General features: G+C 42.3%; 15 protein-coding genes, 1 long non-coding RNA gene and 1 pseudogene across 38 annotated transcripts in view; 8 read left to right on the top strand and 9 right to left on the bottom strand.

The window, feature by feature from the left end:
- Positions 1 to 32,876: 32,876 nt before the first annotated feature.
- LOC129190291 (serine protease 23) lies at positions 32,877 to 38,917 on the bottom strand. 2 transcript variants are annotated; one of them, XM_054792869.1, is made up of 2 exons: positions 38,479 to 38,917; positions 32,877 to 34,366 (listed from the first exon to the last, which is right to left on the bottom strand). In XM_054792869.1, exon 2 carries the CDS (start codon positions 34,356 to 34,358, stop codon positions 33,291 to 33,293), a length of 1,068 nt encoding a protein of 355 aa, XP_054648844.1. In that variant the 5' UTR covers positions 34,359 to 34,366; positions 38,479 to 38,917; the 3' UTR covers positions 32,877 to 33,290. The 2 variants fall into 2 exon arrangements, with proteins under 2 accessions (XP_054648844.1, XP_054648843.1); XM_054792868.1 differs by having other exon boundaries at positions 32,879 to 34,366; positions 38,490 to 38,912.
- Positions 38,918 to 45,217: 6,300 nt separating this feature from the next.
- On the bottom strand, positions 45,218 to 63,692 carry LOC129190293 (uncharacterized). The gene is made up of 4 exons (XR_008572976.1): positions 63,670 to 63,692; positions 47,838 to 47,952; positions 46,731 to 46,780; positions 45,218 to 45,769 (listed from the first exon to the last, which is right to left on the bottom strand). It is a non-coding gene; the product is annotated as an uncharacterized LOC129190293 (long non-coding RNA).
- Positions 63,693 to 75,593: 11,901 nt separating this feature from the next.
- On the bottom strand, positions 75,594 to 84,223 carry ubl3b (ubiquitin-like 3b). Its single transcript, XM_054792934.1, has 6 exons — positions 84,078 to 84,223; positions 83,455 to 83,566; positions 78,585 to 78,693; positions 78,380 to 78,466; positions 77,052 to 77,129; positions 75,594 to 75,749 (listed from the first exon to the last, which is right to left on the bottom strand). Exons 2-6 carry the CDS (start codon positions 83,479 to 83,481, stop codon positions 75,697 to 75,699), a joined length of 354 nt encoding a protein of 117 aa, XP_054648909.1. The 5' UTR covers positions 83,482 to 83,566; positions 84,078 to 84,223; the 3' UTR covers positions 75,594 to 75,696.
- Positions 84,224 to 87,103: 2,880 nt separating this feature from the next.
- On the top strand, positions 87,104 to 94,482 carry foxo4 (forkhead box O4). The gene is made up of 3 exons (XM_054792883.1): positions 87,104 to 88,815; positions 90,490 to 91,950; positions 92,560 to 94,482. Exons 1-2 carry the CDS (start codon positions 88,375 to 88,377, stop codon positions 91,936 to 91,938), a joined length of 1,890 nt encoding a protein of 629 aa, XP_054648858.1. The 5' UTR covers positions 87,104 to 88,374; the 3' UTR covers positions 91,939 to 91,950; positions 92,560 to 94,482.
- A 4,209-nt stretch (positions 94,483 to 98,691) lies between these two features.
- On the top strand, positions 98,692 to 102,167 carry LOC129190090 (high-affinity choline transporter 1-like; annotated as a pseudogene).
- A 142-nt stretch (positions 102,168 to 102,309) lies between these two features.
- On the top strand, positions 102,310 to 106,253 carry ttc9c (tetratricopeptide repeat domain 9C). 3 transcript variants are annotated; one of them, XM_054792724.1, is made up of 4 exons: positions 102,310 to 102,499; positions 103,114 to 103,428; positions 103,545 to 103,727; positions 104,164 to 106,253. In XM_054792724.1, exons 2-4 carry the CDS (start codon positions 103,116 to 103,118, stop codon positions 104,343 to 104,345), a joined length of 678 nt encoding a protein of 225 aa, XP_054648699.1. In that variant the 5' UTR covers positions 102,310 to 102,499; positions 103,114 to 103,115; the 3' UTR covers positions 104,346 to 106,253. The 3 variants fall into 3 exon arrangements, with proteins under 3 accessions (XP_054648699.1, XP_054648698.1, XP_054648697.1); XM_054792723.1 differs by having other exon boundaries at positions 102,311 to 102,499; positions 103,100 to 103,428; XM_054792722.1 differs by having other exon boundaries at positions 102,314 to 102,499; positions 103,095 to 103,428.
- Positions 104,482 to 114,684, bottom strand: si:ch211-168f7.5 (uncharacterized). Its single transcript, XM_054792721.1, has 4 exons — positions 114,119 to 114,684; positions 108,461 to 108,674; positions 107,845 to 108,057; positions 104,482 to 107,771 (listed from the first exon to the last, which is right to left on the bottom strand). Exons 1-4 carry the CDS (start codon positions 114,413 to 114,415, stop codon positions 105,346 to 105,348), a joined length of 3,150 nt encoding a protein of 1,049 aa, XP_054648696.1. The 5' UTR covers positions 114,416 to 114,684; the 3' UTR covers positions 104,482 to 105,345.
- Positions 114,685 to 116,859: 2,175 nt separating this feature from the next.
- On the top strand, positions 116,860 to 118,370 carry map1lc3cl (microtubule-associated protein 1 light chain 3 gamma, like). The gene is made up of 4 exons (XM_054792228.1): positions 116,860 to 117,570; positions 117,631 to 117,686; positions 117,758 to 117,864; positions 117,931 to 118,370. Exons 1-4 carry the CDS (start codon positions 117,513 to 117,515, stop codon positions 118,103 to 118,105), a joined length of 396 nt encoding a protein of 131 aa, XP_054648203.1. The 5' UTR covers positions 116,860 to 117,512; the 3' UTR covers positions 118,106 to 118,370.
- A 2,126-nt stretch (positions 118,371 to 120,496) lies between these two features.
- ehd1a (EH-domain containing 1a) lies at positions 120,497 to 139,424 on the bottom strand. Of its 2 annotated transcripts, XM_054791882.1 has the most exons (7): positions 139,287 to 139,424; positions 138,597 to 139,205; positions 130,914 to 131,011; positions 124,071 to 124,312; positions 122,401 to 122,571; positions 121,517 to 121,681; positions 120,497 to 121,421 (listed from the first exon to the last, which is right to left on the bottom strand). In XM_054791882.1, the coding sequence occupies exons 2-7, from the start codon at positions 138,983 to 138,985 to the stop codon at positions 120,888 to 120,890; spliced, it is 1,599 nt and encodes a 532-aa protein (XP_054647857.1). In that variant the 5' UTR covers positions 138,986 to 139,205; positions 139,287 to 139,424; the 3' UTR covers positions 120,497 to 120,887. The 2 variants fall into 2 exon arrangements, with proteins under 2 accessions (XP_054647857.1, XP_054647856.1); XM_054791881.1 differs by having other exon boundaries at positions 138,597 to 139,346.
- On the top strand, positions 138,895 to 150,221 carry ubxn1 (UBX domain protein 1). Of its 3 annotated transcripts, none has more exons than XM_054791883.1 (10): positions 138,895 to 139,077; positions 145,993 to 146,057; positions 146,165 to 146,218; positions 148,495 to 148,622; positions 148,710 to 148,797; positions 148,888 to 149,079; positions 149,150 to 149,201; positions 149,268 to 149,381; positions 149,459 to 149,642; positions 149,731 to 150,221. In XM_054791883.1, the coding sequence occupies exons 1-10, from the start codon at positions 138,991 to 138,993 to the stop codon at positions 149,769 to 149,771; spliced, it is 1,005 nt and encodes a 334-aa protein (XP_054647858.1). In that variant the 5' UTR covers positions 138,895 to 138,990; the 3' UTR covers positions 149,772 to 150,221. The 3 variants fall into 3 exon arrangements, with proteins under 3 accessions (XP_054647858.1, XP_054647860.1, XP_054647859.1); XM_054791885.1 differs by lacking the exon at positions 138,895 to 139,077 and adding an exon at positions 145,480 to 145,512; XM_054791884.1 differs by lacking the exon at positions 138,895 to 139,077 and adding an exon at positions 145,521 to 145,786.
- si:ch211-114c17.1 (pre-mRNA-processing factor 39) lies at positions 148,363 to 162,486 on the bottom strand. 6 transcript variants are annotated; one of them, XM_054791880.1, is made up of 17 exons: positions 161,380 to 162,486; positions 161,242 to 161,307; positions 160,239 to 160,480; positions 160,012 to 160,137; positions 159,802 to 159,920; positions 157,427 to 157,594; positions 156,488 to 156,668; positions 156,307 to 156,411; positions 156,078 to 156,192; positions 155,430 to 155,593; positions 154,699 to 154,825; positions 154,339 to 154,610; positions 153,457 to 153,641; positions 153,303 to 153,377; positions 151,427 to 151,598; positions 149,260 to 151,355; positions 148,363 to 148,742 (listed from the first exon to the last, which is right to left on the bottom strand). In XM_054791880.1, exons 2-16 carry the CDS (start codon positions 161,261 to 161,263, stop codon positions 151,284 to 151,286), a joined length of 2,145 nt encoding a protein of 714 aa, XP_054647855.1. In that variant the 5' UTR covers positions 161,264 to 161,307; positions 161,380 to 162,486; the 3' UTR covers positions 148,363 to 148,742; positions 149,260 to 151,283. The 6 variants fall into 6 exon arrangements, with proteins under 6 accessions (XP_054647855.1, XP_054647851.1, XP_054647854.1 ...); XM_054791876.1 differs by lacking the exon at positions 161,242 to 161,307 and having other exon boundaries at positions 149,260 to 151,036; positions 151,101 to 151,355; positions 161,830 to 162,486; XM_054791879.1 differs by having other exon boundaries at positions 161,242 to 162,486.
- A 481-nt stretch (positions 162,487 to 162,967) lies between these two features.
- ganabb (glucosidase II alpha subunit b) lies at positions 162,968 to 182,963 on the bottom strand. Of its 8 annotated transcripts, XM_054792457.1 has the most exons (27): positions 182,806 to 182,830; positions 180,781 to 180,882; positions 180,587 to 180,660; positions 180,339 to 180,505; positions 179,404 to 179,512; positions 177,350 to 177,477; positions 177,027 to 177,206; positions 176,817 to 176,882; positions 175,773 to 175,821; positions 175,600 to 175,675; positions 175,252 to 175,348; positions 174,088 to 174,268; positions 173,813 to 173,966; positions 173,383 to 173,618; positions 170,772 to 170,898; positions 170,556 to 170,635; positions 170,326 to 170,466; positions 170,157 to 170,253; positions 169,969 to 170,070; positions 167,326 to 167,569; positions 166,979 to 167,043; positions 165,594 to 165,670; positions 165,444 to 165,518; positions 165,247 to 165,360; positions 165,061 to 165,170; positions 163,784 to 163,884; positions 162,968 to 163,732 (listed from the first exon to the last, which is right to left on the bottom strand). In XM_054792457.1, exons 4-27 carry the CDS (start codon positions 180,374 to 180,376, stop codon positions 163,608 to 163,610), a joined length of 2,772 nt encoding a protein of 923 aa, XP_054648432.1. In that variant the 5' UTR covers positions 180,377 to 180,505; positions 180,587 to 180,660; positions 180,781 to 180,882; positions 182,806 to 182,830; the 3' UTR covers positions 162,968 to 163,607. The 8 variants fall into 8 exon arrangements, with proteins under 8 accessions (XP_054648432.1, XP_054648431.1, XP_054648428.1 ...); XM_054792456.1 differs by having other exon boundaries at positions 180,587 to 180,882; positions 182,806 to 182,861; XM_054792453.1 differs by having other exon boundaries at positions 180,339 to 180,660.
- Positions 182,964 to 183,810: 847 nt separating this feature from the next.
- Positions 183,811 to 192,594, bottom strand: ints5 (integrator complex subunit 5). Its single transcript, XM_054792003.1, has 4 exons — positions 192,190 to 192,594; positions 189,928 to 190,180; positions 186,609 to 188,579; positions 183,811 to 185,028 (listed from the first exon to the last, which is right to left on the bottom strand). The coding sequence occupies exons 1-4, from the start codon at positions 192,282 to 192,284 to the stop codon at positions 184,321 to 184,323; spliced, it is 3,027 nt and encodes a 1,008-aa protein (XP_054647978.1). The 5' UTR covers positions 192,285 to 192,594; the 3' UTR covers positions 183,811 to 184,320.
- Positions 192,595 to 192,980: 386 nt separating this feature from the next.
- scyl1 (SCY1-like, kinase-like 1) lies at positions 192,981 to 221,615 on the bottom strand. 4 transcript variants are annotated; one of them, XM_054791067.1, is made up of 19 exons: positions 214,932 to 221,615; positions 214,265 to 214,405; positions 212,920 to 213,027; positions 212,619 to 212,845; positions 209,469 to 209,559; positions 209,166 to 209,321; positions 208,815 to 208,973; positions 207,643 to 207,750; positions 207,415 to 207,528; positions 207,163 to 207,318; positions 206,209 to 206,397; positions 206,052 to 206,127; positions 204,435 to 204,617; positions 204,154 to 204,299; positions 203,411 to 203,482; positions 203,031 to 203,321; positions 201,079 to 201,157; positions 200,811 to 200,963; positions 192,981 to 198,311 (listed from the first exon to the last, which is right to left on the bottom strand). In XM_054791067.1, exons 1-18 carry the CDS (start codon positions 215,037 to 215,039, stop codon positions 200,836 to 200,838), a joined length of 2,532 nt encoding a protein of 843 aa, XP_054647042.1. In that variant the 5' UTR covers positions 215,040 to 221,615; the 3' UTR covers positions 192,981 to 198,311; positions 200,811 to 200,835. The 4 variants fall into 4 exon arrangements, with proteins under 4 accessions (XP_054647042.1, XP_054647044.1, XP_054647041.1 ...); XM_054791069.1 differs by lacking the exon at positions 192,981 to 198,311 and having other exon boundaries at positions 199,620 to 200,963; positions 206,221 to 206,397; XM_054791066.1 differs by lacking the exon at positions 192,981 to 198,311 and having other exon boundaries at positions 199,621 to 200,963.
- Positions 193,361 to 197,435, top strand: LOC129189444 (phospholipase A and acyltransferase 3-like). Its single transcript, XM_054791070.1, has 5 exons — positions 193,361 to 193,470; positions 194,465 to 194,486; positions 194,602 to 194,710; positions 196,146 to 196,414; positions 196,481 to 197,435. Exons 2-5 carry the CDS (start codon positions 194,475 to 194,477, stop codon positions 196,592 to 196,594), a joined length of 504 nt encoding a protein of 167 aa, XP_054647045.1. The 5' UTR covers positions 193,361 to 193,470; positions 194,465 to 194,474; the 3' UTR covers positions 196,595 to 197,435.
- Positions 221,616 to 234,936: 13,321 nt separating the features above from the next.
- On the top strand, positions 234,937 to 248,447 carry si:ch211-276i12.4 (uncharacterized). Its single transcript, XM_054791065.1, has 7 exons — positions 234,937 to 236,103; positions 236,200 to 237,766; positions 238,266 to 238,294; positions 240,004 to 240,132; positions 242,011 to 242,077; positions 242,205 to 242,312; positions 246,706 to 248,447. The coding sequence occupies exons 1-7, from the start codon at positions 236,009 to 236,011 to the stop codon at positions 247,300 to 247,302; spliced, it is 2,592 nt and encodes an 863-aa protein (XP_054647040.1). The 5' UTR covers positions 234,937 to 236,008; the 3' UTR covers positions 247,303 to 248,447.
- Positions 248,448 to 250,850: 2,403 nt separating this feature from the next.
- The window catches only part of rom1b (retinal outer segment membrane protein 1b), an 8,752-nt gene continuing 8,441 nt past the window's right edge, over positions 250,851 to 251,161 (top strand). For both annotated transcript variants that reach the window (XM_054792909.1, XM_054792908.1), the window contains exon 1: positions 250,851 to 251,161. This exon is cut by the window's right edge. The gene's annotated coding sequence lies outside the window, so the exon portion shown is untranslated.

Here is a 251,161-nt window from a genome sequence, read left to right as displayed (position 1 = left end):
TTTTCTAAAGTATATAGTAATTCATAAATCACTGGTCGAATGCAGCCTATTAATCCAAAAACATGCATATTTAAGCCAATTTGACGTATTTTTGGCCTAAACATTTTCTCGCACAAAGATGGCTTAAGGCCATCAGGCTTCTCAACGAAGCACTCACACACGTCGCACGCAACACACGCACACACTCATAGCACTTTATTTATTTATTTATTTATTTGTATTATTTATCTGTATTAATGTCTCTTCTGTTGTTGTTGCTTAATTTATTGGTATTTATGTTTCTTATGTTCTTATTCTTTCTTGTGTTTTCTTTCTTTTCTTGGGAGAATGAACAGAATAAGAATTTCATTGCATAGTAGAACCACCAGTTTTACTGTGCACATGACAATAAAACTCTTGAATCTTGAATCTTGAAAATGAAGTAAAATACAAATATGAGGCATTCAAAGACACTGTTATGATATGTAGTGTTCTATACTGGCCACTAGGTGTCAGTGATGTTGCATTAATAACAGCCACCATGGGAAGTACCATACACAACAGGTACTCTCCTGACACTCACATGCGAGTGTACATCATGTCTTATTTAAGTCTTTTTTTCTATTATTATAGCTATTGTATTGGTAAAGGGGACTATCGGGGTGTTATTGCGTGCCTAGAGGGCTCTAGTGATGTTAAAAAGCATATTTAGAAGGTGGTAAACTGATTTTCTATACCATAACTGCAAAAATATTCCATTTTTAAATAAGGAATCTTACTTTGCGTAAATTGACTGATCACAGTCGGGTCTGGAAGCATTTAACCGCCATAAAGGAGGGATTACCGTACTGCAGTGTTTGTCTTATTTTGTACAGTGTTTGTGGCATCGCAGTAAAAGACAAATCATGCATTCATTCATGATACTAGCTGCTGCGTATATCGATATTGGTTGATATCGGTACCTGAAATGAAGTGCTGGACAATATGGGTATATTGGATATCGGTAAGGAAGCCAATATCGAGCATCTCAAGTTATAAGCTATTCAATAAATGGTCTGTGGTAATGTTTTACTGCAGCAGATGGTCCTGAGAAACTTTGAATTGGGTTTGTATGAAAATGTTCCTAAAAATACCACAATTTGAAGCTTCTGGTATGATAATTTCCCATCTGGCAACCCTGTTCCTTTACAGTCCATGATGGAGACAAACAATAAGAGGGACTGTGTTGTTGCGCAGATGTTTATTTCAGCGCTTTGCCGCCGACCCCAAGCGAACCGTTGTATAATGTGTTTGTGTCTTCCCGCCGCAATCACCGCATGCCTTTGTGTGTATTTCTACACAGAAATGATTTGCAAAGAGTCCGAGCGAGGCCTGCAGACATTGAGGGGAGGCGCCGGCGCAGATAACAACCGGAAAGCAGCAGCGGTCAGCTTTGATTGTCACCACCAACCCTGCCCGAATACCTCCAGCTCCTCTGTATCCTTTTTGTCATCTTCTCTCTTGTTATCTGCTCGCCTCCTCCCTAAGGTTTCTCTTTGCTCTGCTCCACGCTATGTAATTGCCGTATTTGTCTTCAATTTTTTCCGCCTGCCCATCTTGCGGCTTTCGCTCGATGCTGTGCCGGAATTACGGCAGCTGAGAGCGTCGCCGTGTGATGCAGCAAAACATACAGCTATTATTTTCCTCCTTGCAACGCAGGGAGTTCCAAACTGTGGTGTGTGACATGAAATGAGCAATGGTGCTCTGCTGTAAGAATCCAACTTAAATTTCTTCATTTGTGCTGTTAGATATTATTATGATTAGGAGTGCTCCGATCGATCTGCCACCATTCGGTATCGTCCGATTTCCGTGAAAAAGCACGGTATCGGCATATTCAGATACTAGCTTTTTAACACTGATCACCTTTGGCAATCAGCTCCGCCCCCTGCAGCAGCCAGCCTATAGCGACCGTCTCCCGCCCACTTTCCCTTCACAAAGCCAAAACAAGCATGTCTGCCGTGTGGGACTTCCTGTCGTTGTGAGAGTGACATAAGTTTTGCACCCTGCAAAACAGGGTTGGGTGGCGGATAATTAGCCAAAACGCGAGACACACGCCCGTGTGTGTGGCAGTCGCAGGTCTAAGGCAGATAGCCCGAAAAGTGGTTGGATTTGTCAGACTGAACGGCCGGCCATCGTCGGTGCTGGTGAAGACCGGGTTTGCCGACTGCCTGGGGTCCTGCTAGAACGTCATCAAGCTGCTCTCCAAAGTCTCCTTAAAGAAGGTGCCTGATCTTCTAAGTTTCACCAGTGATTTTGAAAAAGTAAGTCAAATATATTTTTGTCCTGAACGCGGAACGCTGGACCAGCTTTACACCCTTGCAAGGGTACTGGAGGGTACGTGGGAGTTTGCCCAACCGGTCTACATGTGCTTTGTGGACTTGGAAAAGGCATTCGACCGTGTCCCTCGCGGTGTCCTGTGGGGGGTGTTCCGGGAGTACGGGATTGGTGGCGAGCTACTACGTGCCATTCGGTCCTTGTACAACCGGAGCAGGAGCCTGGTTCGCTGTACAAGGTGGCTGTACTCCCCACATGGACAGGAGCCAGCTGAGGTGGCTCGGGCATCTAGTCCAGAGCCAGGAGAAGAACCCGGGGCAGACCTGGGGCACGCTGGAGGATTATGTCTCACAGCTGGCCTGTTTTTTCTTGAAATATATGTAACTTGTTAGCATATCTACAAGTGCTGCTTTACAAAATATCAAATTGGACAAGTTGTATCCTTTCATTTTTCCACTATGTGGCCCTCGCAAGTAAAAGTTTGGGCACCTCTGCTCTAATTGCTTCTCTTTTATCCCTTTTCCACTCTAGCGAACTTTGGTGTTGCTGCTGGATTAAGTTCGAGGCCGGGTGGGACTGCGTTGCCTGCGAAGTGACACCGACACCAGCTTCATTTTCCATTGTCCTGGGGAGCCGTGTCATTACGTCACAGGGGTTACGCCTCCGATCGGGAAGTGTTTTCAAGTGTTGACCATTTTGATCAAAACACACAACTCACTACAGTCCTTGACACAGCACATTATATACAGATAAAAATATAAATATAAAAAGGTGGAAACATTTACAAATTAAGGTGCAAACTGCTAAACATTTTAACATAAAGATGGCACATTGCAGGCTTGGGGTTTGCTCTTCTGACGTTACTTGGTTGTGTTGAAGAGTCAGAAGAGCAAGCTGTACGTAAAAATGTATCAGTGTCCTAAATATGATAATTTTGTGTAAGTAATCAGCTGTCCGGAAGTCCTCGGGAGCATTTGGGAGTGTGACCAATCACAGTGGCGTGGACTAAGCGGGAGGCATTCCTGGAGGAGGACCGGGGGTGAAGTAAATTACACAGACCGTTTGGGCAGGAAGAGTTGCAGATTCTGGAATATCTAGAAAGCTTTCTGTGTGGGTTATCGTGTGTAGCTGCTCTGGAGTCCAGAACTCAATACAAAGGCCCGGAAATTTGTACAATAGGTCCCCTTTAAGGTGTTTCTATTTGTGTTCAAGGCCATCAGTGGTCTTGCTCCATCCTACCTATCCAACCTGCTGACTGTTTACCAGCCAGTCAGGGCACTGCACTCCTCCGAGCAGGTAACTCTAGTGGTCCCCAGGTGCAGATATAAGAAATGGGGAGATCGTTCATTTGTTGTGTCTGCTCCCAGGCTCTGGAACTCTCTTCCACCTGGTGTACGCTAACTATCAGTTTTTAAATCACAGCTAAAGGCACACCTATTCAAACTGGCTTTTGACACATAGTTGTGTTTTAGAATGATGTCGCCTGCGCTGTTGTGTGTACGTATCTTATATCTGTTCTTATGACTGTGTGATTTGTTGCATTGTGTAAAGCGCTTTGTAAACTGTTTGGCTGTTGGTAAGGTGCTATACAAATAAATATTGATTGAATGATTGATCGTGTACTTTCATTCTGGGCTTCACCGCTGTATCCAAATATATTGCTCTTTTTTTTTTTTTTTAATACAGTTTCAAAACCTTTGAAATTGTGTGATCACTGACTAATTCTCCAAAAGCGGCTCAGTCCAAAGAACCAGGAAGAAAGACTAAAAGGGACGAAATAGCCATTGCAGCGCTTTGATGTTTTAACACCAAGCAAAACCAACTCCGGTGAACCCTGAACTGCACCTTGAAAGCCACCTCATTTCCTTACAATACACGAGGTCGTTACAGTAAAGTTAAAATGAGGTTAATGTTCTGTTTGTTTGTACTGCACCTCTCAAAGCACAGCTGTTGATTTTTGTCTTAAATTATGTAGCCATTAAAGGTTCACATCTGGTTCCTCAAAGTTTGTTAGTAGAATTGTTCTAAATCATGACGGGAAGTTTAATGTGGGCCGCACAGCTAATGAGCCTCCTCGGAGACCAAAGAGAGTTGGCCGTTTGAACATTGCACACTGCTTGCTCAACTAAACACGCACGCAAGTCATCAAATGCTGTCCATAAAAAATGCACCTGAAAGTGCATCCTGAGGCCCATTGCTGTGCCATTCATCCATGACCGTCACCTGATGTTGCAGCATAATCATGCACAGCCCCGTGCGGCAAGGATCTGTACACAATTCCTGGAAGCTGGAAACATCCCAGTTCCTGCACGACCACTCAAAACAAAAATATTTTCGCACTTTTATTCTGAAAGGGATTTTTTTATGCAGCGGGGTGTTGTCTATTAGCACTAAGTTGTGCTTTTTGAACGCTGCTGTCACAGAAGACCAACAACATTTGTTAGTTGTCAACTCCCATTAAGATGTTGAATGTGGCAGTCCTGTCTCATGTTGAGCCTTAGGAAGTGTTTGCCTGTATTTGCTTATATATACGTGCTTATATATACAGTAGTGTGATTTCTTTTTTTTTTGCATGTTTGTCACACCTAAATATTTCAGATCATCAAACAAATGTAAATATTAGTCAATGACAACACAACGGAACATAAAATGCACTTTTTATTATTAAGGGAGAAAAAAAATCCAAACCTACATATTCCTGTGAGAAAAAGTGATTGCCCCCCCTGTTGCCCACCCCAAGAAAGAAAGTAATTGAGGTTTATCAGTGTGGAAAAGGTTATAAAGCCATTTCTAAAGCTTTGAGACTCCAGCAAACCACCGTGAGAGTCATTATCCACAAATGGCAAAAACATGGACCAGTGGTGAACCTTCCCAGGAGGGGCCAACCAACCAAAATGACCCCAAGAGTGCAGCGACGACTCATCCAAGAGGTCAGAAAAAGACCCCACCACAACATCCAAAGAACTGCAGGCCTCACTTGCCTCAGTTAAGGTCAGTGTTCATGACTCCACCATAAGAAAGACACTGGGCAAAAACGGCCTGCATGGCAGAGTTCCAAGACCAAAACCACTGCTGAACAAAAACAACATTAAGGCTCGTCTCAATTTTGCCAGAAAACATCTTGATGATCCCCAAGTCCTTTGGGAAAATAGTCTGTGGTCTGACGAGACAAAAGTTGAACTTTTTGGAAGAAAAAGAACATCACACCAACAGTAAAATACGGTGGTGGTAGTGTGATGCTTCAGGACCTGAAAGACTTGCTGTGATAAATGGAACCATGAATTCCGCTGTCTACCAAAAAAATCCTGAAGGAGAGTATTCGACCATCTGTTGGTGACTTCACGCTGAAACCAACTTGGGTTCTGCAGCAGGACAATGATCCAAAACACACCAGCAAGGTCTGTTTCGGATCATTACGTTTACGTTTGGGCAATAGCTTTTTCACACAGGACCATGTAGCTTTGGGGTTTTTTTCTCCCTGAATCATAAAGAGTTTCATTTAAAAAGTGCATTTTGTGTTCTGTTTTGTTGTCATTGACTAATATTGACATTTGTTTGATGATATGAAACACTGTATCAGCTGTTGAAGTGGAATGTGCATCTTAGTTATGTATTTGTCATATTTGGAGGTGTTCAAAATATCCATGTAAAATTACCAATGCTAATTGCGATATTCCCTCTCCGTGTCTTTGACAGAGCAGGGGCCAAAGAACGGGGCCAAAAAGCTCCGTGTGCCGTTTTCCAGGCCAAGCATGTTACCAATAAAAACACAACCTGGCGTGAGAATGTGCACACTTTTGGAAGACACGGCAAAAAGGCGACGTGGTGAAGTGAAATCATGTATCCATCATTGCATGAAGACTTCACGCCATTATTGACTTAAAATATGTGTGGAAAGTGTTGTCATTTGACATGACACTGATGGTTTATGATTTTTTCATAAACCATAACCATTATGCACGAGTGTATTGTATCTCGACTAAAAGCTAAATAAAAAACACAAGGCAGCGCTTGAAGACTTCATCATTTTATTTTATAATCATATAATATTGTGTTCCATTAATAGTAATTATTACAAACAATTAAGTAATTCTAGGGTGTAAGTTTACAAGACACACAGCTAAATATGCCCTCCGGTTCTCGCTTTTCTTTAGACAGTTTATCAAAAACTAAGACAGTTTTTCTTTGCATATGTCAAGTATGTCATCAATAGCAACATTTATTTACCATGCACGGCCTCTATTTGTGTGGTGTCAGGGCAGTGTGCGTAAATTTACTCTTTCCTTTTCCACAAACGATGGGATTTTCTTTTGCTGTGCTTTGAAACAACACACATTAGTTCCTCATCAAATAATGATAATATACCTAATATTTGGATGCTGTTAATGTCATCATGAAGTTAAATATTTTTCAACTGTCCATCTGGAATTACAGCAATTAATTTTCAACACAACGTCATCCCCGTTTTGACTCATTGCGGCCACCTTTAAATTAAACACATTTTGCGAAACTTACATTCATCTAAAATATCAATTAGGAAAAATGTCGAAACACGCTCAGTAAAAGTGGAAATGTGTAACTTGACTTTGGACCACTGTTTTTTCTTTTAGCTTTGCCCCGTTTGGCCCTGCTCCGTCATTCACACAGATGACAGCGGATGTGCTGTCACGCTATCTTTATTTTGTTACGCCACTGCTATGTCTTCCAAATATGATATTTTTTCCAGTGTTTCCACCTCCATTTCCGTGAAAGCCTGCTTCGTCACCCTCGTCGTCTTCCCACCTGCCGTGAGTCCAATGCAATCAAGGCTCTTTAAATATGGACGCCACATTCATGAGTTACTTTGCATTGACCTTCTATTGCCAGGCCAGCTGTGAGACACACTGTAATTCCTCCAGCGTGTCCTAGGTCTGCCCCGGAACCTTCTCCTGACACGCCCGGAGCACCTCACCAGGGAGGCGTCTGGGAGGCATCCGGACGAGATGCCCGAGCCACCTCAACTGGCTCCTCTTGATGTGAAGCGGCTCTACTCTGAGCCCCATCCAGGTGACCCAGCTCCTCACCCTATCTCTTAGGGTGAGTCCAGCCACCCTACGGAGGAAACTCATTTCAGACACTTGTATCCACGATCTTGTTCTTTCAGTCACGACCCAAAGCTCTTGACCATAGGTGAGGGTGGGAACACAGATCGACCGGTAAATTGAGAGCTTTGCCTTCCGGCTCAGCTCACTCTTCACCACGACGGTGACTGATGAGTACTACTACTAAACAACACTTAATCCTCCTGATTTTTTACCATGACACAAATATTTTCACATAATTAGTTAACCAGCGAAGTAAAGGCATCAGAGTTTGACATACACCAGAGCGCCACCCATGACGTGAGTGGTGGTCGTCTTCACAAACACCATCTGTGCCTCGTAGGTGGCAGGAATTCAAGCGTTTATAATTTCGTCTCGGGTAGACGGTGATTGGGACGTCTGATGACTCAGATTTACATCGAGAGCTTCAGCGAGACGCAGCGTGAGGTCGCGCTCACAAGGCCGACTTCATTCGCTCGGTCCACGTTTATCGCTCCTCCTCTCCATGTGACTCTTCAACACTCAAGACATCTTCATGCCAGAAAACCTCAATTTGCTCAGATTTGATCAAATTTTGATTTTCTAAGGGAATAATATACAGTGGAACCTTGGTTAGCATCATTAATCTGTTCCAGAAGGTCCGACTCTAACCACAATCTAGTCTGACCAAATCTGTTTTTCCCATAAGAAATAATGTAAATTCAATGAATCCATTCCAGAAAGCCAAAAATGTTAACACAAAACACAGCGAACTTCATAGAACTTTCTGGTTCTGTTCTTCCTCTCAGAGGCTCCACTGTATCTCAGACCTTCCCTCGAGGAGCCCATCTGTGAGGTGGCAAAGGTCCGCGGAGCGGCGTGGTCCGCTCAGCGCTTGTCAGAGTGACAGAGTGGAGACTTGAGAGTTCCCTGTTGTGTGGAGCAGTGATGAACAACCTGAAGAATGACTTGTCAAGGATCAGTAGAGCAGGATTTGGATTCCTCTAAGGGGGGTCAAAGTGTGCATTTAGGACACAGCAGATGCTCTTGTGGTGTTTTGTGCTTCGACTGAATAACTTCCTACCTGAAATAAGCAGAACCCTTAAATGCCGACAACTAAATACCAGATTTTTTGGACGATAAGTCACTGCGGCGTATAAGTCACATGTAGCATACACAACAACAGGCTGAATAAGTGTCCGGTATGAACACAATGGAATGGAACATACCTGGGAGGCTCAAGAGGCTAAACATAAGCTACCAGTAACCAAATTCACCAAGCTCCCGATCTTGGGCAGGGGACACAGGCTCAGGCTTCATCCCCCTGCAGGTGGCCGTCGAGTGTTGAAAGGTGATTCAAAGGTACACTCCTGATGATGCGTCCCAAAATTTGTGTCCCAAAAGTTCCCATGCCACTGTCAACATCACATCATGTGATTACCATCTATTGGCACAAAGGACAGCCTCCATCAAGACCTGCGTATTTACGTTATGTTAGTAGAATGAGGTCATAGTATTATGCAACCAAGGTCATAATTGCGAGAAGAAAATTTACTTGATGAAAGCAGAAATACGAACAAACAACTGTCATTTTCCAAGATTACAGTAAAAATATTAAGAGAAAAACAGTTGTACTGTAAAAAGAAAAGGTGCAATTTTACGAGAAAAAACTCGTAATATTATGAGAAAAAATATTGTAAATTTTAGTAGCATAGAGTTGAAATATTAAAGAAAACAAATGCTTTTGAAGCTGTAATATTATGGGACACGGTCGAATGGCTTTTCCAAGTCCACAGCACATGTAGACCGGTGGGCAAGCTCCCACGTACCCTCCAGTAGAGCTGGTCCAGTGTTCCGCGACCAGGAAGAAAACCACATTGCACCTCCTGTAGCCGAGGTTCCACTAATGGTTGTACCCTCTCTCTCTCTCTCCAGCACCCCGGAATAACTTCTAATCATGAGCTTTTTTTAATACGCTTTACTTACGTCACAACCTGAGAAGCAGTTTTTTGAAATTGCAATTGGAAATTTGGATTTTCTTAGAAATGACGTTGAATGCTGAGAGTCCATGTCACCAAGGCCAAGTCAAGGCCACAGTAGTGCTGCCATTAAGTCCAATATAAACGAGCAAAAAAAATAGCACGAAAAAATAGAACAGAAGCAGCTGCTTAGCCGCAATGCAAAAGAAAGACTTTGGACGATAACGGGGACGTAAGCTGTCATGGGAAAGAGTCGCTACACAAGCACGCCACGTATGCGTAGCTCCTCCCTAAGAGCATCAGCAGGCAACAATACGCAACATTTTGACCTTGTCGGCCGGGGGTGAATGAATGGCAAAGCGAGCAGAGACTATAGCACAAGTGCAGCACATCAATCCAATGTATGACACAACACAGAACATATAGCAGCGCTGAATGGAAGCAGCCTGAGGCTTCAAATAAAGAGCAACGCAAGGTCGGGTCACAGCAATGATTGATGCTATTCTTGTCATTACACAACACGCTCAAGCAGTCAAAGCTGCTACACACAAAACAACACACCCACATGTGCACTTGATTGTCATGGAAGCTGGAATTATCACCACTGAAAGAAGCCAGCAAACAACCTCTAACATCTCTCATAAATAGTCACGTAATAACTGGTCACGTAATAAGCAGTCACAGCTAGCCTCCTGCTGCCATCGGGTCGGAGGTACAGGACAGCCAAGACTCGCACGAGTAGACTGAGGGACAGCTTCTTTCCTCAGGCCACTGCTGTTCTTATCAGTCGGACAAACGGAACTGCGTGTTTGCTTTTAAAAACATGCTGCTGCCTTCAAACGTCATGCTGCTCCTTTCCTGAACTTTAGCATTTATAATACATGCACATATAATATACGCACGGTGGCCGAGTGGTTAGCATGTTGGCCTGGGACCTGGGATCGAATCTCCGTTGGTACTCCGGTTTCCTCCCACGGTCCAATAACGTCATGTTAGGTTAACTGGCATCTCTATTCTATCTTCACCTACCATAGGTATGAATGTGAGAGTCTATTGGCCAGTCCAGTCCAGTGAACTTCCCGCCTACCTAATTCTGTAGCTAGCGCAAACACTGTTGACGAAGATGGCGAGAAGAAAGAAAGACTGGACTTTTCAGCACGAATGGACAGCGGAATTTGCCTTCGTGGAGAGAGCAGTTTTGGCGGTGTGTCTAATATGCAGTGATAAAATTTCATTGATGAAACGTGCACTTCAACATTTGCATCTACCAGTCAATATCCCAGAGGAAGGCATGCCAAGAGTTACTCCAAAGTGCAAGCTAGCCAGCAGCAACTCCATGCATGGAGCCAACAAGCTGACTGGTCGTCGGCCAGCTTTGCTGGTTGTTTAGCAGTACTGAGGAAAGGAAAACCATTGGCAGGTGGCGAATTTACCAAAACATTCACACTTGATGTGGCGAATGAAATCCCGACTCCTGCTGTATATGGTAAGTATTTATACGCGTTTATGCACATCCAATGGTACCTCGCCTTCCGTACGCCCCGGTTGTCATGGAATTCGGTTTTCAATGAAAATTGGAAAAAATGTCTTATTTATCATATGGCAAAACGTTACACCTAATAAACTAGCCAGTGTGTATCCATTCATCCATCCATTTTCTTCCGCTTATGGGTACAGGTCTCTCTATACTTCCCAGTCTCCGGCCACCTCTCCCAGTTCCACAGAGAGGACCCCAAGGGGTTCCCAGGCCAGATGTGAGACATGATCCCTCCAGCGTGTCCTAGGTCTGCCCCGGGGCCTCGGTTGCCGGAACACCTCACCAGGGAGGCGTCCAGGAGGCATCCGAACTAGATGCCAGAGCCAGCAACTGGAGCCAACTGGCTCCTCCCAATGTGAAGGAGCAGTAGCTCTACTCGAAGCTCCTCCCGGATAGCCGAGCTCCTCACTCCTCTGTGAATCACCACTTTATCGTGGTGGAGGAGTTGTGGAGTGCCCGAGTGATCCTAGGACCTATGTTGTCCGGGGATGTATGCCCCCGGTAGGGTCTCCTAAGGCAAACAGATCCGAGCTGATTGGGTCAGACAAAGGGTGATTCAGAAGACCCTATGAGAAGCGACAAAAGGAGAGACCGCACCTTGCCTGGACGTGGGACACCCGGACCTCACCCTGAAGAAGCCACACAGGATCCCTCCGTATCCCCACCACCTAAGCAGGGTGACCTCTGGGTGACCCTGGCAACCTGGTCTCCAGCAGCCAAATCTGGTTATTCGGACATGGAATGTTCATTTGTATCATTCCATGAAATCTAGTGGAGCCAAATCAAGAATCCCACGCACTGGTGAGTCAGTCCTGTGGTGTTGACATGCTGCGTGTGTCCAACTGTGTTGGTAGCGTGTCCTTAAAGCTAATTTGAACTGTTTTTGTACAGTTTCGACGGACCCTTTGGAACGGATTAAAAACAAAAACCAAGGTACCACTGTACTTTGATTTTGAGGCTTCTGTTTTCGTTTTATATTTGATACTCTTTATTTGCATCGCTGTTGGAGATGGTGGGACACCTGGATCATATGCAGTCGTGTTTGGTTCAATTTTAAATCTAATCCAAAAGGAAGTACAATAAATGGTTGACACTAGAAAAGCTTAGTACATACGTTACTTTAAGATTACATGAAACAATTGTCATCTTATTAGCAATTAGCATTAATTAGCATCTACTGAATGATGTTTTTGTATTATTTTTCCAAACGTTAGCGAGGGAGGCCCACAAAGGAAGAGGATGGCGCTCTTTCATCCCGGTGTTCCACCGCACCACGATATCGCATGTGATATTTTCCTTCTCTCTTTTCAGCAACATAACAAAAATAAAAGGAGGCAGTGTTCCGCGTGGGAGCAAAGTCGGGCTTTTGGATCACTCATTAAAACGAGCCAAATGACTTGGAGATAATAGTGGGTTCTTTGGGGCGTGCGGCTTCGCCGTGGGGAGACGTCAGACATGCTGAGAGGCCAGTTTGCTTCCACGGCGTCGCTGAAGGTTCTATTTATTTGATGAATGAGCCTCCTTTGCTGCGTTAAAAGACAAGCCAAGAGACACAGGGGGCGCTTTAATCAGCACTCCCTGCTTTGACATTTAACACAAAGTCACTCACTGGTCACGCACACACACGCACACACGCACACACACGCACACACACACACACACACACGTGCGAACCGGTGGTAAACTAAACTGTATAAACTTTGTAGACTATTAAATGTGATGGTACATTCAATATCATGTAAACATGGTGCATTCGAGGTACATTAAATACAATGTAAAAGTGACACATTAGCAGTATGCTATGTAAATATAGTACATTAGAGATGATGCAAATATGGTACATTAGAGGTATACTGTGTAAATACAGTACATTAGAGGTACTCTATATAGATACGGTACATTGCAGGACATTTCTGATTCTGATTCAGATTTTCTGCCAGGCGGCGTGGCCATCAGTAACCTCGCATGAGGATGTCACAGGTGCACCATGGCTGACATTTAAAAAGAAGCTTTTTCTTCAGTCCTCACTCACCACCATGAAATGTTGTGTACGTGCGCACTAATACACACATGCTTTATCACCAAAGCTGCATTCACACTGCAGGTCTTCAGGCCAGATCCCCTTTGGTGCCTATATCTAGTTTATTGAAGTCTATATCTGTGTAGGCTACTTTCAAGTGCTCATATGTGATAAACTGTGTTAACACCTGAAACACACACACACACACACACACACACACACACCCCAACGCACCAGGTCAAAGTCAGGCATGATTACATTTTTAAGTCTATTTGTCTCTTTTTCCTATCTTCTAATTGCCAATTTACCACCGAGTGCAAAAATAAGGTCAGATCTTATCACAACTCAAATAAACAAGTTGATAAACACTAAATACTAATAAGTATTGAGCCACCAGGGAGCCAATTTCACACTGCAGGCTAATCAAAGCTAACATTAAGTATGTTTATTTTCTTTTTTTCCCCCACTCATGCAAACTGCAATTATAAGAATGCATGTGAGGAACAATGAAATGTTTCCTCTACAAGAAAACACAGCATTAAAAAAGAAACAGAGGGGAAACATCTTCACAGCAACCTCAATAAGAGGCCCCTCTTCCAATGTTTACAATTTCAAACGTGGATCCGCACCTTGGACCACATCTGTGCAAGTACAAAGACGTCATTGGTGCATATTATTGACAGAAGCTGTGATTAATACTACAGTGGATGTGGAAACCAAACACGCTCAAAGGACATCAAATGAAAACACCATATTTGGTAAAAACCTGTCAATTACTCACCAAATTGCACCTCAGCCGGGGATTGCATCCCATGACGTGTATTGTTAGCTTCCTCGTGCTAACTGCTGTTCTCTCTTTAGAAAAGGGAAAGGGAAAGTGTGCTCATGTTTCACATAAGGGTTGTGGATGATGGGCAAAATTCCCCCACAAAAAGTGCAATTTCCCTTGAAGAACCAAACGTGCTTTCACTTCAGGGCCCACGGCAGAAAAATGTTGCTGAGTAGTTGCGAAGATGGCAAAACTGGAGCCGGTACTACCGATACAGATACCGATACCAGTGCTTTTCCCTGAACATTTTTAAACCATTGAATGAGTTATGGCTTTAATTTCTATGTGCACGCTGGTATTGATCCGATACTGAGTCTACTCTTGGTATCAATATTTGGATTGATCCAAATATTGATATTTGAGTATAAAAGTTGACTCACAGTTGTGCGTAAAGTTGGTGTTCTTATGTTAGTAATAAATGCTAACATGATAAAGATGTGTACCGTCACGCCTGCCGTGTCCTGCCAATGAAGAGGACTTTAGTGAGGATCTTCAGACTGCGTGGACATAAAGATATGAAGTCAAATCTCATGCGAGCGAGTGCATAATGACAAGCAGCTTCAGAGAGCGAAGTGATTAGAAAACAAGGCTCTTCATTCCCTCCTCCAGGTCTGCATCTTCCATAGCCCATATGGTAATGAAGCCGCTCATTAATCACCAGCATGACAGCAGCCATGTTGGCGTCTGTGATGACAGCAATCAGGCCAAGAGCAGACGTTGACGGAATCAGCACCCAAAATTTCTCCCAAAAAAGTCAGTGATTTGCTCCCGTTAGCCAATCAGTGCATTTGTTTGCTTTAAGCACCCAAAGTTGCTAACAAGCTCATGCTGGGTGATGGAAATGATTATTTTTCATCAACTCATCTTCTGAAAACTATAACGGGGAGGCAACAGATTGCATCTCGCCATATTACCAGGAAGACTAATGAACCGGAAACCAGCACAAGCCCCAGCTGGACTAAATAGAACCCCAATTACAGACCCACGACGGCTACCATCCCCAGCTTCCTCTAAGCAGAGTAAAGGTAGTGCATACAGTCCAAATAGGAAGCAGATGTAACAAAATAAAAGCAGGAAAAAAATGCCAGAACCCAACCAAAAGTCCAAACTATCCAAAACTTTCCTTTTCTTAAACTTTTATTTCATGCTGAAATGGAAAATGTGCCCACTTCGGCTGCATTGACTTCTGCATAAGCATTTTCATTTCTTATATATCGCTAATGTTCGATAGCAAATGCTAACTGGACGTCATAATACATGAGCGCTACGTGGCTATTTTGACTGACATGTTAGTTACAGTTATTAGTACACAACTGGATTGATTTGTGAATTATATAAACCACTTTAATTACCTGGAAAAGTTGAACATTTGAAGGTGAAATATTAATCATTAGCATTCAATATAGTAAATATATATTTTCTATATTAAATAGCAGGAAGTAGATCTTTGGGACTTGGTCGTTTGAAAAGTGGGCTGACAAAGCGCGAGCCCCCCTGTTCTAGACTTGGGAATGGTTTAAATGGTGGAGAAACGTGCCAACGGTGGAAGTTTGAAAAATGGTCCATTCATTTTCAATGGGAAAAAAATCTTTCAAATACCTGAACAGCTGAATGATTTGATGTTTGAATCCGTTACAAAATGAAAGAGGAAGTCAGAGGACAAAAAAATGTTGGAATAAGAATATTAATAATAATAATAAATGGATGAAAAGTGGTGTAGAAGTGTAGAGGTGTGATTGGTCAAGCATTCACACCATAAATTCATGAACTATCCAAAGAATAGGTGGAAGACACATCGGGGGTGTAATCTGGCCAAGAGGGGTGTAGTCTGGCCTCTGCCACATTATACCCGGGTATATTTTGGTCGGGGGTTAATTTGGCCCGCTCCACCTGACCATTAAATGGTCCGACAACGACCAAAGGCCACACGTCCCGTCACGGCGTCCTCGCTTTTAATCGCGCCAAGTCTGGTACATTTGCAAAGGGCACACTTTGTGCCGACGGTGCTCTTTTTCAGAAGTTGAATCAAGGACTGCATGCCGCCCTCTGGCGCCACAGGAAGCGCCTGAACATCCAAACGGCTGCAGCTGTGCGAAGAAAGCCGAGAGGGACGCGAGCTGTGATCCGCACGTGGACGGGAGATGAAGGCTGGGCGTTTGTTTCATTTGTCCGACGTTGAGGTTTGAACCGTGAACGCGGAGGCCGAGCGTGATTACCGCTGCTTTCATCGCTGGAGCAGCTGCGCTGGTTTGTTCCTTTGTGCTGGGGGGGGGGGGCCCTTGTTCAAACCACACACACCTCGCATCCAGGTGTCTGACCATGTCGTGTCAAAGTCAAACCACATTTGGAGGTCAAACCGTCAAACCGCGTGTGTTGCATGTGTGTGTCACGTCCACGTGTGTCGCGTGTGTGTGTCACGTCCACATGTGTCGCGTGTGTCGCGTGTGTGTGTCACGTCCGCGTGTGTCGCGAGTGTGTGTCACGTCAGTGTGTTTTGGCTTTTTCTTGGGCTTTTTCTGATGCCTCCACAAAAGGGTACCAGTGATGGAAAAGTGCAATCATAACCATAGAACAGGAAATGGAACTTAACGTGATATAAAATAAAGTATCACCCTTCCTCTGCAACCAAACGACCTCTAATGCTGGGATTAATGTCGAGCTTTTCCCCACCAGCGGGCATGTTTCTGGGCTGCAGTGTGACGTCTGAACTTTCAATTCCAGTTGAAAAGGAGCGTCTGCATGGCTGCACCACCTTGCTGCGCCAGCTTTTTCCGCAGATGCAAGGTCGTGGATTCCTGTTTGGACACCCCTGGCTCAGGTTATCTTGCTTGCTTGCTCTGTAAATGAAGAAGACTTGTCACGTTTTTGTCCCCCTCATGCACGGTCCTCTGGGTCGGTCTAACATAAGCTGACAGCTGTTCTGGGACTCGGCCCGGCAACGCTGCCTCCTTGGTGGCGGCACAGTCCCTCCACCCTCTCAGGGCTGAGACGTCTCCGCTCGTAACATTGAGGCCTGATCTCACACATCACCGCAGGAAGGAGATGCACAAGCCAAGTGTGACCTTGCAAATAGCTTCCAGCAGGGACAGATCCACGCAGGCCAACACGTGTGTGTGTGTGTGTGTGTGTGTGTGTGTGTGTGTGTGTGTGTGTGTGAGCAATGAATTCAATCCTCGTGCTTGTGCTTGTGTCTGCGTTCTTATCTTGTGTGCATCCAAGCAGCATGATCCCGTCACATCACTGTCTCTTATTTTAGTTAGGATCGTCAGCCACAAGATGCTAGGTGAGGGATGCTGAAACACGTTCCTGTTGGGACGTTTATCAGGAAACTCCTGCGCACGCTACATCACTTGATCAGCGTCAAAGATAACCCAGGTTGTGTTTTCTGGGCAGGTGTTTTGCTACCTGACACCAACAATCACATGATTGCTGCTTTTTTTATTCCACCAGCATGAGGCTGAATCCCAGCCGAACACGCTGGTTCCCAAACTTTTCACGGTCCCGTATGTACCCCCTTCTGACATTTGACCTGAAGCCTTGCAGCACCGACGCCTGCACACTTGAACCAAAATAAGCGCCCAATAAAACATCTTACTTCATGTTTTTCATTCGTTATCATCAGGGCTGTCAAAGTTAGCGCGTTAATGGACGTTAAGCACTCAGTAAGGTCATCACGTCTTGTATGCATTCCCACATATGTCAGCATTTGGGGGCAAACGTGTGTGTATGTGCCGCGTGGGACAAACAAGGTGTGTCCGAGGGCCGTCGAACAAAGTGAGAAAAAACACCGCTGGCCTTAAACATGCAAAACCTGTGGGATTTCTAATTGCATTTTACGGTTAGAATAAAATAATGGCCCATATTTCCAAAATTGATATGCCTTTACATAAAATTGAATGTAGTTTGAGTTGTGAATCGAATCGTTTCCCACCAAGAGATTTACATCCCTACTTGTTACTTACTTGTTACTTGTTACAGATAAAAACTCTTCTCATCTGCAATTAAATGTGATTAATTATGAGTTAACAAAAATGTGATTAATCAGACAGCCCTAATTATTATATACATTTTTCTTGTATTTATTATGTTTGAATTATTTAGCAATTTAATTTCATCTTTAAAATTGATTTAATTCCAGTTATTCATTTTCTTAATTGAATTTTGTAAGAATTACTGTCCACAAACACGCCTATTTGTTCAAATAGCGCACACAGAACAATGACCTGTCTATCTCCTCTGTTTACATGGTGAGGCGTTCAAGTGCACTGCGTAACTCCGAATGTTACACTTCCAGACGCCAATGTAGTCACGCTGGTTTTCATTTTCATTCACGTATGGCAATTTGCGCATGAGAGGCAGAGTGTCGGTACACAAAAGTCCCGAGAGGCCGAGGGAACCCAAACGTAAGACAGATACCAAGTTGAAAGGGACGGGTGGGCTTGGTGACAACAAAGCAAGAACGTGACATCAAAGACAGCAAACGGGCGCCAGACGCAGATATTTTATATATATATATCCATCCATCCTCATTAGGGTCGCGGGGGCATGCTGGAGCCTATCCCAGCTGACTTCGGGTGACAGGCGGGGTACACCCTGGACTGGTGGCCAGCCAATCACAGGGCACATATAGACAAACAACCATTCACACTCACATTCATACCTATGTGCAATTTAGTCTAGAATATTTTTAAACTTAAAAATTTTAAAAATCCTCTGTCCACTTGTGTCGTTCGTAAACAACACGGCTCTTTGAAGTGAACAAGCCGTAAATAAGGTGGAGTCATGAACACTGACCTTAACTGAAGCAAGTGAGGCCTGCAGTTCTTCGGATGTTGTTGTGGGGTCTTTTGTGACCTCTCGGATGAGTCGGTGCTGCGCTCCTTGATTCATTTTGGTTGGCCGGCCCCTCCTAGAAAGATTCACCACTGTTCCAGGTTTTGGCCATTTGTGGTTTGGTTTGGTTTGGTTTGGTTTGGTTTAGTTTATTTGAACATGAAGGTTCCAATGGAATACATCTCATGAATCATCCTTTCACGCTTCCACATGTCCAAAAGGAGTAGGAAGAAGCAAAGCTTATTTAATCCTACCCCCCCATCTATTCTACATCTAGTACAGTACATGTTGTTCACTTCCTGCATTCCATGTCATGTTTTCTATGATAATCAGGATAATAATACATCATAAATAACGGTAAGAAGACAAAAAAATGTGTGTGTATATATATATATGTAAAATAAATATAAATTTTAAAAAACAAACAAAAAAAAAGGAACCTGACAGACCATCATTGTGATGTCTTGTATTTAGCAAACACCAGCTGCTTGTATTGTTTATGAATGTGCTCATCTCTGTACTTTGTTGGACTTCCTTACTCAATCCCTTCCATCGTTTCATTCCACACACGGAAATGCTGTGGCTTTTCAGCGTGGTTCTCGCATATAAATGTTTTAAGTTGAATTTTCCTCTAAGATCATATTTCTGCTCTCTGATAGACAAATACTGTATGAGGTTTTCGGGTAACAAGTTATTATGAACTTTATGCATTACTGTAGCAGTTTGAAAAAGTACTAAATCTTCAAATTTGTGAGAATGGCTCTCACTGTGGTTGGCTGGAGTCCCAAAGCTTTAGAAATGGCTTTATAACCTTTTCCACACTGACAGATCTCATTTTTAAGTTTTAATGGAGGGGGCAATCACTTTTTCACACAGGGCCATGTAGGTTTATATTTTTTCTCCCTTAATAATAAAAAGTTCCATTTAAAAAGTGCATTTTGTGTTGAGTTGTCATTGACTAATATTTCCATTTGTTTCATGATCTGAACATTTAAGTGAGACAAACTCCTGCTAACACTTGTTTTTATGTTTTTATTTGCGCTCAACCAAGCACCAGCGGGATAATTACTCCTCACCTCCCGTCTGATTAGCAACAAATAAAAACTCCCAGCGGAAAGAAACAATTTGCTCCTGGTGCCAATCGTGTGACGACGAGCGGGGATTTTTGTCCATCAAGGGGATGAAATTCCCATTCGAGGTCCTGTAATTGCGTCCTGGAGCTGATAAATCCCAGCATTTGCTGGCGTGGTCGTGCTTTTGCTCATCAGCGAAGAAGCAAAGCTTGCAAGATCAGTAACGACAATGTTTGGTCAAAACGTACCTTCAGGCAGCACACGCGGCTCGCACTGATCGTCCATACGCACATTTACAATACGGGGGGGCTCTAAACGTCTGGACACGTCTGCAAAAGTGCATCTGTCATACAATTATTAACAAATTATATCATGTTTAAAAATGGCCATTTAATAAATACAGTATGCAATATCAATAATAAAAAAGTATTTTATTCTTTTTATTTAATTTACTAAACCTATTATGTTTTATTATTTTTGTTTATATTTTTTATTCTTTCTTATTATTACATTTATTATGCATTCACTTATTTCTATAACTGAAAATGTAAAATATACAGAATGCAATATCAACAATAGAATAAAGTGAGTTTCTTTTTTAATGACATTTATTAAACATATATTTATTATTGACATGATTTCAACATATTTTTATCACGCTTTTTAAAAATAATGAAATAATTCCATTTATGATGTATTTATTCCTTTACATAAAGTATGTATGTAATATGTGAAAGATAAAGATGACAATTTTCCGTCTTTTGGGCGATTGTGACGTCCAGGTGCTTCTTCCTGAGTGCGAGCACACCTGCGCTGTACAGATGAATAATAGCAGGATGGGATGAAGAGTCATGGTCATCTTTGCGTTCGTTGTCTATTTTTTGCACGCTAAATGAGATGAATGACTTTTTTGACAACCTGACTCACATGTTTTGCTCACACGAGCCTCATCTGTATGCCGCACATCGCGCACAAAACACACAATCCTCTGCACAATCGAACCTCTGCACAATGATCATACATGCAGGGCAATAATGAACACAGTTTTAAATAACTACCCAGCAAAAATGAACATTATTGTCTTTGCAAAGATGTCAATTGTGATACTGGCTCTCATTGGATTTTGTACCTAATGATACAGTATGGCCAAAGATTAAAAACACATTCTAGAACAAGAAATGCTGACGCTCTCCAAACAATGAGTGACGACGGGTAAAAAGTGACGGCTGTAAGGATGGTTAATGCACCACAGCACATCATAGCAATCCGCATATCCCACGTAAATGCGCCTATGCTAATGTTATCATGTTAGCTATGTTAACAGCAATGCTAACATTAACATGCTAAACCTAGCATGATAGCACTAAGTGTCTGCCAATGTTAAAACTAATGAAAATGGCCAAAAATTCTACTATGCTAATGTTAGCATGCTAGCTATGCTTACATGCTAACGTTAACATGCTACCACTTGATAGCACCAAGTGTTTCTGTAAGTCTGTACTTATAAAAACGGCAAAAAAGGCTACTATGCTAACGCCTAGCATAATAGTCTAAAGTGTTTATATAAGTGTCTACTAATGAAAATGGCTAAAAATGCTACTACGCTAATGTTTGCATGCTAGCAATGCTAAAATGCTAACTGCTGGCATGCTAGCACGTAGCCTGATAGCATCCTAAACGATAAGCCTAAACGCATTCACACAATAAAATATATTAAAAACACTAAATTAAAAGTGATATACTAAGAGGTAAATAATTACATATATTATATTATTATGTGTACCCCGCCAGTCGCCCGAAGTCAGCTGGGATAGGCTCCAGCATGCCCCCGCGACACTCAAGAGGAGAAGCGGCATAGAAAATGGATGGATGGATGGATATTATTATGAATACAAAAAAAAGATAATGCATTCTTTTTATATTACAATTGCATAATTTTACAACTTCACTACAAATACATTATAAATATTAATAACAAAATATATTATTAAATATATATTTGTATTTATAAAATGTTTAATATAAATAAATAAAGTATATTAAAATTACTACATAGATTATTTAAAATAATTACAATTAAATAATTACAACAAATTAGAAATACAAATATATTATAAATAAAATATATCAAAATAATGAATTTAATTAAAAAGAAGATTTTATTTATATAAATAAACATTTCTTGAGTGATTTAAGGCCGCACACAGGAGATGTGGAAGATCTGGGTGTGCATCTCCGTTTGCATGTTCTCCGCGTGCGTGTGTGGCTTCTCTCGGGTTTTTTTGTCAATGTGTCCAAACTTGAGGGACACATTGTCCTTCCTGGCGTTTGTTCTTCATGCTTTCTGTGGCCTCCAGATAATGCAGTCAAAGGGATAACGAGCTGCCTTTCTCAGCAACCAAAACCTGGAACATTTTTTTGTCCGAACATGCAGCTGAAAAAGCCAAAATTGTGGCTCACCTTTTGTGAGGACAAAAAAAAAAAAACACAAAATTTGTGCTCACTTTGATGCTCATTGTTCAAGTTGAAGTGAGCGACGAGGCGCACGCGAGAGCAAATGCAGGCGGCGTCCCTGAAGAAGCGCTGGTTTGTCGGACGCTTCAACGCAGCTTGAACGCAACACGCCAACGAGGAAAAGGAAGACGCTTCCAAAAGCTCTTAGTGATTGTTGCTTTGGTGTCCGCTCCACTAAAGACTTTCTTCAGGCTTCTGATTGGCTCAAACTGCCGCACAGCGCGAACAGCACACCGAGCCAGCGTGAACACACTTAAGTGTGTGCACTTACTGTAAGTGCACACAGCAAAGTGCTGAGTGCCTGAGCTGATCATCTTGAAGGGATTATGATTTGATCTCACATTCATTTTCATTTTCTAAACCTCCAGCTAGCGTGATGATGATGATGATGATGATGATGATAATAACGATGATGAGGACACGTCCATCAACGTTAGGGGTTCATGAAATGAGAAGAAAATGTCTTGGACTCTGGAGGCCGGCTGGAGTGATGCCGTGAGCCTGACTTAGCGAATAATCTCATTTGGGAATCTGAGCACACTGCAGGCATCCTCGGTGAAAACCCACGTAAGCCGAGACGAGACGGGAAGATAATTGGGCTGATTCTTGGCGAGTCCCTGCTGATGAGGTGTCTCACTGCAGGCCGGACTCATAACGCCGAGCCATTTGTGAGGTCGGACTTTTTCGAGGAGGCATTTTTATTCGGGGTGTAACGGTTCACATGGATGTATTGAAGCGTTTCGGTTCTGCATGGTCCTTCCAGTCCACCGTTTCGGCTATATTTTATGCTATTTTCCTCATTAGATTACTAGGAGTGTTCTAAGCGTGTCACGCGGAACTATAGTTCTGTGGGCAAGTTTCCGCACGGACGCTTCTGAGTGTCGCACACCACTGACTGAGGGGGAGGAACGCTAGTAGCTCGCAGGCGTGACAAATGGCATCATGGCAAAGCCTGAGCTGGAAGACGCTCCCATCTCACTACTGTCTCCTGCTTGGGAGCACCTGTTAAAAGGTGGACCTGGACAAAGGCAAGTGGATAAATCCAAAGTCGTGTGTCGACATTGTTCCACGGACGTCGGGTATGCTGCAGGAAACACGTCCAACATGTTACCGCACTTAAAATCAATGTCACATCTACAAGGAAGAAAAGCAGCTGAGTGCAAACACCCTAAACTTCAGCATATAAACAACCTCTAGCAAGCAACTCTGACTGGGCCAAAGCAGTACCACATGGTATTGGAGGTTCTATAGCCACGACATTACGTCCAGATTCAGCTGCTGAGAGGGTGGTCTCACCATTTCCATGACTGTACATGATGAAAGTTCTGAAGCTCGCTACGAAATACCATCACGTCCTCACTTTAGCCAGAAAGTTAAAAGTGATGTCATCACGTGTGTCCGCTATTTCACTTAGGATGGCTGGACTTCACGTGCAATAGAGAGATATTTAACTGTAACCGTAACATTTTGCCACAATTGTTTAAATGTTTATTTATTTTATTATTATTTTTCTATTAAAAAAACCACAAATTTTAATTTATTTGAAATATCACCCAAATAGGTCGCTTTTATTTATTTAAAAAAAAAATTCTGTTTGCATTTTTTTTTTTTTAATAAAAGCATTTTAGGTCATTTTTTCTGCCTTTTTTGTACCGAAAATGATCCAAACTGAGCACTTCAAAAACTGAACCAAACCAAAATTACATTTTATTGTACAGTTACACCCTTAATTTTTGTGGAATCATAGAAAAAATGATTCGAGCACCCTTGTTTCTTCGGTTTGTTGATCCATTTTAATGCCCGGTACAAAGAAAGGCACATTTGTTTGGGCAAACATAATGACGATAACAAATGCAGCGCATAAGAGTTGAACTTACGAGCTGATATCCAGCAACTTCCATGCTTTTCTTCATAATAACCTAAATAGCTTAAGTTCTTACATGAACTGCTGTAGCACTTTACTGCCGAAAAATGTGAACGTATATTGTTTGGACGTTCTACGTTCCTCGTCACCGAACTCCGACCAGCGGGGGGGTGGTTAAGTCACCGCTGATGCACTACGCTGCTGATGGTGATGTCATACAACTTCATGTCAAAAATCCCAACTATCCCTTTAAGTGTTAGGAATGGAATATTTTCCCATTGAGTTCTCCATGGGAACTGCATCGCGCATGTGCTTACCCACAACCGAAAGATGACACGTTCACAAGACCTTTCACTTGGATTCATTGGCTTTCTCTCCCATTTTCCATCCTGTCATAAACGCTTGTGATGGAGAAGCCAATCAGGTCATCAGTCTGGATGGCGTTTACGGCAAAGACGTTGTCTTTTTAATTGCGTTGACCCACGCAGGCTGTGTAATGACTGCGTCGCGTTTCGCCGCGGCAGCAGCCACATTCCGGCGTCGGCGCCTGAACGAGCTGCAATTATCAAAGCGTGGCCGCGCATCACGCGCAGCCAGCTCTGCTCCACAAAAAGCAAAAAACGGGGTCAGGCGATGTTAGCGGAAAGAAGCGACGTCGCCATGTAAGACGGGCGGGATCATCGAGCGAGCACTTTGCGTGACGAGAAGACGTCACGATTAGATTTCACAACTGGAATGTTTCATCCCGTCGCACACACACGACCGTCGAATCCGCTGCTCAATACTCACCACTGATTGGCCAGTTTATTGATTGGGCCTGAGGAGACTTTCCATGTCGCTGGCATCGATCTGACATCATTTACACACATGGACGCACGGATTAGCCCACAAATACACAAATAAAACCTTGTGCGTGTCAAATACTCTCACTAATGAACGAGCTTGTACGTTTGTACAATCAAGGCATGATATGAACACATTATTAACACATACGCACACGCTTGCAGTCCTAACCTTTTCAAAAGGAGACGACTCCGGTACAGTTGCTATGGTAACTGCTACGTACTGTATCAACATACACATACATTCATGTCCTTTGGGATGGAAAGAATACACGGACTAAAGTGTTTGAGTGGAAGTAAGCCTGCCAAAAAAGATGCTTCAAAGGCGCGGTGGTGCTGGAACAGCAGCAGAGATTACCAAGCTGTGAAGGGGATTCTTTGGCTTGTTTTTTTGCATATAATCACGAAAATAGTCTCTGCCTATCTGCCATAAGAAATGCTTCTGAAGCAGCACAAGACTTTGACGCTCAGGCCTCGCTGTAACTCCTCAGCACACGTCAAAGGGATAACTGCTTTTTCTTTGGCTTTTTTTCGGAGGCTTTTCTGCACCACGCATTGTAAAGACCGACGACCGACCTCAACAAGTTCATTTGTTTTTTGGCAATTGGACATTTGGTGCATTTCCATGACTGTGTGTCCAAACCTGCAATAATAATAATAACAATAACAGCAAATTTGTTCATTTGGCTTATTTTATTACAACGTAATAAAAAACTGTCCACTATACCACATGCATGTTAAATTAATGAAACGTAAGAATAATAATATATTTTTTTATAATTTAATAACTAATCTGTCACCTTTACAACAATAGGCTAGGGAATTTATTTAATAGCTTAGTGTGTCTTGACCAGCATTGGATTCATTGTAGCGTGTTTCATTCATTAAATTGAATACTAATAATAATTAAAAAGTAAATAAATAAGTGGATCATTTACTTTTATATACTGTAATTTCATTATGAATAATTTGCCACCGATACCACAATATGCCAGGCAATTTATTGAACAGCTTAGCGTATTTTGTATTTTAGCATGATGAATGAACGAAATAATAATAATAATAATAAAATAAATAATTTGATTTTAATTTAATTGTAACTGATTTGTCACCGATACCCCAATATGCTAGGCAATTTATTTAACAGCTTAGCATATGTTGACCACATTGGACTGATTTTAAGCTTGTTAAATCAATTACATTTAATCATAATAAAATCATAAATCATTTAATAACAATGTTTTGATTCTCATGTGAATGAAATGTAATAATAATAATAATAATCATCATCATCATCATAATCAATGTGATACCGGTACTATGGAAAACATGGTGCATAGTGTCGGTGCCCAAGAAGCCCATCCCATACGGCCGCAGACTTCAGACCGGTTGTCCTGACCTAGAGAGGCTCGTGCTGGTTGAGCTGAGACCCCTGGTGGCTCCTTCCCAGGACCCTCTAGAGTTTGCATATCAACGTCCTGTGGATGTGGATGATGCGGTCATCTCCCTGCTGCATCGTGCTCACGCTCACCTGCATGGTGGGAAGGGCGCCGTGAGGATCGTGTTCCTTGATTTCTCCAATGCCTTTAACACCATCCAGCCCTTTCTGATGAGAGAGAAGCTGCTCAGGACGAGTGTCAGCTCATCCAAGATCTCCTGGATTACTGATTACTTGTCTGACAGGCCCCAGTTTGTGCGGCTGGGGAGCATCCCTGTCTGATACTGTGGTCAGTAGGGTAGGGGCACCACAGGGGACTGTCCCGTCTCCATTCCTGTTCACTCTGTACACCTCTGATTTCCAGTACAGCTCTGGGTCCTGCCACCTGCAGAAGTTCCCTGATGACTCCGCAGTGGTGGGTGCATCAAAAGATGGAGTACAGGACAGTGATCGCTGATTTTGTGGAGTGGTCCTAGGCAAACCACCTGCTCCTGAATGTGGGCGAGACCAAAGAGCTGGTGATTAACTTCAGGAGGAAGGTGACTCCAGTGGAGCCCATCACCATTGGACCACTACAAGTACTTGGGAGTCCACATGAATAGCAATGCTCTGCAAGACGGGCATGAGCAGACTCTACTTCCTGAAGCTTAGGTCCTTCAATGTGTGCAGCAAGCTGCTGGAGATCTTCTACCACTCTGTGGTTGCCAGTGCCCTGTACTTTGCTGTGGTTTGTTGGGGGAGCAGCACCAGCAAAAAGGACATAAACCGGATGGACAAACTGATCCGGAAAGCCGAACAAGCTATCGGCACCCAGTTGGATGAGTTTGTAACAGTGAAAGACAGGAGGACACTGGACAAACTGCTCTCCATCATGGACAAACCCCGCCCACCCACTTCATCGGACAATAGAGGGGCTGCGGAGCTCATTCTCCGACAGACTCCTCCAGTTCCGTTCCCACAGTAAACGCTACAGGACTTCATTCATTCCACACGCCATCCAGCTCCACAATACCTCACCTGTCTGTCTTAATCAATAATTTAATAATGAAATTTTTACTTTTTTTATTGCAATTCAATTATAAATAATTTGGATTGGACTGTTTTTAGTCATTTGAATGAATTCAAATGTGAAGAATACGCGGTTTACCCAGAAAGGAGGAACATTTGCTTCACTTTTCCTGGCGTCGGTTCACCCCCAGTGGCTGTGTGATTAAATTCATGCCCATCCAGACACAAGCTGGCGTCTGCACCCCCGAGGCCACCGATGCCTGCTGTGCAGCAGCGCGAAATGACCCAAACATGTTGTTGGGGTTCCTCCTCTCGTTTGCGCATCTGTGTAAGTGGCGTCAGATGGCCGGCCTCTGATGTGGAGCGGACCAATCCAGATGGTGGCGAGGCTCACTGACTTTGGACACGGCAACACGTCCTCCTGCTCGTGGGGGTGCACCGCAGAACAAAAAAAAATTAAAAATGCTGTTTGCTCATTAAAAGTGAAGCTCTTCATCTCTTTTTCAACACAAAAGCAACCCGGTTGAGCTTTGTAGAGGACTGGGCTACGATTGTTCTACACCCAAACGTTTGTCTTTTAGTGTTTTTGCATAAACACGCACACACGGGGACGTCGGATGAGTCGTCGCTAACCTTTTGGAAATCCCCTCACGGTTAAGCCAGGGCTTAAATCTTCAAATCTTCCTCGCAAAGCAATAAAATCATCATCAGGCTGCGTTGTTCCAGAAAGTGGTGAGCCACAAAATGCACTCACACTGACATTTATGGAGTGTCTCTGGCAAGGACGCAGGTAGAAAAATGTCTTAGGGGAGCTTTATGAAGTTTGTCCCACAGTAGGGAGCAATGTGGAAGTCCAAGGTTCTTCTTCTTCCACACAAGTTTGTGTTTTGTTGCACCACAATGTGGTGTGAACAAGTGTTGGCCCCCTTCCTGATTTCTTTTTTTGCATGTTTGTCACACTTGAATGTTTCAGATCATCAAACAAATGGAAATATTAGTCAATGACAACACAACTCAACACAAAATGCACTTTTTAAATGAAACTTTTTATTATTAAAAGGGAGGGAAAATGCAAAGCTGCATGGCCCTGTGTGAAGAAGTGATTGCGCTGTACCTTCATGTTTGGCGGAGCAGGCAAACACGACTCCTTGGGTGGTAACCCCCTGGATGTGGGATGTACCACACGCTTCCCGTCTTGGGCTCCTTGTCGGCTCTCTCTGCATCTCCGTCTCTGAAAACGCCTTCCGTGAAGCTTACATCATCTCCTTTGAATTTGGGATCTTTGTCTAAGGTAAGCTTCTTGTTGGGACGTGCTATAAATGGGGAGGGGCATTTCAAGATGGACACTTTCATTCTGATGGATCTTCCCGCTAAGCATTTCCAGGGACTGGATATCGTCTTGCGATATGTTTTTCTCCGTCGATCGTCTGCAGAGTCAAGCTGAAGTGCTTTGATTGTTGAGGCAGGTGGCAGCTCCTTCACCGCGGTGTGACGTCACACACCAGTTACAGTGCCTCCGTAGAAGTCACAGCCTGAGATCCACCCACGACAACGCTCCGGCCTAAGTCTGTTTGGACTCCCTATGGCTCTTTGTTGGCTCCTGACAGAACTCTTCTTGGGCAGTCAGTGGTATCCCATGAGGACAGCGGTGAGGTGTTCCCACTTGTTGGCTGTTTTGCTTGAAGTCTCTTGTATGGGCTGCAGGTAAGTCAATGAAGGTTTTGGAGGAGGAACCTCTCACTCTCAGACCTTTTGCCTTGTGACTCTTCACAACTGACTTTCTTGACAGCATTGTAGAAAGCTTCAGTCTAACTGGCTTTATTTCTACCTTTTTGCACAGTGCTTGGTCTACAAACGTGCGGTTATGAGTGCCCATTTAAGCACACACCAATGTTTCAGACTCTGGGGAATCCCAAACAGGGACTCGCTCTCGTCGCCGCCCCCATCCACACAGCAGGACAATGCAGAGGTATTGTCTTCCGCTGTTCTGACGTTGGGAGAGGCACTGTATATGTTGCCTTTGGGGTCTATTTTTTGTTACTTTCCATTGTTTTGCAGATGATCTGCCAATCTATCTGCCCTTGAGATCAGGTACAGACTCCTTTTCTGCTCTATTGAACCGTCTCATTGATATTAAGCAGCGGATGTATCTTAACCTCTTAAGAGCTTCATGAGAAAAAAGCAGAAATTCTCATGTTTGGCAGAGCAGAGGACACTGAGGAGGCTCCTTCCCATCATGAACAACCAGCATCATGCACGGCGTCACCTCCTGACAGAAGAGCAGTTTCACTGGCAGATTACTATCACTGCTCTGCTCCACTGAAAGACAGACAAGCGAGTGCTGTGGTTCAGTGTTGTTTTTTCCACCTGAGACAGTTAGCTAGCGTGAAACCTTATCTTCCCGTTGACGTCTTCGAGCATGTTGCTTATTTGTTAATTACTTGCCACTTGGACTGGTGTAATTCCTTGGATTGTGGTCTGGACCAGTCATCCATACGTGTTCTCCAGCTGGTTGAAAATGCAGCTGCCCGCCTGGTAACTGGCACCAAGAGACGGGAACACCTGTTACCTGTTCTGGTCTTGGCTTTTAAATGGCTGAATGGCCTGGCTCGCTCCAAGTTCTAATCTTAAATGTCGGGGCATTTTCTGTCGCAGGTCTGAGACTTAAGGACGGCCTGTCCATGAACATTAGATCTGCACGAACACTGGAGCATTTTATATCTTTACTGAAAGCTTACTTGAATGGACTGGCTTTGAACACAGGTTAACCCGGGAATTGTTTTCACTCTTTTCATTAGTCTCATTATTTTTGTGTTTTGTTTTACCGTATTTTTAATTGTATGTTTTATTATTTGGGATGTTTGTGTAGTTTGTGGGTTTTTTTCCGACTCAAGTCTTTCAATTTTGTCCATCCCGTCAGACAACGGAGTCTCTGCTTCAGAACTTTCCAGCTCGAGCGCGGCTTTTCCACTTCTCTTACAGCAATTTCAATCGCCTTTCACTTTCCTGTTCTTTAAACGCCTGCAGTTTGGCTGTCAAACGTTTCTCACGCATGGACTTTCTTGGTTCAATACATTTGGCTCCCTGCATGCGCCTTTCCTCGGTTTCTTCTGCTGTCATCGTGTCGTTTGTCTCCAACAGGGACACTTGCTGCCTAGCCCCCCGCCCCCGACACTTATACAATACTTGACATGTCACAGTTTAGTGAGAACACTTGTGAAGCAGAAATAACTAGCAGCGTAACCACAGGGTACTCAGTAAATCAGCGTATTCAGTAAACACTATTGAAATCTACTGTCAAACCACATAAACATACTTGCAAATATACCATAACACACAAATAATTACAGTTTGTATGTAACAAGAAATTAATACCTTACTTTTTTTTTGTTCTTTATTCATATTTATTTTAAACATTTATTTATTTAATTATTATTATTATTATTATTATTAATGTATATATATCCATCCATCTATCCATTTTCTATACCGCTTCATCCTCATTAGGGTCACGGGGGCATACTGGAGCCTATCCCAGCTGACTTCGGGCAACAAGCGGAGTATATATATATATATATAAATTTGTTGGGGTTTTTTTGGTCTTACCGTTATCTATTATGTATTATTCTGACTATCACAGAAAACATGACATGGAATGCAGGAAGTGAACAACATGTACTGTACTAGATGTGGAATAGATGGGGGGTAGGATTAAATAAGCTTTGCTTCTTCCTACTCCTTTTGGACATGTGGAACTGTGAAAAAATGATTCATGAGATGTATTCCATTGGAACCTTCATGTTCAAATAAACTAAACCAAACCGAACCAAACCAAACCAAACTTTTGACGGTATATGCAGTGTTTGTTCCTTCAAACCTCTGAAGAACGTTCCATCAATGATTGGGCTTTCGCTGTCTGGCCGAAGTACTTTGGTTCCCTCTGCTGGTGATGTCGCAAACTGCACTCCGAAGTCCCTTTGGATGACGCAGTTGCCCACACTCATACACCCACGATGGATCAGACCACGTTTTCACTGTAACGACCCTGCGGCCCGTCGCACAGATGTTGGGTTCAGACATCTGGGATGAATGACTGAGCTGAGCTGAGCTGAGCTGAGCTCAACCAACCCAAAACAGGAGCGTCGAGGCTTAATTGGTTGCACAATGCCCAAGCCAGGATGAGAAGCCACTGATTAATCAAGCCAGGTGAAACCAATCCTATCGATCACAGAGTCACCGATTCACCATTCCTTAAAGAGGCTCACAAGGAGGAAAAAGACCAAATAAAAACGACAGTCATAAAACAGAAAGCGTGGCAAATTATATTGCAGAGACGACCTGCAATACTTGTGTATGTGTGTAAATACTGCACGAATACACACTCACTGCTCCTTGAAAGCATCATAATTACAACCCAAATAGTTCGTTCATTGTGTTGTTTGTTTGGTGCTTGTTTTACAAATCAAGAACAGCGGCGGACGCTAATACCTATGAACTCTTCGCTTTATTAGCACATCACCATGACTCGCTAACATTGGAAAGACGCCGCTTCGAGTGGGTTTGTCCACTAGTTCGATACGTCAACGTAATTTCCGGCGCAGCATTGACACATCCAATATGGCGGCGACGTTGACGTATCGCAGTGATCGCAGCAGTGGACAAACCCTCGACGCGGCGTCGATCGAAGGTCTATGCTCAACTCTGCTGGTGGTGATCTTTTTATTGGTGATGGGACTTCCGGCTCACTAAATAGAGTCGGCACACAAGTGCCTCCTCAGATACTTTGTTTCCAATTCATGTATTAAAAATAATAAATAAGTTATGAGTATAATGAATTAGTACAATACATGTAATTAATTTATTTTAAAAAATGTCTATACACATTTAAATTAATTTGACTACATAAATTCCAAGAAATACATTTTAATTACATCAAATAAATTAATAATTAATTTAGTTTTAAACCTTGAAGTGTATTAAGGTGGCAGGGTGATTAACAACATAGCCAAGCTAATGTACAACAAAAAACAGAGGACAGAATAATATAAAATGTCAAAATAAACAACAAAAAAAGAAAAGTGAAATAATAAAACCATGAACATAAATGAGTTATTATTAAGAATTTCATCGTTTCGCCGTCGTTTCAAATTTCAGACAAACATGACCTCAAGTGACTAGTATCGAAGTATGGAAAACGTCGATATTTGGATTTGAGAAGTAAGAAGTAGCTGACTCCGATCGTTCACTCGAAAGAGTCGACTCTAATGAATGCTTTCGTTTTGTGACCAACACATCCCCAACATCCTCAGCAGAGTTGCGTTTTATTTCATGCTTAGAGGGCTCTACTACTGTTAAAAACCGTATTCGGAAAGTCATGAACAGGTTTTCTATGCTCGAACTACGAAAATATTCCATCTATTAACAAATATTATTATTATATAAACAAAGAACTGTAGTGACTTGTTTTGCTCGTTTTGTACACGCTAAAAAAGTAGCTCATTTTATTATATTAAATAAAATGTTGTAAAATACTTGACAAAAATATATGAAACTTATTATGTTTTTATATGAGTAATAATTTTAATAGAAAAACTATTTGGTGTTTACGAGGAGCGAATTGAACCGCAATGCACCTTATGGCCACACGAGGGCGCCAAAGCACCACTCTTCCACCCCAATGAAGACACCTGAGGCCAACGCTGTCATAGAGCTCTCTTTATTAAAATATATCAAGGCATTTTTCCAAAAATAAAATTAACATTCTTGTCTCTCGAGCTTACGCTGACGTGAGCATAACCTTTAAGTTTTATAGTTTAAAAAATAAAAGTTGATCCATACAGATATATTAGTAAAACATTCTGTGTAAAGTATGTCAGTAAACGGAAGATAGTGTAAAAATGTTACAAGATGTGGCGGCGCTGATGTCGTGGGCAGGTTTGTTAAACGGGTGCAGAGGCGACAAAAAATGTGAGCATTGTTTGGTTCTGATGGATTACGGTGTTCAGTCTTGGGAACAATCCAAACGGTTTCCGTGCACCCAGTAGCAGATCTGAGCAAACTTGAGAGGAGTGATGCGCACGGCTACGTTGTAATCCTTGTTCTCTCCGTCGATCTCCAGCCACTGATGACCTGAGAAGATCCCGATGACCTTCCTCTCCCAGCGCTCCAAGGAGTTGTCCCAAACCCGGCCGTACACCCCCGAGCCGCTAGCTCCGGGTCTGGCGTCACAGTGCTGGTAGATCAAGTCACTCGACTCCTCCTCCACCGGGCAAAATCTGTAGACCAGCTCCCCGGGTCGGTCGCTGTCAAACCCTGAGAAGTGGATGCGTCGGCCCGCCAGGTCGTTCAAGGAGGGCGCCACCGCCAGGCGCATGAAGGGTCGGCGGTGAGGCAAGCGTAGCTCCAGCAGGGCATAGTCAAAGTCCATGCTGACCTCCTGTGGGCCCTGGATCCAGCCCTTGGGCACACGTGTGCGCCTCACCCGCACCCAACGCACCAGAGGCTTCTGGGTGGACGACGGGGCGGCTCGGGTGCCGTTGACGGACGGCGGGATAAGGAAGCCCACCCTTAGCTTGCGCGCCCCCTTGACGTAATCCTTGCCGTCGTGCACGCAGTGGGCGGCAGTGAGGACGTGCCACCGTGACACCAGGACGCCGGTGCAGCCTGTGGAGATCCGCACGGCTGCAGAGAAAGGGTAATCCAAGAGGAAGTGGTCTCCTTGGATGCTGAAGCGGCCGTCGGCGCCGTAAATCTGACGCCTTACCCGCTTGCGTCTGGGCATCGCCCGGGCCTCGTCCTCGTCCTCGCCCCTCACATCCACAGTGGTGAGCGTACGTGAGCCGTCCCAATAGAGCGTCTCGAAGGCCAGCTCGTCCGCCGCCTCACGTCCTTTGCGGAAGCAGCTGGAGTCGCAGTGAGTGCTAAAGTCCAGCCGAGTGCGGGCACTGAAGCGGGAGCGTGCCAAAGGGGTCGGGCTGTGGGGGACCAGCGTGGGGACGCGGTGTGGAGGCTGCAGGGAGGACGAGAGGACGAAGGGCAGGAGGAGCAGGGGAGTCAGGAGGGAGCTCATCGTGCGGTCTGTCGAGACATAAAAAACACGCATCATCTTTACTGCACACTAGGTTCACTTCCAGCAAGCGTTTCTCAAGAGGCAATACCACGCAGCAGGGGTGTCCAAACGTGTTCCAGCAAGGGCCACATGGTGGAAAATAAAGGGATGCAACTTTATGTTCTACTGTATAGCTGATGTAATGTCAACTACTCCTGTGTGGGATCAATTAGGTTCTTATCTTAGCCCTCTGAGAAGCCCTCCCAAGTGTATTAGCGCGTGTGTGAATGTGTAAACGAGAGGCATTCACCTCTATTACTTTGTAGAAAGGCGTTTTATGAAGCACATTTCCTTGCGTTCACTTACAGCGCAGCTTTGCCACATCCAATATGGCGGCGACGTTGATGTGCGGCTCAGCGAAGCGGCGTCTACTCTTGTGTTTTTGACAGCAGAGCTTCCTGTTTCCCAGCGTGCTTTGCTGTACTGTTGTTGTGAATAGACGCTAACTTGCACGTTCAGGGCTCACATAGTTGTTGATTGTTGGTTGGTAGTGTCTTGTCTGTTGTTATCTACCTGTTACGTTGATGTGTGATGGTTTTTAAGCGCTTTCTTTTTTTGAAAAAACCACCGTGACTAAGACTAGCGTGTGGAATGTTTGGACTTTATTCTCGTAAAATTACAGCTACTTTTTTTCCATTTCTGCTTCGGTTTGTTTCCCCCAACTAGTTCACATTTTTTTCATGTCAATTTTTTTTCTACTAAAACCACACATTTCCTAATAATGTTACGTGTTTATTCTTGTAAAATTGCAACTTTTTTCTCTTGAATATACAACTTTTTTCACTTAATATTTTGACTTTATTCTCAGAAAATTACAGCTATTTTTTTAAATTTATTTTCCAAGTTTTTCCTCTTAATGTGTTAACTTTATTCTCGTAACATTACCACTTTTTCTGCAACCTGATTTTCCAAAAATGACAACTTTATTTGTTGCTTTGTCTGTTTTTCATAATATCACAACTACTTTAAAAAAACAACAACATATTTTTCTATTTTTTTTAATACTTTAACTCTATGCTACTAAGATGACGTTATTTTTCCCCATAATATTACCACTTTATTCTTGTAAAATTGCAACAGCTTTTTCTTGGTAAAATACAACTTTTTCCTTTTAATATTTTGACTTTATTCTCATAACATTATCACTTTTTCCGCAACCTGATTTTCCAAAAATTACAACTGCTGTGTTTGTTTTTCCTAATATTCCGACTTCAATGAAATAACATTTTTTCTCAAAAATTTCAATTCTATGCTACTAAAATTAATTTACATGATTATATCACATATTTATTCTGTAAAATTGCAACTTTTTTCTTATTAGAATAGGGCTTTTTTTTCTCTTAATATTTTGACTTTATTTTCGTAAAAAAAAATTCTTCCAGTTTTTAACAGTTCATTTTCCAACCATTTTAGCTTTCTTCTTGTAAAGTTTCTTTTGGTGATTATGATTTAATTGCCATAATATTTTGTCTTTATTCTTGTAACATTACAACTTTTTCCAAAACCAAATTTTCAAAAAATTCCAACTTCATTCCGTGTTTTTCATAAAATTATGACTTTTTAAAAAATAACAACTTTCTTGAATATTTCAACTTTATTCTGCTAAAATGACGTTATTTTTCCTCATAATGTTACGCCGTTATTCTCATCAAATTATGACTTTTTCTGATTAGGTTCTAACTTTTTTCTCTTAATATTTTGACTTTATTCTTGTAAAATGACTGCTGACATTTCCATTTTTGCAGTTTTCTTGATAAACTATATTTTTTGAATGTGCCGCGGGCCAATAAAAAACACAACCGCCAGCCACAATTGGCTCCCTGCGCCGCACTTTGGACACCCCTGCTATAGAAAGTAACTTAAGAGTAGTCAGCGTACAGCTTGTATCGACGTATCCACCCACAATGAGTCAACACAAAGCCATTATTGTCTAATAGCTGCCAACACAAGATACTTATCAAGCATGGTAGTGGTACGGGGGGCTGCGCACCGTGGCTTATGAAGTGGAACATGATCCCCCCCTCGCGTGGGAAACTGGGCACCACAGGAAAATAAATCAATACGAGCTTACTTTCCATCGTACGGATATAATAAACCAGTTTAGTAAGATATACTGTAGTTGGTAATGATGTACCTTTTCATACCCAACGTGACGAGAAAGACGAGGGTGTAGGTCAGCTCCTGAGAAAGCAGCTCAAGTGTTCACAATGAACCACTTGTTCCTGGACTTTCCAGCAGATTAGGAGAGAAAATAGGATTTCAAGTCTTAAGAGAGGCCGGAACGTGTCTGGTTTTTGGCCCAAGAGGACGCGTTCCGAAGAAAAGACAAAAGAAAGCCGTCGCTTTTCCTCGTCTCCATGACCAGCCATGTAAATAAGACGTTGGCTTTACAACACAGGTGTCAAACTCAAGGCCGGGGGGCAGGGGGGTCAGCTTCGGCCCGCAAAAGCCTGCAAATTTGCTGAATGTATTTGTTTTGTCGATTTTGACAGAACATTTTGTTTTCTCACGTTTTTGTTGTCGTTAGAAAATGAATGACATGCTTTACGCTACATTGACTTCCAGCAAGCCACGACACCACACAAAACGGGTGAAAAAGGATGGCACTTTGATATTTGGTAAATATGCTGAGACGTTTTCTATATTTCATCTCAGCTTTGTCACATGATGATGATCATGATTCTCGTGATGAGAAGCATAGTATTAACATCAACCTCACTCTTTTTTTTTCTATTTTCCAAATATTTCAACTTTTTTTTAAAATAATATTGGTACATTTTCTTCTCATAACATTAAGATGTTATTTCTGTAATATTTAGATTTTATTCTCATAACTTTTTTCCCAACCAACTTTATTTTGTTTAGTTTGATTCTCATAATATTACGACTTTAAAAAAGAACATATTCTTCTTTAATATTTCAACTCTATGCTGCTAAAATGACATTATTTTTCCACATAATATTACGGTTTTATTCTTGGAAAATTGCGACTTTTTTTCCTTGTTAAAATAAAACTTTATTCTCCTAAAATTACAGCTGTTTTTTCCATTTCTGTTGTTTTTTTTTTTAAATAAACCTTTCAACTATTTCAACTTTCTTCTTGTAAATGTCCTTTTCAAAATTATGATTTTATTCCCATCAGATTTTGTCTTTATTCTCGTAACATTATCACTTTTCCCGCAAGCTAATTTTCCAAAAATGACAACTTTATTTGTTTTTCGTAATAAAAAAGAACACATTTTTCTTTAATATTTTTACGCTATGCTGCTAAACATTATTTTTCCTCATAATATTACGACTTTCTTGGAAATTTAATTTTCCAAAAACGAAAACAAAATAGTACGATAAAACATGCAATCTTTCTTGAAAAATTTTGCCAATTTTGGTCAGAATTTTATTTGTATTTTTGTTTTTTTTTGCTGTCAAACCCCATTTAAAATGAATCCTAAAATCATTTCTGCTTGGCGCCTTGACTTCTGATTTCAATTGAAGTTTTTTGGTCGAAGAAATATTCTGAGGTGATGAAACATCTGCAGTGTTTCCTCTGAGGGTAACCGTAACTGCGATGTGGTCCACGTTGAAAACAGTAACCCAACATTATCGTTAAACGCTGATCAGACAGCAGCTCCCTGCTTCGGCGGACCGCCAGAGCAGATTAGACGGCCTGCAAGCCTGCGAGCTCGTGTTGCGTGAGCGCAGGTGTGTAAAAAGTGAAGTGGAACAGGTTGAGACATGGCTGCAAAAAAAAAGCTATAGGGTGTGGCCTTACACATACGCACGCACAAACACACACACCAGTGACTTGTTGAAATCGACACCCTTTGGAGGCTAAAGTGCAGCCAGCCACTTAAAAGGTCAGTGAACGCACCACAAGGTGAAGGTAACATGCTAACATGCGTGATCTCTGCTAAGAGCCACAAATCAATCCATCAGTGCAAACACGAGACTCCACAAAAGCTTCAAATTCCTGCTTTTCTTGGAAATAACGAGGGAAAAAAATCGTCCAACACAAGATTTGGTGTGTATTTTGTGGGTAAATCCAAACACATCTGTATTGTAGAGGACGATAACGAAGACGTACTGTGATATTACCTCCTTCTTGATCAAGCACTGCCGTCCGAGTTTACTGCATCCATGACTTCACGCACCAGGAGCAAATTCCCAGGTGTTCCTCTTACATCCCTGCATGGAAAAGGCGGCTCAGAAGGCGGTTAAGCTCCTCTCGGAGTAGAGTAGAATACAGTAGGGTAGAGTAGAATAAAGTAGAGTAGAGTCGACTGTGCCACAGAGACAGGACACTCAAACGCAGCGTGTGTGGAAAAAAAGACGCTCCCTCCGCAACATGAGGAGTCTCCGCTCATCAATGAGCGCCCCTCTGGAAGCAACCTGTCCCAGTCGCAGGCTCCCGGTGCCTGCCGGGTCCCAGCGCCCTCCGAGTTTTAGCCGTGGGTCTTTGTACTTTGAATTGAGAGAAGAAAAAAAAAATGTTTACAGATATTTTACAAATTAAGTAAAAGGAAAAAAATATATAACAAATACATTAATTAATTAAAAAGTTCAATATTTTCTCTGTGTAATTCAGAATTTATCTGAATAAAAATAAAAATAAAACACTGGTCCAATTTCCTTTTTTTACATTAAAAATTGAATTAATTTGATTTAAATATATAATTCAATGTATTTTTTAGACTGTTTTTATAGGACATTATACTTGGAAATTCACAATTTTAACCGCATTAAAAAAAAATAGATTTAACTATACAATATTATTACATTTTTTGTTGATTGGCTGGGACAAGTTACACGTTTCTACAATCGTCCCTCGTTTATCGCGGTTAATTGGTCCCAGAGACGACCATGATATAGGATAGGAATATTTTCGTAGTAGGAGCATAGAAAACCTGTTTATGACTTTCTAAATAAGTTTTTTTTTTTTTACATAATTAGAGCCCGGTAGACATGAAATAACACCCCTATAGTCACCTTCACACTCCTATTATTCATTGTTTACATCACATTGCACAACTCTGATGCTGCAGGGACTCGAGACGGCCGCTAGCTAGCGAGCTAACAAGCCTTGTATTAATTTTTTCTAAACTAAAGAAGCCAAAAGCTAACCACTTCCACACAGAATGGAAGGAGAACCTTTCTTCCACTCTATGATGTGGGACATGCCATGGCTGACTTCATGCAGTGTTAAGGTAATGTCATGTAAGCTAATGTCTCAATGTTTTGTGTCATTACTGCCGCCTAGTGACCACAATAGGACACACCACTTGTATTTACACGTTTGGACTAATAATAGAGCATAGCTTACCACCTAACAGCCATCATTTATTCGTTAATTAGTTTAGGAAAGGAGCATTTTTTAAATGAGCGGTTATCAGAGCTGTTTTTAATGTTATCGGATGTCATAATTCCCTCATATTGACCCAATACTTATCGTGCACCCCTAATAATAATAATCCAGTTATAGCTGTGTCTTTTAGGATTTGGAAAGCCACATTTGGAGCGATTAGTTTGGGGAGTTTGTACACAAACTGTACTGTACAGTAGCTGCCACAGGCGCTCTTCAAAAGCATATTTTAGAAGCTTCTTAGTGAAATCCAAGCTGGTGAAAACAGCAGAAAATAAAAATAACCAGCATGTTCAAGGCAGCAGACGGCATCTAGCTTTGGAATATCTGAGTTCCGTCACGTTAACAGGTCACAAAATGAAGTCCGTACATGATGTAGCGCATATGCTCTTTACAGAGAACAAAAACACACCAAGGTGTGCGCCAACTCTCTTTTTTTTAAGTATTTTTAGACGTTTCCGTGGTAGGTGACTTCTTTTTCCTGGCATCCCACCATGTTGGAGTTATCTCATCAGCGCCGAGAATCATGAACGACGGGGTCACGTTCTCGCCTTTTCTTCTGTCCTTGACCTCCAGCTATCTTCAGCCCCTCATGGGGGTTCTCTGGGAACCTGCGGCGCTTGAGGTGCTTGGAGTGCGGGTGGGGTTGGGCGTGCGAAACAAGAGCTCCCAGTCATGGAGACAGCGCTTTCAGGAATCTCCCAACAAGGACACAAGTCAGGCTGGGGGCACAGTGTGGACGTTGTTGTCTCAGGTTTCCCTCCTGCAACCCGCTCCTCATCCTCAGCTACAACCTGCACGCTCTTCAGTGTCTAAACTCACGTGTGCATGTCCAACCTGCTGGAGAATGATGACGCAGCTGCCTGGAATCCAAAACCCACAAGCGGAGTCCGTGCACACGTCTCTCCAGGCGCTAGTCCAGAGGTGCCCAAAGTGTGGCCGGGAGGCCATTCGCAGCCCACGGCTGTTTTTTAGTGGCCCACAGCACGTTCTAAAAAGGTAATTTAACAAGAAAACAAACCAAAAAAAGCATATTTTTTTAGTTTTCTAGTAAATAATAAATAAAAATATTTTAAAAAACACTTAAAAATCTGCAGCAATTTTACAAGAATAAAGTCAAAATATTAACAGAAAAAAGTTGTAATCTAACGAGAAAAAGTGATAAGTAATATCACGCAAAAAAATAACGTAGCATAAAGTTGGAATATTCACGAAAGATGTTATTTTTTAAAAGTCATAATATTATGAAAAACAATGAAAGAAGTTGTCATTTTTAGAAAATGAGGTTGAAGAAACTTTTCATTTAAAAAAAACAGCTGAAATGGAAAAGAAACAGCAGTCATTTTATGAGAATAAAGGCAAAATATTAAAAGAAAAAAGTTGTACTCTAATGAGAAAAATTTCCCAATTTTACAAGAATAAACACGCACTATAATGAGGAAAAATAATGTCATTTTACCATTTCTAAGATGTGATATTATGAAAAACTTTTTTTTTTTTAGAAAATTAGATTTTCAAAAAAGGTTATAGTGTTACGAGACTAAAGTTCAAATATTATGGCGATAAAGTCAGAATTCCGAGAAGAAAAGAAAGTTTAAATGGTTGAAAAATGTAAAAAAAAAAAAAACCCAGCAGGAATGAAAAAAACTACAGTAATTTCACAAGAATAAAGTCAAAATATTAAGACAAAAAGTAAATAACATCATTTTAGTAGCATCAAGTGGAAATGTTAAGGAAAGATGTTTTTTATATATTCGTAATATTATGAAAAACAAATCAACTCGTATGTTGGAGTGAAAATAGTGAAAAAAAGTGAAAATACAGTTATCTGACAGCAAAAAAGCCAGAACTTCAAGAGGAAACTTTACAAGAAGAAAGTTAAAAAAGTTGAAAAAAATGTAAAAGAAACAGCAGGAGAAACGAAAAAAGCAGCTGTCATTTTATGGGAATAAGAAACGAGGAGGAAGCAGTGCTTTTTAGAATAGAAAAGGAATATTCTGAGGAAAAATAATGTCATTTTCGTTGAAATATTACAGAAAAAACATATTAAAAAAATATTATGAGACACAAACAAAATAAAGTTGTAATGTTTTTTGTTTTTTTTTGGGGGGGGGGGGGGGGGGGGGGGGGGAGAGAGAGAATTAGATTGGGGCTAAAGTTATAATATTACAGGAATAAAGTCCAAATATTATGGGAGTAAAGTCCTAATATTACGAGAAGAAAATGTACAGAGTAAGAGTAAGATTACTTGACAAGAAACTTGAAATATTTAGCAAAAATGGGGGAAAAAAGAGCAAAAAGTGGCAAAGTTGCATCCTTTCATTTTTCCTCAATGTGGTCCTCGCTGGAAAATGTTAGGACACCCCCGCTGTAGTCCAACGCACAGCAGGAAATATGCCCATTTAGGCCGCAGCGTGCTGGAGCGAACACATGAAAGAACATTCCTGGACATGGACTGGACCCCGGAGACACTGCTGCCTCTGTTTGATGGCTGGGCGCCACCGCACACACGCACGCACACACGCACACACACACACACCGCAGACTGCATGTTACACTTACATTTATGTACTTACATAAATAAATGCTTTCATGTCAAATCAAGTAATGCCTGAAGTGGCACAAGTAACCAACTACAGGCAGAAAAACTAGCGGTGCGTGCTCGTAGGCAACCACCATGTACCCCACCGGGTGTCCTCCAGTTCTTTCAACCAAGCGATCTTGTTAGAATAAAAACAAATACATGTTTACATTAAAATACATTAAAAATGTCAGCATAATTAACGTACAACTTTTTTTTTTAACACGGGGCCAGAGGTGTGTCAGAGGCCGTATCATGTCCGAGAAGGAGGAGGCCGACCTTTCTCTCCAAAGTGAAGCTCACAAGTGACAGGCTCTGGAGACACCTATGACTGGTAGAACATTCAACAGTCACTTTTGCATAATGTACCACAAATCCACGGTAACTTCCTTGATGTTTTTCTAATTTCCTGCATCTGACTTAGAAATAGAAACAGATGAATCAACATCCTCGGCTTTGGTGTGTAAATTGAATTACAAAAATGCAAAGCAAATACATGGAGAAAATAGGAAAATTGTAAGTGAAAAACATAACTGTGTTTTCTTTGTTAATGATAATAAGTACATAAATAAAATGTGATGTAAATAAATAAATAATCGTGTTTACTTTTTTATTTTTATTTGTATTTTTTATTTATTTTGTAATTTTTTTATATTAAAATATACAAAAATAAATAAGATGCTAAATTTTAAAAATGAAATGAAAAACAGTGTAATTTTTTAATTTTTCCTAAAAATATATTTTTTAAATAAATAAAATGATAAATTACAAAAATGAAATGAAAAAATCATGTAATTTTTAATTTTTTTTTATTTGGATGTTTTATTTTATTTTTGTAATTTGTTTTATTTTTATTTTTAAAAATCTAAAATAAATAAATAATTTTAAAAATAAATAATAAACATACATTTTATAATTTGTTTTATTTCATGAAAAAATACAAATAAATAAAATAATAAATTACAAAAATGAAGTGAAAAAAGTTTTTTCATGTTTTTTATTTTATGTTATTTTTGTCATTTGTTTTATTTTTATTTTAAAAAATATATAAAATAAATAAATAAAATAAAATAAAGAAATAAATAAATCATACTGATTACAGTATGTGTTAAAAATTGTATTTTTATGTTATTTTTGTATTTTTTAATTTAAAAACATATGAAAATAAATAAATAAATAAATACAAAATTAAATAATTAATAAAAAATGACATGAAAAAGGTGTACCTTTTTTTTTGTATTTATTTTAGTAATTAGTTTTATTTTTATTAAAACAAAAAAAAGCATCAAAAATAAGAATAGAGTGTCTTCTTCGTAAAGGCAGACCTTTGGATACAGCTGTGGTTCAACTGTGTTCAACTGTGATGAAGTGTGGGGTGAGTGTTCCTTTAAATAGGACACATGTAGAGCTTGAAGGCAGACAGGTGACTTTGCCAGCGTGTGTCTGCAGCACAGCTAGCAGTAAGCAGACACCTGTTCTCCGGTTGTCCTCCTAAAGTAAAGCAAAGTAGGTTCATGGAACACGTCTTCAGTCATGCACCTTTTCTCCAAGCCTTGCTCACGCTTTCGCTCACACTTTCCACCGTGATTCATCTCACAAAGAAACACCGCTTTTTCACCTCACGAGAGCAACAGCTGTCAGCTGCATGAAGCATTAGTCTGTCGCAGCGTCAGCAAAGCAACGGTGGAAACTAAACGTCCTTTTCTGCAAGATGATGCCATGTTTCCTTCGTGGCGTCGTCTTACAACTTATTACCGGTAGCTGAGGGTGAGCTCGCTTGTCATGTTCACTTTGCTTGACAGGAACTCTGATGTGATGCATTTGCTCCGCTCGTACGGCCGGCTCGCTCAGGTGTGAACGGGATCATCCCAACTCTGTTGTGCACCAAACAAACAAGTCAACTCGGGTGTTTCGAATTGTTCTTGAACCGCATCTTAACCCGTGTATCTAAATCGTTTACCGCAAAGAGAACTACATCCCTACTCATTATAGATAAAAACATCTTTCTGTCTGCGATTAATGGTGATTAATTATGAGTTAACTACGGATAAAATCCTGATTAAATATTTTCATCAATTGACAGCCCTAGATCATACAGTATTTTTAATATTCTTTTTTTAAACATTATTATTTATTATAAGGAAAAATGTTTTTTAGTAGCATTGAGTTGGAATATTAAAAAAAAAAATTACAGTCATAATATTATGAGAAACAAACAAATCAAAATTAAGTAATTGTTGGAAAATTAGGTTGGATTTGGATTTGCCCAGAATTTTTCCTGCTGATAACAATTATGATAATAATACTTTTAATTGACACTGTATTATTATTTTTATTATATATATGTATATTTATTTATTTATTTATTTATTTATTTATTTATTTATTTATTTATTTATTTATTTTTATTTTTTAAATACAGCAAACATAAAACAAATTACAAAAATAAAATCCAATTACAAATTTACAATTTTTAAATTTCATCAAAAAATATTTTCTTTTCTATTTATTGCTTTATTTTTATATATTTGTAATATTTTTACATTAAAAAATACAAAAATAACTTTAAAAATACAAATAAATATTTGAAAACATCAATCAGCATTATTTAATTGTTTAATTACATTTTTTAAAATTCTGTTATTATGTATTTATTTCTTTATTTTCATATATTAACAAAAAACATGTCGTAAAAAATACAAATAAAAATTTTAAAGCATCAGTTAGCATTTTTTTGAATTTGTTTAATTTCATTTAAAAAATATTTTATTTTGAATTTATTTATTTATTTTTCATTTTATTTTTCATATTTAAAAAAAAATACAAAAATAACATAAAAATACAAATAAACATTTCAAAACATCAATCAGCATTATTTACTTTTTGTTTAATTTCATCTTTAAAAATTATTTTATTTTTTATTTATTTCTTTATTTTTATATATTTTTTAATTTTAAAAAATTACCAAAAATAACACAAAAAATACAAATAAAAATTTGAAAACATCAATCAGGATTATTTATTTATTTGTTTATTACTTATTTTTTAAATTTTCCTGCTGGGCAAAAAAAAAAAAAATCAAATTCCACAAATTTTTACTCCAATCCCACATCAAATTGACACGTCATGTTTTTATGTGTTGTTTTTGACGCTGGACACCAGAATAACATGGCCGTAACATGTCACATAAACATATCATTTTCATGTTTTTATTATTTTTGATGGAAAATGAGTACTCACGTTTGCCTCTCTCATTCCGCTTCGCCATGTTCGTCTTGCCGGCTTTCATGAAACCAAGGGACGCACGTGAAACGTCATTTCTTGATTGTGATTGGTTCATTAGGAGCCAATGATTAACCAGAAGTGCTGACATCATCCAAATCTAACGTTTTTGCTTATTCCGAGATGCAAATATGTCACGTCCATGTGCACGGCCTTTGGGTCAAGAAGGGAATAAAGTCAAACAAAGAAAATGTATGATTATTTATGAAGAAAGTTTAAAAATATTTGGAAAGTTAAAAGAAAAAACAACAGCAAAAATGGGAAAAAATGCCATAGGCTAATTCTGTCCAACTGGTGCACTTCGGTTTAAATAAAATATAATCAAATATAAATGCGACGCGGCCCAGTGATGAAATGACAGCAAAAAGCATGCAGAAATGACAAATATGGAAGAGAAAACGTGTCGGAAGTGCGATCTCTCCCTCTGTGTGGCAAGGATGCACTTTGAAGGTGAATTGTAGAAGCTTTTTGTGCAATCTGGGCTGGTAAATATAGCAGAATATAAAAATAACCTATGTATTCAAGCTGGCAGACAGCATTCCGGTTTGTAATACTAAAGCAAATACTACTGTGAACCGCAGCAAAGTACATTTTTGGAAGCGTGGAGGATGCAGAAGTGGTAGATTCCACAGGAGTGACTTGTGATAGCTGGTGCAAATCGCGCCGTGCCGTCAAAGCAAGTCAAAGCCTGTAAAGTGCACACTGGAAGTTTTATGCGGGCAAACATGCATGCGAGATGAGAGCTCTGCCATCACGGTGGGCTCGTGTCACACGCATTGCAAAGTGGGATTTATTAAGAGGATCACAGGCTCTTAATCTGATAATTGGCTTCACATTCAAACAAGACGTCTGAGCCTTAAAATAGAAGAGGAGAGCTTTCATAACAATCCCGTCGCTCCAGTGAACCCTGGGGCTGCACTCCCACCAGGCCAATTTGGCTTAGTGAAAGCGCTCTGATCCGCGCTGCGGTTCGGAAGAGGTGGACAACCACTGGTCACATGCACCCGAGCAACGTAGCCGAGTCAGAGAATGACTGTGATGTAATGCAATGTAACAATAAACACGTTTCACATTAGGAACAAAATGGGATGCTCTAAACTCAAACCCAACTTACCTGGGGTTGCGCTGGAGGTCGAGTCTGCGTGAGTCTGGGCCGCATCAACTCTTCCAACACAAAAAAAAGGGTTTCAGGTATTCCAAAAACCTGATCTGATCTTCTCAATCTTTATTAATAATGTTTCAGAACACGACCAGTTCTTCCCAACATGCTGCCTCCTCTTACACTTGCAGGTTCCCAGCATGCCTTGCGGCACTTGCTTTGTAAAAAGTCGCCAAAGTTACGTGTTTAGAGTTAACATAGTTGTTGTTGCACCGCCATTGTAGACAGTGTTCTGTTCAGTGACCCCTGCGCTGTTCATGTCACTGTGTGACAAGCACACTACGGCTAATGCTTGCCCAATTAAAAAGCCTCTTCCTTAAAGGAAAACTGAGCTATACTACTGTTTGTGGTTAGGAGAGACTCACGATGCACATTCATTCATTCATTTCATTCTCTATGCTGCTTGTCCTCACTAGAGGTGCAGGCTGGAGCCTGGTTGCCAGCCAATGGCAGGGCAAACAAGCATTGACACTAGCATTCATACCTATGGACAATTAACCTAACATGCATATTTTTTGGAATGTGGGAGGAAACTGGAGTACCCGGAGAAAACCCAAGCCGTTGGAGAACATGCAAAATCCACACAAAGATGCCAAACGGAGATTCGAACCCAGATCTTCCAGATCTCCTGACTGTGTGGCCTCATGTAAATCCAATGGAGAACATTTGGGGATGGATTTTCAAAAATGAGCATCAGTTCCAGACAGCGGATGCCCTCCGTGAAGCCATCTTCGCCACCTGGAGCAACATTCCCACCCGCCTCCTGGAAACACTGGCATCACGCACGCCCAAACCCATTTTACACCTCATTAACAAAAATGGCGCAGCTACTCATTACTCCCTCATTTTTTCTCCATTTTACTTCTATTTTAGTGGGGTTTATGTCTTTTTTTTTAGCTACGCTCTTAAACTTTTGACCAGCTGATGAACAGCCTATTTCACTTGAATGCTTGTTTGCAATAAATTGCTTACTCAAACATTTATTTGTCTACGTAGAACCTCCTTAAGATGCACCAGTGCAAAATGTACATTGGAGACATTTTGATCAGGAGTGTATCTCACTGACTGCAAGCGTCCGCCTGCTGCCTCCAGTCCCTGGTTCTCCTGCAGGGCCTTCTGGGTATTCCAGCCACAGCGTCTCCTCGGCATGATGTCATTCCAGTTTTGGCTGCACACTCTGGAAGAGGAAAAATGAAAGAAAAAAAAGAGTTGGCAAAAACAGACGAGAGGAATGCAAAGGGGCTGCATGCATTGAAAGCTATTAGGAGAGAAGTGGAGAGTGTGTCTCATCACATCGCCAACTAGTCTGGGCAGAGAGGAAGGATGGAAGGCGTCGGTGGAGGTTGGAAAGCTCCCAAAATATGTTCATGTTCAGAACATGTTCAGTCATAGCTCTAATAAAAATATCTCTGTGGAGAGATCGCTAAATACCATAGATGCTGGGATCGTTACTTACTGATCTAAACTGCAAAGATGATGGGCTGTTAATTGGAAGCAGGTGATCGTTGCAGAGAGGCTTTTCCCAAATGTAATTATTCATACTGTGTGTTAGGAATGGAATATTTTCCCTCTGCCTGGCACAAGACATGTTGTTGATAGTGTATGATAGTGATAGTAGTATGACAATGCAGGAAAATGTAACCATAGGGTCAGTTATGAGCAAGTATATTGCACAACACAGCAGCCATACAACCAATGTTGTAAGCAGCAAACTGCTCAGCCAGCGTCAACTTCATTGATGCATTCATTGGAAACCGCAGTACGTTAACATGCATGAGTTACACGCCAACATTAGAATGGAAGAGTACACTTTTTTGGGAAGTCTTGCTGGGTCAGTGAGGACTCATTCGCCCTCCTTGCTGTCATCACACATATTTGGATATGCTTAATGTGTCTATTTATTTGCTCAGCAAACTTCACATCCCAGCTGAAAAGTCATTTATTTCAACTAGGCACTTTCATTTATTTTGCTTGCTCTGGTTTATTTATACTCTCTTTGCCCCACACACTCGTTTGTCATTATTTTTCTTTTATTTTGTAACATTTTATGCACCGTACCGTGTACTAGTATGGTCACTTCTACTTCTGTATTTTTCTTTACATTGTTTTTCTTTTATTTTTTAACATTTTATGTGTACTAGAGCAGTGGTCCTCAACCTTTTTGGAGCCAAGGACTGGCTCTCGTTCCCACAAACCTCCGGCGGACCGCAGTGGGGGAAGGTCGTCGCACATTATAGCGATCAAATGCTATTTATTTATTATGTGGTGTGTAAAAAAAAAACAACACAAAATGAATACAGACCCAACATCCATCAGTACGAGCCTGGCGTTTATTATTCAGCGAGAAGATTATAACGTCGCTGTTTGATGTGTGTGATAACAGGCTAGCATGTGCTAGCATGAATTAACTTGAGGTTGTGGGCCGGACAAATATTCACATTAGCGCTCAATAAGGTCATCAAATCTTACCCATATGCATTCACACATAGCATCAGCATTTGGGAGCAAATATGAGGGAAAGAAAATGGGAAAAATGCAGTGTAGTAGTCTATCTGTGCAGCGTGGGAGAAAATTACATGGTGCGTTCAAGGAACGTCGGACAAAGTGGGACCAACAGCATAAACATGCAAAAACAGTGAGATTTTGAATAAAATAATGGTCCTTATTTCCAAAATTATAAAAGTGTTTTTTTATCTTTGCAACTGAAAGTTTCCTGCGGCCCGGTTCGGCCGGATGCTCACCTGTCAATCACAATCTAAAATGTAGAATTTAGTGTCAATACAGCAGATATGTCCAGGAATGTTGCACAAAACTACAAAAAAGACTAAAGCAAGCCCTGCGATGTTGGACTCTTGCTTTTTTGTTTTGTCAAAACCTCCATTTGTTTCCAGTGACTAATGACCTGCACCAAACTGCCCACTTTGATGCAAAGATCACAGAGTGAAGAAAGTTTTGGCTCCTTTGAAGCAATTCCAGAGATTATTTTCAACATTTGTTGCTGGGGGCTTTCAGATGTTGAAGAAAAAGTGTCTCCAGGAATGAAAAATGAGGTGAAGTCAAAGCAAGCGAGGGCAGCTGTGCGTAAAAAGGCAAACACGTGAAGCTATAAGTCGACGGTGGAGAGAAATGCAGAGCATGGGAGACTGGATCACACTTCCTGTTTCCATGGAGGAGACACAAAGCATCCACAACACAAATCTGCTGTGAAGGACTCGGCAAACACGCAAATATTTACAAGCTCCCAGCCAACACTCTTTTATGTCCACGGCTCCTCAGTCCGCCTACGGGACACACATCCTGACTTTCTGTCTGAAGACGGTGGACGGTTGGACACACTCAGGAAATTTTATAAGCAGAAATGATCTGTTTTCAAGGGTTAAGCTGCCACCAAACCTTTATTCATCGTGCAAGCCACTTTTTTAACATTCCGAACTGTCATACAAGTGTAAAAAAGTCACCCACTTAATGTGTTATGTACATTAAATCCACGACGAGCTAGTTCTCGCTGTTCAGTTCCATTCCCAGAAGTGACACCATCGGAGTACGATTACTCTGCGGTGTACGAAACAGAGGATGTTTACTGTGATTATAGCCAAGATTTGAGCCACGCATCTACAGCTTCCGAGGAGAAAAAAAGGGAGAAACATTTGGAGATGAAATAGAGAACTTGCAGAACATGGACTTAAGCCTTAAGACGTGCAGATGAAGATTGGTCGCCTTCAAGACACAGAATGGTCAGTGTAAATGACTCTGGAGTTGCTTATCCTTCAATTATTGTTTTAAACCGGCTTCTTAATGAACATAAAGGGGTTTTATAGCCTGATTTATGTTATATTTTGTCACTGCCGCAGCCCCCACCCCTCACCGTCAACTTATGGCCGTGAAAAGATGCTTATATAGCATGTATAATACTTTACAGCCTTGTCGCTATCATGGAACAGTGTTTAGAAGACATGATGTAAACAAGACATGACTTACGCTCTTCTGTGGCAACTCTGACGTCGTTCTTCTTGTCTTTTTTTCCTGTGTACCAGCAGAATAGCATCCTTTTTTACTCTAAATAGTATTTATACAGTACTGTCAAGCCAAATGCTTCTTCTAAAGGTGTTCATTCATAGCAGTCATCAGTGAAATGATAACTACAAAGAACAGAACTTGAGGTGGGCGTCCATCTGTCTCTGCACTTGCTTCGTCCATTTTTGTCTTAAAGCTTCCTCTTTTGGAAAAGAAAACAAACTATCACTCAGCTGCTGTGAACATCCAGCAGCAACACATCATATTGGCATGACTACTATCTTCATGAAAAATATACTGAACCAAGTCGACCATCTACCTCGAGAAGCATTTGTTTACTCTGCTGAAAAAAGCCAAATAAAAAGCAAAGAGTCTTGCTGTACTCTTTTACGGTGTGATGCAGTGTGTTGCAATTTGACACAAGTTTTGGTCAAATTCAAAGGCCTTAGATCAGCGGTGCGCAACGTGTGGTCGTTTGTGGCCTGCAGCTAAAAATACAATTTAACAAAAAAAATGAAAAAATGGGAAAATCGGCAGGAATTTTACAAGAGGTCAAAATATTAAGAGAAAAAAGTTGTAATCTGACGAGGAAAAAGTCATATTTCACATCAAGAATCACATCCTAATATGAATATTATGAGGATAAATAAGATCATTTGAGTAGCATAAAGTTGAAATATTAAAGAAAAAAATATGTTTCTTTTAAAAGTCATATTATAAAAAACTTTATTACTTTGTCAATACAGTTTTTAACATTATGTGAGCCCCGTAGACATGAAATAACACCCCTGTTGTCACATTTACCTTTATACCTCTATGAAGCTTTGTTTACATCACATTGCACAGGCTACAGGCTACACTAGCATGGCAAGCTAGCGAGCTAACTAATTAGCCTCCCTGATTTACTTATTCTAAACTTAAGAAAGTGTTTCAAACAAAGCGGGGAAGAAGGACAAAGAAGCCCAAAACTTACCACTTCCACACCGAATGAGAGGAGAACCATTTTTTTGTTTTGTTTTGTTTCGTTTTTACTCGATTTCAGCCGTGACATGTACGTCTCAACCACGGCATCTCCGTCTCGGCCGTGGCATGTGGGCTGGGCTCAGTGGTTGGTTCAGTGGCAGTTAAATGTTGCTTATTTCACTTTTTTATTCCATTATTTCCAGCTTTCCTTTAAAAAAAAATATGCTCATGGTCTACTGCCAACCACTACTTATTCTGTAGATGTCAACTAATAAGAAAACAAATGAATAAAAGTGACAAAATGTAAAGTTTATGTCATCAGAGTCTGTACTTGAGGCTTTTTGTTCCTCCGATTGGTCTAATTTTGTCTACCAAATCATTTTTATGACATAAGTTCATGTTTTTATTCACTAAACACTTGCTGCAAAACTGCTTCCTCGAGTTGAATGTCAGAAAAATGCATATCACCGTACATAATGTGTCTTTTTTGGAGCGTTAGCCAGTCTAGCGCTATCCTTGAGTCAATCATTGAGTTGGATGACTCCACGGTGTTCCCAAAAGAAAGGCGCCTCCATTCCTCGGCGCAAACACACACACACACGTACAGGTTGAGGGTGCACCTGAGACCTGCATGGAATGGGGTGGAGGTGGAATGTTCCGGAATGTTATCACTGGAGTTCTTTTTCTGCTTCCAGAACCCACCCACACGGACAACATGGTTGCCGGGCGACAGGGAAGTCTTGATAAGTGTGTGAGTGTTTTATGTGGTGTGTGCGTGTGTGTGTGTACAGCTGGCAGTGAGAATGTGAAGTGAAAGACTTGATGGAACATGATCAGGCTTTTATTTCCCGGCCTCGGGAACGCTTTGTGTTGCTGATGTCATACGGACAACAGAGGTCCTATCTCCAAACTCCTTAAGAAAACAGCCTGATTTAAAAAGCAGTGAGTCATCTTGCTGAGAAACTAATCTTCTACGTGATGTTGACTTTGAGGCGGCTTTATTTGGATGGTTCTCATGAATTCTGCCATTTTAGTTTGGGTTCATTAGTTGAATTTATGCACTATCTGGCCAGACAAGGAAGTGAGCTAAGACAGTAGGTGGGAGTTGTCTCCATTGAATAATTACTGCCGTTATTAGCTGTTAACAACTTCATGCATTTATAACCCCAACTGAAGAACTTGAAAATATATCTTGAGGACCGTTTACAAGGTCTCTGCTGTCGTCGATGGTTGCTGGGTCAAGCTCTTCCACACTAAACGCATCCAAGCGTGCCTTTACAGACCGCGCCTCGTGCCCTAGGGCACAGAAACGGGCCTTGCCAACAATGTTGGACGCATCCAATTGCCCAAATGTCCTTGTAAAATAAAAAGTGGGTTAAGTAATTCATTCGGAAGTATCTGGATACTTTCGTCCTTACCAGGATGACATTAGCACGTCATAGGGCTCATATGGTGCTCAGGGAGCAAACGACATCCTATTTATCTTTCTTTGTTTGCATGATGTGTACAGCCGCCCCTCGCTAGATCACGGTTCAAGCGCGATTTTTCCTAAATTCATAATTATCACAGCTTTGTAGTTGAACACGGCATATTAGTAGTCAAAAATATGCATTTTTAAGCAAATTGTAAGTATTCTTGGCCTAAATTAAGCATAACAAGCATAAAAAATGGCTAAATAAGCAAAAATAAAAATTGGCATCCCTCATTAATATATAATTGGTTCCAGTCCCGACTGATAAATGAATATAGGTCAAAAATTGACCACTTCCACACGGAATGGGAGGAGAACTTTTTTCACTCTATGAGGTGGGACATGCCATGGCTGACTTCATGCGGTGTTAAGGTAATGTCATGTAAGCTAATGTCTCAATGTGTCATTACTGCCACGTAGCGACCACAATTCTATATATCACTTGTATTTCCTGATAATCAAGCAAGTCTACCACCAAACAGCCATCATTTATTCATTCATTCATTTCTGAAAAATCGAGAGGGAGCAATAATCGAACCGCAATATTTGCGAGGTCCCTCGCTACATCGCGGTTCACACATCGCACCCTCATTCTAGAGTTGTTTTTCAAAAATTCATTAATTCATAAACGACCACTGTTTCGTGGTTGAATACGGCCAATTAGTAGTAAAAGAAAAAATGCATATTTAAGCAAATAGTATGTATTCTTGGTCTAAATTTCAAAAACATCTTCAAGCATTAAAATGAACAAAATACAAATATAAGGCATACAGAAGACATGATATGTAATATCTGCAGCTAAGGATGAACGGTTAAAGCAGTGGTTATCAATTTTGTTCTGTCAAGCCCCCTCAGGGGGACAGAAATGTTTTCACGCCCCCCACCCGGATCTGAAATACAATTAGCAAACCGTGACGAAGCAGTGTAATGTGACACACCTATTCCGCCTATAAAGCCTTCTGAAAAAAACTACATTTCCATCACGTGAGCTGCATATTAACCAAGCTACAGCGACATTGTTATTATTATTGTTATTAACACTGTTACACCCGAGTGTGACACCTCGCCACACCACACTGGCTAGCGACTAGCCGGCTAGCAACTAGCTTCACCACACACATGCTCACAATGCCTCAGGCCACCAACGAAAGGTAACGCTACGCACTGGGGCTGCCACCACTGCTGCTGTGTTTTTGTTTTTGACGCCAGGTGTGGCGTTCCTTTCTACGTTGCTATGTGAAACCAATGCATCCAGGAAGGAAGTTCCCAAAATAGTGTCAGTATTCCATGTTCTCATGAATGTACCTGGTACTACATGCTCACAGCATGGATAGAAAACCATAAAACCTTGTTGGAGCTTTTTGGAGGTGTTTTAATAGCGGCCTTTATAGGCTGAATAGGTGTGTCCCATTACGTGCATTAATTAGCCGCCTCTTTTTTTTACACCTTTAGAAAGCACAGAAAAGATGTGTGTTCATGCCTCACATAAGGATTGTAGATGATGGGTGAAATTCCCAAAAAAGTGTACTTTTCCTTTAACGTTCACATGAAATGTCCAAAAACGCCTGAAAAGGCTGTAATGTGCATGCCAGGCCACTGGTTGGTGATGTCTCTTTGGAAAGAAAGACTACAATACGCCAACGCCATGAAAATGTACAGCCACATTTTGTTTCAGATTTGAACAAAAGAGACAGAAAAAAAAAAGTAAAGACGAAAAAGTCTTCACTTAACTTTCACATAAAATGTCCAAAAATGACTAATTTTTATATTTAAAGAAAAAAACAGCCTGCAAGTCAGCTTTGACAAAGTATATTATTATTATTATTTTTAAAGTATATTATTAATAAGACATTTTTATCAATAAACTTTTTTGCTGTTTTTTTATTTATTTAATTTTTTACAAAACTTTCTCCTTGTACATTTTTTTCTGGTATTATATGACTTTATTGTCACAATATTCTCACTTTATTATCATAATATTGTAACTTTCTCCTCAACCTAATTTTCCAAAAATTGCAACTTTTATGTTTTGTTTGTTTCTCATATGACAACTTTTTTTTAATTATTTCAAATTTATGCTATTTTTTCCTCTTCATATTATGACTTTACTCTCTTAATATTTTGTATTTATTCTCGTAAAATTATTGGTCTTTTTTCCATTTTTTTAAATTTTCTTGTTTAATTGTATTTTTAGAACGTGCCGAGGGCCAATAAAAAAACAGCCACGGACCGTAAATGGCCCCCAGGCTGCACTTTGGACACCCCTGACATAAGACGAGTGTTTTCTAATGAATTGTGAAAGACTGTGTGATCTACAACGGATAAATTGGAATTAAAAACTTGGAATTAAAAATGAAAGGCAGTGAGAGAGTGTCATGTTTTTGTTGCCATGTGAAAAGATGAGTGTAACACAAAGCACGCTGTCCTTCAAGGCAGTGCTGTACAATGAAACTGTGCGTGTGTGTGTGTGTGTGTGCATATTCACACACATTGTTTGCGACACTGATGGCGTTCGTCATGTTTGCATGACGTTAGGTAAGAAGCAGCTGAGACAAACAAAAACTCTGCCCTCATATGAAAGCACTTTAGGTTATTTTCATTTCGTGCTCTCACAGAAATCATGTCTGTCTGGCTCTCTGAAACACGTTTTTCACCACCGTTTCAAGTTGTGCAAGTGAAAAAGGAGCTGAGCATGCTAATATGACAGCTGCATGGAAAAAAAGCATAAAAGAGGAGAACGTGGCTTCTCTCTCTCTCTACATTCCTTCCATCATCAGGAATTCACTGAGGTTTGGCTGCACATCTTTTTTTTTTTTTTAATATATCCAAGCCTTTCCCTTCTTCATGACCGCTTTGCACACATGCATCTGCCATCTACACCTCCACTGTCCCTTAGAAACACTGTGAAGTTCATTTCACCCAGTAGAACAACAAGAAGACAGCAGCTGAAGCTCAGCATCCTCCTCTTCCTCCTCCTGGACACTTCTAATTGGATTCCAACACTGTGCTTGCAGCCAGCATTTCATCCACACATGATTGCTCTCCATAAATTCAACAGCCGGGGAGAGGATGAGCTTGTGGTTTTTACTGCTATAAACAAAAAGATACGAGGACCATCATGACTGCTTAATTACAGATTTGAAAGTGAGCCAGGAAATTTAATCACCAGGGCAACACGAGCACCCACAGAAGGGGGCACGCACGACATCCAAAAGAGCCTCATGCAAAGCCATGCATAGTAGGAGATTAAGCCTATGTTTACTTTAAAATCATTTTTACGATGCATTTTCATTCTCGAAACAATCCACATTCACACAGACCTGCAGCAACGACTAAAAACACTGTAATATGCATGCCAGGCCACTAGTTGGCACTTGGGAAAGAAACATGTCATGAAAATGTAAGCCAAATTGAGTTTGAGGCAATTTTGTTTTAAATTTGAGGGGAAAAGAGAGAAAGATACACAAAAGGGTGCATTTAAAATGACAAAGAACATGGAAGTTGGCCAAAAATGACTAAAAACGTAATGTCATGCCAGGCCACTAGTTGGCAATGTCACCTTGTACAGAAAGACTACAATATTCCAATGTCATGAAAATGTACAGCCAAATTGACATTTATTTGTTTTAAATTTGAAAAAATTAAGGTGTGCCTAAAGCACTTAAAGGGTCCCTGACATGATTCACCAACTTTGCTTCAATGTGTTATACAGTAGACGCTCCTACAACGTAAATAACCCGTTCTGAGAACCTTTTATGTTATAGGGATTTTATGTTATACGAAGCGTAAAATACATGTAAATAGCCTAATCCGTTCCAAGATCTTCCCAAACTCACCCCTTGGCACTTCAAAATATTCAAAGTCCACCAAATATGGTGGGAAAATATAAGAAAACGTTATCATAAACATAGTACAGTAATATTTCAATATAAAATAGGTAATAAATAAGATTACTGTAAATGAATAAAACTGAAAAACAAAAACAATCCTACCGTTCACGAGATGTCTTGATCAGGAGCGCAAGTGGAGGCAGGAAGGAGGAGGACTAGCCTGAGTCGAAACACGACTCAAAGAGTCTAAGAGTCAGCTGGTCTCACAGACAAACGCACACGCACTACACGATAATGCTGTGTGCAAAATTTTAATTTGTAACTTAACTTAATTGTTTAAGTTGGTTTCAGGGGGACTACGAAGAGGAAGGGAGGTTGAAGGGAGAAGCCTGTCTCACACAAACTCACTATGTGCTGTATAAGTCAGCCAATGAGATGAGCGTAGGCGGTGCCCCGATAATCAGCCAATGAGATGAGAGCAGAGGCGGTGCCCCGATAATCTGCCAATGAGAGTGTGATGCGTCAGAAGGCGTCACCAAGTGTTAGTCTGAACTTGCACCAACTTGAGGCATTAATAAAGTTGATTGAAAAAAAAAAGACTTGCGCTGACTTGACGCTTTATGTTATATAGAATTTCTTCTGTAATACGAAGCAAAAACTTTACATAAATCATTTATGTTCAGTGGAATTTATGTAAAAGGAGGTTTATGTTATGCGAGGTACTACTGTATGTTCTCTATTGTTTGATTTCTGAAAGCGAATGGTAAATTCGCAAAAATGACATTTATAGTTGATGGTGCCAGCCACGATGAAGTAGCTAGCAGCTCAGCCTCATTTCTGGGAAATCCAAATGTTTCTTCATCCTCAAAAACTATTGACACATGGCACAAATCTTGGCTATAATCACTGTAAACATCCTCTGTCTCGTACGCTGCCATGTTAGTTTACTTGAGCGATAGTACTCTGATGGCATCGCTTCTGGAAATGAAGCTGAACAGCGAGAGCTAGCTCTTCATGGCTGGCTTCATCAGCTATAAATGTCGTTTTTGCTAATTAACTGTTGGTTTTCAAAAATCGGACAATGTAGAACATAATTCCAAACAATATATAACATATTTAAGCAAAGTTGATGAATCATGTCAGGGACCCTTTAAGGTACGCTTCCATTCATGCCTTGCTCACTGCCACTTCCATGTTACTCTATTATCAGTCATAGTAGCCATGCCATTGTTCACGGTCTTGAACGGCTTCTGGTTGCCCTGTTCTGATGGTGCAGCGTTTCTCCAAAAGAGAAACCTCCAGAGAAAGTTATGATATATGAGAGAAGAAGAGAGTGCACTGCAGCTGCGTGTCCTCACAGTAAACTATCTAGTCTATGTGCTGTAGGTCTACATTAGCTATGCTCTCACTGAGCCAAGACCTCCTCGATGGCAGGCATTTGCACTCAGATAAGGTCAACAGTAACAGGGCGCAATGCTGTGTTTTTACCACTAGGGGAGCTGTAAACATAGAAAAACAGTACGTGCCTAAAAACAGTAGTTTTGTGTACATTTCAAAAGACTGCAGTTTTTCCACACGTGAGAGACAAAAATGTGACAAATGTTGAATCAAGCTGATTATTTGCAACAAAGCAATTTTGGTCGTTTATTTTTACTGTCTCTCCCGCATGTAGTGTGGAACGCTGTGTGTGTGTGTGTGTGTGTGTGTGTGGGGGTGTGTGTGTGTGTGTGTGTGTGTTTGACAAAGACTTGGCAGCGTTGAAGGACTGTCAGCTTAAAGAGCGCTGCCTTCAACAACTCGCTGGCCTTTCTTCACCCACAACAAACACCACAAGGACACACCGAACCCAGGTTTGAACTGGAGCCACGCCGCCATTACTGGATGTCCTCTGGCATTAGGATCCGTTTGACGTCTCGCCAGCACACACACACACATACACACACACACACACACACACACACACAAACCCTCAAAGAATGTGTTCCTAGCAGACAGACATGCAGCAAACTGCCACAAAAGATCGTTCACAGCGGCTCACGTGCAGTTTTAGCCAGCTCACAAAGCCGTGTCGTCACGTCACATGTTCCTGTGCCCACTTGTATTACAAGGTAGAGTTCATATATAGAGTCATGAATATATCGGCCAATGCCACTGCTCTGTATTAAATACAGAACACACTGCTTGTCTTTCCATCTAAATTAGAGATGCACCATGTCTTTTTTTTTCAAACTGAACTTTTGTGACGCACACACACACAATATCAAACAATTTGAGGATGCCTGGTGGGATACATAGGGGTCGTCAGCAAACACAAAGATTTCTGAATAAATATAGCCGAGTTGCACAATATCTTTTTTTCAAAAAGATACCAATATCTTTCTGCTTCTCAAGACTGATATGATACCGTTACCCTTTTTTTTATCTACTTTTTAAAAATTTAGATTTAAGTGTAGTTTGTGCACACCTGGAGGGAAGAAAGGACTGGAACAAATTAGGATTTGTTCTAATGAAACATGATGACATTACTGCTACCACATCACTACCATCAGGAGAACCAGAGTATAGAGGGGGAGGAGCTGGCATAGCCCAACAAGGTGCACTGTATTCGGGCACACCCTGGTAGCATGGAGGTCTCTGGCAAACCTTTTGCACTGGCGTTTCGGGAGGCTGATTAGGTGTTTTGTGTGCTCTATGTTTTTTTCCCCCTCATTGCGGAGCATTTGGTACAACTAGCACGTGAAACGTCTTCACCTTAAGCTCAATGTTGGTTTAGAAGTGAGCTCAGGGGACCTTACCACAGGCAGGAGAAAAAAGGAGCGCTTGAGATGCCCACCAACACAGCGTGGGTAATTTCGCCTCATTTTTAATTTTGCGTTTTTATTTTATCGCTATGATGTAATATTGTATTGTATTGTATTGTATTGTATTGTATTGTATTGTATTTGTACTTTATTTATCCCACAGCGGGGAAATTCACTTGTTACAGCAGCAAACAAGATACGCAAGTAAAGAATACATAGTGACTACAACATGGTTCAGGTGGTGCAGGTGTTGTAGAGCCTGATAGCGGTCGGTATGAAGGACCTGCGGAACCTCTCCTTCTTACACCGTGGGTGTAACAGTCTGCTGCTGAAGGAGCTGATAAGGGAACCCACAGTGTCATGTAGCGGGTGAGAGGTGTTGTCCATGATGGATGTCAGCTTAGCCAACATCCTTCTCTCCCCCACTTCCTCCACGGAGTCCAGAGGACCGTCCAGGACAGAGCTCGCTCTCCTGATCAGCCTATTGATCCTGCTCCTGTCCCTGTCCGTGCTGCCCCCTCTCCAGCAGCCCACAGCGTAGAAGATGGCTGAGGCCACCACAGAGTCATAGAAGGTCCGTAAGAGAGTCCTGCACACACCAAAGGACCTCAGTCTCCTCAGCAGGTGGAGGCGACTCTGGCCCTTCTTGTAGAGGGCGTGGGTGTTGACGGACCAGTCCAGCTTGTTGTTAAGTGAATACCCAGGAATTTGTAGCCGTCTACCAACTCTATGTCCGCTCCCTGGATGTTCACCGGTGTGAAGTGAGATGTTTTCCTCTGGAAGTTAATGATCATCTCCTTTGTCTTGCTGGTGCACCCCTGGTCTAAATGATACCTGTGCCGCTACTGTATTTGAAAAGCAAAATATGGAAACAGGCAGTTGGAGTTGTGCCTTGACAAACAAGCAAACCCAAGAGAACTGACAGCTCGGCAACAATGGACTCCTCCTGACCTCTCTTGTTGCTGCTCTCAGTGGTGGAGCCACCGATGCGAGTCGAGACGAGCTGAGACTGAGGCCCACCAGCAGCGAAGCTGGAAATAAATGCTATGTTTCAGCAGCAGCTAGGTCTTACACTGCTTCTAGCGCACATTATTTCACAAAGAAGCAAAAGGAGGCCACGCCATCAACAAACATCAATACAGAGCAGCACGGTATCATGCACATCATGGCGAGGTGATCCACCTGTCTAGTTCACGTTGCAGTATTCATTCACAGATATCATGTTTACTTTAGTTGATGAAACTCAAGTGTACTTTACGTTCATCCTTATTCTTCTATACTTTACCAATCCTTGTCTTTTTTGACCAAAAGACAATTTTTTCTTCTTTGATTGTTTAAAGAGTTTTTAAAGAATTTTTTTTTTAAATTGCAGAATAGTAAAATAAAACGTGTATGTATGTATTTTTTATTCATATGCATTACCCTTTCTTTTCTTTTTAAGAGAATAACAGCGACTTTTCTTTGTTTGTTTAATAAGAAAACAATATACATTTTTAAATTATACAGAAAAAGATATCACGTAAAAGAAAATTATAGAAATGATTTCAAACATAGAAAATATTGAAACATTTTAATATGTTTTTTTTTCATTTACAAACAATTTATTTAACCGCATAATAAAATGACTTCTCTTTAATTTTAAAATGTGTTTTATATAAAAAATATATATATATATATATATATATATATATATATATATATATATATATATATATATATATATATATATATATATGCATATATATATATATATATATATATATATATATATATATATATATAAATAATTTTTTAAAATGCGCATGTAAAAGAAGATTATCAAAATTATTTAAAGCACATAGAAAATATTTGAAACATTTTAATATAATGCATGTTTTGTGTGCGTTTTCTTCCCTTTACAAATTTTGCACTTTTTTAAATCAACATTACAAAGTAAATTTTTTTGTTGCTTGCTTGATAAAAATCAATTTACATCTTTTTTTTAATTAAATCAACATGTAAAATTAAATTGGAGAAATTATTTGACGCGTATGAAGATATTTTAAACATTTTAATAATAATTTCAATAAGGCATTTTTACCATTTCTATGTATTTTATCTTCATGTGTTCATCTTTTTTCTTTTTTACTTGAACAAAAAAAAGCTTTTCAAAAGGTTTTGTTTCAATATAATGGAGTTTATTATATGTTATATGTATTTTCTCATCACTTTACAAAGGAAGTGTACATTTTATTTTCAACCAAACAATCATCTATACTTTAGTGGCGCACGATTCGATAGTTATCGGGCCGATATGAGGGAATTATGACGTCATACCGATAAATCCAATAACATTAAGAACAGCTCTGATAACCAGTAATTTAACTGACTCCAATGACCGACTCCAGTGACAATCATTTGTAACAAACATTCACTTAAGAGGAGTGCTAGCTGCAGCAAACATTTCAGGAAAATATCAGTTCCCAACTAAAAAAGGGAGAAGAACAGCTTTTTGTGAAAAGATACATTTCAAGCACAGCTTTCACTTTGACACAAATGTTTTGCTTCTGTGACAGCTCAAGTATCTAAACAACGAAGCAACAACATAAACAACACAAAAAAGGGTTGTTCTACATCAAAATAACAACTTACTTACAGATATAACACCGTGAATGATTTACAATTTTCACGCGTGCACACCTCCTTGCTGTCGAGCGCGTTAAAACAAAACATACAAAAGATCCATGCCAAGCTCTTATCAAATGCTCTTCTGCCACCTTGCGGCCTTTTTTAATGTCTTAAAACTGCATGAAAAACGTCCTCCTTTGTCGTGCACTAGCGTCATCACCCCTTTTTGCCTCTCACGCAAATCAACGTAAAAATAAGTCTTTGGGAGCGAGCGTTCGGGCTTCAAAAAAAGGTCTAAATACGTCAGTTTGGTATTGAATGAGTTAAGAACTGCAGGGTACAAAAAAGGCGAGAGACACATTTGTCCTTGCAGCCTTCACTGCTTTCTCCCACTCGTCTTTGTCAGGCTACACAAAGAGACTTTCTCCACCACCAATTCTTTATTCCTGAGCCAAGTGAAGCTTTTTTTTTTCTTTATTTCAGCCAACATTTACTGTAATCCTGGGAAACACGTCCAACAATGTCAGTCAAGTCAAGCAAGGCTGCGGCGGTCCATCATTTGATACCCTCTCATTGAATTGCACGGGGGTGTCACATACTAGAGAGAGTGGAGGCACGGGAAAGGGCGAGTGAAAGGTGTGAACGGCCTAAATAAGCACCTCAGTGGCCGCCTTTGAAGTTAAAAGACATGCAGCTTGTTGCCCTACGCGTGGGAGTGGAGGCCAGGTATCTTAATCCTCAGCACCCTCGGGATTCCCCGCCAAGGGATCCCATTAGCCGAGATAAAAGCTGTAACATATTCCGGAGAGGGTGGATACAAAACCCCGACCCCCACCCGACCTCCATCTGATCCCTCACTAACTGGAATTACAGCGCCGACTCCAACTGGCAGCGAAACGAGCGCTCGACTGTGAAGCGTTCGGACGTCTTAATGAACAACACGCAGCAACACGTGCAATCCAGGGCATTGAGCAAGCACACGCAGATGGAAGGAGGACGCCGTCCAACATGTCAGAGATGTTCGCGGTTTGGAACGACGCCCCTCTCAAGAATCTCGGGCTAGAGAAGAAGCCGCTCCTCAGACCGGGTCATCACGCGCTGTCACTGAGCAATAATCACACACAACGTGAACATTCAACCGCTACTTTTTCTCACTTCAGTCAAGAGCCGTCGGACCGTGAAAAGGCAGGAAACACCTGAATACTCACTCGTGGCTCGCAAGATGTAGACCTGCGGTCTCAGGAGGACTTCCTGGTCCAAGGAGCGTGACACAAGATAAAGGACTACCGTAATTTCCTGACTGTGGAGCGCATCGTATGTGCACAGTATTCCCTCATTTATCGAAGTTAATTGGTTCCAGACCCGTCCGCGATAAATGAATTTCCACCAAGTAGGATTCAATATTAACAAAAGGAATGTTTTTGTAGTTATGGCATCGAAAACATGTTTATGATCTTCTAAATACACTTTTTAACATTCCTGGAGACCTCAAGACATGAAATAACAGCCCTATAGTCACCGTTACATTTGAAGATATAATCAGAGACAATAAGACATGTTAGACAAAAATAAGAGAACGGACTCACACGTTAGCGGTTACTTGGTTTTTCTGGACAGCGGATTTCTCGAGGTGGCTATTGTCTCATCAATGGCGGCTTTAAATCTTATTCTCTACAATTTAACATGACATTTTTTATTTTATCCTATTTATTTTGACCTGGTCTATGTACAGTGTCCTTGGCTTCCTTTGAAGCGCTTTCAAATGAAAAGCATTATTCTAATTATTATTAAATTACTTTACACTCATTCATTCATTTGCAACATTCATTCATTTCGCTTGTCCTCAACAGGGCGAGAGGCCGGGTACACCCTGGACTGGTGGCCAGCCAATGGCAGGGCACGTACAGACAAACAACCATACACACTCACATTCATACCTATGGTATATTTTAGAGTCGCCAATGAACCTAACATGTGTGTTTCTGGAATGTGGGAGGAAGCTGCAGTACCTGGAGAAAACGAGAACATGCAAACTGTACACAGAGACCTCTAACATGCTAACCACTAGGCCACCGTGCGGCTTTACACTGGCATTGCCCAATATCGTAGACATAATAGGAGTAAATAAGCCACTTAAGACGTGAATAAAAACTCCTGCTCGTGTTTCCTGGGCGACCTTAGTGCCAGGAAGCCAGGAAGTGGCATCACAGGTTCCGAGTTGAGTTTTAGCTTTTCGTGGGTTGTGGCCCCAACAGTAGCCTGTGTTATTATGGTGACAATGGAAGCTTATATAAATGGACATGTTTAAATGGATGTTTCATAGAAAAAAACTCTTTGGGTGGGAAAATGTTTGCCCCCTTCCTAATTTCTTATTTTCTTTACATGTTTGTCACACTTAAATGTTTCAGATCATCAAACAAATTTAAATATCAGTCAGTGACAACACAACTGAACACAAAATGCACTTTTTAAATGAAACCTTTTATTATTAAGGGAGAAAAAAAATCCAAAGCTACATGCAACAACATCCAAAGAACTGCAGGCCTCACTTGCCTCAGTTAAGGTCAGTGTTCATGACTCCACCATAAGAAAGACACTGGGCAAAAACGGCCTGCATGGCAGAGTTCCAAGACCAAAATCACTGCTGAACAAAAACAACATTAAGGCTCATCTCAATTTTGCCAGAAAACATCTTGATGATCCCCAAGACCTTTGGGAAAATACTCTGTGGTCTGATGAGACAAAAGTTGAACTTTTTGGAAGGTGTGTGTCCCATTACATCTGGTTTAAAAGCAACTGTAAAATATGGTGGTGGTAGTGTGATGGTCTTCAGGATCTGGAAGACTTGCTGTGATAAATGGAAGCATGAATTCTGCTGAAGGAGAATGTCGGCCATCTGTTGGTGACCTCAAGCTGAAAGCAACTTGGGTTGTGCAGCAGGACAATGATCCAAAACACACCAGCAAGTCCACCTCTGGATGGATGAAGACTTTGGAGTGGTCTAGTCCAAGTCCTGACCTGAATCCTATTGAGATGCTGTGGCATGACCTTAAAAAGGCGCTTCATGCTGGAAAAGCCTCCAATGTGGCTGAATGACAACAATTCTGCAAAATTCCTCCCCAGCGCTGTAAGAGACTCATTGCAAGTTATCACAAACGCTTGATTGCAGTTGTTGCTGCTAAGGGGGCCCAACCAGTTATTAGGTTGAGGGGGCTTTTCCACACAGGGCCATGTAGCTTTGGATTTGTTTTCTGCCTTTGTTACCTTGAAGACAAAGTTGACATGGGGGCTGTTTTTACTTGAAATATATTGAACTGCTTAGCATATTTGGAGCAACGTTGAATTGGTTTTAGCGTGTTTAATAAACCAAAGGTTAAAAAGAACATCACAGCGGCCCCCGCATCCTTCATTTTTGTAAGTCTGGACACCCTTGGCTTACAGAGAACCCCAATAACAAGCACGTTGTGAGTCAAATACAAACTGAATGAATGGATAGCTCTCTGACAGCGCGCATTATCATCTTTAGTGCACGTGTACCTCGTGTTTTTCCAGTCAATGTTAATAAAAGAAGACGAGGAGAGTTGCCAAAGTATATATCATATTGTGTATCGTAACATTAACAACATAAGCACGCACTAACATAATAAACAATTCCAACCCCACATCATTAAGGGTACATAAACAAGCTCATTTTTTCTGGACTGCGTTTGTCACATTTTGGCCTGACTCGTGCCCGTAATGACTTTAGCATGTGTTCCCCAACGCTTTGTGTTTGTCAAACGAAGTCAAGTTAGAGGAAGCAGGTTTTGGGAGGGCACCATCCCAACTAAACAATAACCACTGAGCATCAAACCTGTGCTGGGTGTCTGGCTTGTGTGCAATGTCACCATTTCTGTTTTTACTCCACCGCGGCTGAGGGCAGAGTCACGGTGTGTTTGTTATCAGTCACTTCTTTATTAGCGGCCGCCTGACCTTTGAACTTTGCAGCTTTGGCTTTTTACCTCGCAAAGGTAGTTAGAATTTTACTGCGTGAGGAGCAGGAAGGTCATCTTGATTGGGATAAAATGGTTCATTCTTTGAACAACGGACCCTGTGTTACGCCACATGAGACTGCACATGACAGGATACTGCTGTAGAGAAGTCAGTGTGCAGCTTTTACAGCAGTACGGATTTAAAGGAAAAACGCACCTTTTTTGGAATCCTTATGTGAGACATGAACGCATGTGTTTTTCTCTTTTCAGTGCGTTCTGATGATGACTGCTAAAAGCAACACAGTGGCCGCCAATACAGCGAGGAAGGACAGCTGACAGAATAATGTAACGCACAAGTTAACACTGATTTATTATACTAACCATATCCTACTAGTCTTTTCATTTATCAACGCTCAACATTGCACAACTTTGACATTTTAACACTTCTCCATTTAAAAAAATAATAAATTGGAGCAACAACCTTTCTTTTTTTAATTTTTGAAATATGTCTTGTCGTATCTCGTTGTGACCACTAGATGGCAGTATTGGCATGTTTTGTGGCAACCTTTTTAATTCTATTTTACGCGTGTTTTCTTCCAGTTGAGTGCTTATTCCTCCAGCAAATATTGTAATATAAGAAGACTAACAGCTGAGTGCTCACGTTTACGTCTGCTAATGTTGGCCTGATTACCGTAAATCACGGTGCATAAACTGCACCCGTGTATTAACCGCACCCCCGTTTTCAGGCTCACGGCGGGAAAAAAAAAAAGTTCATAAATGCTTGCCAACTCTTTGATCTCAAATCAACATGCGTAAAGGTACTAAGCAATTTCAAAAAGAAGAAGAAAGGAGAAATCTGCCGTCCATCAATTCATCTGCAATGGAATTCATGTAAGAAAAGCAACCTGCCAATCATACACACATATTATACACACCAAAGTAACACTCAAACGTCACACTCATGCCCAACTTCGGCATCTAGATCTTTAATATCATGGCTAAGCACATTAATTAATAATAATAATAATAATAATAATAATAATAAAAATTCAAAATAAAGAAATTTGCAATTTTCAGAGATGTTTTGATATCTTATCTTTCACTGCTTGTCTTTTTCTCTATTATTATTTTATAGCATTGCTTCAGTGTGAACTTGAATAAACTCCAACGTTGTATCATATTTTACATCATCTACAATGTTTTACTGGAAGCTTAGGTTAGCTTCAGTGTATATAGAGATGGTTTCACTGTGTGAAAATAAAGACAGCAGCCGTCAGACATGTTAGAAAGAAGTTGCATACACAAGCATTTTCAGCAACCGTACAGCAGAGGGCGCTAAAGTCAAAGCAACTGTCTGACCCACAGACGGCTATTCCCAAATGGGCTTCTGGTCAATGTCTCCCCGTATTTATAGCCAAATTCTGGTCAAGCAGACCCAAGCGTCCACGAACTTGCATCTAGCGGCGCCAAACTTTGACTGGGCGTTGTCGGAGCCGTGATGAACTTTGCCGTGGTGGAAAATTGGCCGCTCATCACCGCTCGCAATATTTTGTGCAGCTCAAAACTTTTGGAGCGGTAGGAGGGACCATCAGCGGTGGCCGAGCAGATACGGCGTTGCCTTAACGGGGGCCAACTTCTGTTAAACGGTGGTGAACGGTTATGAGCGGTGATGAATTTCTTTCACCGTTCCAGGAACGCTACAGCAAAGTTCAGGCGCTGTGACCGGGCTTGTAGTATGAGTGATCTTCCGCTGAAGCGTTGTCTGATATTATTTTTCAGTCCAACTCTGGTCACAGACCTGTCATCGTGTATAAACCGCACCCTGATTTTTTGCTTCTTACTGGTCAAGAGCCTTTACGGTGGAAAAAAGGTGCGGTTTATACAGCGCGATTTACGGTATTCATATTTCATATTGCATTTTATTCCTGGTGCTCGTGTGAGCATGTCTAGCGTATTCCCTCGTCTGAAAATCTATCTCGCTTATAGATGATATCATCATCAGGGAATGCTCTTTTTTTCCAACTTTAACCTTGCGGGATCCCTAAATTGGAAATAAATGGTGATGCCATCTCCGAATTAGTTAAAGAGTGAAACAGCGGCACTTTCATAGAACATTTTAAGCTGAAAGCCTGGACATAACCAGGTTATGAGTTCAGCTTAAGTTACCATGGTGACAGAGCTGCTTTAAAAAGACATGCGAGGCCAGCTTTCCACTCAACACAGCTTGCTAACCCACTAAACTCGCTTCGCAGAACACCCCCAATATATGGCGGCCGGCAGCATTATGGAGTTTGTTTGTATTTATCATGTGGTCGATTCATTCATTGATTATCGTGACAGGCTTTTTTGTTAGTGATATTGTGGAAATTGTTGCGAAAATTACATTTTTTTCCCATAGTATTACGACATTATGCTTGGAAATTTTTTTTGTTGTAATGTTACATTTTTTATATTAAATCCCAGCCACTTTTCCAAAGACAACCCCTCCAGTAGCGGCCATTTTAGACAATTTGGACTGACCTTTCAAGGCACACAGAATATTGTGTTCTATGGCTGCTTACACATGGAACCTACCAAAAGACAGATTAGACTCTTGTCTTTCATCAGAAAAAAAAGACGTTTGTTTCTACCTTTTCCTTTCTTTAGTAATCAGCAGTAGAACTTTGGTGAGTTTGAGGAAAATATCAGTTCCCGACTAAAAAAGGAGACAACCGGCTTTTTGTTAAAAGACACATTTCAAGCATAACTTTCACTTCTGTGACAACTCAAACATCTAAACAACTAAACCACAACATAAAAACAACACAAAAAAGGGTTGTTTTACATCAAAATAACAATTCACTTACAAATATAACACCATCAACTATTTACAATTTTCACATTTGGAGCTGAACTATGTGTGTGCACGTGTGTGCACGCGTTAAATTTCCCTATCATGCGTCACCTTCTGCACGCTCCACTCCTCCACGCTCTCTCACTTCCTCCCTCTTGTCATGTGTGATATGATCCCTGCCGAGCTCTCATCAAATGCACTTCTGCCACCTTGTGGCCGTTTTCATGGCTTAAAAGTGCTGGGAAGTGAAATGCATCAGTGGAAAGTTGCATCATCACCTCTTTTTGCCTCTCGTGCAAAAGAAACGTCAAGGACGTATAAGTACGTTGTTGGGATCGGGCGTTCGGCATGAAAACGTATAAATACATCTTTGGTATTGAATGAGTTAATATTATGACTTTACTGTAATATTTATACCTTGTTCTCATAAAATTACTTCTGTTTTTCCATTTTTCATGTATTTGTTAGTTTTCTTGTTTAATTCTATTTTTAAAGTGCGTAAAAAAAAATCAGTTATGACCTGCAAACGACCCCCCGGGCCACACTTTGGACACCCCTGGACTAAAGCACGGACAAGAAATCTTACACACACACACAAACGCGCTGGCGAAAAGTCGGTGCACCGGGGAACAAAGCGGCACATCAGCAAGTGTGTCCTCCCAATTAGGAGGAAAATAGTTGTGTTGTCATGAAAAGTGCGCCTTTCTTAGCACCCTGCTGGGTTCATGCAGGCCCGGCATGAGTGAGTGTGTTTTCACACTGGCCTAGTGAACTTTTACTCTCACTTCCAAAGGAATGCACACACGGCAAAAACCGCTGCGCTGCAGTGCAGCTGCACGCCGCTGCAATCTCAACACTTCCTGTTTTGGATCCCCCTAATGAAGTATCCACTGTGTGGCTTACCTGACCAGTCAGAAGCAGTTATCCTCAGCTGGATGTGCGAGTGTGTGTGTGTTCACAGCTGCTTTCCATATCTGCCAGATAAGAAAATGGTCAGAAGCCGAGAAGGAGGAGGAAGGGGAAAAAAACCCCATCAATCTCAACTCCCTGATGACTCAAGAATTCCGTTATTTTCTTTCATAAATCTAACAGAGCCACACAAGATCTGAATGCGCTTTTTAAGGACAGCTTCATTCTGCTATGACTACATGACTGGATTGAACAAGATTGTGCGCACCACATGAAAATCACCGGCAGGACTATTTGAACATTCTCGACTTGTATAATCAACCGCGCTCGGCATTGAAGGAATACTTGGATAACGTATTGTAAATGAACCATCACAGTCAGGGTCGTTAGGGTCAGGGGTATGCTGGAGCCTATCCCAGCTGACTTTGGGTGAGAGGCGGGGTCGCCAGCCAATCGCAGCGCTTCAGTTTAATTCAGCATTAAGACATACTGCATACGTCGAAATCAGCAAAGTAAAGGTTTTTTCAGCCGGAGCCCAGACATAAATCATATGGATTCAAGTTTGGACTTGAGGGGGGCTGTGCATAAAAGATGCCCAAGCAATCTGACAGATTTGGAGTCTTTTTGCATGGAAGAGTGCTCAAATACAGTGTACCCTCGTTTATCGCGGGGGATAGGTTCCCAAAATAGCTAGCCTGCAATAAGTGAAATCCGTAGCCAAATGAAGTTGCCAACTTCCTTTTTTTTTTTTTTACAATGATTGTATGTTTTAAGGCTGCAAAACCCCTCACCATGCATTTTATACACTTTTCTCAGGCAGGCAATACCTTTTTGTCACATTTCTCTCTTGTTTAAACACTCTCAAAAATGTTAAACCTTCATTTGAATGTTAATGATCCACCTACAGGTCCGACACAAGACACTATTAAGTAACTGGTGTATTTCACTGACCGTGACCGTGCCTTTTCGTCCCGGCGCCGTTCCGCTTTATTGTAGCGTTTTTGTAACCTTGTTAAAACATATTGCTGCAGGACTCTACCTGTTGCAGTCCTCCTCCTTCGAAAGAAAAATTCTTTTAAAAGCTAGCAAGCAAGCTAGCATAACACAGGAGACAAGGCAAGGAGACTGATTGACAATGGTCTACAGCCAATCAGGACACAGAAAACAATGGGTGGTGCAGCCAGAAAGGGAAGAGAAAGACACTCAACTTCCCACAATGCTATTCTTCTGAAAGTACCAGGCTCAGCTTGTAACGGCGTTCATGGTGTAAAAAACAGTGAAGGTGAACCGTGATAGAGGGAGGGAAGACTGCATTGCAATAAATACACATAACTCATTATAAATCAAGCTAAAGATGCCACACTAAAGTGTTACATTTAAGGCGGAAAATCATAGATAGACCAATTTTATCACAGAGCTCCCATTATTTTTTTTATTTTTATTTCTTCAAAACCATTGTTTTCATTCTTTACATCAAAAAACAGATCCACTGTATGTTGTTGTCATAAATAATAAATGAATTGAAATGCGTCATTTCACCCAGAAAACAAACAAACATGATGATAACTGAGAACTAGAGAAGCACTCGGCGAGCGTAGACCTCCGCCAAGCGCCATAGTTCCCCCATATTGTGATTCACACCAAAATAATAATCCTACTACATTTTTTGGATCAGTCTTTGATACCTGTTGGAAAACTTGTCCTGTACTTTTTTTCGAGGTGCTCTGACCGGATTCCAACATTTCCTGAAAATTTCATCGAAATAAGTTTTTTTGAACACAAACAAACAGATAAACGCCGGCAAAAACGCTACACCGCTCTTGGCGAGGTAAAAAATACAGTCGCCCCTCGCTGCATCGCGGTCCGAGCATCACTGCTTCACTCTTTTTTCAAAAATCAATTAATAAATGATGGCTGTTTCATGGCCTATTATTACTGTACGGAATGCTGAAGCAACTTCTTCTTCACGTTCTTCATCTGCTGCCACAGCCAGAGACCTCACAAGGCCGGCAGTGAATATTGCTTGGTCTGCAGGCCCCCACTTTAAAAAAAAAACTGTCCGTACGCATGCTTTGAGTCACGTCGACCCCAGAAAACAATCCATCTGTTCGCGGTCAGCCCAAGTAGTAAAAATGTCAACATGTCGCCTCGGCGGGCCTCGTTGAAACGACAACTGATCATCCCTTGAGGTCAGCCGCACGCTCGCACGTTGAAGCTCTTAAAAAACAGGTCCGTTTGGAGAAAGTGTGGAAAGAAAAATAGGCGCTTTAATTCAGCGCAGGGTTCAAGGGGAAATATGGATGTGACGGTGCAGCTGTAAACGGTTTCAAGTTATGGCTGAAGTCAAGTGTTTGGCACATGCACTGATGTGCTCTGAGGGATTAAGGACGTCCATGTGTCAACATGCCAGCATTCCTTCTGCTGCATTGGTATCCAGCAGCAAAAAAATAAAAAAAATTAAAAGAGAGAGCAGGAACAACGAAATGAGCATTTTTGGCTGTTTTATGTAAAGGGGTACACTGCCCCCTTGAGGTACACATGTAAAGCTACACCACGTTCATATTTTCCAGCCCAGGGGTTCTCAACTGGTCTCAACCTGGGACCCGCGTTTTCCACTGCTCATTTAGTCTCAACCCACTTTTATTTGTATTTTTTTTTACACTTTTGTCATTTTTATTACATATATATGTATGTACAAAATGTAGAAATGTCCAAGTAAACAAGGGTGGGTCTTGCAGTGGAATCTGTTTTGATTAGTTGCCATCTCTCCATATATTTGTGATTTATGTATTTATTTCATTCATTTATACTCGTTTTTAAGTCAGACCATGCAAATTTATGCTTTTCATCTTTTGAAACATTAATACTAGGGGTGCAAGATAATTATAGGACTGATAATTATTGAGGTGATATCAGGGAATTATGTCATACCGATAAATTAAACAGCTCAGATAACAGATCATTTTTTTAAAAACGCTCCAACTAATCGAGATTAGCTTTACTGTGCGTGTGAGCAAATCAAGCGCTCCTTTTTCCTCCCGACTGTGATGTTAGCGGCATGTCGTAACTTCTCCTGAGTTCCCTTGTAAACATTCACTTCAAGAGGAAGAACGTTGTACCAAATGCTGCGCAATGAGGGGAAAAGAACCCATCGAGCACACAAAAAACCTTATCAGCCAGCTGAAACGCCAGCGGGTGGCATTTGAAAAGTGGAACAGGTTTGTCAAGAGACCTCCGTGGCGTCACACCGGCTGCCCAGAGCATTTGCACCTTGCTGGGCCACGCCAGGTGGCTCCTGCCGCCCTATACGGTCGTTCTCCTGACCTCCGTAGCGGCACACCGGCTGTTTGGAGTGTGTGTCTGAATACAGTGCACCTTGCTGGGCCACAGCAGGTGGCTCCCTCTGCTCTATACTCTGGTTCTCCTGATAGTAGTGATGGGCTAGTTGTAATATCATATTTCATTAGGACTAATCAACAGGTACACTTGGTCAGATCCTAATTTGTTCCAGCCCTTCTTGCCTCCAGGTGTGCACAAACTACACTTAAATTTAAATAAAAACATGGAAGTTTTTTTTTTTTTTAAACTATCGGTATCGTATCAGCCTTGAGAAGCACAAAGTTATCGGTATTAGTTTGGAAAAAAAAAAAAAGATACTGTGCATCTTTAATTAATACACATAACTGCATGTCCAAGGTTCATTTTAGAGGAATTAATGCATTTCATCAATAAAAAGTCATCAGACTAAAGTCCGAGTCAACCCCGAGTCACTGATGTCAAAGACCAAGTGGAGTTTTAAGTCTTTGATGATACTGCCATGCCGAGTCCAAAGTCCAGACAACTGTACCACCTGCTTCCATTATGCTCCACTTCCTGTTCTATGGTTATCATCACACTTTTCTTGCTTGGCATCACTGGTACCATTCTGTGGTGGCATCACAAAACCCCCGCCCGCAAAAGTCATTTTCCAAAATGTATACTTCAGGGGCACTGGAATTTGGAGAATCCAGTGTACTTGAAGATACTGTGGGGGCGGGGGGCGGTAACTTTTTAAAATGAAAGTAATTAAAACGGTTTTGTGCTCGTGAGGGATTTATTTCAGACAGAACGTATTGTTATTCACACTTTTATACAATATTCCATAAAGTCTGGAGGTCATTTGAATACTTGGAACAACTTGACACAAAAAAGTCGACCATTTCAAAGACAGCCTATGATTGGGTAAAAAAACAGACGATGACTCAGTGTGGTGAGGAGAGACTAGTCAGCACAACCCGAAGCAGCCGTTCTTATCCCGACACAAGCTTTTCTCTTATGGAAAGAGTAAAAACGGTGGCCTTATTTAAAGATTTATTCCTTTATGATACAAGCTTTGATATGGACCACATGGCATGTTAGTTTGTACATTTATTCATATCGACTAAACTTCATAGCAGTGACACCGAGACCAAAAAAAAACAAACACTCAAAAGAAATTAAAAGTTAGCACTCCCCCCCCTCCCCAAAGTAGTTTGCCATCAGCATCAATCACACTCTCTCACACACGCACACACGCACACACACACAGAAATTGGAACAAATACCTATACACAAGATAAAAATTGATATATTTCAGTTTCAATATTAATGATATTACTGGATTCCACAATAAAAGGCAAACGAGAAGTAAAGACGGCATTCAAATGAAAAAGGAGGTGAAACCGCCAAAAATTCCTTTTTTTTTAACTCTTCTTCATGCAAGTGGGAGGAGCTTTCGCCGCCATCTTCTGCTTTGTAAGTGACTGGCCTAATGCCACCCTTTCTCCTCCCATGACCAAAGGGAGGTCAAGGGTCGCTTTTGGAGGTGCAACAAGAGCCTCGCTGCCGGTCTGTTCCCTTTTCTTCCACAACTGGACGTCCTTCCTTCCTTTACGTCACATCGATTGGTCCAAACAAGCAAACACGCGTCATTTCATGGCACAGACGCCACCGGTGCTGAGAGGCAGAAACGTGGCTTGAAGACGATGGCACAATTTCTCTTTGTTCCTCTTACTGAGAAGAAAAATAAGATCCGCAGAGGACGCGGAACACCAACGCACACTTGCCGTTAAACGGGTTAAGTGCATCAAGGGGTTAACAGCGTTCAGGTAGAGTATGTCCTGTAGCCACAAAAGCATCCTGGCTCCTTTCAGGCAGAAGTGTGTATGTAGCGCGATTTTTGAAAATGTTCTTTAAAAACGTGTCCAGCAGTTCGACACGGGCACAGTCGATGATGATGATGATGATGATGATACTTGTCTGGAGTAGTGTTTCGCGTGTGGATACGTTGGCACAAAAAAAAGCATCCAATAGGACAAAAAGTTCAACCAAAACATCAACTAGACTTCCAGTGATTTAGTCCACCGCTGACACGATGACCAGCATGAGGAAGAGGACCATGTTTGTGTGTGTGTGTGTGTGTGTGTGTGTGTGTGTGTGTGTGTGTGTGTGTGTGTGTGTGTGCATATGGTACATAGATAAGGGTACAAGGAAGGGTTGTTTCCTTACAAGAGGAGACAGCAATTGCTCTCTGTGGTTTTTTCTCTGTTTCGTTGACCTACAAAGAGAGCACAGAGACCAACGAGTGAGATTAGGCCTTGTGTGGAATTGACTGTTGATGAATCATCCCCTCACTCATTCAATCCCAGACATTTTTCCAAAGATGTAGCGGTCATTTTAGACCATTTGGACTGATCTTTCAAGGCACACAGAATATTGCGTTCTATAAACGTGGAACCTACCAAAAGAAAGATTAGACCCCGTCTTTCATCAGAAAAAAAAGACGTTTGTTTTTACCTTTTTCCGTTCTTTAGTAATCAGCAGTAGAACATAGGTAAGTTTCAGGAAAATATCAGTTCCCTACTAAAACAGGGAGACAACCAGCTTTTTGTGAAAAGATATATTTCAAGCATAACTTTCACTGACACAAATGTTTTGCTTTGGTGACAGCTCAAATATCTAAACAACACAAGACAAAAAAGGGTTGTTTTACATCAAAATAAAAATCAACAATCAATCAACTATTCACAATTTTCACATTTGGAACTAAACTGTGTGTGTGTGCATGCGTTAAAATTTCCCTCCAACACGAAAACTTCTGCATGCTACACTCCTCCACACTCTTCCACTTCCTCCTTGCTGTCGAGTGTGTTTTTACATGCAAATGATCCATCAAATGCACTTTGATAAGAGCAGCGTATAGAGAACATACAAATCCTCTACTTCTAAAATCACAAATATGGGAAACGTTAATTCACTACCGAGCAAGATCGACAAGGGCCGATGTTATCGGTGGGCTATGGGACATACCTACTAATAACATATTTTTTCTTTAATATTTCAAATCTATGCGACTAAAATAACATTGTTTCCTTACAATTTTACGAGCTTACGCTTTTCAATGATATGCCGTAACTCAATTTTTTTTAACAAAAAGCAGACCCCCAATCTATGGCTTTCAGGCCACAGTGCTATACATAAATATTTTAGCAATGTTTCTATAGCTTGTTTACAACTTCACAGGTAAAAAAATGAAACAACTCAATAGTCATTTTCACATGAAACTAAACTGCAATGAATAACTTAACTTCATTTGATATCTTAATCAAGAAATAATAATGTGTTTTACTATTTTTTCTGGGGGGGGGGGGGGGGGGGGGGGGGGGGGGGTTTAGCATTAAAAATTCAATTTTGGTTAAAGAGTGCCACCATACTCATCTACCCATTACAGAAACACACCAAAAAAGATTTTGGTCATTACCAGTGCTGTTAATTTAAGGTTGCTGTGGCACAGAACTGCCACTGGGTAGTGAGTGACCTACAGTAATACATTTATTTGTTCAGCACCGGGAGTGCTCACCGTGAGAGTTGGGCTCTGGAAGAGTCTCCCTGGCAACCAGGTGCATGACTGTGGTTCGGCCCGGAGGCAACTTCAGAGCTGCAGAGACAGAATAAACACATTGTAACGTCAAACCCTTCCAGCTAATTCTTAGTATTCAAAGCCTGAGGAGAAACACATGATGCTTGCAGTCAACAAGATACACCCAGAGTGCTCTCGTAGTTACATCTGCTTTGCTACAATACTGCATATGTCTGTACAGGTTACACTTTGTCATTTCCAATACTGATACTGCAATGTTGTATACCAGCCGATACGATACAAACCTTCTTTTCGTCATGATTGTTATAGTCATAGATTTGTGTACATGTACTTTCTTTACATTTAATACAACACTATGTTTAAAGCGTCCCTGACATGATTTATCAGCTTTGTTTAAAAATGTAATATATTGTTTGTAATTATAAAGATCGGTCGCCTTCAAAACACAGAACGGTAAGTGCAAATTACTCTGGAGTTGTTTATCCTTCAATTATTGTTTTAAATCAGCTTCTTAATGAGCTTAAAGTGGTCTTTATAGCGTGATTTAGTTCATATTTCGGCGCCATCGCAGCCAACCCCCCACAGTGAACATACATATTGCTGTGAAAAGATGCTTATACAACATGTATAATTCTTACAGTCTTGTCGCTATCATGGAATAGTGTTTAGAAAACATTATGTAAAGAAGATATGAGTTACTCTGTTCTGTAGCAACTTTGATGTCGTTCTTTTCTTTTTTTCCTCTGTACCGACGGAATACCATCCTCTTTCAAAATGTGTTTATACCGTACTTTCAAGCCAAATGCTTTTTGTACAGGTGTTCCTTCACAGCAGTCATCAGTGAAATGATCACTGCAAAGAACAGAACTAGCAGTGGGCGTCCATTTGTCTCTCGTTCTCTGCACTTGCTTTGTCCATTTTTGTCTGAAAACATTCCTCTTTTGGAAAAGAAAAACTTAAGTATCACCTGGATACTATAAACATCCAGCAGCAACACAATTAATCTGTTATTAATTTACCATTTGCAATTTACCATTACAGCATTAACTACAATATCTGACATATTTAAGCAATGTTGATAAATCATGTAAGGGACCCTTTAAACTGTGCAACAAATACTACTCTAAGCAGAAATGTTGTTGTAAATTCTCAATGCTAACCAAGGATCCACTGCATGTTAAATAATAAAGTATATTTATTATTATGGTTGTAGTTTATGTACCATCATGTTGATAGCTGTTTCTTAAATTTGCCTGGTGGTGGTGGTGCACCCCACGTAGTCAGAGCTACTGCGGCCACTGTCTCACCTCCAAGGGTCACATTGCCATGAAGGAAGCGTCCCTGGAAGATGAGGCGGAGTATGCTGGGGCTGCTCACCCGCTCCTCCTCCCATCCTGGTGGCCAAAGACACACAAACATCACCGTTATGAGCACCAAAGAAGCTGCTGTGTAATAATGTCACACAAACTAGATCGGCAAATGCAAACGTATAGAATTGTAAACTGTGCTCACCCGTGGGCCAGTTTTCAAATACATGTTTAGCGATGTCTGTGGCCGAGTCGTTTGGTGAGAAGGTGAAGTCCTGTGTTTTCCCACTGACCAGGATGAGGCGGAGGTGTACCTGAAACAGTCAAACAAAAACAATCCCCATGATCACAAGTACAATCCAGCCACGGTGGAATCCCTCCTCTCACTCTAACCTCCTCGGACATGAGGCGACACGTGGGGGGCATTCCAGCCTAATGAGATTTACATCCACTGTGAATCTCCACCCTCCCACAAGGTTCCTTCGTTTACTGAGGGCGCAAGGCAAAGTGAGGACCGTTTGCCAGACGACATACAGAGAAGGGTGGGGCTGAAGGCCGGCGAGCGCCCGCCAGTCCGGGCTGTTGGCCTAATGCGATAACCCCAGGTGTCCCAGACAGCTCTGGGCCATGTTATTAAATTTACATGGCCAGTGCGTCGCTAAGAAGGAAGGGTGGGGGTGGCAGCGCATGTGTCCATGGGAGGATCTTTAATTGAGGGGAAACTACCACCAGGCAACTTCGTCAAACCGAGAACTAAAAATAAAGAGGGGTCTACTTGTCCGACATGTTCTCAAAGGAGAAGTTCACTTTTTGGGGAATTTTGCCCCTCATCCACAATCCTTATGTGAGACATCAACACATCTTTCTCTTTTCTGTGCGTTCTAAAGATATAAAAGGAGGTGAAAAGAGGCGGCTAATTAATGCATGTAAAAGGACACACCTATTCCACATAGAAAGCCCGCTATTAAAACACCTCCAAAGACCTCCAACAAGGTTTTATGGTTTTCTATCCATGCATGTAGTGTATGTAGTTCCAGGTACATTCACGATAACATGAAATACTTCCAGTATTTTGGGAACTTCCTTCCTGGGCGCATTGATTTCACATAGCAACATAGAAAGGAACGCCACACCTAGCATCAAAAATAAAAACACAACAGCAGTGGCGGCAGCTCCAATATGTAGCGTTACTTTTCGCTAGTGGCCTGAGGCATTGTGAGCGAGTGTGTGGTGGAGCTAGTCGCTAGCCGCCTAGTAGCTAGCCAGTGTGGTGTGGTGAGGTGTCACTATGCCAGTAACATAGTTCTTGGGCGTAACAATTATAATAACAATAATAATAACAACAATGTCGCCGTAGCTTGGTTAATATGCAGCTCACATGATGGAAATGGAGCTTTGTTGGCGCAGAGATATAAGCTCATATATAGAGGAACCTCTAAGGCCCTGTGCACACAGGGTTAGTTGTTACCCATACAGATCAGTTAATACTGATCTCTCACGTCTACACAAGAACGGCTCACTGCGTGAAAATGATGTAGTGTAATGGGTGACAGCCAGTGCAGCTGCACAAGCGTAGGTTGGAAAACCCTCACTCCCTTGGCCATAAGAGCTGCGCTGAATGCTGGGTCGACAGTACGGGCTTTTGGCCCAATGGTCAGCGCTATCGCCTCCCATTCCCAGGGTCTTGTGTTTGAGCCCCGGCGCGGGCCATGTGAAGCAGGCGGGTTAGAGTAATACATAAGACGCGCCTACATGTGGTGCAGTAAACACACACAACAACACTATAGAAGAAGAAAGAATGCATGTGCATATGGTCCATTGTCTTTTGCTGGACACAAAACACAGACAACAGAAAGATGTTGGCAAACGCACGACAAAAATCCCAATCTCTTGTCTGAACTGACAACAAAGTGGAATTACTTCTGCGAGTCACTTTGGAGAAGAAGACAAAAAGTATGTCGACCGCTAGTTGTGCGAGGTTCCCTCTTTTTCATCTCAAGGTGCAACATCAACTTCAAGAGCGGCGGAGGAGAGAACAAAGAGACTTAATCACGAGGTGTGACGTCAAGGCGGGACAATCCTGCTCTCTGATCTGTTTACAAATACGACGCTGCCACTGTGGACCCTCGCTACCAGCCCCGCCCCACACTTCCCTCCCCCCATTGAACTGAATAACCTCAAAGAGGGGTTACATACCCATGTCATATTAACAAGCTTCCGTCCCCCCCCCGCCCCCCAATGCATACATCCCTTTCATCCGCCGTGAAAACAACCTCAAATCTGCCTGGTTTCCCATGGCAACATCTTCCAGGGCACATGTCCTTGAGGTTCTCCAATCCAAAGGCCGACGTGAAATCCTTCAAACACTGGTAGAAATTACTTTTTTTTTTTTTACTATGAAGCGGGTTATCATAGCTCTTAAAGGCTTAGCCGCTCTTGATACATTAGGTACATTTTCCTAAAAAAACAACTTAGCTTATGCTCCCTTATGAATGTATGCTTGCATATTTTACAGGACAACAATGGAGGATTAAGGCATCGTACAAGGCTTTCAATGTACAGAAATTTCTGTTTCTTAGAGCCTATATTACGACATTTCATTGTAATTAAGACTACAAAAGGAAATTCAATTCTTCAATATATACCATTAATAATTTTTCCTTTATTATTCCATCCCCAAAGTAAATTATATTGATTTGCAAAATGTATTGTATGTATATACTGCGACTGCTTGCGATATTACAGTGTCACCTCGCTTTTTGTTACCAATTCGTTCCAAAAAGGTCCGACAAAAAATGAAAACATACGAGAACCAAATAACGTAAATCCAATTCAGTCATTCCAGACACCCAAACGTATAAACAAAAAATACATTTCACAGAGATTCGTTATAGTTTTACATGAAGAAAAACAATGCCAAATAAACGGATGGAACTTGTTGATAAGGACTTCTCGTACAGCCTGGCGGGATCAAATTGAATCGTGTTTCTCATCTTCTTTACCAAAGTGCTAGCACTCTCAACTTTCTGTGGCCCCATTGAGGGTTATTTAGCAGTTGCACTCCACACAAATGCAAGGACAGTGAGCCGGCAAGGCACAGGTTGCTTTGTTTAGGCACTCCATTTCGCAGATTGATACACTACAGGGCAAACGTACTGTAATATTGTACGAAAGCCCAAAATTTTTGCACCCAAAATGTTCTCCAAACTACTCTTATTTCTAATTTCTTTTCATTGTTATTCTACGTATGTGGCTTTAGAATGCTACTGTACACATACATATATTTATTACCTATTCACTATATTTATACACTATTCAAGATTTTTTTTCCATAATAATTTTAATGAATATAAATAAATAAATAAATAATAAATACAAACGTCCTCGGTAGGGACGCAGGGGTTGGCTGGAGCCTATCCCTGCTGACTTAGGGCGTGAGGCGGGCTATACCCTGGACTGGTCACCAGACAAACAACCATTTCTCACTCACGTTCACATTCATATCTAGGGGTAATTTAGTCTCTCCAATTAACCTAACATGAATGTTTTTGGAATGTGGGAAGAAACCAGAGTACCTGGAGAAAACCCACGCACGCACGGGGAAAACTTGCATAAGTTTAAAATATTTTACAAAATGTATTACTATGGTCATGAGCTTTGGCTAGTGACCGAAAGGACAAGATCGCGGGTACAAGCGGCCGAAATGAGTTTTCTCCATAGGGTGGCTGGGCTCTCCCTTAGAGATAAGGTGAAAAGCACTGTCATCCGGGAGAGACTCGAAGTAGAACCGTTACTCCTCCACGTTGAGAGGAGCCAGATGAGGTGGCTTGGGCATCTGGTCAGGATGCCTCCCAGACACCTCCCTGGGGAGGTGTTCAGGGCAAGTCCGACCGGTAGAAGGCCTCGGGGAAGACCCAGGACACGTTGGAAAGACTATGTTTCCCAACTGGCCTGGGAACGCCTCGGGATCCGCCGGGAGAAGCTGGACGAAGTGGCCGGGGAGAGGAAAATCTGGGCCTCCCTGCTTAGGCTGCTGCCCCCGCGACCTGATCTCGGATGAGTGGTAGAAGATGGATGGTATTACATACTGCCTGACGCCTTGGCATTCATTGTTCTAAGCATTGTAAGCATTCTGATTTAGCCAATACCACACTGACTCTTTTCTAACCACCCCATAAATGTGTGCTGTAAATGTGTCCATTCCAAAATTCGGGGTGGGTGCACCAGGGTCAGGACTTAATCAATGGGCGTGTAAACCTTAAAAGGAAAGTAGGGCAACGTTTTAACTGAGATTAGACAGATGGTGTTCGCAGGAGCTGCAGCTACTGTCTCGGGCTAAGTGTTTATGGACATTGGTTAATCCATCACCCCTGCCCCCACCCTCCGCCTACCTATACAGCCAAAAATGGCTTCAGTTTGAGGAAAATGATGCTGTAATATCAGCACCATGACAATGGTAAATGAAGTCTGCAGTACATACAATAATGACCACGGCATCAACACCCCAGTACAAAAAACATTCTTGATACAAAAGTCAATAAATACAACTTTAACATTTTATTTGATTTCTTTTAAAATAACATCAAAATCAATGCAAATTCTAACAATTTCAGAAACTAGTGTTCTCTCTTTTAGTGAATTATAATATAAAATCAATTTGACTTTGACATCACGTCTTGGTGGTCAAAATTGGCCAGTGCGTGCATGAAAACATAAACGGCAGTACATTAACAAGCTTTCGCACGGGGGCTACTGGAAAAAAAAAATAACCAGACCAATAGAGGTAAGGGCAACTGTCATTATGGCAGCGGCTGTTTACAGTAAAATATAGTTTCCAGGCATGCTAGGGCACCAAACCTCATGTCTCCAGAACTTTCCAGAATGACATTGAAGACTGGATGGTTAAAAAAAAACCTACTGCTTATTGTTTCATGCAGTGTTTTAATTTTATATTGTGATTTTCTTTGTTTTCGGTAAATGACAATTGCAATGGCACCCCCCCCCCAAAAAAAAAAAAAACGCTGGAGATCACCGATCGGGACCATTATTTGTGTTTATTGGAAACCCTCACTCACCATATCGAGATCCCTGTGGGTGCTCATGGCTCAGCGAGGACAGAAGGCAGTGGACCCGGAGCAGAGAGGGCAGGACGGGCGTGCTTCAGCTGCTGGAGACGGGGCCAGAGCCCTAACACAAACAACACCAAGTGAGCTGCTTATAGCACAGTCTGGCACCAGGACTGTACAGGATCAATTATTAGGACAGCTTACATGTCTTGCTCGCTCAGACGGCGTAGAAAAATCATGACCTATGAAGTGAGCGTTGCACTCCATTTCAATTAACACATTGCAGCTTTTCTACCTTAAGATATAATAACACCAATACGCCACAAGCCTTCGAACACCCCCCCACCATCTTAGCAGCTAGCTACTATTTAAAGGGACGGGTATCTTAAATTGGCCGATGCAACTATCGCTGCAAATTAGCTGGCTTTAAAATGTAAACTATATGATTTCAATGAATTGCTGGAATTGATCGTCAAGAGACAACGGCAAGTTACACAAGTCGAAACCCAGCGAAGAAGGGGGGTGTTAAAGCTAATGTTAGCATTAGCTTTTGCCAACACTGCCGCTGGCTATTAAGGAAGCTAACTGTTTAGCAAGATGTACGCCCTCATTTTCCATTCCGTCGGCCTCACCTGCATTTGATGCTTGTGATGGAATTGTGCATTCAGTAAAGTGGGGAAAATAGTCGAATCGAGGCTTTTCCAGAGGAAAATATCGAATGCAGCTGGAAAGGCTGAAAGTGGGTATCGTTGGCTAATGGACGGGAAGACGCCGGATGTCAGCTGATTGTAAACATACAAAACAGCCGTAAAGGGCGCTGGGAGATGAAGTTCAACACGCCGCGTCGTTTATCCAGCCTCAAAATAGCAACAAGTCACACTGGTCGGTCGTTCTCTTGAGTTTAACGTAATAATAAAGGTAATTTATTTCATTTAGAACTTTAGAAGCCAATTATTAATATACATTCGAAAGATTTCTGAGAGAGAAAATCACACATGCCCTCTTTGGAAGCCTTTTACATGGACTCTTTTTTTAAAATATTTTTTTCACATGACTGTCACTGTAAAAAGTGTAAAACTATGGGAAACTGTAGGACATGTACAGCAAAGTGTGAAAGGACTTTGGTCTCCATCTTTCTATTTTCTATCGCGTATCATATCATATCATGCCACGTGTTATTTTTGTCCTCGGCATCTACAGTGTCATTATCAACTCTAACAATGCTATTGTGGACTCAAAATGCCCACAACTTAACCTAAAATATATGACAGATAGACACTGAATACTGTATAAATCTATAAGAGAGATAGTCGTCATAATTATTAAACCAAAAGGGGAGAACAAATAACAGCCTCGTCAAATTAAGTATGGTGTACAAAATACAATACATTCTGTTACAGTAGGAAATAGATGTTAATCATCACACAAGAGCAGTGGGAGAAAAACAGAACCAAAACATTACACATAACATTATATATTCATTTTTAAAGTGTGGACAGATTTTCTTACATCTGGTCTACTTTGTTTTGCATTTGTTATTTCACTGTGCACCTGCTTCCTGTTTATCAGGTTCAAGTAAAAAACAGAACATACTGTTAACAGGTTACGGCCAGGTAAACAATAACCAGCAGCCAGCAGTACACTTTGTTCCCCACATACAGTACAATTGTTATCCAAAGATGTCTTGCCAGTTGGAGAGGTCAGAAACAACTGTCATAAAATACAGTCAGCCACATTGGAGGGTTTTCCAGCATGAAGTGCCTTTTTAAGGTCATGCCACAGCATCTCAGGTCAGGACTTGGACTAGGCCACTCCAAAGTCTTCAGCCATTCAGAGGTGGACTTGCTGGTGTGTTTTGGATCATTGTCCTGCTGCAGAACCCAAGTTGGTTTCCACTTAAGGTCACCAACAGATGGCCGGACATTCTTCTTCAGCAGAATTCATGCTTCCGTTTATCACAGCAAGTCTTCCAGGTCCTGAAGACCGTCACACTACCACCACCAGATTTTGCAGTTGGTGTGATGTTCTTTTTCTAAAATTCGACATCACTTTTACACTAGATGTAATGAGACACACACCTTACAAAAAGTTCAACTTTTGTCTCGTCAGACCACAGAGTATTTTTCCAAAGGTCTTGGGGATCATTAAGATGGTTTCTGGCAAAACTGAGGCAAGCCTTAATGTTCTTTTTGTTGGTTTTGAACTTGGAACGCTGCTATGCAGGCCGTTTTTGCCCACTGTCTTTCTTTTGATGGAGTCATGCCGGCCACTCCTAGGAAGGTTCACCACTCTTCCATGTTTTCACCATTTGTGGATAATGGCTCACACTTTGCTTGGCTGGAGTACCAAAGCTTTAGAAATGGCTTTATAACCTTTTCCAGACTGACAGACCTCAATTAATCTCAGTTATTTTTTTAACAGAGGGGACAATGACTTTTTCATACAGGGCCATGTAGGTTTGTTTTTTTTTTTCCCTTAATAATAAAAAAATTCATTTAAAAAGTGCATTTTGTATTCATTTGTGTTGTCATTCACTAATATTTAAATTTGTTTGAAGATCTGAAGCATTTAAGTGTGACAAACATGCACGGTCACCTAGTGGTTGGCACTTCAGCCTCACGCCTCTGGAGATCTGGGTTTGAATCTTTGTTGGAACATCTCTTTGGAGAGTTTTTATGATGCCAGTACTTGTGTGGGTTTTCTCCAGGTACTTGCCTCCCACATTCCAAAAACATGCATATTAGACTCTAATGCCAGATAATTGTCTGTTGAACAGTCCTGGGTGTACCTCTGGAATAGACTCCAGCTCACATGTGACCCAATGAGGACAAGCGGTCTTATAGAACATCAATGGGTGGATATTTTAGGTTTGATTATGGGCATTTTGAGGATACAATAATATGTGGTCAGTTGTCAGTTGACAATGCTGACAACAGAAAACACAAGTATTTTTTTGTTGTTTTTAAAGATATAGATATCGTGTAGCAATGGAATGATAGCTTATGCTGTGATGCAGGAAAGAAAAAAGAAAGGAAAAAGGGTAGAAAAAATAACATTATGAAAAAAGTTTAAAAATAAAAATAAAAAAAGCTGTACAGAGACTTTGTGGTATAGCTTGTCGGCCTCACAGTTGACGGTTGAATCGCCATTCCTGCATCTCCATGTGGAGTTTGTGTAACAGCTTCTTCTCCCTGTCCATGGGTGGGTTTTCTCCAGGTACTTTGGCTTCCTCCCACATCCCAAAAACACGTATGTTCGGCTAACTGGAGACTCAACATTGTCCACGGGTGTGAATGGTTGTTTGTATATACAGTATGACTGGACTGCGATTGGCAATCAGTCCAGGGATAGGCTCCATCTCCCTGTGACCCTAATGAGGACAAGTGGTATAGAAAATGAATACATGAAAAAAACTGACAAAATACTCTAATACTTGTACAGTGATAAAGTAAAAGTAAAAAAATGAAAGTTCTCAACTGTTTAATGAGACATTTTGATGAAAAACACATTGTGTTTGCCCACGTCCTAATTGCCCCGTGTGTACCTGGAACTTAGGACAGTGTCATAAAGTGTTACATAATGCCCTATAAACGGTACAAGCGGAGCTGTTTACTGCCCTCTTCTCACTGACCGACTACATTTCCCAGAATGCCGCTGCACGCATGCGCGGAGCGTTTTGCTTGACAGTGGTAAACAGACGTCAGAAGGGAGTCTTCGCCTCGACTCAAAACAAAACAAAAGCAAACAACTATTAAAGACACCCAAGGAGTGAATATTTGGACCACCGGGACGACAACAACTTTTACCCAACTCGCCGACCACTTGAATCGGCTACTTTAAGCGAGTTCTCGGCGGCTCTCGGAGGACTTTTCGGCGCATTGTAAAACTCCGGAGTAGCAGGGGGAGCTTAAGCGGCTAACGCTACGGAGAGGCTACCGTGCTTGTTTTCAAAGTGCGGCGAGTTTTCGGAGCGACGTAGCCCGGAGGACCACCCGGCTTCAATTTAACAAATCCCGAGGAAGGCTTCACTCGGAAGGGATTTGCTAGCAGACCGCAGGTCGAAGCTGGATTTGGAGCTCCGGGCCTCGGTGGAGAGGCGTTTTGTAACCGCTTGTCGTGGCATCGTGTGCGGCGGCACGAGTGGAAAACATGGCAGATGGTGACACGCGCTTGGCCGCAATGTGGCGGATTGTCCACACCTAAATTGCCTTTACGCGTATTTCTCTTATACGCTTTTTGTTAGGAAGTAATACTAACAGCACATTCATTTTTTAAACAGTAGTCGCCATAAAATACATTGGATATTTGTAGGTTTTTAGACTTTGCAGGGCTTCAGGTGCGTCTTCAGGCTTGAACTGTCAGCGTGGAAGGTGTTGTCTGGGGACTTTTTACGTTGTTGTTTACAAATCGTAGCAGCAGCCAGATAATCCCTTCACGTGTGCACAACTCTTGTAAACAAACTTTTCTACAGGAACTACTTTTTTGTAAGATACATATATATAAATAGATAGAAATAGATATATACATATATATATATATGAATTTACAACACAAAATGTTAATGCGTTGTTCATGTTGACTGGATTATTTTGGATCATATTTTTTGTTTTCAGTTTAAGAATAGCCAGCCCCAGATGTTGTGGTGCTTTTGTTTTTATTTCATCCAAACAAAAGAGCTCTCGTTCCCTCCTGTATAAATCAGAAGGTTTATGATAGTTAGTATTAAGGAGATTATTTGGGTTCCCTAATCTCCAATCTGAGGATTAGCTGGAGCTGCTATTGGTGTGCACAGATTATTACGTCTTTTTTGTAGGCTCCAGTGTGTGCAGCATATTGTTTTTTTCTGTAACATCTCAGGATTGAAGAGGTTGATGTTGTTTTAAGCGGTGTTTTTTTTGGGGGGGCCTTGAAGTACCGAGCACCGTCACAATGGAGGAGTCGCTAGTGCCACCCATTGACCCAGATTTCGAGCCGCAGAGCCGGCCCCGTTCCTGCACATGGCCGCTGCCGAGGCCCGACATCTCGGCTGTCAAACAGGAGACCCCGGACGGCACGGAGTCCGCCGCTGGAACCCCGCCCAACGACGAGGACAAGCCTGAGCCGCAGCCAATCACGTCCGAGCCGGAGAAAGCGTCACCAGCGTCCGAGGGCGGAGCCATCGCCGGAGTGGGTGGGGCCGCCGCGACGCCCAGAAAGGGGTCATCTCGGCGTAACGCGTGGGGCAACCAGAGTTATGCAGACCTCATCAGCCAGGCCATAGAGAACTCGCCTGAGAAGAGGCTCACTCTGGCTCAAATTTACGACTGGATGGTCAAGACGGTGCCTTACTTCAGAGATAAAGGAGACAGCAACAGCTCTGCTGGTTGGAAGGTCAGTGAACGCATCATTGTTGACATAACAGAAAGTGTACGGCACTAAACCATGCACAATATTAGGTACAAGTAAATGCAAAAGCTTGACATTTCTGTACAAAGTGAGCCCCTGGGGACATTTTTGGCACACTTCAGATTGTAAAAATACAATTCATTATTAATGACATATATAACTAAATACTGTACTTATATTTTTCTGTATGCGACCATTGATTGGAAAACTGCCCATGCTCTACAACATGGATTATTAAACTGTGGTACCATATCATATTCTCCCCAACTTCACGATAAACAAAGGTAGCATATTTAAAGTTGTCTCTTGTGGTAGGAAATACAAATCAATTCATTTTGATTTCAATGAAGTTACCTTAGCAGGTTTGCAAAATATGTATTTCTTTATTTTGTTCTGTACTTTATTTTAGTATATATTCTATATGTATTTCTTTATTCTGTGCCTCCCCTAAAGTCTTATACATTAAAAAAACACACGCAGACTAGCATGTTACCATTGTTAGCATGCTAATGTTGGCATCGTACCATTTTAGCCGTTTTCATAAGTAGAGACTTATCTAAACACTTAGTTCTGTCGTGCTAGGTATCGTTCCTACATCTGTTTTAAATTTTGGCACGTTTCCGAGTGGCTTCGCCTCTTCTGCTTTGACACTCGTGCCTTTTCTGCTCATTTCTGTGTTTCCCCTCTTCATCCCTTCACTCGCATTCACACACAATTTCTCCAGAAATTCTAGATCCTCTAGTTACACATAATATTATGTGTTCGATTAATATGAATTATAACAAACATCACGTTATCAATTCAATAATTATTTTCTTTTGTTGTGCTTTGAAACAACACACATAGGTTGCATTTTTTGCCTTGATATCTGGCCACTTTTTTTTTTAAGTTCCACTGACGCTATCGACAGTGGGCACTACCTGCACTCGCTCATCTTCCTGTTGTTCAAAAAGCCACAGCTGTGTCCTCCAAATATTGTGTTTTTACGGGCCTCCAGCTTTCCAATTAAGATTTCCACCTCAGCTTCAGTGAAGTTCCGCTTCTCAGCAGTCATGATTCAGAAGAACCGAGCGAAATGCAATCAAGGATCATTAAATATAAAAGGCGCATTCATGAGCTTCTACCATTTAAGGCAAATTGAGGGCGTGACGTGGGGTGGAGTTGCGTACGCCACTTTTTTTTTTTTTTTTTTAGGTCTGAATATTTTTTTCCGTACGCAAATTTTGGGTTTGTGGCGTACGCAGCCTTTTGGTCAGATTTCCATGCACAGTTTTAGAAGTGAGGCCCTTGGTTAGTTGAAACGTAGCTCGCAGGCTGAAAAAGGATGAGCACCCCTGATCTAGTGGTACAGATTTGTGGTACAGTAGATTCCTACTTTTGGAGGTTACCTTCCAGGATCACCAGCATTTGCCGGAAAACCGTGAGTAATAAATATGCCCATAAAAATGTCACATAAATGTCAAATATCACATATTCATAAATTGTTACCGACTTCTACTTTTTTTTGGACCAAAAAGCCTCATATTTGCCTGGCCGCGAATGCTAAATTGCAAATGTGCGGGGATCCGCTGTACTGGCACCCCAGTTTGAGAATCAACACTTTAAAGTGCAGCAACTTGATGCTATAAATGTCTTTTTTTCTCCCATCTCTGATTGCAGAACTCAATCCGCCACAATCTATCGCTGCACAACAAGTTTCTGAGGGTCCACAATGAGTCAACAGGAAAGAGCTCCTGGTGGATGCTCAACCCCGAAGGAGGTAAAACGGGCAAAGCTCCCCGCCGCCGAGCTGCCTCTATGGACAACAGCAGCAAGCTGTTAAAGAGCCGCATGCGGGCCAAGCAGACCAAGAAACAGGCGGGCGCGGGGGCCGGCGGAGCTCTGCAAGGTGACGGCAACGTGGCGTCCAATGGCGCAGACAGCCCCAGTTCATCCCAGCAGTTCTCCAAGTGGGGAGTCAGCAGCAGCAGCCCCTCCTCTCGAGGCAGCCTGGACGACGCCGACATGTGGACCACTTTCCGGCCGCGCACCAGCTCCAACGCCAGCACCCTGAGCGGGCGTCTATCACCCATCGCTCCAGGCCAAGAGGACGATGATAACCTCCCTGAGGACGGGCTGCTGGGTCGCTACACCGCCAGCTCCTTGACCCCCACGCTCACTGAGACCCTCATGGAGGAGCTGGATCTGATCGACGGTCTGACTTTGATGACCGGCCAGCAGGGGGGCGCCAGCCCCAGCACAGCTCCTGCGGCACCCCCCACCCCGCTACCGTCCGCTTCCACGCTGCTGCCTCGCGGCTCCAACTTCTCCTCCTTTCACCAGCTGCAGCCATCGCAGACGTCCCCCCACACGGGCAACCAGGTCCCAGTGGGGGCCAACAGCAAAGAGCCCTCCACCTTCAGCAACTCACTCTTCAACCCTCTGTCCAGCTCCAGCTCTCATGGGTCGGGTCACTACAGCGCCCACGTGCCCTCCAGCCTTGAGGCGCTGCTCACCTCGGATTCTCCTCCTCCGAGTGATGTCCTCATGACCCAGGTGGACCCTCTCATACCAAATCCTGGCGGGGTGGGCCTTATGGGTCTGGGGTCCTCAGTGGTGGGCGTGCGGTCTAAACCCAGTCAGCTACTGCTGGGCAAGGGCCTCGAACCCAACACGGTGGCCCCGAGGAGCCTACAGGCTCAGATGCAGCAGCATCTTCACCATCAGCAGCACCAACAACACCAGCATCACTCTCAAATGAGCCTGGGCATGATCCTCGCAGGGATGTCCCAAGACATGCCTCAGATGTCTGCGGTCAAAGCACAGCACGCCACCATACCGCCAGTCGGCACTCACCACAGCGTCCCCCCGGCCGGTCCCGCTCTGCAGGGCATGGCTCAGTTTGGCGCGCCGTCCTGCTTCCAGGCGGCACCGGACCGTCTGCCCACAGACCTGGACGTGGACATGTTCACCGAGAACCTGGACTGCGACGTGGACTACATCATCAACAGCGACCTCATGGACGGAGACAGCATCGACTTCAACTTTGACCCCATCCTGCCAGGAGGCCAAGGCTATGTGGGGCCGGCCACCACGCAGGGCTCCGCCCACAACTGGGTGCCCAGCTAAAGACTTTGTCAGGTATTCGTCTTTCATCCCCGTCACAGTACCTACCCTAGTGACCCCCTCCACTTCCATTTTTCTTATTTATTTTCATCTTAAAAAGATTGATTTTGGTTTAAAAATATTAATCATATTATTATAAATATTTTATTATTCTAAATTATTTTCCAAAGAGGGATTGTGTTACATTCGGGTCAGTACGGACGGTATCCTTCTTTAATTGCAGTTTCACTGATACTGAAAACACTAAAAATAGACGTGGGTCAGGGTCAGCACAGTTATTAAATAACTTTCTACTAACATTCATTTTCAGGGTAGTCTTATATTTGGGTCAATACCGTAATTAAATAACTTTCTACTGACATTTATTTTCAGGCTGCTCTTATATTCAAGTCAATATAGTAATTGAATAACTTTCTACTAACATTTATATTCAGGCAGCTCTTATATTCAAGTCAGTACGGTAATTGAATAACTCTACTAACATTTATATTCAGGCTGCTGTTATATTCAGGTCAATACGGTAATTAAATCATGTTCTACTAAGATGTATTTTCACAGTGGTCTTATATTTGGGTCAATATGGAAATACGGAAATGAACATTCTACTCACATTGTGTCTTCCAGGACATGTCCACCCACCCTCCCGACTCTCCCAAAGCTGACCTCATCACCTCATCACCGCAAGGACAAAACCACGGGCGGCATTCCTCTAGCTAAATAGCTACATAAGGAAAGCAGACGCGTCTCCGTCTCACCTGCCAAGACGTGGACAATCAGGAGACATGGACACCAGGACATGCAGATGAAGCCTACTATGCAAACACTGTCCTCCCCCCCACCTTCTCACTGATGATTTTAAAAGATGTGACTTTTTTTTTCTTTGTTTTTTTTTTAAACAGTTTTTAAAGATGTTCCATCTTTTTGGGTGGATGCGGTACGGCCGTGCTTTGATTGATCCGCCATGCTTTGGTACCCTGATTCTGGATGGGAGACCTCACTTGTGGCCAGTCCCCCCCCCCCTCGACTCTCATCCCACAGGACCATGTCAAGCGGGAGTGAATGGTACAAAAACAAACAAACACAAAAAAAAAAAGCAGCCGTGTGGCCGGCGACCGTCACACAAGTACGATTTCAACTGAAGACGATACATTGTGGCTTTTTCATTTTGTTTTATTTTGGCTGATTCAACACTATTTGCATTTTTTCAACTTCCATCCGGCGTGTAAAGTAGTTAGATGCGAGTTTTTGGTTTTTTTTAAACCTCCCTGATGTGCTGTTTAACTAATAAAATGAAGTCATGTGATTAATTTTTTTTTTTTAGGGCATTTGAGGTTAAATTGCCAACAAATGATGTGTTTTTTTTGGGGGGGGGGGCATTTTCATAGCACTTAGGTCCCCTGCACCACAGGGGCAATATTTGGGTTTTGACAAACATTTCATTGAGATATGTAATGTACAAGTTGCACATGAGGACACGCTATGCAGATTTATCAAGACAATTCAATGACATCTTGAAGGAAATTTTAAACTTTTAAAACCAACAACAAAAAAAAGTGTTGGGAGCTTCTTGTCATCACTTTCCAGTGCTAACTTGAAAGAAATAATAATAAGAAAAGAATATATTTGGTAATAGCTTTAATATACTAGATAATAAAGAGATGCTACATATATTACTACTAACTTTTTTACATTGGAGGATGCATTTTTTTCAGATAATAGCAATTTTTCTATACTTTTTATTTTTGTAAATGCATGTAGATGATGTCTTTGTTTTTTTTTAACATAACCAAAGGAACACTAATATTTGCATTTGCATGGCATTTCGGGAGCACTGGGGCCGTTCATCATAAATAAGCTTTGTGACATTTGTGGAGGCCTCGCCAGGTTTTGTATTTTTCTAGCTTCTTCTCTGCAGTTCTCATCTCAAAAAAACAAAAACAAAAGAAAACACACAACCGTTACCTCTCAGGATCGCTCGGAAGAAAAACAAAGACGAAAGCAAAACGACAACAAAAAAACAAATGTATTTATTTTACATATGTTCTGCTGCGACTGGAAACCAACATTTTGTGTCTTCTCAAAAGCTCTCCTGCTATGCATTTCAGTACCAGCTTAGCCCTTTTTTGGGGGGAGGGGGGGCTTTGTGGACTGCCAATGTCATAAAACACTAGCATGATGATACTGCGGAGAGACAAGCTTTTCTTTATATTTCTTTCTCTTTTTGTATGTGTATTTCATTTGCTGTTCACCGTGTACAGTTAAATGCATTCAATCATTTCACTGTTAAGCTCTTCAACAAAAAAAAAGCATGTGTTGTTTTTTCTGCTTTTGAGTGGTGCTAGATGGACATGATATGAATATGGTGCATATCAGGGCCTTTTTCTTTCAATTTGGTGGAAGTTGCCTGGAAGAATCCTCTTTTTTCTATCTATCTATCTATATATATATATATATATATGTATATATATATGTACATATATATATGTATATATGTATATATATATATATATATATATATATATATATGTATACACAGTATATATGTAGTCCCCAACTTGGTCACTTAAATAGATGAAATATAACGTTCCAATCATTCAAACAAACTATTTGATCCATTTATTTTTATGTCATGACATTTGAAGATTTTTCTCCAACTGGATGCTGTTGTTGTATTTAGTTGTCTTTCCCTTTCTTCTTCTTCTGTAAATTGTTTTCTTCACTGTATCGCGTTGATTAGTCCCCACGATATGTTTGAAATCTAAACCTGCCCCCATTATTCAGTATTTTAGAACATGGCAAAGGTTGTTTTTGTTGTTGTAAAACTATCCTATAGAGGTGGGCCAGTTGCTCATAAGACAATTATGTTCATTTTTGATTCATCTCAATAGTCCACCCCCCCGCCCCATCCCACACTTTGCTATTTTCTTTATTTGCAAGCTAGACCTGACAAACGGTTCTAAACAGCAACTTTCAAAGTCAATAAACTGCTTTAACCCACTTTAGTCCACGGCCTTTGTAGTCTTTTTTTCAAGATCCCCTATGATGCAAAATTGTAACAGTAATTGCAAAAAAAATGTCACAGAGTTGGGGGGGGGGGGAATAAAAATCTTGAAATTTTGAGAATAAGTCGTAAGTAAGCTCTTTTTCCCTCATACACATAATATTACCACTTTAGTCTCATAAATTTACAACTTTATCCTTGAAATCTCAGTTTTTATTTTCCCAATGTGGCCCTAATACTCCACGGAGTTGAAAAAAAAAATCTGAGATTTCAAGAAAAAAGTCGTAAATTTGCTCTATTTTCCCTCTTGACACGTACGACACATAATAATATTGCTTTATTCTCGTAATTTAACATTTTTTCTTGTAAATTTACGACTTTACTCTCAAAATGTCTAAAAAAAAAATTTCAATGTGGCGGAGTTGGGAAAAAAAATCTGAGATTTCAACGGAGTGTTAGGGCCACATTGAAAAAAAAACAAAAATCGGACATTTCGAGAATAAAGTCATAAATTTATGTGAAAAAATGGTAAATTTACAAGGAAAAAAAGTTGTACATTTACGAGAATAAGGTCGTAAATCTGCTTTATTTTCCCTTTGACACGTATGACATAATATTACAACTTTTTTTCTCGTGAATTTACAACTTTATTCCCGTAAATCTACAACTTTATTTAAGTAATATTCAAATCAAAGTTTATTTGTATAGCACCTTACAACATCCCAATGGTGCCCAAGGTGCTTCACAAGAGTAAAAACAGGTTCTAGCAAATGAGAACAAGGTAATATCGAATAAAATGGAAATAAAAACAACTAAAACAAAATAAAAAATAAAAATACAGGCACAGAATCACAACTAAAGTACATTTAATCATCATGTGTCATAAGACAGTCTGAATAAATGAGTTTTTAGAAGTTAAAAAAGTTTTTAAGTATTACAACTTTATTCTCAAAATCACAGATTTTTTTTCCAATGTGGCCTTAACACTCCGTCGTAGTTCTAAGAAGAGCTTCAAAATGCAAAAAAGAAGAAATGAGAGTGAGAGAAAAAAGCAATTTATTGCAAAGAAGCATTCAAGTGAAATAGGCTGTTCATCCGCTGATCAAAAGTTTAAGCATAGCTCCAAAAAACCCAAAAGCCACCTAAAATGTGCAAATGTCCATTTTTGTTTGGATTTAGATGAGCGGAACATACAAGATGGTCCAAAGATTATTCCTCTTATTCCTCTGGAAGAAGTCCTTTGTGAAGTGCAGCGTTGGCCTGTTGAAAAAGCCAGTCATCACCACACAGCCGAGGGCCTTCGGTCATGAGGGACACCTCCTTGCGACATCTCTACATAGCCGATTGCCATTTGACGCCCCTGCGCAACCTGAAGCTCCATTGTTCCATTGAAGGATCATGATGGTGGAAAAGATCTCAGGTGGGATCTCCTTGTCATGCCAGTAACGTTGGAAGCCATCAGGACCGTCAAGGGAGAATAAAACTATCTTCCACCTTTCAATGTCCCATGTTTGGTGCAAATTCCAAACGTGCTTTTTTCTTTTTGTTCCATGGGCCTCAGGATGTTTTTCAGAAGTTTGAAATGACCGTCTTACTGCGTCCATCCTCAGCAGCAATGTTGCGCTGCGAGGGGCCTTGCTTATGCAGATCAACAATCCCACCGTCTTCAAAGAGAGAAGGCTGTTTTGCCTTTGCCATCAAGAGATGATGACAGTGTGAATACCTGACAATAAATCACATTCAATCTACATTTTTGCCAACATCTTAAACTTTGCAAAACAGCCTATTTGAAAAAATTGCTTTTTTTGTCTCACTCCCATTTCTTCTTTTTGTGTTGTGATGCTCGACTTCGAACCTCCTTAAGACTCAACAGTGCAAAATGTACACTGTTGCAATGTTTCAACTGGTCTCAGTATTTGTGATCAGGAGTGTAGGTGTCCATCCCTCAGCGCTGTTTATGAGTACCTAACGCAGGGGTGTTCAAATTGCAGCCCGGGGGCCATTTTGGTGCCATGGCACATTCTAAAAAATATAATTCAACAAGAAAGCAAAACCAAAAAAAAACTTAAAAAAACAGCAAAAATGGTAAAATCAGCAGTAATTTTACAAGAATAAAGTCAAAACATCGTAGTATTATGAGAAAAAATAACTAAATTTTAGTTGCATAAAGTTGAAATATTATTGTTTTTTAAGTGTAATGTTATGACAAACAAACAAATAATTACATTAAATAAAGTTGTAATTTCTGGGAAATTAGGTCAGGGAAAAAATATATTATGGGACTATATAGCAAAAATGGGGGGGGGGGGGGGGTCATTTTTTAAAAAAAGTTGTAAAGAAAAATAAAACAAAATAAACTTGTCATTTTTGGAAAATCAGGTTGGGGAAAGCCCACGGTGGTAGTGGTTAGCATGTTGGCCACACAGTCAGTCTGGAGATCAGGAAGACTTGGGTTCGAATCTCCGATGGGTACTGAGCTCTACAGTCTATCTGGCAACCACAAACATGGGCGCTGTAAGTTCCAACGTTGTGTTTTTATTCAGCAACTAGGCTAACCTATCATGATGTTGCGGTTGTAATGTTAGCTGCTAACAGTTAGCACAATTAGCATTGTAGCACAGATGGCTACGCTCATCATCAAATTTGACATATTAACACTTATACATTTAAAAAATAAAACAAAACACTGGGGCAACAACTTTCGTTTTTGATGTCATAGTTGAATGAAATATTAACCGCTGTATCTCGTTGTGACCACTAGATGGCGGTGTTATGCGGTGTTTCCTGTTTATATAAAAAAAAAAATTAACGCAGTTGATTGATGCCTCAGAGTGTTTGTTCCTCCATCAAATAAAGTCAGATAAGAAGACTAACAGGCTCAGCACTCACGCAAGGACTCTAATGACATTTACATCTGCTAACATTAATTATTAATACTTCTTATTGCATTTTATTTCTGGCGCTCGCTTGAGCATATCTAGCATATTCCCTGGGTTTATAGATGGATAATATCATCAGGGAATGCTCTTTTTTTTTTTTACATTTTTTTCCCCCTCGGGAACCTCGTAGGCTCTAAATAAAAGGTGATGTCTTCTCCAAATGAGTTAAACAGTGAAACAGCAGCACTTTCATGGCTGATTTTAAGCTGAAATCCTGGACATAACCTGGTCCCGACCAGGCTAAGTTACCACGGTGATAGAGCTGCTTTAAAAGAGAGCCACCTTCGCTGAACACGCCAGTCCGTCTTTCCACTCAACACAGCTCGCTAACCCACTAAACTCGCTTCGCAGAATACCTGCCAAGTTTTGCCACGGCACGGGTGCTGGGTGTTCCACCTCTGCCGCCCTGGTCTCCTTGGGGTGGGGGGGCGGCTCCGTCCCTGGGCAGGAGGGCGGTCCCGTGGGGTGGCAGAAGAAAAACATTGAAATTGTTCATTCATTTTTTTATGCATTCCAAATTCTACAATTCATTTCCAATGTATTTGTATTACTCTGGAATAGGAATCAAATTCAGGTTTGTGTCAAATAGTGCAAAATTAGTTTCGTACAATTTCAGGTAAAAACAAAGTCAGGTGGATTGGCCCCGCCCCCTTAACATATGACTAACATATCACCAGAATAACATAAAACCAGTTCATCCTTTTGCTGTGAGTTCTCCATTACAGACTCCCGCAGCGGCTGAGGGATAAAATTTAAATGGAGCACACAAACAAAGTGTTTGCATGCGAGCGTGGTTGTCATCATTCCCTGTGCACAATGAGTGTAAACGTCGCAGGCGTGGTGGTGATGGCGCTCTTCTACCTGCTGGTGCGGACCACTGGCAGGTCAGATGGTGGTCACGCTGCTGGGAAACAGGGGGATACACCTGGTGGTGGGAGTCTTCACCATGACAGGTAAGACACGAGCTTCTCGTGGTTGATGGCAAAGTTTGGACATCAAAAAGAGCTTGCCAATAACATGAATGCATACGCTGCATTTTCCAGCTACGTTCATTGGAGGAGGCTTCAATGTAGGACTGAGTGAGATCATTTACTCTCCAGACTTTGGACTGGCCTGGGCTGTCATGCCAGTTACAGTCAAGTTGTCTTTACTGATAGGTAAGATCTTTTCCTGACTGAATGTTAGCTTTGTTCCCCATCCAGCGCATGCTTTGTGTATTTATCAAAGCCTGCTTGTGTATACTGTATGTATAGGCCAAGGGTCGGCAACCTTTGCTATCAAAATAGTCATTTTACCCCCTCGCTCACGTAAAATAGTCTGGAGCCGCAAAACATCAGATTCAAACAACATTTTATAAACTTTCAAAAGTTTGAATCTGAATTTGACCAGCAGAATACAACAAATAGCAGTGCAGTGTGCATGTGTAACGGATGCCAAGTAGCAGGATTATGATAGTATCATCTTAGTTAGACCTCACTACCCCACACCTGGAGAAATGTGCAGCACAGTCATTTGGCAGCCTATTTTTTTAGCTGGCTGGATATGGCGACCAACAGCCGTGGTGAGCAACGCGTTCGCATCCAAAGCGAATTACGAGTCTGCTCCGGTGCCTTCTCCCGGCTGGGCATGCGTGGAACACCTCACCAGGGAGGTGTCCGGGAGGCATCCGGACTAGATGCTCAAGCCACCTCAACTGGCTCCTCTCAATGTGAAGGAGCAGCGGCCCTACGCTGAGTTCCTCCCGGATGTCTGAGCTCCTCCACCCTATCTGCGCCGATTCGCCTATCGACCTCACGCTCCAACCTTCCCTCACTCGTGAACAAGACCCCGAGATACTTGAACTCCTCCACCTGGGGCAGGACCTCATTCCCAACCCGGAGGGGGAAGTCCACCCTTTTCTGACTGAGAACCACGGCCTCGGATTTGGAGGTGCTGAGTCTCATCTAAGAAGCGTCACATGCAAACCACCCCAGTAAACACTGAAGGTCACAGCCCAATGAGGCCATCAGGACCACATCGTCTGCAAATAGCAGAGATGAGATCCTAAGGCCACCGAACTGGACTCCCTCGATGCCGTGGCTGCACCTAGAAATTCTGTCCATGAAAATTATGAACAGAATCGGTGACAAAGGGCAGCCTTGGCGGAGGCCAACGTTCAATGGAAACAGGCTGGACTTACTACTGGCAATGTGAACCAGGCTCCTGCTCCGGTTGTACAAGGACCGAATGGCACGTGGTAGAGCGACACCAATCCCGTACTCCCGGAGCCCCTCTCACAGGACACCGCGAGGGACACGGTCGAAAGCCTCTTCCAAGTCCTCAAAGCACATGTAGACCGGTTGGGCAAACTCCCAACTACCCTCCAGTACCCTTGCAAGGGTGTAGAGCTGGTCCAGTGTTCCTCGAACAGGACAAAAACCACAGTGCACCTCCTGTAGCCGAGGTTCGACTAACGGTCGTACTCTTCTCTCCAGCACCCTGGAATAGACTTTCCCAGGGCGGCTGAGGAGTGTGATCCCCCTATAGTTGGAACACACACTCCGGTCACCCTTCTTGAAAAGGGAGACCAATCCAGAGGTACTGTTCCCGACTTCTACGCAATGTTGAAGAGACGTGTCAGCCAAGACAGTCCCTCAACATCCAGAGCCTTGAGGAATTCAGAGCGAAACTCATCCAACCTAGGAGCTTTGCCACTGGGGAGCGTTTTGACTACCCCAGATACCTCAGCCACGGTGATAGAACTGTCCGTGTTCGTGTCCGCTGACTCTGCTTCCTCTATGGAAGAAGAAGAAGGGCCTCAAAGTATTCCTTCCACCGTCCAACTATATCCTCAGTCGAGGTCAGTAGGCACCCCTCCCCACTGTAACAGTGACTTACCCCCCCTCATTTGGTCCCATGAGTCCCAGTTCTGGTCGGATTTCCCTGACGAGGAACGTAGTTCTGCATAGTTGCTGGGTTATTTAAGTAAAGAGTTTGGCTTCTTAAAACAATGTGCGTTCAAAAGAGTAACACATTTGCATCATAAAAATGCCTCCTCAATAAAATCAGACCTCACAAATCTCTCTGCGTTATATTTGTGTCCTCGCGCACTGTCGCCTCTCCATTCTGCTGTATGCGATGAAGACGCTCACATCTTCTTCCACTAAACAAGGTGGCTGCGGCGCTCGGTCACGGACGAAGATGAGAGCATCTTCATCACATGTCACATGTGGTGGCTGTGTGCAAGGCAAATATACTGTATGTACAGGTATATGCAGTCGGGTGTTGTTTTAGGTTTTAGGAAACCTGGGCAGTCAAGATTACCACCAGAGAATCCTGTCAGCCTCTTCATCAGCCACAGCCAGGATCGTCAGCGCCCATCATCATCATCTTTTCCATCCCATCCGTGCTGATCGGAGCAGTGGCATTATCCACAGGTACAGAGGAGAGGTACATTGGTGAATGTTTTGAGTGTTCAAACCTTACATCTGGTAACAGACTGGAACCAGACGGGATACGGATCGCCTTCCCCATGTGAGTGCGGAGAGGCCAGTCAGATCCTGCCCATTGCTTTGCAGCACCTCACCCCAAATTACGTGTCCATTGTTGGTATTGCTGCAATTGCTGCTGCTGTGATGTATTCAATCGACTCACTTATTTTGGCAGCCATCTCCATCTTTGTGACCAACGTTTATAAGAGCATCCTAAGGACTACAGTAAGAGATTTGAATGCTACTCATTCCTGAGGGTGAGCAAGGTCACATGGGTTCCATTTCCCATGTCTTCCATCCCTCCAGGCGTCAGAGAGGGAATTAAAGTGGGTGGTCCGCATCACCGTGTTGGTGGTGGGCTTGACTGGCGCACCCCTCACCTCCCTTGAAGGCAGCATCATGTCATTCTGGATACTAGGCGCTAGCATATCCTACATCTTTATGTTCCCTCAACTCATTTGTACCATCTTCTTTGACATTTCCAATGGATACGGTGCCATCACGGGCCTCTTCACCACTCTGGTGTTGAGATTTCTGAGCGGTGAGCCCTCTCTGGGGTTGCCAGTCATACTCCACTTCCCAGGGTGCACTCTTGAAAAGGGCACGTATGTGCATTACGCACCTGTTAGCACTATATTTATGCTGTGCATGCATATAGTGAGGTGAAAAGTAAGGTGAAAAGCCGACAGATTCCCATGGTAATCAGCAATGCTACTGAAAAAGACAAGGGCAAGATACCTGGAGCTGAGAGTTAACATGAAATGGTAATAATGGTTGGTAATAATGAAATCAATCCACTTAGTTAAGCAATGTATTGAATGCCATGTATTGTTTATATGTTACTAATACAGTCATATACACTGTAGATGCCAATGGGGGAATGGTTTGCTTTTGATTTATGGGGAAAAATAACTATTTAATATATAATAATAATACAGTCCAATATTACATAAAAGGTATATTGTATTTAACTGTACTGTTCACAACGCCGTTCTGGCAACTTCAGGTTTGGCCTTTAGGTGGCAGTAAGAGGCGCGGTCCTCAGGTTTGTGACCGAGTGTTGAAAAAACGAAGGAGATTGTGTAAAGAAGCGGTGTTTAAATAAAAGATCTGTCACACACCTGTAAAAACCGGCCACTCTCCTTTCATTTCAGGTGAGCCCTTTAATGGCAGCGTAAACGTAACCTTTCATTATAACCAATCTTGTACTACTCGTCTGAACACTTCTAAACGCGCCTGCTAGCATGCGTGAAGAGGTGCGCTCGCCAACTAGCATGATTAGCTTAGCTGCTATTGTAGCATTCTGCAAGAGAGCTACTTACCCTCAAGTCATGTCAAATATTATGGCCAAAACATAAACGCATTCTTTTCTATAGAGGATTTTAAACAACAGAGCGGCCCTGAAATACAGATTATTATTTACTAGCGTAAACACACTGCTTGTGTTTTGAATTATGACTGTGTTTATGACTATATTATCCATTTGACGAGTTAAATGTTATAGAGTAGAGCCTGTTATTGACAGAGATGGACGATTCTTAGCTTTCTGAAAAGTTGGCTCCCAGAATAATTCAGTTGAAAAATCTGAAAAGTGACACAGCTTGAACCTTGTCCTTGTTATGTGAGTATACAATATAATATAAATGTAAAGAATTGAAAGACAACAACAGCAACGATGGATATATTAAATAGTCACACGGTAACAATTTACATCCACTTCCATCATTCAATGTGTTGTTTTTATTTCAGCATAGAATCCACATTTCAGAAATGCAGGCAGATGGAGGAGAGGAGAGCCCCAACCTGCAGGGGGCAGCAGCAGCTTCTTCCCCTTCAGTAAAGCCTGTTTGGGCTTTGCTGGAAGAAGCAGGCCAAATGAAGATGGAGGGGAACGCTTTCTACCGGGAAAAGAAGATCCGTGCGGCTGTCGGCCATTATCACCGCGCTCTGTTGGTTCTTCGAAGCCTGGACTCCGAGGTGACATCGGCGTTGCAAGGATTTGGACCTGAGAGGCCAGCTCTCACGGCGGAGCAAGAGACATTGCTCAGAAACACACAAGTGGACTGCTACAACAACTTAGCTGGTACACTATTTAAGTTGGAGGAGGGCAAGTACAATGGCTAGCAAGACTAGAGATGGTTCATGTGGACGTCCCAAAATGTTTACTATGTATGGACAGGCACTTTTTGTCTTTTTCAGCCTGTTTGCTGCAGAGGGAGAGTGTCAACTATGCACGCGTCCAAGAGTACAGCTTGCGGGTGTTAGAGAGGCGACCGGATGATGCAAAAGCGCTGTACAGGGCCGGCGTGGCCACTCTGGAGCTGGGAGACGCGCAAAGAGCCAAGCAGTACCTGACACAGGCCTGCAAGGTGCAGCCTAATGGTAAATAGCGAGTACCATTGCCAATTTCTGCAAGGGTGTTCCAAAAAGAAGCCATAATGAATTATCACAGTCCAAGTGCAGTGGGTCCAAGTGGGGTACTGACTCCCCATTTCATGGAGCCGCTGTGAAAAAAAGTTTTGTGTGTGGCAGTTGGTACCTAATTTCCAATGCCCATTACAGTATGATTAAAAATCTGTAGGATTATTGGCCTTTGCTCCACAGAATGCTACTTGGGTTCTTGTTTTTCTTCTTCAGGGCTCCCCCTGCTGGTGTGAAGGGTAAATGACGTGTGGTCAATGACAGCTGAACACAAATGCCCAGTCAAGTCAGCTTTTGAACTGAATAACATTCCCACCAACAGAAAATTTTTGCACCCAGGCTGCCATGGTAACAGCCACTCTTGACGGTCTTTCAGCATCCTCTTTTTCTGTTGCAGATGCCAACGTCAGGAGATATCTGCAGAGGGTGGAGGAGAACCTCAGCCGTGCGTTACTCCAGGAGAAGGCCATGTACAGAGGCATGTTTGCCTCCAGCACAAACAGCAGCTCTGCAGATGCAGAAAGGGACTTGGCTCAAGTTCAGGAGCTTTCAGACAAACTGAAGAACCCTATGGAATGAAAACCCCAATGCTCTGATGTCACCTTGTCTTATGTGTTGCTGAGGTGAGAGAGGGACACCAGTAATCGTGCGTTTAAAGTGACAAAAATCAGTAAAGTTTCTGATAGTAGAGACCTACAAGTGTGTTCCCTAGCAACAGGGAGAACTTGGGTTTAGCTTAGAAGATCAGACGCGTTCACAGAGCTGCCTGGGAAACCTAAAAAGAGACTTCACACACCATGCTAGCTCGAATTTGTGCATTTTTAACCCAACTACTTTTTACAACAATAAATTCTGCTCAAGCCAACGCTGCTGTCAAAAAATGTCAGTCAAGCTGGTGTGTGTATTTATGACACAATGTTTGTTTCGTTACAGCTTTATTAATTATGAGCCATCAGAAGCTGCATTTAGTTCACACTCAACATTTCTTTCAAAATCCTGAGCATATGCTAGATAAAAAGTTTGGTTTTGGTCAACATTTGGCCAGTATGATTGTACTTCAGAGGCATGATTGCCAATAATTAAAGAAGAATATCACATCCTAACAGTAACTGATCACTGGTCACAGAGCAGCATGCATAACACATATACCTGTACAGTACATTCATACTCAGGAGGTACAGCAGTCAAGTCGTCGCTAACCAACGCCATTATGTTCACTGCATTTTCACTATTACTGTATCTACTATTGCCTAGGTTAGTGCTCCACAACACTTTACAGAAATGTACACAAGATGTTGATTTGGGTCTTTGCATCTTCAGACCCTGATAGTTCACATTCTTCTCTCTGTGGACTTTTAACAGAGATCCCTGGCTGCATCACTTTATTAAACAAGATTCAGTGCAGTCATTAAGTTCCCGACCCGTTTTGAAGCAATACATTTTATGGATTAATGTGCCTGAGAGGAACGTCCATCTGCAGAGTGGTTGATGGGAGAACCTGTATTCAATGTCTCTTGTCCAAAAGCAATACTCTTATTACATTTAAATTGAATTTCAACACATGACAGCTGAACAAATGTCACTTAGATGGTTTCTGTTTGAGGCTTAAGGACCTCATGGACCCAAAGACTCGTCTCCCCAAGTCCCTCAAGGACCGAGAACGTTGGAGGGGCAGCCTGGGAGGTGGGGATGGAGAAAAGGAGGGAGAGGAAAGAGGAGACATGGAGTGACAGCTGCTCTCCAGGCTCTGAGAGCAGGAAAGGTTAAAAAGGCTGGCGGTGGACAAGAGGTGCTTGTCCTCCTTTGCTCTCAGGAGTCTGCCGCCTTCGTCTCTGCCTGCACTCATAGCACTTTGCCCCACGTCGAAGGAGGAGACCCAGTTTGCCTGCCGAGTGGGCTCGTCGTGGTTGTGAGGCACCAGCAAGCCCTGGGACTCGCTCCTGAACAGAGCCCTCCTGGACAACCTGACGCTGGAGCTCCGTCTCTCCCCACACTCTTTACCCCTCTTCTTGGAGAAGATAGGTGAGCTCTCTACTTTTGATGCCACCTTCACCCTTCTCTGTTCTCCCCTCCAGCTCCCGCCAATGTTCCTTGTCCAACCGTAGCCATACTCTGCCCTGTCCATCTCCTCCCTTTCCATCAATGTGTCTTTGCCCCAGAAACGCCCCTCAAAGGCTTTCCTAAGTTTGCTGGACGTCTTTCTGCACAATCGGGTCTCCTCATCCTCACCCCAAGCGGCGCCATAATCCTCCCTCTTGGCATAGCTGCTCACGGTTGCTGCCCTTATCAGCTTGTGAGACGCATGCTTGCCTCTGTAGAGCCCGTCCCCCTCCGCCCTATTCCAGCCCCCATCAACCCCGCTTCCTCCCCCGCTGTGTCGAAGGGATCCACCCCTGGGATGGACACCGACGTATTCCACAGGCGACGTCCTGGTCGTCGCACGGGGCAGTGAACTCTGGAAAGGGGCGTCTCTTCGGAATACAGAGAGAGGGGCAGCTCCCATCGGGGAGGGTTGGAGAGGATGTGGGGGAGAGTGGGCTCTCTGCGGTGGGCGCGAGGCAGGGGAGGATGCCGTGGAGGAGGGGAGGTCAGACGGGAAGGGGTTCTGCTGGTAGTGGCTGTGTGAGAAGTAGTGTGGAGTGGTAGCATGGTAAGGGTGGATGGGGCTGCTCGAGTGCGAGAGGGGAGGGGTGACACTGGACTGGGACTGTGGAGAATGGGTGACGCTGAGAGACAGCTGGATTGGTCTTTGAGGGTTCAGCTCAGTCAGTCGTATATAGTCGTGTGGTTTCTCCATGTGGGATGTCAGGTGACCTTTACTGTGCTTCTTCATCTCATTGGCTGCATCAGCCTGGAAGCAGTCGATGTCCAGCTCCACACCTTGCTCCATCAGCCCAACCACCACAGCCCTAGACAGGCCAGAGATACGGGAGATCTCCTCCACCATTGGGGACTCCTCAGGCATCTTGGGACCGGAGCTGGACTCCTGCATCAAGCTGCTACGCTGAGACACCGGCGCAGAACCAGAAAAGGTTCCAGCCTCAGATGGCGGCCCGGCACTCCAATCCAGTGAACGAGAGAAGGCTGCCGGGCTGAGTCCAGAAGTGGCTCCTGCAGCTGAAGTGACCTCTAGAGAACTACGGTGGCTCAGGGAGGTGGGACAGGTGGAAATGCGAGGCCGAGCTCTGAGTGCTGGCCCGGGTGTGGAAGAGGCTTGTGTTGGAACTGAAGGAGCTGAATCACCTCCCAGGTTGACATGTTTGGGTTTCTCCACAACTCCCCTGTTGGAGTTCAAACCAGGAGCAAGGTTCAAGTTTAGATTCAGATGCAAGTTGATGTTCAGATCCTCTCCAGTCGCGGAGGGAAGGCTACCCAGGTTGATTGAGTTCCTGGTGGCTTTTTTCCCAGTAGCGCTGAGGCTGACTCTAGCCGAGTTACCCAGGAGTGATTTGCAAGGTGTTAGATTGGACGGTGTACTGCGGCTCTCAAAGGCAGACAAGGACTGAGTGGAACCGTGACTTTTACCAGGCGTGCATTGGCCTCTGTGCGTGACTGAACATGGGGTAGCAATTGAACCGAAATCGGGGATGGAGAGGTTTATCCGATGGTGGTACTGGTGAGCTAGCCGAGAGATGTACTGCTCCAGCTGGGTCAGAGAGGCCTGGGCTATGGGATTCGGGCGCTGGACATGCAGACTTATGGACTCTGTTAGTTCATCCGGCTGGTTTCCTTCAGGGTTTGGAGAAAGCGGTCGCTCCTGAGTCTGTGAGGTGAAGAGGGGACTCTGGAGGGCGACGGCATGCAACGGACTGGGGTATGGATACACCTCTTTTGTCCTACGGGACACCAGGTCTTCGCAGTAGCACGGGTCCAACTGGGGTGTTTGCGCATGGGAGGAGAGGGCGGCACGGTCGAGATTTAGGAGAGAAGAAATCAAAGAGTGGTTGAGGCCTGAGCAAAGGTTGTTCAAAAAGCTGAGACCAGACACCTCGTTGCCGCTTGAAACTGTAAGACATAAGGAAGGAGGACTGTTTTATAGACGGAACTTTCAATGAAGTGGTGGTTTATATCATCTCACCTGAAACTGGCGACTCCTCTGTTGGCTCAGATTCCTTGTGTGACTGGTGGAGTACAGGCTGCTGCAACGCACAGTCTGACCACAAAATGTCAGCGTTGTCTGCTGACGTGGGGACCTGCTCCCAAAGCTTTATGGGTCTGACCGTGTGGGCAGCCTCACTGGACACGGAGTAGCAGGAGTCGGACAGGGAGCTGCCACTCACAGAATAAAACCCTTAAACGCAAGACATGCAGATTAAGTGTGCATATTCTAAAGACACAGGGAAGTTAACAGGTCGAGGAACTGGATCCACTTGAAGTTATTGTGACGCCTCCGAATTTAAATGATGTCATTCGGTTATTTTAAATATTTCCACTCCACAGCGAAATAACGGCAAAAGAGGTGTGAATAAGTGCAGCTCTTAAGAGGAATGTGTGAGTTGGGTGTAGGTAGTAACTGAGTTTGGCAAGAAAAGCTGAGTGAGTCAGCGCAAAGTCACACAAAGTGCAAGTAAACAAAAGTAAAAAAGAGCAAGGTTAATGTTTAGGAGGGATTCTCTTAACTCAAGACTGGCACAATATTAACACACTATTTTGTAAGCGTGCGTGCGTGTTTTTTTTTGTTTTTTTTTTCGTACCTGAGCTAGGTCTGGAGTCACTGTCCAGGTGGACCACACCACCCGGGTCGGGTGTCGGGGGTGACAGCAGGTCCGAGGGGGCGTCCCAGGATAAAGTGGACCAGCGGGAGTTAATTCCCCCTCCTAGTGAAGTATGTACCGTCCCGTCGCCGGGGTTACTGCCAGAGTTGTTGGGGTTACTCTGACAGGGCATTGTATCTGAGGGGGAGGGGTCCTGTGGGAAAACAAAGCACAAGACATGTGTGGGGCAAGTTTTATTTATTTATTTATTTTTTACTACTTTTGTGTAATTGTAAAATAGCACTACAACACTCGGTGAAAAGACTAGTCGATAGAGATGTATGACATCATTTACCACAAAACAGGCCCTGATGATGTCATGCCCCTCCACCCCCTTTTGCGCTCCCCACAGAAGACTGACACTCCATCAAGTTAGCTTCCATTTTCTAGATTAGTGAAGGCTTGATGGCGTAACCCCCCCCTCCACCCACACACACAGCATGAAACCCACCACCCTTCAATTATCCTCCAAATCCCCCCTACCCGTCCTGCACCAGGACTGCAGCATTACACAAGAGAAAGCCTGTGAGCACCACTGATCAATCCTGCATGTTACTGAGGAAACAATACAGGTAGTGAGTCACTGCTGGGCTGACGGGGGCGGGTGTGGGGTGCAGGGATTGAGGTGAGGAGATAATGGGAGAAGGCAGATGACGTAACAAAGGCCGGCTGGCAGAGGGGAAGGAACGAAGGAAGGAGGGAGGGGGGATAAAGAGGACTTTGGACTGCTGTCCATCTCCACGTCACTTCTTGCCCTCAAGAAGTCGTGGCTGATTCAAAAAAAAAAAAAAAAAAAAAAAAAAAGAGGGACAAAAAAAGACTGACTCACTGAGTGATTAAAGGTGGTGCAGCAGAGAGGGGAGGGCAAGCGGTTGCCGGGCGAGGGAGAAGGGCATCTTTAAAAGGACCCCCACCACCTCTGCCACCATCCCCTTGTCAAATAACAACCCCCCGGACTTCTATAATATCCTCCCTGCCAGCACAGCTTGCTAACTCTCTCGCTTCTCCTCCCACACAGAAGCGAGTCTTTAACTCAGCCTGCACTTTCCCCTCTTATTCTATTTAAAGGTTCAATACAACATGCACAAATATGTCTGTGCTCCATGCACATTATGGGATATCATGTTGCACACATGATCAAATCTTAGGCGGATAAGTGGAGGTGGGGGTGTGGGGGAGCAATGTAATGTGATATTCTTTCATGTGAGCAGGGAGCCTCTGGAACAATGTGGACCAACGCATACATCTGCAGACCAAACATTTGTAGGATGTGTTTTGTTGAGCAGTGTTATTTAGTTTTCATGCATTATTAATTTTGAATGTTAAACACAAGCCCACGCCGCCTGTGCATTGCTTAAACATCTAATCAGGTGGATGAAGCTCATGGCAATTTGGACTATTTCTTTGTGTGTGCGTGCATGCGTGTGCGCGCGCGCACGTGCATGTGTTTCAGATCCGGAGGCAACGAGCAGGGACAATGGCTGTCTCACTCCACAGCCTAAAGGCTCCAAGTAAGCTGATGCTTCCCAACACTACGGGCCTGTCCATTAGGGAAAGTTTTCCAGTCGAAACGGAAAAGTATTTGACCGTTTCAGCATTTCATCCACACGGCAATGACGTTCTGAGTGCCCTAACGCCGCCTTATCGTTGTCGTGTGGACAAGCAAACCACTACTTTCAAAGACCGATGACGTCGCCATTATGTGACCGCTGGTGGACCGCAGTCAAAAAGCCAACATATCGGAATACTTCCACTGGCGTGACTCCCAGTCGACAAAATATTGATTTTTTTTTGTCTTCTAGTCCAAAGTGACCCAAGGAAGACGACCAACCTTATGCACATGCATTCTTTCTCTTCTGCAGTTTTGGTGTGTCCCGTGGTTCTGTCTATGCGTGTGTTTACAGTGGCACATGCAGATGTGCCTTTGTGTTTGCATTGTTTTCAGCCAGTGATCTGTTCCGTGTGGATGTGACTGTTTACTATCTGTCACTGTGTGGACGCAATTTCTTTTTCAACCCACCAAAAATAAAACCCAGGAGCATTCCTGTGTGAACAGGCCCTAAACATATATAATCCTCCATCTTGGCATTCAAATTCATTCGTTCATTCCGCAGAGCATAAAAATACATTTCATTAATTTGACTTGTTGCAAAATATAGCTCTAGCTGGTGATGCTGCTTTTCATCTCTATGGAAGTACGGCAGTGACAAGCACCTTCCAGCTCACGCACGCCCCCATCCCTTCAGGATGAGGAGAGCACTGCAACCACCTCCCATATGACATTTCTCTGTATTTTATTGACAGATTAGCAAGAATAATGTTGTCACAATTACATTAAAGCAGTGCTCGTCAAATAGTGGGGCGGGCTCCCCTGGGTGGGCACAGTGAACTGTCGGGGTGTGGGTGGGGAGTTGAGAGGCAGGGAGGACTTTCAACGTTAGTGCAGACCTGCCAACATATGAATGTGTCGTACTAAGCATGCAGTTTGACTCTTGAATACGCTTGTATGCTTCACTGCTCTCCATTTTGTTGCATTTCGCTGGTTTGAGTTTCGAGATCAGTCTGTACACACAGATAAAGGGCACGAAAAAATGTCTGTCCCACAGCGAGGGCATGACAGAAAATAATTGGGAACCACTGCATTAACGACATTAAACAAGCTGTAGAAAGGCTTGGGGTATATTCAATGTTTCTGCAACATGTTATTGGCGACAGGCTGACAAACGCAAACTGGCAGGCACCATGATCCAACGCTCTGACGGGAGGCAGGGCTTGCACACCAGTCGAGAAGAGATCCTCACGGCAGCCTCATCTTAGGTCTTTGATCAAGAAAATGCGAATTGAGCGATTTTTACTTCAAATGTTAAAATACATTTATAATGCAGTTCAATGGACAAATTAGGTTAATTGCAAATTAGGTTCACCAGTGAACTGGAGACTATCCCAGCATGACTCATATTTACCGAAACAAATGTTCCTTTAACCAAACTTTACAACAGGGGTTGTCCAAAGTGCGGCCTGTGTGCCATGTAAGGCCCGCAGCCCTTTTTTAAAGGGGCTTTGGCAAATTTATTGGTGTAATATTGCATTATTTATAATTCCGTCAGAACATTACGAAGAAGGAAATGGATGGCACAAAAAAAAAGAAAAAGTAGTCATTTTCTGAGAATAAGTTGAAATGCTGAAATGACGCTGAGACGTTCATCCTGTCCCACATTGGATAGGATTTTTTTTGGTGGGGCTCTACGACGGAGTATTAGGGCCACATTGGGGGAAAAGAAAAACCCTGAGATTTTGAAAATGAAGTCATAAATTTACGAGGAAAAAAAGTCGTACATTTACGAGAATAAAGTGGTACTATTACGTGTCAGAGGGAAAATAGAGCATAGCTCTTCAGGAAGGAAGGAAACTTTCCTCTTGCTTCAGGCAAGCTTTTATTTAAAATGTGGCAGCAAACAGGGCAGTTGAGCACAAACAGATAAGCATGTCGAGCTAGCCCTTCCTACTTCCGCCTTCCTTACCCCGCCCCCTCCACATGCCAAAGGTCACATAAGTCCCCCCTTTTCATAGCCCTCTCAGGCAATGCCTGTAACATAAATTTATGAGTTTTTTCTCGAAAATTTACGGCTTTATTCTCAAAATCTCTGATAATTTTAATACTCTGTCGAAACAGTCATTGCCTAAGACAGCTATGAAAGGGGCGACTTATGTGACCTTTGGCCTTGGGCTAAAGTAATTTTACAACTTTTTCAACTTTATTCACAATCTCAGATGGGTTTTTTTTCAGTGTGGCCCTAATAGTCCGTCATACCCCTGCTTTTTAGAACGAGAGTTTTGCTTGCTACTTTAGACCTGCGCTTTGCACGCATGAGATAAAGTATCATGTCAAATTGCATTTCCCCCCCCCCCCCCCCCCCCCCCCCCCCCCCCCCCATCACATTTGACCCCTTTGTGGCCTTAATCTCTTCCTGCAAATTTGTGGATTTGCACCATTAGTGAATAAAAAAAATAAAATAAAAAAACACACACTACAGTATATCCTAACATTACACCTGCATGCTCTAATGAAATCCAATACAAGACTGTCAAGCATAATACTGTGATACGGGCAATCATTTGACAGTATGTTCATTGTGTTGTACAGTATTCACTGCACCGTTATACTGTAAAGGGTATCTAATATTTTGGAGTGAGCAACATAAACAGCATTGCAGTTGTCCAACCACAATAACAACAACAACAATAATAATAATAATAATAATAATAATAATAATAATATACTGTTAGAATTTGTAAAGGCAAAATGTGCTTTGTATTGGATCTCATTAGATTGCGCCAGTACCTAACAAAGTGGCAAGTGAGTGTATATTTGAAAAGTCATTATATAACGCCAAAGCATTGAGTCATTCAGTGTAATGGATGGATGGAATGTGTTCCTGGAGACTGTGCGTGTATGTTGTGTGTTCCAGATACATGGTTGCTGTTTACGTGGGCGTACGAGCTGGCGGACAGACGCCAGCCCAGGCTGAGGGCAGGGCAAACCACGACCTTCCTGGCCACAACGGCAGCTACCTTCTGAGGCGAGAATGAGTAATAATGCAAGGCCTCTACACGGAACTTTGCAGCGTCACATGGGGGCGAGGGGACAAGGACTGAGATGTTAGTGAGTGGGCGGTGTGGAAGGCAGCACTTCCAGCATGATGCCCTCACTTTGATCAAACCCTTTCTGTCCTAACACTGATTTGATATCACATCCATACAGTATGTATTTCTATTAAAACAACATAAGTCAGGCACACATTCATGAATAAAACATCAAGTTTGGCTCTTTATGTGGTTAAATTGACAAATCCTACAGTCCACAGCCCCTGAAGGCAACATGAACCTGTCAGCAGAGAATCATTTAAGAATAAAGGGGGATTATTTTGGGCAGGGATTATTTCACTGTCCATTATCTTCTGCATTACTGTCAAATCATGTGACAGCATTTTCTCACTCATGCCAAGTTTCCACTTTTTGACCAGAGCACCTCTCTTGTCTGTCATGCGAAGGTTTTCATTTGTTTTCAATGGCGCGACAAAACATTTCATAATTCATGTTCACAAATAATGCACAGGATCACTATCACTGCAGGCCACAGAGCTCCAGGCAGGACCATGTTGGCCTTCTGAATGATCTGTCAACCTACATTCTCTTCATAACAATGGTCTGTGTACCGGACACAGCATTAGGTACACCTCTAACAAAGCCTCCAATAATGCCCACTGTTCATCAACACGGCCAGTATTCGCTGAATAACGTGTGGCGTAGAACTGCACCACACCTCTCCTGGCGCTGAAGGAGGTAACCAAAACATTAGAAACACCTGTCGATGTGATGCAGTGCAGGTCTACACCACTGCAGATGGAATCAACGATAGCATCTTTCGGTGTACCTAATGAAGTGACCTTTACATTTCCAAACTGTAGCAGATCCTCTTGGATCACCTTGAAGCAGACTATAAGTGGTTCCCTCAGTGACGTTTATTGATGTGACGTCATGTATCAATCCATTATTTAATCATCTCGTCACGTCGAGTATACAGAGACGCCGGCTGACCTGTTGCCTTCGGGGTGTCGCAGCGTTCTGCTCTGCGTCCTCAGGGCTGCTTCCCGTGGTTCCGCTCTCGTCCGCCACCCCCAGCTCTGGCTCCGGCTCCGGCTCCGGCTCCGGCTCGGCGGCGATAGTGGTGTCGGCGGCTCTATCCACCAGAGCTGCGTCCACCATCTCCAGCTGTTTGCACCGGAGCAGCTCTAGCTCCAACACCCCGGCCAGCGTCGCCTTGAGGCGCTCCCCGATGCGGACGCGCTCGCTTCCCGACCATAGAGAGTTGACGCAGCAGCGATGACCGGCCATCCTCGCTCTCAGCCGGGGGCAGACGCACCGCGGACCTACGCTCAGTTTCAGCGAGCAAAGAGCGACGGCAGTCCGGCTAGCTGGAAAGACGTCCGGGCGAGGGACTGCAGCATAGCAGCCGCTTAACTGAACACCGTCTCTCGCCGAATAGACGATGTGACCGGTTCCGATGTAAGCAGCCGGTCCATCTGCGAGGCACTGTTTGTATTAACCCGCAAGTGACGTCGTGTTGTCTGTCATTTGCGTGTGTGATGAGAGCTGGTCGCCATGGTGCCACGCAAGCTGCAGCGTTCCAAATGAGACAATGCAACACGCGCACAACGTGGGAGCGGGCAGCGGCGGAGGGGGCGGAGCAAATGCGCCTCCACCGCACTGCTATTGGCTACCAACTTTTCAAATCGACGCAAAAAAAAAAAAAAGACGTCCAACTTTGAGCGTGCAGTCCAGCCCCAGGATAGCCCCCCTCAACATTCCATGGGAGTTCCCATAGAGATAGTGTGTCGGAACAAGTGACCTCATCACAGGGGTCTGTTTTTATGTTGCCACGGTCCTTTTGTGTGTGGAGGTGAAGTTTCTAGCGGACACGATTTGATGTGACATCCATTGTGAACATGGAGACACACTGGCTAAAGGGACAACATCCTGTTGCAATGTATTATTATATTTGTTTAAAAGATATATATATATATATATATATATATATATATTTAATTTCTCATATATTTTTTCAAAAATACTGAGAGCCATGAAATATCTGTCTTCTGCCATTTTTATGCAAGTTAGGTTTTTTCTGTCGTTAGAAAATCAAAGTAGTTTGCAGTATTTTGTGCCAACTGAATAATTCTTCAATCCATCACCTTCTCCAGTGTTTTGATTAGAAAAACAGGAGATTTTATTCTTAAACAAAAATAATTTCTTAAGTTCTACCTTTTAAAAACACGAACCACAATCTGATCGTTGTGTGAAAATTGGCAATACCGCCGTTCAAGCAGCAGATGGGGATCTTCTACATCAAATGAACGCGTCAGACCTTCCAGGTGTTTCGTTAGTAATGAACAGCAAAACACTAAATTCTCTCGCCAGCAAGAGCCGCTTTCTGAAATCACCATTTTGGGGGAGTGAAATCTCTTAAAGGGGCCGTAATGATCAACTCAATATATACAAACATTTCTGACATAAAAATGTATCCACTCAACAGTCGTCAACTCTCCATCCCTGAAAGGTTTGGTTAGGGTTTGGAGTTGAAGAGGGTTTAAGGTTGAGGTATAGTGTTGGGGTTTGGATTTGCACTTAGGGTTTCAGGTTAGAGTGGGTGTCAGGGCTTGGACTTTGGGTTTAGGGGTTATGGTTATGCATGCGATAGGATTTGGGATTAGGATTGGGGTCAGGGTTAGGGTTAGGGCTCTTCGTCGCGTAGCCCTTGAGACAGTGACTTGAAGCCCCCTCCTCCTGCACACTGCAGTGAAGGCTTAGTGTTAGTGGTTAGTGTTCCATGTTTGGGTTTAGGCTTTGGAATTAGCCTTCAGTTCTTCTGTCAAATTTGGCGTATTTGAGAATATCGTTAAAAATAAGTGTCACATGACTGTACGTGAGTTCATCAAAGAATGTAACAATTCTTATGACAATTATGATGCTAGAAGCACGTGTCTTTTGAACCCCTGATACAAGTGACGCGGCAATTGTGATGAATTTGAATACCTCTGTGACAGAAGCATGACACGCATTATCCCACAAGCGTCCTCTACGATCTTCTCGGCCCTTTCAAGTTCAAGATGGCGTAAAGTCCTAAAGAACTTGACAGTTGATAACCAGTTGCAGTTAGTGGTTGGAGAAGAGCCTTAACCTTGATGCTCCTAGCTAAACTGTAGACGATCCACATTCAGAACTAAAGGGGCTCAAGAAGCAGTGGGCTGCGGCTAAAGGCATAGCAGAACTTCCTGTTTTACTGTGCATATGACAATAAAACTCTTGACTCTTGAAAGGCTCCTTCACAAAGAGAGTTAACCATATTTACGATCGGGCAGACAAAATGACAGAATTCGACATTCGAAGGAGGAAAAACACCGTTGAACCCGAAGATTTGTTAAAGTTCTTCCCCGATGTTCAAGTAAAAGAACTGAGAAGACCAGTTGGTCACCGCGAAGGCTTCCCGGCCCCTCGACCAGTAAGAACCGTAGACAAACATCTTGTTTTGTGGGATAGTCCGTTAGGAAAATAGTGGGCGGGACACGCCCACATTTACCGGAAGAGTTAAAAGTCCCCGCCCTCTGATCCGAAACATTCCTGAGGACCGAAAGGCAATTAAACAAGGAACCTCTTTGGAAACAAGCGTATAAAACGCAAGTCCATGAGATGTTGAACGGGGAGCTGCTGCAAGACTCGGTGACGAGACTCTAAAGACCTGGAAAGGCCCAGTTTGGTACGTCAGTCCCATCGTAGCACCGAATCCTCATTCGGTAACAACCCCCGTACGACTCGCGTGGAACGGCAGTCAGATCAGCATGAATGACATCCTTCTCAAACGACCCCATGTTCTAAACCAAATCAGAGGCGTCCCGTTAAGGTTTAGGCTTTGGAATGGGGGTTTAGTATCTGGAGTAGAGTTCAGTGTTTGGGTTTAGGCTTCGGAGTAGGGCTTAGAATTGGACTGAGCGTTTTAGTGTTGGGGATTAGAGGTAAGGTTTGGATTTCGTGTGTGTGTGTTCAAGGTTAAGTTAGGCTTTAGAGTTGTGATGTCAAGATCAGATTTGGGGCATGGAAATGAAGATGCCCTGTCATGAGTTGTGCGACCTCATTCCACTCCTCCTTGCGGTCTCGGTGTCTCCTGCTGCTCATGTGGACGTGAAAGTGCTGCCAAAGTCCCACATGGCTGTGAGAATGCTACGTGAGCTCACCGCTACGTGTGAATCCACCACTGAGGACAGGGCTTGTTTTGCTGGTGTCACCATGCGGACCCCGCCCCGTGCCTGTCCTATAAAGACCCCTCGGACTCTGCCTCTCATCGGGGTTTGCAAACTTCCACCCGAGGGGACGTCAGCGTCAGCCGAGGACCACCGCTGCCACACCTCCAAGCAAACCACCCCAAGCAACAAGCAAGATGGCGCCTTTCGAGAAGTCCATGGAGATGATGCCCTTCAAGCAGAGGAAGTGTTTGGGTGAGACGCGTTTCAACCACTAACACGCTTTAGAGGTAAAAACATGTCCTTTTCCCTCAGAAACAAGAAAGGATGAAGTGTGCAGCATTCGATCCAAATTCCCCAACAAGTTACCTGTGAGTCCTGTCCACCTTCTCCCACCTGACCTTCTTGGAGACACTTTTTGACTGGTGTGTGTTCCTCAAAGGTGATCGTGGAGCGTTACATGCGTGAAAAGTCCCTCCCTCTGCTGGACAAGACCAAGTTTTTGGTTCCCTTTGAGCTCACCTTAGGACAGTTCCTGTGCCTGCTCAGGTACGTCCTGCCGAAACCAAGACCTCCTTTGTCCGTCTGTCTCATTCTCTCTCTGCGCTCGCTCAGGAACAAGATCGACCTGGAGTCCAGCCAGGCTCTCTTCTTGCTGGTGGCCGAGAAGAGCATGTCCTGCATGTCCTCCAGCATGGGGGAGGTCTACTCTCGCTACAGAGACCCCGACGGCTTTCTCTACATCACCTACGCCTCACAGGAAATGTTCGGAGGAAGGCCGCCCTGCTGAGCCGTCAAGCTCAGGAAGTCCGTTTTGGACATTTTGAAACACCGCCTGTCACTCCACTCGGGTCCTGTCTTTTTTTTTTGGACGGGACGAGAGCTGCCCAATGACATGCCAGTGCATCGCATCTTATGGGAGCACAGCAAGGTAATTCTCCTCGGAATTCAGGACAACGTGAAGGAAGAACTTGTTTTTAGCGATCAAACCCACTGAAATGTCCTCATTGTGGCGTCAAAGCCGTGCGCACGCTGCTGGGGACACTGGAGCCTCCACGGCGCACAAAACCGGCTCAGTGTCCCGCTGCGAATCAGTCCTTTTGTAGCACTGATCTCACTTGTCCACCCCTCCTCCAACATGTGAAGACTGTTCAGGCACTGTGACGTCTTTCGGTACGCAAAAACAAATAAACGTCCTTTTAATACGTGGACTTGGTGTGATTATTTTTTTAATGACATTTGATTATTATAAGTGTGCTTTGGGGACTGGAGGGGTCACAGGGTAGTCCTGCAGTGGTAGAAACACTTGCTTTATTATGCTTGGCTTTATTTTATTTCTTATTATACTGATTATTGTTCTATTATGCTTGTTTCTATTATTTATTATACCACTTGACTATATTAATTGTGAAAAAAATCTTAAAGCAAATTCTAAATTGGGACATGGGGTCCATTTGTGCATGTGTGTGAAGTAGACGCCATTTAATGGATGCCTTTTATTTTTTAAGTGTGAGCTCAATATTCATGGAGGATGAATAGAAGTTCATGTAAGTCACTTGATCGAATTTGAAATGTTCAAGTAGTAAATTATATTTAATGTACTTTTTAATGCTGAAGTATTAATTTAAGTTAATGTAAGTTTTTTATTTTAGTTTTTGCTTTCCTTCTGCATTCCATGTAATTAATGCAGACATTGAACTGTAAATTCTATTTTAAATTTAATTTTCAATGTTCAAGTAGTGTTAGTTTAATGCAGAAAATATTGTTGGAATTTTAAATTTCATTTCATTCCTTTCTGGATGCATGTAATTTTTAAAGATAAAATAATGTAAAATAATGTAGAAAAATTGTGTGAACTCAATTTTCATTGTAAGCTATGGTCATGAGCTTTGGTTAGTGACCGAAAGGACAAGATCGCGGGTACAAGCAGCCGAAATGAGTTTTCTCCGTAGGATGGCTGGGCTCTCCCTTAGAGATAAGGTGAAAAGCACTGTCATCCGGGAGAGACTCGGAGTAGAAGCGCTGCTCCTCCGCATTGAGAGCAGCCGGATGAGGTGGCTTGGGCATCTGGTCAGGATGCCTCCCTGGGGAGGTGTTCAGGGCAAGTCTGACCGGTAGAAGGCCACGGGGAAGACCCAGGACACGTTGGAGAGACTATGTTCCCCAACTGGCCTGGGAACGCCTCGGGATCCGCCGGGAGGAGCTGGACGAAGTGGCCGGGGAGAGGAAAATCTGGGCCTCCCTGCTTAGGCTGCTGCCCCCGCGACCCGATATCGGATAAGCGGTAGAAGATGGATGGATGGCAATTAAATGGAACTATTTTATTATATTTGTGGTTACATAAGGGTTTGTTGCCAAACTTAACACACGTTTTGATGGAGTTGATTAACACCTATTGGCAATAAACAATATAACGTACATACGACACACAGGCGGCCCATTCCTCACTCGCCTGTGAGGCAGGGCGGCACCCCCTCCTTGCACATTATTGTTGTTGCATAAGTTGAACTACCTGCAGGGTTCACCGTGTCACTGCTAATTTTACACACCAAAAGTGTCACTGGAGGTGAAACAAAGAAACGGGGGGGGGAACAAGGTGCTCCACAAATAAGATTCCAGAATGAAGGAAGGAAGGAAGGAAGGAAGAGGGGTTAAATTGGGGGTGGGGCAGGGCGGGCGGGTTTTTCCTGATGGAAAAAGGAAACAAAGTATCGGATAGACAATATCCAGTAGCGGTTATGAAAACACACACGAGGGTGACTTCACACCAAAGTGGACATTCTAGTTGGTAGAGACAAAAGGCTATTTAAATTGGAATTATCACAAAATATTAGCCACTAGCATAGCGGATGTTCTAATTATGGGCCTGCTTGTGGAGCAATTGCAGCCTCTGATATGAGAACTTGCATACTGTACATACAAGCACAGCAGGGAGCAGGCCTTTTAAAAATGTTATTATTTCCCCTTAACATCTTACGAAATCTTTACTTTTATGATATTACACTTGCATTCATGACTATTGTGATGTCATTTGGCGTGGACTGGACACCAGTGCTCTATTATCATGCTGCAGTATGACGGCTTGGCCGACAGATGGCAGCAGAGAAGCCTAAAAGCTAGCTCGATACATGGTCCTGGATTTAGTTGGCAAATACTCAATAAAATCTACATGGTCAGCAGCCTGGATGATACATGTTCCTTTTTATTTATCTGGCAAAAAGGGAAGCGTTTGGAGAGAAAGTCAGGAAATAGAAAAATATAGATGAACGACATGATTTATTTCCTCCCTCCCTCCAAACTAGATTTCTTTGGATCAACAAACGATGTGGGCTGTGTGTACTGTCTCCGAGAAGACATCTCTTACACAGGCTGTGTAAAGTTCAAGGTGCTACGCAGTGGACAGGTCCAGGATGTAGCAATGTCCTCTCATCTGTGGGGGGGAAAAAAAACAACAACAAAAAAATCATTCCAAGACCCGCGCCCTCCCTCCCGGTTACGTCTATGCAGATAACAGAATATTTATCCCCTGATTCACAAAAAACCAACTCCTCCCCAGTGTCTCTCCGTCTTCTCTACGCCTGCAGCGTCGTCTCACGCTTGGATGGGGGCACCAGGTGGTGGGGAAGCGTGGCGGGCAGCTCGTGGCCCTCAAGCTTGACTTTGATCAGGTGGTTGGCCAGGGCGAACTCTTCATTGTCGAGGAGGCCGTCTCTGTCCACGTCGGCCAGCTTCCAGATCTTTCCCAGCACCGTGTTGGGGAGTTTGGACTTGAGCATCTCCTTCTTGGCCGCAGCGCCCGACACCTTGCCGTTGATGGGCGACAGCGTGTAGAAGATCTCGTCGTACGAGGGCTTGTCGCGGTTCACCACCCAGTCCAGGTCGTCGATGCCCTCGCTGGCGCCTTCGCCGTAGCCGTGGCCGAAGGGCCCGCTCATGGTTCCCTCGAAGGCGCCGCCCTTGACGGAGTTGCAGGGCAGCGCCGCCTCCTCCTGGCGCACCAGGGCCATGAGGCGGGCGATGTCGTTGGCCAACATGTCCTCCACGGCCTCCAGCAGCTTGGGCTTCATGGTGGCGAACTTGGAGAAGTCCTGGGCGTTGAGCAGCTCCTGGGGGGAGAAAACAGGAGTCGGTGATGGAAACGCATCCAGCGGAGGAAAAGACAGGCCGGACCACGCTGTCAATACGGGACAAGGCTTGTTACCTGCATCTTGGCCAGGTTGGGGAAGTCTCCGGGCGAGATCTGGTGCTCCTTCTCCACCTTCAGGTAGATCTCCCCCAGGTTGGCGATCAGTTCTTTCTTCTTGGACTCCTTCCCAAACACGCTTGGCATCTCCTTCTTCAGCGAGCAGATGATGTAAGCGTGCACCTGAAAGAAAACACGCAAGAAATCACGTCTTCACTCCACAATGTTTATTGTTACGCCTTCGTTTGTGACACCGTACTGTTGCATCTGCTGTCACATACTAACCCGGGGGGGCCACAGTGCAGCCCACCGCTGGGCTTTTTATTGGCCCCTGGCACGTTCGAAAAAATTATTATTTAACAAGAAAATTTTGGAAAATGAGGTTGTGGAAGAAGTTGTAATGTGACGAGAATAAAGTCCAAATATTACGGGAATGAAGTCACAATTACAAGAAGAACGTTGAAATAGTTGGACTTTTCTTTAAAAACTGCAGAAAAAACGTATTATCAATAATTTGTCATTTTACCAAAAAAAGTGGTCATTTTCCAAGAAGGAGCTGGTAAAAGTATGAGGAAACAGGATTTCATTTTAGGAACATCAAATCTCACTTAGCAAGAAAATTAAACAAAAACAACAACAAAAAAAAAACAACACCAAAAAATGGAAAAATCAACGTCAATTTTAAGTCAAAATATAAAGAGGAGAAAAAATTGGAATCTAATGAGAAAAAGTTGTCATTTTACAAGAATGAAAATGACATCATTTTAGTGGCATCAAGTTGAAACACTGGACACCCCCCGTCGACACAAAAGGAGCGTTGCATTTGCGGCTGATTTAAGGACAATTGCAAAAACATGTTATTTATTTATTGAAGGCTCCTTCGGGATTCTGCGAGCACTGACCTTTGCGAGGCGCGCTCGCTTGATGAGGTCGTTGAGTTTTCGTAACGCTGCGTTGCGCGGCAAGGACTGGATGTCCAAGAAGAGGTCCTGCTCCTCCGCCTCAAACAACTTCCTGTTGTCGGGGACCAGCAGGGGTTGGGCCCAAAACGACCCGATGTACACGCGCACCACCTGGGGGGGGGGGACCAAAGAAAAATGAATGAAAGCATGTGATCAGGCTGCACCCGCATATGACTCAGCAATGCGGGCTGAAAGAATCAACAGATACCAAAAGTGCGTTTGTGAAACGTCAACAGCTACGGCAGGAAGTGAGAGGACGCCACAGAAAAGTCCTTTCAAAGCCGCAAGGTCAGTGAATAATTGTCCATGTGACCTTCTGGCATCCCTTTATGGCTAGAAGGCCCGGATTGAACATTAACTCAACAGCAACGGCAGAGAAAAAGTAGCACATGACCGCAAGTGTGTTGCCATGCTTCTATGACTTTGTCATCTGCCCAACGTATCGTACGTCTTCCCCCGCAAAACAGTTCCCATGACCTTAACAGGAAGTACACTGGAAGGTCAAACACAGCCTGAGACGACAGTCGACACCCCATCGGTTCGGCTTTCAAAACTACTGGTGTTTGAAAAAAAAAGCTAACATGCTAATTTTAGTATGTAAACAATGCTAGCATGCTAATTGTTATCATGCTAACACCTAACATAAAACACTCACGTCTATGTAAGTTTATACCTTTAGCATGCTAACACTTGGCATGATAGTGCTTCATCTTTATGTAAGTTTATACCTATGAAAATGGCTTAAATGCTAAACTAATGTTAGCGTACTAACAATGTCAACATGCTAACAGCATGATAGCTCTAAATAATAAAGTAATACCTGAGAAAATAGCTAACATGCTAATGTTGGCATGTAAACAATGCTAGGATGCTAATTGTTATCATGCTAACACCTAACATAAAAACATTCGCATCTATGTAAGTTTATACCTTTAGCATGCTAACATTTGGCATGATAGTGCTTCATCTTTATGTAAGTTTATACCTACAAAAATGGCTTAAATGCTACCAGTGAGTCACAACATTTTACATATACAGTATGAAGTGTGGTTATTGACCATTTATGTTCATACATTTAAAAAATAATAACTACCACAGCACGTGATCTCGTAGAAGTGGTTGTAGTCTTAGCTAAAGGAGGAAGTGATGTAGTCCTTGCGCATGCGCGGGACCGACTGCGTTCCGGGTACGTATCGCGCAGTGACAGCGCTTAAAAGTCTTTATGTAGTTTTAGTACATATAAAAATGGCTTAAATGCTAAGATGCTAACTTTAGCATATTGCCAATGCTAACATGCTAACACCTCACATGAAAACACAAAGCATATGTAAGTTTATGCTTTTAAAAATAGAAAAAAAATAAATCTAGCAATGTTAACGAGCTAGCTGTTAACATGCTAACACCTAGTATAACAGAGCTTAGTCTTTACGTAGTTTTGTACCTATAAAAATGGCTTAAATGCTAAGATCCTAACTTTAGCATACTGCCAAAGCTAACATGCTAACAGTTAGCATGCTAACATGCCAACACCTCATATGAAAACACAAAGTTTATGTAAGTTTGTACTTTTGAAAATAGTAAAAAACATGGAGCAAGAGCTGAGCGTGTACCTCGGGTGTGTTGATGATTTTCCCCAAAGACCACATCAGCGCTCCGTAGACCCTCATCAGCTGCTGGGTGCTGATCTGGTCGGCCTTGTTGAGGACCACGCGCATTTTGTCCTCGTGGTTCTTGAGCGCGCGGATCACCTCTGAGAACTCGTCGGAAATGTCCAGCTTGTGGGCGTCGAACAGGAGGATGATGCGGTCCACGCGCTCGGCAAACCACTCCAACACGGCGGCAAAGTCGTACCCTGCCCACACGGAAGGAGAAGAGGCGGCGGTGAGGACGTCATCTTCACCCAAGGTCCATATCGAGGCAACGTTCACAGGAGGTTGCCTACAGCCACCGCTAGCCAAAGTTTTATGACCCGGCGCCAATCAGGGACCCCGATGGTGCTTTCGCTTCGGTAGACCAATGCGCCTGGCGATGGCAGGACGACGTTTTTTGCATGTCTTTGAAACAACCGTGCAGGCGTGTCCCTGAACTACTCACGCCCTCCGTTTCGCTCAAGGACGGTGGAACCTCTGAAGTGGTACAGTTCGAAATAAACCCAAATTTGGCAGGAAATGAGCCGATAGTCAGTTTATTATTTTATGTCAGGCGTTGTTCCCCACGGATGGGGTGTCCAAAGTGTGACCCGGGGGCCTTTTGCAGCCCGCACCCGTTTCTTGAGGGGCCCGTGACACCTTCGAAAATACCACCGAACAACAACACTGGAAAATAAAGACATAAATAAATCAACAAAAATAACAAATTCAGCAGTGATTTCAAAAGAATCAAGTCCAAAAATGAAAACGTTTTGGGGAAGAAGTTAGAATACGAGAATAAATGGTGGAGGAACGTAAACACCAGCCGTCATTCTACCAGAACCAAGTCAACGTATTCCGAGAACAAAGTCGTATTCTGAGGAGAAAAAAGTCGCAAATCTTCCGAGAACAAACTCATCATCTTGTGAGGAAAAACGACAGCAGCGCAGATTTCAAATATTCCCGAAAAAAGCAGCGTGTTCTTTTTAAAAGTTTCCAACGTGATGCGAAGTGTGTCAAAAGAGTCACAATAGTACGGAAATAAATCATAAAAATGCAGGAAGGTCGCTGAAGACGTTTTGTCAAAGCAGCAGAGGACGGCTGAGGAGGACATCTGCTGCACGTGTCCCGGGAAGGCAGGCAGGCGAGCGACAGCTGCAGCAGCATCAAGTTCACTTCCAGCCTGCATGGACAACTGCTGCTCCTGCAACACACACACGCAGCAACGTTCCATATGGGGGGGAGGGGGGGCACAGAGCTGCACCGAGGGCCGACGAATGGGCGTGCAGGACGACATCGTGCCAGCTTTGCACACACCTTGTGAACACGGAAGTGAAGGGAGTCAAAGACACACAAACACCTCCAAAAGGCTGCAACATCTCCAGTTGGGACGTTCGGCGAAGCAAAGTGATGACAAGAAGAAGAAGAAAAGGTTCGCTATTGATGGAAAACGCTAGCAAGGCTGTTAAGTCCTTGTAGCAACGCAAACATCACCTGATCCAAACCATCAGTGGCCCCCACCACTCCTGTTCACCTTCCACAATGCCAGGCTGGGTCCAAAGATGCGCGTCATTAACAAATGAACAAACATCCGCGACTTCCGTGGTCCGCAACTACTTTGGTGTTTGATTGGTCATGTCTTGACGTGAACAACCTCTAAAGTCATCCTCTCAAACGTGAATATTCTCCACCCATGAAAGCGGCCCCCCATCTTTGCTTTTTAGGCCAGCGAGACATTCACACACGTCCCCTTGGACGCCACAGGGTTTGTGTTTGGTCCGTCTGGGGGGGGGGAATGGAAGAACCCCAGCAATTGAATGTGAATAAAAGACAAAAAATAGAAACAAGGCATGAAATAATAGAAAAATAGGCCATTACAGCCTGAAATGTGCCTTTTGTCTTAAGTTGTCAAATGATGAAAAAGCAAGGAAACAAAGAATAACGTGCGTTTGGGTAAAAGTGAGAAGGTTACAATCAGGAAGTCCAAACATGAGGAGAAGGAAGGCAAAGTTCAAAAAAGGAAAAAGGAGCAAACACAAGTGTCCCCTAAGGAGGAACAGCCGTACTGAGCTGATGCTTTAAATATAAAAAAAGCATATTTCATTTCCACCAGGGGCGGGAACCTCCGGCCAGCTCACCATCCATGTGACCATTCAGACGCCTGGGATGCCAACATAAACCAAAAGCTTGTTGGGCTTTCATGCGTCACTTTTTCTAAACATCATTTCTTTGTACTCCGCGTGTACGACGACAACAAAGCATGTTTGTCATTCAAACACACGTGTGGCTGTGCACTTCTTACTGAACCTGTAATGGCAATTTCTCTTGGAGGTCAATAAAGTAGCTACCTACCTACCTACCTACCTACCTACCTACCTACCTACCTACCTACAGTACCTACCTACCTGTCTACCTCCTTACCTACCTGTCTAGCTACCTACCTAGCTACCTACCTCCTACCTACCTGTCAAGGTGAGTATGACATACAGTAGTGCATGTAAGTAGTAGTGCATGTAAGTACAGTCAAACTTGTCTATAGCGGCCACTAGAGGGAGACTGCAAAAGTGGCCACTATAGACAGGTGGCCTCTATAGACAGGTTGGCGTCCAGTTTGAATGATGACCAGTAGAGGAAAAAAAGGGGAAAAAAAGAGAGAAAAAATATAATAATGTTGACCAGTAGAGGGCAACGCGGACTGCGGATAAAAGTTGTACAGCACTACTAGGCTTGTTATTATCCATGACCCACAGAACAAAGCTGTGCTAGTAATGTCTTACGCTTGTTTTTAATATTTTACTTTTTATACGGCAGTGTCATTACAGCTTTAGTTCATCAGGAAGTGACGGGAAGTGACGGTGGGCGTCCCGAGCAGGAGAGCTAGGCTCAGTGCTAGCTGTGAGTTTGGAGAGAGTTGGGAAGTGTGTTTATGTTGGCGTGGATGTAAAGTCCTGCAGTGTTCTCCGCTGCTAATAAAGCCATTAAAGTGCATCGGCGACGTGAGTCTCTCCTTCCCCACAACAAGCGGCATTACAGTATTGACCAGTGCACACCAGGAAATAAACGGTGTCATTTCTTACAGGCATTGGCTGGACAGCTATGTAGTGGGGCTTGTTTAACCTTTGCCTTGTGGGCAAGCAGGAAGGAGAGACGATGCTGAGAGATGTGTGTGTGTTCTGAGCTGCTGTCTGGTGGCCGCGTTCAATAAATAAAGTTGGCAGAAGCAACAGGAGAAGTTTCCTTCTTTGCTTCAGAGCTGAATAACACTGACAAGTTAACAGACTAGTAGCAAACGGAAAAGAAGACGGCTTTTTTGTGTCGAATACAGAAGATGAGGACTTTGATGGATTTGTGGATGAGGATTGATGAAAAATAACGTGAGTACATTCTAAAATACTTCAATTAAGTACAACCCAACTCAGTTTTGCTCCCGCTGCCGCATGCATGCTAGCGTATGTTTTTTTTTTATTGTAGCGTCGCTGGGAGCACGTCCTGTTCCCAGCCTACTTTGCGGTAATGTTTTGGTGCAAATGCTCTTAAAGTTACATGTTTGACCAGGAAATAGCAAGCTCAAAAGAAGACGGCTTTTTTATGTGGAACAACTGACAGTTTGTGTGGATCTTGTGAATGATTGTGACTGAGCTAGGACTCAGTAATTAAAGTCTACACACGACGCCTTCATTGATTGAAAAACAAAACTTTTTTGTGCATGAAGCTTCTACTTGAGTCGGTAATTTGGCCGCTATATGCAGGCAGATATTGACCAAGGAAGACAAAATGGGTGGCCGCTGGCCGCGTTGGACAGGTGACTGCTATACACAGGGTCTATAACATGTACATTTGCGGCGGGGGATTTTTCAGTGGCTGCTATAGGCAGGTGGCCGTTCTATGCAGGTGGCCGCTAAGACAGGTTTAACTGTAGTAGTGCATGTAAGTAGTGGTGCATGTAAGTAGTGCATGTAAGTAGTAGCGCATGTAGGTAGTGCATGTAAGTAGTAGTGCATGTAAGTAGTGCATGTAAGTAGTAGTAGTGCATGTAGGTAGTAGTGCATGTAAGTAGTGCATGTAAGTAGTAGTGCATGTAGGTAGTAGTGCATGTAAGTAGTGCATGTAAGTAGTAGTGCATGTAAGTAGTAGTGCATGTAAGTAGTGCATGTAAGTAGTAGTGCATGTAAGTAGTAGTGCATGTAAGTAGTGCATGTAAGTAGTAGTGCATGTAAGTAGTAGTGCATGTAAGTAGTAGTGCATGTAAGTAGTGCATGTAAGTAGTGCATGTAAGTAGTAGTGCATGTAAGTAGTAGTGCATGTAAGTAGTGCATGTAAGTAGTGCATGTAAGTAGTAGTGCATGTAAGTAGTGCATGTAAGTAGTAGTGCATGTAAGTAGTAGTGCATGTAAGTAGTAGTGCATGTAAGTAGTGCATGTAAGTAGTGCATGTAAGTAGTAGTGCATGTAAGTAGTAGTGCATGTAAGTAGTGCATGTAAGTAGTAGTGCATGTAAGTAGTAGTGCATGTGTGTGCTGCAGAATGCAACAACATGAAGGAGCTCACACCAGACGCTTGTTACATGCAGCAGTGAGGACAAAGTGACAGCTTCCTGAAGCCTGGTGCAAGCCTGATATCTGTTGGCATGTTTTAAGTCTACACACACACACACACACACACACACACACACACACACACACACACACACACAGGCGACACCCTGATATGCACACACATCTCCAGCCAGTCCTGTTTGCATATGACACAATGGAGTACATGAGCAGGCCCATGCATGCGTGTTTATACTAAAACATGCAAACATGCATGTGTGTGTGTGTGTGTGTGTGTGTGTGTGTGTGTGTGTGTGTGTGCGTATGCATAGCATTAAAAGGAGAGAGTCAAGGTGACCTCAAGGTGCATCCCAAGCGTCTCCCAACTCTTCTGGGTTGGTTTCTAAGTGTCGTGTCTCTTCGCTCAACTTCCCAATTGGGTCCAGCTGCTGTCCCCCCTTTGTGCTCTGCCTCAAGGGCAAGTGGACTCAACAAGAAGCAGATTGCATATCAGCGCACTGAGCAAAGCACGTGGTGGTGATGGCCTTCTTGGGAAACTGAGTTTTCCATTTTACTCTACTTCCTTTTTACTAAAGTACAGAAGCCCTCTTGCGCTGTGTGGACGCTTCCTCTTGAAGCGTGTGAGAAAAAAAAAAAAAAGGAAGAAGTTTTGCCGGTCATCATGAGAATTGTGCATGTGGCAGTTTTGAAGCGAGGGGGGAGCATGTGAACAAGGAATAAAAAGTATTTCCTCGAGGAAGGCCATTTCTCTTTCTTGACATCTGGTCAATGTCGAAACGCTGCTTTTCACCGCAATGTTCGTTTCTTCTTTGAAAAGGTTCCAAGTACTGCATCGTATTTTTCAAACATACGCCTCAGAAACCCCACAAGAGTGGTTTTAGTAAGCTATAAGTAAGCCCTCACGTGCGCCTGTAGCTTTAATGCAAATGAGCTGAGTTTGCCTCCAAGATGCTTGTTGTGCCCTTGACCCACTGTAACCGTGCCCTTGTCCAACGTAACGGATGGCATTCATCACACACAACGTAGCATCACGGAGAGACAGGAGGACACCAACATTAGCTATGTGAGCTACGGTGCTAAGATCGCCCTTAGGGGTGGCCTCATCCGACATCGATATCGGATATCATGCGGATGTCAGCAAAAAAACCCAGCATCAGATTCCAGTCGTCCCTCGTTTAAAGCAGTTAACTGGTTCCAGACCCGCCATGATAAACGAATACAGGATTCAATGTTAATAAATGGAATATTTTCGTAATTACAGCATAGAAAACCCGTTAATGACTTTCGAAATACAGTTTTTAACATTATTAGGAGGTGAAACAACGCCCCTATAGGCACCAACACACTCCTGTCATTCATTGCTTACACAATCATTACGCTACAGCGACTCAAGACGGCCGCTAGCTTGCTAGCTAGCGAGCTAACCAGGCAGCCTCAAATTTAGAAAAGGGTTTCAAACGGAGTGAAGAAGACGGAGAAATTAAGAAGCCGCAAACATACCACTTCCACATGGAATGGGAGGAGCACCTTTTCCCACTCTGCATCCATGGCAGGCTACATGACCCTAACAAGGATGCATGGCTCACCCATGTAACTTTACTGCTGCCTCTAGGCTAATGACAGACCAAACAGCCATCATTTATTCATTCATTGGTGAAAACACGCCATATAGCGAAGGAGCAATAATGGAACCGCGATACTGTGTTACTGCGTGATGGGGGACCCTCTGCACCCCACCACAGCCCTCAGATGTCATGCCAAGCACGCAGGCGGTGTGTGTTGTAGTCATGGTGTTTGTCGTAGGAAATAGACCTGTTATTTGTTTCCCCCACGGGGCAAAAGGAAGCCTTTATTTGAGCTGTGTAGTTTATTTATGAAAAGAGGGGGGGTGATGCCGTCTACGGGACGACAGCGAAGGCCCGATGTGGGAAAGTGGGGGAGACTTTTAGTGTACTTGTTGAAGGAGGAGCAGAAAGAGGACGTTCATGGCGAGGGTGGTGTGCAACACTAAAAGGCAGAGAGACAGGAAGTGAACATCAAAGAGCTTCCTTACCTTTACATGACCCGTTTTGTTGGCCCCCGGGGGGGGACGACAGCAATATAAGAAGTGTTTGACTAACACGAACAACACACACCGGCTGATGTGGTGGAGAAGAAACTAGTGCATCAACTTCCTGTTCGCGCTATTCTGCATGCACGCAACGCTACAGTTTGAATCTGCGGGCTGTGACGGGTGGGGCGGGACGGGGTGTGGTGTGGTGTGGTGGCCAGACCTCGACTGATCCTCTGTTTCTCTCCCGACAGGATCCCAGGAGTGTCGATGATGCTGATGCTCTCCAGGACCGGGTTGGGCAACTGGGCACACATGAACCTGCAAGAAAATGAAAAGAGCAAAAAGAAAGAAGAAATTACAGCAACAATTGCAGAGAAGTTAACAAAATAAAGTGAAGTAAACACATCAAATAACCGCCTTTGGGGCAGTGACTGCTGCAAAGGCTTGCAAAACTGCTGCTGGCTGATACACTTTTCATACCGTCTTGTTTTTGACAGTCGACCCCCCCCCCCCCGTGGTCACCGGGCATCAGTAATATTATGAAACGTGACCTTAGAGGCGGGGATCAAATGGGAAAAAAAGGTTCTCCTCTCATTCTGTGCGGAAGTGGTACGTTCCTGGCTTCTTTGTCCTTCTTCCCCACTCCGTTTGAAACACTTTCTTAAGTTTAGAGTAAGTAAATTGGACAGGCTAGCTAGATAGCCCGGTAGCTTGCTATGCTGGCGGCGGCCGTCTCTTGTGTGCCTGCAGTGATACCGTAGCCTGCCAATGTGATGGAAAGATTGACAGGAGTGTAAAAGTGACTAATGGGGTGTTATTCATGTCAACAGGGCTCTAATAATGTTAAAACCCAGGTTTTAAAACAGGTTTTTCTACGCTCTAACCACAAAAATATTCCATTTACAAATATTGAATCCTCCTCTGCGGAAATTCACTTATCACGGTCGGGTCTGGAGCCGATTAACCACGAGGGACGACTGGATACGGAAACTCATTTGGTGCCGTTAGACACGCAGGGGCTATCCACACGGGAACCTTTTCAGGTCAAAGCGGCAAAGGATATGATGGTTCCAGCGTCTCACCCACACAGAAGTCGGCGTTCTGCTGGTATTTCCTTGTCTCATACTCGCAAAATGACACACACGTAAGTACAAGCACGTTAGTAAGTACAAAAATACACTTCAGCAGCGTTCCCATGTGGACGGAGACAGCTGAGAGAGGCTTTATTTAGACACAGTAACATATTTCCAGTGTTTGGAGAAAACACACCGAATGGTTGACTGCACAATGGTCTGTTGTAAACCAGCATAAGGACCATTTCGACTCTAAAATGAATGTGCAAGCCATAACACTCACACACCACAGACAGATGTACCGTGTGGTTTCTGCTGCAAGTCATGCATGCTCTTGCAGCCAGGACAACAAATGTGATTGTTAAAGACAGCCTGCAGCTTAGAGAAGGCCTCGTCGCTTTCAGTCAAAGTGAAACTACACTCAAAACACGAGTCCAGAGACGCTGGGTCATGAGACCAGAGGAGCCTTGCTGTTACTTTCATGGTGACAACCGCACGCACGCACGCACGCACGCACGCACGCACGCACACACACACACGCCACAAACCCTAACAGAGGTAACATGCCGCAGAATGGAACTTGGAGAACCCGAGCAGGAATGAAAACAGAGCATGTCATGAATGCTCTCTGCCGTTTGCTGCAGATAAGAAACACGCAAGCTTGCTTCCCCATCTGTCATTGCTGCCGGCGGTATTGTTGGAATTTTCGCCCAGGGTTTTCCATTTCGCCGTCTATCCCAACAGTTTCCACTGGGAGCGTGTCGGAAAATACACGAAGGGACGATGTGGAATTCTTAGAACCGAGAGGCATGGAAGTTATGTCTCGAGCGGGTGGGGAAAAAAACAAGCCTGCAGCCACACATCTTTGCAAAGATAACACCAAGGGTTAATATCCATGTTCCTGTGATTGAATGTTCATGACCTATGACCTCCCTCCCCATTGTACACCCAACTTCCCATTGAGAGAGAGAGAGGAAACGGATTTGCCAACATTTGAGGTACAGGACAGAGATTTGTGTGGTTTTTCCAGGATTACCTGCGTGTTTGTGAGCAAGTAACCTACAGTATTTACATCCATCTGCCTGGAGGTGCAGCACAGGCGCACACCTCCTTCTTCTTTACTGTCAACACTGAACGAGGCCGTGCGTGCGCCAGATTCAGGAAAAGCTCAGTCAGTGTCCTGGTTGAGGACAGGACGGGAGCGGGGCCAGTGCGGAACTTACACTCTGCTGACTCAGCTTTTACTGATAGAGGGCCTCCCTCGCTGGCGGTGGAGGCCTTTAAACTAAAAAGGCTGGGGGGGGGGCAGCAAGAAAAGTGATGCCTCCGCGTGAACACGAGGGGAGGACAAAATAGATTGAAGAAAGCATTTACTGTAGTAACGTTAACGACTGCACGGGCACATGACCAACGTGTTCATATTCTTTATCGATAACTGCACTTCCAAAGGTGACCCTGCTGGTTAAAGGCTAATCTTCAAAAGCTTCACTTGCATCTTAGCCCTGTGCCCTTTGAAACAACCATCGGGACCAGGGGTGTCCAAAGTGAGGCCCGCAGCTGTTTTTTTGTTGGTCCCTGGCACGTTCTAAAAACATAATTTCATATGATTTAACAACTAAACAAAAATGAAAGTCAGCGATCATTTTACAAGAATAAAGTCAAAACGTCAAGAGAAAATCTAATGACTTGTACTATTATGAGGAAAAATAACGTCACAATAGCAGCATGAAGTTGAAGTTTTTTTAAGTCGTAATATTATGAGAAATAAGCACAACAAAAGGTTGCCATTTTTGGAAAGTTAGGTTCGGGAAATAGTTCTAATATTATGAGAATAAAGTCAAAATATTATGAGACTAACATCTTAACCTTGCAAGAAAAAAAATGTACAAGAAGAAAGCTGAATTCAAAAAACATTTGTAATTTTACGAGAATACAGGCAAAATATTACAAAAAAAATGTCTTATTCTAACGAGAAAAAAGGCGCAATTTTACGAGAATAAATTCATAACATGAGGAGAAATAATGCCATTTTTAGTAGCATGTGGTTAAATACTAAACAAAAAATATGTTTTAAAGTCGTAATATTATGAGAAACAAAATAAAGAAAATAAAGTTGTCATTTTTGGAAAATGAGGTTTGGGAAAAGTCATAATATTATGACAATAAAATCACATTACAAGAAAAAAAAATACAAACGGAAAGGAAAAAAACAAAGTGTAAAATATGGGTCACTTTATGAGAATAAAGTCAAAATATTAGGAAAAAAGTCTTATTCTAACGAGAAACAAGTCGCGATTTTATAAAAAAATGATGTCATTTTTAGTAGCTTCGAGCTGAAATATTAAAGAAAAAATGTTATTTCTTTCAAAGTCGTAACATTATGAGAAACATACAAGACAAAATAAAGTTACAATTAGGTTGGGGAAAAAGTGATAACATTATGGGAATAAAGTCAGAATACTGAAGAATATTTGCAAGGATTATTTAAGAACAAAGTTGAAATATTTGGAAATAAAAACAAAAACTGCAAAAATGGGAGAAAGAGCCAAGACCAAAGGTCATAATAATAATAATAATAATAATAATAATAATAATAATAATAAAAATAGGCTTTTTCACCTACATCACAAGGCTGAGATGCAGATTTTGTCTTGAAATATATTATTGTGTCACAAAATATCCCAGTGGCCCTTGCATCCTTTCATTTTTCAGCATGTGGCCATCGCTGGAAAAAGTTTGGACAGCATTCAAATAAGGATGGATCGCGCGTATTTACATTTCAAAGTAAAACAACACGTTGCACATGCAATAGCCAAAAAGATGCAGATTCAAGGCAAAGGGAACCACGGGTCTCGTGACACCGCAGGACGGCGTCCAACCGGGTGACAAATGATGCAGCGATGGACAATGGCCTTTGTTTACACACAATCTTATCTGGTTTCCTCTGGCTTGGGTAATACACTGGGGCGGCAGAATCGTGCACTGTGAAGTCCAGCACCGCCGCTCTTTCAAATATCTTATCGGAGATGCTTGATTTTATTGAGGTTGACTGATGTTTGGCAGTCTTGCAGTAAAGAGCAAACAATCTGCAAAACTGCAGGAAGTGATTGCAGTGAAAGGTGGAAATTGTTCAAGTGTCAACTTTGAGTATATTAGTCCTGCTTATCCTCATACTGTCAACTCGGGGCGTCAAACTTGTTCACACTGCGGGCCACATCGCGATTCTGGTTGCTCTTAAGAGGGAGATCATAGAGACGTATCTTCGTCTCACGATGTTACACATTTGACGACAAAAAAACAATACAATTCCAACGGCGTGTGGTTCAAATTCTGGGTAAAAATTGACAGACCAAATACACTAAGCAAGAAAGATTAGAATTTTTGTATGTAGTACAAAATAATGATATAAAACAATTTAAAAATACTAAATAATAATAATGAATAAAAATTGAAAGAATTATTTCATTTGCAGGCTTTCACGGGCCACATAGAATGACATGGCGGGCCAAATCTGGCCTAAAAAAAAAAACCTGGCTTTTCGTCTAAGGAAGAACGTCAGTGACAAGCACCTTCCACCTCACGCACGCCTGACCCCTTCAGGATGGAGCAGTCCTGCAAGTGCCTCCCAAGTGTACACATTTCTGTGTACAAGAATAATGATGTTACGCTTACATTGAAGACATCACACGTGCTGAAGAAAGTCACGGTGTAGAAGAAATGTTACCGCAACATCATATTATTGGCCACATGCTGACAAACACAAGCAGGCAGGTGCCATGATCCAACTCGGTGTGCAGTGCGACGGAAGGCAGGCACGCTCGGGATCAGCAAATTAGCTAATTCAGCCATTTTTTACTTCAGAAAATCTTAAAAACAAAGAGAAATGTAAGGCTATAGTGTCAATAAGATACATTGGAAAACATTCTACATAAAAGGCATCCTGAAAGGAAAAATCAGCAGTATTTTTACAAGAATAAGCCAAAATATCAAGACAAAATCTAACAAGAAAAAGTTGGAATTTTGGGAGAATAATGTTGTAATATTATGAGGAAAATAACGTGATTTTAGCCGCATAAAATGGGAGAGATTAAAAGCAAAAAAAATGTTTTTGAAAAAGTCAGAATATTATAATAAACAAACAAAAAAAAGGTGTAATTTTTGGAAATTAGGTTGGGGAAAATGTAATAATATTATGGGAATAAAGTCAAAATATTACAGAAATAAAGTCATAATTTGACAAGAAAAAGGTTAAAATGTTTGGAGAAAAACACAGCAGAAAAAAGGCACAACTTCATGAGAATAAACTCATAATATTATGAGAAAAAATTACGTCATTTATAGAAGCATATAGTTTAAATATTAAAGAAAAATATGTTCTTTTAAAAAAATGTAAAATGAGAAACAAAAAAAAAATAAAGCTGTCATTTTTGGAAAATTAGGTTGTGGAAAAAGTTATATTGTGGGAATAAAGTCATAATATTGAAGATAATTTGGAAAAATATTTGAAAAAAAACAAAAAAAACAACAAACAAAAACCAGCAAAAATGGGGGACAGTGTAAAGCCCGAAGATACTACCGTATTTCCTGGACTGTAAGTCGCTCCGAAGTATAAATCGTACCAGCCAAAAATGCACAATACAGAAGAAAAAAAACATATGTAAGTCGCACTGGACTATAAGTCTCATTTTAGGGGGGAAATTTATTTTAGAAAATCTAGAAAGGCAAGTTCTAGTAATAACAATAAAACGGAGAACAACAGGATAAAGAGGCGTCTGCTAACATAACGTGAATCGGTGGTATGTTAATGTAACATATTAACAGTTAGCTACAGCCTAAACAACATAACATAACATAACTAGTTCACTTGCAGCTTGTCATCTGCAGAATATGACTTTCTTTTTAGGGGCATTTGTGTTACCACTTTCTCAGTTGTCTTTATAAGTTGACGTTTACATTGCACATTTTCAGTGGTACGGGAGTGGTGGGAGTAGCAGGAAGTGGCGTGAGTAGCAGGTACTGGGGCACAAGCCTACAGCGCCCTCTTGCGGCTGGCAGTGTGGAAGAAAAACATAAGTCGCTTCGGAGTATAAGTCGCAGGACCATCCAAACCATGCCTTATAGTCCGGAAAATACGATAATAGGCTTTTCCACCTTTACCACAAAGCTGACAAGCAGTTGTTTCTCCAAATATTTTATTGTTCTACAAAACATCAAAGTCGCCCTTGCATCCTTTCATTTTTCAGCATGTGGCCCTGGCTGGAAAACGTTTGGACACCCCTGCCCTAACATAATACAAGTAGAAACACTTCTCTTTAAGAAAAGAAATCAAGACGGTGACGCAATGCTCAGTATCTTTCTCAAGGACGCTTGCTGTGGTTTTGTCATTGGAATATTTCCACTAACATTTCCTAACAGGACATTTATGACATCAAGTGTTGACATCGGGGTGAAGAAGAGCAGCAAGCGTCCGGCAGAGTGATTCATAAAAATGTGAGCGTGACTGTGGAAGATGACTGGAATGTCTTGACACACTAACTACAATCTTATGAAGACACGCTGAGTCAGATTGGCTACGAATGTGCCACAACGCCAGCCACAAACCTTTAACCTGCCGTAATGTTGTTGCACAACTCACACCCGGAGAACCAAGGAGGCCGCTTGTGACGTCACCCACAAGTCATTGTACAGCCAAGAGGCCACTAAAGGAGTATCAGTGCCTCTGCCAGGTGTTCAGAAAGATGTGGAATGTACAATGTGAAAGTGTAAAGAATGGGGGTGTCACAAGATGTGACCAGCTCTCAATTTTACAAGATTTCTCGTTCAGGAAAAAAAGCCTCATGGGCACCAGGCGAGGGACGATAAATGAATGAATGCATGAAAATGAACTGGATCATTTTGCTGGTCTCAATATATTGCCATGAGCACGCGTGAGGCTTCACTCTGTGCACCGCTTTCAGCACCTCGGTGCTTTTGTTCCATAGAACAACGGCATGAACGGAGTGCGCCCTTTTGTCAGTCATACAGTCCCTTTCTTTTGATGGGTGGAGGAGGGGCCGCTAGCATACACACAAGAGTGCAGAAAAGTGGCAGAAATTAAAATAGTAGATTGCGAGATATTGTTATGTATTTTTTCATTGGACTTTTCTTGAAAGTAACGTCAAAACCTCGTCTCGTTCTCGCGGACCCAATCCGGTGTATTGTTTCGTCTCGTGAACCGAGTGTGTCCTGACGGCCCCTAGTAAAGAAAAAGCGAAAGCACCGACTCACTGTTGACACCAAACATATTTGGGAGGTGATGAAAGACGGGAACTCGCACAAATTCGACACAGCTGACAAGATTGTGCAACAGCTTGCACTGAAACTAGCTTGAATAACGTGTGGACTGAGTCAGGGTGTGTGTGGGGTGAGGGTTTAAACCACCAGTCTTCATTTGGGACTTCTTTTATGAAAAGCAAGGTAGTCAAATAGCTACGTGTAATACGCTGTAAGGTACACTAATCTGCAACATGGAGATCTAGCTGGGGTTTTTATTTGTATTGTAGGAGTTGACGCTCACCAATGTATAAAGGTATCCTGGTACTTTAACCAAACATTTTGCACTCTTGCCCCACACTAGGGCGCACATCCTGACATTTTTTTACTTTATAAATCGACATATTTATGGGCAGGGATCCAAATCCCCCAGTGTTTAAGATAAAAGTTACGTAAGGGCTACTGCACTGTAGTAGTTGGGATATTCTAATATATGACTTAACATATATTTGCTTCCTAATAACATTACATCACAACAGTATTTTCATTACTGCTGGGCGAGTCTTTTTAAACTTTACCTGTTAAGAAAGGCGTTTCCAAAGGCGTTGAGTTTACGGAAGGGCTTCTTCGGGTCGACAACCAGCGCGTTACCGGGGATCTGCCCTTCCTGATCGCCGTGCATCACCGCGATGAACGAGTCTGTAGTCGGCTCGGGCCCGATCCGCATACCGGGGAAGTCCTGCTCCATGAGGTGTCGGATGAACGTGGTCTTCCCGGTGGAGTATTGGCCCACCAGCAGCACCATGGGCTTGTTGTCGAAGTCGGCGTCTTCCAGGGCTGGGGAGTGGAAGTCGTGGAATCGATACGTGTCCTCCAGCGGGAACAGTTTGGTCCGGTAAAGCTGCCGTAGCCCGTCCGCCACGTTCTGGAAGAGCTCGGGGTCCTTTTTTAAGGTTTTCCGGAACATGGTTTATGAACTTTATTGACACAATCTGTGTCAGAATCCACCTAAGACGTGAACCTGGAGTACTGGTGCTGGTGTCTCGCACCGTCTTGAGGGTGAGCTGCCCGTCGGAATGAAGCAATGGCTGGGCGAGGTCTGGCTACTTTTTGTCCCCACCCTCCTCGGCGGTGCTTGCTCGCCACACAGCCGCAGATGCTATCGTCTCTTCCGAAGACCACTCTTTCTTCAAACAGACGAAATTTAACAAACAACCTAAACTTTAAAAACACTAATTATATTGATAGTTATTATTAGAATAACTTACTGTTAATACGGTAAGCAACCTGACGGCTTTCTTGATGACGTCAGCGTCACCTGACCTTGTATGGCAAGCCAGAGTCGCCATGTTCATCCGCACGTCAGGTGTCCGTACACCAAAAACATTCGTGTCGTAACTTATTTTTTATAATAACATCAACTATTAAAAGCTCTTTAGACGTAATGTGGCAAACAAACAACACATAGCTGCTGAAATTTGTTCCTTGTTTCACCACGAAGGTCTACTGTCGTAGCTGTCTGAGCGGAGGGACCCCGGAAAGGTTTGGTGTATTTCACAATAAAAGTCTAAATTTGCATAAAGGAAGTTGAAATAGTTAGCTGTACTGCGGTGTCGATGTTCGTGTCTGTATTTTATGTGGTAATTGTGCGTCCATCCATCTATCCATGTATTTTCATTCACTTTTCAATTCAATTACTTCCAGAAGTACCGGGCGCCACACCAAGATTCAAGATTCAAGAGTTTTATTGTTATATGCACAGTAAAACAGGTAGTTCTGCTATGCAATGAAATTCTTATTCTGTTCATTCTCCAAAAAAAGAAAGAAAACACAAGAAAATGAATAAGAACATAAGAAACATAAATACCAATAAATTAAGCAACGACAAGAGAAGAGACATTAATACCGATAAATAAATAATAAAGTGCTATGAGTGTGTGCGTGTGTTGCGTGCGGCGTGTGTGAGTGCTTCGTTGAGAAGCCTGATGGCCTGTGGGTAAAAGCTGTTTGCCAGCCTTGTGGTCCTGGACTTCAAACTCCTGTAGCGTCTGCCTGACGGTAGGAGTGTGAATAATGAGTGTTGTGGATGTGTGCTGTCCTTGATGAGGTTGTGTGTTCTTCGTAGGACTCTAGTTTTATAAATGTCTTGCAGTGAGGGGAGGGCTGCCCCAACAATGTTCTGTGAGGTCTTGATCACCCGCTGGAGTGCCTTCCTATCACGTGTTGTACAGTTACCGTACCAAACAGTGATGGAGGCGGTAAGGACACTTTCCATAGTGCATCTGTAGAAGCAACTCAGGATTGTGGTGGACATGCCAAATTTCCTCAGTCTTCTCAGGAAGTACAGTCTCCTTTGGGACTTCTTCAGAATTTGTTGGGTGTTGTGAGACCAGGTGAGGTCCTCGCTGATGATCATCTCTTTAGTCTTATCTGTATTGAGAAGGAGATTGTTATCACGACACCAAGCTATGAGGTCCGCCACCTCTCTTCTGTATGATGTTTCAACACCACCAGTGATCAGTCCGATGACTGTAGTGTCATCCGCAAATTTAATGATGCTGGTGTTGTTCTGGGAGGCCACGCAATTGTAGGTGAGGAGCGTGTAGAGGAGCGGACTCAGCACACACCCCTGTGGGGTCCCAGTGCTCACAATTCTTGAGCTGGATGTGCGAATGTGGACTCTGACTGACTGGGGCCTGCCTGTGAGAAAGTTAAACACCCAGTTACAGAGGGAGGGAGACAGGCCAAGTGTGAGGAGCTTATTTGTGAGTTTGTGGGGGCTGACTGTATTAAATGCAGAGCTATAGTCTATAATTAGCATTCTGACATACAGTATGTGTTCTGTAGGTGAGAAAGGGCTGTGTGGATGGCAGTGTTGACTGCATCATCCGTGGACCGGTTCTGGCGGTATGCAAACTGTAGAGCACATGTGTCAAACTCGTGCCCTGGTGGGCCGAGACGTTGCAGGTTTTCTCTCCAACCAGTTTCTTCAGCAGGTGATTTAATTGATGAGCTCCTTCCCTCAAACTGAAGGTGTTGATCATTAAAATAACCTGCTTTAGTGACTGGCTGGAAAGAAAACCTGCAGTGTCTCGGCCCTCCATGGCACCAGTTTGACACCCCTGATATAGAGGGTCCACAGTGGCCGGGATGCTCTTTTTGATGTGGGTCATGACTATTCTTTCAAAGCACTTCATAACAATAGGAGTGAGTGCTATAGGGCGATAGTCATTCAAGCAGGTCACGTTGCTCTTCTTGGGTACGGGCACTATGGTGGTGGACTTAAAGCAGGTCGGTACAGATGCTTGTGCAAGCGACAGGTTAAATATGTCAGCAAGCACATCAGCTAGCTCTGATGAGCAAACCCGAAGTGCACGTCCTGAGATGTTGTCTGGGCCTGCTGCTTTTCGTGGGTTTGTTTTGTTCAGAACCCTGCGCACATCAGCTGATGTCACCATGAGAGGTGAGTCCTGTGTGCTCCCCAAGTCCAGCCACCCTCTCTGCTCATCAGGAGTTTGGGTGTCAAAGCGGGAATAGAACTCGTCTGGAAGTGTGGTTTGGCTGGACGTGGCTACGCTACTCCAGCATGGCAAACTCCACATAGAGATCTTCCCACTGACGGGGGTGTATTTAGTCATTTGGGGGCCCAAGGCAAACCCAGTCATCGGGGCCCTCCACGTCCTTCTTTTTAAATTATTATTTTTTTTCACAAAATGCGAGTACATAAATTAGTTGCTAAAAACTGTTGGGTTTTCCTCTTGTTTTCTTCTCCGCTCCACTGGGCTAACGTTCTCCAAACCACGCCAGCATGTAATGACGGATTACACATTTTTATGTCGTTTTAAGCATGTGAATTGAGAGCAAAACAGTTATATGTACTTTAAATTGAAGGGGAAAAAAATCAATAATCAGTTTTTGTAAGATGTTTGGGGGCCCTGAGCAATTGCCTCGCTGTGCTTGCCAAACGGTGGGTCCGCTCCTGCCCACTGAGCACGGTGGCCTTATGAGTTTCTGTTTTAGTGCTCCAGAACTGGTGTTTAATCAGGATTTAACACTTGCTTGGGGGATCTGGTGGATGCACCAAGTGGTCAGGTGAGGCGGAGGTCAAAGGTCAGATTCAGTGAACCATTTCTCATGAGACTAATGCGGTTTGCACTTTGTCTTCCTGTGTGAACACAAGTGTCTTGGAAGGTTATGATAATGATGAAAGTTTTGATTTCTTTATTCACCGAAGAGACGCACAAGAACGGTAGGCTTTAATATCACACTATTTTTGTGTCCTCAAAAGGTTTTATTGACAGAGCGCAAGCAAAAAACAAGAAATATTTGATCACAGCAGTCTGATATGTCGGGCGGACGTGGCTGGGTCTGAGGTGTCCCTCCACAGATAACAGCAGCTCCACTGGAAGCCTATGTTTTCCCATATGGAGATGCTGTTACAGCTGGCGAGACCCAAAAAACAACACTTGTGGAAAATGTGAATGTGGCAGACACCGTGGGAGGACGGATGGTTCTGGTTTTGGTCGAGAGGACAAAACACCACACAGGACATGACAACATTTCAGTGGGAAAAACGCTCAACTGAGCAATCCTTGCTCACACTTGGGGCTTCCATCCAGTCAACCTTGTGTGAACCTGTAAAATAATGCTGCCCTCTTCTGGACGGAAGACATTATTTCATGTTTATTACAGTGATAACACCAACTGCACGTAATAAACCAACATAACCTTGGGTTTTACTCTCTGGGAGATTAGGTTTTTATGACACCAATGAAAGCAGGGTCATTCACCGGATGAATGAAAGCAAGCAGAATCTGTGCTGTGTATGCATCCCATCTTAACAAGCAGGCAGATTTTCTCTAATCATGAGTGAGCTTTGACCTTTAACCCTGTCCTCTGGTGAAAAAAGACAAACAAAAACACAGCCATAAAGTAATTCAGGTGCACACCTTCACCCTCTGACTGAATTTTACACCATCTTACCTGTGATGGATCTTAGAAGAAGCAAAATTGCAAGTCTATAAGACCCAAACTTGCTAAGAACAATCAATTTCACGACTATAAAACATCTTACAGCAGGGGTGTGCAACGTATAAGCATAACAAGTGCATAATTAACGGGAAAACGGTGGATACTAATACACTTTGTCACCTACAACACACAAAGCTGTCATTGATAGGGTGCCACATCTACACTGGAGTAGATTTGGCCTTTTTACATGATTCAAAATACCAAAATGAATGCCCGTATCCACCAATTTGCCAGCATGCAGCCCTCAGTGGGAACAATTTGGACACCCCCGACTTACAGAACTCTGTGAATGAGTTATTTATTAGTATTGTCAAAAACAAGAGGCACTAATCCTAAGAAGTGTGTGGTGACCAATGCTTTAATGTACTACATATATATATATATATATATATATATATATATATATATGTATCCACCATATATATGTCCATATGTATGTCCATATATATGGACATACATATGGACATATACCACCGTTACCCAAACGACACTTGACACATCACATAGTTTTGCACGTTAAAATCAATAAAATGCCGTACATAAAGATTCTCTCTTTTCAAGCATTCAATAAATTCCTTCAGTGGCCCTTTTCTATTTGGTCAACAACCTCAAACATGTGGTTAAACACTGCAGAATATTTAAAACACAAGATGCAAACACATTCTTTCAAACACTTACAGTAATTCATACTTACAGACAAGAGCCTGCACACAGGGTTGCCCTGAAGGGGAAAACAAATGAACACATTCATAAAGCATACTCACAAATGCCACAGTTGTCCCAAAAAGAGAAATGAAGACTTGAACCCCCCCGGAGAAAATGCTTGCTTCCTCCCGGGCTGAGAGCTCCTTAAGACTGCTTAGTCGAGGAAGAAATTAATCATTACAATTACTGTAAATATGTAACAGGCCCACCCTGCTCATAAAAGTCAAAAAAGCAAATGTCATTGTGTTTGAGCGCTGACAAGCACATGACAAGCAACAAAAAGCCAATAAAAGACACCAGGAATACACCAGTTATTGCTTACAATGTGTTTTTTGGAGACAGTTTGCCATGATGTTTTATTTTGTTTGTGTGGCAGAGTAATAGCAAAAAAAGTCAATCTTCCTTTACATTTTTATAAAAAGAAATAAATGAACTAATACTAATACTAAAATACTATATTTTGACCCTATTTAAGGGCTGTCAAAAACAGTGCGTTAACAGCGGGAATTTATTTCATTATTAACATTTTTCGCGTAATGAACGCATGCGCACCGCGTCAAGACACCCCCCTCTGTTATGGCGGCACAGCAGCGTCCCCACAGAGTCTGACGCTCTTCTACTTGTATAACCTGAACACATCAACACACGTCGCTACTGTAGTCCTCCTCCGAACATTTCTTCATTGTAGCGAGACGACTGGATGGTGCACTCAGGGGCACTCCGGACACCACCACAACGTCTTTATAATGCGTGCATGTGCGGTCTAGATAAACAGAAAGACAAAGAAAACCAGTACGGGAATATTCTTATCACTCACGAAACTCTTAATGCGGAAGTACAATTTGCTGCATTTAATTATGCTCGGAAATCCCATAAAATAAATACATCTACACTCAAAACAGTGAATTCAAACTTGAAAAATATACGTGGTTTCTTTGAACGCACCCCCATGGCTCGTAATAACACGGTTAAATGTGCTACAATTAAAGAGACTCGTGTTAGGTAAAGAGATTGTCAGACGTGTGCCATCTTTTAGCATGACTTCAATTTCCTCTTCATTTGGAGTTAATGCATACAAATACATAAAATTGTGTCCTGTCATTTATCTTTTTGTTCATAAAATACAGTAAAAAAAAAAAGGCAGTTTTCACACATAGTTGCAAATTATGATGAAATAATTTGAAAACTGATTAATTTGATAACATTTTTAATCATTTGGCAGCCCTACTGATTTTCTATACATTTTACCTGTTTATCTATGATTAACTAAAAAGTAAATGCGAAATATTTTTCATAGTTCTCCTTAGGCTTGTCACTGTCGTTAAAATATGTATTCATTCTACATTAATTTTTATGAAATATTTCAACTGTGAATTGATTGTAAAAATGATCCTCTAAAAATGTCAATTAATTATTAGCATGTAATTGTAAATAGTGTACATGTGTACACGTTTCCTTCTTTTTCATGATATGGTTGCAAAGTACCCCAACCTCTTGAAACTGTTGCATATTGACAAAAAACAGTCATTATTGAAACACACACCGAAAAAAAATCACACAAATATGTTATTTCCAATCGTATAATAATATTAGCGTTAATATTAAAATAATATAGTAGTTACTTCCAATCGTATAATAATATATAATAACATCATAATGATAACAGCAAAAATATAAATTAGCTACTACAGTTAATCGTTGTAGTTTCATACTGTTTAACCTGTGTGGGCTTCCGTACACGTTGATGCTGTGGTGAAGGTGTGAGTAAGCTAACGATGGTCATCACTTAATTATCGTTCCAATAGGGGAAATAAAAACGCCAGACCGTGGAATTCAGCAACCAATATAAATATCAATAGCCAAAAGTGACGATCAAGTTTGTTGGCACTGCGGTCATTTCGCCTTTTATCTCGCTAGCCCCTCTTGGCTTCAAAGCTAACGTTAGCTTGGGCTCTCTGGATGCTAGCCGTATCACTGCTAAGTCTAGCATAGTTTGTCGTCGTTTAAGGCAGCAACAGTCAACCAAACAGGGGTAAGATAACAGCAGCCATCTCGGTAAAGATGATTTGTGACTGACTGGTGAACTGCAGCATTGTTTATGAGCTGAAGGCTTGAGTTGAGTTAAGTAGCTGAAGTTGGCTTGCGTCGAGCTGAATGGCGTCAGTGGAAGAAAACACATTAAAAGTATTGAATGTACACAAATACGTGGTGTTTATTTTTCACCTTTTTGTCTTTCAGCTGAAGATGGCAGACTTAACAACGCTTGAGAGCCTTTTGGAGATGGGCTTTGACCGGAACAGAGCGTAAGTGCCATTGATTTGTTCTTATCGTGGTGATTATTAATATTGTGAGTGGAGCTGGTCACGTACAGTGTGTCAATCAACACTGCGTGTGGTTCGTGTCTTTGCAGAGAAAGAGCTGTAGCCAGCACAGGCAACCAGGGCATCGAACAAGCCATGGACTGGTGGGTTTGACACCGAGCGTGCTAAACAGATCTTTTGTTTGAAATGTGAAGCCATTTTGGCTGTGTTGGAATCGTATAGGTAAACATTTGTCAGAGGATATTCATTCCCAGTTCCATAAATTACCAATAAATTGCAACAATGCACAAAAGCTGACATTCGTTCCTTGCGACAAAAAAATGTTGAAATGTCTTGTTGAAAATGCCTTTTTAATGACTCATTTATCTAAACATAAACTCATGCAACCCTTTATATATTAAGAATTCAGTTTGGACTACAGGAGATCCCAACTTGTGGCGAAAATCTGCCAATTGGTGATGTGCGGATCAGTATTGAGATATTGATACTTCCGATATCAGCGCCTCATGCTCTCAAATCAAAATATGGATACTTTTCATACTTCAGTCTTTTGAGGCAGCGGTTCCCAAACTTTTTACAGTGGCACACCCCTTCAGACATTTGACCTGAAGCCATGTACCCCCAACTCCTGCACATTTAAGAAACATAAACCTTTCAATCGCAATGAACTTGAAATATCGACCGTAATGACTAAAACTTTGTCCAGTGGGGGCCACGTAGCGAAAAATGAAAGGATGTAACGTTGCCACTTTGATATTTTGTAAAGCAACACATGTAGATATGCTAACATGTTAAAAATATTTGAGAAAAACTGCATGTCAGCTTGTCATGTCGGTGAAAAAGCCCATTATTTGTATCGACTTAGCTCTTTTTTTCCTCCATTTTTGCTGCGTTTTTTTGCCCTCAATTTTCCAAATACGTCAAACTTGTCTATAGCGGCCACTAGAGGGAGTCTGCAAAAGTGGCCGCTATAGACAGGTGGCCTCTATAGACAGGTTGGCATCCAGTTTGAATGTTGACAAGTAGAGGGAGAAAAAAAAGGGAAAAAATAATAATAATAATGTTGACCCGTAGAGGGCACTGCGGACTGCGGATAAAAGTTGTACAGCACTACTAGGCTTGTTATTATCATGGTTCATGGTTTTAATTAATCCTGAACATGCATATGAGTCAAACAGTAGCACATCACATAGTACAATTCACAATTTTGCATGTCCAAAAAGGAGTAGGAAGAAGCAAAGCTCATTTAATCCTACCCCTCATCAGTTGCAATACATTTATTCACCGCTTGTTCTTCCAAGTGTACTTTGTAGGTCTACATGACAATGTAGTGCAATCATAGCCAAGGTTTTTACTTACTAAAAGGAAGCTAGAGGCTTAATAATAACTGATAACTGATAAAATACTTCAGTTAAGTACAACCGAACTCAGTTTTGCTCCCGCTGCCGCATGCATGCTAGCATATGTTTTTTTTTTAATTGTAGCGTCGCTGGGAGCACGTCCTGTTCCTAGCCTACTTTGCGGTAATGTTTTGGTGCAAATGCTCTTTAAGTTACATGTTTGACCAGGAAATAGCAAGCTATAAAGAAGACGGCTTTTTTATGTGGAACAACTGACAGTTTGTGTGGATCTTGTGAATGATTGTGACTGAGCTAGGACTCAGTAATTAAAGTCTACACTTTTTCCTGCATGAAGCTTCTACTTGAGTTGGTAATTTGGCTGCTATATGCGGTCAGATATTGACCAAGGGAGACAAAATGGGTGGCCGCTGGCCGCGTTGGACAGGTGACTGCTATACACAGGGTCTATAACATGTAAATTTGCTGCGGGGGATTTTTCAGTGGCTGCTATAGGCAGGTGGCCGCTAAGACAGGTTTGACTGTATTTCAACTTTCTTCTCAAATATTATTTGCACATTTCCTCCTCATATTATGACTTTATTCCCATAATATTTTACAAAAATGACAACTGTTTTGTTTCGGATATTACAACTTAAAATGTTTTATTTTTTCTGTAACATTTCAATTCTGTGCAATTAAAATGACATGACTTTTCCTCAAAATATTGAGTTTGTCATAAAATTAAGACTTTTTTTTCCCTTACTGAAATAGAAAATTGCAACTTTTTCTGGTCATTTCTTCAGTTTAATTTGCTAAATATTTCAACTTCCTTCTTCTAATTGTTTATTCTCATAACATGGTAACTACCAACAAAAACTCTTGTTAAATGACTTTATATTTTGAGTTTATTCTTGTAAAATTACGGGTGATTTTTCCATTTTTTGGCATTGTTTTTTTAAATGTTTCATTTTCTTGTTAAATTCTGTTTTTAGAACGTGCCGCGGGCCGCAAAAGGCCCCTGGGCCGCACTTTGGACACCCCTGCTGTAAAGGATGAACAGTTTGTTGTGCTTTCTTCAGGTTAATGGAGCATGAGAACGACCCAGACATTGATGAGCCGTACAAACCTCCAGCAGAGAACATCCTGGGAGGACCGGATGACGACCAGACGGGCACACCAGAGTCTTTGCTGGGGGACACAACTGGAGGTGCGTGGAGGGGGAGGGGGATGTTGTCATTTTTTGGATGAAAGGCTTGGGCGACATTCACTCTCGTGTGTTTTTGTTTTCTTTCAGTTGCGAGTGGGGAAGGCAGCCAGGTTGGTGATGCTGACAGTTCCAAAAAGCAAATGACAGAGGAGGAGAAACAAGAGCAAGTCAAAAGGTCAGAACAGTTTTACTGCAAAATATCACCTGGACGTGTTTCGTTTTTTTTTTTTTTTTGCATTCACTAAAGTTGGTATGCCTCTGTCAGGCTAGAGGAGCTGATGCGGGTGAAGCAGGCGGAGCGGAGAGAGCGAGAGCGGGCCGAGGAGCTGGAGAGGGAAAAGCAGCGCAGGAAGCAGGGCCAAGAGCTGCAGCAGATTCGGCAAAAGATACAAGACGACGACATGAAGAAGCTGGCAGAGCAGCGGCGGAGGGAGAAGATGGAGGACAAACTGGCCAGGTAAGGTCGCCACGAGCATCTCTTGAGTAGGAACCGTCAAAAATCAAACAACTGCATTTATTCCCATCAGGCAAAGGGTTAAAGAGAAGATTGCACGAGACCGGGAGGAGAGAGCACAGAAGGTAGCTGGCACAGTTCTTTTTGCGACAGTCTTAGAAGTTTAAACGGAATTGTGCATACCTTGAAAGTTTGGAGGCAGTGGATCGTCCAGCACAAGCACGTCAGTCCAGCCCAGTCCGGTGTCGCCCACCAGTCAAGGCCCGCCACCCACTAAGAAAGAGTATGACGAGTCCCGAATACAGGTGAGGGTGGGACTGTCACCCGTAAACGTTCTTAAAAAGAACATATTGATCACATCCATCCTTCACGTTAACGACAGGTGCGTCTGCTGGACGGCTCCACCATCACGGCCGTCTTCAAGGCCCAGGAGCCGCTGGCGGCGGTGCGCGTCTACGTGCAGGTGAACGGCAACACCCCGGAGGGTCAGGACTTCACGCTGCTGTCCCCCTACCCTCGTCACGTCTACACTGAACTGGACATGGAAAAACCCCTCAAAGAGTTAGGTGAGAAATGTTTTTTGTTTTTAAACCAGGACGCACGTTGTTGTTGTTGTTTAGCTGTTTTGTCATCTTTTCCACGTTTTCTCCTCAGGGTTGGTGCCTTCAGCTGTGCTGGTTGTTACCAAAAAATGAAAAGAGCTGCGAGAGGGGGGGATCTGCTTCATGAGCCTACCTCACCACCTCCACTGCATCAACACAAGAAACAAACTGCAACAGACCGTACAGCTTTAGTGTCATCGTGTCAGACGGCCAACTGGACTCAGTGAGATGAAGTTATGTCATCACTTGTAATATCAAAAAAAACATGCTTGATTTCACCAGATTGTTTTGGTTTTTTAAACGCAGTGGCTTGAAAGATGGTAAAGCTCGTTGGCGTCTGACTGGTCAACACATCGGTTACATTTTAACCTGATTCTTCCAAAGTAAACACTCACCACTTGTTAATTTAAAAGGGCCTTAAATTCACTTCACAACATCCTGATTTTGTGAGATTCTACGTTGCCAGTTTTTTATAAGTCATAATATATTGACAATTGTGTCTGCATAATTGACTTTGAATAAAGCTGACTCGGGAGAACTGCAGCAATGTTGTCTTCTTTCCCTGCAACACATTTGCACACAACTAAAAACAGTCATTTCCGGTGTATAAGCTGCACCGTACTATAAGTTCCACATGTCCACGTTCTAAAGTGGCATATTGTGGCGCGCACGAGTATGTAAGGACCAGGTAGCTCTTGATTTGACAGGAGCCAACCATGAGCTATGGAAAAAAAACTCACAACATGCTTGTCAACCCATTGGTAATCGCAGGAGGCCATTACTCAATTTAAGTCTGACTTACTGTCAGAACGCTAAAATCATCTCACAGCAACTTGACATTCAAAAGGTAAGAAATTTACAAGCACCAATACGACTTTTAAATAAAAAAACAATTTAAAGTTATTCCCAGAATGCATTTCGTCCCAGCAAGGCGTTTCATTCAATGCTGATTCATTTAGCTGCCTCTGCCCACCAGAGGGAGCCTGCGGCTCTAATGGGTTGACAAGCTCCTTGCCAGTTGACTTATAGCTCGTGATTGGCTCCTGTGAAAGAAAGAGCTACCATTTTCCTCACTGACTCGCGAGCGGCACAGTATTTAAACGATTAGTAGTACCGTAGTTGTCAAGTAAAGGAGATGTCACGAGATTAGAACATTGCCAGAAATGAGTCGCACCGCTGTACAAGCCGCAGGACTCAAAGTTCTAAGAAAAAAAACGGCTTATGCACCGGAAATGATGGTATTCTTTGTACAGAACCTAAAATAGGTTGAGGTTGAATGTATGTAGATGAAAACATGAATATGCAGAGCTTTCGGACACTAAAACACACCTTTTATGTAGAACATCACCATGGTGGGCCTGCAACGTTGGAGAAGTCACATACAAAAATAGTTCTGGTTTAAAAAGGAGCAATGAGGCTTACTCATGTCACACTTCCTTCCTCTCATCGTCTATCAACACTGGCCGCACGGGGAGTGCGATGCGAGACCAACCATAGAACCATGTCTTCACCCATCCAGGATGGAGAAGGGGAAAGATGCTGCAAGATATTCCGTGAGAGCCAGAAAGTGTCAGTTTGTTGTCCACAGGCAACATTTCATCCTGGTTAGCTGGGTGGATAGTAGCCCTGGTTGTAGTTCCAGGCGTTTTGGTAGCCATAACTGCAGTATTGTTGTTGCTGGAAGCAAAATGAAAACGCAAAATCAGCAACTAGAAATGACAGAGTTAGTTAGCTTCAGTCATTCATACCTGATACCAGTTGCTGTACGCGCCGTAGCCGGCCTGGCCGCTTGTGTCGGTACTCATTGCCTGGGGCGGCGGCGTAGTGATCGGGGTGTGAGTCGTCGCGTCTGGGGCTTGTGCGGATGCGTCGGCCGCCGAGCCGTCATCGTCTTTGCTCTTTTTCTCTGGGTCTTCATCCCTGCGGGGAATAAAGAGTGAATGTGGTCAGGAACATTTTGTGCCAGAACTTGTTTTTCCAAGCGCTGTTGGATGAATACAGGTCAAATTTGGAGGATACAATCGTCCCTCGCAATATCACGGACTGATTATCACTGTATCGCGTTTTTTTTTAGAAATTACTAATGATGATTATTAATGATGGCTGGTGGTAGACTATGGTATATTAGTCCAAACATATGGAAATACAAGTGATATGTACTATTGTGCTCACTAGGAGGCAGTAATGACACAAAACATTGAGACATTAGCTTACATGACATTACCTTAACACTGCATGAAGTCAGCCATGGCATGTCCCACAGGATAGACTGAAAAAAAGTTCTCCTCTCATTCTGTGTGGAAGTGGTAAGTTTTTGGCTTCTTAAGTTTAGAAGAAATTAACTCAAGGCTAACTGGTTAGCTCGCGAGCGTGTGGCCGCCTCGAGTCCCTACAGCATAAGAGTTGCACAATATGATGTAAACAATGAGTAATAGGAGTGTCAAGGTGGCTATAGGGGTGTTATTTCATGTCTAAAAAACTGTTAAAAGAGCCATAAATAGCTTTCTGTGCTCTAACCACAGAAATATTCCACTTATTAACATGAATCCTATATCGCGGTCTGGAAACAATTAACCGCTACAAACGAGGGACGACTGTATTCATTTTCAAAATATTTCAAAATTGTGATCTCCGTTCCTTAAAATTAGCTTAAAATGGCAACGCTCCAAAATGCCATTTTTGATCCCACATACATTTTAAAGGGGTAGTTTGGATATTTTGACATGAAGTTGTATGACACCCCCATCAGCAGTGTAGTACACCATTTTTTCCCCCCATTCAAAGCATGCAGCAGAATTTCACACTTTTTGCCGTTTTGTGCAAGGGTGCCTGACGACCGAACTGAAATGAAAAGTGTGTGTCTCTACTGATCTTTGGGATGGCGTATATGTGCCAAAAAAAAAGTGCATGTGTGCTTGCGTTTTTACTTTAGATTTATTTTTTGGGAAACCGCCATTTTTGGTCCCAAGGACGAAGGATTATATTTCATGCTGTAGGAAATAAGCAAATTGTACGTATTCTTGACCTAAATAAAGCATTTTCAAGCACAAAAATGGCTAAATGAACAAAAACACAAATATTAGGCATTCAGAAGATGTGATATGTAGTATCTGTCTTGTTGTGTGTGCCTTTAAGGGGCGGTGCCCGGAAAGTGACGTGTGTTGAGCTGAGTGTTAGCAGTGTGGAGAGTGTAGTCACTGGCGTGAGTTGTGGCCGACAGCAGCTCCTGTGTGAATGCTCACTGCATGTGTGTTCTCTGCTTGTTAATAAAGTCACTGACGTGCATTGCAGTAGCATTCTACACTGGTCACTGAGTGTCAGTAACATCCAAGATGTCTTAGTTTCTATTATTACATCTACTATATCGGGTAACTGGAGTGTAAAGGTGACTATCAGGGTGTTAGTTAATTTGTAGAAGGCTCTAATGATGCTAAAAACTGTATTTAGAAGGTCGTAAACAGGTTTTCTATGCTCTAACTACGAAAATATTTCATTTATTAGGAAGGAATCAATTAACTGTGATAAACGAGGGATTACAGTATGCACTAAATCCCAGTATTTTAATTCAGTTAGCTGGTAATAAAATGAAGCAATGTGGTATCATGCATCTCTTTCTTCTCTCACCCATTTTCAGCTTCTCTCTTTGTCCCGCCGAGTTCTTTCAGCAGTTTCTGGTGCTCTTCATACACAGACATCACACTGGGAGGAAGACATACGGGCAGGCTGTTAGAGAGGAATAAAAGGACAAAGAAAAACACGTCATCAACGTGAGACCCACCTCTTGATAGAGTCGCTGTACTCTTCAGCAAACTGGAGGCCGCGCTGTGAGAAGCGTAGCTTGGTGTGCGAGGCGAGGGGCGCCGCCAGAGCTCGCGTCACACACTCCTGCACCGCCTTGGCCGAGGACAAGGGCTCGCCCTCCAGCTCCAACTCAAACAAGTTCAGGTGCAGCTTGTCGTTATCCTGAGGGTACACGAGAAGGTGCTACATATTACGGAACGTGTGGATGCTCCCAGTCATTTTGGTAAAATTCCACACATCAGTATATAAATAAATACAAATACAGTAATTTACATCTCAATTTCTAAGAAAATCAAGTTGCTATATTTTATCATTTAAAAAATGGGGGGGGGGGGACAAAAATATATTCAATGAATGATTAAATAAGTACATCGGTCATATAAAAATGAATATTATTTCAGATTATATTTAGCAATATATTTTTTATATTTTAATTATTCCATTGGCTTTAAATTTATCTAATTTTGTCACAACAAGGCTTCCATACTTATTGCTAAAACGGAATTATTTCAGATTTTTCACATCATTTTTGTATTAAGTATTTCGTTGGATTGAAATCTACTTTTTTGCGTTGATGTGATTGCCTTTATATTTGTCACATTGGCACAAAATGCCCTCCACATTTGTTAGTCTATAGAAGTTCAATACAATTATTTCATATTGTAATATTTGTTTTCCATCCATTTCATCGGATGATATTTCCCAGTGTAACACATTCATTCTGTGTAAAGTCATATTTGAAGTAGTAGAGCCCCCCCATGCTATTTCCTGCGATAAAGCGAGGCTCAAAATAAATCCAATGTTTGTATAAAAACTTTTTTTTTTAATTTACATTTTTAAGTTTGAGTTTAGTCCTCACCGGACTGATCTCCAGCGCTTCCTGTAAAACGCTGCGAGCTCTGCTGGGGTTCCTGCCCAGCTTGAGCAGCAGCCGAGCGAGCTTGATGGAGTAGAAGGCGTGCAACGTGGGCTTCTCTTTGGACTGAGCCACCGCCTCCTGCAGCAGAGCTTCTGACCGTTCCAGCTGGCCTGCCCTCCTCTCCAACGCGGCCCTGCGGAGGCGAACCACCGCCAAACCCGGCGTGTTTTTCTCCAGAGCCTCCAGCACTCGCCGAGCCTCGGCCAGGTCACCTAAGGGCCAAGGAGAGGCCCAGTTAGACAAACGGGAATGGAGAATGTGAATGTGTGCGTATAGGCTAAATAAATGCTTTCCCCGCACCGTGCTTCTCCTCAAAGGTGGCCCTCTGCATGTGGATGTTGGGTCTGGACGGTAGGTGGATCTCACAGGCTCGCTTGTAGACGGCACGGGCCTCATCCACGCTGAGTGGCTCCAAGTATTGAATGTACTGAACACGCAGAACACACGAGGAAGAAGCTCATGAATTACACCGTGTCTCACAAGCACACTGTAAGTACACCGCTAACATCTCAACAAGCATTTTTATGAAGATTTCTCGTTCAGAAAAACAAATGTCTCATTGGCACTGGGCCCGGGACCATAAGCAATAAATGAATTCATCACGCAATAAATGAAAATGAACTCAATAAATTTGCCGGCCTGAGTATACCGCCACGTGCATGCGTGTCTGTTTCCCTCGTCCCACGCCTCCAAACAGGCAGGAAGAGGGTTCAGTCTGTGCATTGGTTTTAGCACCTTGGGACGTGCGTTCCATAGAACAACGGCATACCATCTTTGTCTCGGTGGGTGGAGGCGGGGTCCGTAGCATACACACAGAGCGCAGAGGAGTGTAGCCTCATGAGGCTGGTAGAAATGAAATTAGTAGATTGTGACATATTGTCATATATTTTTTTATACTGTATTTTTTCTTAAAAGTAATGTTAAAATTTCGTCCCGTCTCATAGACGATATCTTGTGACGCTCCTACTTCACCATGCAAACAATGACAACCTTGTATCGCAGCTTGTTGTGCACCGACTGCATTCTCTTACCCGGGTCCAGAATTCCTCATAGAGAGCGCAGGCGATCAAGCAGCGCTCAAAGAGAACACGAACTCTGTGGTCGTCACGGGCGCCCGCAGTTTCTTGCGTTTCTTGCCGAGGCTGGGCCGTGTCCTCTGTCGCATCTTTAACATCCGTGTCTGACTCGTTTGCATCTACGCAGAAGCACAGGTGGCAAATGTGATGCATAAGACTTTTAATACTGGAATTTGGAATGGTTCTGCCCTGCCATTAGCCCGGGTACGGCATGGTATCCTTGCAGATCACCACCTCAACACTGGGATCGATTTGCCCACTGCATCGGTAATGTCGACATTGGGATCATATACCTTAATTGTATTTATCGCTTTCGGGATTGTTTCTCATGCAGAGGGCAACCACAAGATGGCAGCCTACGCAAAGAAATAACAGAAGATGGCCTGTCCCCCAAAATAAGCTTTTTTTCGTCAGTTACTTCCCCGGTTATGCAAAATGATGCACACTATAAATAGCAAAGTACCTACGATCAAAACCTGTCCGATGATGCAACATATGCAGGGGTTCTTTGCACGGTTCATCCGGCATTAGTTAGTTAGTTAAATAAGTAAAGAATAAATAAGGAATCCTAATATGGGCCCATGATAAGTCAGCGTCCATCACCTTTGTTGGCTTGAGTGTCGGTGTTGAGCTGAGCCAGCTCCCAGTCCAGGTAGGAGTGCCAGCCTCGCAGCTGGGCGTGATCCAGCAGCCTCACATGGAAATAAGGGCGTTTGATCTGTATATAAAATAAATACAAAATGTCAATATATAGTTGAAACAGCACAACTAGTAGAGAAAAATGAAGGTCCAGGAGGAAAAAAAAAAAAAAAAAGGAGCTTTGCTGACTCACAGCATCTTCAAAGTTCCACCTCTTGCGGACTTCGTCTTCGTTCTCCTGGTAGACTTTGTCCCTGCGAAGCAACACTTGCTCTCTAATCCTCTGCATCAGTTCCTCCTAAGCAAACGACAGCAATGACGTCGCTCATTCTGACGACCTCAGCTCAACTTTGAACCACTGAGACGCTCCTCACAGAGTCTGTGCCCTCGGGCGTGGCGGGCTCCTCCTCCCCAGGCGGCCTCTCTTCTTCCTTCTCCTTGGCCTGCTCGGCACGCTCCACTTTCTGACTCTCGCGGCAAAACGCCCTCACCTCCTCGTACTCCTCCAGAGAGAGCACTTCTTTAGGCTCGTGGCTGCTCAGGTGGGCCTTGAACCTGAGAGAGACGTCACATGTGACATGTATCAAGCACACACGGGTGATGTTGGGGGTCATAGGCTGTAGGGATGTCCCATCCATGATTCTATCTTGCCATCCAAATTTATTTATTTATTTTTTTACATTCTTGCCGATCTGATCGATTGTTTTTTTTTTTTTTTTTTTATAAGCTTTTGTTCCAAACATGAATTTGTGGAATTGAATATGGTTATTAAAATAGCTCTTCAAAGCATTGCTGAATTTGACTTAATTTACACAGCATGACCAACAATATTGTTTGGCTTTTGTAACAAACCTCCGTCAGGTCCCGAATCCAATAAAAGTCCATCTAATAAAAGATAAAATTGGAAAAAAATGGGCATGCAAAAATACTTTTAGGGTAGGACTTGACATGATTATAGATCAATTTGTGGTTTAGATTTGATTTGTGATTTAGAATATAAGACTTTTTCTTTTTTAAAAACTCTCGTCAATGCAATAGGAATTTATTCACGTTCCCTAGTATAAAACAACCAGCGGTTAAAGCGGCACTTCCCGTGCGAGCTCCCCGCACCGTGACACAGCAGTCCGGGCACAGTGAGGGGGAACTACCGCTGTAGCTACGGAGCCCAATATCCAACGTGAAACTAACATCACCACGGACACGTCTGCATCGGCCCGATCTCGTGGCAGAAGCCGATTTTATCCGATCTTCAAAATACAGCTGATCCCGATCCTGGAGTTCGGATGGGGACATCCCTAATGGGCGTGTCTTACTTTTCGTAGTGGGTGTTGTACAACTGAGTGGGAACTTTGAGGACTCTGTCCAGTACGGCTGTAGCGTTCCCCACGTTTCCTTGCTCCTTCTCCCATTCCACATAGAGATCCCACAGCCGGTCTGAGTGGAAGTCCAGGCCTGCTGCTACAACCGCATCCTCAAACACACTGAAAGATGAAAAAAAAAACAAAAAAAAACTGAACCTCAAGTCAACAACTGCCTCCCCCCGCCGCTCGGGTAAAATCAGGCAGACATCAATCCTCCAACAACACACATGGCATCTGTAAAGCTGAACTTTACAGTGGAGTCTGAGCTGAGTTTTTCAGAGCAAAAGTTGCTAAGATTTGAACATGGGATTGATAAGAATTGGGGACGGGAAACAAAGGGTGCAATGAAAAAGTTTGAGGCGAAAAACACATAATATATTATAATGTAAAAGTATATTACTTCAAATGCAGTCGTCCCTCGCTACATCACGGGTCAAAACCTGCGCCCCCATCCTAATTAATTAATTAATTCATAAATGACCCCTGTTTTGTGGTTGAATATGGCCTATTATCAGAACAAAATATGCATATTTAAGCAAATTGTACTTACTCTTGGCCCAAATTAAGCATTTTCAGGCATAAAATTGGCTAAAGGAACAAACTAAATGAGCTAAAATACAAGGCAGAAGAAGCATTCTCATCATGAACGTGGTATTCTACATTGGCCACTAGGTGTCAGTAATGGCAAGCAGCGGACATGATCGCCAGAACATTTCAGCCAAGGCTCGTCCCGTGTCTTGACGGACATCCGATGGGATCCTCCGGCTCGAGGCCGGTGACATTTTTTGGATCTATTTCTTGACTTTTTTGTTCCATGAGCCTCAGGATGTTTGAAGAAGTTTCAAATGCCCGTCTTACTGCGTCCAACCAACCTCAGCAGCAATGGCGCGCTGGCGGCGACAGGCCTTGCTTATGCAGCTCAGCAATCGTCCCGCGTTCGGGCAGGGGACAGCTTTTTTGCGTTTGCCATCAAAAGAATTTGACAGTGTGAACACCTGACATGAAATCCCATTCAATCCACACTTTTGCCAAGTTTTTCCTTTTCGAGGCTGCCATCTTAAAACTCTTGATGAGCTGATAGACAGTCCTATTTCACTTTCATGCTTCTTTGCAATAAATGACTTTTTGTGTCACTCTCATTTCTTCTTTTTGTATTTTGAATCTATACTTAGAACCGGGGTGCCCAAACTTTTCCCAGCAAGGGCCACATACTGAAACATGAAAGGATGCAAGGGCCACTTTGATATTTTGTAAACCAACACATTGAGATATGCTAAGAAGCTACTGTACATGTAGCTCAAGAAAAACCTGCATTTCACCTTTGGAATATGGGGGAAATGCTACTAAAAATTATGTTTATTTCCATAATAATACGACATTATTCTTGTAAAATTGGGACTTTTGTTCTTCATTCGATTATGACTAATATTTTGACTTTATTCCCGTAAAATGACAGATGTTTTTTCCATTTCTTGATTTTTTTAATTTTCCAACTATTTCACTTCAGCTTTCCTCTTGTAAATTTTCTTCCTGTAATTATGACTTTATATAAGTTATAACAGTAATGTTTTTTTTTTTTATTTCAACATTGTTACTAAAATATTTTTCCTCATTTTAGTTTGTGTTCATAAAATTGCAACTTTTTTCTCATTAGAAAACGATTTTTTTCTCTTAATATTTTGGTAAAATTTCTGCAATTGATTTTTTTTGTATAGTTTTCCAAATATTTCAACTTCTTTTCTTCTCCTGATATTTAGACTTTATTCCCATGTTATATATTTTCCCCCATTTTCTTCCAAAAATAACAACTTTATTCATTGTCTTTGACTTAAAAAAAAAAACTTTTTTCTTATATTTCTTATATTATATATTTCATCTTCATGCTACTAAAATGACATTTTTCCTCATATTATTACTTTATTCTTGTGAAATTATGTCTTTTTTTCCTTGCTAGATTACAACTCTTCTAATATTTGTACTTTTGATTGATTTTCCCCATTTTTGCTGCTGTTTTTTTTTTTTTTTTTTTTTTTTTTAAGATTCCTTGTTAAATTAAATGTTTAGACTGTGCGGCGGTTCGATAAAATCACAGCCATGGGCTGCAAATGGCCCCCGGGCCGCACTTTGGACACCCCAGACTTAGAACCTCTTTAAGATCCAACAGTGCAAAGTGTACATTCTTGCAGTTTTTCCAACTGGTCTTAACAGTTTGATCAGGAGTGTTTTATTAAACGCCTTAGCCCTAGTAGACACCTGGTACTCTCTGCAGTTGAGTAAACACACGCCCACTACACGAGGAAATGTAGTAATTATGTTTGTGCAGGCACCTGCGAATACGCTTGGGTGACTCGATCAGGTTCATGTCGAGTGTTCCCAGCAGCAGGTTGATGTAGTGGATCCACAAATCCACACTCAGGGGGATCGAGTGGAGACCTTGAACACACACCTGGCACAAAACACAGCACAAAAAGCCCCTAAAAACCAATAGAATACAGTCATGCTGTATAAACGGTGGATTACAGTTTAAGTCTCTTCACCTCCGCCGCTTTGTCGTTGTTACCAGCACGGCGCTCCAAATCAGCAAATTTTTTCCAATAGCCGTAGCAGAGGGGATAGCGGGCGAGGAATGCCACCAGGGCTCTCCGCGATGCTACGTGGTGTCCCTGAGAAGAAACAAATAACATCTTACATGCTAATAGATATAGAAGAATCATACAGGTCCATGTGGCTTCATGGGGTTCAATCAGACGTAATAAACGTTCACCTCTTGCTCGCAATATTGCAACAGGTCAGTCCAGCTGGCGAAGTCATGAGGGCTGTCGTGTGCAGCCTCCCACAGACGTTCAAAGTCTGCCGGCATAGCACCGTCCTCGTCCTCTGCAGCGGCAGGAAGAGAGACGGCAACACAGTCTGGGTCGCCAGAGGGCTCGGCGACCACGGCGGCGCTCCTGTCCTCGTTTGACATCTCTGGAGGAGGCGGCGTGGGGACCTCGGCGGCCTCCATGGCTGTAGAAAGTGAGGCATTAAAAATGCACCTCAACCCAGATTCAGACTTGGGATATGTTTCCATTAAAAATTAATTCTGGTGGGGGGTGTCATATCATGTCACTATGCATTCCCAATTGCATTCAATGTTGTTGCACAACTGTATTGTAAACAATCCTGTATTGCAGTGGTTCCCAACCTCTCACCAATTGCGTACCCCTTCAGACATTTGACTTGAAGCCATGTAAGCCCTACTCCCGCACACTTAAAAAAAAAAAAAACATTTTCATTAAATTGAAATATTAAGCATGATTAATTGGTTAATTAGTTTTATAGTAAGTCATTCTGCTTCAAAAATGTGTAATTTGCAAGGTCAAATTTTGATAAAAGTTTTACATGAGCACTGATAGATAAGATGTAAATTTCTCTTGAAGATGAATACAGTATCTAAGTATTGGTCCTACATAGCTTTTATTTCAGACAGATGTTGGGATCCTTGTCCACTTGCAATCGCTATCATCTGCATATTATTTTGCTACAAAATTGAAAGGGAAAGTTTAACAAACATGATAAAGCAGTACGTAAAGTACAAAAATACATACAAGCAGCAATAAAGCCTCATTTTCAGGGGAATCCCCACTCTCTCATCCTGACACGCACATACATAGACAGGTTTTCACAGAGCAGGAATTGGAACACCAATAATAATTAAACCATCAAGATTAAACACGCTTAATACACAACATGATCATCAAAGTTGCTTACTTATTCATATAACTTACACAGACCAATGAAGAACTTCATGCCGTGTCTCCTTCCTTCTTTCTGCTATGATTGTGCGCTCTCTGCTACGAGGTGTTCATGTGCACTCGTAATTGTGAGCGTTAAGCGTTAATTGTTTTTCATTTTTACTCACGTACATCATATGACAATTGGCGTACCTCTGGCGGTACACGTACCCCACGTTGGGAGCCTAGGCTGTATTGGAAACAACAATTGTATTGTAAACAGTGCTTCTATAAACATACATGTCTACATAAACAGAAGGTTTTGTGTTTTACAACTTGGCAAAGTAAGTAATTTTACTTGAAAACGTTGTACGTCATATTGGAACTAAGTGGAGTAAGAGGAGTAAGTGAATTACTCTACTTGTGACAAGTGAAACTGAAAGTGTTATTGTTCTAATTGACGGTGTCTACATTTCAACTCCAGTTAGCCTAGTTTGGCTATAGACATTGCAGCCCTCAAACCAGCCATCTCTGACTTTGACGTTCATCTGGAGCTCTTGCAAAATCAAGCAGCAGCCCAAACATTTGTCCGACACGATGCGTAGCGGGACGCTGAATTGCATTTGGCGTTATTCGAAGTACCTGAAGGCTCTCCGAGCTCCCCATCGCCGCTTATTTCGCCTTCAGCCGCCATGATGGCAAATGTCGCTGTGGCGTCACTAAAACGCGCCGCCATGATGGCAAACATTGAGTGACGTCACAAACGTGCGCTGCCATCGAGGCAGAAAGTTTCCCCCGAACGCAAATACTAAACACATTCAGAGTGCGACGTTCAGTATAATAACATGCAATGTACACAGATAATTATGTAAAGTGATGAAAATACGGATAGCGGTTCATTAGTTCCAGACCCTACCGCGTTAAATTGTTTTTTTTAGTTTTCTTAATTACAGCACAAAAACCTGTTTATGACTTTCCGAATACAGTTTTTAACATTATTAGAGCCCTGTAGACATGAAATAGTCCCCTTTATACTCCTGTTATTGTTTATACCACATTGCAACTCGTAGGCTGCATGGATTCGAGATGGCCACTAGCTAGCGAGCTAACCAGTTAGCCTCGAATTGATTTCTCCTAATCTTAAAAAGCCAAAAAACACTGGTCCTTCATTCCCGCTCCGTTTGAAACCATTAAGTTTACAACAAATAAATCGGGGGCTAACAACAGTAGTTAGCTTGGTATATGCTATGAGCGGCTGCTCTCAAGTCCCTGCAGTGATCCCATAGCCTGCACGTTAGTCTATGAACAGGAGTGTAAAGGTGAATGACTACAAGGGTGCTATTTCATGGCTACAGGGCTCTACTAACGCTAGATTTGGTATTAGAGTCAATGCTGTGGAAAGTCACTTATTGCTCGAATCAATGTTTGCAGACTCAGTCCAATCACGATGTATATTAACAAAAAAATACAAGCCAGTGATTTATCTCTCATTTGGTCATGTTTATTTCCACTTGGTCACATCATTGAAAGTACAACTAATTTGCTCCTTCACTTCTATTTCCACTGTATTGAGCTGAACCCAAGAAAATCGCAGCAACATTTATGATCATAAAAACTATCAATACAAAAGGTTGACACAATTAGACAAAACAGGACAAAAAAACATCTCCAGGTGATTGATGAGCTGACATAATAAAAAAAAAAAACAATAAGAGGTACGTTATGCCCTTCTGACTCACGCTGTAATGGAAACCCATAAAAATCTGGAAATGTGGGGGGGATTCAAGATATCTTAATACGTCCAAACAACCCTTAAGGTTGTCACTTCTGTTGAAGTGCATTAAAAACAACCGTGAACATGAAATGGTGGGGCGGGGGGAAAAGAGCATGGAAAAAAGAAAGCTTGTCAAAAGGAGAATCCACACAGGTCAGTGCTTCTGTGGCCAAAAAGATTCCTCTCGCCAAGACGCGAGTTTGTTTGCAGCTGCTGACTGACTCGACCATCTGCAACATGAAGGGAATCATTCCCCGACACGTGACATAATCTTGTTAACTTGTGGCTAAAGAATGCTAAATGTAAAGTGAAATGGTTAGGAGCAGCACAGTAGATTTGCTTTCTCAACACCAGCAGATGGAGCATTTGCTCTGAGAATTATCCTCCTCACCCCCAAAGCTCATTAATTACAATGATATGGGTTGCCTTGTTCTAGTAGTTACTATTAGTTGTTATTCATTAACCCTTTCAGGGCTGAAAAGAGGGGCATGTGAGTGTTGAGATGTTCACTTCATACAACTGTGTGCTTGGATGTGTTGCATTTATGTGTTGCACAGTAGGCAATCCTGATGCTTATTTCCCGTCTCTTCTTTTCTTCAGTCACTTTTGTCCTCCTGCTCCTCCTCCTCTCTGCAGTCTTCCACGCTTACTGCAGCATCATGGTCCAGTCAGTTCCGGCGTTCATGCCAGGATTGCGGAGGGTCAGGACCGATGTGGTCGAATTGAATTCAAACTCGAGCTGGCTCGTCTTGCCATCTGTAAAAGCAGGTTCTTTAGGAAAATAAGAACCGTGACTCTTATCGCATGTGACAATGGACTCACCAGCTGTCTTGAGGGTAACCTTGGTGGGTTTACTTGCTCCCAATATGAGAATGCGCTCAACAAAGGAGCGGGTAGAGAACTGGGCATCTGGAGCAAGGTTGCTGTTGGCCGTGATAAACACAATATTATACTCTGACTACATGGTTGTCACTCACTACATTGCGGTTCCAACGTTCCTCCCTCAATCCATTCAAATCGTGGTTTTTCAAAAATAAATGATCGCTGTTACATGGTTGACTACGGCCTATTAGTGCAAAAACAAAATGCATATTTAAGCAAATTGTACATATCTTTTGCCCAAATTAAGCATTTTCAAGCATAAAAATGGCTAAAGAAACTAAAAGACAAATACAGTATAAACCTGTCATGATTCACTTTAAAAGGAAAAGTGCACGTTATTTTGGAATCGTCCACAATCTTTATGTGAGACATGAAAACAATGTCTTTGTTTTCTGTGCATTTTAAAAGATATAAAAACAGATCAAAAAAAGACAGCCAATTCATGCACATAATGGGACACACCTATTTCGCCTTCAAAGCCCGCTATTAAAAACACCTCCAACAAGGTTTTGTGGATTTCTATCCATGCTGTGAGCCTGTGGTAACAGGTACATTCCTGATAACATGGAAAACTAACATTATTTTTGGAATTTCCTTCCTGGGAGCATTGATTTAGCATAACATAGAAAGGAACGCTACACCTAGCGTTAACTTTTCCAAACTCAAAAAGTGCCAGCAGCAGTGGCGGCAGCTCCAATATGTAGCGTTACGTTTGGCTTTGAGGCATTGTGAGTGAGTGTGTGGTGAAGCTAAACGCTAGCCGGTGTGATGTGGCGAGGTGTCACTACACCAGGAATATAGTTTTTGGGCGTAACAATGTTAATAATAATAATAATAATAATGTCGATGTAGCTTGGTTAGTATGCAGGTCACATGATGTAAATAGATTTTTTTCAGAAGGCTTTATAGGCGGGATAAGTGCGTCTCATTACCTGCATTCTCAGCTGCCTCTTTTTATCCCTTTTTATATATTTAGAATGCACAGAAAAGAGAAAGACGTGTGTGTTTATGTCTCACATGAGAATTTTTAAAAAGTGCACTTTTCCTTTTAGACCAGCATTCAAGTTGTGAATGTAGTTATTGGTCAACGATTAACCTCGCAAAACAAAAAAGTCCCATATTGATTTTTCTCCCACAAGATGCCAGTTGAACGTCTTCATGTGTTTACTCCAAAATATTTTCTTTTCCAAAGATTTAAAACCAAAAAAGAAACGCACACAGAGGAGAGGATGTTGTTGGCGAAGGACAGCCTCCTGTGAATGAACTCCTTCTTCTCAAAGTTGAAAGTGTGTCCGTCATCGATGTACAGCTCTCCTTCTGCAGCCCTCTGTGGTAAACATGTCTTGGAATATAACAAAGCTGCCTGCGTGACACACCACATACATGTGGGACGTGTGACGTACCTGTCGGCTGAGGGCCACGTACAAAGTGTAAGGGTCATGCTCCATGCAGGTAGAAGACCTGCGCACTCGAAGCTTTTTGGGAATAATGGAGCCGCCACGCTGGAAAACTGGGATCTGGAAGATGGAAATGTCAGCGATAGAATGAGTGGTGCAAAAGACAATGTGCTTGATGCTATGTTTTCCCATGCGTGTCTTACAGAGCTCATGGTAACAGGAATGTAAAGGTTCTGGGCGCCGTTGTGTCTCTGAAAGGTGTGGACATCAAACCAGACCTGAGGGGTAAACAAGAGTTTAGACGCCACCAAGATGACAAACACCACACCAGTCATCAAGTTGCATTTCCTTACCTCCTCTTTTCCAGGCAGATACGCAGTGACTCCTGTTGCTCCCTCTTCAGTGACAGGGTGCACCAACAAATCTCCACCTGCAGAAAGTAGGTGGGACTTTGAAGTTTTGGGCTGATTGTGAGCGATTAATTAATACAGCCCATTATTAGTGACAAAAAAAATGCATATTTAAGCAAATTGCACTTATTCTTGGCCTAAATTAAGCATAAAAAGATCTAACTTAAATAAATGAATTAAAATACAAAATACAATGCAGAAGAAGCATTCTCATCTTGAATGTAGTATTCTACAATGGCCACTAGGTGTCAGTAGACACGTCAGAACAGGCATTTACTGCAGGTTTAAATTATTACCACTGACACAACAATAGACATAAGAATCATAACAAGACGGGCTACTGTTGGGGCCATATCCCACAAGCTAAAACTCATCTCTCAATCTCTGACGTCACTTCCTGTTCTCTACACACCTTAAGGTCCCCTAAGGAGTTTTATTTACATCTTAAATACATCTTAGTTACTCTATGTCTACTGTGTTGGGTAATACGCGTGTAAAAGCAGCCATTACTCAGAAAAAAACAAGGAAGTACTAACATGAATCTATGTTATGTTAATACATAAATATCTACAATCCTGTCCTGTCATTTATCCTTGTGGTCATTGAATACAGTAAAAATGGGAATATTTCAGACAGACATAGTTGCTAATGACGATTAATCATCATTAAATTATTTAAAAATGGATTGATCTGATTAAAATTTTTTATCATTTCACAGCCCTAATCTGAGATATCAAAAGTATCGATATTTTGATTTGAGAGTCAACTGTATAGCATGAAGAGCTGGTATCGAAAGTATCAATATTTCAGTATTGAACCGCATACCACTAGCGTGCTCTAACGCCTTTGTGGCAATTTCAAGGATTGTGTGCGACGGGAGTCAATATTTTCTTAAGCAAATGATTCCAGGGAAGAGATTAAGAACATACAGAGGGAAAGAATTTTGTTGCAGTTGGACAATTTGCTGCAACAAAGTCGCAGGACAACCCCGTGAGCTGCCTCACTGACACTTATTAAAAATCATTTTTGGATGACAAGAAGAACTTTTGCCTTCATCCAAGTCTCGCACGGTAGACCGCGCCTTTCCATGACATACAGGTGGGATATATGCGGCCTGACCGTTCAGACTGCAGTAGATGAGATACATATCGGGTTTATATCACCATACGAACGAGGCCCGAGTCACATTTGAAAGAAATCAGAATTGTACGTTCACAGTGACAGGAAAAGATCTGATGCAGGTCGCATATGAGCAAAAAAAAAAAAAAAAAAAAAAAAAAAAATCAGAATTGACCTGCAGTGTGAATGGAGCCAAAGAGGAGTCTCACCGATCAAGAATGCATCATCCAGAGCGTAAGTAGCAGGATCCTGAGGATACTCCACCCACAGTGGCCTTTAACAAAAATAACAATGTCAGCTAGCCTGAGTAACATCTAAGAGTTCATATGATTCCTGCACTCTCATTTGATATGTATTGTATAGCGTAGATGCGTACTATAAATATGTTACGTAAGTGGATGAAATGAAAGCACCATTAAGAGCGTAGTTGCACTACCTCACAGGGAAGCTGATAAATTACTTTCATCAACCCTATTTTATGACTAAAAAGTAACACTGAAAATCCTTGTCCATGTGGGTTCGTGGGATACAATCACAAACCTTACAGAATGCTCACCTCATGACAGGATGTCCAGTGCGGTAAGTGTGGTAGAACTGCTGGTACCAGTACGGCAGGAGGGTGTAGCGTTGGCGCACGGCTTCACGGATCAGTGCCGTGTTCTCTGGGCCGAAGAGCCAGGGCTCGCGACGGGGAGTGTCCAGGTGGGCGTGGGCCCTGAAGAAGGGCTGGTAGGCTCCCGTCTGGTACCATCGCACCAGCAGCTCCGAGCTTGGAGACTTGAAGAAGCCCCCGACGTCAGCTGCGAGACGCATGAGCAGAGAGGAGAATTCAAGGAAGAAATATTTAACCGACGCATTATTGGTCAAAGTTGCATTCAGGTGTCATTTTGTGGACTGCCTTAATTCAATGGTGCTTTTATTGAACGTTTTTATTTGGTGAAATAAAGGAGCTATTTTGTAAGATGTACAGCTGGCAACAAAATTCAGCAACTAAATTACATTCAGTATGTTTACATGCACTCAAAAAATGATTGCATGAATTGGCATAAAACTAGCTTTTAAAGACGCATGTACGGTAGTTCTAAGATTGGAAGTTGCCTCTGTTTTGCATGCGTGTGATACTCACGCAGAGCCGGCGTTGTGCGTACGCGCCAGTCTCCACGGCGGGGTGTAACCCGGAATTACTGTAATTGTGGCCAAGTGGGTCACGATCGTGGAGAAATTGCTAAATGTTCGCTGTGTGCGCATTGCTAGTAGCTATTCAAGCTAATATGTGGCCCTGCTCGGTGGACATAACTTTAGCTACGAGCTAAAGTGTTGCCGGGTAGCTCATGAATTTAGACAAAGTACAGTACACATGAATGGAGAAAGCTGAATGGTCGTACCGTGCGATGTAAAAATAAATAAATAAATAAAATAAAAAGTGGCCATCACGCTGTGGCGACCTGTATTATTCCTGTGCAAAGTGCCGTCTGGGTCAAGATGCTCGTCACAAATTGAACAGTTGTGTCTGACAGGTAATTATTTTGCATAATCACTCTAAAAGGAGACACAGACACGGTTGCCAGATCTCACGAGAGAAACAAGCGACGAGCGCTGTGAAAGCAAGCCCAAAACAACAAGATGCCATGGAATTTGTAAGCATCTTTACAAATAAACACGGACAAAGTTGCTTCCAATACGCAAATCTGGCAACGCTGGCCGAGATGCTTTGTTATGTGATGTAACAGGTCAACAGAAAAAATCTAAACGTTTACCCGCACTAAAAAGTGCATCAGCGCCATTTAGCATTTTGGGAGTAGGTATGGGCCGGTTACCAGTTTCAAAGTATACTGCAGTAGGAAGTCAAGGTTTCAAAACCACTAAAATGTTCCGTCATACCGTTCCTGCGGTATGATGTTTAGGTTTTGACTTACGTAAAAATGTAGACGGCTACTGCTTGCAGGAAGAAGGTCTCCGAACGTACAAAACATTGGGAGCAAGAGGAGCCGACAAATGGAACATGATAGCACATCTACAGGAGCACCACTCATCACTATATGTTCAACTCAAGGTAAAGTTCATGCTGTACATTAACATTAGCTAGTAGTAGTAGTAAAACAAATACTGTGAACGTGTTCCTGAGGAAGATATGGCATGCTAAGATGACTAAGAAGCACAGGCGTGATGGGTTTTACTTGACGCTACAATTAAGGCAGTAAATTTAAAAAACTCAGTAGATGCTGTGACCTGCACATTTACCACACTATGAAAACATAACATTACAAGTTATTTTGGAAATTCTTTGTTACCTTCTTGAGACACTTGCACTGCATTTATTTGCATTTTGTGTGTTTTTTTTTTTTTACTAATAAAATATTTATGGTGCTGTGACATAGCCACAGTAGACTGCATCAAGAACTGCATTTTATTTAGTATTTATTTAGAAAGATTTCAGTTATTTATTTTAAAAACGTGTTCCACTTCCATCATGTTTATTATACTGTTTAACAATGACTGTTCAGGGAAACATTTTGTCTAATTTCCAATAAAGATTTTTCAAAATAACATTTTACAGCTGTGATTATAACACCAAACCGTGAAACAGTGATATTTTTGCCTGAGGTTATCATACTGTTAGAATAATCACAGTGGAGATTAAAGAGGGACATCACACTGCGGTGTAAAAAATGTGAAAATCAAATGATTTCAGTAGTCTGAGTGATTTCGTGCTTGGACACGTACTGACTGGGAAGCTGTGCTTTTGCCAAGGTAACAGTGTGTATCCATGACAACATTACCCTCCCAGAGGGGATGTCTGTGTATTTTTCTACTCTTCTTAGGAATACTAATTCAACAGAGCTCGTTCAGCTGCAATTTCTAAGTCGTTATGAGGATAGCATGTGTCATTTTGGAAGCATGGTTCAGTATATCAATGTACACACCATGAAAATGGCTTTTAAAATGTCGTGACAGAAAAAGGTTTTTGGAGGAAGTCTGTAAACATTCCAGCATTTACACTTGCTACTGTGGAACCTGTTCCTGTAAGATTAATATACAGTTGCCCCTAGGTCTGGAACCAATTAACCTCAATAAACGAGGGAGTACTTTAGTGTTACTTAAGTGTAAGAAAAACTGCCACGGGAGACTCATCAATTTGTTGTTTGAGCAAAACTATTTTTAAAAGCTGAAGCGACACAGAGGCAACAGCAATACTTACCACCACAGAATGCTATTCCCACCAGGCCAAGGCTCAGACACATGGGGATTGAGATTTTTAGGTGGCCCCACTCAGCAGCATTGTCACCTGTCCACACAGCACCTGAAGAGGCACAAACACTCAAACGTGGTACGGTAACGTGCCGTAGGAGGTTTGGTAGAGGGCAGCGCATGCAACGGAAGGCTCACCATAGCGCTGTGAGCCAGCAAAGAAGGCCCTGGTCAAGACAAAAGGTCTTTCGACCCCTCCCGATCTCTGGATCAGGCCTTCCGATGTGGCCATTTGCTGCATAGAGCGAATGTTAGGGTGGAATTCTTCAGTCACAACATCCATACATCATGTCAGCAGTGCACTCACCACATAGAAGCCATAAATGTTGTGCAGGTCGCGATGCTCCCAGTCACCGTGCTTTGCATCCTTGTGCATGGTCACCTCGGGCCCATTGAACACAGAAGGCTCGTTCATGTCGTTCCACGTGTACAAGTTCTCCATGGAGCCCTGGTGAGGACAGTGGCTCAGGAAAGTGACAGTGGCTCCTGCAACGTTCTCAGGAAACTAAATTTAGTGTTAGCAGCAATGGGACTCACCTCATACTTGTCGTAGGCAAACATTCTGGCCCACCAAGCTCTCATGTCTTCACGGGTAAAGTCTGGATAGCCGACATTACCTAAAAAAAACAATAATAATTCAAACCAAACTAAATGAACTTAAGTGGAGCATGTGGTTATTTGGTTCAGCTGCATCATATAGCATAAATAGCCTTGTGTATGCCATTAGTCCTTCAGTTACGTATTATTTCTTACCAGGCCAACACCAGCCTTCATAGTCACCGCCTTCCTTTTTCTTTGTGTAGTAACCTTGAGACTGGATTTCACTGTGGACCTTGTAGCTGCTGTCCACTTTGATGTGAGGGTCTACAATGGCTACCATCTATTACACACAGAAGGAAGAATGGTCACAGGTGGTCCTCGGGTTACATATGAGGTCTACTACTAGGTCACTCATAGAATACATGAAGGACATGAAATACAGAAATAAAACCCAAATTACAAAACTGAATTGAAACCAAAATAACTAATTGTTTTTGAAACAAAAGATTGTTGATCGACCACCTTCCAAGTACGGTAGACATTGATACGGTTGTCCCTAGCTGAGCGCTAGCAGCAGGTTAGCAGTGTGGAGAGTGTCCGACAGCAGACGCTGTGTGAATGTTGACTGCATGTGTTTTCTGCTTGTTAATAAAGCCATTGAAGTGCATCGTGAGTCTCTCCTTAACCACAAACAGCGGCAGTAGCGAAGTATTCTCCACTCGTCTCAAGGTATCCGTAATGTTACATTGACGACACACCAGGAAGTATGCTGTCGATGCTAACGTGCGAGTCTTTACCTTATTTATGTCTAAGATGGCTTATTTTCTATTATGTCTACTGTAGTGGGTAATACAAGTGTTAAGTTGACTACAGGGGTGTTATTTCATGTCTAGAAGGTGTTCATAATGTTAAAAAAAAAAAAAGATAGTCAAAAAGGTTTTCGATGCCCTATGAAAATATTCAATTTATTAATATTGAATCCTACTTCACGGAAATTCACTTATCATGGTTGGGTCTGGAACCAATTACCCGCGATAAACAAAGGACAACTGTTTATGATCTCTACGCTTAATTATGGTCGCAACAGTCAAGTGTTGAGAGTAGTGCAACTTGTGTGAGCCCCACAGCGCACCGCGCTGTAGCTAGTTCTCCAGCAAGTCTCCTGTTTCCCGAACAAAATCAAGTTTTTCATTAATTCACATAACAATTTAATTAAATGTACGTAAACACTTAACACCGAAACACAAAACATCATAACCTGACAACCACACGATATCCATGAAATGTACAGAGTAAATTGATTGATTGGGCATTTCCAACTAACGTGACGTGTCGTGTTGCAAAAAGACTGGAAATTGCTGCCAAAATCAGTTTGGATTGTAGAGTGACTCAAAGTGCCTGGGGGATGTTTACTTTTCTGAACTGCGAGGACTGTGATAAACATTTACATGCCACACAAATTTGAACTGAAAATCAACCCCAACACTGCAAGTTTATTTTATGACAATAGTAACATAGGGCCTCATTCACGAAACGTTCTTACACACAAATGTGTTTTTAAGGCCTTCTTACGAAGATTTTTGGCATTCACGAAACGTGTTCTTAACTCACAGTTCTTAGATCTAAGAACAAATTCTACGAACGCTCAGGAGGACTCTTACGCACAAGCAAAGCTTGCACTTTCAATGCGCAGTCGCCCTCATGATGGATTTTGCAACCTGATACCAAAAAATGTAGTGAAAATAAAATATCCCAACAATTATTTATCATCAAAACAACTAAAATATACTCCATGGATAAATATATATTCAAATCCCAATTCATCAAAAAAAAAAGTACCTGGCTGGACGTGTGCTGCGCAGAGAGAGAATGTAAAGGGACCATTAGATTTATTTGCTGAAAGCCACCAATATTTGATGTCCCGCTTCAGGCTTCAGGCTTCCCTCTCTGTTCTTGCAAGTGTGCAGGATCATCAGAATAACATCGCAATGAAACGTGGAACCCCCAGATAACGACATGCGCCCCCAGCCACGTCTTGAGCCAGAGCACGGGGCTGCTGTATTAATTAGGCAGCGTCTAATCAAATGTAACCACAGAAAAAAATAAATTGCCACACACAAACTATGTATTTTGACTTTATTTTTCCATCATGAATGTGTAAATATTTTCTAGAGTTTCCGAAATGGTTTGGTTTCTGATTGATGGCCCGCCTCCCGTTTCCTCCAGATTAGTCTATTTTAAGTCAAACCACTTCTTTTTAACCTCTGCGGTGGCGCGTTTCTCCGTGGAAACGGCATTTATGTTTCCTGCAATGGTGCTCCATGCCGACTCTTTTTGGATGGCCTGATGACCGGTGGATACACGTGAAAATAAGGTGGTCTTGTGTTCGCTCACTCCTTGTAAAAGCACCTCTATTTCAGTAGAATTGAACTTTTTCTTTCGTTTGTTGTCCAGCTGCTCCTCAGTCTTGCCCTTGCGCGTTGCCATCTCCGCGTCCAGCTGCCTGTTGTGCACCGCACATTTTTGACCTTATATAGGAAATAATAGGCGGTGACCTATGCAAATTAGGCCTCACATGCACGGGCATCGCAGTTGGCATTCATCAACCTAAGAAGACCGGTGCGAACGATTATCCCTACTTAAGAACGTGTCGTGAATGTGGCGCAGTTTCCAACCCGCGCCTTCTTAAGTACACTTCTTAAGAAGACTTTTAAGAAGATGTTCGTGAATGAGGCGCATAGATTTTATGTCCTGTACACCACGACTAGCTTGTTCACAAACTCACACACCATCCATGAGATGCAATCGTCTCAAACATCGGTACCTTGCGTTTCTTATCCAGGCGACCCTGAAGCATTTCCTTGGGTGTGGCAAACTTGTTAGCGTCCCAGGTAAAGTAGCGTTTACCATCCGTGTGCTCAATATCCAGCCAGATGAAATCTAAGGGAATATCATGCTCGTCAAAGCCTTCATCCACCGACTGCACGTCGTCCTGGTCATTGTAGTTCCAGCGACACTGGTGGTAGGCCAGAGCAGCCAGAGGAGGGAATGTCTGCGTGCCTAAGAAAAGACAACACACCAATAGAAGGAGTAAGAAGCTTACAACAACAAATTTAATGAGATAATCATCATTTTATCAAAAATACTCTTGGTGCTTGATCTCTTGATAGCATGATTTTTTAAATGTCAGATACAATTTGGTGGCTTGTAGGCCATAAAAAGACAAGAAAATGATCACTGGCCAGTTAGCATACCTGTCAGGGAGGCGTACTGTGCAAAGACATCTTTTGGTGTCGGGCCGAGCATAATGAAGACATCAATGATTCCGCTTTCAGAGATCCAGTGCACATCTGTCTGTGGTATCTCACTTGAGCCTTGCACGTAATCCAGCATTTTTCCAAAGACAGTCTGCAGAGAAGCAAATCAGCACAAGTGAATAAATGGACAGCTACCTGATCAATACACATGTGGCATCTTCTGACCAAAACCTCAGTAAAAGTTATAATAGAGCAGCAGAGGAGGCACAAACCTTCCCCGCAGTGTTGGAGCTAATATCAACCCAAGTCTCAGCAGCATTGAGCCAAAAGATGCCTGTAGTCCGCTGGGCGTTGTGGGCCAACATGACAGGTACAGAGCCATAAAGTGCCATTGGATTATGGAGCTCATATTGGAACACATCCAAATTGTAGAGTCGATATGGATCTCCATTTCTGAAAGGTGGTCACACATTACAAATATTAATCTCGTGCAGGAAATCCTACTGTAGCCTAAATTCATGCAGAGCAGGGGTGTCCGAAGTGTTCTGTTATTGGCACGCGGCACATTCGAAAAAGATAATTTAACAACAAAATGAAACTTTAAAAAAAACAGCAAAAATGGAAAAAACAGTAATTTTACAAGAATAAAGTCAAAATATAGAGGAAAAAAGTTGTAATGAGAAAAAAAAATAATTTGACAAGAATGTCATAATATGAGGAAAAACATTTTAATAGCGTAAAGTTGAAATATTAAAAGACAGATGTTATATATTTTTAAGTTGTAATATGAAAAACAAAACCAATAAAGTTGTAATTTTTGGAAAATTACATTGCAGAAAAGTTGTAATCTTATGAGAATAAAGTCAAAATTACAAGAAGAAAATTTACAAAAAGAAAGTTGAAATATTTGCAAAATTTAAAAAAAAACAGCAGGAAAAAAAAGGGAAACATTTTTTACAGAAAAAAAAGTTGTACTCTAATGAGAAAAAAGTCACAATTTTACAAGAATAAATTCGTAAGAGTATGAGAAAAAAAATAACAGTAGCATAGAGTTGAAAAGAAAAATAGAATTTTTTTAGGGCAAAATATGAGAAAAAAAAGAATAAAGTTGTCATTTTTGGAAAATTAGATAGGGGGAAAAGTTAAAATATTATGGAAATAAAGTCATAATATTATAAGAAAAATGTACAAAGATTATTTGAGAAGAAAAGTTTAAATATTTGGAAAATGAAAAAAAAAAACAGCAAAATGGGCGGAAAAAGAGCAAAGACCAAAGTTGATCTTCATAGGTTTTTTCACCTACAGTATATGACAAGGCTGAGATGCAGAACTTCTTAGCATATGCTTTACAAAATATCAAAATGGCCCTTGCATCCTTTCATTTTTCAGTATGTGGCCCTCGGACAGCCCTGCTGTCGAGTTTGCTTACTACTCACTCTGTAGTTTTGAGTCGGAGGGAATCTGCATGCTCTGGAATGCCGTAGACGTGCTCTACCCCTGGCAATGAAAAGTCTAAACCTATAGCCGATGGACCTGTAATGCAAGAGTAAGCAATCAACAGTTATATATAATAATAATAATAATAATAATAATAATAATAACAACAACAACAATAATTAAGTAGAAGTTCACACGCAGGATTTGTTATTTTTGTCGTATTCAGCAGGTGTCTCGTGAACCTGTGGGACAAGAATGTGGCTCAACCCAGCATAAGGATATCTCCACCCCCACCACTGCAGAGCAGAGTTGATACTAGAAGAAATTTGAAAGTAAAAAGGACTTACCATTAGGTTTGCTGTCTGAAAATGATTTAAACATTTCTTCCCACATGCCCTCTTCATCTTTCTCAGACACCACAGCCTGCCAAGCAGAGCAACCAGGAGATCAATACAGACACATTATTGTTTGTAGATAAAATTGCAGGAGGTATAATAGAGTGAATTTATGTGTGGATGACCTCTTCCTCGTTATCCAAATTTGCATCCTCAGGCTCTCCGTCTGCCTGTCTGCTCCGTGGTGCGAGATGGCAAAAGATGCAAAGAAGGGAACATCGCAAAAAAAAGAGACAGTGTCACTTTTTGGGAAAAGTCATCTAGTCTTGTGAGGGTATACAGTCAGCCTGTGGTAAGAAACAATTAGAAGGACATACAAACAGAGGATAACTGCCACCGGAGTCAAAGACAACTAATGGGTATTGCTAACAGGTTTTAAATGACCTCAGAAGGGGGTGCGCTACCTCCCTACAGAGCTAGTTTGAATACCTGAGGATAGCTAGTCATGAGGGGAAATACATTTCAGACGTCAAACCAGTGGATCAACACTTTTTTAAAAATTAAATCATTGTTTGTGGAAGTGCAGGATCTGTAGCAGCAAACATGCATGTGCAAACGGATGACTGTAATGCTGATTAGAGAGAGATCAGGAGATGCAGAGATATGGGGTTGGGAACCAAGGCAGCCAATTGCGGGGTGGGCTAAAGGCAGCACATTAACATGAGCTGTGCCATGCATTCTACACTAATTCACGTGTGTCAGTATGAACAGTCTTGAAGCAGTTAGCACTGCCCGTGACATACAGTAGCAAGCATGACTAATCTTCCTGTCAACGCAAGTAACAGGCCGGTCAACATTGGCCAGCTGACTCATGCAGGTGCAGTTCCAAGATGACAAGCCTGATAACCACAGTGCAAATGATTCTTTATGTGCATAGTTAAGTTCTGTTCAAAGATGGAAAAACAAGATCATCCATTCACCATCACCATTTCCCTAATTGTTAGGAAAACACTGTTATTTGACCCGAAGTCCATCACACGCACCCTCAGCCACACCCAACCAGAGCACCATCAACCACAGACAGCTAATACACCTTCCACACCTTACCCTGCCTTCACATTTGAGGGGTCAAAACTGACCAGTGTTTTAAACAGACTCCCTATGAGTATGGTACTATTTACAGAATTAGTACAAAGTAAAGAATACACACAAATCTTGAGGGTCTTTACCTAGAGAATACACTCTGGACAATATTCCACACACTAGCAAATGCGCTAGTTATTAAATAGGAGAAACTAGGGTGATAAGGAGAAGAGGACAGAACGTGTCAGACAATTCTCAAATAATAGTCAAAATCCACTGAGCTACGTATTTGTGTAGTATTTGCAAACGAGGTGCTGGTATTTTGTCAAATTGTGTGTGTATGTGTGGTCTCTCACGTGTCCTTCCGTATCCTTAAGTGCTCAAAGGCCAGGAGGCCTCGCGAGTTTAGGGACATGAGCACGTCACGTCCCTCCATGATGTCCAATCGGAAGGGCTGGGCACTGACTATGACCCTTTGAGACTCCGCCCCCAGGGACAGAACCACTCCATTCTCATCTCGAGACAAGAGAGACAGGCTGGGGAAGAGAGCGGAAGAGGGGAGAAAGCTCATATCAAGTCAAGTGACGCCACTGGGCGTCACAGGAACTCAATTTGTCATTTTCCTGCTGTCATGGCCTCTTCTCTGAAAACATCTGGCCGCTCATCCGGGGAGACTTACGGCTCTGTAGGCGGCTCTCTGACGAGCACGTCTGGGACCTCGTAGCGAGGCTTAAGTGGCTTCAGCTCATTAATCTTCACCCTCGTTATGTTTCCCTGCAGGCGATAGAGCTCCAGCAGGAGACGCACCTGCAAGAGAGGACAGACGTAAGGAGGGAGGAGACACCCTGGAAGCAGTGGCACTTCAATGCATGCAATGCAACTTTATTGTACCATTTTCCAACAATTTATAGTAAGTCTGAGATGTCTCACAATAGTGTGTTGGAAGTGTGACACTGCAATTTGGACAGTTGAAAAGCGCTTTTAGTCGGTGTGTCGCAAAATACTCCGCTCACGAGACGAGGCGATACACGATATTTTGTTGACGAGAACAAGACGAGACGATATTTCAACATGATTTTAAAGAAAACTACAGTGACAGTAACAGGACTGGACAAACAGACATTTTTTATTTAACTGAGTCACAAAACAATGCTGATACATTTTGAGTTGCACAGTATATTTTTTTCAAATCGATACAGACAACTTTCTGCTGCTCAAGACCAATATGATTTATTTTTTTAATTAACTGTCATTTGGGCAAACCTGGAGGTAAGAAGGACTGGAACAAATTAGGATTTGTTGATTTGTCCTCATGAAATATGATGACATTACTACCACCACATCACCACTATCAGGAGAACCAGAGTATAGAGGGGGAGGAGCCACCTGGCGTGGCCTAGCAAGGTGTACTGTAGTCGGGCACACGCCCCGAGCAGCAGGCGTGACGCCACAGGAGGTCTCTGGCAAACCTTTTGCACTTTTTGAATGCCGCGGCGCTGCCGTTTCAGGTGGCTGATAAGGTTTTTTGTGTGGTCTATGGGTTCCCCCCCACACACATACCCCTCGTCGCGGAGCATTTAAAGTGAATGTTTGTTTACAAGTGAGCTCAGGGGAAGTTACAACAGTCCGTTAACGTCACAGGCAGGAGAAAAAATGAGCCCTTGATTTGCTCACCCGCACAGTACGGATAATCTTGCCAAATCGGAGCATTTTTTTCAAATTATCCGTCATCTGAGCTATTTTTAATATTAGCGGATTTATCAGTATGAAGTCATAATTCCCTGATATTGATCCGATAATTATCAGGCACCCATACTTTTCACTGTTAAAGTTTTTTCCACAATTTGAAACAAAAACTAAAAATGAAGTTAAAATGACGACTAGTTGTAGCTGCTACTACTATTCATGTGTAGTTATGTAAAGATAGATTGCAGATTGCAGTAGAGTGGTTTTGTGTTTACACTTAAAACTACACTTCCCATGATGCTTAGAGTGCCATAGCAGGAAATAGGTCTGAATTAAAACTACTACCACGTATGGACAGAAGTCATATGCCACGATCGTGTTTTGATCTGACAAATTTTAAGTAACTTTGATCAAATGTAGAATTACTATAGCTTCTGCTTGGGCATTAACACGGCGGCAGCTGTTCAACTCTGACACACGTCGCAAGCGAGTCACGCTTAGAACACAGAGCGCAGGTAGGATTGCAAGGTTTATGATGTGAGTAAAGCAGGGGTGTCCCAATACAACTTTTTTGCTTCCAGTCCAATTCCGATATTGCAGTTTTGAATATCAGTGGATACCGATATAAGCACATATCATACATTCTTTTATTACTTGCAAACGTAAGGAAAATGATACATTTTCCACAATTTGTGACTTTCAACACATTCATTAGTACAGCATGTATTTACATAGAAAACATGTATGACGAATGCAACCTCCTCTGGATGACTGCATTATTTCATTAGTGAACATGTGCAGTTGAAGATGGCACAGTAAAGAAGCAGTAATACGTAAGGTGCTGTGCATTATCATATGATCTTATGTGATTCTTATGTAGCTATGTAACAGAGACGCAATATCACAAACACACCTCGGCGTGCCTCACGCTACTGCAAGCTACAACCCTGATAATAAACATATTGTTAAATCAGTAGTCTCTTCTTACATTACTATGACCTACAACATGTCGCACAATCTTGCGATGCCATATTGTGATTGTTTTACCTTGTTCTTGTCATTCTTGAGCTGCAGGGTGAGTCTTGTGTTGGTTAGCTCCATGGTCTCCAGCAGGGCTCGATAGGGAGACTCGCCAGGTTTCAACGCTCGCTGACGCCTGTTTTCAGGTCAAATGCGTGACTCAAAAGAATGGATGTGTGTAACCAAAGGCTTCATTGTGCTACAGAGTCATCACTACGCCGGCCCTTGAGGCATCTTGACCCTGTTCCAGCTCTTTGGCGGGGGCTGAGCGTGTGATTTGCAAGTCTCTGTCAAGCAGTGTAGGAGACTGACGCCACATCCAGATCGCTGTTGGAGCCGGAACAAGGGGCGTTTCCCAAGTGATGTCAGTGCAGTCGAACCTCTCAGCGAAAGCAGAGTAAACAAATGCTTGTCGAGGTAGCTCGTCGACTTTAGTAATCATGCCTAATCATTGTGTTGCCGCTGGCTGTTCACAGTGTCCGAGTGATACAGTAAGTTTGTTTTATTTTCCAAAAGAGTAAAATGAACGAAGCATCGACAGAGAAAGGGAGACAAATGGACCACTGTCTCGCATGCTGTTCTTTGCAATGTTCATTTCACTGCAGACTGCTATGCAGGAACACCTTTACAAGAAGCACTTGGCTTGAAAGTATGGTATAAAGGCATTTTGGATGCTAGGATGCTACGCTACACAGGAAAAAGATTGCCACAGAACAGAGCAAGTCATGTCTTATTTACATATTGTACTCTAAACACTATGCCACCATAACACCAATCATTCAAAGCATTATACGGGGTATAAAACATTTTCACAGCGATATGTTGGCGGTGGGGGTGGGCCAGTGACGAAATACACAATTTAAAAAAAGGCTCTAAAGACACCTTTACGCTCATTTACTTGTAGAACCTGATTTAAAAACAGTAATTGAAGGATAAGCAACTCCAAGGTAAATTAGACTTACCATTCTGTGTTTTGAAGGCGACCAATCTTCAACTCCATGTCTTTGTCATCAGACACCTCCCTAGCAGACACTCTAGTTTCGTCGCCGGTGTTGGCTCGAATAAATACGACTCAATTCCCTGTTCTGCAAGTTCTCTATTTCATCTCCAGATGTTTTCTCCTCAAAAACTATTGACACATTGACAGCTCAAATCTTTGCTATAATCACTGTCAACATCCTCTGTCTTGAATATGCCATGTGTTCTTTACTTGTGAAGTTCGACTGCGGAGACGTCACTTGGGAAACGCTCCTTTTCTGCAACTGGAGTTCGTCATGGACTTAACTGTTGGTGTTCATAGAACATACTTACAAACAATATAGAACATATTTAAGCCGAGTTAACAACCTTTTAAATGTGAGCGCTATGACGCTACCATCATTCTGATGACTGCATTGAACTCACTTGCAGAAGGCACTCTGGTCACAGGTTTTGAAGTTGCCACGGTCCACAGCGAGAGACCCAGTGAGACACACAGCAAGCCAGAGCAGCAGGACAGGCGCCATCCTACAAATGCAAATCAAGATATCAAGTTTCAGATGGATTCTGGCAGGCCAAGCCATTGTAGAGACCAAACATCTGGGGGTCTTCAACCTTTTGCACTAAAAGAGCGAAAAAATGGGACGCATATGATAGGCACAAATGTCGCCCCCGAACACTGACAAACTGTTGCAAACAGTGTGCATCATTCACCATGTAAATCCTAAAGTGCTTAAGTAGAGAATTTTTCAGTCTTTGTAGGAATCTTACCAAACCCGTATTTTAGATTAGTATTAAAAGATTAGATTAGTATTAAAATCTAACACTGTGCATGCGCGCTCGTTTTGGAGTGTCCTTGGGGATGTCCTTTAAAATGCATTTTTTTTCATAGGATATCGGGTGTATTTTCAGTCGTATACACGTTCGTTAGGTAGATTACTTCTTGCTCTTTAATTTCCCATCGGATTTACACTGAGTGTTGGACCACATCGACTCATACGACGGCTTCGAAAGTCAAGTCCAACTTCAAGCTTCTCAAGCCTTTCAAACTCATGGATCGGCGCTTCAGGACAAGATAAAAAAAGGTATATAGGATATTAATTCACTTTAATATCTATGTGCAGATTCAATTTTATTAAAATCCAATGGTGCGAAATGTTTTTTTTTAAACCAGGATTTACTAAATGTCGAGTTTACATTGTTGTGCTAGTTTCAATTAGGATGCCTTGATTGTAAATATAAAAGCAAATAAAGTATGGATAAATTAGATATAAGAAATTCATGCTTTTCTCAAATATAGAGTGGATGTTGGTGGATTTGATACATTCCTGTCATGGATGATAGCTGGGTGTATTTCTTGTGGATAGTGTGGGGTGAAAACGAATACACAGCATGCTGCTGCTCCTGCACATGAACAATATGACACTTGATTTTCTTCCCTGGACTTTTTGAATATCAACAAAATGTAAATGACTACTGTACTCTGTTGACTTTTGAAACAGATTTTCACAGCCTCGGTTATGAGATATTTTGTAGTACACCTGTGCTGGCCAAGGTCCGTGGGTCGATCACAGCTTTTGTTTTGACTCAATGTTAAAGCAATGGGGACCAAAGGTACTATTTTCAGCTATGAAATTGGCTCTCACTTTTTTAGTATTTGGGGTAGAGAAGTGAATGAGGTATCAAATTCAAGTTCGAGTCACACTTTATCAGGCAGGATTAATCACAGACCTGATTTTACATGCGTCAAAATGTTGTAACATTCCTAGTCTTTGGTGAACTAGCTGTTGGAGACCCCTGAACTACATAAACATAACTTACACTGGACTTTGTCCTCTTTGGATGGTGAAATACGCCCTCATTCAAAAGCCAACAGGAAATGTACTAGACTGCTACACGATTCCAGTACAATATCGATTTAATTTTGATTCAAATTTTTAAAAACCACACACAGGCACACAAGCCAGCATTCACACGTTTGTATCAGCTAATTAGTTTAAACCACCACGACAGCTGGGACGCTTCGACGCCACCAGCCAAGGTACACTAATGGCTAACATTAGCCATAGCTCTTTGGGATTTTGGAAAGCTGTATTACAAAGAATATAACGATAACCCGACTAAACATAGCACCGCGGGGGTTTTGGGGTTTCGAATGACGGTTTTAAACCGATCGAAAGCAGTGCGAATGAGTCGCCATTGAAACGCATCCGCTTTGCCGTGCTAACAAATTAGCATGCGAGCAAGGGTGACTGGATGCGCTGATTCAATTCAAGAGGTTATTGGACTGTAGCAGGGGACGCTGTCTGGTAGACGCCCAAACAGTCACTTCACTTTCATCCCTATACGCCCGCAGCAGTAATATCAATCTTCCCATAAAACCTAACTCCACAGCAATGGATTTACAAACGAATTTCACAATGTTAAAGCGGAGACCGTGAAAGGTCTTACCTATCCGTGAAGGCGGCCATCTTGATTATGGTTCCTTGTGACTCCGCCTCTCAGCCGAACACTCTTACAAGTGTGGGATTTTCAATAACTCACACAAATTTTCGTGCAGTTCACTGGGATAATGGTCATTAAAAAACATAAGACGCCACCACCACCCACTGGCGGTTAATTATTCCATCATGATAACGCGTGTGTGTATTATTGACCCTCTCAAGCACAGACACGTCGTAATCCGGTCACTGAAGTACACACGCAGTTCAGCAGCGGTGCTCACACTTTTTCAGCCTGTGAGCTACTTTTACAATGACCAAGTCCCAAAGATCTACCTTCTACTATAAATATAAAAATATATATATTTTTCTGTATTTATAAAAAAAATAGGAATACGTATTTATGTACATTATTCATGTATATCAGGGTGCACACACTTTTTCAGCAAGCAAGTAACTTTGAAATACCATTGTAAATATTAATGATAGAGTGATCAGAATAATAAAGGAGAAAGTTTCATCTCGTGTGTAGCTTGAAACGCCGCGGGGGAGCAAGAGCGAATCAAGAGGGGCGCTTAAAGTCAGCTGACTATGTCATATGACATCTGCTGACGTTTACGCGATCTACCGGTAGCTCGCGATCGACGTAATGGGCACCCCTGGATTACAGCATCACCACACATTTATGTGCAAACACCCATTAAATGCACACTTGCTGCATTCGAAATATGGACTCTGTGAAATAAATTGTACATGTAGCAATTTCCAAGGCATGTATGGTGAAATACAGTACTGTACATACATTCATGCACTTTCAATACCGTGGGTCGCCTGTGAGCAGGAGCCTATCCCAGAGCGTCAGCGTACACCCTAGTAAAACGCACGTGTAATTCAAAGCAAAAAGCACTGCAAACTCAGGTTAGTCTCTGTCAGGGTGGGTGGAGGCGGTGGTCGCTGGCATACACAGAGAGTGTAACGAAATTATATTCGTAGATTGCAAAATATTGTCATATTTTTTAATTGCACTTTTCTTAAAAGTAATGTTAAACTCTTGTCACGTAGACCCAATCTTGTGCATCGTCTCGTCTCGTGACACCCCAGTGATAATACATGAAGCATCCCACATCTCAATTCAACACATGGCTGACGAGCATTTGATTTATTTATTTTTTTTACCCCCCCACCAAGTGGTTTGCAGTTTGAGCATATTTCAGGAAAGCCAAGTTTGCAAGAGAAAATATGAGCCACGGGATGAATTTGAAACAATCTCTAAATAAGGGATGTAAATTACCTCAGCTTGTTGCATTAAGTGCATGTGGGCCATTATTCAGTACACTTGTCTTTTTCCACATAAACAACTAACAGGAAAAGTATAAAGTCTAATAGAAATATGGTACAAAACGATATACACACATGCACACAGCAACACATAGGACAGTGAATTACAGCGACAGCAATATTGCAGCCCACTCGTAGAGTGACGTGACACAATTAAAAGTCTATTTTATTCTCTCCACATTGTCTCTCAGAGCTGGAACCTCCAGCAGAGGTGTCCCAGTCTGTCAATGTTCTTGTGCAGGACACTGTGAATGGGCGACACATATCGTGCCACGTCACCGTCCCGAGAGAAATCTCTGCAGAACAGACCCTTCTCCGGGTTGAAGACAAATTTCTGAGGCATGGGACCATTGGCCCTCACGTACTCCCACACCGCCAAGAGTAGCAGTCTCACCTCAAAGGGAGCAAGGTGGGAAAACGCCTCGTGGACGTTAGCCAGCACAGGAGGCAACAGCTGGCCCTCTCCCATGCAGGACACCAGGAGGCAGGAGGCCTGGAGGTGCCACGGGGAGTCAGCAGATGAGGCCTCACGAGATGCCTCCCAGTGGGCCAGCAGGGTGGCCAGCAGGCCTCTGAGCACAGCCGAGCAGTAGCAGAGAGCCGGGCGTCCTGCTGCCACCACCTGCAGCAGGGGGAAGAGTACAGGGTGGGCCTCGAAGCAGCGCCGTATGTGAATGTCGCGCTCCACTGTGGTGCGGGCGTGCTCCTCTGGAGGCCAGGACAGCTCCCCGTTGGCCACATCCGGACATACGCTCTCCACCAGCGTGCCGGCAACAACTTTGGCTGCTTCGGCGTTGATGGGCGGTGGCTCGTCGGGGTCCGACGGTGGGTGTGAGCCGTTGAGACCGGAGGAGGTGCAACACTGGACCACGAGAGTCAGCAGAGTCTGGATGTTCTGAAGAGATGACAAAACGTGTCTCAGACCTCAGTGTTTATGTGATATAAACTAAGGCCAGACCAGAAATGTACACAAAAAGCACTTCGGTACAGTGGGCTTAGCGTTCACACTGGTACTTCCGTCACGGGACCAAAGGCTGTACGGTAAAGAACATATACACACTGTAAGGACTTGATTGGACTGCTTTTGTGCCATATTATGTAACGTAACTGAAATGTCATCTACTGGGTTGAATGCATAGGTCAGTCTTACATTCTGCTATGTTTACCCGCCTACATTTCACAAAACGCTTCTAAAATATACCTTTAAAAGTGTGCCGTAGTCACACACACACACACACACACAAACACCATCAAACTATCGGAATGTCTGTAGAGGGGTGCCACAAGGATCTGTTTTAGGACCACCGCTATTTTGCTCAATTTCCATCTCAGTTGAACAGGCTCTGCGATACATTTCGTCTGATTTTTACTTAATTCAAAGAAATTGGTGTTAAATCCAGACAAATCTAAATATATATGTTCACCAAAAAAAAAAAAACCTAAAAACTTTCCATTGTTTCAATAAGACAAATATATTGACTGTTGATGGGACTCCTTTGGAAAGGCTCTCTTATTGTAAGCATCCGGGAATCTGGCTTGATGACAAGTTGTCTTTTAAAACAACAAAACAGAAGTTTGAAACAAACTGAAAGCCATATTAGCAGCCTTGTCTTCCTCACTACTGCAGGAAGCAGATCATATGACGTACGGTGTGCGTTTATATCAGTTTTAGACTATGGAGAAGTCATTCATGTTCACAAAACCACCTGATTCAGTGTGTCATGCTGCTATTAGGTTTATTACTGGTGATGGCTTTATGTCAATTGTACCAGAATGTCAGCTGGACCTCATTAACCCTGAGAAGAGAGCAGCATTGCTTACTCTTTATTTATAAGGCCCTTCTTCATAAATGACATGCCTATTTAAGACATTTACTAAGTTTTAAGTTATTTGGTCATTCTGCGTGTGCTCAAAATCCCTTAGTTCTTAATATACCACGCTAGGACTGGAGGTTGAAAAAATAGCTTTTGAGTATTTTGCACCTTTTAAATGGAATAAGCTTGTATCACGACTCCAGATGGGTGCTTTGATTCCCTTTGAATTACTTTAAGTATTGTATTATGGACTTTTAAAGTGTTGTTTTCATTGTTTTATGTTTACATTTTACAATTCTATAGTTTGCATCAAGGCGTCATTGGAAAAGAGTGTGTGCTCTCAACTGGCCTTCCCTGAATAAATAACGATTGAATTGAATCCCTGCATGCTTTTTGCTGTCATTTTAAAAGTGGTCCGTGCCTTTAGTCAGCGTAGCGTTCACATTTCAGCTCAAGTGAGCCAAACCACGGCAGACCTCACTCGCGAGCAGACCAAGATTCAGCTCTAGTGAGGCCTCAGTCCGATTGTTTGGATGATCGCGTTCACATTCGGCAGAGCAAAGGCGCCAACCAAACACGACAAGTGTGAACAAGAGCCCTCTCTGCACAATCAAACCGTCCCGCACTACAATAACAATGTAACGTGTTTGACTTTGTTTACCTGCATGACCCCTGATGGGTCGGGCTGGGGTATGGTGGTGTGCATCTTCAGTCCCTTGCCGATCACCCCTGCGTGAAACACAGACCAGACGCTTCCAGAGAAGTTGACAGTCGTCCCGAAACGACAGTTGATGTCCAACAGAGAGGCTCCCAGGTCGGGGGATCCTGACCGTGATGGCACGGGGGTGCCCGCCATGTCAGCAATCTGCCCTCCGAATAGGTCAGCATTGCCTTTATGCAGCACTCCCTCCACCAGCTGCTGAAGCACTGCCTTGAGAGTGAGTGGGGAGTACGCGGCAAAACGGGACAGCATCTGCACGGAACAGCTCACGGCCTCGGCTGATTGCCCGCCGTCTCTCCCCGCCTTCCCCACTTCCCCTTGCCGCCGCAGTGCCAGAAAGAAATGAGCAGCGGCAGCACGCGAGAGCAGGAGGAGGTGTGCTGGGGAGGAGGCGCGAGGGAGCGGACTGGCTGCCAGGAGACGTGCTGCAGCGTGGGACACTGCTGGGTCACCGTGGAGAAGGAGCGGGCCAAAATCGTGGAGGTGCACGGAGACAGCGGATCCCACCTGGACGGCCATGGTGGATGGAGCATCTGGTGTTCCTCTCCTGTCTTCATCTTGACTCTGAATAACTGTGGCCAAGTTTAGCAGCAGCTGCCTCAGCTGCCGGGGCCCCAGGATGTGCGTGTGGATCTGGGCCACGCAGTGAGCCACGGCCGCCGATATCAGCCCCGCCATGCACGACGAGAGGTTGTTGTGAAGCTGCCAGGCCAGAGCCAGCTCCTCTGGGTTGCGGGCCTGAGTGAGGAGCTGACAGAGTGTCTCTGTGGCCACGCTAGGGCCTCCGTACACGGACAGCAGGCAAAGAAGCTGATGCAGCCAGAGGTGACGCTTTCTCTCCAGTCTCAGGGTCTCGGCGCACAGCTCGCCAACGTGCGTCTGCAGCTCCTCCAGGAACGGGATGACAAGCTGCGGCTGATGGGAGTGGTGGGGGTTGCCGTCTGCTCCTTCCGAGCGGTTGTACACCAGCTTGTGGAGGTGCAGAAGCAGCATTTGCAGCAAGCTGTCGCAGCCTTCTCTGACACCTTCGTGGGGGGACAGTGTAGGACCGGAGATGATGACTGAGGCTGGCGTGGCCGTGTCTGCCAGGAAGCGGAGGACCCGAGCTCCCCCTGATGGGCTTTGGCATATGAGGTGGACGGCCAGGCCGAGCATGTTATCCAGTTCTTCTCTCGGGAGACCCTGGAGCAAACTGTGCAACTGCAGCAAGACAGGAGGGCGCAGCAGCTCCACCAACTCTGCAGACACAGCGCCAAAGAGGTTTGGGGACATTGCAGCCAACTGGAGGAGAAATGGGACCGCGGCTCGACGCAGCTGAGGGGAACCTTCCCAGGAGGTTGAGGATGAAGTAGGAGACAACGGGCTGGAAGGGCCCAAGCTCTCCTGGAACATCCTGAGCAGCTCTTTCCGGATGCTGTCCGAGTGATGTGCGGCCAGATGTCCGAGGATTCCCACCACCGAGCCGATCTTTGGTACCTTGCTGCCTTTGTCCACTCCGTTCACCACCAGCCCTTGGTCCTTGGCGCCGTACGAGCAGAAATCTTTCAGTCCGCAGGCCAGGACTCGGCTGATTATCGTCCCGGGGAAGGCGGAGCCGATGTGAGCCACCACCCAGTCGAAATGTGGCGAATGCTGCACGGAGGTGTCCAACAGCGCGTCCACACACGCGTCGGGACACCATGCCAGCATGGCGGCCAAGCACTGAGAGTAGGCCTCCATGAGGCACCGAGTGGCAGCACAGGACATCCAAAGCTGGAGAAGCTCATTGAGGCTGGAGGAGTGGGGGGCTACCCTTCGACCGGCGTGCTTGCTGCTCAGCTGACCTAGCAAGTCTACAGCCCAGCTGGCCACGAGGGGGGCCCAAGCCCGTGGGTTGAGGCGGATGAACTCAGACAGCACGCCATGAACCTCCTGTGGATAAACACACACCATTTATAAGAGGGTTAGGGTACAGTGCCTACTGTTTGGACTGACTTTCTTTTTTGTATGCGCTTTGTTTAGAAAACAAATTTTATTCAAGAGACTGAGGGCGAATCAGGGCATTCCTAAATGAAGGCAATGGCCCGTTTCCACCACCAAAGACGTCCCAATGGTAAGTCAAAACGATGAGATAAGAAAATCATTATCAGATAAAGAGTCGAACTGACAAGGTAAAAAGTCATGATAATGAGACAGGAAAACCATAATTAGGAGGTAAGAAAGCCAAAATTATGAGATAAAAAGTTGAAAATATGAGATAAGAAAGCCAAAATTATGACATAAAAAGTCAAATTATGAACTATAAAGGTCATAATTATGAGATAGGAAAGTCAGAATAAGAGTATGGAAGCCACTTGCGCCACTGAAAGAAAAAAAATATCCCAATGGCAAGTCATAATTCTGAGATAAAAAGTGAAAACACTGAGATAAAAAGTCATAACCATGAGATGAAAAGTCGAAATTAAGAGATAAAAAGTCATAATTCTGAAATAGTGAAAATTATGAGATAAAAAGTCAGAATTCTGAGATAAAAACTTGAAATCAAGAGATAAAGTCAGAATTCTTAGATAAAAAGTGAAAATTATGAGATAAAAAGTGAGAATTCTGAGATAAAAAGTCGAACTGATGTTATACCAAATGCGCATGCGCCATATCTCACAATTAGGACTTTTCAACTTGCAATTTGGACTTTCTTAGCTCATCATTTTGATTTGCCATTGGGCTGTTTTTTTCCTTTCAGAGGAGGAAGCGGGCTCCCACACTCCCATACTACTTTTTATCTCATAAATTTCTCATAAAGTCTCATGACTTTCCTATCTCATCATCATGACTTTTTAACCTGGTCATTTTGACTCTTTATCTCATAATGATTACTTTTTAATTTCATAATTTGAACTTTTGGCCTCATAATGATCTTTATCTCATATTTCACCCCTTCAAACGTGGTCTCCAAGAAGTGCGTGCGCCAGCTACAAAGGTGACGTACCAGTACGTGCGCACGTTCTCAAGTCAGGCTGTGATTTTTATAGATGACCTGCTTTGCGTGGAAAACGGCGTACGCACCTTTTCGGGCCCGTTTTGTTCATATGCGAGTTTGATAGACGATTTGTGGAGTTCTTCCATGATGAAGAAGGCTGCATACGTTTGCGCTGGTGTGCGTCTGCCACACATGACAACCTGACAAACCCCCACCGAAGCCACCCAGCCACCTCAAAGCTCTAAACTTCAGCTCATTCTGAGCTGCGCCAACACGTTGACCTGAAAGGTTTTATCTTCCCACCTGAATGATGTCCTCCAGGTTGGAGCTGATGCCAGAACCGGCGTCACCCTCCCTCTCCAGGGTGTGCAGGAAGACGGAGACGTGCTCGTCATAGACGCCCCTCAGGTGCTCCAGCACGGCTCCTCGACAGGCCGGGACCGAGCGCAGCAGGCGCACGGCGCAGCGAGCGTGCTCCCGGACGCTGAGCTTGCGTCCCTGGACTGTGTCGACGCCGCTGATGAAGGACTTGATCTCCTGAGACAGCTCCTGGCCACTAAAGAGACCAATGAAAGCAGGGAATTAGCAAGGCGGGAGAGTTTGGAGGCACGGTGGAATAGCGGTTAGCATGTCAGCCTCAGTTTTGCGCAGGCTTCTTCCCACATTGCATGTTAACTTAAATCAGGGGTGCCCAAACTTTTTCAGCGAGGGCCACATGGTAAAAAGTGAAAGGATGCAACTTTGCCACTTTAATATTTCCTATACATGCTAAGAAGTTATATATTTCAAGAAAAAATATCCTGCATCCCAGCTTTGTTCAAAATGTGCATTCGTGTTCATTTTGGTCGTTACTTTGTTTTTCCCCATTTTTGCATTTTCCAAATATTTCAACTTTCTTCTAGTAAATTTTCATCTCGTAATTATGACTTTATTTCCGTAATATTATGACTTTCCCCAACCTGATTTTCCAAAAATGACATTATTCTGTGTGCTGTTTGTTTCTCTTAACATTACCACTTAAATAAACATTAAATAAATTGTCTTTAATATTTCGACTCTGTGCTATCAACATGACAGTTCTTCATGATATCACCAGTTTATGCCAAAAAAAACTTACCTTGTTAGAATACAACTTTTTTTGTATTGATACTTAATTCTCATAATATTACCGCATTTTTTCCCCATTTCTGCTGTTTTTGTTATTCATTTTTCAACCATTTCAACTTTATTCTAGTACATTTTCATCAGGTAATTATGACTTTCTTCCTATAATATTCTGACATTATTTCTGTAAAATTATGACTTTCTCCAACCTAATTTTCCAAAAAAATTACATTATTCTGTTTTGTTTGTTCCTCAAAATACTACGACTTTGATTTTTTTTTTTCAGGTCTATGCTAACAAAATGACAGTTACCCTCATATGTTTATGCTAAAAAAAAAAAAAAAGTTAATATAATAACTTTTCTCATTGGAAAACTTTTTTTTTTAATTAATATTTTGACTTTATTCTCATTAAAGCTGTTTTTTCCAATTTCTACTGTTGTGTTTTTGTTATTAATTTTCTACTACTTCAAATGTTCTCCTTGTAAGTATGACTTTATTCCGATAACATTTTGACTATATTCTCGGAACATAACTTTTTCCACAGCCTAATTTTCCAAAAATTGCAACTTTATTCATTGTTTTGTTTCTCATAATATTACGACAAAAAAAAGTCTTTCTTTATAATATTTAAACTATAGGCTACTAAAATGAGTTTTTCCTCATAGTATTATGTTATTCTCATAAAATTAAAGCAATTTTTTTGGTAAATTAAATTTTTTTCTCATAATAATTTGACTTTACATTTTTGCTGGGTTTCTTTTGTTGTTGTTTTTTTTTTAATTCTCGTTAAATTCTATTTATATAACATATGTGCTGTGCCACAGGCCAATACAAAATCCGATGCAGACCGCAAATGGCTCCCCGGGCTGCACTTTGGACACCCCAGGGTTAACTGGAGACTCTAAATTGACCATCAGTGTGATTGTGTGTGTGTGTGTGTGTGTGTGTGTATGTGTGTGTGTGAATAGTTGTTCGTCAATTTGTGCCCTGTGATTGGCTAGTGACCAGGCCAAGGTGTACCCGACTTCTGGGATAGGCTCCAGCGTACCCGTGACCCTAATGAGGACAAGCGCTTCAAAAAAAAGAATGGAAATCACAATGAAAACGTATTTATCAGTACAAAGCAGAAAACCAGTTAGCAGTTGCTTATCCTTTTGTTCTATCTAGAAAAAAAATAAAAATTGATTTACCTTCGTAAAGCATCACAGCATAATTTGGCTTTTGAACAATCCCACTTAATACCAGTACAGAAGCAACAGCAGTTTTTATTGAGGCTGTCAAACACGGTAACATCGAAATGTAGTAGTACATACAGTGTAGCCGTAAAAATAAAACACACCTTTAAAATGTCCAGCATAGTTAGTTAGTTAGTTCATATATAATGTAAACATTCCATCGTGTGTGTGTGTGTATAGTCTAGTAAATATTGGAGCGGTCCTTGCGTCCTCCAAGCACTCACCTCAGGACGGTCTGCGGCGTGTGAGTGTGTGAGCCCTGCATCGCTTTCAGTGGACTCCCGTCGAACACCAACGACATGCTTTGCTCGTTTAACATTCACGTTCGACATTAAAAACCTCCCGGCGGCTACGGGGCATTCAACGTGCGCAAGAAAGACGCCTTTATCTCAGTATTCTCTGTCAAACCGCAGTGAGGGACTGAAGTAAAGGGCGCACCTTGGCCGGAAGTTTGGTTCTTCTTCGATGGACGCGAGGGAAACCACGGCGGGCCTACTGATGATCACTAGCGACATCTGGTGTCCCTTTGGAATATTTGTTGCTTTCAATCGAATCTAGTTGGACTCGTAGTAGCATAAATTGATCATTCGTGTCGTAACTTTATTTATTTAACCCTTAACAAGTACTTATCATTCACGTTACACCATAATGAAAAAAATGCTATAACAATGTCCTAAATTAAACATGTATATATATTTCAAAAATACAAAAAACACTTGTATAAAAATTCATTTCAAGGAGAGTTTGCTTAGAATTATTATTATTAGACGGGTCAATATTTGGCAGAATCATTGATTTCCATGCATTGTTATTTTTTCTACTGTTTCAGATGTGAAACAAACAAAAAAACACTCACGGGCCTCAGCACCAAAATGTAATTTTCCCAAATAATACTGTAAAAATATATTTTTAACATGACTGTCAACTTTGAGTCAGTAATTTAAAACGTCTTTTGCCTGAAGTGTTGCAAACTGTACCTGGAATTCATGATATTTTAACCAGTTTCTCAGTATGTTTACAGAATTTTTTTTTTAATACAAGAAAACTAAAATAATTTCCCTAAGAATATTTTCTTTTACATTGTGGTTACAGTTGCACAATTCAACATGTCCGAAAAGGAGTGCGAAGAAGCAGATGCTTATTAAATCCGACTACCGCTTCTCAATATCTATATTATTGATAATTCTTTCACGCCGTAACTTTTACATTTCCTTTGCTTATATCGTCATTTACATTTTGTCCACTTGTGGAGCCCAGTCACAATCGCATTGCTCATACTTGTGTTCTGCTCCAAGTCTCCCCAGGGTCTCTTAATGGCTGTACAGAAAGCAAGCAGTGTAAATAATTACATTTCATGTTTTATTGTGGCAAGGCTTTTATTTTGAAGAAGGTGGTCAGCTGATCTCTGACAGCCTAACTTAAAAAAAGGTAAGGTGACTGTTGACGTTTCGCTATTTCAGTCTGTAGCAGCGATCGGCGGACGGAGAACAGCAAATACATTTAAGGTAAGGACAGCATTAGTGAAAATGTACGGATATAGCGCCTTTCAGAACAGCCAATAGATGCTTGTCTTACTGAGGAGTTGGCGACATTGATGCCAACCGCCATAATACAGAAGAAAAGGAAGACGTTTGTCGACGGTCCCTGCGCTCCGGTCTCGAAGCCGGCATCTCACAGAGATCAGTATAAGTCAGACTGCACAGAACACGGCTCGTTTTGATAAAAACTGGGTTGTAGCTGTTTGTCTGTGTTGCCACGGTTGCAAATAGGTATGGTTTGCTGTGTTAGAACCATTGACTTGGGAGTTATTGATCCCGGAAGTTTGAATATGTGAATGTTTCAAGCTTTATCACAGTCTCTTTTGCGGAAAGCAAAACAGCTTTGCGTTATAAAAAAAAAAGAACGAACTTTTGCGTGGAACGCAAAAGTTCGGTTTTTTTGTTTTTCAATCATATTTTTTTCTTCATGTCCCCTCCCGGGCTCCGTCAAAACGAAACTTAAGATGTCATCTTTTTTATTTATAATTTTACTCTGTTAAATGACACCTTAGCTCGTGCTGATAGCAAAGGTTGGCCGGTTTGTGGTGGATGCTGTAAAAAGGCGTATTAATACTTGCTAATCGTATCCAAATCCACTTCAATTTAACTTCATTTGATTAAAATTAATGACAAATCTTTCAAAAATAATTCCGTTTTCATGAAATTAAAACGCAATGGTATTCTACCAGAGGTCGTAGTAGTACAATTAGGTTTAGAGTATTAATATATCATAAAGGTGTTGCTCGTAGATTTGTCGGGAATAAGAGTGTCAGATATGTTAAAAGAAAAATCCATCCACATTTGTACTGTACACACACGCGCGAACACTCACTGAACCCGTACTTTCATTTATGAGAAAATGAAAGTTACGGACGTGGACACACTATGTGGACACTACTGTATTACAATGGAAGGGTGTGAAATAATTGTCCAACATTGGTCTTGTATGCTTTCTTTACAGGAACAGCAACATGGCTACATACGTAAGAAAAGTTCATTTAGTTGAACCTGTGCAGTGTTTGTTACATTGTTTCATTCAAATGTTACCAGAGGTGGAAGTTCATCATTAAACAAGTGTTTTCTTGTAACCCCCCTTAGAATGATGAGAAACCCAAGCCTGGGGACTTGATAGAGATCTTCCGCAACAGCTACCAGCACTGGGCCTTGTGCGTGGGTGACGGCTATGTTGTTCATTTATCTCCACCATGTGAGTTCCTCTTGTCCTACTGAAAGCCTGACCATCACGGGCACAGCCCGCACATTTCAGCAAAAGCATTGCTTATGTCTTCCCAAGGGACAATGCTATAGAAAGTAAACTTGGATGTACAGTGCCAGTGTATGGCTTGTGTAGCGGTACTATCCCCTGAAAGTAAGCCAACACAGCCATTGTTGTCTAAATCGGGGGCTCGAAAATGTTCTCAACCTGAAGCACGCATTTTCCAATGGTCATTAAGTCGCCACTTTTATGTTATTTTAATTTTTTATTTGGATTTTTTTTTTTTACTGCAAGTGATTTTAATTTATATTTATTCAATAATTTTTACACTTTTAAGTCGTTTATAAAACGTTATTTCGTTTTTTGTTTTACAATGTGAAATCACTTATTTTCTTTTACACTTTTGTCATTTTTATTATTTTTACACATTTTAAATTTGTATTTATTTACATATACTATTTTTATGCTTTTAAGTCCGTATTTTTTGGTCATTATGTTTTTGTCAGTATGTTTTTTTTGGTTTTTTTACACATTTTAGGCAATTGTATTTTTTCTATTACTTTTTTACACTGTTAAGTCATTTGTATTTTTTGCTTGTATGTAACTTACTGTTATTTTTGTATTTTAATCTTTTTCCTTTTTAAGTCATTTATAATCACTTTTTACATTTTTAAGTTGTTTTGTATTTATTAATATTTTTTATGCTTTTAATTCATTTTTATTTTTAATTTTTATTAAGTCATTTTATTACTATTTATATTCTTGCACTTTTAAGTCATTTTTCTTTATTTCTAAGACATTTTTTACTATTTTTTTTGCACTTTGAAGTTATTTTTATTTTAAATGTATTTATTTATGCCGTCATATGCTTATTGACATTTAGTATACTTTTAAGTCAACCCCAGCAAATGGATCTCTTTGTTTTTAAACTGCCGTCTTTTGAAACATGAATGCACATAATTACATGTCCAAAGTGCATTTTTAGAGCATTTTGTCAAGGAGATGAGGAGGAAGATGACTAAAATATTGCTTCCAAAAAAGTCAGCCATCAATTGTATATTCCATCATTTCATTTTTGACTTCCTGTCTGTGAGCCGCCCAGCCTCACAGTGTCAGTGTTAGTTATCGTTATCATCTAGGGCTGCCTTAACCTCTTGGGCATGGAATTGCCCTGAGCTGCACAGGTTGTTACAGAATCCTCTTCTACTTCTCCTTGATGACATCACTGGTGGATGTTAGACACCTTGTGCTCCTCCAGATGCTAAATTGGGTTCAGGTCTGGAGGAGACATACTTGGCCACTCATGTCAAGTTCAACCTGTGCTGACATTCTAGTGTAAAGCGTACAAACACTCAACACTGCCAAGAAGTACTGAATTCAAAGTCCACGTTGTTAAAAGCGACTTTCATCATCATGTCGCCCGCAGCGGAGCGTCCGGGGGCGGGCCCCAGCAGCATGATGTCCGTCTTTGCAGACAGAGCCCTGGTGAAGCGAGAGGAGCTGTGGGAGGTGGTGGGAAACGACCGTTTCAGAGTCAACAACCACCTGGACCACAAGTACGAGCCCCACCCAGTTCACGTCATCGTGAGGGAGGCCCTGGCGCTGGTGGGCAAGATGTTATGCTACTGCATCATAAGTGCAAACTGTGAGCACTTCGTCACCAATCTGCGTTACGGCAAGCCGCAATCCCGGCAGGTGGGTGGTACCTTTTATACGCCACCACAGTGAATGAGAAATGGCGTGTTTGTGTGTTCTTTGCAGGTGCGTCAGGCAGGAGAAGCCCTCCTGATGACAGGGACGATCATTGGTCTCGTGGGCTTGGCGACTGTAGCACTGTTCGGAAGCAGCAAGAACAAGGACAGGAACAAACACTAACACAAGCAACAAGTCATCTCAACTAGGGGTGCACGATAACTGTCAGGCCGATATGAGTGAATTATGACGCAATACCGATAAATCCGATAACTGATGCATTTTATTTTATTTTTTAAAAAATGCTCCAATGAGGTAAGATTACGTGTACTGTGCAGGTCCGCAAATCAAGCTTTCCTTTTTTTCTCCTGCCGGTGACGTTAACAAACATTGTTTCAGAGACATTTAGCATGCTAGTTGTACTAAATGCTCTGCGATGAGAGTGGCTACCACGCCTGGGTCTTGTTGTGCCGTGGCGTTTGAAGTAGCGGCACACCAGCTGCTCTGAGGGTGTGCCCGAATACAGTGCACCTTGCCACAGCAGGTCTGCTTCTCCTGATAGTAGTCATGTCATGATATTTGATTAGTTGCTCAAATCCGTATTTGTTCCGGTCCTTTTGTCCACAGACTCCAGTTAAATCTACATTTTTAAAAAGTAGGTATTAGAAAAAGTTATGGGTATAATGTTGGTCTTGAGAAGCAGAACGTTATCGGTTTGAACAAAAAGCTATCGTGCATCCTCTAATTTCAAGCATTCACCGGAAAAGCCTTACACATCCTGTCACAAAGGGAGCCACACAAGCATATGATAATAAAGAAGCATTATGATACTACGTTTATGTTTTAACATGAATAGGAAAGAGGAAATGGCTGCTAAGCACCACAACAATTGTATTTATTAGTCTACATTGTAAAACCTCTTGAATGTGGGGTGGGGGTTTTATATGCAGAGATTTGCACTATTTTAATACGACTTATAAATCCACTCAGATTTCACACCTTTTATCTCAATTAAAAAATACAAAAAAAGTCTTGATGGAGGTCTTTTATTTCAATGCGCCTTGTTTTACATGCATCCATGTTCGTTTGGACTCTTTTGGGTCTTGCAGTGTCTTTATGGTCTTGCGGCACGCCAATGCTGCTGAGGTTAGACGCAGTGAGACGGTCATTTCAAACTTCTTCACACATCCTGAAGCTCACGGAACAAAAAAGTCAAGTGGTCGACCCAAAAAAGGTCACCGGCCCTAGTCCGGAGGAGTCACCGGAGGATCCCATTGGCTGTCCGTCAAGACACGGGACCATCCTCGGCCCAAATGAAGGTTGTTACTGGTGCAGAGTGCAGTCCAATAACCATCAGACGCCATCTGAAAGAAGGCTTTGAAGACAAAAAGAAGGTCTTCAAAGGCCTGGTCTCCTTCAAGGTTTGGAATTTGCAGGAGAGCACCAAACATGGGACATTGAAAAGTGGAAGAAGGTTTGATTCTCCCTTGACGGTCCTGATGGCTTCCAACGTTGCTGGCATGACAAGGAGATCCCACCTGAGATGTTTTCCACCATCATGATCCTTCAATGGAACAATGGAGCTTCATTTGTGCAGGGGCGTCAAACGGCAGCCGGCTATGTGGAGATGTTGCAGGGGGCATCCCCCCATGACCGAAAGCCCTCGTCCGTGGGGTAATGACTGGCTTTTTCAACAGGACAACGCCGCACTTCACAAAGAGGAATAAGCTCACTCTTTTGGACCATCCTGCGTGTTCCCCTCATCTAAATCCAATGGAGAACATTTGGGGATGGATTTACAAAAGTGGACATGAGTTCCAGACAGTGAAGCCATCTTCAGCACCTGGAGCAACATTCCCATTAGCCTCCTGGAAACACTGGCATCAAGCATGACCACACCCTTGAGGAAAAGAGAAATGCCAACATTTTCACTGCAGTTCAACCATTTCAATCCACAGTCAGAAAGAAAGAGTGCGGGCTTGTAGGCTCATTTTCTTTTTTTATCATCTTACCATTTTTATTATCATGAATTGTATCTTCACAAGGAAACTTTTATGAGGCGACGGTATCTTTATTCGGTTTATTTCATAATAGCCCACATGCTACATGATTGAAGTGTTTTATGTTGGCTAATGTGTCCCACAAACATACACGGTCCTAGCAGCAACCACACGATCGTGGGAACGCAGAATCCGACAGGTCATGGTCCGCCTTTGAAAATGGAACCTGGGATGTGAGCCGACAGTCTTGTCCAGCAAAGTCAATGAAGGCACACAAATAATATATATATATATATATATATATATATATATATATATATATATATATATATATATATATATATTTTTTTTTTTTTTTTTTTAAAGGTGAAATTCAAATTCACGAGGACAAAAGAAAAAAAATTCCACCTTGTGACACACCTCTTAAAAGCAAAAGTGCACTTTTTTTAAAAAAAAACTTTTGCCCATCATTCACAATCCTTATGTGAGACACTCATTTCTGTGCATTCTAAAGATATAAAAACAGCGAGGAAAAGGCTTCTTGAGACGTCATCTGTACTTCTGTGAAGAAGGTGTCGGACGTTTCGCTCCTCATCCGAAGAGCTTCGTCAGCAAACTAATAAGTGCTGGTAGCCTAGGCCTTAAATACAGTAAGAGTGGGCGGAATTGGTGTGCCAACACCCTCCTCCTATTGGGTCCTTACACTAAGCCTGGGCGGAGTAGTGGTATAATCCTCTCCTGCTATTAACACCTCTGATAAAAGGGAAGTGTCGCTCCCTGAATTGGGTATGAACGACTCTGATACTGGCTCGTTAGCATCTATTGTTCTGGCTCGGCCCTGGCTTCACCTCATTTGCAAGACTAAGAGCTGTGGGTTTTGGTCTCAGTAACCTGCTGAACACAGGGTCCAAATTAAACCTCAAACCACCATTGTGGTTGTTGTGGTTGTTGTCTGTTGTTTGACAACAGAACCCATCATTGAATCGGAATGGTGGTTTGAGGTGGTTTTATCAGAGGTGTTAATAGCAGGATAGGATTATACCACTACTCCGCCCAGGCTTAGTGTAAGGAACCAATAGGAGGAGGGTGTTGGCACACCAATTCCGCCCACTCTTACTGTATTTAAGGCCTAGGCTACCAGCACTTGTTAGTTCGCTGACGAAGCTCTTGGGATGAGGAGCGAAACGTCCGACACCTTCTTCACAGAAGTACAGATGACGTCTCAAGAAGCCTTTTCCTCAATGGACAACTCCTGTACGACTGAGAGCCTACACAGACGCATATAAAAACAGCTAAAAAGAGGCAGCTAACAATGCACGTAATGTGAGGCATCTATTCCGCCTAGAAAGCCTTCTGAAAAAATCCTCCAAAAAGTGCCAACAACGCTCCATTTCTATCATGTGACCTGCATATTAACCATAGCTACAGCGACACTGTTATTATTATCGTTATGCCGAAGAACTACTTTACTGGCGTAGTGACACAGCTAGCTACTAGCCCGCTAGCAACTAGCTTCACCACACTCGCTCACGATGCCTCAGGACACAAGCGAACAGCAACGCTACATATTGGGGATGCCGCCACTGCTGCTGTGTTTTTGTTTTTGACGCTAGGTGTAGCGTTCCGTTGCTATGTGAAATCAATGCACCCAGGCAGGAAGTTCCCAAAATACTGCATGTCTTCCATGTTATCATGAATGTACCTGTTACTACATGCTCACAGCATGGATAGAAAACCAGAAAACCTTGTTGGAGGTGTTTTAATAGCGGCCTTTCTAGGCAAAATAGGTGTGTCCCATGACGTCTATTTATTAGCTGCCTCTTTTTAGCTGTTTTTATATCTTTAGAACGCACAGAAAGGAGATAGACGTGTCTGTTCATGTCGCAAAATTCCCCCCCAAAAAGCACACTTTTCCTTTAACAGCTGAAGAGCACTGAGTAAGTGCCGCATCAACACGTCATGTTTGTACTTCCTAGTCACCCAAGAACTCATTCGGCCTCGGTGAGGTGCATGCAAGGGCTGAATGAAGCCCAGAACTAATACAGTGTTTGCTCGTGTGCTTGCTGAAAAACATTCAGTATAATGTTTCATTTTCAAAGCCAGATTTATCTATATTTTTATTTGACTATTTATAAAAATGGTGTCATTTTTAAGACAAGATGCTTGATTTTATGTACATTTACTTTACAAGTGGGAGTCTTGAGTTGTTATGAGCAAATATTGTCATCAACTTGATTCTTCCCACTCAGCCGTCCTCCATAACACAATGTCCGCCCCCACAGAAATGCATCCAATACATATCATATATATGGATATTTACCCCCCACCGGTCAAAGGTTCTTTCCTGGGAATGTGGAGCCTCCGTCAGTCGACCCGTGTCCAGTCAATGTGGGTCTTACCTCTCAAAAAACTCCCCTCACTCACTCAGTCCAGCTTGCGAGCACCCAGCTTGAGAGGACCCTTGGCGGCTTTGCGCTCCGCCCGTTTGGCCTCCAGCTCTTTCCTCCTCTCCTCTCGTTTCTTCTTGGAGAGCTCAGCCTTGCTCAGACCTGCTGGGTGGCATGCAAAGAGTTTTGTGAGGGAGGGGCTTGCAGATAACGTTTAATATAAATTTAATATAAACACAGAGACTGCGTCCAGGAATGACACGTGCCGTACACGTCTCACCTTGGCTTCCATCCACCGACTCCCAGGTTTCCTCAGTGGCCCAGTCTCCTGTAGCGTCCGCACCCCAGCCATCTCCAGGCTGACAGGAGGAAAACATCACATGAAACCAATATTTGATAGTCTTTCCTACTGTACACACACAAGCATCTTTTATTTCTAGTGCTGAAATCACATCGGGAAAAATCAAAGGCTGCAACTTTGCCGCGTTGGTATTTTGTGAAGCACCACGTGTAGGTATGCTAACAAGTTATTGATATTTCAGGAATAAATTGCACCTCAGCTTTGTGACATCGGTGAAAAAGTACCAACTTCGCTGTCTGCTCTTTTTCCCCCCCATTTTTGGTGTGTTTTTTTTGTGGACATTTTCCAAATATTTCAACCTTCTTCATACGTAACATTTTTTTTCCCTCATAATATTATGACTTTATTCCCATAATCTAACTTTTTTCCCCCCAACCTAATTTAACAAAAATGACAACTTTATTATCATATCATCACTATCATATTATCATTATCATATCTTATATTACGACTTCAATTTTTTTTTTTAGTATTTTAAATATTTTTTCTTTAATATTTCAACTCTATGCTCCTACAATGACATTTTTCCTCCTATTATGAAGTTATTATTGTAAAATTGTAACTTTTTTATTGTTACGTCTGTGTAGGCTCTCAGTCGTACAGGAGTTGTCCATCGAGGAAAAGGCTTCTTGAGACGTCATCTGTACTTCTGTGTAGAAGGTGTCGGACGTTTCGCTCCTCATCCGAAGAGCTTCGTCAGCAAACTAATAAGTGCTGGTAGCTTAGGCCTTAAATACAGTAATACTTACTGTATTTAAGGCCTAAGCTACCAGCACTTATTAGGCCTTAAATACAGTAATACTTACTGTATTTAAGGCCTAAGCTACCAGCACTTATTAGTTTGCTGACGAAGCTCTTCGGATGAGGAGCGAAACGTCCGACACCTTCTACACAGAAGTACAGATGACGTCTCAAGAAGCCTTTTTTATTGTTAGACTACAACTTTTTCTCTTCACAGTTTGACTTCAGTTTTTTTCCCATTTCTGTTGTTTTTAAAAAAAATAATAATAATAATTTTCAATCTATTTCAGCTTTTTTCTTGTACAGTAACATTGACTTGATTCCCATAATATTATAACTTTTTCCCCAACCTAATTTAAAAAGACAACTTTATTTTTTGTTTTTCATAATACTACGACTTAAAAAAAAAAAAAAAAAAAAAAAGCACTACAACTCTATGCTACTAAAATGACATTATTTTTCCTCATATTATGGAGTTATTCTAGTAAAATTTGGACTTTATCGTTAGAATACAACTTTTTCCTCTTCACATTTTGACTTTATTCAAATAAAATTACAGTAGTTTTTGCCATTTCTGCTGGGGTTTTTTTTGTTATTTTTTAATTCATCTTCCAACTATTTGAGCTTACTTGTATATTTTCTTCTTATAATATTTTGACTTTGTTCTCATATTATAACTTTTTCCCCAACCTAGTTTTCCCAAAACACCAACTTCACTTTGTTTTGTTTGTTTATCATAATATTACAACTTTAAAAAAATCATGTTTTCTTTAATATTTCAACTCTATGCTACCAGAATGACATTATTTTTCCTGATATTATGAAGTTATTCTTGTAAAATTACAAATACGTTTTCCTCTTCACGTTTTGACAATATTCTAATAAAGTCACTGTAGTTTTTTCCATTTCTGCTGTTCTTCTTGAATATTTCCTTCTTATAATATTATGACTTTATTCCTATATTAAAATTTTTCCCCAATCTAGTTTTCCAAAAACACCAACTTTACTTTGTTTCGTTTGTTTATCATAATATTACAACTTAAAAAAAACTCTATGCTACTAAAATGACATTATTTTAAATGTTAAGCCGGATTTCTGATCTTTTGCACGTCTCCCTCCTCCATCCTCACCGTCGTGTTTCTCTGCACCACAGACGCAAACAGGTCGTTTTGATTGGCCGCTTTGTTTGCACTGCCGCTGTCCCAGTTGTACTCGCTGGCTAACCGGACCCCCTCAGGCAGAGAGGCGGTGGCCGTGTCCGTCTCCTCCTCGGCCCAGTCGTTGCCCCAGCCCTCCTCGCCGGCCGAACTCTGGCCTTGGCCTTCTTTCTCGTTGGACCAGCTGTCGTCTGCGTCCCAGCCTGAACTGCTCCAGTTCGAAATCTGCTTTTCCCCCGCCATGGTGGTCGCCGACCGGCCCGCCTACATGGGTTATATCATGGCAGATACAGTATATTAGCGGGCTAGTTTCAGTCCAAAAGCCATTGAAGACATATTAAAAGGAAACGTACTCCTCCATCACTGCCGTTCTTCTTGGGTGTCATTCCTGACCAGTCAGTGTTCCAGTCATCCTTCTCACTTTGCTTGTTGGGGGGGGAACAACAACAGGTCATGACCTTTCCAAATCAGAATTTTTCCAACACAAATGAGTACAACCCTCACATTTCAGCAAGCATTTTATACAACAGTACCGCCTATCTTCAGGAGGAATCTGTGTACAGCTTGTATATTACCATGCACTGACAATCAGTCAACACACGAGGGACACATAGAGACAAAGGAAAGGATGCAACTTTGATATTTTGTCCAGTAGTTACGTATACAGTATTCATGAAAATAAATGGTATCTCAGCTTTGTGTTACTTTGTGTTAACTCCTTCAATCCCAGCCTTCAGTAGCAGCCATTTTACACCATTTTGAATCATTTTTCATGGCACACAGAATATTGTGTTTTATGGCTACATAAGCATGGAACCTACCCAAAGAAAGATTAGACTCCCATCTTTCATCAGAAAAGCAAACACATTTGTTTCTACCTTTTTTTGTTCTCCAGTAACCAGCAGTAGAACTTAGGTAAGTTTCAGAGAAATACCAGACTCTCTCTACTGCTATACAAGCTATACACAGACTACTTTAAAGTCTACCTGGGTTTGTGTTCTACAGTACTGTCCCTCCAGATGTAATCAAATGCTGAAATGAGGGGTGAACTTACTTTTGTGAGGTACTGCATGTACACACGGAAGGTTCTAGCTACCTCTAAACTCCCCCAATCCTCCTCGTCATCCCAGCGCTCTCCTGGCTCCTCCTCATTGTCCGTCACATGGAGAGCCTGTGATTGGTCCACTGAGTTTGAGGCAGCACTGGTGGTCATGGGGTCATGGGGGCTTTTTTCTACAGAACCTGAGACACGATAAATACACGTTTAGGTCGTGTACCAAGCGACTCACACTGCCTGAGTCTTTTGCAACTTCCGCCACCAAGAGCGCTGCTCGCTGTGTAGAAATTCATTCACGCCATCAGTCATCCATTGCTTACTTGGAGCTGTACCCGCGCCACCCCTGGCACTGGAAGTCCCGCTGCGCTCAGCTACCGCACCTCCTTCTGTCCCTGGTGTGTTGCGGATCAACTTGGAAGTCAGCGAGGACATGCCGGTCACAGCCCAGCCGGTCCACCCGGAAGAGGTGCCGGCAGGCTGAGCACACGAGCCAACATCCTTTTCTAAGCAACGGAAAACGTGTATAAAGTCGTTATCAGCGAGAGCGACCAGTGACATCAACTCACTGGCCAAAAAATTAGGAAGACCAGAGCATCTCCATCCAATCCAGTCGTCCCTCGGTACATCACACTCTTGCAGACTTTCAAAAATGAATTAAAAAATGATCGCTATTTCGTGGTAGAACTACAACCTGTCCAAAAGTCCAAAAAATGCATATTCAAGCAAATTGTACATATGCTTTGCCCAAATTAATCATTTTCAAGCATTAAAATGGCTAAATGAACTAAAATACAAAAATAGTAAAAGCCAGGGGTGTCCAAAGGGTGGCCTGGGGGCCATTTGTAGCCGGGGCACATTCTAAAAATATCAATGAACAGCAGCAGCAGCAGCAGCAGCAAAAATGGAGAAATTAGCAGTACAGTAATTTTACAAGAATAAAGTCAAAATATTATGAGAAAAAAAGTTGTAACATGCCATGAGCGGCAGCCATCTCTTATGTCCCTGCAGTGATCCCGTAGCCTGTGCATTGGTGTTGCGCAATGTGGTGTAAACAAAGAATAACAGGAGTGTAACCGTGACAATATGGTAGTTATTTTAGATTTACAAGGACTCCAATAATGTTAAAACCCGCATTTGGAAAGTCATAAACAGGTTTTCTATGCTCTTGACTACAAAAATATTCCATTTATTAATATTGAATGCTACTTTGTGGTAATTCACTTATCGCGGTCGGGTATGCATCCAATTACCTGTATTGCAGGTTTACATGATCTCACAACAGGCACAATAATAACATAAAAATAATAATCACCATAATAATAACACGGGTTACTGTTGCGGGCACAGCCCACAACAAGCTAAAATTCAACGCTGAACCCCCGACGTCGTTTCCTGTTCGCCACCGATTCTGCTCCCCTCCAAGCTGAACCGTCTTAAATGGCTTATTTTCTGATTTGCTCTATGTAGTATATTGTTAATAGGAGTGTGAAGGTGACTATGTGGGTGTTACTGCATGTCTGGACAGCTCTAATAATGTTAAAAAATGTATTTAGAAAATCGTAAAGAGGTTTTCTATGCTATAACTTTGAATAAAGTCCATCTATAAAGAAGGAATACTGCTTCATGGCTATTCACTTGCATTGGAGTCGGGTCTGGAATCAATTAACCGTGATAAATGAGGGCTTACTGGACAAAAGTTTGGAATTTTGGCTTTACAAAGATTGTAATTGTTAGAGATGTCTAAATATAATAAGTTTATTACTGTGGTTGTAGTGTGTAGTGGTGGATAATTGCTGTTTCTATGATTGTAGGCAGCTACACTATGAGAAACCCATAACAGTATGTTGAGAGAGACTACTGGATATGAGCCAACATCACTTAAGTGTTTCTGCTCACAAGTGAGTGAGACAAAAAAGTAGAAGGCAGCTGTTCAGTACCTATGTCAGACAGCTTGGTTGGATCTTCGGACACAGTTTCCAGCTTGGAGAGAAAACTCCTGATGGCTTTGAAGGCCTGGCAGAGCAGCAGAATAACACATAACAATAACAAACAATGATGTGAAAGCTAAGGTCGAACCCAGCGTGTATAGAGTACCTGCTCCCTCACGCTTTTGTCAGGGTCCACGGTAATGGCACAGAGCGTAGGCAAAATACGGGCGGCAATCTCCGTCAGGCTGTAGTAGTTGTGTGTGGCGGCAAAGCCGAGTACGCCGGCGGAGCGCGACGCCGCAAAGGAGTCTTTTGTTGCTCGAGAGAAGGCAGAAATCAGAACTCGCTGTCGGGTCTGTGAAGGACAGGATTAGGTCAGGGCAATTCGACTAAGTTGTTCAAATCAAAAAGAACCAGGGACCGGACTTCTTCCTTTAGTGGGGTGTTGTCCTGCTCGCCAACAAATTGTCTATTTTACAGAGCAAGACTGATCGTCAAGAATTGGCTGCATAAAAAGGAGCAAGCAGCGTGCAAAGACATTTTCATGAATGATCGTCCTGCCCACACATATGCATGTCGTTTGTGTCGTTTTCCCAGATTTAAAAAAAAAAAAAAAAAAGAAATACAGACTTCCCTCATTTATAGTAGTTAATTGGTTGCAGACCCAACTGTGATAAATTAATTTCCGTGATATAGGATTCCATGTTAAAGGGGACCTATTATGCTTTTCCTCTTTTCTGACCTAAAAATGTTGTTACAATGTTGTATTCTCAAAAATGTTAACAAAAAAGAATAGCAAAAAAAGGGGAAAAAAAGCGCAAAGAGTGAAGTTCATGCTAATAATGGGCTTTTTCGCCTATATGACCAAGCTGAGATGCTGAAATATACATAACTTCTTGGCATACTTGGCGTATCTTTACGAAGTATCAAAGTGGCGAAGTTGCATCCTTTCATTTTTCACAATGTGGCCCTCGTTGGAAGAGTCTGGACTCCCCTGCTGTACAAGCATACCGTACTGTACTAACAAAACAAATCATGCGAGTGACTGCTGTTAACAGTAAAACGTCTAGCACGTTTCTGTTATAACTGTTCAACTGCATTCTTCTCTATTTGGGCTTACCCCGGCGTTGAGGTAGAAGGCGATCTTGCCCAGGCAGACGGTGGTGTTGCATCGGATCGGGCCCTGCTCGTCCCTGGCCTGCAGCCTGGCAAAGTGGCGCATCAGCTCCTGGTTCAAGTTGCTCTCGTTCAGTTTGGGAGCCAGCAGCAACATCGACTGAGCAGAGAGAGAGAGTGGAGGAAGCAGCAGCAGCATCAGCCAGACGTGTGTAGACTGTAAGGTTATCTTTTGGTTGCGTTTGAGTGCACATACCTTAACAGTTTGTTCTCTGATGGCAGGGTTGGTGTCAGTAAAGCCGTGGACAACATGAGGGAAAATCTGGGAATTCACTGCGGCCTCATTAAGGTACTGAATGAACTGCTCCATCTAGGAAGCAAATGGGAGCATACAAATGTGTTTTTTGGGGGGTACAATGGATCTGACAATAACCCTTTGGCTGTTTTGTTTTCTAAAAAGTAACAACTTTTGAAAATCCAGCACCTGCTGGAGCAGTCGTATCCTCATGGCCCGGTCTGTGGAGGAAAACATCTTGACGATGACCGGGATGATCTTCTGTTGGTATTCCTCTGCGGACAGGAACTTACCCACCTGGCGGACAATTTTTAGACAAGCTGAGTTGAAACATTCCTTACATTATGCAATCCAGACTAACAGGGAGTGTGTGTGTGTGTGTGTGTGTGTGTGTGTGTGTGTGTGTGTGTGTGTGTGTGCATACATATCTAACAGTATATTATGCCATATTGTGGTTGGGGCAATTATTTACTCAGCTGCAGAAAGTACCAGGTGCCTGACTTGACCATTAAATGCTTGTTCAAAATGTGGTCGATCGTGTGGTACTGATTTGGTATTGTTTATTATGTATTAAAACAACTGCAGCAAATGGAGTGTAGTACTTAGGGACAACCAGCAGAGGCGCTGTTGATTCGGTTTGAGCTCTGGCGTCATTTTTGCACATATATCCGTGCAAAAATGGTGCAATCCCAGCCCGTATATTTTACACAAAACAAGCAAGTAGTTATTTTGGAGCATTATGACGAGTCAGAAAAGAGTAGTCACCGCCAGTAGAGCGAGGACGACAACTGTCTTTTTTCATTTTTTAATGATGTCTTTATTGTTTTCATATTTTACTGGACTCAGTTATAGAATGCATGTTTAAAAAAAAAAAAAAATTATCGAAAGTGGGGCTCAGCGTGTTTAGTCTATAAATCAGGGGTGGGCAAACTTTGGGTTAAAAAAATTTACACGAAACCTGCTAACATTGGCCCAATTAATATTGCATTTTATTCCTGATGCTCGGCTCGAAGTGAGCCAATCCCAACCTGAAAATTTCAATCTCTTACAGGTCTCTCCCAGATCAGGGAATGGTGGCGGATCAGCGCAATCTTAAAAACGCCGCTCTGGTCGTAGTGCTGTTTGAATATTATTTTGCTTCCCATATTTCATAAACCCACAATTCATGGCTTAATTGAGCACATTTTCAAACTAACACCTTCAGCTGTACAGATGCCATGTCAGTTCTACAGGCAGTGCCTATAAAACGGTAATAATAATGTTTTAATAATTTATTTAAAAAAAAAAAAAACGTAAAAGAGTGAAGCTGCAAAATTCAAACCGCGAAGTGTCGAGGGACGGCTGCATTCTAAAGGACTGACCTTGAAAAGTGGCGTCAGGACTACAGCGCCGGCATTCCCAAACTCAAAGGCGGTGAGCAGCTGAGGGAGGACCTTGTGCTTACAGAAGTTCTCTGGGAAGGAGTCCAGATTGTCGCTTAGGTCCTGGAAGAACTGCTGCTTCTCAGCCGCTTCCTTGATCTGAGGAGGATTTAGAGACGGCATCCTGCTGTTACTATATAAAACGATGACAGTAAGACCGCAAGCTGAGGAGATAAAACCGAATTGAAGATTGCTGGGGTTTTGTCGGAGGATGTCCTGTTATTGCATGAAAGATGAAGTCATTTCATCTGTTTTACATGAATCTTTGTGTCCTTATGTGAGAAAGCGGACCTGGATCTCTTCCAGGAAGAGGTTGCTCTCCACAAAGCTGTTGCAGAGGAACCCCCCGGGGCTTCTGCAGTTCTGAAGGAAGCGAGCCGGATTGGGCCGTGACCGAGGGTTGGCACCCACCAGCTCGCAGTAGTGAGGGACGAGGGCCTTGGGGATCTGTGGGCACAGACAGAACCAGAAGGCAAACTGACATGGTGGCGTTCTGACTGCCACAGTGCACTGTGGATTTTACCATCAGTTAAAATGGAAAACACGCATGGTGGTGATGATGTGATGTTCCAGAAAATTGCCAGAGAGACTCACCTTCCCCAGTGAACGAAGAGAAGACGTGCGATTGAGTGGCCCGTTGAACACCTCCCACACCAGACAGCCTAACCGCCACACCTCCCCTGCCCTGCAAAAAAAAACCCCACAAAGATGTACAGTGGTGCCTTGGTTAGCGTCACTAAGCCGTTCCAGAAGGTCTGACTCAAATCAAAACGGACTCTAACCAAAGCAAATTTTCCCATAGAAAATAATGTAAATTCAATTAATCAGTTCCAGACACCCAAACATGTTAACACAAAACACATTTTATAGACAATAATTATAGTTTTACATGCAGAAAATGACGACAAATGAAACATTTGAGTGAACATTTAACATCACTTGTACCTAGTTTTGTTGGCAAAAACACAAAATAAACACATTATTCTGCTGCAACCACAGTTTGCAAAAATGTAAATAAAAAATATATCAAACTAAATATCAACGTTCTAGAACCAATAAACATGTACCTTGCTGTTTAATACAGATAATGGAAAAACAAAAAAAAACAGTAGGGACGTCACGGAAGTGCACCGGCGAGGATGCCCTATAAGGTGTCTGGTGATGTGTGCTACGTTTGACTGCCGCGACCATGCTATGTTAAGTTTGAATGCTTATGTTTGTTGTTGGAAGCAGAAATAAGTGTCACCCTCGATGCTCCGCCGGGTTGATAGCGAGTAGATATGTATGCATGTATGTGTGTAACTCTGAAATGACGACCGTCTTCTCTTTTAAGCCGTAAAATCGGGAGGTCCTGCACCCTTGTCTCGGTACAGCCAATCTCCTTTCTCTTTTGTGTGATCCATGTGTTTTGTTACGTCGTGTAGCTCTCTCTCTTAAACAAACACTGTTGCCCTAAAACGACGCCTGCGGGCCAAAACGCATTGCACAATCGCATCTTGGGTGCGCGATACAAGATGGCGGCTTAAACAACCTGGACGGCAAAGCAAAATTTTACCAAAAACTTTGTATGTTAACCAAAAGACATGCTAATCAGGGCGGACGTTAACCGAGGTGCCACTGTATACAATATTTGGTCTGATTTTATACTGTATGTATTTTTCTTGGCTTGCACGTGGACGTAAGCGGTTCTCAACATGACCAAAATCAAAACTGAAGCTAGCCATTGTGTGCACCTTTACTTGTCACTTTCACCAGACATAAAAGGCGATAAATAATAAAAGGTTTTTGGAACATCAGGCAGTTTTTTTACAGTAGTACCTCGCATAACATAAACCTTCTTTTACATAAATTCCACTGAACATAAATGATTTATGTAAAGTTTTTGCTTCGTATTACAGAAGAAATTCCATATAACATAAAGCGTCAAGTCAGTGCAAGTCTTTTTTTTTTCCAATCAACTTTATTAATGCCTCAAGTTGGTGCAAGTTCAGACTAACACTAGGTGACGCCTTCTGACGCATCACACTCTCATTGGCAGATTATCGGGGCACCGCCTCTGCTCTCATCTCATTGGCTGATTATCGGGGCACCGCCTACGCTCATCTCATTGGCTGACTTATACAGCACATAGTGAGTTTGTGTGAGACAGGCTTCTCCCTTCAACCTCCCTTCCTCTTCGTAGTCCCCCTGAAACCAACTTAAACAATTAAGTTAAGTTACAAATTAAAATTTTGCACACAGCATTATAGTGTAGTGCGTGTGCGTTTGTCTGAGAGACCAGCTGACTCTTAGACTCTTTGAGTCGCGTTTCGACTCAGGCTAGTCCTCCTCCTTCCTGCCTCCACTTGCGCTCCTGATCAAGACATCTCGTGAACGGTAGGATTGTTTTTGTTTTTCAGTTTTATTCATTTACAGTAATCTTATTTATTACCTTATTTTATATTGGAATATTACTGTACTATGTTTATGATAACGTTTTCTTATATTTTCCCACCATATTTGGTGGACTTTGAATATTTTGAAGTGCCAAGGGGTGAGTTTGGGAAGATCTTGGAACAGATTAGGCTATTTACATGTATTTTACGCTTCGTATAACATAAAATCCCTATAACATAAAAGGTTCTCAGAACGGATTATTTACGTTGTAGGAGCGTCTACTGTACATTGTTTATATATATACATATACATATACACACATATATACATACACACACGTGTGTGTGTGTGTGTGTGTGTGTATATATATATATATATATATATATATATATATATATATACACACACACACACACACACACACACACACACACACACACATTTTTTATATACATATTTATAAGTGTTTAATGCATATATATATATATATATATGTATATATATATATATATAAAAAACACTTCTAAATGCACATTAATGACGAATGAACTAACGAAGAAATTAACATTTAAAGGTTATTTGTACTTTCATTAAAGACGTGACTGTTCCCAAAGACACGATGTGGCAACAAGACACATCACGGACACCGTCTTCCTCAATAGTGTTTCTCGCCTTCTTTGCCAAAATGCTGGCACTTTGGCTCCATTTTGGGTTATTGAGGTGAGAAACATTATGGAGTCCAAGAAACAACTCGTGGCAAAACAGGAAGGTGGCGTTGAAGAGGGAGGTGTTGCTTTTGCGGCCACACTGTCTTCAGTCAAGGCAAAAATGATCCCTTTCATTCATCATTGATATGTATTTGTATGCATTTCAAACTATTTTCTGCATGTACAACTATAAAAACATGTTTTGTGTTAACATTTTTGGTTTTCTGGAACAAATTAATTTGATTTACATTATTTCTTACTGGAACAAATTTGGCATAAAATCATGATGCTAACCAAGGTTCTACCATATGTACGTGTATGTACATGCGCGTATCTTTCTTCCCACGGCTGACAATCTAAAAAAGAAAATTAGTTAGTTAGCTGCTGTGGTAGAATCCAGGTTAATACTACCATGCTTTTAGTTTGAAGCTTAATTTGAATAGGAAGCCTGTGTATGCCCGTTTTAATGCTGCGTAACGAAACAGGAAGTTGACAATACTACTACTCATCGACATAAATCAATCGATTTTCCATTTTATGCCACCCAAAGCAGTCTACTTAAGCGGGCACTTTTTAGCAAGAAGAACACGGTGGCCCAGGACTTGATGAGCTGGTCGACATAGACGGGTTGTGGACTCAATCTCGTCATGCCGTGTCTCACCATTTCTCTCCACTGCAACTCGCCGCCTCTGGCGGCTCGTACTTCTCCATGTCTGGGTAAACAGCCTTGGGGGCCGGGAGCGAGGCCCCGCTTGGGTCACCCTGCTCTGGGGCGACATGGTCCAGAGCCCCAAGCTTCCACTCTCCAGCTCGATCCACAAAGACGGCCCACAGGCCCAGGTTGTTATGGAGCAGGTGGCAATCATTCACCAGGAAACTCAGAGCTTTCTGAAAGAGGAGGACAAGGTGAGGGGGGGTTGGAGTATCAGTCGGTGGCGAGGCAAAAACGACAGGCGGCTCACCACTATCTGGTGCAGACCCCAAGAGACTTCCAGTTCACCGGGACTGTCCTTCAGTTGCACGGCCAAGGGTGTTACGGGTTCAGTTACCAGGTACAGGCTCTTCTCGGTCTGGAACGAGGTTAGCATGCATTTACTGCACTGTTACAAAGATGAACTCTCGTACCGGTGGTGGCACACAGTCTCGGTAACGTTCACACTCTAATCAGCAAATTAACGGCAAAAACGTCCTGAGGTCTCAATTGGTCTGAACTGAATTGATTAAATTAAATAACTCTGCATTTATTGAGATGAATACTGGTATTAATGCACATTTCCCCACCAGAAGTTTGTTGAAACCGATTCAAAATTAAGTGTATCTCTTTCCTGAAATATTATATGTTACTTGAGAGTACAAACCACATGCTCGAAGTCAAACCGTGATGGAAAGCAAAGGTAGCAAAAAATATATATGGATATATTTTGGTGTTTGTTTGAGAACCGCTGATGTGCACTTTTGCCTACAAAGGCCACATGGAAGAAAATGAAAGGATGCAACTTTGATTATTTTGTAAAGCAACACATGCAGACATGCTAACAGGTTAGCTATAAGGTATGTCAAGAAAGACCTGCATGTCATCTTTGTCATGTAGGTGAAAAGGCTTCTTAGTATGAACGCAGCTCTTTGTTCTTCTTTTTTTTTTTTTTTTAATGAAAACTCCGAATATTTCAACATTCTTTGTAAATTTTCTTTTCGGAAAACATACATTTTCTTTAATATTTACACTCTATGCTACTAAAGTTATATTATTTTTCCTCATAATATTCTGAGTTTATTCGCAAAAAACATACTTTTTATCCCCTCCGAGTACAATTTTTTTCTCTTGATATTTCAAATTTATTCTCAGAAACCCTGAGAAAACCTTTTCCTTTCTGGTGTTTTTTTCCTATAATTTCAACTTTCTTCTTGTAAATTTTCTGCAAAAATGACGTTATTTTTTCCCTCATATTACAAAGTTATTCTGGTAAAATTACAACTTTTCTTATTTGATTTTTTTCGTAACATTTTTGATTTAATTCTTGTAAAATTACTACTGATACGTCCATTTTCGCTGGGTTTTTTTTAGGTTATATTTTTAGAATGTGCCGTGGGCCACAAACAGCCCCAGGGCCGCATTTTGGATACCCCTGTCCTACAGTGTCCCACTCACCACAAAAGAGAAGACTTTGCAAAATGATTATGAGGCTGGAGTTTAAAAGTCAGCTCTAATGTCATGTACAACACATGGGAGGCCATTTCAAACAAAAACACATTTTGCATAAAACAAAACGCTCTACAGGTGACCGCTGTATCCACCACGTTACCTACCTCCAAGCCGTCTACATATGCCAGGATGTTGGGATGGCGAAGGGTCTTCATCCGCTTGAAAGCGGCTTTGGCCAACTGAGTCTGCTGCTCTGATCCCTGGGCCACCTCGTAGACAAACACCGACACCGGCTCTCCATTGGACTGGTATGCAATGAAATGGCATGAACATTTTTATTATTGTTGTTATTGAGGGTTGTAAAGGTGGGGTAGTGGTCAGCACACCAGCATCACAGCCCGGACATCCGCATTGGAAGAGTAAGTTGGTGACGCTAACTGGTGTCATTGTCCAGTGAGGATGACACTAACAGCACCTATTGACCGCTTTAGCGGTTTTAATCAAGACAGTTGGGTTTGTTAGGCGCTGGAAGCAAGTAGAAATGAAAGCCCAGTCTGAGTTGAAGCCTTTAAAATGTATCGGTTGCAGCTTTTAACGCGGCTAACACTGGGTGACGTGGCGACTACCTGACTACGTACCGGAGCAAACAGGCACTTCAGTGAGCGATGCTGCGGTTTATTACAACACGTCTCCCGCACTGTGGTTTATGGAATTTATATAAAACTGAGGTGACATCGCCATTTGCAAACTAAAATGGCGAACGGGTGCTTTTGTTATTCGGGGTTAACAGGCCGAAGCAAGCTAACACTTAGCCGAAGGATCGGCTTTTACCTTTCGTTTCCCGCGATGAAGCGACCATATTCCAGATTTCTCCGGGCTGTCTGGAAGAATTTCATAAGCAAAGTCTTTGACAGGATCCCGGGCAAAAAAAGACCACATCGCCTCTTTCCACCTCACACCTCAGTAAACACACATACTCACAACCAGCACAGCACAGAACAGCGGGTTTGGACACATGAACGGATGGAAATGATTCCGGACGGAAAACACGTCACTGCATATTAGTTCCGTGGCGATTTGACTGTGATTGTTAGCCGTGAGAGCCACTCACAACCAATTAAAATATTTTAAATTCACCCATCCATTTTCTATGCCGCTTCTCCTCATTAGGGTCGCGGGGGTATGCTGGACCATATCATAGCTGACTTCGGGCGACAGGCGGGGTACACCCTGGACTGGTCGCCAGCCAATCGCAGGGCACATATACCTGTACATACAGTAAACAACCATTCACACTCACATTCATACCTATGGACAATTTAGAGTCTCCAATTAACCTCACATGCATGTTTTTCGAATGTGCCCATACAGGTAAATATATGAAATGTTATCATGGAGGTACCGAGCCGCGCACCAAATTAGTGATGCACTGTCATCTGAATTCGCTATTAGGGGTTCAAGACATCCATCAACTACTTGTATACTAGAGTAAGCAATGGGAGGTTGTGAGGAATTTGCTTAGCTTGGAGGTGGAACTATAATCGCCTAAATTACACATTTGAATGATAATCACAGATAATTGTCCAGTACTTATTGTGGACATCACTTGGACAATTGACAAAGAGAAAAAATATAATCCCCTTTTATGTGAGATGCATTTCACTACATTTGAAACTGCTCGCTGTTGTATAGACTAAGGTGCCACGAACATTGAATACATAACACAATTTCAATAAAGAATACATCTTGTATAATATTTTTATTACAACAATTGGTCCATGTATACACAGCATTGTGTATCACATACAAGTCATTTGCATACAGATGCTGGTCCACACTTTGGACAACCCTGCTTTGATAGATGTCAAAGTGGAGTGAGTGATGTTAACTCTGAGCAACCTCAACTGTCAACCATTTAGCTCAAGGGTGTCCAAACGTTTTCCAGCAAGAGCCACATATTTGTAACTATGCTAAGAAGTTATATACAGTATATTTCAAGAAAAAAAACTGCATCTCTGCTTTGTCCTATAGGTTAAAAAAAAAAAAAAAATCACAGCGCTTAATGGGTCGGGTTTTTTTTTTGAAAGCGCACTTTAAAAGGAAACTTTTCTGAATCTAAAAAAAAAAAAAAAATATCACAACCCTGTTGCATAGACAAGGTTTTACCCACAGCACAATGAAGCAAGACACCGCAGGGAATTGAACCCCGTCCCAACAAAGTCAGGAGTGCCACCACCGGAGTCTTTTGCTTTTTGTTGTTGCTGTATTACGGGCAAAAGCAAAACCTGGAGGAACAAACCCGGGAGTTTGTTCCTCCAGGAAAAGAAAACCCAAGACGACCTGGCTGCTATGTGATCTTGTCACTGCACGGAGATAAGTCTGGACACGAGGCTGAAACTAGAAGACACAACCGGTTGCCCCCACATCCCAGTATTTCCCAGAGCGAGCTGTTTTGATAGACTCCATTTCCATTCAATAATTGAGATACCAGCATCTCTGGTGATACTCAAATCCATTTTTCCTCAAGTGTGATATTTGGCAGGGCTCTCAGCACAAACGCACAGGCTGTAATAAGGGGGAGAAAAAGAGAACAATGAGCCTCCCCACCCCCTCCCGCCCACATAAGCACCAAAATGTTTACCAATGCTTATCCAATGGAAAATAAATTATGGTTGTCGTTTACCACCAGCTGTCGAAACTGCATTAAATCACCAGCTACTCCTCGCTGAAGCTCAATTCTTCCACGAAATTAAAACTAGAGGCAGGCAGAATCAAGGCATTCCACAACTTGGTGCTGAAGTTTAAGGCGCGCATCTCAAGTGATTTATGCTGAAAGAATTCTGTAAAGACAAGAGATTGTTGTTCCCCCACCCCACAAAATGCCCCAAAAAGCACAGCATTGCAACTACATGGTTACACATTCAAGTACAATAATGTTACGCATAGCTGATGTACATGCAGCATGTAGTTAACACTTCAAAGCCATGGCATGAGAATTAAGGGAACCGAAATTACTTAACTTCACACCCACGACAAGTGATGCATTAGAGGAAAGAAACTTGCAGCAGTTGATCTTAGTGACTGGATTCTCAGTGTTCCATCACAGGTTAGACCATCCCAGACGCCTTATTGATCAAATTTGGAAATTTTGACCTGAGAAACCAAAATGGAAAGAGGCACACACACGGAGACAGAAAAGAGCAGGGCTTCTGCGAAGGATGTCGGGTTTAAGCACAAGCGCACAGAGGGTTGGAACGTCAATTGGGGGCTACACATATTCGCCGGCAGCTTCCACAGATGGCTTTGCATTCAGAGGCGGGCGAGATCAGAGTGGACAGACGAAAACGATCTGAAACAGAGTGATCTACACAACACACCCACCACAGAACACTCAAAATGTCTACTCATCTTACGGTTTAAGATGCAAAGCAAATGGGCCTGTTGGCCAAAGAGGAATTTTCTAGTAAAGCATTGTTGATTTGAGGTTAACATAAAGCCAGTTCCAAGATGTCAATTTGGCTGTAACTATTTTATCTTGACAAATGAACATCTTACTACAATGTCCGGATTAGACGACCTCATTCCTGCATCAACCAGCCTGAAAACATGAGCTCTGCAAAGAGAAGTTGCAGGGATACAAACAACCACAACCAGCTCACAATTACAGCAACACATTTGCGTTGCCAAACAAATTAAAGCTGCACAATGCACAGCTTTCCTCAGCTACAATTTTGAACGTCACACAGTTGCGTGATATTTATAGATCATACAGACCTGCCACTTGCACAGTTGCGCAAGGGCATGTAGCTGAGGACTACATGTTAAAAGTAATTAAAACCTGACTCCAAGTCAAAACAGGTGGTTGATTTCAAACGGCGGCATGATTCCTGTGTTGTCATGGGAATATTTCTTCCCTCCTTTGGACTGCTCTGTAGAAATCAGAAGTAGACAAGACAACCCCCTACAATCCCACAAGATCATAGAACTGACTACTGTTAGCCTTACCCAAATGCTTTACTGCAGATATGACAAGCAAGGTCCATCAAATGTTCCTGTAGCTCAGGACGAAAAGGGCAAAGCAGTGCTATGCTAGCGCTACGGACACAGTCAAGTGTAGCAAGTTTGCTTTTATGATGGGGCAGTTCAGCCCGTTCAACATACACGTCTCATTGGGAGATTTAAGGAATTTGCTGCTTCACAACATCAATATTTGATGGATTCCACTTATCTGCCTTCAATTTCCACTTTGAAAGATCATTCGAGCCCAGGTCACATCCGTGCTCTACAAAGCTCCAAGCTTAAATACCTGAAAAAGCACAAGAGAAGCTTCCCCCAAAAAGCCCCCCAAAGAACAAATGCATACCAGTACTGTATTCAATCACAACAAGCTATGCATTTATTATGCAAATAGAAAATCCTTTACAAATAGTTTACTCATTGTATCGTCAATACAAAGGATGGTAACTAATTGCAAAGGAATTGCAATGGAGGAATTTTAACAGACAATGAACGTTAAATATGAACACATTTAATGACCTTACGTGATGCTCGAAGCGCAAGGAAACGTGTACATACAATGAGTTAGGAGACTTCCAGGTGGACTCAGGTATTGGAAAGCGCACAGGACACAGCACACTGAAAAATGCAAAGGAAAAGCCTCTCCCCCACAGGACCCCACCCAAAATACAAAGCAATACAAATTAACAGTAGCTAGCATTACAGGAATATGTCCTCTAAGGGGACAACTGCAAGAGTAATTAATGAAGATATTTGTCTTTAAGGAGTAGTACTTAAATACCGCAGTTGTGAACACGAAGATTTTCCGCCATATGCACAGACGTGAAGATGTTGACTTTGGCGTAGGTTACTGAAGGGCTGGTATAACTTAAATCTGCAAAAGCAACAAAGACACAGCCCCTCCCCAACCCACAAGCAGCATAATGCCTGAACAAAATTGCAAAGAGACTTTTACCGCACTCCACATGTGCTCTGGCTACACCAGGTGACTACTTTAGGGGCTGCTATCCTGCGATGCAAATTGTCCACTTGCGAACGATGTTGGGCACACTGGGATGATTCTTATTCAAGCCATTGCGAAGGGAAACTTGAGAGCTGTGGAGTCTAGGAAGAGACTGATTAAGGCTCCCCCCCCAATCCCCTCCCTTCACCCATTTGCAAGAAACCCAAATGTAGACAAACTTCAAGTAGAACTAGTGAACAAAGGACTGCCTCTCCCTCCGGCCGGGGAACTAGTGATCGCAGCGGTGTAGAGAATTCCGATAAGGCACTCCTCTCGCCACCACACTACCAAGGCAGCCGTTACAGCGGACACCACCACGACACGAGTCAGCACACAACAGGAAGGGTGATCAAGATACGCAACGCTTTACAGATAGCCTGGAAAAGGGAAGAGAGATCTGTGCCAGACATTTTGTCCTACAAAAGAAAAGTTTAAGTGCAAATTTGATTAAAAAGGCCCCGTTACAGATACCTCTACCTTTATACAAACCAACGCCTTTGTGATTAATATGAAGCATGGCGACACTTGCTCCCTGTCCCACCCTCTTGGCACTGGCTGGCTCTGGATCTGACGAGCCGCTTCAACGATGGACTTTGGATGACGCTACACTGCCTCTGGCTCCATCTGGCGACCACTGATGCCTGCTCTTTTGGACCCCATCTGCTCTTCCCTCCACGCACTCTGGTTCCACCACATGATCTGGTCCTGTCCTGCCTGGCTCCCTCCTGGTCCCACCACGCGATCTGGTCCTGTCCTGCCTGGCTCCCTCTTGGTCCCACCTCGCGATCTGGTCCTGTCCTGCGATCTTCCTCTAATGACTAAGTCCATTCTTCCTCTACCACTAAGTCCATTCTTCCCAATAACTCAGTCCATTTCCCGAAAATGGTATTAAAAAATGTAAAAAAAAATTTAAAAAATGTCTTTATAAACTGATCCGTCTGCTTGTTGGCCAATTTGGAATTACACCAACAAAGACAAAAACATACTTTGACCAAAAAAATGCCTGCAATGCCACTGTATTATATCTATGTTGCCAGTTGATGGCAGCCACCTTTGTTTCCATAAACTTGCAAAAGCACGATGTTCCAGCAGTGTAATGTAAAAAAAATAAAAAAAGACAATAGGCTATAGCAACAATACGTTTACAACTAATTGCAATGATCGCAATTTTGCCAGTCAGGCTGTCCAAAGTTTTTTTTTTTTTTTTTTTTTTAAATCTTTCATTGACTTCTGGACCCTCTAAGACGGGCCCTTTTTTTTTTTTTAATCTTTCATTGTCTTCTGGACCTTTTTTTTAAATCTTTCATTGCCTTCTGGACTTTTTTTTTTTTTTATCTTTCATTGCCTTCTGGACCATCTTTTTTTTTCATCTTTCATTGCTTTCTGGACCATCTAAGGCTGGCCTTTTTTTTTAATCTTTCATGGCCTTTTTTTTTTTTTTTTTTTTAAATCTTTCATTGCCTTCTGGACCATCTAAGGCTGGCCCTTTTTTCCCTTTCATTGACTTCTGGACCATCTAGTAGCATGTTCAGCATAGGTCAACTTATTAAATAACTGCTTCTTATGTAGCATGTCAAATGTCAGTCTGTTAGCCACGTTTAACAGCTGCTAACAAAATAGTATCCATATTTTCATAACATTTGGTTGTAGTCACCAACTCAGTTCATTTCAGACACTCCAGAGTTAACAAGTAAAAACTCAATTAAAAAGGAAGCTACTGACCTTGACACAAAGGCCGCCATTTTTATGATCTGCGCCAACCTACTGCTGTGACGTTAGCTGACAAAAAGGGTATGAGAGAAAGCCAAGTGGATCACATTTCCATTAACAAATCTATCAAAAATACCATTTGGCAGCAACAAATCTATCAAATGTAAGGTTTGACAAAATAACAGTCGAAAACAATGGCCGCAATAAATCTAACACCAAAAAACAAAAAGAGCAGTCTTTATAACATATAAAGCAGTCGTTATATGCCATTTATAACCAAACAATAGCAGTTAAGCCCCTGCGTCATGGCGGCCATGTTGAACCTTTTTTTTTTATATATAAAGTAGCCCACATTTCCATTAACAAATCAACCAAAAACACAATTTTGCAGCAACAAAGCTATCAAATGTAAAGTTTGATGAGATACCAGTCTAAAAAATTGCCGCAATAAACCTCACACCAAGCCAATCTTAAACATCTTGGTCATTAAAAGGAAAAAAAACAATTAAATGTATTTCACTTAATCTTTCGTCTGACGTAACATCTGATTAAAAATACCGACTAATACAACAATTGTCACCTTAAAAACATGAAAGCTACCGTTCGTTTTGTGCCTTAACAACAGCTGTAAAATGAACAAACAGCATCAAAAGACAATCGTTATCAAAAACCTTAACAATAGTTAACTCAAATGCCATCAAAATGGCAAAATGGCACAAAAAGGACAGTTTCACCTGAGCACCAAGAAAGAAGACGGCGAAGCAAAGCAACGTGACGAAGGAGGGGGACTGATCTTATTTATACGCTTTGACTGCGTAGGTCACGTGTAGGTTATGTATCCATCCGACAGGAAAAATACTCCCTCATTTCCGATCCAAATATATATATACACTGATTCTGTTTGGAGCAAAATCTAAATAATGTGTATATTTGAAACGATATCAATAATTAGATATCATCTTGTGTATAGAAATGCGATTTTTCCCCACACTCGATTTGAAACAAAACAGCTGACGTCACGCTTTAACGGCTGCGTGGATTAATCTTCCAGAGGCAGCAACTTCAAACCTAAACTGGATAAAACCAGAATGTTGGTCGGATCTACTTCTCGCTTGCTGCAGTGATACTCCTTTTGTTGTCGAAATAAGCGTGCGAAAAGAGCCAACTCATCAGAATATTTATATTCTGATGAAACCACGTCCGTGTAATGTAAATGTTATAGTTTTAAGATGTTGAAAATGTCGACCACCACTTCCCAGGCGTGTTGTACATCCATGTCGGGACATAAATGTGGGGCATGTTCGCGATTGTACTTTATAACCCGTATTCAATCAGAATTGAGTCATTTAAGTTAAAATGGCGTAAGGCGAATAAACTACACTGTTCCAGAAACATCCAGAACGAACGCCATAGTGGAAAATTACCAGTATCCTGTGTGGGGGAGCAGCAGTTGCCAGCTACAGCTGGTCATTTCCACAAAAACACATCTGAAACCTCACCGTGCAATACGTTAACCCCACATAAATAATTAGCCAATACATTAACACAATTCTTACGTCTTTCAAATGTCGCCACTATAATGGAATGCATACGCCACCCCCTTGCCACAAAGACCTACGATCATAGTTGGTGTTATTTTAATACTACTTGAATATACTGTATAAACACATACGTTTTATATAATCACTTCACTGAAATCAAGACCATTTAATGTTTACCGGCACTTTAACACGGCAAAATGACCCAAGATGGCAACGATGCACGACGGAAGTTGACCAGCAGGGGGAGCAGTGGAACAACATGGCTTGAGTCACGTCTCCCACGCACGCACACAAACACAAATTAGCATTAGGGGATACAGTACTGTAAAATATGCTTTCGAACCGATACCTGGACAAATATTTTAGGCAACAAAAAGGAAAAAAACTTGCTGGTTAACAATTTAACCATATATAATAGCCGAACGTGAGGGGAGAATATCACATAACTATATAAAATAATGTAACAATATCAACAATGAATGTTGTACATCCATTTTATTACATACAATTACTTCAGCAAAAATAAAACCAATAGTGCAAAATAAGTAAACAACAAAAACTACCATGGGCTCTCATTTAAGTCCTTTTTGCCCCCAAAGGCCTCCTGTATTGTTTGTAAACAATATAACAAGTGTAATTGGTAATATGGACAACAAAACAAAACACAGCTATTTGGGAAAATAAGCAGAACTGAAAAATATCAATATCATCACACCGATACTACCCATACTACAATTAGTGTTGATTATGGGCTCAACACACACACATACACACACACACACATACACACACACACACACACACACACACAGACACACACACACACGACTCCCTCCTGTTTTCAAATCCTGGACATGTCTGGGCAAAACACTCTTAATTTACACATCTTTCCTCACTGTTATTGCATGTTCACAAATAGAATAAAGGTTTCACAAATCAGAAACTGTTTTTATGAGCCTTCAAGATCTGTAGATTCATCAAGTCCAGATTTGAGAAGTCTACAACCAGCGGTTTTCAAAGTGGACCGGGTCTAATACAGACTAGGGGCATTTTTTGCATTTTCACATATAGAATAAAAGTTTCACGAATCACAAACTGTCTTTTTATGAACCTTTGGTGTCTGTAGATGATTCCAGTCCAGATTTGAGAAGTCTAGGTCTGGTGGTTTTCAAAGTGGACCAGGTATAATATGGAATAGAGGCTGAAAACATAAAAGAAATGTACCTTTATTGCATTTTCACAAAGACAATAAAGGTTTCCCAAATCAGGAGCTGTGTTTTTATGAACCTCTGGGGTCTGTAGATTCCTCCAGTCCAGATTGGAGAAGTCTGGGTCAAGTAGTTTTCGAGCAGCACCAGAACTAATACGGACTAGGTGCTAAAGAAAATGTCTAATGTGCTTTTATTGCATTTTCACAAATACAACATAGCAAGCGTCAGGAAAAGGCAATGTCTTACCTAAAATGTCTAAAATGTTTTCACGTTACGAAGTGTCACAAAAACAGACCATCAGGACAAACACTCGCACTGCTCATCACGTCAGTTCCACCTTAAATTTCCCCTTAAGTGCAGAATCGGAGGCTGGCGAATCAGAAGCCAACTTCAGCGTCGCGTCAACGTCTATGATCAAACACCGCAGAGTTTCAGAGCCCCGCCCATAAAAAGTCAATACGCACACATTGACGTGATAAACAAGTCAAACAACGGTCCTGTTCTATTGGGCAACGAATGATTGGCTTACTTCCTAATCATGGCTAGTTTAACGGGCTTTTAGTGATTGGATGTGAACATCCAACATACGCATCGCAAGTGACGCCGTATATGAGCACACGGACCTTGCAGTTCTTTCAAGTCAGAAAGGAGTACAAATATTATGTATACTGCATTTGTGTATCTACTGGCTAGTTTGTACAGTGATATCCTGCATTCGCTGTATTGTCTCGTGACTTTGGGTATCCTTTAAATCAAATTTGCATCACACAGATAATTTTTTATTGGCCGGCGGCACTTTCTAAAAATACAATTACTTAAAAGCCACAACAACAACAGCAAAAATGAGGAAAGCAGAAGCAAAAAAAGGCACGGAGAAGTGAGGAGAAGTTGAAATGCTGATGGTAACAACGTTGAAACATCAAACCATTCAATAATTCAGGACATTTGTGGCGTTATCCACATCACAGCAATTCCCACTGTAGCCCACATTCCTATTTTTGCAGAATGCTGAATGCCTTTGATCTAATTTGATCTAATTAGATCAAAGGCAACAACTACTTCCACATTTCTCAACAGATTCCAACCATTGCAACATAAACATGGACACTTTCCTGCTCGTTTTTGTTTCCACCCCTACTCCACCCCCATCCAGCTCATGCATTCACACGCAATGCCTCCTGACACTGCAATCATCTAGTTCATGAAGTCAATTAGTTAGCGCCGTTAACGTGCTATTTGTGTCAGCCCTGGCAATAACGCAAAGCTGACATGCAGGCTGTCTTTTCCACATGTTGGATTGGATTTAGAATGAAAAGCAACAAAATGGCCCCCGCATCCTTTCCCTCGTGTAAAAAGTGTGGACACCCCAGCCTTGGCTGATTCACGAGTGTACTTGTAACGTGGTGCGCTATTACGTTCATAGGGAAGAAAGAGGATGATTATGAGCGCAACACGTGGGGGAGTGAAACAGCTGAGTCACTCTCCTGCAACGGAGGCGTCAAATACCACGCAGCGAGCACTGAGTCACGCCTCGGCAATGCAGCAAAGTGCAGTGGCTTCAGGCGAAACAACTCATAAACTGGACGCAGTCTCGTCATCTCGTGGCGTTGCCCAAGTCGCTATGGACTCACTGATGTGCCAAACATGATCCATGACAGTGCAAGGCAGCACTTTCACCCAAGTGCATTTTGGTTTCTGTTTGTTTCCTGATGTGACCCTTCTTACCCTGGATCACTTCACACTCACCAGTGAGCGACCCTCCCCCCCTTGGCCTGACAGGCCTGTATTTATCACCCAACAGCTGTTGCTGAAGACCAGCACATGTTTCACATTCTACAACAGCAGGCTCAACTGTCCAATGACTGTCCAATGAAGCGAATGCTCTTTAGCTGGCTGATCATGAACAGCTGTGCTCGTGTACAGCATGCATACACGGAGGACAGTGGGGCGCTGTCTACAGCACAGGTGTCAAACTCAAGGCCGCCGTATCGTTTGATGCGGCCCGCGAAAGCCCGGAAATGATGCATGTGGAAAAAGATGATTAAAAAAAAATTTGATTTCATTAATTTTGTTTTTATTGATTTTATTTGGTTAAATGTTTCATATATTTATATTATATTCCTAAAAATAATCACAAAATAAGTTACTAAAAAAAAATCAAAAAGACCCTAAATGCATGTTAAAAAGCACTATTTAAAATTAGATTATTAATTTAGTTTTAATTTTTTAGTTAAAATGTTTCATATGTTTGTATTATATTACTAAAAATAACAAAATAAAATATAAAAAAAATCAAAGACACTTTTTAAGAGAAATTCTATTTTTTAAATTTTGTTTGTATTTATTTTGTTTAAATGTTTCACATATTTATATTACTAAAAATTAATAACCAGACTAAATAATTAAAATAATAAAAAAAAACCTTAATGCATGTTAAAAGACACTTTTCCAAAGTTATTTTATATAATTAATTTTGTTAATTTTTTTTAAAATTTGTTTCAATGCTTCATATCACTTATATTATATTACCAAAAATAACAAAATAAAATCTTTAAAAAAATTTTAAAAAGACACTTAATAATGTACGTCAAAATGACACTTTAAAAAAATTCTACTTTATGAATTTTGCTTTTATTTTGTTTAAATATTTCACATATTTATATTATATTACTAAAAAGTAATAACCAAATTTAAATGTTTCACATACTTATATTGTATTACTAAAAAGTAATAACCAAACAAAATAATTGAAAAAAATCCAAAAGACCCTTAATGCACGTCAAAAAGACACTTAAAACATATTTTATTTGTTTAAATGTTTCATATTTTGATATTATATTACTAAACATATAATAAAAAAAAATAAAATCATTTTAAAAAATGAAAAAGGCACTTAATCTTTTCTGCTATATGTATTTGTTCGGTCAATTTTAAGAGAAGATTTGCAGTGCATGCCACTGGAGTCTTATTTTTTTGTTGTCAAAACCCATTTAAAAGAAATGAAAAGAAACTATCTAACTGTACATATAATTATACTACTATAATTGTTATATACTCCAATTTCTGCTTGTCAGCTTGACTTCTGAGTTCAGCGTAAGTTTGTCAGTGAAATATCAGTAAATGAAAGTCATAACACAGTAATGACGTGTAATAATATCACGAGGTGAGTATGTGGTTTTACAGTCGCAGTGTGGTCCACGGTGACAACCAGTCTGACGCCCCTGCTCGAGAGGGGAAAATAAAGGTTATTTGGTTTCGCAGCCTCCCGGAGACACACTCTGGAAGCGGGGAGGCAAATAATCTGCTGGGGGAGCACTTGCACATCGCGGTGTGAAAGCCTGCAAGGCAAGAATAACACAAGAGGGTTCTTCTGTTGCCTCTCAATCATCAAGCAAAACCACATGTTCCCTTTTCAATGTGTGTTCCCTCGCTCTCCATTTATACACAGTCGTGAAAGCAAGTACTGTACCTTGTCGGTCAGTGTAACTTTTGGTCATTGAATTTACTTTTCATGAATGGGAATTAAAAAACAAAAACGATTGGTTCATTTGAATATCATTTTGATATGCAAACAATTCCATTCGCAATACAGAGCGTTCTTCTTTTTCAGCGTCAAAAAGCAATAAGTAAATAAACTAAATATCTAAATAAACGGTTTGTGTTGTTTTGGATATTGCATATAACAAAAATAAAATCAGTCAACAGAAGGGAAAAAACGGACCAAAAACAGGTGTCTTTTGATATTTACACACCGGAAGTTGCTTTTTAAAGGCGGAGTGGCCTGTTGGTGGTGCTGTACCTTACGTCGGAAAAGCCAGATAGTGGTCATGGATCACACCAGAAGAGCGTCTTTATGGGAGATTTCCGTTTTGTTTTCTGAGCAGGTTTAACCGAGTTATAGTGTGTTGGAGTGCTTTTATTTTGAATACCGGACTTTACCTGATACAGAAAGCGTTGCGCCGAATTGGCCCGAGTATTGCCGAAGGGATCGGGAGGTCGGGATTGTTGCAGTGAGTTGTGATCGGTCGTTGACGCTCCTGCTTTTGAAAATGAAATCTTCCGGGTTTTCCGAATATGAACAAAACCATGTTTTTTCCGTTTTTTGCTGACTGCTTCATTTTATCTTTTGCTATATGTGTTTTGAGATGCATCTATTCCTTTTTGACACAGAATAACGCTTTGTATCTCCGTTTGAGGCCAGGACGCTCACAGGACCATCGCTCACATCAATGTGAGCATTCTGCCCTCTGCTGGTCACCTAAGCACACAGCCACGCAAACATTAGGTCATACGACGTACAAATAAATCTACCTAAATAAAAAAATATACATTTACAAATATATCGTATACAATATTTATTATAGTAGAAGTCTGCAGTGTTATACGACACAACTGCACTGTAACAGCTTTTCATATGAAATCTAAACTACTGCAAAGCCAAAGTGATATCGTTGCATTGAAACAAGTGTGTCTACGCCTGCTTTGGGCATACGGAGTTCTACCTGCTTGAGTGTTTCAGCATACTGCATGAACGCGTACACATCTTTTCCTCAAAGTCCTTGTCAGGTCTTTCAACCTCCTAGAATCCTGAATGAGAGCAGCCAAGAACGCATTGAACATTTGACAAATAATTTGAGTCCATCTTTAATACACGTCTCCCCCTCAGCTTGCCTGTCCTGATATTTACTGCAGAAGACGTTTCGGGACTCCTGCTCCTGTCAGCCACTTTTGCCAGCTCTCAAACCACCTGACACTCCGAACTTGAAGGAAGCAGCGTACAAGAGGTTAAGAAACAGCAGCTGTTGTTCCATTCTAACAAAAGTCATCAACCTAGGGTTTTATTCGGCAATGTTTGGCTACTGACCCACGTGTCACTTTTGACACACTTCTGTAGTCATCATTTCGCAAATTTGCCTTTTATTTGCATATCCCAACCCCTTGGGTTGAGATGGACAACAATGTGAATACAATAATAACAGTAGTACTATGACTTTTAACATTACAAGTAATAATTAGATAAATAATAGAAGATGTAGTGACATTGTTGGCTGCAGCTCCGGCAATAGGAGCGCCCCTTAAAGGGGAGTAGCATATCCCCTTTAGTGAGCTGGTGCTTGTGCTTCCTGGGAGGCAGATTCCGTGCTGTCATTCCATCTTGCGTGGTCCTACGCATCCAAACAGAGTTTCCTGATGCAAAAGGCCACTAAACGGGATTTGTCAGGGCAGTCCTTGGGATGAGGAGACAGCCAACATGTCGCCTACATATGACTTAGCGTCCATAAACACTTGGTCCATCATCTCAGCAACATGCCCTGTTTCATAAAAGACAAGTACAAAGCTTTTAGTTACTTAAGCTAAAAGCTACCTTAAGCTACCTATGATGAGTAACACATATGGACTGAGTTCTCCCTCGCCCAGACTAGAGTCACCGGGGGCCCCCCCTCTGGAGCCAGACCTGGAGGTGGGGCACCGTGTTGAGCGTCTGGTCTGGTGGCACCCGCATTGTTTTGGGTGAAAATAAAAATGAGCATTCTCCCTTTGTAAAGTAGACCTTGATGATAGGTACACCACCTTCATGTTTCAGCTTGGGGGTCCGTCAGCATTTTCATTGCCGTGTAGAGCCTGAAAGGAGCTGAAAGACAAAAATTACAGATTTTCATTATCAAAAAGGAATCTTACATGACAAACTCCACTTCTTAAATTTACCTGCACAAAATTCCTATGAGTGGAAAGACAACATAGCCGTCAAAGATGAAGTCTGGCAGTGAGTCTTAAGCTCAGTTTCTCAACGCTTTTCTTTCTTATACACGGCAGCAGTTGCTACAAGCAAGCAAGAAAACAAAAAAAGTATATTTAAAAACACAGTACAGTTAAATATCTGAGATTTGCAGACCCACGTGTATAGGTTGTCTGAACAAAATATCCCTATTTAAAACTTAAAAAAACCCAACAACTCGTTTATCGCAGTGAACTCATTCAACCCCAGCCATTTTTCAAAAGACAACCCCTTCAGTAGCGGCCATTTTGACTGCTCTTTCAAGACACACAGGATAGTGTGTTCTATGGCTATATAAAACATGGAACCTAGTTTCAGGAAATATCAGTTCCCGACTAGAAAAGGGAGAAAAGCAGCTTTTTGTGAAAAAATACATTTCGAGCATAACTTTAATTTTGACAGAAATATGTTTTGCTTTTGTTACAAATATCTAAACAATTATACCAACATACACACAACAAAGGGGTTGTTTTACATCAAAATAACATCTACATATATAACCTAATTAACCATTTACATGTTTCACATTTGGAACAGAACTGTGTGTGTGCGTCCATTGTTGTGTGTGTTCCACAGCGTCTTCATCTGCGCAAGTAAACACTGTGGAACACACAAACACAACAATGGACAGGCGACAGCGCGCAGGGATACGACGAGAGAGAAGTACAGCCAAGCGATTGTGAGGTCTGATTTTTTTCGAGGAGGCATTTTTGTGATGCGAGTGTATTACTCTTTTGAATGCATATTGTTTTGAGAAGCCAAACTCTGTACTTAAGCCGCCCCACCAACTAACCAGAACTACATTCCTCATCACCAAAATCCAACCAGAACTGGGCTCAAGGGACCAAGTGAGGGGTAAGTCACCGTCGTTGGACTTAGGCTGAATCCCAATTGTACCCCTTCCCCTTAAAACCCAGGGCCAAGGGGAATAAGCCACTAAGAAACAGGACACCACTTGCTTGTCATTACATCATCACCCTTCACCACTTGCTGGCTGTGACATGAGATCATTGAATGCATCATAGTACATGTTTCCTTCCATAAAGTCAGGTGCATACATGATGTCAGTGTTACATTGCCTACCTCACAGCACCCTTTTTTTTAATAAATACAAAAAAAAGGCACACACTTTGATGATCAGATCAGAAAAACTCAATAGTTATGCGTAATTACTTACATTTATACATTTCTTTTGGTCTCTGTGGTTCGGTCTTCTCAGCGGGTGTCGTAGCTCCGCCTTCCCCTTCATTTCAAGTGTGGGAGCCTACCCCACTGGTTTTCAAGGGGTATATACCCCTTAGCACTTACCCCTCGGTTTAAGGAGAATTGGGACACCACTCGATTCTCGTGAACGTGCAAAACCTAGGGGTTACGGGCCAAGACGAGGGGTAAGGGGTAGAATTGGGATTCAGCATTACACTGCTGATGGGGACGTCATACAACATGTCAAAAAATCCCAACTATCCCTTAAATTGCTTTTTGGAAAACCACAATGGACGACTGTAATAATAATCATCACTAATTTCTTGCAGGACTATTTGATCCTATTGCACTACTTCCTGCAAGTGAACTTTCACCACACCACATGCGCACCTCAAACACTGGCTAAACTTACGAAGAATCCGGTGACTGAATGCTGCGACGGTCTTCTTGACCATCTGCTTACTGGTGTTGAACATAAATGAGAAAAGGTCTACTGTGGATGTCCCGGAACCAAAATCCTCACAGGGCACGGTACCCTGGACACCTGTAACCCAAAGAATATTTTACTCAAGAAAGAATACCACATATTACATGTGCTACAACAGGTAACTGCTACCCTAATCCACAATAACTGAACCAACCGTGGCTCGTACATACCTGCACTTCCAAAGTTGTACTGAAGAGTCCTCCCCATGACCACCAGCTTCACTTGCTGCACACCTAAGTCCAGTCCTCCCAATAACCAGTCCATATCCCAAGAGCGGTGTAAAAACAAAAGTACATTCTCTGCTAGTGTGCCGAGCAACAAAAATACACTAACCAAAAAAATACAAATACAATACAAATTTATGGAAAAAAAATACTATATCCTGACAAACTTTCTGCTAAACAAAATGTTTACATAGGACCGCCAGTTAATTGCTGCCAACTTGATTTTTCTATCGTAATCTTTCCAAAGAACTTTGCTCTGAGTGTAGGTCAGGGGTCGCTGATCTTTTCCACGATGACAGCGACTTTGCCAAAATGACAAACAGCAGGAAGTCACTTGTGTCGTACTTTGACAGGCACCAATTTTTTTTTTTATTTATTAATTTTTAAAAGGGCGGCGACGTTTCTGATAATCTGATTGTCTCTTGATGAAACAAAGAACAAACAAACAAAAAAAAAAAACGGTCGCAACCAAAAAATGGCAAGCTTTCATTCAAGTCATTCCATATGAAAACACCAACGTACATTATGTACAGAATTATTTGGTCCTGTGAGGCGAGCTACTCGGAAACAGGCGGCGAGCTACTGGTAGCTTGCGAGCTATCTTCTGGAGATCCTTGGGCTTGATGTTCTTCAGCCTCGCCTGGTTGCTCCTCTTCTTTGACAGAACGGCTTTCCTTCTCGCATACCTCCCATGCATATTCAAACTTGTGGAGCCTCTTTCTGATGGTGGACGCGTGCACTTTGACGTCAACTGCGGCAAGAGCTTCCTGCAGGTCCCGTGATGACATTTTGGGATTTTTGGAGAGTTCTTTGAGCATCTTGCAGTCCGCTGATGCACTGAACTTGCTGGGCCGGCCTGACCTAGGCCTGTTGGCAGTTGTTTTACTCGTTTTCCATTTGTAAATTATTTTTCGTATGGTGGAGGGGCTGATTTCAAATTGTTTGGAGATCTTTTTATATCCTTTCCCAGACGCATATGCTTCAACAATTTCCATTCTGGAGGCCTCAGAGAGCTCTATGGATCTCACCATGGTGACAGCACTCAATTCAACAATGGACAGCAATGAAAAGCTTGAAATAAAACTCGTCTAAATATAATTCAAACTGCGATGAACTGGTCCGTGGCTTAATTTTTTTTTTAATTTTCCATGGGGGGGGGGGTGTCCTACTTGTCACGTGACTATGTCCTCAGACCACATTCAACTAAAACCCACTTCACTTAAAATGGCATTTAAAATCGATACAGCTCTCCAAAATACGGTTCGACGATACGGGCCGTTGGAAAAAAGGCAATATTCAGTCGACTGTAACAGCTGTTAAAAACACACTGCTGTAGGAAACGTAGCCGAAAAAAACACTACAGCTAACGTTCATTTCGCGCCACAACGATAGATACAACGTCTACAACTTCAGTTGGCATCCTTAACAATAGCAACTCGAGAATCCCAAAACTATAACATGTAAATAGTACACACAAAAAAAGGAAGCGTTCACCTGACAATCGAACTATTTGACGACGACTCTGACCAAAGTGGCGAATGAGGAGCACTGACGCTATTTATACACTTTGGGTGTTTTGGTCAAGTATCCATTCGTCAAAAAAGTAGTCCCCCTTTTTCGATCAACAACGTTTTGATAATTTGACCATAAACCTAATTTTTCACAGCGAAAAATAAATAGTACGCTCCTTGCTGTATAGTTAACTATACATACTTGAGTACGTCAACGATGTTTGCAGAAAAAGATGGGCATGGCCAAACAGCTGACGTCACGCTGCGCGGATTAATCTTCCGGTGGCTGCAGTAGAGGCCTTCAAAACTGGATAAAACCAGAAAATGTGGGACACCCCACGGGGTGTCTTTAGTGGGTGTCCTAATATTTTCACATGACTGTGCCTCTCATTTACTGCATCGATATGCCTTTTGTTGACAAAATGAACATTAAAAAACTGCCAGATCATCAAATCAAAACATGATGAAACTATTTTGAAGTGTTTAACGTCAATGACCACTTTCAGAAGTGTTGTATTTGTCCATATATGTCATCGTACACCCGTATTTCTTCAAATGTATTCATATTGGCTTGGGAATTGTCTGTCAACCTTTACTGAGCCACAATTACAAAAATCTATTCTCTAATCTAATTCTAAAAATATTACTAAAAAAAAATCAACTTAAGAAACAATTTTATGAGAATAATCAAAATATTAGCAGAATAAAGTTATACAATTGAGAAAATACGTGGAAATATTTCAAGAAAAAAGTCATAATTGTACAAAAATACGGATTATGAATATTTCCAAAGAATAAAGAAAGAATAAATATTAAAGATGAAAGGATGTTTATGTGACGCACACAAAATGTATGGTCACATTTGGGAAATGTATTTTATTTTGTTTGAGTATGACAGGGAAATTGTAATTGTTTTGGGTCATTATTCTTGTAAGCAAAATTGCACTTCCATTGGAACAACTTGTTTTTGTTGAATACCTCATAATTAATGGGACATTCCTAGTTTCGCCACTAGGGGGCCGTGCAGCGATTCTCTCTCGCTAAAGGACTGACGTAACTTCCTCATTCTGCTGAGGAGGCTTAATGGAAAAGACACCGCTTGCACGTCTCACTTATTTATTCCTGTTTTAACAGGCCATTACACCCTCCACAACCAGCGGAACTATAATCTCGTTCATGGGTTCTCATACTGAGACCTGTAACATTTACGTTTAAAGTTGTTATAATGAAGATTTGGAAAATTTGTTAGGGAAATAGTTGAGAATGAAAAAGAAAATGAAATACAAATATTTTAAAAGTAAAGTGATAACATTATAAGAAAAAAAATTACAAGAATACAGTTGAAATATTTGTAAAAAAAACACAAAATTTAAATGCAAAAATGAGCAAAAAAAAATGGCAATGTAAGGAGAAAAAGTTCATATTGACACCTATAGCACAAAACCTCCGGTTGTAGGAAAAAATTAATTTACTGAGTGGGTAAATAATTATTACAAGTAGATTTTAGAAAAACTGTTTGCATTGATGTTTATTGATTGAATTATTGTTGAGTGCCTTAAAATAATTACAGTATAGATATAACTGTTTAATCAATTGATCTAATAACTTAGTGAACGATTACAAGTAGTTTGTAGAAATAATGCTTTATTAAATAATTAGCTGAGTAGATGAACATCTGTTTAAGTGTTAGGGGTACAGAGGGTACAAACAACTTGCGCCAGCTGGGATCAACAACCAGGTAAGGGGTACAGGTGAATGAAACGTGGTCCAGGGCTACTGTATGTAAGACTGCGAGATATTCTGTCTGACTTAATTTTCAATTGTTATGTCTGACTTGTCCTTCAATACATTTTGTAAATCTAATCTGGTGTGAGAGTCTTTTTTCCTTCTCATAAGTGGAGATTAAAGAGCACGCAAGAGGGCGGTCAAATTGGCTTAATTAATTTTTCAAAGTGGTCCTTTGACCTTTGGGAGGTTGTGGAGAATTTCATCTCCAACAAGATGAAGGCTGTTTAAAAAAAAATGGAATATACAGTATATAGCATTGGTTGGTTTACAACATGTAGAATATTGAAGTGGCCCCCGCATTCTTTGATTTTTCTAGAGGCGTCCTGACCAGATGCCCGAGTCACCTTATCTGTCTCCTCTCAATGCAGAGGAGCAGCGGTTCTACTCCCAGATGACAGCGCTTCTCACCTTATTTCGAAGAGAGTGCCCAGCTAGCCATGCTATGGAGAAAACTATTTTCGGCCACTTGTTACCCGGGAGCTTGTCCTTTTCGTCACTACCCAGAGCTCATGACCATCGTAATATACAATTCAGTAAGGAAAGGAAAAGTTTGTGGTCCAGAGGGAACTTTTTTCTACCTGTGTAATGTCGGCAGAAGTTTTTAAAAATCCCAGGAAAATTAGAAAAATGGAAAACGTGCTGAAGCAATGATGTAAGTTCCTAGTGTTGACCAGCAGGGGGAGCAGTGTAACAACGTGGCTCCAGTCACATCTCTCACACATACACGTGTTTTCCAAAGCGAGTACACTATCCTGGACAGGTCTGGGCTACAAAACTCTTCATTTACATAACTGTCCTCACAGTGATTCAATGTCATTGATCAAACACACCCGGGGTGTGCTGTGGATGTGTTACAGCCCCGCCCATAATGACTTTGTTCATCTATTTGGCTATTATGAGCAGGATTAAGTCAATACACACGCATTCACGTGATACACAAGCCCTGTGTGGTCTTCCGTCATGTTGGTAAAAACAAGTTACATCAGTCCGCTTATTGAACTCTGGTATTGATCACTTTTCCAAATGTCCAACTTCGATCATCTTTTCGATTGAGCAACCTCTTTCAACCGATCCAATAAGCTCCCACTTGATACGTCAGGCATGATGTAAAAGCAAGCCACCATGCATGCAGGAATTCCTCCATTCCATCTCTCTGCCGCCAGATGATGTAGAAGACAAAGCTATCCGTAGAAGGTAGACATAGATAGTCATAGAGCTAGACAGTCACCATGCAAATTTCTGTGTTAGCACAGTCAAGACTCGACTGAATGGTCTGAAGCAAAGAGTCAAACTGGTTGTTGCCGCACAGAGACAGGAGTTACCAGTGACAAACTGGAGCACCAGAGCAGCGCAAGCACAGATCACCATCAGTGGCCTCCGTACACTAGCCTCCAACGAGACGGCATCAACAGCCTACCGCCAGGGAAGAGACAGGTCATGGAGAAGTTTTTTAGGCCTGTTCACAGCCCCTCTGGCCAAGGTGAGATGAAACTGCCGAAGTGCCACCATCCCGAAGACCCGGAGTCACACAGGTAGGATGGTTCTGATGGCTCGGACGGATGCACAGTACCATTTGTTCATTTAAAATAGACTGTGATTAAGTATGTTGAAGGTTTTTTGCGTCACAGGTTTACACTCTTTGATGACGCTGATGTAAATCAGGAAGAGAACCAAGGCCAACGCCATCGAAATGGTCAATATCTCCACAACAGCACTCACCGCCGTCAAACGCAGCAAACTCACAACGAAGAGGATGAGATACTTTATGACCATGGCACTCCTGTAACTCTCTCTAGAGCTTCCTCCTCGTCCCTTTCTTCATCCTCATCTTCCGTCTCTTCGTTGTCCTGGTACACAGAGGCAAACGCCAACGATCGCTTCTCTCTTTGCCACGCTGAACGTCCGCAGCATTCTCTGTCCTGCTCCAACATCCCAGACGTCCGCAGAGTTTTCCGGGAAGATGACAGCAGTGAGCCGGTTGTCTTTGCTACCATCACACATGGCAGCAATGGTAGTGCTGGTGGTCACACTCATGGCAGCTTGCAACAGAACGCAAGGGCTGTCTTTTCGGCCCTTGACCGAAGTCACAGCAGAAGTGAGGAGGGCCTTCTGAAGGTTAATGTAGGCCGCAATGACAGAAAACAATCCAAGGCACCACACAGCGGGCATCTGTACAAGGCTTCAAGTTTAAGTCGAAGCCTGGCTTTCAGTGATGAAGACCTTGTCTTAGGAGTTTCCAGGGGCCCAAAGAGAGCCGTATCATCCAGCCAGCTTCCCGGCAAAGGAATCCTCAAGAACAAAGAGCCTCATGCTGACATACGCAAAGCTAAATCAATGGAGGTGCTATCACCAAGAGTTCCCCAACGACAAGATCCCAGTGGACAGAAGGGGACAGCGATCGACCAAGCTGGGATGGAGCGAGTGAGGGAAAATTTCCTTCAGGGAAAGTTGCAATTTTCAGCTTTCCTGGATGAGATAACAAAGCAGGTGATAAGTCCATCGTATCTCACCATGCTGGGCGTGAACAATAACACAACAAGCAACAAGACGTGTGCACAGGCTCCAACACTCAACCCAGTCAAGCCTCAACTCCCACCGAAGAAGAACAGGAAGAACTTTGCCGAAGAGAGGGAACAGTATCCCAAACACAACAACAGGCAGGAGAAAGGTGCCTCTAGAAAACACTCAGACCTCTCCAATCCTGACAAACTCGTCTCATATGCAGCTCGCAGCCACCAGGGTAGCCCCCCACCTCATCACTACCGCTTCTCCCCCAGTCACAATGCTAACCATGGAAAAAACCGTAAAGACAAGAGAATGTCACCCGTTGGTGGCTCCCTGTCCGAGGACAGGCACGAAAGGTTTGGCCCCCACCTAACCGACGGAACCAGCACCAGCCCTGAACCGAGCCGTCCCAAACTGCGGCACCACCACAGCAAGCAGCAGACCACTGCCTTCCATAGTCCACACACCCAGCACTTCCCTCAACCTCATCAAGGGCACTCTTGCGCGAGGCCGAGCACATCGCCACCATCCTCAGCTCAGGGTGCAAGAATGGGCCTCGGATCGGAGTCTTCATCCAGTAAGTCAGACTCACCCAGGACTCCAGACACAACCTCTACTTCTACCGGTCACAGCTCGGCGCAGAGCGGGCGGCACCATTCAGAGCGTTCGGTGAGCTCAAAGCAATGCAGAGTGAGTTTATTCCGATGCTTTCCTTGTTTACTGAACATCTTATATTTATTTTCTGTCTGCTCACTATGCCGTAGATGAGATGGTCTCGCTCGCTTTGTTTAGGACAATTCTGGCTATAGCAGTTAAGCCCCGAAGAACTATTGATTAGTAAAGACAAAAATGACCAGGGGCAGCACTGCCACAATCGATAAAAATCTACCATCGTGTCCCCTTCACTGATGCAGTGACCCATCCTGGAGTCACATTGACTTTCAGCATGTGAGGCTCCCCTTCTAGACCAATGATGAGAGGCTGGAGAAACAAACTTTGATGACTAATATTTTGTTAAATCATTGCTATTTGATATTTTACAGTATTTGACTCAGCTCCGGCTGTTTTCCCAACTTTTCTATCGTTCTATGATCAAGACTGTATGTTGAGCAAGGTTGTTTTATGAATACAACTCATTCTTCCATGCAAAACAATATGTTTCATCACCTGTTCTGTCTCCTTTCTGTAGGATAGACTGTGTGATTCTGAGCAGCTTCAGTAAGTACATTTTTTTTCAGTAAAATTTCACAAAATAGAATAGGGGTGCACGATAATTATCAGGCCGAAACATTCACTTTCAGAGACATTTTGCATGTTAGTTGTACCACAAGCTCCGCGATGAGGGAGGGAAAAAAAACCCAACGAGCACAGAAAAAACATACTCATGCACATTTTCAGCCACTGTATAGCACAAAGCTGAGATGCAAGCGATTTTTTTTCTTGAAATACAGTGTTGTACAAAAGTGTTTGCCCCCTTCCTGATTTCTTATTTTTTTGTTATTTTTTCTTATTGTTTGTCACACTTAAGTGTTTCAGATCATCAAACAAATGTAAATATTAGTCAATGACAACACAGCTGAATGCAAAATGCACTTTTTAAATGAAACATTTTAGGGAGAAAAAAATCCAAAGCTACATGGCCCTGTGTGACAAAGTGATTGCCTCCTAAAGCTGATAACTGGTTGGGCCCCCTTAGCAGCAACAACTGCAATCAAGCGTTTGTGATAACTTGCAATGAGTCTCTTACTGCGCTGTGGAGGAATTTTGGAGGCTTTTCCAGCATGAAGCGCCTTTTTAATCAATAAGATTTAGGTCAGGACTTGGACTAGGCCACTCCAAAGTCTTTCTGGTGTGTTTTGGATCATTGTCCTGCTGCAGAACCCAAGTTGCTTTCAGCTTGAGGTCACCAACAGATGGCCGGACATTCTCCTTCAGCAGAATTCATGCTTCCATTTATCACAGCAAGTCTTCCAGGTCCTAAAGACCATCACACTGCCACCACCATATTTTACTGTTGGTATGATGTTCTTTTTCTGAAATGTGACCGACTTTTAAACCAGATGTAATGGGACACACACCTTCCAAAAAGTTCAACTTTTGTCTCATCAGACCACAGAGTATTTTCCCAAAGGTCTTGGGGATCATCAAGATGTTTTCTGGCAAAATTGAGACGAGCCTTAATGTTGTTTTTGTTCAGCAGTGCTTTTGGTCTTGGAACTCTGCCATGCAGGCCGTTTTTGCCCAGTGTCTTTCTTATGGTGGAGTCATGAACACTGAACTTAACTGAGGCAAGTGAGGCCTGCAGTTCTTTGGATGTTGTTGTGGGGTATTTTGTGACCTCTCGGATCAGTCGTAGCTGCGCTCTTGAGGTCATTTTGGTTGGCCGGCCACTCCTGGGAAGGTTCACCACTGTTCCATGTTTTGGCCATTTGTGGATAATTGCTCTCACAGTGGTTGGCTGCAGTCCCAAAGCTTTCTAACCTTTTCCACACTGATAGATCTCAATTTGTCTCAGTTAAGTTGTGTTTTAACAAGGTGGGGGGGGCAATCACTTTTCCACACAGGGTCATGCAGCTTTGGATTTTTTTCTGCCTTAATAATTAAAAGCTTCATTGCTGTGTACAGGATAACTTCTTATCTACAAAATATCCAAGTGGCAAAGTTGCATCCTTTGATTTTTCATCATGTGGCCCTCGCTGGAAAACGTTTGGACACCCCTGGTATAGTTTACATAACTGAAGATAAATTAGTCTTACATGGAAAGCGCTTGGTAATTACATCTTGTTGGTAAAAAATTCTGACCATGAGTTCATATTTGATTTTGCTTACATTTCACTTTTTGCAGTTTATTTCAATGTGCACTGCACCCGGTAAAATCGGCCACCTTTACCCCAAATCACCTCCCGTCCTCCTTGCCTTGTCTTTAGTGTGCTACAGGAGGAGAACACTGACCTTCACCAGAATTTGCTGCAGACCGTGGTCTGCATTGAGAGCCTGGAGTCGGAGCTGCAGAGGACCAGGGACGAACTCAGCAACATCAAAGAGAAATATAAAAGGTTTGGAAAAAGGAACGCTAAATTGACCTGTATGTTCATGCGTCATGAAACTGAATACATAGCAGCATACAATATTGTATGAAATTCAGTGTTGTAGACACGCTGGAGCTGAACGATAAAATACAGTGACATTTGTGGTTCCCCCTTTGGGTTGTGGTCCAAATGCTTTGGAAGACATGCTAGCATACATGGAACGTTTTATAATCATCGGAAAAATGTTCTGTGGCCAATTGATTCCAACCACTCTTGCTTAAGCTTTCCAGACGTGTGCTTATCAGTCCCTTAAAGATGTGCACTCATATTTTACAGCGATGTGTCGAAACACCCTACATTTACAGCGGGGGATTTGTAGAGTGCACTGAGCTGTGTGAATTTGACTTATGGGCTCAAAGTTTGGGATTGAATAACAGCGCCACTACGTGGTGTATTTGCCAGAAAAATAACAGCACCAGAAACACAGTCGGGGTGCGAGTTTTGCCAAAATTTGTGAAGCGGTTTGGGAGGAGAGGAGTTACAGTCGTCCCTCGCTACATCACGGTTTTTCACAAAGTAATTCATTAATAAATGATCGCTGTTTCATGGTTGAATACTGCCTGCTATTAGTAAAAAAAAAGATATTTAAGCAAATTGTACTTATTATTGGCCTAAATGCAGCATTTTCAAGCATAAATATGGTTAAACGAACTAACTAAATGAAATAAAATACAAATACAAGAGCATTCTAATTGTGAATGTAGTCCTCTACATTGGCCACTAGGTGTCAGTAATTGTTGGGTGACACAGGCATCAGATGTGATGGCCAGAACAGGCATTAAAGTTGAAATGACCTTACAACAGGCACAATAATAGTAATAACATAATAATCATTATAATAATAATGTGGGGTACTGTTGGGGCCAGAACAAATAACAAGCTAAAACTCAACTCTAAAGCTCCGACGTCACTTCCTGTCCTCTATACATCTGTCCACCCGCTGTTAAGGTCCGCCAGGGAACACATTTACTGTGACTCACACGAACAGGAGTTTTATTTACATTTTACAAGGCTTGTTTACTCTGATAATGTCTGCTATATTGGGTAATATGACTGTAAAAGCAGCCATGATAATACATTGATTACTCAATAGCTACAAGGAACTGCTAACGTGTGAGTCTGTTACCTTATTTATGTGTAATGTGTCTTATTTTCTCTGATGATGATCTTCTAAACACGTCTTTTAACATGATTAGAGCCCTCTAGACAGCAGGTGGCTCCTCCCCCTCTATACTCTGCTTCTCCTGATAGCAGTGATGTGGTGGTAGTGATGTCATCATATTTCATTAGGACTAATCAATCAAATCCTAATTAGTTCCAGTCTTTCGTACCTCCAGGTGAGCACAAACTACAATTACATCTGCATTTCAAAAAGCAGTTATCAAAACGTTATCGTATGGGCCTTGAGAAGCGCAAAGTTATCAGTATCGGTTTGAAAAAGATGACAACGTGCATCTCTAGGACAAAGCAACAGTCATGTGAAAAGTTTTCCGTACCTTCAAACTCACACCTGCCCTCCTCTGCCCCTAGTTGGCTTACGGTAAACTTTGGACTTTAGCTAACCCGATCCCCATCACACGTCCTCACTCCCACCAAAGGTCACATGTGATGCAATGTGATATCATGGCTCACTGCAAGAGAACACTGCTGATATTTGCGCACGCATATCGATCCCATGGAGAGCCGTATGCTCTCTGCTGATCAATCTAGTCATCCCGTGGCTTTATATAACCGCTACTATTGATTCATTGATCTGTGGAACATGGAGCAGCTCTCCAACAAGTGTGTTTATGTACAAAATGTGCACAGGAAGGACAAATAAAGTTTGCTTATTTTGTCTTGCAGCCTCCTGGAGACACACTCTGGAAGCAGACAGGCCAATCACCTGCTGGGGGAACACTTGCACATTGCGGTGAGAAAACTTGCAAGGCAAGAATAACACAAGGGGTGCCTTCTGTTGCGTCTAGGATCAGTACTTTGTCAACCAAAACCACCGGTTCCCTCGTGAACACGTGGTCTCTCTCTCTGTGTGCACGCAGGCGGAGAGTATGAGCGGCGAAAGGAAGTACCTTCTCAGTCGTGTGTCCCAGCTGAGCTCGGAGCTAGAGGACGCTCACAGGACCATCGCTGCACTGGAGAACATAAATGTGAGCATGCTGCCCTCTGCTGGTCACCTAGGCACACAGCCACGCCTGTCAGGATAATACCAGGGCTGTCAAAAGAATGAATCACAGTTTTCAAATGAATTAACAATTTGCCACCAGGTGGGAAATATGCCCATTTTGCTGTATTTCGACAGTCAACGCTCGCTGAGACGTTTGACTGACAAAGTAAATACAAACGGAACAGGTCTGCGTTCACAGAAAGTAATCGTAAAAAGCCAGCATTTCAAGAAATGCTGCAAACGTTTGACACTGTATGAATTGCCTGTGGGAAAACACATGTCACAAACGCCAATTCCACAGCTTTACAGCGTGAAAGATGACATATTAACCTCCTAAGACCCGAACTCTTGCAAGGCATGCATTTTTATTTTCTCTTTGATATTTAGGCTAATTGGGACCTGATGAGTGTAAAAACAAAGAATTATCTTTTTACATGATGTAGTTTCTGAGAAAAATGATGTCCGCATATGAGGACATTCGTTTTAAATTTGAGTGAACACAATAACGTCACAATTGAGTAATGATGTGCAAAACTTTATTTGTTGCCTGAACACAGCAGCATTTTTTCCGAGTGCAAAAACAAAATTCAAAGCAACAACTTGTGCCCCTTTACGCAAGTCATATGAAGTGCTGCTAACAGTTGCAGGAGGACAGATATAAAATAAGTAAACCTTCAAAAATATTTTTCATTGCTACTGTTGAACTGTTTATTTCAAAATGTGAAACTTGCACACTAAAAGTGCTCCAACATTTTTTCCCCTTGGGAAAATGTTCATGCCTGTGTATGAAAGGCAGCGTAACAGTTGCGATCTGCCTGTAAGCAGAGGAACACCTTGCACATAACACACTGCACTCGAGTTTTCCCTGAGCATCCTTTTGCTCTGCATCGTGATGCGTTCTTTGAGTGTACCACTTCTGGCAGATGTGCATTAGCCTTCCTGCGGAATGAGATGTGGGGCACTGCCTGCACTGGACGCTGTTTCCCTTGGACTGAAACTTCTGCGTCTTCCTGCTCTGAAAAGTCAGAGTTGTCATTGTCTCTCTGAGCCAAGAAGGTCATGGCCACTTCCATGCGGAATTGAAGGAACTGCATGATGTTCTTCTTTGGTGTGCCATTCAGAGTGAGGTCTTTGCGGTACAGTAGCCAGCTGTTGGCTAAAGCCAAATCGGAAAAGTGCATCAGCATCCTCAATGTCCATTTTTTTGTCCGGACACTCATTCGATAGTAGCTCATCATTCTATCCACAAGGTCAACTCCACCTATCTTGGAGTTGTATTCACGGATAACACATGGTGGAGAGATGGTCACATACCGTTTCAGTTTCTTGTCCCATCTCTGGCACATGTCTTCTGGCTCTTGAGCATGTACAGTAGACATCAACACTGGTTTATTGTCAAACCACTTGGTACCCTTTGTTGGACTGTTCTTCATGGCTGAGTCCTGGTGTTGTATCTTCAGAGACATTGCCTGAGACATCAGCCTCTTTCTGCGGTGTCTGAGAGTGACGCCTGGGGGTGCGTGATGTGGCAATGTCACGATCTGACCGATATCCCTCGTATTCCTCGCGCAAACGTTTGCGTCCCCTGATAGGCTGACAGGGCTGTGGTCCTCACACCCACTACTGTCTTCCTCACTGCTGGTGGGAGGAGGTTGATATTCAGCATCTCCCACAGGATCATTGATGACTGATAAATCCTCCACCTCGGAGTTGTCTCCACCAATTAACCCCAGCATTTCCATTACTTGTTGCAGAGAATAATGCTCTTGGAAAATTTTTTTTTGTTTCAAACCAAAAACAAATCTACATAGATTTTATTTATAAAACACGCCATATTTGTTTGTACTGTATAAAATGATGTTTTCTAACAAAATCATCCCAAAATACAAATTCTAAACCAACTCCCTCTGTCCACATTTGTGGACATGTTCAACAAAATCAACAAAACTAAGTCCCTCTGTCCACATATGTGTACATCAACTTTAGCAGCATGGTAAATCGTCAAATTTTCTTACTTTTGCAAAATTCAACTTCCACAACACACATTGAACACTTCTAAACATATCTGAGCAAGAATCAGCCATGAAATTTGTTTGAATTTTTTACCTGGTCGACTTTTTGATTGGGAGGAGCCATCTGAATGTTTGGGTGGGTTGTCAGCCATCTTGAATTTTACATGTACTTTGTTACACTCTTCTTACACCACTAGGTGGCAGTTTAACGTCCTCAGAAGTGGATGCCAGGCCCTTGTTGTCCAAAATTTAACATTGTAGTCTTGACAACCAAAAATGTGATGTCCACACATGTGGACGCCAGGTCGTAGGAGGTTAAAGGAAATATTGCATTATTAGGATTAATGATTAAAAACTTTAATCAAATGAATCACTTTTCAAATGACTTACTGTAATTGTGATTAATCACGATATGCCACCATGTGTGAAATATGCCCATTTTTGCTCTATTTTATGAAGAGAACTCTAAATGACATGACACAATGATATACATTTGTACGTATTAGCAGCACTAGTCTCTTTAACAGTAGCAGAATCACACTTGAACGGCATTATTATGCATTCAAAGACACCACGTAACTTAAGTTGAATTCGCATGTTTTGAGTGTAGATGTATTTTGTGGGATTTCCGAGCATGCTTAAATGCATCAAATTGTACGTTCGCAGTAAGCGTTACGTTAGTGAGAGGTAAGAATACCACTTGCTGTTTTTTCTTTGTCTTTCTGTTTGACCAAACATACACGCATCAGGGGCGGATCTAGCTTTTTTGAAAAAAGGGGGGGTGGCCGAGGCCATAGGCCGAGGCGCAGGAAATGGAGCTGCGGTCTGGGGACCCTCCCCCAGAATTTTTTTTAAAATAAGACCTCATTTCCTGCTATCTGGTGATATCTGAGGCCATTTTTTTGTCCTTAATTTCAAGAGTTAGTTGTTATTTTTATCCTTGGAATATATCGTTTAAGCCAAAACATTCTATTTATAAAATGACCGGTACTAGGAGAAACCCATTTTAGCTCAATTTCCTGAAATATTTTCCAATTTGAAGCAGCTGTAAATTCCGAGGATTTGAGTATAATTTGATGTCACTGGGGATCGCTTTTCTGGTTCATTTTCATTGAAAATAGACAACAGTTTTCCTTATAGTCATGATGACAGAACCTTTATTTTGCACCTCCACCTGAATCGCCATGTACAGCACACGTTCAATGTCCAATGTCAATGATCAGCCTGACAGTGGGTTCAGGAATAGCAGGCGTCTCGGTTGCATTCTGGCATTTGCGTCCACCACGCGCCCATAATTCAGATGCATGTCAGATGCATGTCCCTCCGGGCACACATCAGAATCAGGCAAAAAAAATCATGGGTGCCTCAAAACGGCCAGCGCATGATAAAGAGGTTCTTGTCCTTGAATGCATCTCACGGTTGACTTGTGCAGTGCTTGTCAAACAGTGGGCGGAACCCCATGGGGAGGGCATGGGAGGCAGGAAGGACTTTCAATATTAGTGCAAGCATGCCAGCGTATGAATTTGTCGCACTCAGCATGCAGTTCGACTCTTGAACACGCTTGTATGCGTCACTGCTCTCCATTTTGTTGCACTTTGCTGGTTTCAGTTTCGAGTTCAGTCTGTACAGTACAGATAAATAAATAGATATGATCAGTTTGTCAATATATGTGAATATATGTGTGAATGGTATTTCAAAACAATAGCAGAGAACATTGGTAAAATAAGAAAACCAGAGATACACTACAATAATGGCAACTTTAATGTTTTTAACGTTTCAAACATGACATCAAATGACTGAAGTATCGATATTTTCATTTGAGAATCGGTTTTAGAGTATGAAGAGCTGGTATCGGGAGTATGGATATTTCAGTCTGGATCCGCGCATCACTACTAACGAGAACGAGGAAGTGTCGTTCCCAGGACGAGCAGAAGGAGGCGTGTTTGTGAGTTGGGGATACATAGCATCTATGCGTTCAGGTCACAACAAAGATTTCAAAAGAGCGGCAGACTGTGCGGGGACGCTATTGTGTCTCCGTCTGCAGTCATAACAGAGCGACGCGGCTTGACATGACGCGTGTGCGTTCACGAGGGTAACATTTTCAACGTAATTGATGACATAAATTAGCTACCGCCGTTAACGAGCTATTTTTAACAGCCTTGGATGATACATGGATATTTTAATACTGCACCCAGGAATTGAATCTGTGCATAAATCAACAGCTGATTCATCAAATTGCAGCAGGACCACGCTTGGGCATTTTGACTTGGATTTGATCATCTCTCATCAATTAGCCTCCCAAATACACGTCATCCAAGCTTCTGTATAGTGTGAGTCCATCTTTAATGCGTCTCTTCCTCTCAGCTTCCCTCCCTGATAAAGGAATTACTGCTGAAGCACTTTAACTCCACTGAGGCCGAGCAGAAGTTTCTGACTCCTGCCGCTCCTGCCAGCCACTCTGCCAGCTCTCCACCTGCACTCAAGCAGCCTCACACTCCCAAATCGGAGGAGGCAGCACAGGACCGGTTAACAGAGTCGGAGAATGCCACCGCTTTTGCTCCCTTTAGAAAAGACGCGCCCAAAACAGGGGCGGAAATGTGGCTCTCTGCAGGCCCGCTCGAGGACATCAGCACCGCCATCTATGAGAAAATAATAGCCAATTACGCTGGCGCGCCACAAAGTATCTATCCTCATAATCACCAGCAGTCTTCCCTGGCACTTCAATACACCGACAGCTCTCTGAAGCACCAGCAGCTCCACAGTGCTGATGGCCTGGGTGCAAAGGGAGAGGTAATGGTGACCCTTGTGGAGCAGGACGCTGTGGACGTGACCTCCACGTCGGCACAGCACATCCTGGATGAGTTCATGCACAAGCTGCACACCCGTGAGGGGATGGGCGAAGGGAAGAAGCGGGAGTGGGAGGTGGGAGCGGAGCAGCAAAGGGGCAACGGGGCAGAGTGACTTCAACCACAACACACAGGGGGCGAAAGTTGATTTATTCATCATGTAATAGCAGGGAAATCATGTAGAAACAGTCTTGTGTTTAATCCTGATCTGTCCTCCTGTCACAGACCAAAATATATCTGCTTTGTGGAACTTTATTATATTTGGAAAAGTGCAGGGTTTTATCTACCGTAGGTGATGAAGCGACCGACTATTGTGAGGTCTTCTGGAACAAAATGTGTCTCTTTTCTCATAATTTTATGCATATATAATCAGATTTATAAATAAATGCATCTTGTAGACGTATTTATTTATCTATTACACAATAACAATTATTAATATTAGCATTATTTAATAAAAAACATTGTGTTATAGTTATTTTTGCTTCTTATGGTGTGCAGTTGTGAAGGCTGACAGTTAATGAACTGGAAACGAAATACTGCCCTGGAAAAAACCAACATCCGGTATATATTTGATGTATTGTAATGTATATTTGGAAAAGAATAATATTGTCATTGATGTTGCAATAAAATGGTGTGCATGTCACCTCCATATTTCTGTTCAATAGCACATATAAAATGAGATCCAACAGTGCAAAATGTACATTCTTGCCATTTTTCCACAGCTCTTAAAATGTCGATCAGGAGTGTACTACACGAACACACAAGCATGAACACACACGAGGCAATGTCAGGGTCTCCACTGATCCTAACTTGCAGAACTTGGAGCCTCGGTGCAGGCCCAGGTCCACCCTGCAAGCTCACGCTAACCGGAGCTGTCATAAATACTTATCTTAACTATCTATGCTAAGCCAGTTGATCCACGGTGCATTACAGTATCATCCTATAACCTGACAACCTAGCACAGCCTCACAGGGGCTTATGGGGAGCAATGCCTTGTTAATATGCATTTTTCTCCAACTATATATTTTGGGAAGTGTAGCGGCTTGACATACTAATGTACATAAAGTTAAGTGAGTGTGTTACTGTTAGGTGGTTAGGTGCGTGCCCCTAATCATTTCTTGCTAAATAAGAAGGCTGCTGCTGTCACCGTGGTGATATTGAGACGTACTGTTGGCTGTTCTATGACATCATAAATGACATCTATGACATCTTAAAATTGTACATTTATGCAGTTTAACCCGTGATGGCAGTGGTTCTCAACTGGTGGGTCGCAGACAGCAAGTAAAAAATTCCATTAAAATATGTAATATACCACTCATGCGTGGTCTTTTTTGATATTTAACTAGAATGTATGCTTCATTTGTATGCATGCAGTTATCATTTTCTTTGTCATTTACTTGATAAAATGCCTTCATAGATTCCTCTAAAATGCACTTTGGACATGGAATCATGTGTATTCATGTTTCAAAAGATGCCAGGCCATTTAAAAAAAAGGAATTAAAAATACATTTAAAAATACATTTGATTTGATTGATTTAAATAACAGTAGAAAAAATAAATATAAACATAAAAAAAGATTGAAATAAGTGTAAAAAAAAAAACCCAAACAAAAATGACTTAAATAAAAGTGTAAAAAAATACAAAGAAATAAAAATAAAAACAAGTTCAATAAAAAAGTAAAAAATACAAAGAAATAAAAATGAAAATTAGTTAAATAAAAATGTAAAAAATACAAAGGAATAAAAATGAAAATTAGTTAAATAAAAGTGTAAAAAATACAAAGAAATAAAAATAAAAATGACTTAAATAAAAGTGCAAAAAAAATACAAAGAAATAAAAAGAGTTAAATAAAAGTGTAAAAAAAACACAAAGAAATAAAAATGAGTTAAATAAAAGTGTAAAAAAAATACAAAGAAATAAAAATACAATGATTTAAATAAAAGTGTAAAAAAAAACAACCCCAAAAGCAAAAATGACTTAAATAAAAGTGAAAAAAATGACTTAAAAAAGTGGAAAAAAGAATTTAAATAAAGAAAAAATAAAAATGACTGAACAAAAGTTGCTTGCGACATAATATACACTATAGAAACGATTTTCAAGCATAAAAATTGCTAAATGAATTAAAATACAAGGCAGAAGAAACATTCCACTTGTGAATGTAGTGTTCTACATTAGCCACTAGGTGTCGCCAGAATGTGAGACGTGATCAGCAGCTATTGTAGGCCTGAATTATCTCACACAATAATCCATTCATCTTCTACCGCTTATCCGAGGTCGGGTCGCCGGGGCAGCAGCCTAAGCAGGGAGGCCCTGACTTCCCTCTCCCCGGACACTTCATCCGGCGGATCCCAAGCCACCTCATCTGGCTCCTCTCAATGCGGAGGAGTAGCGGTTCTCCTCCAAGTCTCTCCCGGATGACAGGACTCCTCATCTTATCTCTAACGGAGAGTCTAGCCACCCTACGGAGAAAACTCATTTCGGCTGCTTGTACCTGCGATCTTGTCCTTTCGGTCACAACCCAAAGCTCGTGACCATAGGTGAGGGTAGGAACGTAGATCGACGGGTAAATTCACCGAAACAGACCGATGTAGAGTCGGCATCACTGCGGATTCGCCTGTCGATCTCGTGTTCCGTCCTTCCATAACGCGTGAACAAGACCCCGAGGTACCTAAACTCCCCCACTCGGTGCAGGATCTCATCACCGACCCGGGGACGGCACTCCATGGACCATGGAGGTGCTGATTCTCATCCCGCCCGCTTCACACCAATCCAGTGAGAGTTGAAGGTCAGGGCTCGGTGAAGCCAGCAGGACCACATCATCATCTGCAAAAAGCAGAGACCACAATAATAATAACATAATAATCATAATAATAACACAGGCTACTGTTGTGTCCATACGTCACCGACGACGTCACTTCCCGTCCACCTGGCATTAAGGTCCCCTGGGGAACTGGAGCAGGAGTTTTATTTACATCTTAAATGGCGTATTTGCTCTTATTATGTCTACTATATTGGGTAATGCAAGCATAAAAGCAGCCAGTGCAATACATTGATGAGACAATAGCCACCTCAGGAACTACGCAGTCCAGAGAAAAACAACAAGGAACTGCTAATGTGTTAGTCTGTTTCCTTGTTTATGTCTAATATGTCTTACTTTCTCTGTTTATATCTATTATATCGAGTAATACAAAATGTGAAGGTGACTATAGGGGTGTTATTTCATGTCTAGAGGGCTCTAGTAATATAAAAAAACGTATTTATAAGATCTTAAACTGGTTTTCTATGCCATAACTACCAAACTATTCAGTTTATTAACATTGAATTCTACTTAGTGGAAATTCCCATATCGCAGCTGGGTCTAGCACGAGGGATTACGTATTTTGGAGCTCTCCAAGAAGCCCAAACTGGGTCTTATTATGTCTGTACAGCAGAATGAATGCAAACATGTTTACTATGACGTGTAAGTGTTGCCTCAGGTCTCTTGGGCATGCATGGTGTGTCACATGGCTGTATAAGGACAGTAAAAGCTGTCCTGACATGGGCCCTCCCTTTCTATGTTGTGCATCAGAACAAGTTTGCTGATCAGACACTGGCCTGCTTTCCCATTGGCCCCTGGCTCCTAATAGGATCCCATCTGGGGGAGGGGATTAGGGCTCCATTCTCTCCACTGTGCCCATTCTCTGCGTCCTCCAACCATGGCTACTGCGGTTTAGGGGGGGGCGCCGCAAAAATATCCAAAAAAACCCCAAAAGAGAACACTAGGGTGCCATCAAAAGACAGCCAGATCACACCAAGAGAAGGACCTCTTTGACTGTAAATCGGAGTGGAGGGGGGGTTGACCGCAGTGTGACCACGTACTTGATTGGAAAGCCAGGAACATTTATAATATTTCAACTTTTCTTCAACAATTGTCAACTTTTTATTCACTTTTTTCCCCCCCATCTGGAATTACCCAAAAATCACTGGGGGGCAAA

Source organism: Dunckerocampus dactyliophorus, chromosome 11 (assembly GCF_027744805.1).
Source record: "Dunckerocampus dactyliophorus isolate RoL2022-P2 chromosome 11, RoL_Ddac_1.1, whole genome shotgun sequence".
NCBI classification, from domain to species: Eukaryota; Metazoa; Chordata; class Actinopteri; order Syngnathiformes; family Syngnathidae; genus Dunckerocampus; species Dunckerocampus dactyliophorus.
The sequence above is the reverse complement of the archived record's forward strand: the minus strand, read 5'-3'. Positions and strand labels throughout refer to the sequence as shown.

Excerpts from the sequence above, each read along its gene's own strand:
- ubxn1 (XM_054791883.1), top strand. The coding sequence starts at position 138,991 with ATGAACTTTATTGACACAATCTGTGTCAGAATCCACCTAAGACGTGAA. Across the intron at positions 139,078-145,992 it reads TGTCTCGCACCGTCTTGAGG|CTGAAGATGGCAGACTTAAC; the intron begins GTGAGCTGCCCG and ends TTTGTCTTTCAG. Across the intron at positions 148,798-148,887 it reads AAACAAGAGCAAGTCAAAAG|GCTAGAGGAGCTGATGCGGG; the intron begins GTCAGAACAGTT and ends TGCCTCTGTCAG.
- scyl1 (XM_054791067.1), bottom strand. The coding sequence starts at position 215,039 with ATGTGGTCTTTTTTTGCCCGGGATCCTGTCAAAGACTTTGCTTATGAA. Across the intron at positions 206,128-206,208 it reads ACAAAAGCGTGAGGGAGCAG|GCCTTCAAAGCCATCAGGAG; the intron begins GTACTCTATACA and ends CTGCTCTGCCAG. Across the intron at positions 200,964-201,078 it reads GTCGGTGGATGGAAGCCAAG|CAGGTCTGAGCAAGGCTGAG; the intron begins GTGAGACGTGTA and ends CATGCCACCCAG.
- si:ch211-276i12.4 (XM_054791065.1), top strand. The coding sequence starts at position 236,009 with ATGGAGAAGTTTTTTAGGCCTGTTCACAGCCCCTCTGGCCAAGGTGAG. Across the intron at positions 237,767-238,265 it reads TGAGCTCAAAGCAATGCAGA|GATAGACTGTGTGATTCTGA; the intron begins GTGAGTTTATTC and ends TCCTTTCTGTAG. Across the intron at positions 242,313-246,705 it reads CTGCACTGGAGAACATAAAT|CTTCCCTCCCTGATAAAGGA; the intron begins GTGAGCATGCTG and ends TCTTCCTCTCAG.
- foxo4 (XM_054792883.1), top strand. The coding sequence starts at position 88,375 with ATGGAGGAGTCGCTAGTGCCACCCATTGACCCAGATTTCGAGCCGCAG. Across the intron at positions 88,816-90,489 it reads ACAGCTCTGCTGGTTGGAAG|AACTCAATCCGCCACAATCT; the intron begins GTCAGTGAACGC and ends CTCTGATTGCAG.
- ubl3b (XM_054792934.1), bottom strand. The coding sequence starts at position 83,481 with ATGAGCACCCACAGGGATCTCGATATG. Across the intron at positions 78,694-83,454 it reads CCCACAGGGATCTCGATATG|GTACACCTCCGCCTCATCCT; the intron begins GTGAGTGAGGGT and ends TGACTGTTTCAG. Across the intron at positions 77,130-78,379 it reads TGGCAATGTGACCCTTGGAG|CTCTGAAGTTGCCTCCGGGC; the intron begins GTGAGACAGTGG and ends CTGTCTCTGCAG.
- ganabb (XM_054792450.1), bottom strand. The coding sequence starts at position 182,825 with ATGGCCGCCTTCACGGATAG. Across the intron at positions 175,349-175,599 it reads TTCAGACAGCAAACCTAATG|GTCCATCGGCTATAGGTTTA; the intron begins GTAAGTCCTTTT and ends CTTGCATTACAG. Across the intron at positions 173,967-174,087 it reads GCTCCAACACTGCGGGGAAG|ACTGTCTTTGGAAAAATGCT; the intron begins GTTTGTGCCTCC and ends GCTTCTCTGCAG.
- si:ch211-168f7.5 (XM_054792721.1), bottom strand. The coding sequence starts at position 114,415 with ATGGCCGGTCATCGCTGCTGCGTCAACTCTCTATGGTCGGGAAGCGAG. Across the intron at positions 108,675-114,118 it reads CGACACCCCGAAGGCAACAG|GACCCCTCCCCCTCAGATAC; the intron begins GTCAGCCGGCGT and ends GTTTTCCCACAG. Across the intron at positions 107,772-107,844 it reads AGAGGAGTCGCCAGTTTCAG|TTTCAAGCGGCAACGAGGTG; the intron begins GTGAGATGATAT and ends TATGTCTTACAG.
- ttc9c (XM_054792724.1), top strand. The coding sequence starts at position 103,116 with ATGCAGGCAGATGGAGGAGAGGAGAGCCCCAACCTGCAGGGGGCAGCA. Across the intron at positions 103,429-103,544 it reads CTGCTACAACAACTTAGCTG|CCTGTTTGCTGCAGAGGGAG; the intron begins GTACACTATTTA and ends TGTCTTTTTCAG. Across the intron at positions 103,728-104,163 it reads CTGCAAGGTGCAGCCTAATG|ATGCCAACGTCAGGAGATAT; the intron begins GTAAATAGCGAG and ends TTTCTGTTGCAG.
- si:ch211-114c17.1 (XM_054791875.1), bottom strand. The coding sequence starts at position 161,935 with ATGTTTGCCATCATGGCGGCGCGTTTTAGTGACGCCACAGCGACATTT. Across the intron at positions 160,138-160,238 it reads TGCAATATTGCGAGCAAGAG|GGACACCACGTAGCATCGCG; the intron begins GTGAACGTTTAT and ends GTTTCTTCTCAG. Across the intron at positions 156,412-156,487 it reads CGCCCGAGGGCACAGACTCT|GAGGAACTGATGCAGAGGAT; the intron begins GTGAGGAGCGTC and ends TCGTTTGCTTAG.
- LOC129190291 (XM_054792869.1), bottom strand. The coding sequence starts at position 34,358 with ATGAGCTCCCTCCTGACTCCCCTGCTCCTCCTGCCCTTCGTCCTCTCG.
- ints5 (XM_054792003.1), bottom strand. The coding sequence starts at position 192,284 with ATGTTAAACGAGCAAAGCATGTCGTTGGTGTTCGACGGGAGTCCACTG. Across the intron at positions 188,580-189,927 it reads ACCTGGAGGACATCATTCAG|GAGGTTCATGGCGTGCTGTC; the intron begins GTGGGAAGATAA and ends GTTTATCCACAG. Across the intron at positions 185,029-186,608 it reads ACCCATCAGGGGTCATGCAG|AACATCCAGACTCTGCTGAC; the intron begins GTAAACAAAGTC and ends TCATCTCTTCAG.
- LOC129189444 (XM_054791070.1), top strand. Across the intron at positions 194,711-196,145 it reads TGTTCATTTATCTCCACCAT|CGGAGCGTCCGGGGGCGGGC; the intron begins GTGAGTTCCTCT and ends TGTCGCCCGCAG. Across the intron at positions 196,415-196,480 it reads GCAAGCCGCAATCCCGGCAG|GTGCGTCAGGCAGGAGAAGC; the intron begins GTGGGTGGTACC and ends TGTTCTTTGCAG.
- ehd1a (XM_054791882.1), bottom strand. The coding sequence starts at position 138,985 with ATGTTCCGGAAAACCTTAAAAAAGGACCCCGAGCTCTTCCAGAACGTG. Across the intron at positions 124,313-130,913 it reads GAAACAGAGGATCAGTCGAG|GGTACGACTTTGCCGCCGTG; the intron begins GTCTGGCCACCA and ends CCGTGTGGGCAG. Across the intron at positions 121,682-122,400 it reads AGCGAGCGCGCCTCGCAAAG|GTGCACGCTTACATCATCTG; the intron begins GTCAGTGCTCGC and ends GTTTTCTTTCAG.
- map1lc3cl (XM_054792228.1), top strand. The coding sequence starts at position 117,513 with ATGGCGCCTTTCGAGAAGTCCATGGAGATGATGCCCTTCAAGCAGAGG. Across the intron at positions 117,687-117,757 it reads AATTCCCCAACAAGTTACCT|GTGATCGTGGAGCGTTACAT; the intron begins GTGAGTCCTGTC and ends TGTTCCTCAAAG. Across the intron at positions 117,865-117,930 it reads CAGTTCCTGTGCCTGCTCAG|GAACAAGATCGACCTGGAGT; the intron begins GTACGTCCTGCC and ends GCGCTCGCTCAG.